The sequence below is a fragment of the Centropristis striata genome, chromosome 4, assembly GCF_030273125.1.
Source record: "Centropristis striata isolate RG_2023a ecotype Rhode Island chromosome 4, C.striata_1.0, whole genome shotgun sequence".
NCBI lineage: Eukaryota > Metazoa > Chordata > Actinopteri > Perciformes > Serranidae > Centropristis > Centropristis striata.
In genome coordinates this window covers 14,268,447-14,492,048 of record NC_081520.1, presented here as the reverse complement: position 1 = coordinate 14,492,048, position 223,602 = coordinate 14,268,447, and the positions used below count along the sequence as shown (strand labels likewise).

Below are 223,602 nucleotides of genomic sequence, written 5' to 3'. Positions count from 1 at the left end.
AGTACTGACCTGAAACACTAGTGTGCTGTAATTAATTTTCTTTTCTGATTCTCTGCTGTTCCCATCACCCTAATCAGTATTTCATTCAATGCACTCAGCACAACACAACACAACACAGGGCTTCAGAAACTTCAAAACTGCCTCAAAAGTCAGCATTTGCAGCTTGTGATTTTGGCACATAAGACACGGTTATTAATGCACGTCCATCTGGCACTGCTATTGACAGGCATACTCCCTGGCTGACCAGATGCATGTCCAGGTGGCCTGATAAACAAAGCATATCAGAGACACTAACAGCACAGTGTTTGGTTAGTTGTGGGATGAGAGGAGAGCACAGAGATGACTGGTTCTCTCCGGCCAAAGATTAGCCAATGATGGAGCTGCCTTGCCCTCACGCTGTTGGAAAAGGTTGGACCCCCCGATGGTGCCCCAGAATGCTTGTACAGTATTGCGTGTGGCTGTGATACTTCATTGTGTAAGCTTTTCCTCCCAGCAGAAACATGTTTGCTTTTGCTGGTATGAACACTTTGTACAGAGTCCTGAGCCGAGCACAAGCACCTTCAGTGATTCCCGGATTGTTTCATTAATGACCAGATCTGTCCTGTGTTGTTGGATTTTAGTCGCCCATTAAAAATCTCCACGGCCTTTTTTTCTGCACGTACATCTTTGTGAGTGTCACAAAAATAGATTGAATAAATGCTAAAAGCTTTTTTGACCATGATACTTTTTGAGTATTTTTAACTAAAGATTTAGATGCATTTTTGTCAAACCTTGTAAAGATCGCCAAATGACCAAATCCTTCTACCTGACAGACAGACCTATTCACACTAACAGAATAGAGAACAAGAACATGTAACAAATTCATCATGACTAATGCCTCTGTGAGTAATCCAACATGCTGTCAATCATTACTCACACAGAGAGCACTGTCTCCGCTCTCATAGGTCCGAATCTGGCCCTTCTGTGTGATTCTTCAAAGCACAGTCCCGTGACTGAGGCGAAAGACCGGGGGCAAGCTGTGTTGGGTGCGGGAGAAGAAGAAAGGCAGTGATAATATGAACAGGGGTTGTACTTGTTGCCAGGGTCAGGGCCACAGACCCTGTCACCCTACGCTCATGTGTCCCTGCTCAGGGACAGTAAACAAACATGGCTGTGAGCTCAAAGCTATAGCTGCGTTACACACGGTGTGTTTTGACGTTAGAGTGTCTGGAAGGTGAACGATGCAACGGTAGAAAGTCTGTGATGCAGTCAAAGGCAGCAACATCTGCACTGGTTCTGTACTCCATAGTTGTTGTGTTAGATTAAATTTGAGCATCCCTATCTCGTCTCCTAAGATACACACTACCTTTTGTGTATGGGTCAATGACGTGATCTAACACAGTGTCACTTGGTGTAACCAGTATTTTTTTCCCCATACAAATCTGAGTATAAACAGGAAAATAAATGTGAACTAAAATGAGAAAAAATACAATCCATGTTTACATTGAAACACTATGGTATATAACACATTTTTACATCATTTGTCAAAACTTTTGAAAAATAATGTTTGTATTTAGAATATGTTCTGCTCAATATTGACGAAATGTCTAAATGTAGAAATATTTTTTTTTAAATTCATATGAAAAAGTAATATTAAGTAATTATATGTATAAGTCCACTTAAATACAATGTAGGTGGATGAAGTATATAATATTTATCATTTTTTTGTGGTTACACCATTTGACATCTTGCCAACCCTTATTTGTCACTGACCCATATGTTTGGTAAACAAATCAATGATTTGTATGTAGACTCTTTCTCACATCAGCTCTCTCTCAGGATTAACCCCAAACTTTTTAAGGGCAAGCGTCATTTACCCACCATAAAATGGCAATTTTTTAGTTTAGTATCCTAAACTTCCCTTAAAATAAACATTTTGTATTTTTGATTCATGTAGTGACTGTACTGCAATCCTCTGAAAAGTCCCTTTTGTTTTGTGTCGTAAACTAAATGTTACAGGATGCAAGTGTGTTTTTCCTTTTTACTTCAGTGTTTCCAAAATCTGTAATTACCGGATTTTTTTGTCAGTTCTGCCGTCTAGTTAATGAGGTTTATTTTGGATATTGTAATGACTCTACTTTATTGGAGGGTGCTCTGGATAATAAGAGTTGTCAGTTGGCTGTGGGGATCATCAGCTGATTAGGCGCGCCTGGGGCCTGTTTCCTAGTTAAATCTAGTTTACTAAATAAGACAGGCAATTTTTGGTAAATCTGACTCATTTTTAGTTGAAATTCAAATTCAAATAGTTTCCCAGCAATAGTTACGCTTTAAAGAACCAACGTGTGCCTTAAATTGCTGGGCCATGTGTCATTCTGTGTCTCCCTCTAAAGTGACATCCACCCTGCGTCATTGATATTACGCCATCACAGCACACATTAAAAACATCCATGCACTGCTTTCATTGCTGACATTGCAGATCGACCCATTCCTTGAGCCAGTTTGTTTCAGGGTTTTCAGACAGGAAAATGGATATCAAAAACTAAAGTGTTTTTTCATTATTTCTTCATTCAAAGAAAGAAAGCAAGAAAAGAGGAGACAACAGTGATGCAGCTGCTGTGCGTGTACGTGCGTGTGTGTGTGTGGTAGGAGGTGTGGGGGTGGTTGCACAGGAACAGCACCAGAGGCCTGAGAGGGGAAGGAGAGAGCCCCAGTTACTGAGTAACCTAGAGCAGCAGTCCCATACTCACCTTTCCCCTAATAGCCCTTAACCTTCCGAACCACGTGAAGTGGGCCTGTATGCTGACTCCCCATAGTGTGCACTCAAACACACACACACACCAAGAAAGCTTAGCCAGTGACAGAATCACAGCAGCAACACACTCACAAGAGCATTAAGTAGAAGTTACCTTAACTGCAGATTAAGTGAAATAGCTGCAGCTTAAAGGTTGAATATGTTTCCTTTTTACTGTCCCATAACACAAAATGACCAGAATATACAGTGTCTGTTGTTTTTTTTTTCAATTTGACTGGGCTGTTCGTGAAGGTGTTGAGTCACAAGTATTGACAAACCTTATGGCCCTGACACACTAAACCATTGTGTGCCACTGGGCCATGTGTGGTTGATTGTAGGGTTTGCTGTGTGATGAGTGCAGTTGGCTTCAGTCAGTCCTCATCAGTGGCTATTGGACAGATTGAACCTTTGAATTGACTTTGGAGGCAGCTGGCGTTAGCACTTAATGAATTTTCTCCTTGTTTCGCCTTCATCTTAACTTCAGGCTGACAATGCCATTTGAAAACCTTTTCATGCCAGATTCTGTTTATCAGATCCACAATTTGTAATCTGAGCACATGACAAGATAATCAGATTCACTGTGGTTTGCTAGTTTTTGTTGATTTCTCTGCAGTGACACATTCAGAATGCTGAATAGTTATTTCCTTTCATGCAGGCGCAAACGTACATGTGTGTGCAGTAAACTGGCCGTTGGCTGTAGCGTTTGCTGCATTCAACTTTTAAGAGAAGACAGGAGAGATGCATTTGTATGTTTTTCCAAACGCTGGTTCTTTCACATTGTCTGACAGATTGCCATGAGCGATTAAAATAAAAAACATTACAGCTGTGAATGTTGACATACTGACAAAGCAGCATTATCTCTCCCATGACTGCATTTCATTATTGTGTTTCTTCACATTCTGTTGGATTTGCTAATCAGCTTGAAAACTTTTATTTTGAACACATGAATTAATTATTTGCTTCACTTACAGGCTAGTTGTGCTGTTGCGATTCAATAGTCACTGGTAGAGTTTCAAAAAGGCTTATTATGCTGCATCAAAGTTAAACAAAGCTGAAATTTGTAAAGCACAAACGTCAGTCGATTATGGCTGTACGGAGAAGTGTGTGGGAATGTGTACACCACTGTGTCAGCAGAAAGCCACTCCTTCCCATTGTAGCGGCTAAATGAGTAAGATGTCAATGGAAAGTATGAGTCACTAGACCTACAACTCACAACAATAATATTTAGCATGAGCAGAGAACTCTGAGCAGTCTGCAGAAGGTAGATTGGTGATTAGTGGCTTTATACGCAGACTGGGAGTGGCTGTGACAAAACTGCTGGCCTGACATCATTAATCCATCCCAGCCCACACACTCTCCACGCCAGACTGGTAAGGGAGGTACCGGCTGAAAGACGGGCTGCTAATTCAGTCCTGTGAGGAGCAGAACCAGAGTGATCCAGATCAGCCGCACTGAAACTTTCACCCGTTCCCTCATAATATGGGTGTGACTGGGAGCTTTTCTGGTAATGCCCTGTCTCAGAGGAAAAAAGGAGTGTGCTTTCTCACACTTCAGAACGCATTCTTCCAAGTCATTACGTACATTCTTTGTAGGTATTGAATGAGTAATGAGTGAAAAATGTGTTGTACAGTACAGCAGAAATATGCAAAAATTACCTCCAGAAAAATTATTTCCAATTATTTAAACAATTTGCGTTGATCACTGTGAATCAACTATCAGATGAATTCTGTACTGTTATTATGAAAAACTGATTAAACTTACCATGTTGTTTAGCAGTATGATGGTAAGTCTTGGTGAGGAACGTCATTACGTGACTCAGCTGAAAGCTCAAGTGGACTTTAGAGAAAAAACCTATTCAAAATGTCATTACAATGTGAACGTACCGCATTTCTTTAAAACAACCTTTCTTGAGGGTAGCGTATTATGGAGGTTCTGAAGCCCTGCCTGTAGGAGCTGTCATCTATACACACTATATATACTATATATATATATACTATACCAAAATCCTGAAGTCAAAAAGAAGTCCAAGGTGGCAAATTAAACATTTTATTAAAGTATCTAACAAAATGTTCTCCCTTTGAGATGTGAAGTTCAAAAATAGCACAGGAGCAGTTCCTCTAATATGTCAGCAGTAGTGAATAACAAAGGTCAGACGTCACAAATGTCCAGTTTCTAGGTAATATAACTCACATGCATGATGGTCAGGTGGAGCTGGTCTTCTCTTGCCACAAGGAAAGAGTTAAAGTAATTAACCTCTAACCAGACACTACACAAAAATCATTATTATTATGACTTGTTTTTTTTTGTTTTTTTTAATATGCCCCTCATAGTTCAGTTGGAAAAGAGAGAAATCCTTTCCTTCTTTTATCGTAATCAAAGCTTTGCAGTATTTTTGTTTTGGAAAAGTATATTTTTCAAAACTTTTACACTTTTAATGTTTTATTGCATTTTCTATCACACCTTTTATGTGATATACACACTAAGTATTTTTGCTTTAAACATCAAATTGAGTAATCATTCAAATTTACAAATCTGGCCGTGAATCACGACTGCATTGAGGTTGAATCTCAAGTTGGTGGTGTTGACTCAGAAAATGAATCATGGAACCTGCAGAGAGCCCAGATCATCTGAGCAGCTGTCCCAACAAGCCGGGGGCCGGGGCCAGGGCCAGATCAGGCCCTGTTTTCACTGAGGAGGGGGGAAAGGAGAGAGAGAGCGAGATCTGAAAACTTTCCACAGAATGTATCTTGAACGGTCAGTTTTCAAATCGTGGAAACAATTCAGATCAAATACATGCGGAGAAAACAAGCTTTGGTATTTAACCTGAGTGCACAGAAGCAAAGACAGGGTGTTATTATTCAATGACTGGCATGGTGGGTAAACTCTTCAGCCATTTCCTCCCATTCATATGCTGAAAGGTCTTGACTTTCTCTTAAGTGATATTTTGGCTCCGGCATATGAAATACTCCAGATTGATCAAGAAGTAGGAAGCTGTGTTTGACCTGAAATAGGAAATCACGGTAGGAAGTTAGATAAAATTCAAGAATGGAGGATCAGGCTTTCACAAAACACTTTTCCATTTATCTTGCAGTGTGATTTATGTGGATTTGTTTTTGCCCTTGCCTCGGTTCAACATCCTAGGGGCAATATGCCAAAAGATCTGTTTGCTTTGTTACCCTTATTTTCATTGGAGCTTAGCTTACCTGTGATGCCTCCCCAAGGAAGGAACCGGAGCACTGTGTTGCTAAAACTTTGCAGAAATGCAGTATTTATGACACGAGTCCAGAAGCTACTTTCTAATTAAATTTTTTTGTGTGAGATGAAAGAAAAAGTTGTTTTGAAGGTTTAAATTATGGTTGTCGTGGAAACAGTGTGTGATTTTAGCTTGGCGCTCTCATACGTGGGTGGTCCAACATGTGAGTCAGCGAAACAGACCACTCGGAATGCATCTGCTGTCACGATATGAGAGAGATCGTGAACTCTATCTATTTTTTTTATTCCCTGAAGAGAGTGGCCATATGGTCGAGCCTCCTTTCTGCCAGTACAATCCTCAAACTCGGTTGTCTGGTTTGTTTTCCTCCAGATTACAGCTCTAGAAACACTGATGACAAATGAATCAGGAGCAGTAATATGCTGCATTATGCAATAATAATGAACAATGGGTATGTATTGCTGCCATACAAATCACAATTTGCATTTGCTGCATTAGTGTACTCTAATAATTAAAATGCTCTAAAGAACATGCAGGCGGACCCCAGCTAAGACTTCTGTTTTCACCTATAAGAGACACTTCACTCGTGACGAATAGAGGAAGTAGTAAGTAGAAAATCACAACTATTGAGTTTGATTTCCCTGAGACTGTCAGACTCACCAGTTCCTGGGTACCACTCAACTCAGCAGGAAATATTTTTCAAAAAATACCACTGTGTGTGTGTGTGTGTGTGTGTGTGTGTGTGTGTGTGTGTGTGTGTGTGTGTGTGTGTGTGTGTGTGTGTGTGTGTGTGCGTGTGCGTGTGCTTGTGTGCGCATATACATATATATATATATATATATATATATATATATATATATATTTATATATATATATATATATATTTATATACACACACAAAATACATATATACGTGTGTGTGTGTGTATACTGTTTCTGTCTAAAGGTTACAAAATCCACCTCTCACCTCGTCGTAAACTCATTAATAACCACATAATTTCTAGTTTGTTTAGGCCAGGCTCCACCTACGTATTGAACAGACAAAAAAATAGAGCTGTATCAATCTTTTCATCTAACCCTCTGGGGATTGACCATATTTGCCAAAATGTCAATCTATTCCTTCAAGTACAACAAGATTAAAACAACAAAACCCAAAGCTGTGACTGAATGAAAGGGTAAAAATATAAAAGGATAAAAACAGACATCAATCCAGCAATCAATTATCAAATACAGGGCTATTGCTTAATATAACAATAACTCTATTTAACAATTGCAGGTACAGTGAATGGAGGATTCTGTTAATACTTAAAAGCAGCAAAGTTTTTTTATTATTTTTTTTTTTACTTGTGATAGTTAACTCCAAATGAGTATAGCATGACAGCACAAAAAATCTTCAAGGTGGGTTTAGAGGTGGCCATTATAACTTAACAATCTAAAATTTTTTCTGGCAGACATGATAATTTTCCAGTCAAATGTCCATCATAGAAATCCTTGCTTTTAAAAAAGAAAAGGGAAGAAAACAAGAACATGTTGGAAGGCCTATAGAAGTCAACTTTCCTCTTTCTTGGAGACAGTAAAAAGGCTGGGCCACTGATGAGCTCAGGGAGTCAAACAGGCAGCTGTAGCCTTCCACCAGCTCCCTGGCTCAGGCACCCTTGGGATCAGGTCTGGATCACACCTTGCATGCAGTGCTCTGGTCCCAGGAGATGCCAGGCTACAGAGGGCCTTGTCCAGACTTGCCAGCCTACAGTCACACTGACTCCCACCGTACAGGTCAGGCCTGTTTTCTTCTGTCTAGCCTTGAGCCGTGTATGGGATAATTAGCAAACTCTCAGGGATGAGTATATCATTGGATTAACTGTAACACCTGAGCCACCACCATACTATGTGATCCTGTGTGAGAGGTTGGTTATGTGTGAAACCAGTCTAACATATGTTCCCAAAGCCAAAAACTCCTGTCACAGTTTCTGATTTAATATTTATCATACAAGTACTGTAAATGTTTTAACAATTTGTGTGACTGGAAACGAGTTAATCATGTAAAGTGTAAAGAGATTAATATCAGTTTAGGTGGTCTTTAAAAAATCATCCGTCCTAATTTATATTAGGAAAAATCCTTAGACTGCATCCATGCAGTTTAAAACAACAACTACTTTGTTGTATTCATGTTTAAGATCTCACAAATCTCTGCGGTTCTAAATCGTATTAAGTTGTTAATAAATGTCTCCAAATTTGAGTTATAGATGCAGATTAAAAGGGTGTATTATACTACATCTGCCTATCCAAAGTGCCCATGAAATCACTGCTTAAGACCAACAGTCCATGAAACACCCCACATCCTGGATCCTGTCTGGCAGAGTGCATCGTGTAAGTCCTTCCAGTATTTCAAAATCCACTTGTTGCTGCATTACTGTGTTGTCCTGGGGCACATTGGATCCCCAGGCCTTTGGGGACTAATAATGTCTGATATACATGCTGTAGTAGCACCACAAATCTAGAGGTGAGGGGCATTAGCAACCCCTCCCGACAGATCCTCACACAGCTCGTGCAACAGTGTGGCTGCGTTACACCGGGCCTGTGGGCATCAGCTGGGAAAACAAGCTGAGACTGATAACAGATCAGGCCCACATTCCATCCTGGGCTGTGTCGAGGGACAAAGCAGACCACCAATTCTCACACACGGTGATAGCGATTAGCGTGGGAGTGAGGGTGAGGCCTACAGAGGCGCACGGTTGGCGGCGTTTCACAGAGCTCCTCTGCTTTGATTATGTATCTCATGTCACGGCCAGGTTATGCGTCATGTGAACGCCTCTGCGAGAGAAGAAAACAAAAACATACATCTCACTGGTTTTATTCGGTGTCAGTTTTAGGCTAGTCTGTTTTTAATAATGTGAGGAATGGTTTGGCAATGTGAGGCCCAGGTGCTGACAGACCCCCCGAGGCGCCGAGCAGGCTCTCTGGGTCCATGCTGTGCAGGCCTGGCTGGGCCCGGCTGGACGGCTGAGTGCAGGTTGCCCAGCAGGCTGTGTTGTCTCAGCCTTCAGCCAGGGATGATAGATGGAGCTGGAAATGCTCCCAGAGAGGGGGTGAGCACATGTGTGGCAAGACGTGGCAGGTGGTGAGCGCTGACTTGACAGCAATTAAATGTACAAATCTTTGATTAAGCTCATGGGAAGGCAGTCATTAGCAACACTGAATCGGCTCTCCCTCAACACACATGCACAGGCTTTCTTTCTCGCACGAACATACGCACACATTTTTCATCCTGTGTAACACTTACACCACTCTACTGACTATTACAGTGTACACTGTACCATTGACTTTAGAATATGAGATTATTTGTTAAATAGTCATTAAGAGATTATCTTTAATAAGTATATATTTCTATTGCTTCTCGTCAAAATTATTGGATAAAATGTAACAGAATATGCTTGTTTGAATGTGGCTCAATATAATCAATAATTAAAAGGCTTTTCTCTCTCCATTAGGCACAATAGAATAACAGCCGTCTGTTGGTCTGTAGATCTGGCGATCATTCTAAGAAAATTACACACTACAATAAAATTACCCTCAGTTATTTCTTTTTTTTTTTAACAAATTTTTTATTGTTTTTTCAACAGAAACACAAGAACATACATTTTGCCATCATGTCAGCAACAGAGTTATATTAAATAAATATATATGTGTATATATATATATATATATATATATATATATTATGTTTTTTGTTTGTTTGTTTTTTTAAAAGGCCATCCATCTATTTTCAACAGGTAAATTGACTTCCAATTGACTGCCCGCCCTCCACCCTCACAATACAGACAGACCCTCACTTATTTCTGATGATGCCACTGATTGATTTAAAAACAAGGTTCACTAGAGCAGCAGGAGTGGTCAGACAACCAACAAGGTTTCAAAAAAAATATTTATGCCATTTGTTGGGAAGTAAAAACAAAGTGAAATGTTATTATCATCAATTGAATTGTAATACATCATGCACACACAGGTATGATGAGTACAGACAGTCACCATTAACAATGGACAAGCTAGATGGTATCTAAGTAACTTCCAAATAAGTTGTTTGATTTGATTCTGGACTTCTTTGAAACCTGTTTGATTGCTTGTCTTGTTACATTCCCGGATCTCTGCAATCAACCCAGTGAATAACATAATGTCAATCACTGACGTGAATGATGGACAAGAAGACTATAAAAATAAAACCCTAGGTTGTAAAAAAATACAGCTTTGGTCGAAAAAGGCAGGAAAAAGCAGCACTCAGCCTATTTATAGCCCTACGTAATCAGTACAATGGACTGAAATATCCAATTTGTCCATCACTTGCCTCAGGCATGCAATAAAGGTCTTACTCAATCTTAATGAACACTATGAAGCAGCTATGGTGGATTCAGTTTATAAGCAGTGACGTGTATCTATAGCATGAACTATGATGTTGTATGATGTCCTTGCATGTGTGTAAGCACCATCTATCCAGTACCTTACTTTACTTTACCAATTTATTATTTTTAGTGGGCTCTCTTGGATAAATTTGTAATCCCTCATATATCTTCATAGCCAAGGGGTTTACTCAGTCTGCATATGACTTTGCAAATCCTAATTCAAACTATGAGAAAGTTAAAGTTCTAGAAAGAAAATGCTGTGCACCAGGAAAGAGGTACATCCATATATCAGTCTATCACATGGGGAAATAGGTGTCATCTTTATGCACAGTGTATCACACACACCTAACAAGTCCCTTTAGAGTTGTTACTGTCTTCCTGTGGGGCTCAGAGTGGTAATTGCTATTCTCTCCCTAGTTCACTAATGAGAGCGAGGTCATTCCCTATACCCAGGCTGCCCCCGGTTTTATGACATATCTCACTGTCTATATCCCATAATCCCATTGTCTAGGAAACAGAGGAATGCTTAAAGCTTTACACCTGACAAGCCTCCAGTGAATTTGATCTGCTCTTGGTTACCAAACGGGATTACTGAACATAAATCACTGCTCAGAGAAAAGTAAACGCTTTCAAACATCATTGTGTGGCTCAACTTATGTATCTTTGTATAAACATTTATTTTTAGAGTGTACTTCTTGTATTTTGAGGGAAGATTACCCACCATTTTTGCAATTTGATTAGTTTTAGAAGAAGGGTTTTTTTTGGTCTCTTTTAAGTTCTGTACGTGTCATTTTAGAGCAAAGCACCTAATCTTCAGTGGTGGTTGAGTGTGCTGCTCTGCTCCTTTCATGGGAATCTGTCACCGTGGAGATGTGAAGGTGCTCCCTCCCTGCCTGAGCCGGGGGAAACAGCAGCACATCCCACTGGACCAAATCCATCCTCAGAATTACACCAGTTGACTCTTCATGATAAGATAATCAGAGACATGCAGCTTAATGTCACACTGCTACATGACAGGCATACTATACATACTTAATTTTTGAAGGAAATTGCAAAAATACTGAAATAAAACAGACTAATAAAAAATAATAAATAGACTTCATATTGGCATTTAACAACAAAAGCAAAAAAAAGAGAATACATAAGATCTTTAAAGTATTATTTGCTATGCTCTGTTTACTAATAGCCTAACATTCAGTAATAATGAAAATATTCTAAACACCTTTTGTTGGATCCCTTTGTCCCAGATTTAATGTTTTCCTGCAGGATTTTGTTTCATCTATTTTTCTACCTATTTGACCTGGGCCTACAGTACGTGTGGTGCAAAACCAATAAGCGCTGGTTAACAATGGTGTCACTAATTTCAAGACCAACAAATTAACAATTAAATTGATGTGAGTCCAATTTTAAGCAAACCTTCTGCTTTTCTCCCGTGATAACTACTTGCCACCTAAAACAAACATAGACATGGGTCTTGTAAGCTGCTCCACAGACAACCTATACGGCCGTTTCTTGGGTGAGGACTGTCTGCTTTACACACACACATATATATATATATATATATATATATAAAGATTGGTAGAGCTTTTAATCACAATCAGGATTATATTTCTTACAAAAAATGGTCTCCAGCTGCTGTCTGAATGTGATTTGATGAATGTGAATAAATGGCTGATGATATCTTTTGATGAATGGATGTTGCTCTCGTCACATGATTGTATTAAGACAGTTCATGTTAGATAATCAATAGCATTTCCTGGGTCTTGTTTTATTTCCCCATGTTTTTGTGCTCCTCCCCTCTTCTAAGAATACGCTGGCTGGCCTAATCACAGGAACCGACCCAGGCTGGAGGTGCATGCCTTTGCACATGGCAGCACAAATTAAAATGTCTCCTGCAGCCCGCCTCTCTAATTCCCTGGCACTATGCCCTGGCCTGTCCCACGAATTACAACCAGACCTCTCCATATGGTGCAGCCAGCATGGGGCAGGCCAGCTTATTGACATGAGCTCCTCCCTGAACTCTCTAAGTCAATAACTGAGTAGCTCAGAACACACAAATTTGACCATCCACAGAGTGCTAACTCCATTACATTATGAGCAACACAGGACTTGTAGAGTATCCGCATTTTTTTTTGTCTTTTGTCCTAGGTCAAAACATACATTATGCAGAGAAAGAATGAAAAGTTTATCCAATCCTGGAGCGTTTAATCCCTCATAAGCTACACTGTGTCATTTTTGGGCAGGGGTCTCTCGGTCATTCCCAAGTCTAGACTGAAAACAAAAAGACGCTGTAAAATGTTCACTGTGGTTTTAAGCTCAATATTGTCTTGCTCACAGTTAATAATTAAAGAGTAGCCCTCTCCAGATTATGATTTTTTTCTTCTCTAATCTTGTTAATTAAGTGTTATTATCTCTCAGCCACTGGGATATATATTGCTTACTTATAGACGATAAGCAGTGATGGTTCTGATTGTTTCCCTTCACAAATGTCATCAGTCATGAAATGGGAATTGTCCATTTTTATAAGTCATAATTGAATGCTATTTTTGGTCACATCAAAAGAGTTATGAGCACAGGACTTTGTGATATTACCATAGCAACAGTGCAACAGTAGGTGTCAAATGTAAAATGGAAAATACGTATTAAATGACTCAGTTTTTATAATTAGAACAGAAAAGTGGACAGTTAAGTATTCAAGTATTAAGAAAGGTGTATTAGGCAACAATTAGTGGCAATAATAGAAAACAGACTGATATGTATGAGGTCTAAGACCAGCCAGTGATCACACAGGCCACACGACTATTTATGACTCTAAACTGCATTTATTCATATATTGTATTCGAGTTGTAAATGGGACATTTTTGACTGATCTGAGAATGTTTTTTTTCAGTGTTTATGTCTGTTACAAAACATAAACACATTTAATAGCCTCTTTGTACATATAAAACCTTCAACAATAAAAGTTTAGACAATAACTTTCAGGATGAAAGAAGTGAGGGGAGGTTACAGACCAAGCATTTAAACTTAAATAATTGATAACTTGAAATACAATGCAAGTGTGTTTCCCACAACAAAGCTCAGACAAAACAAAAATCTTTTGGTTGCTCAAAAGATGAAAAAAGAATATATGCTATAAATTAAAAAAAAGGAGGGTTTTGGTTGCCATTTCCTTTGCTTTGTTCTCCGCTGGGTGTATCACTGGTTGATTCTATTATGTCTCCTTCTCAGCTTTGTGCAGATGAAGCAATTAGCTAAAAAGCAGACGCTAAGAATTCTCTTAGAGTGCTTTAAGAATGTGGCCCTGTTGATTTATTGTAAAAATAAAAAGAAAAAAAAGAAAAGAAATCCTGATATGTACATTCAAAAAGACACTGCGGAATAAGCGCTGTAGTGAGGGACAGCCCAGAGGCTGAACAGACATCCACAAACCAAAAAAAGACAGACAATGATGTTGTTGTTGACTCTGTTATCAGAAGACAAATCTTTGACCGCAAAAGAGACGGGACAAATCCTGCGGTTGGAGCACTGAGACGGACTGCCTCCACCTGGAACTCAGTGCCAGACTTTTCCAAACACACATGCTGCTTTGTTAGGATCTGCGATTAGTGTTTGTCAGCCGTACTGAGTGTTGTTGATGGTGTTGTTTTCAAATGTCCTGCTGATACTTGGTTCTCGCCCACATGTACCCTGGATGCAGATTATTAGGCCGGGGCTCAGGTAACCGATATGTCCCTTGATAAAACGTAAACAAGCGTGAAACACCTTATGACACGCATGAGTAGAGGGGACACAGAATCTAATACACTTATGAATAATTTCATCACAGGTTGAATGACCCACTGCTGCACCTTTTCCCATTCCCTGCCATTGATGAGTAACACTTTAAAACACATGACTTATGGCAAGGTAAAGCCAACCAGTAATGAATACTAATGTGTGTCCTTAAACTAAATAAAAATGACATTTTGGTACCAACAAGCCCAAAAAAGTCTACTTCTCAGGGGCTAAAGTGGCAATTTCGTTTGCGCTTGTTAGGATAAAGAGCTCTCTCAATGGAAAACCAGAGAACCACAACTCATAGTTGTCAGTCATGAAAAAATCCTGAGGCAGCTCCATCCACAAGAGAGAGTAGACAATCTTTGTGGGCTTATGGGTATTAAGTTGGGGCTTAAACATGCAAATCAGCGCGATTGTTCCAAAACCAGAAATGTACTGTACCACGAGCCACAACCCAGCAGAGTACAGTCACAGCATCCTGTTGTTTTTAGTCTCTGTGGAAGTGTACAGCTGCGATCTGTCTAGAAGGATTAAGAATTTAGGGTTAGATTGATATATATGAAAGGGAACATTAATTTTCTTTAGTCTTTTATGAAGGACGGACATACTACACATAGATGTTGAGAAAAGGTGAATTAAAAAATATCAAACTGTGAAGGTCCAGGATCAGGGTTCTTTCAGGATAACACATTTTAGATTCAACAGTAACATGAAAATGGATGTTTTTCCTCTTTCATGAAGTGCTTTGAGTGTTTTCATTTTAATCAATCTTATCCTACTGTGGTTTATTTTTATTTCCTTTCATTGTCGTTTAACTATTTAACACAGTTTATACCTTATGCAAAGCTTTACCTCTGTTTAACAAACAGGCATGCCCCACTGTTGATGTTTTACTTTGTCCATATCTTTGACTTCTTTTCCCTCCTTTTTTCCTTCTCTTTGTCCTTTTGTGATTTTACCATAGAAACTTCACTGTTTACATCCTGTGTGCCTTTCACGAAGACCTTGTTTATTCTTGAGTGTGCCGGTGTGTGACTCTCTTACTATCATTCTGGAGGAAATACCATGAGTCGCGTGCCAGTCGCAGCTAACCACAAACCCAAGCTGGGTGGAGAGGGGCATTTTTCATATAAATCATGGAAAATGGCTGTGAGCGAGCCATTGCCAGGCTGAGTGAACAGCCATAAATAGACTCCCATTGCATGTAGTAACAGCTTTGAGCAACACAAAGGCAGACTGTAGTAACCCTTGCGTGTGGTATGGCTGGGAAAAAGGGCTCTTATTGTTTCTGTGCATTGGCGAGTTAGTCATAAGATATTACCAGGCTGTTGAGTTCAATCTGTAAAGCATCTGAAGTAAACCTTTGAATCTTTTTCGAATGTTTGAAATTCTCTAAATTTTAACTTGGTTCCTCTCCTCCCAGTACCAGAGGGCTTGACTTTATAAAAGAAAACTCCCTTAATGAACCCCGCTTCAGATGTCAGGGACCTGCGGATCTGACACACTTTGTTCTTCAACAAATACTCACTCACAGACTCTGCTCTGTGTAGCTCCACTTCCAAAGATTGCTTACCTCACATGACATAAACGGAGCTCCCGGGGATATATATCTGGTGCTGCGATGATGAATACTAAAATAATGTCAGAGGTGGTTAACGAGGGCTCCTTAAGCAAGAAAGTGTGACAGTACAAAGGCTGCAAGGAGCAGAGACTGATGTGGAATGTAACTAACCTGGAAGCTAAAGTCATATGGGGCTAATCGGTTCCAGTGATGCATAAATTACAAAGGGCGGAACAGTAATGGTCAGCAGCAGGGTCAGAAACAGTGAAGATAAAAAGAGAAAGGAAGAGAGTGAGAGAGAGAATCAGATCAGTGTGTATGTGTGTGTGTGTGTGTGTGTGTGTGTGTGTGTGTGTGTGTGTGGGGTGGGGGGGTGGGGTGTCCTGTCTGTTGGGTGTCTTATCAGTCCTGCTGAAAGGTCAAGTTAGGACACAAATCACACAACCAAGCTGTCTCCTCATAACTTACACAACAGTTCAGCTACATCTGTTTCTCTTTTACTCTCTCTGTGTCTTTTTCTCTTGTCTCGTCCCACTCCTGAAGTGTGTTGTTTCATAGTGGCGTTTGTTGGCCCAGAAATAGAGCTGTTTTGGTACAGGATGATGTGATGTAGTACAATGGAGTCTATCTTATCATCTGATCAGTGGCATGCACAGGCTTCTTGTGGGACAGGGAGGAAGAAAAGGGGCGACCCCTATGGTGCTCAGGGGCAGACTTATGGTTAGGTTTATAGTTGGTTTAGCGCCATGGTCACATTAGGTTAGCACTTGAGCCAACCACAAAAGCACTTGGACTTACCAAAAGGGCACTCGTGCCAACCAAAGGGTCACTTGGTCTTACCAATGTAGCACTTGGAGCAGCTAAAGGGACACTTGAGCCAACCAGAAAGGCATGTGAAAAATACTTTGGTCTTTTGGGACAACTACAAGGGCTCATGTCAAGGGACACTTTGGTCAATGAGTGAGGCACTTGTGCCAACCAGAACACTTGGGGGCCACATAAGCCATCTGGAAGGGCAATAACCAGAAGGACATTAGGGCCAACCAGAAATGCCATCCAGACAGTCACTGAGGCAGCACTAGAGGAGCAATTGGGGCAACCAACATGGCACTTGAGCTGGAAGAGCACTTGGGCAAACCAGAGGGGCTTTGGGGCCAACAAGAAGGTCAATTTGGTCAACCAGACAGGTATTCGGGACAACCAGAGGCGTTCTTGAACCAACTAGAATTGCGTTTTGGCAAAATATGGGAACTTGAGATAAGTGAGGCACTTCAAACAAGAAGGGTACTCACCTGAGGTGCATGTGAGCAAACTGTGGGCCCCTTGACCAACTCCATGGACACTTTTATCTTACCAAAGGAGCAGTTGTTACCAGTGGACATTTAGGTTGACTGAACAGTCATTTTAGAATTCTAGGCTGTGAATTAAAAAAAGAAGTATGTAACAGTCCTTTTCCAGATAAATATTTTATTTGAAAAAGACACTTAGAATAAAATAAGAAATAATTTGCCATTCAACAAAGACTATGGTTATATTTAAAAGAGGTAGGTAAACACTTTAAAACAAGACAACAAAAGAAAAAGCTAACAAATAAAAATATATATAATAATATATACAATTCTGCTGGGTCAATTCCCAAAGTAGAGCAGGCAGGCTCAGCTGATGCTGGTGACCACCCATGGGTCTGTCATTCACGTCGGCACTTCACTAGTTACAGGCCCCATTGCTTGGTGTCTTTTGGGCCCAAAGTCTCTCCGAGACTTATTTGTCTCACCTTCAGAGCCCTTGAGACACACCTCCAACACCCACACACACCCACACACACAATTGTGCATGTTTGGGCTTGCATGTTAACTGGAAATATAATTGTGATAATGTACAGTAGATACAGTAAGTCTCAAAATGTTTTCGGTGTTTTCCTGTTTTAAACTGGTTCAGATCAGAGGACAATATAATTAAGATTCAAAGATATTTTGTACAATAAAGTTTACGTTTTAGAGCGCAGACTAATCTGGCACTAATCTTTAACTTGAACCAAAACTGGAACCATAACTGGAATTGGCTGTGATTGATTCTTTTTGAATGAGCTTTATGATCCAGTTTAATTTATTTTCTCTCTTTTTTTCCTTCTACTCACCATGTTTGACACAACGCCACAGGGGGTGGCCTTAAAATGGAGAGAAAATGATGAAGTGCCATGTAACATGAAAACATTATAGGTGTGTTTCCATTAGGTTCTTTTCCCTCTAGTGAGAGAGAATCCGACCAACTTCCCCGGTTATCGGCTCAGGTAGCGGCTCAGAAAGTACCTGCCTCACCACTGAGCGTGGATTTCTCACATGCGTGATTCATTTGCAGACTGGTGCAAACTGGGGGGTTAACATCTCCTGCTCTGCTGACTGCAGCTGGGAGAGACCGCTGCGGGAGAACTGGGCCGCTTGTGAGTGCTTTGGGACAGCGCTACTCGTTAAGAAGAGTAGGGACGAGTCTCCAATAACACCAGAAAAAGTCACTAGATTTGTCGCTAGTTGCTTTTTGAAAAAGGGTAGCTAGAGGGGTCTCAGTAGTCGCTAAATATAGCAACAAAGTTGTTAAGTTGGCAAACACTGCTTGCCGTGTCCGCCTGTTGTCACATTTGGACTCGTTGGTTAACCGCTACAAAAGTACCTGTATGGGAACAGAGACCGAGGGGAACTAACTAGTGGCCGTAGCCAAAACACTAAGCTACTTTCCAAAAAGTACTCAGAAAGTACTCAGTGGAAACACATCTTGTGTGTGCTGGAGTCTCACCTCATAGGCAGCTGGTGCACATTTGGTTTTTTTGCTCCTGCCCCTCAGACAGCCTGCGTCCGCCGATGGTACTGACCCAAAACACTTTATAACCTGCTTTAGTATATTACTCACTTTAAGACAATTGTAAATGATTTTCTTATTTTCAGGAGTGTGAAAACTCAAACAAGCACATTATTAAAAGCCAAGTATCAGGAAGTGGCTCTTTTGACTGTTGGCCACAGTATTCTAGTATTGCAAGTCTTGTGTTTGCAAATATTGACTCAACTTTCCCGCTAAGGGAATGTCAGGAATTTAGATTTAAGAAGGTGTTGTTTTGTAATGCATTACTTTCTGTTTTTTATTCACTGTCTTGGATTTAATATGTTCAAGGAAAACTGGAGGGGAATTGGAAAACACGAATGCAGTAAAGAGTCTGAACTCCATGGCACATGAGTATGTCCTCACACTGCGTCTGTGTCCTGAGATGGCCCCAACTGTCTAACCGCATTTTGCCTCCTCTCACCCAGGGGAACATAAGGATCGCATATGCCTTTGGCAGGAGTCCACGCCCACATTCCTCAGCTATGTGCTCAAGCGTCCTCGCTGCCCCCCTTTCCCTCCCCTCCCACTTTGCTCTGACACCAAAACCTTGGCCCACATTGCTGTGCACTGTAAAGAAATGCAAACACTAAATCTTTTTTCCTGGACACAGGGGGAGGTGAAACATACAGTGTGCCACTTCTTCAACTGAGTTGAACCTTCCAAGGTCTCCTCAACATGCTCCAGGCTAAACTGCCTGATATGCATGCACTTTTTTGGATGGGATTCATTTTGTCATGCTGATATTTTTGTTCACAAAAAAAAACTTCAGTGTTAAATTCAGCCCCGTAGGAATGAGCAGGATGACAAAAATGTTAAAGTTAGTGAAAGACTTCAGTGGAACGAGTCCCTGCAACTTCTTAAGAATGCTTCTAAGCTGGGGCTTTTTATGAGACTAGTCCCCAGCGGATTGTCTAGTTAAAGGTTATCTTTTACTCACAACTCAAAGTCAAAGACACTGGGGCCAGAGAGGCTGTGCAGTTTGCTGTCTGGGGTTACTGGGTTCAGTGGTAGGGGGTGCATGGTGCGGAATGTGGCTGTAAGGAAAAGCCAGGAGGAATCATTGTAGGGAAGAAATGAGACGCCAGACCTGGGAGTGCAGCAGAATTTTCTGTCTTTAAAAAAAAAAAAAAGTCTCTGCACTTAAATCTCATGTTCTTCTGCACTTTTATCTGGAGAGATGGAATGGAAGACGAAAGCAGGAAAAATACTTATTTTACTCTGCATAATACTTTGATTAATACTTTGATTTTCAGTTGATAGCTCTTACTCCTGACTTGTTCATTTTTTTGTTCCATTCCAAACATAACCAGTACACTATTTCAAATCAACCATTACTGAGAGCTCTCTGCAACTTCACCAGATGTTTTGTCAAGTACTGTAGGTCTTGTAACACTATATGAGTCACTTTGACCTGGACATGTCAGTTGGCTTATGAGTTGGGATGAAAATGTGACCTCAGGCCAGAAAGCCTCAGACAGGCATCTACTGCAAAGCCATCCCCAGTATAAGTATTAGGATAGTCAGTGTAAAAGAAGAAAGATAATACATCATATTGGAGTTTTGGGTATATAATAAGTTTTGACTGACTGCTATATTATGAAGTCCAGAGCTCCTGCTAGTAGCTACACTGTAAAAAATGTCTGTAGATTTTACGGTGAAAAACTGCTAAACCACGACAGTAAAAGACCGTAAAATGATAAATGAGTTAATTCAGTTTCAGTAACAATGAAACGCCATAAATGTATACATCAGCCAAACCAGTATTTTTTACAGTTTTGTTTTTTGAAAATTACATATCTCCACTCTAAAATACACTTTAAAATGTAATATATATATATATAATGTAATATATTATATATATATATACACAAGCCACCACTGTAATTTTTGCATTTATCTTTTGTAAAAAAAATACTTTTTCTCACTGTTAAATGTACTAAACACCATATCTCTAACACAAATATACTGTAATATTTAATGGCAAAATCTTTAATTTATGCGTTTTCTTTTATAAAGTATTTTCTTATCAATTATATGGCAAAAGTGTTTCTTTTGATGGAAAAACCTTTTATTTATACAGTAAAAATTGAATAAAATGGCAATCTTAAATGTGAAATCAACAGTGCCAATATCTTTTTACCGTAATATTAAAAAAAAGTTCTACCATATTTATTACGGTAAGGTTCTGGCAACTACAGCTGCCATTTTTTTTACCGTAAAAACCATAGGTTTGTGTACAGAAGTGTACAGCTTCAAAGAAAATAATAATAATAGTACTAATAATAAATAAATAAATATTAACCAGTAGGTGATTTGTTCATTTTTATCACAGGCGATGGATTTGGTTCATTTCTTTCACCTGGCGAACTGCTGGTTCTGTTTTTACTCTCATGTTTTTGCCATTCAAATCTACCCAGCTAGCTTATTTCATTCTGAGAAAATAAAGTATTTGATTCCAACAGTCCCAAATGTTTAGGACAACCACATAAGGTTACTTGTATTACATACAGAGCAGCTCTGTCTCTTGATCATGTTTGTAAACCAAACTAAAACTCCAAGGTGCTGATATTAACTACTACATGCAATATTGTTGTTGTTGAATGACAAATCCAACACATGTTTAACACAGAAGTACATTTATTCAGATCTTAATACATTAATATTGAACAAGTTACATATTTGTATTGATTGCAAATCACACAGCACAGTTCCAATTTTTTCCTGTATATAAGTTCAATGTAACAGATTTTTATTTTAAAATATGTAATGGGAACGCTTCCTCTTGTCAAGAGGAGCACTTTGTTAAAAAATGTAAGTAAAAGTGCAATATCTTTCTACTCATAAAATTACAAAATTGGTCCAGAATCTGCTTTCGGAGCAGGACTTCTCTGACAGACTAAATATTGTGTTTTCAATTTTAAAAATGCAATAAATCTTTACTTTTTTTTCAGTAATTTGCTTTTTGATGTTATTTTCTAAAAACTGTAGCTAAATACAAGAAATACAACATTGTCAGTTTACAAAAGCTTAGCATATTAATCACTGCATCATCTATTTTCTAAATAAACTTCATTTTTTTCCATATAACTATTTGGAACATAGAGTTTTGACAACAACAACACCATAATATCTCACAGCGCTATGTTACAATAAAATATCTCTGTCATCAGTTCAAAGAAAAGGAAAATATAACAATAGCAACTTAAAATTAAGGAATACAATGCATAGATTCAATCATTTAAAAATGTAGAGATATAATTTACTTAGTACAGCTCTTTCACTTTTAGAGTGAATCCTGTGACACTGACTACATGGATTCATTACAGTTTATCCTGACTTGAGTGACCGGCACAAATATATATAATTCTAAACATATCACATGATAAAAATGCTAAATATATCACTTTGACTTCAAAGGCAAATTTGGCTGTAGTACACTATGGCATGTTTGGGTAAGAAAAGGCAACACCTGGCACCAAAGCCAAACAGCAGCGTCTTTAACGGCCTATTGAAATGTTAATAATTTCATTTTACTCTTATTAAACCTGCCCCGCTCCCTGGCTTTCATAAAAATCTGTCAGCAGTGTCAGATCATTTGCCATTACTGCTCTGGAGTATGCAAGTTTTTCCTTTCAAACTAATTACAGAGCTTTCCTCCCTGGGTGGGGGTGAAGTCATTAGACTCAAATAAAAACCTGCATACTCCGAGCCCTTGACAACACATGATCAGACATATGTGGTTTCTGGATAAATCATGCAATAAACATTAATGTAGAATAGGCAGTTTTAGTCTGTTATCTTTAAACCACCTGGTCTTTCAGCCATCGAACCAGTCAACTTCATTAGAAGCAGCCATGTTTACAGGCACCATCTTCACAAAGGTAGCCACAATCTTGTACACTAATTGTGACTCTGCATAATAAGTCACTGACAGGCTGACAAGCTCATTGTTAGTACAGCAATAAGTGGGAAAAGCAAGTCAGAAAATGCAAATATACATGCTAGATAAAATATTTAACATTTAGTGGCGCTTTACAAGGGCAAAAATAATTAAAATAGACTTGTTATTAAGAACAGGATAGGAGCTATAAAAGCAAGTTATCAAATGTTTAAAAAGACATAGAGATGGCTAGAGGTAGGAGGGGCAGAGTGAAAGTGGAGACTCATTAAAAGCAGTAAAGCTGACCCTACTGACAGCATCACACGGCTCTTTTGAACAAAAAGGAATCATACTGTACTAATTTAATGAGTCACACTAACTTTAAGAGACAAAGACGAAAATTTCAAAAAGTTCTGAAACTGAACAGGGGACAGGCTGGTTACTCACAGTGTCTTTAATGACAATCTCTGGCAGATATTGGACTCAGCCATGTCTGACCTTTCACAGAGCTGCAAAGCGTTTAGGAAACCCTAAAAATAAGAATGTACAGTCACTCGTTTCTTCTTGAATTCTAAAAAAAGTGAAAGCACGGAACTAAAAATAAAGAATTTGCTGTACTTTTCTTCAAGACTGCTGGATTTGAGTATCTTCTGGGCCATAGACATTTACAATATAAAACCCTTCAAGCCTGCAGATGATATCTACTCTGTTAGGCACAATAAATAGGCCCCTGTGGTATTAAGGTTCAGAGTGACAAATGACTCAGAACAATTCTGATGTCTGAGTGCAGGTTATGCACCAGCATAAATTTATATTAACCACAAATAATTTAGGTCTCAAATATATACTAAATCCAGTAAACATCTACTACATCATTTTAATATACATTCTTAATGTATGTACAAGAAATCAGAAAGTGTGTTACCATTTTACAGCCTGATTGAGAAGACTTCTCAAGCATCGATCTGTCCACTGTTTAAAGAATCTGATCCAGTTTTCAACGTGAGCTCATTTCTGCTGCCTTAACTTTTGCTTCTGCTCTGTAAACACTATTTACAATCTTAGAAAATACACTAAGAGGCCTGATTTTACAAACTGTATGATGACATTATGTACATTCAGGCAATGACAAAGTGAGTTATTATGTAACAACATCCAAGGATCCCTTGAGAAGTCTTTCACTTTACAACATGTCAGTCCACAAACCCATGAGCCAGATAACCTTCATAAATCTTCCGTAGTGGTAATCAATTATCACTACACTGTACATACAAAAAGTGTGATTGTGGAAACACGGTAAACATCATGGTATGAGTTTGTGCACTTTTACAGATTGTGCTGCTGCTGATGAGATGTCATTGGTAGTGTCACTTGCAAAAATTGCAGACAGAACCACTGTATAGTTTCTGTAACCTTGTTGAGTAAACCAGAGAGGTGTGTTTCAGTTTGGCTCTTATGTTAAGGCAAAATGTTTGGCACTTAGTTTGTACAAATTATTTGATATTTCAAAAATAACTCAGCTTTCATCTTCACCAGTTCAGGGGCTCTAATGGAGTTGCTTCCTCGGCTGATCACCAGTCTCAGTCTACTGAAGTGATCCAAAAAGTATTTTTGAAACAGAAATGTTGTTGATGGTTGATGGTCCAGAAAATGCAGGTGAAGTTGGGTTGAGGATTAAACATCCTAAGATACACTTTTTTTGTCTCAGTTCTGATTGTGCCTTTTACCAAACAACACACAGCTCTCTACCCTGACACCCAGCTGTGTGTGGTGGTCTTCACACAAGGGAAACCTTGTTGGGTCACCATTGGCTCAAAGTTGAAGTCCAGGGAGTCCCCGTCCATCAGAGTTTCATTGAGGACCGTCTCCATGTCAAACTCAAACTTCTCGATGGACATGTCGTCCAGGTCGCTGGGCAGCTTTTCTGGGTGGAGGGGCTGTTGCAGGCCTGGCCGGCCGTACCCGTTGGTGTTGAGAGGGCAGAAGCCACCAGGCATGCCTCCCACACTGAGGTGGCTGGAGATGCCATAAGGCATCTGCATAGGGCCTTTGGCTGTAGGCAAACGCGTGGTGCCCCCGCTGTGGCTCAGGGACATGAGCAAGCGGCCATTCATAGCTGGTGACGTTGTCGGTGCTTGGCTGTGCACATTGTGGGGGTGAGTGTGAGAGAGACCATGCGGATGACCATTCCCTCCTCCCATGAGTTTGGCTGCGTGCTGGCTGCTGCTGTATGGCGGCAGCATGCAGCCTCCGCTGGACTGAGACACCACAGTGTCCACTGACGGCATGAGCTCTCCATGCTGGTCTGTGTCTGACGTCAGCAGCTCCTTCAGAAGTCCAGCAGGGCAGCTGTACTGGCCCATACTGGGCCCGAAGCTGGGCTTACTCTCTGGCAGCGTCTGCAGCGGCATGGACGAAAGGGTGTTCATTCCTGCTTGGCCATACACACACTTGCGGTACTCCTGCTGAGGCTGCGAGGCCATGCTGGGGGAGCTGTAAGCGGGGTACCCAGGGCTCGGCTGCATCATGGGAGAGGGTGAGGACTGGGAGGAGCCAGGGGTCGTCGCCCCGCCTCCAACCTGAGAGTTATTTGGAGACAGTAAGTTCAGGTTGTCCAGAAGGTTCTCCATGACATTCTCAGAACTGTGTCCCAGAGATCCCGTCATCTCTGTGAGGCTGGGCAGCGTGGCTGTCATCTTGGTCCCAGAGGCTCCTGGGTAACCCATGTGCACGTCTGCCTCCCCGAGATCGTCCTCGGGCATGAAGGGTGAGAGGCGGCCGCTCAGAGTGCTGGCATTGGAGCTGGTTCGAGGCCTGAAGCTGTTCCAGGCATCAAAGTCGTCGTTGCTGTGGGAGTTTGGGCTGCCAGGCCACTTGGAGTAGGAGCCTGGGCTGTCTGCGCCTCCGTCAGGGCCGCCCTGCAGGGACAGCTGTGGGGAGACAAAGAGTCTCTCAGTGTACCAATAGACATACTGTGCCAAAGACAGTCAGTGTAACATATATTTTGGGCAGAAACCATTTACAATAAAACACAGAGTTGGATGTTACTAAAAATATAAATAAACAAAAGTATTCTTGCTAAACACAATAAATTATGTGATAATATCTTAAGAATTGATATTCAAGGATATTTACAGACATGTTTACTTTAGGAAACATTAAGAAAACCAGTAACAAATATAGATATGACTACTACGCACATAGAATAATTCTCAGTTCATTTCTTTCACTTCTACTAGGCTAATAAGTCCAGATAAGTGTTAACTGTATGTAGCCATTAAGACCAAGAAAAGACACATTTAGGCTTAAAGGTAAAATATTACAATATTCCCATGTGATGTCTGGTGTTTATCATGAAACATTATGTTTACAAATCAACCAGCTCTACACTTAATACTATTAAGAATTAAATTAAATAAATACTAGGCCACCCATTGTGAATTATTATTTAAACGATAGACAGCTCAGACAAATGAAGATGTTAGCATGGTTAAAAATATCAGTGATGTCAGAGGGCAAAAGCATTAGCTGGATTTATTATTTTACCTTTTTCTTAGCTGCTCTTCCTCTGCTCTTGGTGAACTTGCTGTTGTTGTCCATAGACACTGCCCTGCGTCGCGGGGACTTGCCGCTCTTCCCGCCCTCCGGGTTTAGCATCCACCACGAGCTCTTCCCCGTCCCCTCATTCTGGACACGAATAAAGCGGCTGTGCAGCGACAGGTTGTGTCTGATGGAGTTCTGGAGGACAGGGAGAAAGGGAGAAAGGGAGAAGCTGGTGACTAGCAGAAAAAAACAGAGAGATTTGTGTTTGCCCTTTTCTCAAAACACCACAGATCTGCTTTGGCATACAAGTGCAAATCCATGCATACAGGTGGTTCTCTTTTAAAAACACATCTGGCTTGACAGCTGACATACAGAGGAGAAAGGAGAGATTTTAAGGTCACTCAACAATCTAATCCCATGTGCAATTCAAAGAAATGCATGTGCACAAACACACGCACACAATAGATGTCAATAAGTTTACTCCATGAGCAATACATCCTGAACAGAAGCTGCAGAGACTCTTATCTCCAAACATACTGTACATGTGGGCCTTTATTTGCTTCACAAAAACAGAGAGGCCCATTGTAAAACACCATTATACCAACACTCACATTCCACCTTACTACGTGTCTTGTCTGAACCAGCACAGAATCAAAGGGAGGAAACCGACTAATCTTTCCTCCTTACAGACACATTAATAAAGCGCTCTAACGTTGCTTAGTGACACCCCCAGTGGAAAAACTAATTTTTGTGCAGGAAGCTAGTGAAGCATGATTAAAACATGGCAAACAAGAGCAGGAATATTGGGCAAATGACTGCTAAGCAAACCCCAGAAAGTGAGACTCCATTTCTGTCCTACTCTACTGGAACCACTCTTTATTTGTTTTTTTTTAGCCTGTTATGATATTTAAACTCCAAATCAGCCCAAACTGTTAAAGAAGTGACCATTTACCCTCAGAGAATAATTTACGCTCTGGCTCTGTATCCTTTAGAGTCCGGGCCAGTAATGAGCCTTGGCCAGACATTACTGTGCATGCATGAAGCTTGTTGTTTTGGAAGAAAGGCTGGAACTCCCGGCGCACACACACACACACATGCAGAGCTTAGCATGCATAGTGGCTAACGTCATCAAGCCTGTTCCAGCTGTGAGTCACTGCTTCACATCTGGTTCACAGTCTGCCCTCTGCTCTGCCTTCACTTCTTCTTCTCCTCATCTCTACCATCTCTTCTTATTTTTGACTCAGACATTGTAACCTACTTCACAATAATTTTCTTTGTTTATTAATTGCCCAACTATATAATCAATGATTTATTCAGTCTATAAAACCAGAAAACCATGAAAAATGCTCGTCACAGTTTTCCACATCCCAAATGATGTCTTAAAATTGCTTGTTTTGTCCAAAACCCAAAGCTATTCATTTTTACAACGATATAAAACAGAAAATGAGCAAATTGTTGAATTGAAAAGCTTGAAACAGAAGATATCTGGTTAAAGGGTACTTCCCTGACCCTCCCTGACTGTTAAATACCAACATCTTTGAAACACCACAGCCGCAGTTTGTAACCAAGCAGCAACCTCTGGGCCTGAAAAGTGGTCAACTGCTTAAATCTATATTCTTTGTAGTGGTCAGCAGGGGGAGACTCCACTGGTGGCAAAAAGAAGGCAGATTGTATAGAAGTGTATGAGAAAATTACTTTATTTCTCACTTAATTTATTATCTTAGTAAACATTTTCCTAATGAGCTTATGCCCTCAATCACTAATTTCAAGTCCTTAATACCACATAATGTTCATTTTGGATATTATGAACCCCTTTAGAGTAAAATAGATGGTATACTTTATGGCAGGGCTACCTTGTGACTGACAGGTCGCTCCCACGGCACACAGCGTGTTTACAGCGCATCAAAGCTAGCTTTAACATTGTGGTTATTTAATTATGTCTTGTTCAATGTTCAGTTGGATCAAAAGATACTCTAAATAGTCTGCTGTGAATTCTGAATAGCAGATGAACTTGCTGAGCAACCTAGCTGATTAGCGGTGGTGCTAGCAATTAACCAAAAAGGAGACAATCTCACGGCTCCAAAACCAGTCCACAAACCAATGGGTGATGTCATGGTGTCTCCATCCAATCATTTTGAACAGTCTATTTTTGTAGCAAAGGCTTTCAGTAAATACATGGATGTTTCAAGTCCAAGCTGAGATAACCCTGATGACGTTACATTGACATTATCAGGGTTATTTTCTCCAACTTTGGAAAGCCACAAAAGACAGTATACAACTGTTTGGACAGGTTGAGCAGCACGCCTTGCAACCGCAATTGGAATTACTACATATTGGTGGAGTTCCCCTTTAATCAATAAGAATTGTTGACTATTTTTCCAGACAATCAACTAATCAGTTAATTACTAATCTAATCAGACACTGATACCTTGGTTTCCAGCCACAACAAGCTCTTTCATTTCCTGTCTCTCATTTTTCTTAAACATCTCTTTATCTACTTTTCCTTCTCTCCACCTCTTTCCTCTCCTGACTGGAGGGCCACATGGGGGTCTGCCTGAACACTGGCCCTTCACAAATGAATGAAATTCCGAATCAAATGACCTGACTGCCTCAGCCAATAGTCTCAGGCTTGTTTGCATGATCTGAGAGACGTGACAGCCCTTCACTGATTAGCCTAGCGAATGCTTTTCTCCCCCTCCTCCTCGTGCACATCGGTAGCTATGACAAAATGCACAGAGTAAAGTCTGGTCATGAGCCTCTCTTTCCCATGACCGCTAAGAGTGCTGGTAATTTCAGCTGTGCAGCAACAAGGAATGACTGCAATGTGAGTGCAGACGCCGGGATGTCCTGTTACAGCCCTATATCTTCCTGATGACAGGAAGAAGAAACTCACAGCTTAAGTCTGCACTTCAGAGGCTCTGCTTTCTATTTTGGCTCATTTCATAGTCAGTACGCGGGGTGTTGTGATGATGGAGAAAATTTTAAAACCAGTTTAAAAGTGTTGATGCAAGAGAGGGAATACAAGTGAAGGGTCATAAAAAATGCTCTGATTGGAAATACCAAAACTCGGCAGAACTCGAAGTGCCGTGTGGGGAGTGTGGCTGAGGGTGTCTGGTCAGGCCAATGGAAAAGCCTCGTCTCCGACTATGTATGTGTGTGTGTGTGTGTGTGTGTGTGTGTGTGAGTGAGAGAGAGAGAGAGAGAGAGAGAGAGAGAAAGAGAGCCAGCTCATGTTTTTAGTACGATGGCAGTATGACAAACAGCAGCGCAGTATGGTTTTGATTTTGTTGCTCTCTTCACTGCAGCCAGTGATATCGTGGTTTGAAAACACACGCGAGTTGGGACAAACACACGCACATGAACACACAGTCCATACACTTTGTGACATAAACACACACAGGGACATGCATAGATGAATGAAGTTATGACACATTGCTTGCTGGATTTGTTATTGTACTTTTAATATCATTATCATTATTATTACTTTACAACTTAACTTTGGATCCAGTGGCTGTATGTGACACTGATTTATCTTTGGCCACAGTACACAGCAATCTTAACATTCCAGCTAATCACTGTGTGCAAAGTTCAATCGTAATCAGAGCCAACTTGTTAGTATCTCTTAGGAAACAGTAAAGGCAGGATTCCCAGCCATCACAATCAACATTCCTCAGCAAGGTTACAAAACCCGCGATTTCACAGAATTTAACTCTGATTACAGTCGCTGGAGGACGGTCCTATCTTATGTTGCTTAAAATATGACAATAACACTGTCCCATCTCAAAAGTAAATCTTTTTTGTTTATTCCCACAAAAAATGCAACAAATTGACGGACACAGTTTTAAAAAAGAAACAAACGATTTTGTAAAGACATAGTAGGCTGGCAAATAAAACCAACACATCCAGCGTTGCTTATAACCATTAATGTGCATAAAAACGTTTGGGTTGCACTGAAGGGATGTAATGATAATAAATGTTGTGAAAACAGGCAGTTGCCTGACATTACTGTATCTCTGAGGGCTAATTCATGTAGCCAGAGATAATAGAACTACTTTTCTGTTCTGCCTGAGACCGCCGCGAGGAGCACCACCTCCGTTTTCTGAGTCAACAGAACAGAGCAGCCCTGGCAAAACACGAGGAAGTGACCACATGAAAGAGGACTGTGACAGGAAACAGAGCTGACTTCCTGCCTCACAGGAAACACGGCGGTCGTGAGGCAGAGAAAAAGGCATGGAATGTGAAGCCGCAGCGCCGTGAGCCAAGTGGACACCGCAAATTTAGCTTTTGCCCCCTCCTCCAACCCCCCTCTTACTGCCAGAGAGTTTATGTTTAGCAACAAGCACTGATCCCTGATGTCACACTGTATTTATTAAATGGAGGTAATGCTCACTTTGACGTGTGACTGCTGAAACTGAGTTGCATGACTGGATACGTCATGACTCAACAAGTGGCTGCAGTATGGATGGCTCGCTGGTGTGAGTGTGTGTGTGAGGGAGCAGGAGAATGTGTTTTGAGTGTAGGCTATTTAAGAAATAGAGAAAGAGGGGTTGTGTGTGACAGAGTGGGCATGGATCAGTAAAGAACACACTGTGCTGGTTTAAACTCCCTCACTGGCAGCACTACTGAAAGGCCACAGTGTTCGGTACATCACCCTCTCCTCCTCGCCTTCCATCTCTCCTCTTTATTTCTTGTCTCCTTTCACCTCTTTTCATCTCTCCTTCTCGCCCTTGGCTTTTCTTGCCTCATTACTACTTCTTTCATCTCTTCCTTTCTATTCCATCTTTTTCTAGTCTCCTTCTTCGTCTTTGTCCTTCCATAAATTTGTCTCCTTTCTTCCCTCCTCTCCTTTTTTCCTTGTCTTCTCCTCATCTTGTGTCCTTCTCCTCTCATCGTTTCCTTCTCCTCTCCTCTTCTCTCCTCTCCTGCCCTACTTTATCCTGCAGACAGTAGCAAAGTACCTGCAGAAAATTGAGAGACAGTGTGCCAGACAGATGCTGGCACACTGACTGAGGTGCTGACGCTCACAGAGCTGCTCAAATGTCAATTCGTCTAATGAAAAAATCCCCAGAAGAGCGCAATACCACCTACTTGCAGGGCTGCTTTGAATCAAGAGAAGCCACAAGTGAAACCTCAGATGCAAAGCCTATACAGCTACAGGTATGAAGCATCTGCAGAAATGCTCCCTCGTCACTGACTGAAAGCATGCATCACGTACAAACTCACACGCCAGCAGTTCTCTGAGAAGTTTCACACACATGCACTAGAGATATGGAGAAAAAATGTGGTTTCCATGCACTATTTCCACTGAACTCATTTGAAAAACGGTGCTGTCCTGAACAGACTTTTTCACCTTTTGTTATCATGTTTCAGGCTTAACAGGAGGTGTGTTCATTCACTGTAACTAGCTATTTTCTGTGTAATGTCTGCGGCCCTGAAGAAGACAACCTATAGAGTATGGAGCGCACCATTTCCAACCACCAAAGTAAGTATCCCTAAAGCTGTAGCTTGGTCATGTCTGGAGCTTTGTGCTGAGTCTGGCTGAGTTAGAGCATTGTGGTTAAGAGAAAATGTGTAGCCTGTTATTACAGTAGCCTAACACCAGCTCAGCAGGTCTGCCTGCTTAACAACAGCATGGGACTGAGTGTGCAGCTCCAGGTGAGATGGAGGGGTGATGGGGAACTAGCAATCAATGGCATCACAAAGTGATCAAACGATACATGCATGGCAGGTTTTTCCCCTTCATGTCACTTAGTGCTCTGTGGTGCAGTGGCCGATTACAACTAGATTATGAAATCAGTTGGGGTGGGAAAGAGAAATGCATACATGAGCAAGAGGGAAGAGGTAATAGTTATTTTTATAGAGGCAGTTCTTCTTGGTGTTTTGACCCAGTTAAAATCATTTTTTGGAAAGCTTTTTTACAAGTTTTAAATCTCTCCAAAACGAATCACACCAAATAGACATAAATCAAATCAAATTTGTTTTTGGGGGAATTTTTGCTTTATTTTTTGGGCTCTTCTGTCTGGTTGTTTAATCGGGGGGATTTTTCAGATTTATTGGACATGGTCAATAAAGACAAGGTCAAATGACTTGAATTGCAAGTATCTGCAACTAGATTTTGCCTTTATTTGCTGAGCCATGTGATAAGTTTTAATTGCTGTTATAGTTTAAGCTGGTACCTTTACAGTATTTAACTATAGGCTTATTTTGGTGTGGTATGGTTCATTTTGAAAATGAAAGGAGACTTTTGCAGTCTGGGGGCACTGATCTTTACACATGCTTAGCTACGCACAAGGAATCTGGCCCTCTCTTTCTCACACACACACACACACACACACACACAGAAAATAAAGCAATACATCTTCACATTACCACATTCACAAAGCAATCTGAATAGACCGCGATGACTTCATGTGTTTGTAGTTTGATAAGTTATCATCAGCACCAATATTGAACTGAGCAGTGATAATCACTGACCTATTTACTAAAGTCAATACAGCAATGATCATAAAAGGCAGTGGAAATAAAAAAAGCAGAGCACAGGAAATGTAAAGCCTCTAGCCTTTTTTATTATTTATATCCTTGGATTCATTAAAAGAGTCCGGAGAAAAGGAAATGATTGTTGCCATTAATGTTGCGTAGCAGCGAGCAACACAGCACAGCGCCTCAGGTTTGACTGGTTGGGATAGTATAAATGTTTCACTGTTAGCAGTGATATAAAAATAAGTCTGTTTTGCCACAATTTCTGTTTTTAAAAAGAGTCCCAAGATTAAAAATGGAAACTGACCCTAGGACATGATTTGAACCAGAAATAGATCATCTCTGCACTCGCCCTCCATCCCGCCCCTTTCCTAGCCTTCTATTCCCCCCTTGTCCTTTTCACGTGCTTTTCTGGGACATCATGCATGTGCACTACTGGCCACAGCTGATCTCACACTCATGTTGCAGCAAAAAGGGTCCTTTTCTCGCCCACTGACGTCAACTTCCAATTATTCAATTTGGCGAGAGGAGGCCCGGACACAGAGCACTCAGTGTGGAGCTCCTTAAATGCACATTAGAGTTCAATAAGCCCAACTAGCAGTCTATGACTTCCAGGAAAGTAACTCTTCAAAATAGTCATTGTGAGATGCTGAGTTATATGACCATCATAAAGCGCAGATGGAAAGGCAGAAAACGCAAGTCATGCAGAAGCAAATCTGTCTGCAAATGTATTTACTGACGGCTTCTTGGCAGGATCTCCTTTTCACAATCCTCTGCAAGGAATCTGAGTGCAACCAACCGCCCTCCCCCAAACGCATACACATAGAGCTGAACTTGGAAGCCCGAGCGGATGATGACTGGTTAAGCTTGAGATTGATCGGACTCACAGACACTGCAGACAAATGATAAATAGTCTGTGAATGGTTCTGTGCATACGGTGAGGAGAAGCATAGCCACTGACACTCCAGGATCTTTCATCGCCGTATGATAGTGTGAGACGAGTGGCGGAGTGGAGGGGCTATTAGCGAACTTCCTGCTGCATTGTATCCGCACAGGAAGAGCTGGCCAGTCCTGATACTGATCCCACTGATGCCTCTGGTTTCTATGCAAAACACTGCAGAATGAGGCCCTGGTAGGTGCAATGCAAGGGACCAGCTGAAGCAAACAGTGGGTTCAAGAGCCACTACTTCCTAATCAAAACTCTGTACTCTGACTGCGCAAAACAAAAGGAAAAAGGAAAGAGGGGGCCCTTGTCCAGGTAGGCCTTTCTAGCAGGAATACAATGGCGGATAAACCTCTTACTGTACATCTTAGAAACATTTCCCCTCTTACGATTTGCCCTCATTATGGATCAAAACAAACATGACTCTGTGAGAGAATGATAAATTATCCCCCTCTCCTCTGGTTCGGCCAAGGTCTGACATTTGGACACATTTTTCCCAAAGAAAACTTGGCTCACTAAGCAAGTAAGTGACCTCTGTACATTTTTACTTTAAACTACACAAGCTAAACAAGTCAAACAGTCAAAGAGGTTGCTGATTGGGAAACCAAGACTTTAGCGTTGGACCCAATCTGGTTTTTGCTCCTTTTATCAGGTTGGTTAGAAAAGAATGAGAGGCTCCATTAATTTATAAAAATGAATACCTAATTCCTGTTTTCTCATTGCTTCTCTTCTCAAGCGGCTGAAGAGTTTCACCTTCACCTAAAAATATCAAAAGTATTTTTTTACTTCACAGCAACCACTGAGTTGTCAATTTAAATCTCCATTTAACTGCTCTAAGGCAGAGCTGTTCAACAAATAGGAAATGTAAACTTTAGTTGTATGTAAAAAAAAATTGTATGCAAAAGTGTTATATAGATTTATTCACACTGCCCTTATGTCACCTACAAGGGACATTAATGTGTGCATTGTGAGAGAGTGACTAACTAAATGATTCAAATGTCCTTTTGTACTTATTCGCACTATTTATGTGTTGTTTATGATAATTGCTACACACACCTATATAATAATGTCCCGGCAGTGCGTTAACAGCAATCGGTGTTCACATGCTGAGCTCTCTCTTGCTGATTTCCTGATTCAGAAGTAAGCAGCACACAGCTCATGTGTACAGACAGGGACCGGGTTGTGCTGGCTAAGCTTACCATGCTGAAATATGTGCATGTGTTGCTATGTGCAACACAATGTGAGTCTGTAAATGCACAGAGCTGTGTCTGTGGAGCAGGGGTATTTTTCGCCTCTGATCAGCAGAGCGGCTGGGCTGGGCTGCTGCCTGCTCTGCCTGGATAAAGATGCAGTGTGTGGACCACTGCTGGGTGCCTGTGTGGTGGCCTGCACCCATAGGCCTGACCCACCACTGGAGGGAGGGAGGAAAGGTGGAGGGAGTGTTTGGGGGGTTATATTTATATGCCTGTTACCCCAGTTCAACCTGGCAAACACGGGGATATCCCCGAGCTGTTTTTATGGCTGGATGTTGATTCCAACAACAAATCTCCATTCAGATAAGAGAGTTGAGAGGATTTCTTGCTGGTACACGTCTTTACGGAGTTGTTTTATTACACTGTAAAGCACTGGAATGAATAAGTGCCCTCTTAACAGTCTTCATGAAAAAAATTCTGCATGTCAACAATGTTTGTAATGAGTAAAAATAGTCTAAAAGAAGAAAAACGACCACCCACATTGTTTAAATAGAAGAACTCTAATGATTCCCCGAAAAGGCACCAAAATAAAACAAGGACATCACTTGCTAGATGCAAGTGTATGCAACTTGGATACTAATATTAACATATACTCTATATTATGGTCTCAATCTGAAGCCACACATAAGACTGATGTTGTTGTTGCAATTTCTTTTACTTGTCTTTCCTTTCCTTTTAACTGTCCTCTGCAGTCTGCACGTCTGTATGTTGGACTGTGATGCACTTACCTGTTTCTCAGTTCTAAAACTAGCTCTGACTCATGCTCTACCACAAAAAATGTAATAAAAAAAAACTTGAAACCTGTGGTGCGTGAGAGAGAGAAAGGGCTCAAAGAAGGAATGATGTTGGACTTTATTTAAATGAAGTGTTTTAACAGAAAGAAACGGACGATTAGATTGTGACTTGGCTCCATTTTATCTTAAAAAGACATCATGTGTGACATGTAAAACAATGTTTGTTTAACATGACATATAGTTCTGTTATCTCCAGCGTCCTTGCTATTGGCATTGTTGCTATTACACCAGTGTCATTAGATAATACACTTTAAAATATAAGTGTGCTCCAATGCTAAATAAAAGTTGCATAAGAACAGCTGTATTGTGCTGCTATGTGCTCATTTTGCTGGTGTAAAGAACTTTAGGGAAATAAAATAAATTGGGGAAATGTTGCTGTTGGTGTTTTTTTATTTGAAAGAGAAGTAGATGCTGGCCAAAATTCAACATCTACTCCTATGAGGAGCTTACTGGTCATGATAAGGGCTAACATTATTGTAAGGGACAGCAGATAGCAAGTGTGACATTAAACCAGGGCACTGAGACCTGGACTTGGCATCCCAGTCAGAGAGGCCATTATCAAGCTGGCACCAGTACAGGTCAGGACAGGAGCCATACAAACTAAAGTATGGCAAACTTTACTTTGGCTCTATTTAAATGACATCCACACAGTATTATTTAGCCGCTTATGTCAAGCGTGAACCATCATTTCTCAACGTGAGAATTTTTTTGTAAAAGAGAAACAATAACACTGACTTGTTTTATTTCCCATGCAGCTCTGAGTGAAGCTGAGCCGGAGAAGGAAAAAAAATTAAGGAAACACTGGAAGCAGAAGAAGCCACAGAATCTGGTGTCACGCTCAGTGTTGCTTCCTCTACTCGTGACATCACTACCCTGGTACTGCATACCTTGTGCTGCCTTTAAAGCACCCACTTCCTGTCAGTCACGGGCTGATATTTCCACCTCTTAAAAGGGAGAGAAGAGAAGTAATAAAGATAATTCATGCAGTCACTGCAGACAACTACATGTACTGGCATAGGAACTATCATAACTAATATACTAGACAGATAACCGTAATAATGGGCATGCAAGGACATGTGCAACATTAAATCATACGATTGATGATATAAGCTAAACAACAGTATGTAAACTCTAATTTAAATGCTGAATAGTAGAAGAAAGCAAATAACTATGAACAAAATCATTTGTTTTTTCTCTTATTTCTCTGTTTCTTGGTGAAATAATTACTAAATGTCAAGTATGATTTGAATAAAATTCCAAAATGACAGGTATTTATAAAATGAGAATCATAATTCTGGATTCTTAACATGACAAGACAAAGGCAAGTGGTGTCAACAAGTCAAGATTTCTATTTTCTTTGCCATCTCCCTCCCTGTCAATAACTTCAGCAAGAACATGAATGATTCATTGAGAGAAAATTGAGTTCACATGTGGTTACATGTCTTATCTGCCTGACTGGCGCTGCTGCATTTCCTAGAAATCCAACACAGGAACTCTGAGCGGGAACTGAGGATGCCACACTCAAACCATACAATACATTTTATATCTAGCAGTGCCTCATACATAAACAAATACTCTCAGTAAAACTAGCTTTTTGATCCCTGTCTCAGCTATCAGTCATAGTGATAAAATACAAACACTTCCTTTGTAAACTGGGAACAGGAATCTACTTTGGTTGTGATTTTGGTTTGAGTCTATGCGGTATGTGCTAGTAGAAGCCAATGTCAAGTGAAACCTAACTTCTGGTAACCTCTCCTCCCGCCGAGAGGTGTTTCTTTTATAAACACTACGTCAGCCAAGAGCCTTGCTATACAACACAGACAATAGGGGAGCAATGTTGCAACACTAATGCAAACCGAACGTGAACACTCCTGAGGGCTGTTCGGTTACAATGTTACGCACTTTGACCTCGAATCAAACTATTAGTTCCTGTGACAACAGAAGAAGGGAACCTGCTGTCTGACGCACAGTGCACATTTAAATTTCCACCCATGCCAGTCAGCTAAAGAGCTCCTGTGAGCGTTCATGTATGTAAACACAATCACACATGCCTGAATGCATGTGTGATTGTGTGATAATGCCCGGCCAGTCTGACAGGCACCGTGCATAATCGCTTTAGGGCGGGAATTGCACAACAATGTGGGCCGGGGTAATGCCTGTGGTTTGGGGCCCTCAGCAGTGAGCGGTCCCGTAAAAGTGTTGCTCTCCTTATTCCCTGTGTGTGTGCGGCCAGTTCACATACATGCTTCAGTTGTGAGGAATTGACAGGACACCGCATTTTTCATATGTAAATTAGTGTTGAGGGTTTCACTTCTCATTCGAATGCTGAAATTGTTTAAAATCCACACAGCAGTTCCTCTTCTCACACTGTAAAACAATGCGGAGGTCTTCCTGTTAACCCCACAGAAGATTTTTCCAAATTTACAGACTGATGAGAAGTTGCGGTGGCAGGCAGAACACGCAGCATATTCTGTGTAACAAACTGCCATGCTGGGGCAAACCCTCTGCCAAAACAGACGATCACGTGCACTTGGCCTGCTACTACCAAACCCACACTGGGAAAAACAAAACAATCTGACTCATCCTAAATGACTGTTTACCTGACCACGCCGCTGGATGTCAACTCTGTTTCTTTTTAGTCTGCAGTAAAGCAGCCTGCGTGGGCACCTTTCCTCTGTGCTGTTGAATGAGGCGCTACTCTCTGCTCGTATCTTTTTGTATATCACTTACACTCTGTGCTGTTACCGGACTCTACACTCACTGAATGATCTGTCCTCTGATCCACAGCCAGAAAAAGAACTAACAAAACAAAACTCTGGCAGGAGTGCTGCGCAGTTGTGTGATGCCAGTGTCTGAGGTGGGTGGAAACACCCGTGTACACATTTGACATGATTTGTTTGAATTCACTAAATGAAAGGGGCACTTTACAGGGATTTTCCTGGGTCCTTTCCAGCGAGATAAAGGCTCCATAAGTCTGAAGTTTCCAGCTGTAGCACCAGCTGTGTCCCTAACTGAGGTTAAAATAGATTTTATAATATAGTTAGCTATTACTACCCAGCTCAGTAAACTCACTGCGTTCAAGCTCTAGTGGAGAACTTGTTTCAGTAAAATATTTATTTAATCTTAATTATTTTAAAAATGCAATCTGAAAAGTACTTCAATTCAACAGCTGTAAACAAATGTTTTCCGATGACAAGCACTCTTACCCATTACACAACATTTCTAAGAATCCTAAAGTGAATTAAAAAAATGTTATTCTATGAAATAGATTGGTGCATCCAGCCCAAAAAGTTCTTGATGCACAAAAAACCTTGAGAGAGTTTTGTTTGTCTGTAAAAAGCGTATCAACCCCCTGCAGACGTGGTTGTTTTGTTCTATCGAACAACAGAAATCTCAATAATTGTCACTGTGAAACCAACTTGCATGTTACATATTTTCTGCATGTTTTGGGGACATCTGAGTGAAGAATGGCAAGCAGAGAAACAACCTATCCGAACTTATAAAGCCTCTTCAACTAAGACAGACAGACAGACAGACAGACAGACAGACAGACAGGATCCCCTGTGTGTGGTATGTGTCTCACAGCTTCTGTCGTTGCCCGATGGCTTCCTCCCATGGCATTCTGGGCCACGCTGTTAAAGGTTTACTGTGAAACAATGACCCAGACAGCACCAGCACATGGAATCAATTGAGGTTGAACTGATGTGACTTCATAGCTACAGAACGGCCAGATCCACAAATAAACACACGTGTACGACATGCAGACATAAACACCATTTGATATCCCTGCTTTCTTTTCTTGTTTCTGTCTGTTGAAGTTTGAATCATGAATATCCTAAAATGTTTTTTTGCAGATGGAATGTGAGGCAGACAACAACAGAGAGTAACAGCGGGACTCAGAGGTAAACACATGTGGAGCAGGACAGAAGGACAACACGAGGTTGTGAAATGATCTGTGGGTTTACTCGACACTGTTGCCCAATCCAATCAGCATGAATGAGCACACTTTGAACATGACAGACAGTGTTTTTCACTTATCTGCATCACAGATGTATACCACGCCGAGCCAAAAAAACACGTACGCAAGTGGAACCACTTGTGCTGAAACAGTTAAACCGTTACATCACCAGCAAAAATGTTTGATGATTTAAGATGTCACCTTCGGTTTTTCAAACTTTTGATTGGCATTTCCAATCTTTTTTGACATACTATTGAATCAACAATTAAACAGTAAAGTAAGTAAGAACAAAAAATCAATATGTTAACTGATGATGAAAAAAAATCTTTGTTGCAGTCCTCGTATCTGCCAGGACATCTTACACAGAGCAGATCAAAGACTGACAGGTAGTGCTCGTCAGTAGTCACAGCTGCTTTTTAACACCCGTGGTGTGCCAGCTATGGTGATTTGGCACATCAAAGCACTAAGTGGTATGAAAAGTGAAAAAAAAGATATAAAGGCCTGTGCAGAAATGTTCCCTGTGTCGACCTGTCTGTCTGCCATCGTGTCTGTGCATCCGCCAGCAGCAGAGCTTTAATTATGAGGCCCAGGTTATGTGCACACACACAAACACACACAAGTCCCACATATCTCTAACACAGTGCCTCACAGTTCCGCTGACTAACCAGTGGCACCAGACTTTGGCCTGCGGCTCCCTGATTCCAGTAAATGTCTTGTTATGCAACTCTTAACAAGTGTCACCCAGTCTGAACTTAAGAGCATTCTGGGTCTCTGCTGCTCTCTCTCCCTCTCTCTCTTTCTCTTTATCTCTTCACTTTTTCGCTGAAGACAGTGAGCGGTTAGTTGGGGGTGGAGAGGGGGGGCGTAACCCTTCACAACACTAAGTGTGCCCTGCTTTGTGCGCAGGCAGAAAACCAGGAATGGAGAGGCAGGCAGCACAGGCAGGAAATGGGGAGGAGGGTGAGGAGAGCTCCTCCAGCTCCTTGCCTGAGAAACACAGCTGCCCCTCATGTCTTGGGGCAATGCCAAGGTTGGAGTCCTCGACTGCCTCAGGGGGGTGAGGTGGATGTCTGTGTGTGTGTGTGTGTGTGTGTGTGTGTGTGTGTGTGTGTGTGTGTGTGTGTGTGCGTGTGTGTGTGTGTGTGTGTGTGAGCTGAACCAGTAGAAACAGGAGGACTGCTGTTCTATCCAGCAGCTCCCTGTCCTACTAATACACATTCACAGCCGGAGAAACATGCAGTTTGTGATTTGTGATAAAGTACAGCCAGCTTTGCGCTCACTCAGGATTAGAGCGTCTGAATACTTAGCTTCTGTATTTCTTTAAGCCGTATTCCTAGGGTCCATGGGAAAAACATTTTAAATAACACACAGCGATTCCATGTACTCCTCCGCATTTATGGAGAATAAGACTTAATTACTGAGGCATAACTGTCAATAAATTAAACTTAAAACTGTTAGAATGACCTTGAATGTAATAACATAACAGAAATTTTGAGAAATTGTGCCCCCAGTGATGATTTGTCAATGACAAGATTAAAATGCAGGCTCTGAAAACTTGTCTCATATAATAAGCAGCTCAACTCAATGCAATGACACAGTCGGGTTAAACACTAGGCCGATCTGAGTTTATTGCAGATATTTTTTTTATTATTGGAGTGTGTTTCGGCCAAATTGCAAGGTGGTTTGTCATGAAACTTGGACAAAGGGTGTAGCATTGGTCAAGGAAGAACCCATAAAACTTTGGAGTAAATCTGAAACAAGGGGCGGATGGACTTTTTTTTTACCAATATGATCAAAGGCTTTTGTGCTGCATTCATGTGGCGTTGGAATAATTGGAAAAATTAGTTCCCGACTGGGAATAATTCATAAATGCCCTCCTAAAAATGCCTCTGACTGTTGTTCTAGTATTGTAAATGTAAATTAAACTGTTAATGTAAAAGTAAATACATAAAGACAACACAACTTTCTGAATATCAATCATCAGACAGGTCTCCTGGATCCATCACTTATAAAATCATATTTAGAGATGCCTGTCCTGTATTCCACATATTCCTGCTACACAATCTGTCTGAGCCTCCCCTCTCGCTGATACCTACAGTGTTTACTGTAAGATTAAGAGGGATTGAAGTCAATGGGTGCATTTACATGGTAATGACCCTTGTGTCACTTGCTGTACAGGCTGCTCGGACCTGCGTGTTTGTCCGCTCCGGCACAGTTTGTTTTGACATCCGTGGGAGTGTTTACCAGCGTAGGTTGAGGAATTTCAGGTCAAGAGAGCGCCGTGTACAGAGAAAACCTACAACCGAATTGATCCTGATACTGACATCAAAGAGCACCTCAGCCATCCAGCTCCACTGGCTGAAACCAAATATTTATCCTGTGGTGACGTATATAGTAGAGAAATACAAAAAGGACAGATTTTTGGCAGCTATACGAGGATGTGTGTGTACTGTATATATTGTACTGGATTGATGCATTGTGTCTGTGCTGCCATTTGAAACGCTTGATTGTAAAACTTGAACTACATGCATTAATGACATTTTATTGGGATGTATTAAAAATAAATAAGCTCTGCAGAGAGGTTTGGTAATACATCATTTGTGCCATCTGTTCTTCTTCCTGTTGGATGGCGTCCTGTGCCAGGGCCAGTGTCCAGTCCACTCGGAGAGCTTCTCCAAGCTGGTCCCACCTGGCACAACTGTCCTCAAAATTCACACTGTCGCAGACGGCCTGAGAAGTGTGGAGGCTGTCATGACTCAGTTCAGACACGACTGACTGTGGGGGATCAGCAGCTCTGAGAAACAAGCTCAGGACTCAAACAATTACAGAGCAGACAGCCTTAATCATAGATTAATGAAAACTTCATGTGCTCCAGCCTGTTCCCTTCAGGAGAGCCCCATCTGTTCAGAAAGATCAGTCACATGGAAAAATGATCCCTGGTTCACTTCAAAAAGATTCAACCTAAAGTGAATTACAATCAGTGTTTGAAGGTGTTAAACAGTCATTTGGTGCCTTGAAACAGAGCATTTGCCGTGTGACTTTTGTCATCGTGATCAGTGTCTTATAAAACAGATTAAGGAAGCTACCACAAAATTCACTTGTTACTTAAGATTGAACGCAAAATAATCTGCCCAACAGTTCCACAAACCACAGAACATGCTTAGTTCTCATTCTGGTTGTTTTATTCTCCGCTGAAGGTTCACAGAGTTTAAATCAACCGTTCATTTTTTTTAATGCTATGGTTTGAATATGTCAAGTCCTTTTTGCAAATGTGGTGTCTGTTGTAATGAGTTCTGCCATACAATTTACATATTTCCCTGTTTCCAATCAGTCATGTCACCTCAGATGAGACAGAATATCCCAAGTCTGTTCGTGATCCATACTCAAATCTGGCCGCTGCAGTAAGGACTGAGCCTTAGTGGGCCCTTTGCTACATTTACAGCAAAGACTATATATAGTTTGGCAAATTTTAAAAAGAGACAATTAAGGTTTTAAATACTTAACCTGCCTGGAAAATTACTATTTACATCAAAAGGCCACTAGGGAAGAAACAACAACAAAAAACACATGGCTGGCAACAGACATTACCATTTAACATTGTCATCTTTCCTCAGCTTCTCCCTGGCCCGGGCTCATAAGTAAGCTCGCTCTGAAGAGACAATGTGTGATAGCCCCCCTGTGTGGAACCGAGGGGAGCTCTATGAATAACTCCCCTCGCAGCAGTGAATGGCACTTTGCTTTCCCACAGTATTAGTCAGTCTACACCCCCAACATGGCAGGATAAGCAGCAAGCCCAGGCGGTGGCTGAGCGCCTCTCTCCAAGCCGCCAATCACACAATAACTGTTAAATCGACGGAACAACGCTGGGAAATTACACCGTTTATTTAAATACATTATTGAAGACACAAAAACATGTTCACAGTCTTTGTCACTGTGACTCTGTTGCATGCTTTGAAAATGTAAATCTACTGTTGTACGCAATGATGCTGGATTCACAGTCATGTGTCTTGGCTCTTGACTAAACTCTGCTGCATTAAAATGTCCTAATTACGCTGGAACCAGTATCACTGAAAATGTGACCACAGCAGTGTTTCACGGTCATTGAGGTGCTGGTACTACTGCTGACAGTGTGGCCAAGTGACAAGATATACATCCTAGTACAAAATAATCAAGGTAAATATGTTCCTGTCATAAACTCAACACCAGTCCGGATTTTTTCTCTGATTCTTGATTCAGACTTTCTACATTAATGCATCCCTCTTAGCTGTATTTCATTAATTAACAATAAATATTTAGGATTATCATTGTTCAATGCAAACTGTAAACTCAAAGTTAGACTCCTATAGATAATGGAGTGATTAGAAAAGGCCACTTTAAGTTAAAAGAGCCATACCTACAAATCATAACAAATCTATAGAGTAGGATGGATGCTTAAAAGGACCAAACCTCACAGCCCTTATAGCAATATGTCTGCCCAGTTCCTGCTTTGTTTACTATGTGTATGCCACACTGAAGGGGTTTTTCCACTCTCATATAATCTGACTGACAGGACTACGTCTGACAGCTCAACATGAGTTTTATGCTTTTTGTAAACACTGTGGTCAAATAGATGAATATGGAGCAGGGCGTTCCTGAAAACTGGATTTGTGCTCAGTCAACTTTTTTAAAAAAAAGGTTAAAAGACCAAAAAAGTGTACGGCAAAGTAAGAAATTGTGACTGAATTATTAAAGTTGTTTTTTTTTATCTGTCTATGTGATTTAGTAAAACTTCTTGCTGGCATTTGTGCCTGACATGCATGTGTCATCTCTCAGCATATGACTCAAGCATGGGAGCCTGCTCTGACAGGGGAAGACAAAAACCTCTCCACAACTGCTTTAAATTTCACTGGCAGACCAGACAGCCTATAACAGAGGGAAGCTGTAATAAATCTCTCAATGTGTGACTACAGGCTCAATATGATTTCCCGCTGGGAGAGTAGACTGTCATTAATTTATTGTCAGACACCACTGAAACTATGTGTCTCCAAAGGGAGGTTTACGCCCTTCAATAGTGTTCAGTGGGAGGGCCTGCCACACCACATCAGAAATTTTAAGTCCCCTCTTGTGTAATGTTTTGGACAGTTTCCAGGGCACATGAATGCTTCTGGTATCTCCTTACGACATTGACGTCCAAACACAGCTTCATTCAAGGCGCACTCTCTGATATGGAAAATTACAATTTTAGCCTTAAAATCTGTCATAAATGTTTAAGTAACAGCAGAGAGCTGTGTCAAACATGCCAAACCAGAACTCACAGCATTTTTGAAAAGCACATTGAGGGAAGCAATAAGAAAATGAGAAAAAAAAGCCCTGTTGAGTCAGCAGACTCATATAAATGACATACTGCAGGGAGAAGTCAGATGACTGTCTTGGCCAGTTTACTAAATTGCCATGAACTGGGTGGATGACAATGAAGGGGATCATGGTTTCACAAGACCATGAATGGGAGCTAATGATGAACAACTTTACTGTTTGGTAACTTCATGAATGCTTTTTTTCAGTCAAAGTTGAACTATTTATTGGAAAAAGCAAAGATTCTATGCAAATATTGGCAGAAATCCTTGCAGAAGATTTAAAAGTGACAACCATAGATGGTGGGGATAAACAGTAAACAACTCTGGTGAAAAAGCATTATTTAGTCACAACAAACCCACTATAGAAAAAGCCAGAAATCTCTGGAGGGATATTACAGTGATACCACAGGAGATAAAAACATAGAATAAAGCACAATTAGGTCCCTGTGAACCCGCTGGTAAGGACCACAGACACATCAACTGGAAAATTGAGAACTGGCACAGGCAGCAGCAGCCTTAAGCCATTCATGCTGTAAACTCCCACCACACACACTCACACACTTACGCACACTGTATTTCCTAGATAAAAGTATAACAAAAGAAAACAACAAACAAACAAACAAACATACCTTCCAGCCTGCAGAGCTGTTGCTGTCTCCTTTGTCCTTGAAATAAGGCACACTCTTCACCATCCAGTCGTAAATCTGAGATAGAGTTAGTCGGTTCTCAGGAGAACTTTCGATAGCTTTGGTTATGAGGTCTGCATAAGACATATTCCCCCATGCGTTTCGCCGGGAGGAGCTGCTCTTCCTCTGGGCAGCGGCGGCTGCTGCGGCCGCGGCCGCCGAGGACGACGAGCCGACCGGTGAGGAGAGCAGAGGCACCTGCTGCTGCTGCTGCTGCTGCTGCTGCTGTTGATGCGGGAGTTGCGGGTTCTGGTGCTGTTGTTGCTGCTGATGCTGCTGATGTTGCTGATGTTGCTGCTGTGGAGGTTGCTGGTGGACACAGTTCTCCTGACACTGGAAATCAGTGCACAGGATGACAGGCTTCTGCTCCGTGAAGTCCTCGGTCTCCTCCAGCAGGCTCAGGTTGTTGATGAACTCATTGCCGGTGGGCTCCTGCTTCACAGACGGCACCGGTGAGGAAGTGTTGGAGTCGCCCGGGTTGATGAACTCCGGCCGGGGCAAAGGCCAAGTGCACGACCGGGGCCGCGACAGGGGCTCAAAATCCGGGTCGATTTCCACCAGGTGTTGCTGCTGGGCCGCTTCCGCCATGGTCGAGAGGTGACGGAGCCAAGTGTTATACTGTCATGTAAATGTGACGAACCTGTCGCCCCTCAAAAGTCACTACTTCGCCTTTGAAATGTGAGTGGATACAAGATAAATTTGTCCGGGAAAACGGTGCTCCGCCTAGGCGCAAAGTCTACTCTGAAAGTCACATCCCAAGCCGGTTACAATATGTGTTAACAATAATAAAAAGTATGTTGATAAAAAAGTGGTTTCCTGTGAAAAAAGGTGGTGTGAGCGTCCACAATGTGTTGACCCGCTGCTTTGTTTTTGTTATCCAGTCGTAGTGATGTTCCGTCTGCGCCCCTACAGCCTGTTGACTCTCTCAGTTGTACAGCATGTGAGGATTTACTGGAAGTATCGTTTGTCAGCTGACACCGCCCACATGTGATTGACAACAGAAGAGCGCCAATGAACGGCATCGAAAGAGTTGGATGAAAAAAATGGTCCTTGTTTTCATTCTTTCGCCTAGTAAACATCTAATCTAAGGACCAAAATATGAACTTTTCTCTCTCAAATGTGTTTCTCTCTCTGAAAACAATCCATCGGTATTTGATTACAAAATTAAAGATAGCCTATTATAATTTTACACTTTGCGTCCAGAGAGTAATGATACTATCAATAACTTTCCCCTATGTGTCATAAAAACAAGTACTTTTTGTCACCCCATTGATAACTGAAATCTTAAAACCTAAATAATTGATGTGGGTTAGATATTGTATGATCTATCTGCCATCTGATATTTATGGAAGATGATAACAAGTCCTATTATTTGATGTGCAACTTACATTTGAAATTGAGACAACCCCACACCACTCCTTAAGACCAGAACTTTCTAAATTAGTTCTCCACAGAAATAAACACTAGTAGGCTCCCACTGCTAGTGCTACATCCAATGATCATAGTGTATAACAACTTAAAAGTACAGGGTTTACAAACTGTTTATAAAACCTAAAAACAATTAAATTGAAAAAAGAAATTCAAACCAGAGTTAGACTATTACAGAGGTAAATAGGGTTACATAAATAAAATACTGCTTCCAACTCTGTATAATAAAACACAACTTTTGAGAAAAGATTTAAGAATATTTTTGATTAAAGGAGGCAAGGACAGAGCTGCTTCCCAGTATTAAAATAATGTTATGGACCAGTTTCTACCTGTAGCTGTAGGTGTAGCTGCTTCTCAGTGGTTTATTGGACCAGAAGCTGTTTTTGAGTCCTCAGGAAACTATGGACTTTATAGACATCTTGTGGTAACTGGGAGGCATTACAACCGGCAAAGCCAGCATCTCATCTCTTCCGCATTTAACTCTATTTAGGATGACCAAGACAAACGCCACACCAAAAGACACGTTTTATTTTATTTTTTATCAGCTGCGTACTTTTTTTGTTTTTTTGTACTTATCAGCTTCTCTGTGCTGTATCAGTTAATTAAGTGCCCGCAGTCACCAGAAGTATAAGGATTTAACAGTCTGTGTTTACGCTTTATTATCATTCTTTAATTTGGGGGTTATAATAAATAGTTTCCTGTACTATTTGTGGTTTCTTCTATATATATAGCTTGATGCAGCTCCTTGTGCGCTCGGTGTGCGCAAAGCTTTTACGCACGGCAGGAATGACCTGTTGCAACCCGCCAATGGATTTCACTAGACGTTGCTAAGAAAGCGGAAGTACAATAAGACAGTAAACTCCCACAGCAAAGCCGAGGCATGTGAAGATTTAAAGGAAAATTGAACTTTGTCATGCATTCCTGAAAATCTGTGTTTCATTTTGCGAATTGAGATGCTCAAGTGGAAGCGTAATACTTGGTAGTGTGCCGGTGCGCCTGTCTATTTCTAGCTTATCTTATCTCATCTCATGCATTATTATGGCTCCACATCCCATAATCCAGGCAATCATCGACTTCTCAGCTGGAGCAATAGGTGAGTTACATCTATGAATCAGACCTTCTAACCTGCCTATCTACCTACTTAACAAACTACCTACCTACCTACCTACCTACCTACCTACTTAACAATCTATCTATCTATCTATCTATCTATCTATCTATCTATCTATCTATCTATCTATCTATCTATCTATCTATCCATCTATCTACCTACCTACCTACCTACCTATCTACCTACCTAGCTACCTAGTCTGGACCAGGGATGCTTTGACTCTGACAATGCAGGTGTATAACAGCATTTTTGTTCCATTGTTTTTCACTTTGTTACCTCTGCTGTGTCTATTATCTGGAGAAACAAGTTTCTGCCCACATTAGTCCGTACATGAGGTCTATCCAAGGTTAAGTAGTTGCTGGTTTGTGTACTGTACTTAACTGTACTTAGAATGAGAGAAGAGGTGTAAGGTAGTTTGGAAGCTTCAGCTGTAGAGTTTTATAAATGGATATAATGATGGCTCTCTTGTTGACTGTCAGGAAGTCCATTTTATTCATGTGATACAGAGAACAAAGACACAATGTGTTATTTGTGATAAAGTGAAATGTGCTTGCATATCTCAGTGGTCAAGGACAAACATGAGGTTTTTCTGCACAATATTCTGAAGTTGGAAGAAGACAGACATGACATCCTTTAATTCTATACAGGAGGCATTGTTTAATATTTAGCATGTATTCATCAGTCATCTTTTCTTGGTATATTGTGTAAGGGTGATGCATAACACCCTTCCCCTTCTATTAGAGGAAATAGGACATTTTGGCTTCGGTTTTGGAGAAGGCATAAGGTCAGGAGCATTATTGTGGACAGTTTAGTGTACAGTTCTTTATCTACAAAGTCATATCCAAAAACAAAAATTGCATTTAGCTGTCTTTCTAAATGTGGGTCTGTGTGTTCAAACTGTTGCTTGACTTTGCTTTTGGCACTTCTGCTCTGATACATCTCTCTTATTAAACCTTAATAAGACACTTCTTGAAATCCTTTGTCAGGTGGTACAGCTTGTGTGCTGAGTGGTCAGCCGTTTGACACCACAAAGGTCAAGATGCAGACGTTCCCCACCATGTACCGCGGCTTCATCCACTGCTTCACATCCACCTTCAGGCAGGTGGGACTGCGTGGTCTCTACCAAGGCACGACCCCGGCACTCATAGCCAACATCAGTGAGAACGCTGTGCTGTTCTTGAGTTATGGACTCTGCCAGGATGTGATACGCTTTGTGTCCAAGATGGATAAAGGAGCCGATCTCAGGTTTGACATTTCTGTGTACTTACTCCTTTATACATAATAAGCTCCATAACTCGCTTTGGGGAGGACATCCATATTGTATGACAATTTATTAACTCTATGGAGTCTTGGGCTATTTTGTCCATTTTTGAATCATTTTCATCCAGCCTGTATACGCCACTTAAAAAAATGTTTAAAAGCCATGTTGGTCAATTTTTTTCAGCCCAACATCACCTAAATGACCTGATAATTATTTTTTCATCCTGACTTACTGGATCAGTTTGAACCCAAAAGAAACAAAGAAAAAAAATGTTGCAAATGTGAACAAAGGTTGCAGATATAACATATAAGAGGGTTACATCCAGTTCCATATTTTTATACAAAATATATTTGACCTTGTCTCCAGTTTTACTTGGTATATCATCATCAAAAAACTAAAACTGGCATGGAGTTACAAGTCAGGTCTTTAGAGGTAAATTTATGGTAGGACTCGATGCTGTTTTTTTAAAAATGTCTGGATGTCATGAAGAAGTAATGCTTTGGCGCTTTTGGTGACTCCAGAGGGTTAATATGAACCAAATCTATTTTTTTAGCCCAGTGTCCAGAGAATCAGTGTGATGTCTTACTATTGTCTTGATGATACCATTTTCCTGTTAATATCCAAATGCTCAAATCTCCTTGTCTCCTCTAAATCCCTTCCATGTCATCCAAGACTTTCTGCTTCCTCTATCCACACACTGTGTAGTATAGCATTTCACCATGCATTATTGAATAATTATTAAAAAATAAATCTCTACAAAAAATGTATCGTTGGTTGCACCCTGAATAGAACCCAAAATAATGTCAAAATAAACCTTTAAACACAATTAATGCTACAACGAGCAATGAGCCTTACTGCATTAGTGTTTTTTTAGGAGAATTATCTGTAAATAAAAAAAGATTAAATTATTTTTAGCGGGTGGGATTTAATCAGCCCTAAGTGCTGCCTGCAGTCTTCTTCTCAGGCTGATCACAGCCCCAAAACATCCTGCCTCTAAGGACATATTACCATTTTTAACAACCTAGAGTGTCTCCCTTCTGAATTAGAGTATGCTGTAGGAGAGATTAGAGAGAGATTAATGAGAGGAAGTCTTCAAGAGGATACATTCTTAAGGCCTTCTTCAAGTTTTTAAAGGGATTGCTTGTTTAGTCAAAATGCAAATATATCCATATTGTAAACCATCGTAATCAGTTAAATCTTTTACATTGCTGAACAACTGAACAACAACAACAGACAAACATCTTTATTGTAACTGGGTGTAAAAATACTATATGGGAATGACTTAATCTAAGAAACAGTTTATTCAGAGAGATTTCAAGTGTGTAGCCAGGAGCCAGCCCCTCTGCATTTATTGACAAGGAGACTTTGTGTATTAATGGCTTTTTGTTTGAGCTCTTTGAGATAAAAACAGTTCTATCAGATCTAGATTTAGTGCACTTAATGTTTAAAGACATGCAGGACATCTGTGTGTCAGCAGACTGTAAGAGAACAAATGGCCTCTTATTTGTGGTTATGCTAGGAAGTAATTGATCTTTTTAGTTGCAGTAAGAAATTAAATATCTTAATTGTAGAGACTGAGATTTGTAGACTTCCTGTGCACACACAAAATGCACATTCTTTTTAATCATTCTATTGCATCCTTTTTGTTCATTAGTGATATTCAGAAGGCATCTGCGGGGTCTTTAGCCTCTATCTTCTCCTCCATGGCGCTTTGCCCCACTGAGCTGGTGAAATGTCGCCTGCAGGCAATGCACGAAATGAAAGCTTCTGGCAAAATTGCAAGCGGACAGAGAAGGTCAGTGCGACTAAATTGAGACATTGAGACATTGTAATGAGCAAAACATGTTTAATATCAGGTGATGCACTTTTGACTGTTGTGTGGTGTGATTTCAGCACAGCCTGGACAGTGGTGAAGACGGTGTTGAAAACAAAGGGTCCCCTGGGTTTCTATGAAGGACTGACATCCACCGTGATGAGGGAGATTCCAGGTTACTTCTGCTTTTTTGGGGCCTATGAAGTGTCTCGGTCTAATTTTGCACAGTACATGGGCACAGACAAGGACAGTATAGGTATGGTTATTTCATATTCATAATTCATATTTAATGTCTATTTTTTTCAATTTGTGATGCGTTCTTGTTTCTGTGATCGGTCCAAACATGATAATTTTGGTCTTTGCAGGTATTCTTCCACTCATGTTCAGCGGTGGATTGGGAGGAGCTTGTCTTTGGTTGATGGTCTATCCCATAGACTGTGTGAAGTCCAGGATCCAGGTGTATTCTTTAGCTGGAAGGCAAGAGGGTTTCATAAAGACCTTCATCGGTGTCATACGCACTGAAGGTAAGAATTGAACACACATCTGTATGTTCAACTTAAACAAAATTGAAATTCACCCAGTTTGGTATGATTTTCAACAGTATAGTTTTTATAGTTTAACAGATTAAAGAATATTTATTTCACCTTTTGTTGTCTTCTCAAATTTCTCTAAAATTCCTACTGCTGTCCATATCTGTGGCAGCAGAGTAAAACAACTCACTGCTTATACATCACAGGAAATGTAATCATAGTGTGAAGGACAGCAACTGTGTAATTTGGCTTTTTGTGAACAACCTTGGTTCAGTAGAGAGCAGTGCTGACTCAAACACACACTTACGCACACTGTCTAGACTCGATTCTTCTATTCAGTTTCATAACCAGTTTTGACATTCAGAAATCGGAAATAACCTCTACAAAGACACCTCTCATCTTACAGTAAGAGAAGCTAATTCAAAAGAAGATTCTCCAGTAAGTAATATTTGTTTTGGTGATGTTTATTCTCTAACCTTCTCTAAAACATTTTCTATTAAATACAGAGGAACTTTGTTGCATTGCAGCCACCATGTCTGATATCCTTAATTCACCTTCCTCTCTATTGTGTCAGAATATATACACACACGCTATATTTGGTTATATTGTCTCACAGTGCAGGTCAATGTGCATAATGAGACAAAATGAATCAAAATTATTACCTGAATAAGCCCTGAATGAGATGGCACTGTTTGTTTGTTTATTATCAGCAAACAGTTAGAATGACACAGATACGGCTTATTAGACTTGTCAACAATGAAAACACCAGTGCATAACAAGTAATAACTTGTGAATATTAGCATGTATAATATAGTAGATAGAGTCCAGCATAACAAGAGCAAAGCATGCTAAAAAAAGGGCTGAATGTGCTGCACAGATAAACAATGTAGATGCAAAAAATAATAATAAAAGACACTAGAAAGGATGACATTCCTGAAGGAAATTTAAGTGTGCTGAAAATAAACATTTGAAATAGCTAAAATATAAAAAAAAAAAGTTGAAAGAAAAACACTGCCAGTAATACATTGTTCATGTATGCTTGGTCACGGTGATGGCATTAATGGGACAGAACATCTCAACAGAGCAGCATCTCATCTCTGTCTGCATGCTTGTTGTACTGAGTCACAGCCACATGCCTCACTGTTTGCACCATCTGCAGGCATGATGGAAGAAATGCAGAACACATTGGCCTTGTGGAACTGGTTGAAATGTGTATGGAACAGGTCAAATGCAGTGGTATTTCTTTTAGAATCACAGTAATTAGATGATAAATTAAAAATATTAAAGCTTGATCTAGTACAGCTGTTCCTAAAGTGTGGTGCGTGCACCCCCAGGGGTGCGTAAATTGCCACTAGGGGGTGCGCGAAATGAAAAATGTAATGGCGGTCTGATAATTACACAATTACATTTTTCCCCCACACAATAAAGACGTGTAAATAAATATTTCGTTTGTAAAATGTAAAATCAAAAACTGTAATATTAATTAATTAATAAATGCAAGCTATTCAAAATGCACTTCATCTTAAAATGAAGCGTAGAAGAAGTTATCTTCTTCCATTTTTCCATCCTGTGTTATGATGACGGGGTTGTTTAGCTCCACACTCATTTAAACTTGCTGCAATTTTTGTTCAACGCTGCTCAAAATATTATAACATTTTCCCAACATATCTGCTTTCTGCCTCTGATCCTGAGCCTTTCATCATCCTCTTTGCTCTTAAAAGTGAAGCTTGTGCATAACTTTGTTGCATTATATTGAAACTGTGTTATGGTGTTTCAGATTAATTCAAATGCGACAGCTTTTTGTTGTGAGCGTGATTATTTTTTTTATGTGTGTTTTGGTCATTTCAGCATGATTAAACATGCCACCTTTAATATGGTTATAAAAAAGCTTCTTGCGTTTTGTTTTTTTGAAGGTGTGGTCAACCTGGTTTGGACATAGAAGGGGGTGCGCGGCTAAAAAAGTTTGTGAACCGCTGATTTAGTAAATGTCTAACCTGAAAAAGAAGAAGTTTGTGCGATTATCTATTATCACATGTCAGAATTTTAATGCGAGCTTGTGTAATGTGGACTTCAGTTGAGACAAATATTTTTACCCTTAAGCCCTTTATTTACCTAAATCCTGAGCTAAACCTAGTAAATTAGCCCGCGGTGGGTTAATAGGGGAGTTGAACTTTCAGACTTTGAAAAGCTGTGACTGCACCACTGCTGGTCTGACTGTGACGCAGAGTGGAGATGCATCTTGTTACTAATTGGCCCAAGGTGGAGGCCTGACTCATCTGTGGGGAATTACCTGTGTGGCTGGCTGACTCTCTCTCCTCCCACAGGGTTCACCACTCTGTACTCGGGCCTGACTCCCACCATGATACGCACCTTCCCTGCCAACGGGGCCCTCTTCCTGGCTTATGAGCTCAGTCGCAAATTCATGATGGAGACAGTTGGTAACTGATGGGAAGGACCTTTACTTGAAGGAAGTATTATGTTAAAATATGACTTGTCTTCTTGTATTTTTAAATTGAGATGATGAAAAGTTTTATGCTTTAATGATTGATTAGATGGGACCTAAAACTATGAAAGCATTGGTGCTATTGGTATGCCTGTTTTTGAATATATTGTGAACGACATGAACATGTTTCTGTACTCTGCTGATCACAGTGATTAAAAAAACAATTTTAAAGTCTTAGTGTTACAACTGTGAATACTTTTATTCATGGTCGACAGTGCCAGGGTTGTACCTCACCACACATTTTTCAGCGAGTGTTCACAAAAGTATTTGCAAGTCAAATCATAATAAAACACTCACAGGGCAGGATATGAAAAGTCAGTTCAACCTGCCCTCAAGGCAATTTAAACAGTTCAGCCGTTCTGCACATTTACCATTAATGACATTTAAGAAGTTAATCTGACTGGATGCTCTTCATTTTCCATATTTTTCAATTAATTAAAAAACAATTGACAATTGGAGGAAACAAAATAAAGCTTCAAAAATCAGATTATAATAATGTTAGTTAAAGAAAAGTCTTTAAAAAGAAATCTGTATTGGAGTTTGTTACAGTAAAATGTAATAAGACAAATGATAATTGTATTTTTTTTAATAAATATGTAAAAAATAATAATAATAATTGCAACTGCTAAGAATAATGAGTATTGTTGCATGATGGAATATAAACAGATTTTTTTTTTGCTTGTGTTAATGGTAAAGTGAGCCTATTTATTGTTGTGATCAACTTCACCTGGATTCACATGCACTCAACATTTACTGTATGGGCTGACTGTCATGTGACGAAGTATCATGTGACAGACGAATAAAGGGACCTCACTGAAAAATGGTGGAAATATAATAACATTGTAAAATAATTAGATCATAGGATGGTAATAATAATCACATGTCAGTTGTTACAATAGTACACACACACACACACACACACACACACACACTGTGCACCGTACAGCTGCACATTAGAGAAATGACTTGGTTTTTAATTAGTAGTCAGGGTGTTTTAAATGCTCAGTTATGCAACACTTCTGTTAAAATGGGAAGGAATATGAAAAAGATTTCCTTTGAGATTTCTTCAAAATGTGGGTACATTTCTATTAAAATAGAGGACTGACATGGACACGACCACATCTCCTCGTGGCTGCACCGGCTCTCATGTTACATGACTTGACTGCCACTTATTGTTTATTCATAACCCGCACTCAACAGGTGTCAGTCTCCTGGACATGAATGTAAGAGTATAATGGAAAAGCACAAGAGGTGAACTTTAAGCTTTCAGATACAGGAGCCACATAAAGGCTGGTTAGACTCTGTGGCTCATGTTACCTGGTGGCACCCACTGGGTGACTCCTTAAGTCACGCACCAAGAGGGAGTGTGTGTGTGTGTGTGTGTGTGTGTGTGTTTTCTTGTACTTCCTACATAGTGAGGACCAGAACACGTTTTTAACCAACAGAGTGAGGACATTTCGGCCGGTCCTCACTTCTTTAAGGGCTTTTTTGAGATTTCAGACTTTGTTTTAAGGGTTAAAGGTTACATGATAATGATAATTAACTGAAACTGTTTTGTGTGGATACAATACTAACTAATATTATAGTGAAAATGTCCTTCATTTTCGTCTTTGTCAACTTTTTTCATACATCATGAAGATGGATCAGACAAAGGAAATAAAGGCAAAATTTACTGTGACCTCTTTTAATCTCCCACCCAACAAATACCCCATTACAAAAAAACACTAAAACTAATAAAAACTCAACTAAAACTAAAGCATTTTCAAAAAAATAAACTAAACTAAAACTAGCAAACTCACTCTAAAAACTCATTAAAACTAAACTGATGAAAAATTCAAAACTATTATAACCTTGCAAGGGAATTCACTATTACAGAGGGCCCTCACAAAGATAGAAGTACAAGAATGTGTGTGCGTGCCAGGTGATGAAGTAAGTGTGCCGGTCACATCCCACAGGGAGACCGAAGCGTTGCTTCAGTTGCTCCATCACAACGACAACATACTCACTAATGAACTCAACAACATCCAGCACGGCCGACATGGTAACACAGGGTAAACTTGAGATCAACGCAGATGAGAATATCGAAGGTAAATACTTTTTTATTTCCTTTTCAAAGGGAGACTTTGACTGGCAGTATAGAAGATTAATGTTTATTAATGTTTATTTCTTAAGTTAACTTGCTGAGTGGAAATGGTCCAAACTATTGAGGGTGAACATGCCAGGGATGATAAATATTTGAAGGCCTAAACTTTGCTATTATTAAGGGTTGTATCACAGAGAATATGTGTGTTTGTCTGTAAAGCGACGTTTTGTTTATAATGTTTGTATTATTTTGTGAAATAAAAAAATAATAAACAAAGTTATTCACTAGTGCCTTGTAGTGTAATGAGATTCAATTTATGTTCATGTTTTTGTATTTATTATTTTCATTTTATGTTGTATTGAGACATAATACATAATATGTAACCATGGTACAATCCAAGTGAAATTGCTCATATTAGTGTTTTTAAAAAAATAGTTTTTATAGCTCTGGAATTCTTGTAGAATTTGTAGTTTGTCTTCCTGCACAAAATTAGAAAATATGGATAATGAATATGATTTATTTTTCCAGTGAAAGTGCTCTGACAAGTATGAAATGTTGCAGCTTCTTCCTTCACGGAAAAATCAACCCTCAGACTAGATCATTTTAAATGTTCCCTCTGTAACTAAAGGAGAGCATTAGATCACAGTGTGTAGACTTTTAAAGGATGGTGCATCAATAGTTTAGTAGCTTCACGTAACGATGACTAAGAACATGACTTCACTCAGAGATTATTTACTCTATCATAGACAAATGAGAAGTGTTAATCCACTTCATCTCACTGCTTAATTACATGAATGTTTTCTGTCAGCTTTGATAAAAGGTGCTGTCCCACTGGACCATATTACTTTTTAATTGTGTGAACAAAACAACAATCTCTGGTTTGGATTTAAATGCTCACAGATGTGGAACAGAGCTGGAAAATATGCAAACCTCCCTGTACTCAATTATGAGTTGATAAAGTGTTTTTCACTCTCTCTACAGATAAAAACTCTCATAAACTGGGATGTTTCGGTTGGCTGTTGGTCATCGTATCTCTCCTCTTCGTCGCAGCAACCTTCCCAGTTACAATATTCTTGTGTATTAAGGTACAAACTATTCTCATTGATGTACATTGCTGATTGGGATTAGACAAGTAAAAAAACGATGCCTTTGTATAGGACTTGGCAGGGTCTTTATGTCAGTATTGATTGTTCTGGAAAATATCTGTTTTTTAATATATAATATATATAATTTTTAAAATTCCAACCATGTTTAAAAGATCAATGGCAGGTCAGAAAAGACTTAACTAATCCCATCAATTCGGCATCTAAAAAGCTTACAGGCTTTTCTCGTGAATCATATCTGGGTGCATAAATGTAACTTTAAATAAGTTCTTAAATGCAATAAATGGAGCACTTCTATTTGATGAGAGATCATTCAATTTACTTTAATGGTAGGTTTTACAGAAAATTTAGACATCTCCAGTGAATGTGTGATTTACAGATTAATTATCAGTCATGCATTGTTATGTACCTACCACACCCACTGGGGGGCCGATTAAAGTCACATGGTGGCTTTAAGGCAGGGTGACCCAGAGCACCGGTTTAGTTTTGGGAAGTTCAAATCTTTTTGGTGAATCTGATCACTGACTCTCGGACGGTAAATTGAACAAAGTAATTTTATTAATTTTAACTAGTGCGGCGCCCACAGCCCTGTGTCTGAGCAGCCTGTCATGTGACAAATGTATGAAAGGGAAATTTAACCCACAAGAACCCAGACCCATTTATCCTTAAAGGAAAATTATGGGGGATATACCACAGACCAAATGGACCACAGAGAACACATTGATGATGTGTTTTTTTTTTTTTAAATACTACCCCTAAATGTCAAAGATCTTCGATGTGGATGGAATTGATGTTTATGATATTTCTTATTTTAAAATAATTAAACTAGACACATTTTTTGCTTACAGAAACACAAATTGCCCTTTTCTTTGCATCTCCACAACATTTATCAAAATTGTGACAGGATAGGATAGGATTTATATTTGGTCAAATGTACTTTAAATTGAACAGCAGAGCATATATATCAATTTAAAATAATTTAAACAATGAAAATAATTGAGTGGCCTATTACCATTTTTGTCATTGTGACAAATACGTTGCATCAAGTTTTCGATTTTTAGGTTAAAAGCCCGATGTGACGTAAACGTCACAACGATATTTTTGTTACTTGTTTAATATTAATTTGTTCAGGAAATATGGTCAAAACAGGTTAAATACAATACAGGAAGTTAATGGATTAGAATTGTTAAATGGGTTTAAACTTAGCCTAGTAACAAAAATTAAGCTTTTTGAAATTTGCTACTTTGTCACATTTCTGTTTCCAGTCACACCCATATTTTGGAGAAGTCACTTCTTGTCACAGTCACACAGTCAAACAGTCTTGCTAAGGGACTTAATGAGTTAAGGTGAAGCATAAAGCTGAATATGGGAGATTATAGAACATTTAAAGTGTTTGTTACACGCATGTAACCAGGGGTTCTTATGGGTTAAGGATGCATATTTGAGTCGCGAAGTAATCATTTCAGTTTTCAGTCCCGGCTGAGCTTATGCAGCTGCCATGTGGTAAGTGAACGTACTGTGTGAAAATGAACAAATCACTCACTGAGACTACTAATTACTCCCTAGTTATAGAAAAGATTAGTTGAAAGTGAATGCAAAGTTCACGAACAACACACCACTACACATGTTCAGGGAGTAAACCTTACAAACTGATTCACTAAAATGCATTAGTGGCAAATTAAAGTTCTGTAAAGTTTTTCCTTCATACTAATTTGTTTCTGTTATGTTCTGTGTATGGCTGGTTGTGTTTCTAGATAGTGAAGGAGTACGAGCGAGCTGTCATTTTCAGACTCGGCCGGATCACAAGCGGGAAACCTAAAGGGCCAGGTTTGTCATACTGTGGGGAATAATTGTCCAGAAACTGTTTTTCTGGCTGCAAATGTCTGCTGATAAATACATTTAAAATTTAAGCAGAACCTGCATTTCTTCCCAGGACTTTTCTTTGTTCTGCCATGCACGGATAGCCTCGTCAAAGTCGATCTGAGAACTGTGTCCTTTGACATCCCTCCACAAGAGGTACATTTTATTTTGCATTTGTTGTATGTACATCCAATTTGGAAATATCATTTGTGTCTTTTCTGTATCACAGGCAGCACCATGACTTGAGCTTTTTCCTTGCAGATTCTGACCAAAGACTCAGTGACAGTGTCTGTTGATGGCGTGGTGTACTTCCGTATAAACTGCCCTATCTCTGCTGTTGCCAATGTGTCCAACGCACACTCATCTACACGGCTGCTGGCTCAAACCACCCTGAGGAATGTACTCGGTACCAAAAACCTTGCAGAACTGCTGTCGGACAGAGAGGGTATATCAGTCAAAATGCAGGTGAGACTAAACTGTGTGCTGATGGGATTTATGACGAGGTATCAGGAATGATGCATTCAGTAACTCAAAAAAATAAATTTAATAGGAATATTTAGACATTAAAATCTAAATTCATTTGTACTATGGTGACCCCAAATTAGTTCACTTTTTTTTCTTACTTTGGGGGCAACAAAACCCGTAAAATTAAATTACTTCTGTCTTCATCCAAACCCAAAATGTATGTTTTTCTGAAACTTAAAGGGGACCCAAAGTGACATTTTTGAACATACTATGCTATTACATATATCAACATACTATACTATGGTGAGGTTTTATTGTTTTTGAGAAAAATACAAAAATGTCTTCAGAGATACTATAGCTACTACTTATTTAAATATTTTTGGACACACTATACTATTAACATGTTCAACGTGCTATTCTACTTCATTCAAACTACACAATAACTGTTTTTTTTGTCTTTTTCAACATACATTGCTACACTAAACGGGTTGAAAATGACATGAGATTTTCTTAAAAAGATTAAAATATATATATACACTAGCTCTCAAAAGTTTGTGGTCACCCAGAAAATGTCTGTTGTTTTCCATGAAAACAAACTGTTTTATTCATTAAATTAGTTATAAAATGAATCGAAAATATAGTAGCGGTAGTGTATATTTACACCTTTACACATCCAGCAGACATGGAACAGCATAATTATCAGGTTTCTGACCAACTGACAAGTATGAACCCAATTTTCACTCTTTTTTTTGGTCTAAACCAAGATGATTTATCTTCCTTTTCTTTCTTGTATGTGACTGTGATATTTGTTAGTGATATATTCCTCTGCAGGAGTCTCTGGATGAAGCCACTGATCCGTGGGGTATTAAGGTGGAGCGTGTGGAGATCAAAGATGTGAAGTTGCCGCAACAGCTTCAGAGAGCCATGGCAGCAGAGGCAGAAGCCAGTCGGGAGGCCAGAGCGAAGGTGAGGAGGGCGATGAAAGATTTTATTTAATTTCCTCTTGATGCACTCTTACCGTTGTCCATCTGTGTTTCAGATTATTTCTGCAGAGGGAGAGATGAACGCTTCCAGGGCTCTGAAAGAAGCCTCTCTGATAATTGCTGAGTCACCCTCTGCTCTCCAGCTGCGATACCTGCAGACCCTCAACACCATTGCAGGAGAGAAGAACTCCACCATCATTTTCCCTCTGCCCATAGATATTTTGCAGAATTTTATGAGGAAATAATATTATTGCTATATAGTTAATATTACAGATATAAGCTTCAGTGGCATCTCTCTCAGATACTGCACTGCAAAAAAGGTCTAAAAACAAGATAAAAACACTAAATCTGAGGGAAATTATCTTGCTGCATGGACAGATAATTTCACTTGACAAGATTTGTTAAATTAAGATGATTAAATCTAGAAATAAGCATGCTGAACGCTTAAAATAAGAAATTAACTCTTAAAACAAGATAAATTAAAGCTGCAAGCAACGATGAACTGGCCCAAGCAGAGTGCACTGCAAATTATTTGTTTCTTACCAAGATAAAAAAAAAACTTTAGATTTATAAGTGTTAGATCATTTATCTTGTTTTAAGAGTTAATTTCTTATTTTGAGTGTTCAACATGCTTAACTCTGCGCTGCATTATCACTTCTTATAGAAAGTTTCCCTTTATAAGACATGTATTTAAAGATGTACCAGAAGTCACTTTTGTACACTTATTTTCTCATTGTGATTTATTACTTAAATACAAAGTGCAACATATATTGTATAGACATAAGTGTCTCATCACTGACCACAATAATTTAACTAGCTAAGCTACAGTTGCGGATCTGGAGGAGGACAGATAAAGGAAAAAATCAATGAAATGCACAAGAAAAGTAAAACAAAGAACAATGCACAATAATCTTTTAAAGACATGCTTTCAAATAAACTTATCCAGGGCATGAATTTCTTAAATACTGAATACAATCTTTACAGCAGAAGTCCTGTAAACAATCAACAGAAGTACCGACATCCATGGGAAACCCCAAGCCTCTCTGACATTGGATTTAAACTGTAAACAAAATGTCTTATCCTAGTGTCAAACAAACATTCAGTAAATGAGTACAAGGTCATGTCCACAGGACACAGAGACAATCAGTGCAATCAGAGTACCTGATGGAGAGAAATACAGTTTCCATCCTTTCTACAGTAAAGTTACATTATAAACCTACTGTTGTAATAGTAAAAGCAGCTCACCTACAACCAAATCCTTGTTTGAGCAGTTTTCCACATTTTATGTGTCTGGGGGAGCTGATTATTATATGCTATTATCATTATAAAGCAACATTTCTTCAATTTATTTTCATATATTTGCTGACTGCACTATGCTCTTTAAAATATTTATACATATTCTGTACATCCAAATCATTTTATACAAATGATGTCTTTCAGAACAGACAATTAAGCTGAGTGGTTATGTAAACATGAGGAAAAAACTTAAATAAATAAAACATTAAAAAGATATGGCAGTTGTTTTCCTTTGATGACTCATAGTTCTCCTTGAGACCTGAGATTATTCTCTACAATGAGAAATGAGGTAACAGCTTGCAGATTTTCAGGATCTTCTAACTTATTTTGATACATTTGAATTCTTTAATTTCTCCTCTGTACAGGAATTTAGCCGAAAGTCAATTGGATGTGCACATAGAGAGTGAATGCTTTGATGCCATGATAGATTTTCCATTCTATTTGCTTGCAAGGTTTTCTGTGGTGAATTTCCAAACAAATGGAAACAATCAGCAACAGAGACGGCAACAACTCGAGTCATCTGCAAGAGCACTGGTAAGGTTCACTTAAAGAAAGAGAAAGAAAAAGAACTGTCTGACTGCAACATATTGAACAGATGTTGGATTTACATGTGTTCAGGTCAATACATTTCCACTGCAATGTCTTAAGCGCTTATCTCCAGACATATGACAGCTACAGTACAGGATGAAGTTCTGTGTTTAATGCTTTCCTCTTTGGTGGTTTCTGCAGATCCTGCACCTTTTTTAGGAAATACTTTCTTAACCTGACTGAAGGTTAGATGCACAATCTCACTAGAACAATGAGATTAGTCTGCGACCTATAACACACTGATTTATATTTTCGTTTCATTTGAATCGATCCTGGTCTGTTTTATTAGGAATAAGAGGTTACTTGTGTTGCCCCTTCACCCTTCTGCTCCATATTGTCACACTGTAGGTAATCCAAAATTAAAATTCCTTACTGGAAGACAGAACATGCTTTAAAGAGAGCAATACATGTACAGTTTTTACAAACTTATAGTCAATGCTATAGTTATACTTTGTTGGCAGTTCAATGGATTTATGAGTTATGTTGTTGTAATCATACATTTCAGGTCAACACTGATATCTAGTAGTTTAAGGAGAACATAGGTTGGATGATTGAGGTTAGATGTGTAGTCATTCATACACTCCTGACATATGAAATACTTGAGGATGAAAAGGTTAACATACCCCAGCGAAAAGTCCACTTTAAGAGTCACTTACTGTAGGTAGCTATGTGATTTTACTAGACTATTGCCTGTGCCTTGATAGACGTTGCTGGTGGGAGAGAATGGATGGCGAAGGCGCTTCTTGTGTTCATTGTAGCACTTTTGATGCTTGCTATGTCTCGTACATCCATCATCCTGAGCCCTGGATGAGAAGGTGGTGATGCAGATGGGAGGCGAGAACATGGAAATGAGGCACCGCGACTCTGATCCTGCTCTCTGTAGTCTACAATGGCCAGCTCTTTCATCCACTGCAGTATCGCAGCACGTCTGTTTGGTGTGGTGGGGTAAGAGAAAGAGATGGGGAGGGGATTCCCTTTTTGAATAATAAGAGGCAAGATTTTTAACACAAATCTGTAGGTCAGAGATTAAAATTCCTGGATTTTTTTGGAAATGCGCCACATTGGTGAGCTGCATCTGCCAAGAATTGTGTCTATCCATCTACATAGTGTAAAATCCTACGAACATTCAAAGAGTTTTTAAAAAATCAGGGCTTCCGATGCCAGATAAAAGAAAGCGTTTGATACAAGAGCTTCCGAGGGGGAGTGTCATTGATGGTAGGAGTGTGGGCGGGCTGGAGAGCCTGGTCCAGAGATGGAGCGATGGATGGGGGAGGAGCTGGGGGACATGCGAGGGCTCAGTTCTCCTGTCTGAAGACGCCACAGCAGTTCTTCATTAGTGCGACTCAGCCGCTTCTTCTCGTTGCTCTCCTTCTCCACGTTCACCTGCAGGTTGGCGTTATCCTCAGAGAGTTGCCTGGGAAAGAAGAGGGACAGGGAAACATGAATACCATGTGTCAAAGGAAGAAGTGATACAGTGACCCTGCTTCAATAAAATATACTTTATTATTAGGGGTGCACCGATTGCAATTTTCTGACCGATCACCGATCATCGAGTTTTAAAAAGCCTGACCTGCTGATTCCAATTTTGGCCGATACCGTTTTTTTTTTATAACTCACAGCATACACCTTCAAGGTTTAATCTTATTTTATTGAAAAACAATAACACAGCAGTGTTTTTCTTTAACAAATAAAGGAAATCACAATGTCTGAGGTAGTTAATAAAATCCCGATAAAATTGCCGATCCCGCAAAATTGAGGAAATCGGTGCCGATCGATCGATCACCCCTATTTATTATACATACAATACGTTTATATTGTATGTTGAGAAAATCACAAGGTTGCATTGTAACAATTTGATAAACACACTATTGTAAGATGAGGAATTTTGGCAGCAGGATTCAAACTTTTTAATCTTTTTAAACCCTCTTAAATTCACTTCCACTGGTTTGAACTAGGTTTTAAAGGTCCCGTATTTTTTTTTAAAAGTTAGATTTTTTAATATGATTATATAGCAGGTCTAGGTTTTATATAAAAATACTGTAAAGAAGTATGTTAATATCGAAACACTCAATCCGTAATCACAAGCTGTGCCTTTAAACAAGATGTCAGGACCTCAAAAAGGTTCTCATGTCACAACTATTTACTTTCTATAGGTAAAAAATGCTGCTTTATTTTGTGACAGTCAGTGCAGAGAATGTAGATGTGGAAGATCCAGAAAAACTGACCAATCAGAGAAGATTGGGCATTTTTTGGGAGGGGAGTACAGGTATACTCAGACACTGAGAGAAGTGTTGTATTTTATGAACATTAAAGCATGGAACTCAAAATACAAGTATGAATCTGAAAATGAGCATTAAATGTCCCCTTCAAACGTGCACTGGCATGCATTTAAAGTTATCTGACCTGGACACAGCAAGGTTCTTGTCTATTCTTTCCTTCAGGTCCTCATTCTGCTGCTGTAACACTTGTACTCTCTCCTCCAGGTACACATTCTTTTCAGCCTGCTCAAAAACACAACAGAAACAGTGCACAACATTAAAATTCTTCAAATGATGCATGACATTAAACAGGCAATATGATAATTGATATGGGTTTACATAGCAGACATTTCTCCTGTAAAATACCGGGGCGCACAGGTCCCTTTATGTCACCTGATGATCATTAGCTTACACTTGATGTTAAGTGTTGTTGGAATTTTGAAAGCAAATTAAATGCAAGCAGAAATTTGAAGCCTACTATTTTCTCCAGTTCTACGATCTTCAGTTCCTGTTGATGAATTTGTTGATTCTTCATCTCCAGGACTTCTTTCAGACTCTTCAGGTCCTCATCAATGTGTTTATATGGTGCCAAAGCATCCTGGCAACAGAAGATATCAGTGAAAACCAGTAAAACCAGTACCGGTGGTCAGTAAACAGTCCAACAAACAACATCAACATGCAGCAGTTACCACAATCTGCTCGTCGGTGCTCTTGCGCAGAGCTTCTTCAAAGCGCTTGGCTCGATCTCTGAGGCTACGATTCTGAAAGGTCAGCGTGTCCACCTGATCCTGGTCACCAGACAGATAATAATGACTGTCACTGACAACGAAATGCATAATTTGGTTTATCTGCAGAAATACAAAAAAACATACAATTTCAAGGAGAACAGTTTACCTGCAGTGACAGTCTGATCTTTTCAAAGTCTTCTTCCAGAGACTTGGTCTGCTGTTCATGGGCCATCTTCAGATCTGACACAAGAAATACCATATAAATATCTCATCAGCACAGTGCACTGCAAAAAGGTGTGTCTAAAACAAGATAAAAACACTAAATCTGAGGGAAATTATCGTGCTGCATGGACAGATAATTTCACTTTCTAGATTATTAAATCTAGAAATAAGCATGTTGTATGCTTAAAATAAGAAATTAAATCTTAAAACAAGATAAATTAAAGCTGCAAGCAGCGATGAACTGGCCCGAGCAGAGTGACCTGCAAATTATTTGTTTCTTACCAAGATAAAGATTTAGATTTAGAAGTGTTAGATCATTTATGTTGTTTTAAGTGTTAATATCTCATTTTAAGCGTCCAACATGCTTATTTCTATTTCTTAATTTAAGAAATCTTGTCAAGTGAAATTATCTGTCCATGCAGCAAGATCATTTCCCTCAGATTTAGTGTTTTTATCTTGTTTTTAGACACACCTTTTTGCAGTGTGAGTCAGAACAGGAGAGCAACAGGTGGAAAAGTGGTGCTTACTCTTCACAGTCCTGGCGTGCTCCTCCTGTAGAGTGGCCAGTGTGTCGTTGTGAGCCGTCTCCATCTCCATCAAGGAAGTCTCATGGTTCTCACTCATCTCCTCAATCTGGAGTAGGTACATGAGAAATCATCTTTTTTGTTTGAAAATCAAGGTGAACTCACAATCTTCACTTTTCATTCCAGATGTTGACAAAACGGACCAGTATGCTGTACATCCTTATATCTTCAATAAAACACACACACACCTGCTCCTGCTGTTTGGCCCGTAGCTCCTCTAGTTCAGCTCGTTGTTGGACCTGCAGGCTCTGGGCCTCGGCCTCGTGCTGCGCCTTCAGCCGCTCCTCCAGCACTCCCAGCTCCCTCTGCTGCTGAGCCCGCAATCCCTGCAGCTCGGCCTCAAAACGACGCTCCAGTTCCTCCTTCTCCTGCTGCAGTTGCTCCCAGTGTGCAACACTGAAAGCTGAAAAACCAAACCCAGCTTTGGTTTGTTTCACTAGATCCAAATTCAGGTTGTGTACGAAATATAAAAGAATAAACTTTGTTTCAAGAGGATAATTTAACTTGACATACGAGTGACATATTCATAAATAAGTGTAAATGGTGCAATTTCATCTGTTTATTTTGTGTTAACTTAGCCCATTTATATGAAAAAAAACAACAAATAAATAAAAGATCCTCCAGCAGTCAGAGTTAGTTCTAGAGTTTGATGTTAACCAATAAGAGCAGTGCAGCATTTCAGAGTGTCAATCTGGCTAAATCCAGACTTCCATCAGTAGAGTGGATCCCTCCTGTCTGTGTGGCAGTATACTGTTTAATACATGGTATGCAGTAAGCAGTCAGTGACTCACTGCTTTTGCTCCTCCCTGTGGTGCCATATCTGTCACGCTATATCCCACTTACCCACTTCATCCCTGATTCTGGCGAGCTCCAGGGACAATTCCCTCTCCTTCACAATGGCACTCTCACTCTGAAATGCAAACACATACAACAGTGAATACTTCTGAACTGTAGAAATGGATGTGAAACACCTACAGTACCACTATAAGCCTGAAAGCTTGAAAGTAATATTATTGCACATTGTATGCACATTAAAAAACAAACTGCCTTCAAAGAATCCTTCCCTCAAAATGTTTACTTGTTGTTCAAACTGACTCTAAAGGTGATTATACAGTTTATTAGTTATTTTGGAGGTTTTATGGAACTGTACTTATTGCATTAAAGACACTGGAAGGTGTTTATTGTATTTTGTCCATCCCTTTTTATATCATGTGGGAAACAAATTTCTGATTTCAAACCTGGGAGCCTTTAGGTCAGTTGTTCTCTACCTGGGTCTACCTGGTCACAAAACATTTCTAGGAATCATCAGATAGTTGAGGAGATAAAAAAAAACATATTTTGGACTAGAGAATGTTTTTTTCATAACTGTTTGACATTTGTAGCATTAACATGTTTTATTCCATCCTAAATTTGTAAATAAGGGGGTCCTGGTCCTGATCCTGGACAGAGAGTGTGCTGTTTGACTCTCACACAAAATCGGCAAAGGGAGACGTATAGTTTTTATATTGTTTACCCCAGTTTATGCTTTCTCATCACCATTGTCACCAAGCTGATTATTCTGGGGAGTCCTGGATTTAAAAAGTCTGAGACCAACTGTTTTCAGTGATACAGTAGGATGCTGAGACATTTTCTCCACTTTTAAGAAACCAGAGAAACATGAGGCGGAGCGAGTGTTGGAGGTATTATGAACACAAAATATTAGCAGGTTCATCTGCATTAGAGGATTACAGACCATCAGGTTGTCCCTACTACATGTTTTTTTTTTTTTTTACAGTTTCTTAAAAAAAATTATGAATTATCACACCTGGTTTTGATTATGTAATGTGGACTGTTGGGATGTGTCAGATATTTAAGCTTGGTGTCTATTTAATAAGGAACATTTGGTTGAACAGTCTTATCTTTAGCAGGACTCTTTTTTTAAAATTCAAGAATAGCATGGCCTATTTTGATGATGCCAGCTGTCATGTTCACCAATTTTATTTTTTCTTCCGCCAAGAGTTTTATACCAAGTCCTGCCTGATTGTACTGTGATTGGCTAATAATTGTTGCATTGATGTGTCTTTGTGATTGCCTGCTATGCGGATTAGGAGAACTTTGCTTGGCTTGTTTTCTGTAACCAGTGTAACATGAAAGCATGGTAGAACTGAAATGTAATGTATACTGTAAGATTGTATTCCTTCTAACAGCTCAGTTGGAGCATGTTTTAAACAACCGAATGGTGTAATTAACAATAACCGTAAACCATTTTGACCAAACGAAACAACAAATATTAATACAACATCTTATTTTATGAGGATGCACTAATATGAGATTAGCTGGGTCCATGATTCATTGATAAACATTGCATTAAAACTCCATGGAAGAACAATATGCAAGTCTATTGCACATTAGATAATATCTGTGTGCTGCAGATCACAATGGATCCAGATACACATGAGGGATGGTAACAATATAGTTTGTATCTTAAGTTTAACGACAGTAAATATTTCATATCAGCCTGTAAGCCTGCAACTATAATGTGAAACATTTTAGAATGAAAAGTTGTCATATCCAGCATTTGCAAAGAGGACTCATAATATGTGACACCCTCAGAGCTCCTCTTCCTCACAGCGTAACACACACCAGACAGTTAAATGAGTATTGATCACAGCTATCAACATGCAGGAAGACACAGTTGCTTGGAGACAAATCAGAGATCACAAAGCAGTGCTTAAGAGACACACAGAGAGAGAGGAAGACAGAGCAGCAGGTGAAATATGTATGAGACAGTATGCTGCATGTCTCTGCAGTAATGATGTCACCCTTTAAGAGGTTTTAATTGGAGCATACAGTCATGAGGGAGAGACTGCTGTGACCTCACGAGGGATGAAAGATGGTCAGCAGCTTTTTTTTTCATGACTTTCTCTTCAGCTCCACCTCTGCACCTACACATCATTCCCTCTGTCCTGCCCAAACGCCTCCCTCAGTAGATCTCCGGGGAGTTATGTGACATGCATTGTAATTACTCCATCAGATGTTCAGCCCTCACCAAGGCAACTTTAATCCATTTAAGGCTGCAACTAATGATTGTTTCCATTATTGACTGATCCTTTTTGTGATTCTTTGTTCCATTGTTAGGTCTGTCACATCAGAAAATAATGAAAGATGCTAATCACAATTGATTTGCGTGACTAACAGTTCACAACCAGAGGATGCACTGCTTGGAATTATCTAAAGAGAGAAAATAATCAAATCCTAACATTCGAGGAGCTGGAACTAACCTTCCTTTTTTTTTGCCCAACAATTAGTGTATTTTCCAAAAACAATGTTTAGCTCTTTCTGTCAATCAACCTAACATTTCAGCACTGTCCTTTATTTTTTACCTGCTGGAAAACAATACACATGACTATTTATAGTAAGGCTACTCATCTCAACGAGATACTGTAATGAGTTAATTAACCTCTCCAAAGTCTGCACCCATGTAATCACTCCAGTTTGAGTGGGACCATAAAAACCTTCCAATGTGCAGCTGCTTTTTTGTTTTGACCTTTTTGTCCTGAAGCATCTCAGACTCCAACAAATACACAGGAAGCTTCGACTGCAGCAAGCATTTCACCAGGAAAACAGAACATGTGATTTCTTGTAGATAAGAAATTCAGCAACATCAGGTAAACAAGAGAGGAAATCATCCAATGTATAAAGTTCTCCTATGCAGTCAATGGCATGCACTCATCCAAAATTACACCAGCATATACAGTGAGAACAAAATGTACACAGTGAAATAGAAAGACAAGTGTAAGAATATAGCAGAGCAGCAATAGCATGTTATGTAATGTCCCTCTAAGTCAGAGAAAAGAAAGAGGTACAGTGCGACACAGAAGCCTCTTTTGACTCAGCATAATCATGCACAGCTTTACACTGTCTTCACCAGCTCTGTCTCTAGGAAACAAGTGAATGTAATGCTCATATAGACAGACACACTCAACCCCCACCCTCTCTCCATTAAACACACATGCGCACAACGGAACACAGAAAGGAATCCTCGGTGCTGAAACTAGCCTGCTGCCTGCAGAAGATACTGTCTTTACCGTTTGGTCCAGAAAGCACCGAGGGAGGAAATGGAGCCTAGAGCACGAATGGCCCATACTAGGCTAACAGACAGCAGCATCCCTGGGCCGACTCGGGAGGCAGCAGTGACGGATGAGAGTGGCAGAAAGATACAGCAGCAAGACAGACGGAGGAGGAGGGAAAGAGAGGGGAGGAGAGATGGGGAGACCGAAGGCTCACCTCGTTTCCTGGTTTGCGACCGGCGTTTATCCCTGCTGGAACAAAGACTGCCAGCCCAGCCCAGCCCAGCTCTGCCTGCTGCCCTCCCCTTAAACCCCCACCCACACGCCCTGGATCACATTCACAGGCATGGCAGCGAGCAATACACACATATGAGCGGTCTTTTGCATCTTTGAGAGTGAAAAAAACAAAAAGAGTGGAGCCGGAGAAGATGGGGGAGGGAGATGATCAATAAGTGGCCAATTATTTGCTCTGTTACTCAGCTCAGAGAGAATAGCTACATGCAGACATTTCAATAAATAAAGAACACACATGTTTAATAGAAAAAAAATATTCTAGATAACTCTGACGGAAGCAACGACTTACAAAATGTAGCTTTGGATGTGTGTATCTCTCAACAAATCTAACTGCCCCAATAAGCTCAATTAATATAAAGTATAAAACACTTTAAATCAGATGAGGTGCATGTAAAAATACTATTTATCTTTTATTTCCTTCTTACCCACACATTTAACCTTCTAAAACCTAATCAGCATATGTTGTCACTGCTTGAGCAGCATAAAATCCAGAATAGAGACGTGTATAAGCAGGAATGAACAGAGCAATGAATAACAGGGGAGAGAGGAGGTATCACAAAAACAATCTTGGACAGAAACAAGCAATTAAGGCTGGCCATCAAGTTCACCTGTAATATAAATCTAAAGAACATTGCCTGTTTATCATAATTAGTGATTATAAAACACAATTCAAGGCTCATTTTTAAAGGGGAGTCCCATCCCCCTTTGCAGATGTATCTCAGATACACATTATTTCAAAAATCTTCCACCAGTCAGACCGATTACTCTTCCCGTAAAACAATCAGTCTCACTAAAAGCACAGCACGACGCAGGCAGGCACCTCTAATCTCATTTATCATCTCCCACTGTAGAGCAGAACCCGTGGGTGGGGCTGGGAAATGGATGAAATGCAAGCGGAGGGCCAGGAAAGGGCAAGAAACAAGCGTTTAATCCAGGTTAGTGAAGCAGAGCACACTTAGTCACAGTGTGCATGCAGACTGGCTGTACCATCAACAGCTGTATGACGGTGAATATGACATCACTGTCGATGATTTTCTTACACAGCAGGAAAATATGAGGCATCAACTCAGCTATTTAAGATAAATAATACATGTGTTCAGATCCCATTCAGTCAACCATCCAGCAGACAGACCAAACAATGTAAATGCATGTCCACTGATACACCTGAATGCATCAAAAACTATTCATTTCCTTTTGTTTAAACAACTGGAAAACCCTTTGGGAATCCTCAGTATTCCCCCCACACTTTCTTCACACCTTTCTTCTCACCTTTCACTGACAAATGCTGCTGCTTCAGAGTTATTCCCAACATATTCAAAAAGGCACAACAATGAGGCAAGAGACTGCCTTTGTGAACAAAGTAATGCTGACAACAAAAGCCAGATGCTGCAGCTGTCATTTTTGTTAGAGAACGCATTGTGTCTGTAGTTGCATTCTGAAGTGTGCAACAGCTTTCTCTTTGTAGTTTTTAACAGCAGACCTGTGTGTATTAGCAAGGGACATGGCTACTAAACTGATGAACAGGAAGATTAACCAGGATGCAAGCTTTTGAGGATGCTGTTTGCATGACAAATTAAACAATTCTAAGATCATAAAGCTGTTTTATTTTATTTTTTTATTATATAAATATCATATTAAATTTTATTTTATTGTATGTTATTAAGCACCTTCTTAAAAGCATTATATTTCATATTTGATTCCCAACTTTAGTGAAACATTTTTTTCTGTTTATTTCAATGTGGCATGAAAACTGGGAGAGATTTGAACAAGCTTGAAATAGCCTGTCTCTCATGATGGATATCACATTAACTTTATCGAGTTATGTTACTGTTACACAATAATGGAGCTGCAAGCAAGGGCTGTTTTGAAAATGCATCCCTGCATTTGGAAAAGATGAAATCCATGAATGAAATTAATGTCAAGGGACACTTTTGGGAATTCATTTCTGATATGAATTATCAGATACTATTATGAATTAAATTATAAAGTCTTGGCAACCCTGTTATACAACTTAGGCTGAAAGAATTTGGACTTTAAACCCTTTTTATGGGGTTCTCAAAATGGAGGCAAGACCAAGTTTACTTCCTTGTAAGCCCTGCTGAGCTGCAGCTCTAGTGTAGTCACTTACCTTGTGACAGAAGTGCTGGGTAGTGATGCTGAAAACATCCAGGCACAGTGAAGCCTTCTTTAACTGGGCCTGGAGGCTCTGAAGCTGCAGGTCCTGCTGCTCACAACGTTCCCGCAGCTGCTGGATCAGAGCCCGGTCCAACTCCTGGGCCCTGTCTGTCCGAACTGCACCAGGAACTGCTGCTGTCCGCCCACGGACTATAGAAACAGAGGGCAGAGGATGAACAAAATAAAGTGATATATTTACTCATAACAGATATGGACACTACAGCAAACCTACACAATACAAACAGGAAGACTAAAGTGACACCACTGAAGATAGATCAACAGAGATTTAATCAACAATTATTTGATCCATAAATAAATCATTTTGTCACGGTTTCAGTCAGCCAGACAGGTTGTTGTCTGTCAACCTGTGTGTTTTTCCCTTCTTCGTGGGTCCTCCTTCTTACCTGTTTCCCCACTGTTGTGTGTGTGTGGAGGGTGTGGCTTTCCAGTTTCCCGCCCTTTTCTCAGTCCACACCTGTCTCTCATCAAGCAGACTCACTACAAGAACCCTGGTCTTCCCACTACTCAGCACCAGATCATTGCAACAGTCAACAGCTTAATTGATAATAACAATAGTAATTAGCCAGTAGCAATACTAAATAGCTGAGTTACACTGCAGGTAATATTAGCAGTTGGTTTAGTCTCTCAGCAAATGAATTGCTGATTGGCTGGAACCACAGTGGTTTATATCCTCCCACGTACACAAATGGTCTCACTGTTACTCAAGTCTTCTCGCTGCTCAGTCCAATCAGCCACAGTTTCCTCTCACATATTTAGACATTGATACTGGGGTAAAATGAAAGCATGATGTGTGCACTATTAGGATTTTTATAACCTGTCCTGGAACTCCAAGCAGCTGTTATTCTGCCTGTCTGCTCTCTGAGGAAGGGATAAAACTGCTGACTTGTCGTGGTAATCTGACCCAGCAGGATTGCTACTGAAGGAGCCATCCCAGCGTTAGAGCTCCTGTAGCTTGTTGCTATGACAACGGCAGGCTGCCATGGGTCTTGTAATGAAGTGTGGGGAGAGAGAGTGACTGTATTTTTAAAGGTACAGTAGAAGCTGATGGTGCTGCACTATTTCTGCCTTTGAACCACTTCACAACAAACCAAACATACTACTTAGAAATATATAATATGTGCATACAGTATGTGTTTGCACACACACAGACACACACACACATACACATGTAAGACTCACCAGGGGACTGTGGCTTGGGCGAAACCACTGCAAATCTTTTTGGCGAGGACTTTGGCACCGCAGCTTCTATTTCCTTCTGCATCTCTCTCCTCGAGGCTGTGCAGTAAACAGAAATGTCCATATAATTTATAATGACAAATACACTTTTTTGTTTTCTCTCATAAATACTGTTTCCACAAATACCATGACATGTTAATATACAACCATGCTATGGTGGAGCGTTGGTTTGGATGTACTTTCACGCTACTTTATGTTTCCACTTCCACTTTAATTTATTTCACAGTTAAGGTCAAAAGTTAATTGGATACTGAGATTTTATAATTACGTTTAGAAATTATGATCTTATTTCTATTTTATAAACTATGACTCGTTTATGCAAATTAGATCAGATTAGGTTCACCTTGTCGTGCTACAGAATTACAATGCTGCTTGAACATTAATGCACTAGCAATAACAATCCATACTAACAGGGTATTTTCTGTATAATGAACATAAAATTAGGTACATTTTAACTTTATTGTTGGTGTTGTGGAAAATACTTTTTGGATTCACAAGGCAGCCTTGAAAACAACAAAGGAGTGGTGTGCGCGGTGAGTTTGATATTGACGATGATGGTGATGTTGTTGATGTTGATGTTGGGGACCTTTGTGGTTGACACTTCACCTAGAATTGCCTTCTTTTGCACTATTGTTTTTTGTTTTGTTTTGTTTTGTTTTGTTTTTAGATATAAAGATATATTGAGGCCGTGATCTGTTATATGTTTATGTGTTGGATATATTGTTTTTTATGTCTTTTATACACCTAGACTGCAACTACATTGCCCAAGTTGGGACAAATAAACTATACTTGACTTGACTTGAGGATAAAGGAAAGGACTGTGTGGTATTGTCATTTTACTTAGGAAAAGGATCAGAGTACCTCCACCAGTGTCCATAATTTACACGCATGGTTAGTGTCGTGCTGTAAATTGTAAAAGCTTGACTGTTCAACTCTGCATGTATTGTGTAAAGCACATGTTTCTAAACCTTCATAGGGATTGCAATTTAATGGGATTTGAGATAATAACTAGGATATGAAGATGATAACTGTTAATACATACAACAGAAAATTACTTTTATTTGAAACCTTCTTGGGAAAATTTGGCCTTTAAAAATATCCTAACGAAAAAATCTGAGAAGGAAAAAAAATCAATTGTTGGTATAAAAGCCTACAGCCAGAAAAGGCAGGGGTTTAAACCACAAGTGAGAGAGCTTTGAGTGAGGTACAGTGCGGTGCAGTCAGTGACCACTAGCTGGAGCTGCTGCTCCACTTGTTCTGCTGCAGGACGTTGAGGCTGCTACTGGCTCACACAGAAATACACAATGTAACCACTAGATGGTGTTAATACTGCACATTCACCACAAAGATGCACCAATTAACTACAAAGACGCTCACATCAGCAGAGGGGAAGCACATATATTGTACTGTATCACTGCTGTGATGCAATGCTAAGCAACAGTTATGATACATTACAGCAGGACTCAGTTTTAAGGTTCATTATTTTTCTGGCTGTATTTGATCCCACTGAGGGTAACATTGATTGATGGCTATAATTTGGATCTCAGACACAAACAGAAATGTGAAAATACCCCAAAGAAGACCTTTTAGTTGAAATATTGGAGCTTTATTAACTTTTGTAATGACAAACTTATTTACTTTTGCCTTGTGGCCAGAATCTCTTCTGCCTTTTAAATTTCTGAATACAATTGATATTTTACACCCCACTAAGAAAGGTCAAATGTCAACCAAGTAATGTATTTAAGTATGTATATATACATATATATCTATATATGTATATATACATGTATGTATGTATGTATGTATGTATGTATGTATGTATGTATGTATGTAAGTATACAAGCCTGAGTGTCTCATATCTTAATGAATTGCCTGAAGCAGATAAGCCACTAAAACCATTTCTGCCTGACTAACAGTGTTAGAGTCTAATTTTGGAGTGAGTGCAATAAAATTTCTACAAAGCCTCACACTGAATGCAGATGCACTTACACAGCATCTGTACACTACCCTGCTGGGTAAATGTATTCCTGCTCTATTATGCAACTCAATGACTTCAGTGACCTTAGCATAGAAAAATAACACATCGAAAACAGTAATTTCTGTGAATTACACGCTGAAGGTGAAGCGTTGCGGTTATTAAAGGGCTGTGACTTTCCACTGTGAGGAATGAATACCAACATGTGAACTGAGGGCTACAGATCATCACTCATCATGTACATGTACATTCCAACGCTAAGCTGTCCTCCTCTCCCAACACACCTGCTAGCACACGCTCACATATCTAGTCTCAAGGGTCATGTGATCACAGGACACAGTAACCTTGATCTGGGGGTTGTGGAAACAGCAGCACAAGGTTGTTGTATCTGAAGACGTCTCCAACACGACATACACATGCAGGGCCGGCTCTAGCCCATCTGGTGCCCTAGGCGAGATCCACTGGTGTTGAACAGCTCTGCTTGCTGTTTCACGGAGGGTGGAACTCCTGTTTTTGTTTGCCCATGGTGCCAACCAGGCTATATAATACAACTGTCTGTCTATATAATTATTAACTTACAAGTAAATTCGCAAAGAATCACAGCTGGAGACCGCTAACAAAGTTAGAGCCAAGAGAGACAATAAAAGTGCAAACCCCTCGAAAAATGTGCTTAACTTTTGTGTCTTCACACAAAACAGCATTTAAAAAAAGATGAAAAAACCTTATATTTATATGTGCATTGAAAATTTGTATTGTTTTTTTTTTCTCCCTCGAGGGTGACTGGCAACTAGAGACAAACACAGTGATGATGTGGGGATATTTGGCCTCCTCTCAAGTCAGTAACTCCAGCAGATGGCGCTCTAGGCAACCACCTATGTCGCCTATGCCTAGAGACGGCCCTGTACACATGCTTATAAAAACTGAGCAACAGATGCTTGTTTTGGGCTACATACCAAGCGGGGAACTTCGCTGAGGCGGCAGACTGCGGCGCTGGAGGCTGGGGGCGTTGGGAGGCTGAGGACGGTTCTGAGCTTCGTTGGGGGGCGCTGCGGTGTTGTGCAGAGGCGTGTCATCGCTGCCACTGCTGGGATCTGCAGAACAGGAAGGATGTCATAGAACAGGAAAAACATCAGTTATTATGTAAAAACTTTAAAGTGAACAAGAAGGAGTAGGGACATATGAATATCTATAACACTGGCATCTGCTTTCAGTCACTTTGTGCTTCCATTTTTTGTTGTGTGAGAATAAAGGGGTAGAAATGTACTTAGTCCATTACTGTGAACTGAGACATATTGGTCGATACAGGTCTGCACAAACTCCATAGACTTTGATCCTTTTAACGATACCACCGAAATATGCAACTTCACTTGGTATATTATGCTCTTGATGTTACATTTTTCATATTGTGTCTTGTTTTTCATGATCAAAGCTCCAAAATGATCCAGTAAAAGTGCTTGAAAATATTGTAGCTTTAATTACTCAGTGAACCTCTTCTTAAAAAAAATCTCAAATATATTAAATATGATAGCTAATTTGCATATAAGTAGTTCTCTACATTCTTTGAATCACTCTTTGAATATTTCAGACTATGCTGCTAACTTTTAGGGTGCAATAATTCATATATATATATACATACATATATATATATATATATATATATATATTGCTACAGTCCACAGTATTTATTTATTAACAGGTACTGCTCACCAGTACAATAAAGAAAGTCTAAGTCTTAGTCTATTACAATTTTCCGGTATTCGTTCATAGTGATATCAGTGTGTAAATATTGATGTTATATCACTTAGAATTTTAGAAGCATAGATTTTGTCCAAGTGACAGTGTTCTAAATCACCCACTGACCTACAGTATAAAGGACCATGTTGTCCTATTTAGGTCACTGAGAATTACTATGTTGCTTTTTTTGAATATATTTTTAGGATCGGCAGACCACCATCTTTCCTTAGAGCGAAGCATTTTCTAGACTGTAGAAATTCACAAAGACTAGCAAAAAGGAAGAATGTTGCAAACATCTTAATTATTCATAACAGCTGTTATTATGCCTCTGGCTTTCTGTGGATATGAAAGGCTTTGATTCATAGACAAACTGAGACTGTAACAAGAAGTAGTGTAGTCCAAAACAAAAACATCTCCAAGAACAAACATCCCCACCCTATAAACTACAAGATCATAACATTTGTTGTAACACATTGTCAAACATTAATGACTTGTTTTATGCTATTATCAGAATAAACGCTTAACTGTCTTTGGATTCCAGCACTATATAGATAATTCAGCATTTACTGTAGGTTTACTTTGTGGTGCAAGTCATACCGGATAGCTCCAATTACTTATCATGAAATATTCAGCTGCTCAATCAATAACACTGCTGACACATGCTGCACCTATAGGTGCCTCAGCACTCTTAAAGAGGAAAGAAAGACTGAATGTTTTTACCTGTGAATTAAAATATCATTACTCTGATATGAGAATGAATAAGTCAAAGGATGGCTAAAACCACATGTAACAACAAGCTGTGCAAAATATACTTGAATATAAATAGATGTAATCACTGTTGATATCAGCATGCCCAGGGCCTGTGTGAAAGCCCCAGTGGGACCACAGTGACTCTCCTCACTGTAACAGATTCACCTTGGAGACTCAGCAGATGCTTTTCTTCCAAAGGCATTTTACTGAAATGAGGCTGAGCCAAGAAGCGGATTGGCTGACGGAGACGGCTGGAGGCTGACTCACACTGCTAAATGCTTGTTTCTAACCTGCATGTACAGTACAAATCCATCCCCTGCTGTGAGTGTCCTTTGATCAATGTTACACCAGCAAGAAGCAAGAAGTACTTCACTCTGCAGGTGACTAATTCAACTGAGAACAGACGGGTTAAGAAAATTGAATACAGGCATTTTTCTTTGTGTGTTTAATCATGTTTATCTTTATCAAATCTATTGAAAGTTAACATCTCAATACTTTGTCATTGTCTTAGAATTAGCTTTACTAAATTAGGCCATAAGCATTTGTTGTGCAAATATTAGAAATATACAAATTCAGATATCATGAGAATATCTAACATATTTTTTTTGGTTTTGTCAGCTTATTTTGATACAAAAATAAGACACAGTAGGACATCAATGTGAACTCTTTTATGTGTGTGTGCAGGAAATTCCTCTACATACATTTTAGACAGCAAATAACTGTTTTACATGACTTTTTCAGCTCTTTGACTCAAAAACAAAATGGGCCTTTGCGTCACCAGATGCTTGTATAGACTTTAAAGAGAACCGTTTCTTTTTTTTCCTGCAGAAAATGACAGGGATGAGGGATTGATCCACAGGAAGAGAGGCTTAATATTCATAACATGCCACAGAGATTTGTGCTGTCTCAACTACCGTGAAGCCTTGCTTTGAACTGGTATGCAAATTGTAAAGTTGGATTATAAAGTATATAGTCACTAGTAGCTATACCATGTCTATAAAATGTCAGGAAATAGGGATAAAGGCAGCATTAATCCTCTGGGGTCTATGATCGTGATCAGATAACGTGACTTTTTTCAGAGCGCCATAACAAAAGACAATGCTGCTGTCGACTTCACTCCAAATTACAGACTTGAAACTTTCTCCAGTTTTTTGTTTGACGTTCCAAGGTCATGTAAAAATATTTTTAATTTGATTGTACAAAATTATTTATTGTAGTAAAAGTAGGATGGGACGAGGCAGGCGTGGCATTTTGCAAAAATGGAAAACACTGCTCCTATAAATAAACATGTTTTTATGGTACTATTTTGTGTATAGTTTTATTATATTTGAATTTTACCTTTATATGTTCATATTAGCAACCTATGTTTACATTTTTTAGGTCCGAAACAGTTCATTGAGCATATTTGTGGTTTTTATTGTCTTAAATAGTATAATTTTATTTCAGATTTCATGATTTTTGTGTATTTTTTGCCTCAATGCGTTAATAAAGTGGGTTAAAGTGAAAAAAATGATTGTCAGATCATGCTGAAGTAAATATTATGTGGTATATAAAGAGCAAATAGGCTCAGACCCCAGAGGGTTAAAGTAGTTTCAAATATATTCACTTCATTATGTTAGAAAACAGATGCAATGAATGTTTATTATTTGTGCTTTTTTCTCCACATTGATCACTGAATTATAATTGTTTAAGCATTATAACCGACAAAAATACTGTAGCTTGCCACAGTACAACAGCTAACTGGATGGATGATTCCCATGTGTCCGCATCGTCCTGATGTTCATTATGGAGGGATGTAGTCACTCCCAGTCACAATGTTTTTCCGAAGTGCATCCCTGGTGAATGTTGCTGCATTGGAGGCATATGGTGGCATACTAATACAGCAGCGCTGTCTGAGTCGACAGCCTGAAGGGAAACACTGGCATGCAAGCTGCCAATTATGTACGTACATGCAGTCTATGGCTGCTCACAAGCTTTTTTAGACACACATCTATCCAGGAAAGCATCTGAAAGGAACACAGACAATTTGTATTCTACTTACAAATTGAACAGCAGCTCCACTGAGAAATTAGCACAGACAATAAAGGACAGAGGCCACACTTACATGACTGCAGGTTATCATCTGAAGCTGTGGTTGTTTTCTGAAGAATCAGCGTTAAAAATGGTACAAAATATCCCAGTAAAGTGTACATTGGAGACTTTTAGGAGTAAAACTGAAGCGGAAGGACCATTATCTGACCTGACCGTAGTGGAAGGAGGAGATCCACAGGCAATAAAGAGGTTGGTTGGAGGTGTCGGGGTAAAAACAGCTTCACAGATTATCCTGTCAGACCACACCCTGACTCTCTCTTTTCCACAAATACTGCAGCCGCCGGCACCACTTTTATATTTCTGAGATTATAAATAGGGAAGAAGAGACTGCTGCTGACATGTGCAGCAGTTTCTGTGCTTGAGGCTGGGGGGCACACCCTGCATGAGACAACAGCTGTTTTCTTTTTTTCCCCCTCAGTCAGAGGACCCTGCTTACACCAGAAGTGTCTGAATCCAGCAGGTCAGAATTAAGACAGTAAAAGTGGTGAGCAGGGAAAGGCAGCAGTCAGCTGTCGAAGGCTGGAACAAATGTGTTGATGCTTGAGCGAGAACAGCATGAACCCATCATCTTATCAGCCAATCAGTACGCTCAGTACAGACGACACAAGGACACTTTTGACTGTGGAACAGACAAATCTTTAAGTTTATCTGGACATCTGTTTTGGATGATTTTAATTAATTATTTAATTAATTTGATGATTTTGTCAGATCCTATTTATAATAAAACTAAGCAGAGATGTAAAGGTTGTTTGAGTACAGCTGTTTGAGGTGATTCAGTCAAACGGGATGAATGTGAAAACGCAGGAGGGAAAACTGATTTTTTTCACAGTATGTCCGAGCATTTTTCAGACAACAGTAGCGTTGAGTCAGCATTATATTCAAATGAATCTGCAGTGGCTGCATGTTGGCACAAAGCACATACACACTGCTTATATTCAGTAAAAGCTGAAATAAACTAGCAGCTTCTCAGCGTCCTCATATTTCTTATATCTTTGTTGGACTCAGATAATCAGCTTGTCAAGTGAATTTTACCAGCGTTGATTTCTGTAAAATAAGGCTGCAGGAAGTTAAGTACTGAGCACCAGGATCTGATCCAGATAAATGCTGCAGTACGCAGGCTAAGGGGAGGCAGCAGAGGGAGGAGAGGGACTTAAAGATTTCTTCATTGAAACCTCTGTGGTGCAGCAGCTTTCAGCGCCTACTGTGATAGATGAATGAAAAAATGAGATGAAGTGATTGGCTGTTACTATAGTAACTGAGGATAGCAGGGGCAGCCACGGCTGCTGGTGAACTAACCAGGAGATATAGATGTGACAAAACATTAATGTGGAATAATAGACACATCAGACAGAGAACCATCTGTCTGAAATATTTTTGTCTGAGACTCTCACATATAAAGTAATGGTAGTAAAAACTGCATCACCCACAATGATATAACATGTACGCAGAGAGCGTGACTCACGCTGAGACAGTCGGCAGGGATCGCTGTGATTGCTGTCATTCGACTGGTTGCTGGACACAGACGAGACACTGGAGCTCCGGACGAAGCCAAAGGCAGCCAGACGGGCAGCTGGCAGGGCGGAGAAGCCTGGAGGACGGAGACCAGACTGGCCTGGTTTGAGCAGGGCGCTCTTGGGGGCGGTTTCTGGACCTCTTTCTCCTGACCTCTTTTGCTCTCCTGAAGGTAGATGGGGAAAATGTGCAATATTACAGCAGCAGCTGGTGAATCTCAAACTAAAATTATGATTTACTCTGATATAAACAAGCTTGATATAAGAGGTTTATTGAGAGGGAATATGCAGAAAACAAAAAAGCTCTGGGACCGATCAGCTTCTCTCCTCTAAGTGGCTACTCTTAGTAGTCCCCCGTGTTTCAACTGAACTGGGAAAAACTGCATTCTCTTACTCAGCACCCTGGGAATGGAACAATCTACAGAAAAAGCTTAAACTAGAAAGTCTGATATCAATCAATGCATTTAAAGCTACCATCAAAACTGTGGTGATAGAGACATGTGCTTGTTTTTCTTAATAAGGCTCATTGTGTTTTAATATTGTGTTATATTGCACTTATTTTATTGTAAATGTTATTTTTTGGCTGCTATTTTGGCCAGGTCTCTCTTGAAAAAGAGATTCTGAATCTCAATGGGACTTCCTGGTTAATTAAATGTTAAATAACAACCTTCATTCAGTGATGAAATTGCACATAAATTAGAGAGCACCATATCTGCTTAGATTATGTGTTATACTGTGAGCAGGTAGAAATATGCAGTGCAAGCTGGTTGGAAGTGTGAGTTACATTCCTATCAAATGCTTTGCACTTCAAAGAGTTTGGGTGCCAAAAGCCAAGACTCATCCATAAAGTATAACAGGAGAAAAAAAACAGGTAAATCATCCAGCGAGCTGAAGAAGAAAATTTCCCTGCAACCCGACAAGAAGGCAGTGGGATGTGCACAGAATAGCAAAGTATGCAAAGAGAGGACTAGGATCACATAAAATGAATTTCCCACACCGGTCTTAATGGTTTAAAACATTTTGTTTTGCAGCATGAGCATCAATGTGTACAGCATGTTAACATGCTCTTGCATGGTCTTATTAGTTGTAAAACACACACATACATAGCATCATGTTCTGACACTACATGTACATTTTCACTTGAACTGATGATGCTAGCAGATCACCAGCTCACCTGCGTGGCCCTGGTAGCCTTTGGTGGACACTGGGGCCGGCGTTGACCTTTGACCTGTCTGATGAACTCTTGTCTTGGCTGCAGGCTGCCTGGTGACTGCCCCTAACCCCAGCTGAGGCCTCAGAGCTCTGGGGGAGCGGTAGACACTGCCTCCTTCTTGGGAAACATGCTGGTGATGAACAACCAAAGTCAATCACTGTCATCACAATAATAACACAGGGTTCATACACTTTAGCACTGGTCAAATTCAAGCATTTTTCAAGGATTTTCAAGGTAAATTTTCAAGCTTTTCCAGTATCTTACACCTGTTGTAAATTGCATGTTTTAGATGAGTACTAGATTACGAGTACGAGTACTACATACTAAAAGGGGGAAATTTAACTAAACCATACCAACAGCGATGGTATTATACAATTTCAGATAGGCTACTCATTATTTTTTACATTGAACATGTGATTATCCATAGTCTATAGATGGATATAGTCAGATTGCAAGAGAAATACAGTAAGAATTTCAAGCATTTACAAGCACTTTATCCAAAATCCAAGCACTTTAGAAGATACAACATTTAAATTTAAGCATTTTCAAGGATTTCAAGCACCCGTACGAACCCTGATAACAATATTCAAATCAAAAGTCCATTTCTCACCTCTTGGAGATATCTGTCATTCATATCCTCATGAAAACTGCCTGACTTCCCACCCAGTCTCTGAGGGATGGTGCTGCTTGGAGGTTTCACCCCAGTCGCAGCCCCTCCTGGAGGATAGTACCCCGCCTTCTGCATCTCCTGACGATATTTGTCAAACAGCAGGTTGGAGGACGACAGCACCGGTGTGGATTTAGGTTGAGGACCAACCTTTGGATCTTTATGAGCTGGTGGATAAGATAACCTCAGTGGGATTGTAGAGGCCTCCAGTGGGGCATCCATCACTTGTGGCTTTGCTTGAGGATTCTTTCGAACATAGGTGATGATTTTTGGTCGGACATTTTTCGGCTTCTGTTCCAGCTCTTTCTGCTGAGACGTGACAGGTTTGGGGATGCAACTGCTCACACTTGTCTTAGCCAGTGGTTTGACTGTTTGACCTAAACCCCTCTGAGGTGAGTCGCTGCGCTCCAAGCTCAGGGCCCTGATGCTCTGGACCTTGGCTGGAGAGCCGGGTGGTCGTCTCTTGGGGGAACAGGAGGTTGTTTTAGGGGAAGCAGGAGTTGCTGGTCGACTGGGGCTTCCCCATGGCTTCCTCCTCTCCAGACTTGAGGAGCTGGAGGTGATCGTGTTTTCAAAAGAGCCTTGCTTTTTTAAGCTGTTATCAAAGGAGAGCTGCTTCTTTAAAGTATTTTCAAAGGACGGCTGCTTTTTGAAACTCTTGTCAAAAGAGTTTTGTTTTTTCAACGAGTTATCAAATGATCCTTGTTTCTTTATGGCTTTGGATTCAATTGATGATTGTGTCCCCTTTGTACCCATTCTGGGTGGGCTGCAGTTCACATCAGGGGCCTCATCAGCTTGTGTGCTTTTATCCATTTTAGTGCTTTCTTCATGTGATATTTCTGCAGCGGGAACACCCATGTGCTCTTTACTTCTCTTTCGATCACAGTCTACCTCTGAAATGGTATTCCCTGCTTTATTTAGCTGGTTATTGTTCTTCCTGTGCTCGTCAGTCACATCCTCACACGGAACAACTCCATTGCTTACTTGTGCCTGTAATACCACGCCCTCTGAGTGAACTGTTGAATTCAAATTCATGTCCACATCTTTCCTGTGGTTTGTGCTTTTTCCAGATGACAGGGAATGATGATCAGTGTTGGTGTTGCCAGTCTGGGAAACCAGAGTCAAGTCTTCTGAGATGGTTGAGTAAGGACCAGAGGCAATGTTCCAGGAGTCTGTTGTCTGGGTCCTGCCAGCAGTGTCCATAGTGGTGTCCATGCTTGAAATGGTGGACAAACAGGTCACAAAGACATCAGTTTCTGAGCTTAACTCAGTCCTGGACACCTCTCTGCTGTCAGGGACATGACAGGCACTGGACTCCTGCTCAGTGGACTTTCTCTCTTCCTTGCTCTTATTATCTGTTACCTGATCAACTGCAGCTTTGCTGGATGATGAAGTCTTCTCTGGGAGCTCGTTCCGGTCTGCAAGCCCAACAAAGTCCTCCCCATCTTCAACCAGGTAGGCCTCCAGCTCCTGACACTCCAACATCTCAAACTCAGCCAGCTCGGGGTCGTCACACTGGGAGTCTGTTCCCCAGATGATGACTTTGTCCTGCTGTGCTGTTTCAGTCTGCAGCCCGGACAGAGTGCCAGTATCACCTGTAATCCCATCATCCTCTGTCCGGATTTCATTGGCGTTGGCATCACCGTCAGCCAGTACGCCCCCCTGCTGGTTGTTATTCCTTATCTCGCCCTCTCTGAAGGGCTCTTCTTGCTTGCTCATTTTAGAAACAGGTCTGGGTTTACAGCACCCTCAAGAGCACTTTCAAAATCAATCATCCATGGCTTCAATTAGGGAAAGGTCTGTCTACCCATCAAAGAGTCTTAGTGGCAGAGCAGGAGTCTAGAATTGATTTTCATACTTATTTCCAGTATGCCAGTAATCAGAATGTCTAGGATCATGTCTAATACGGAAGATGGATCTTCATAACATCTGGAGTCCTTATCCTGTATAAAAACAAAAGATAACAAATATGAGATGGCATGACAAAGTATTTTATTGGTATAAGCTCTTAATAGGGATGCACGATATTGGAGTTTTTGCCGATATCCGATATGCTGATTTTTTACAAGTCATTTCGCAGATTACCGATACTGATATTTTTTTCCCACACAACTAATACCCACAATCAGGCATTGACATAATAGGTAAACATAGCCTGTGTTCACTGGGAACATGTGAAAAGTGCAACTGTACAGCAATTAAACCCAAATTGAATAAAACTACATTAACTTAAAGCAGGAGCCCAATATGTGACGACTCAATCTGCACTGTGCAAACAGAATCACAAAAAGCACAAAAAATATAAGCAGCTTCAGTACCTAATCAGAACATAAATAAATAGGTGGGCTCAGACTACACTGCACAATTCTATGAGCTACAAACAAGGTGCAACAGAGAGGTGATGTGCACCCCATTATTTAATCACTGTATTATATCGGCCGATACCGTTAACGTGCCGATAACATCGTCCATCCCTAGCTCTTCTTAAAATACATATTTAGAGCTATGAATGAAATATAGTCAGTGGGCCCACATTGTATTGCAACACCCCTGTGGAAAACAAAGAAACATCTTCTGTTGTGCCATACATTTGTTCATGGGCAAGCTTTTGAAGTCAATATAAAAAAGGAAATTACATTATGAAATTAAATCTCAAATGCTTCTTAGTTCTTCTGAAGTGTATGTCATCCAATGTAACTTAATTATACTCTGTGGAGTTAGTATATTAGATCAATGTAACAATGTTCTTAGATCTGTCTGACAGAATGTGACTCTGCCTGATCACTTTCCTTTTGGAGCCATCCATGAATGTATGATTGCTAAACCTAAAACTGGGACAAACCTTTCTAGTAGTTTATTTGCCGAAATACTGTTGCAGCTGACCAATCATACCAGGAGAATAAAATAAAGATAGGGCCTCTAAGAACAACATCATTTATCATGAAGACTAGAGAGGAAAAAAAGGCTGCAAACAAGAGACTGTTAACCCCTGAGATAAAAAAGAAATTACACTTGAATTATGACATTCCCTTTAAAACTAATGACTAGAAGTCACTACATTTCACCAATTATCTTTGACTAATGTCCTTGCTGAATTGGAAAAACATGGTTAAGCATTATCATTAGAATTATCTGTCTTATAAAAGTCTTTACTTTACTTTCTCCACCTGTGTCTCTAACTGATAGACTAAAAAAAGCTTCTACTTAACAATACACCTGCCAGTGTAGTTTCTGAGGTCCTGAAAACTGCAAAGTCTAAGGACAAGAAACACTGGTATAACAAGGTCATTTACATTCTGCCGCAACAATAATAATCCATAATAACTAGCATTTTCCCCCCGCAGCAGTCATTGTTTTCTGTTCCCTTCACTGCAGAAATACCCAGTAAATACATGAAATGTTCCCAGTCCCAGGACATATAGTCAACAGCCAACAATGACACAACAACACATCACTGTCTGACATGAAAAGAAGCATATTTTTTGTTATTCTTGCAGAGGAGCTGTGTGGCTGTGGCATAATGACAGCATGCTGTGCTGTTGGGAGAACAGGTGGCGCTGAGGCCTATTTTCTCCTACATTAGTTATGAATGGGTTCACATTTATGGTGTTTACATATAAGAATATATGTGACAGGCCGTCTCTGAACTCTGGTGCTGCTGGTACTTTTTTAGTTCTCCCAATGGTGATCTCACTGCCTGTATCTGTAAACAGAATGCACTATTAAGCTCGAATCAAGTGATCTCTGCACACCAGAAGCCATGGAAAAGCTGTTAAACAAAAGATTATACTGATGTGGAAAAGATATGTCAGCACCATGTGCTACTGACTCACCCTGCTGAGATCATTATGGGGGAATTCATCAAATTTAAGTTTTTTTTTGTTGTGCACATGGTACCACAGTTTGTCTGCTTATTACTGATTATAAGAGCTGTATTTAAAAAAACAGTGTACAACCCAATGACTATTAGCAGCAGGTGTGCTCACTTGTTCTGGTATTTAGGATCTCTGATTAAACTAGAAGAATCCAGGGTTGCTCCATCCTTCTTTTCCAACCGTCTTCAGCCAAAAGCACATAATAAACAATGTCTTTCTGAGTGAATTCTTGTACAGCACAGAAAGATTTACTGTACATTTAATGTCCACCTCACAACATCTTTGCCATTCAGCTGTTCGGCTCTAGTCTTTCTGCTAGGTATCATAAATTAAATAAACAGAAGGACATAAAATATGCTTCATTTCTGGTATGCAGTGGTACTAAAAGGGATGTCATCGAGACTGAAAATAGAAGAGCAAAACAAATACCTGTTTGAAGCAGCTTGGGGGGGAAGCAGAACTAAACCGGTGAATTCTCTGTTTGTCCTTTTTAGACTCATCAGCCGATTTGCATGAAACCTGACTGACTGCTGCTCCACCTAATCTGTTTGCTCCCCGTTTATGCCTTCATAAATTCACTTACACAGCAGGAAATAGCATCTCATTTCCCTTCTTATTAAAATAAAACTGCTTTGTGATAATAGAGTTTGCTGTATGTTTACACCAAGGACGGGAAATTATATTACAAAACATATATTATGTTTACTTCCACTTATATTTTTGAACGTACATGTGAAAAGAAAATGGAAAGAGGGTTGAAAGGCAGCAGTGTGCTGTTTGAAGTATGGGCTAACAAACACACTACACTAAATGCTGCCTCAGCACCTGCACTGCAGAGCAGAGACCAATGAATCAGATTCTCTTACACCTGCCTCCCTATCAGGTCTCTCACAGTTCTGTTCAGTTACTGTGCTGCTATTCAACCACATAAAGACACAAACTCCCTCTGCGTAACTAACAACCTATGAAGATAAAGATGCTCACATGCTCACAAGTAAAAAAAAGTAATTACAAACACATAAAATAATCATAAAAACTACTCTTACTATTGGGAAACATTAAAAAGATTACAAGGAGATTAAAGATGGAGCCATTCATAGCTGTACAATATGTTGCCTGACAAACTTGATAAATTATGTCTTGTTTCAGGAGGGAATCTGCACAACAGGATTGTTTCTGCTGCAGTCGTGACTCGTGATTGCCTTTCCGTCCCTTAAATTGATTTACATCTCAAAATCAATGCAGTGCAGACAAGTGAACAGACGCAACGGTACTGTACATCTTACTAAGAAGATAAAATAGCAAAGATACAATAAACAACTTGGGGACAGAACATCCACATATCTGCTATCACATAATCTAAACAGATTGTCAAATAATAAAAAAAACACAAATGGCTTTAAGGAATCACTTTTTTACCCTACCTGCCCTACTTTTGTGAGTTAAGTTCTTACTAATGTTCTGTTTCACAAACTCCCATGCTGCATAAAATGAAAGCGTTAACAGAGATAATTAAAGTTTTTAATTCATTTCAACCTCTTTCACTTCACAGATCTCTGGGGAGCTGAGAATCAAGAAAAAGCTGGATGTCTTACTGATTGAAAAAGTGCAGTGCAAGTACTCTGTGTAACTGAAGTGATATCCTCTACTTGTTTTACCACACTGTTTGCCATTTCCACCCACATAGCACATACCATTATACTGTACATGCAGGCTGTCAGCGTTTGATTCCTGCACTGGCTTCATCACCTCCATCCCACTTTTAAATGACATTCACTGGTTATTTTCCCCTCATGGTTGCAACAGCTGATAATGTTCCTGCTGTCACACCATCATAGCCCGGCGGAGATTGAGGAAATGTATGCTCGTACCAACAACATGCTTCCCTGAGCATGTTTCCCCATCCCCCCATTGTTCAGCAAGTCACCCCGCCGCCACCTGCCTCCTGATATGCAGCATGATGGTAAGACCTTCATCAGGGCCTCTTATGAGATCTGTGCATCGTTGTGCGAGTGCTTGTGTTAGTGTGCACTCTAACCACTTGCTTTTCTCAGTGAAACAGAATATCTAACAGTTTTTGCAGTCATATATCTGAAGCTGAGCTCAGATCAAGGCCTTCATTCACCCACCAAGCTTCACTTGATGCTTAAACTGGAATCCTCATAAAATATTGAGGATGAATGAAAATGGAGGCACCAGTCTCCCTCCTATTTAATGCTCCAGTGACCCTGACTTCTTTGTGTAACCAACCAAAGCTCAAATAAGGTCTTCTGTTGTTGTGACTTAACGACATTGAAACAGTATCAAGTGTGTGCCTCTAAGGCCAACCTACGAAGGAACAAACTCTCTGTAGAAGCAACATACATGCCTCAAAAACATTAATGTGACATAACAATGCAAGTTCTTTCTGAATAAAAATGCACAAATATGCAACATCAACACCTTTCCTGTTAAATCAGAATAATTACCGAGCTTTAAACAATAAGTCAGGCCTTATGGTCCTCAGTGCTTCACTGTCACATCTTACATAATGCAACAAAATCAGGCCTTTTGGTCACTATGGTCACTTAAACCACACCAGCAGACATCTGTCACTTCACTATTACTCATGTTTATTAAGTCATTCACATCATCTGTTCCTCATTTCAATGCTTCTAAATATAACGTGTATCTGAACACATGATCCCAAACAGGACGGAAAGAGGAGGCTTTGTTGCTTTGAGGACAGACACGGAGAAGAAACGTGAGACAGAGGTGCAAGTAGGTGAACATCCTCCAGGGTCTGACCCCAATACACACACTGAGGTGAGCACACCTATACCGAGGTTACCTTTTTACAGCTTGACTACATGCAACAGCCATTAGAATCTGCAGTCCTGGAAACAATATTGAAATGACTTGAAAATAACAACGCTAATAAACACCTCTAACAACAGGATCATCCGCAGTCTTTCCTGCAGATGCAGCAGTGTCAATAAATCCAATTATTACCACCGATGATCGGAGATTGAGATTGAGAAGGAGAGAGGCACAAAATAAAACACCCGCTATGGAAATGGTAGAGCTTACCGTTCAGATTCAGGTAAACCGAAGAACTGGACAGTGAAGACAAGCAGATGCAGGAGGGACACATCCAGCTGTAGCCGTGATGGAGAGGACACAGTCTGCAGCATCGCTGGAAAACGGGGAGGAGAGGAGGAGAGGAGAGGAGAGAGGAGAGGAGACTCAACGCCCAGGTCAACATGAGCTCTCGTCGCCCCCTGCAGGTGAAACCATCAAATTATTTTCCCTTCTCCTATTTAGTGCTACAGTAGGCCTACATACAGAAACATATCGTCACCCTGTTAAAATAAGCATAATAAGTCATTTTTTCAAGTTTTGCAGGAAACACTAAAAACTTCACCAAAAGTGTAACATATGACATTTATTGATCATTTCACTCAAAAAGGATGTAACAGAGGATGGCTATTGGCATAGTAATAACACAAGTAAATGATGTAACTTAAGAGAAATAAATTACTTTTTTGAACATGCCTTTGTGACTTAAGCAAGATATGGTAACACTTTATTTTGAAGTCGTCTAGATAAGAGTCACACAAGCCTGTCAGAAACATGACATGACAAGTATCATGAGCATTAATGTTACTTCAAAGTGTCATTAATGATGATTTAAGCAAAAAAACAAACAATTTTGACAAAAAATGACTTAGGCGATTATTTTAAGTGTGACAATATAGTATCATCAGGCATTAAACACGATAAAGCGACGATACACACCAAGGTTACAATAGTTTGGGATTTTTCATTAGTTTTTGTTTTAATTTCGGTGTGATTTTTTGTTTTCTAATTCTGTTAGTTTTAATTCTTTTTTGGAGTGTGTTTGCTAGTTTTAATTCGTTTTTATTTTTTGGAAAACATTTTACTTCAAAATAGATAAAAGGTTTATTTCTATCATTATCCCAAAGTGGATTTTATTTATATTTACTAATTTATACAAGTACAAAACATTACATAAATACAATTCCATTATTATTTTTATCATTGCAATTAGTAGTAGTAGCAGTAGTACTATTAGGATTATTTATATAGGTTTATTATACACAAAATACAGAGTAGCCTAGTACTTAGTAGTTTAATTGTGTTTTTGCTGATGGGATTTGTGCACCTATTTTTTTACAAAAAAATCAAAGACAAAATCTGTGGCTTTAACTTTGAGCATAATTTATTTACAGCAGAAACTATACAAACCGCAACCAATATCAAGACAACACACTGAACAGTTCACCTTCACCCCTCCGATACACTGTAAACATATTTATAACTTAGCAGTGCTATAAAATCTAAATCTTTTTTCAAGCTTCACAAAGTTTGGAAATAGTGCAGCATGCAAATGTTTATATAAAACAGTGTCAAGGACAAACATTCACGGTTTCATGAACATAGATGTAGCCTCAAGTGAGTTTTAATGCTACAACAAAAACAAAAGGCCTTATCAATGTCAGTGAAACTTTAAGTATTACATCCAACTAAAAGTGAGATGATATTAACCTACTGAATGCCCCCTGACTTCTTTGTGCTTTTAAACAAATATATTCCATTTATTTTTGTTAAAAGTTAAAATACTGTTGGCACAGTTAGTGTCAGTTATTTACTAAACATAATGCTTGCAACAAAAGATTGTATAGATTAAAGTTGCGGGGTGATATGACAGGTAGATGTGACAGCTGTAATGTGGGCAGGAAACTATTAAGCAAAATTAAAACTATTTACAAAAAAGGAAAAAAAAGAGACATGTTAGAAATTGACATTTCTAAAACAGGTAATTATGCATGTAATGCTATTAATGTATATGTAATAATGTCCCACTGATTCAAACATCTCCCAGTTTAAATAAAAGTCAGGCTGCAGACGGGTATCAGTAACTTTCTGCATCTTAAGGCTTCTTTGATATCTTTAAATGTAACAAAGTTACATACACGGTCTATATTTACAATTTAGTCTTTTAAACTTGAACATGAGTGTTCATTTAATAAGGGACTCAGTGAAGAGATTTTTCACCTTGTTACATTTTCATTCTTTAGTGAACACACACACTTCAATATGTTGCGTTCAGGTTTTAGCTGCCCTGGGAATCTACACACTAGACAATCAGCTTTCTGTTCTATAAACATGAGGTCCACTATTACTGTTGGTGCAGTATGTTTCCAAATATACAGTATTAGTGTCAGTTTTCATAGTGACAGCTGATTGTACTTCATCCCACTCAGACGTATGTGAACTTAAAAGTGAAAATTGTCTGCTAAGGTGAAAAAATCTCTTATAAATATATGCTTTTCAAAACCCAAAGTGTACATTATATACAGACAATATATATATTTCCCAATTCTAGCTGGCAATAGAGCAGTAAAGGTGTAACATTCATTAGGAAATAGGCATTTAAAATACATCCTCTGAAGTATCTGGTAATTCAATTCACATTAGCAGCTTTTTTCTTTTGGCTAGTTAAAAACATGAAGCTCCCTGATGGAGACAACACTGGTGTATTTGATCGCTGGTAAATGTGTGCCGTCATGGAACTATCAATCAGCTAGAAGACAAACATTTTTACACAGACATACTCATCACAAAATAGTGTACGAGGTTCTTCAAAGTACCATGGTGCATTATTCTGTGATACTGTAATGCAAAAACACAGGTACAGAGTTGTGCTTTCATTTCAGTATGTTTCCTCAGAAGCTAAATATTGGCATACCTTTGAGGTAAACTTACAACACAAAAAGGCACTGGAGATACAGTTATGTTTGAGAAGAATAATTTGTCAATTTCTAGTTAATACAATTACTGAAGGTATGAAAAATAGGGTTGTGGATTTCAAAATAATCTCCCATTGGGATTTGGACACAGTAGCCGGCACTGCGTCCAAATCCAATGGAGACGAAAGCAGCAAGACGAGTGACAAACATTTACCAGGAAATCTGCCAAACGCATGCAAATTTTCTCAAAAAAAAAAAAAAAAAAAAAATGTTAACAAATGCTGAACTTTCAAATTTGAGAGTTTAAATATGCCATTACAAAAAAGAACAGGGCTTTTTATTCTGATAAACTGATAGAAGTTTAACATTAGATATATGTACAACAGATGACTTGAAAAAACTTTATTAAAACTACTCGTGCTTTGCCTTTGGTTGCTTTGGTTCCAAGCAAAAACATATAAAATTACTTTTTAGGTAAAAATAGATAAAAATTTGGTTTTCAGATGTAAGGAAAGTCATCTTCTTAAAAAGGTTTTTACTTAGCCTTTAAATCTAATTAGACATTTTACCTTCATAAAATTTTTGCCTGAATAAGGAAACAATGCAACACGCTTTGGGTTGCTTATATGTTGCATGTCTCCTGGATTTGCAACTCTTTGGACTAATTAATGTGAACAGAAACAAAGCAGCTAAGTGAACCTCCCGTTTCCTCAGGAATCTTCATCTTCGTCATCTCCGTTGGCGTCTTGCCTGTCGTGTAGGAAGGCTTCCTTCTCTGTGGCCATGGGCTCTCCCTTTATTGTGCAGGCTGGCGTGTATTTGTCAGAACTGGTCAAAACTGCCTCGGCACTGTTGCGAATCCCATAACCGAAGTAGATAAAGAAACCTGCAAATGATGTAGAGACAATGTGGCAAAAGCATTACTTCAATTTCAAAACAAAAGTACAACAGAGATAATGTTGTTGGCCAGAAAATCCAAAGTACCTATGACCATCCAGATGGCAAAGCGCATCCAAGTTCCTCTGTCGAGCTGCATCATCAGATAGACGTTGATGAACATACTGACGACTGGGAGAAAGGGCAGCAGGGGAACCTGGGAGGAGAGAAAGTGTTTATTTAACCCATTTAAACCAGGAAGCATTACTGCATTTCTACCATTAAAACCGGGGGCGCTGTTGCGTTATTCTACCATTAAAGCCGGGAAAGCGGATACCTCGTTTTTTAGTATTTGTAGTTTTTTCCACCTATTTTCGGTCTCTTGGCCAATGAAATGCATCAGAATACATGTGGGAGTGTCGCAATGCAACATGGGACTTTTCCAGAACTTTGAAATCATGGTGGAAGACGACTATAGCGGAGGGAGCTCAGATATAACAGCTATAAGCTCTCAAATACTTTTTGAATTTAATTTCTATCTGCTACCGAGGCTGAAAAATCGATTATTTTGTAGGAAGTGTTGACACTTCTGTTGAATTTCCAGAAAAACTTCAGGTTTTAGGTGGTTATTTTAAAATCGCCCAGAGGTTTTACAGGCATTTTTTCCAGGCGTTTTAGGCCTAAATGGGTTAACATCGCAACACAAAAAGATACACTCATAAAGTAATGGGTAGGGCTGGGCGATATATCGATATAAAAAATGTATCAATATATTTTTAAATGTGATATGGAATTAGACCATGTCGCATATATCGATATAGTTCAAGTTTGCACTGTGATCCTTGCTCCAGGCAATGATGTAATGTTTGTTATTCTTTTCTCATATAAATATATCTATTTCAGAAAATTATTGGCCTATTTAATTTCATAGGCGTTTTTTATTTAAGATCTTTTTTTTATTTAAATGTGCACTGTATGGAGCTTTGATTTTTTTTAAAAAAGTACTCCAGTTGTTATACAGTATTTATATTCACTTATATAAACGGTTTCAATAAAACTACTTGTGACATGTCATAGTTGACTTTGACTGAACATTTGCTCTCACTTTGCGATAAAAATATTAGGATATATATCATATATCGATATTCAGCCTAAATATATCAGGATATGACTTTTGGTCCATATCGCCCAGCACTAGTAATGGGCCAACTGGACCTTATAAATAATGGCAGAGTGGGTGATGTTGTAGACAGGACAATCTGTTTTAAACAACAGTTAGCAACACTGAAAACTAAGCAACCAATTATTTCAGACTTTGGATATGCCTTCAGTCTAAAACACCAAACAGAAGTAATAATCTGTCTTCTCTTAAACACAACAGTTGCCTCTTTCCCCAAAAGTCTTAAAGTAAAATCTTTATTAAGTAAAAGAAGAATTTCTCTACATAGTCTGAGTACATCACACATGTATTCTGTCAGTGCTCGTCTCCCTAGAAGCTACAGTGAATTTTTTGCATTGTATTATGTAAAGAACATTTCCCCTAAAATCTGCAAGTTATTTCATAGTTTCCAGGCAGCCATTACGGATCTCTGCAAGTTGATTTAAGTATGAACTGAAAAAGTTGTCAATAATGTAAAGTACACATAATTTGCATTTGTTGGGCTAAAAGATCTGTAGTTGTTTAGCAGGTTAGGAAGGTCTAAAAAGCAAATGCTCCTTTTTCCACTGTTTGCTTGATGTTTGCTCTGTTCCTTCATTTAACTGCCTCACAGTCGTATGCATCCGCAAACCAGTCAAGTTGCAGTTTACACTCACGTCTGTCCAGACTCAAATATTTTATTTAGTGAAGACTTTCATAGAATGAAGAATTTAATAAATATATTAATTGTATTTTTTTCAGCAATCAGGTGGTTGCTTCACACACATCTTCAACCTGGCAGCAAGCTGATCTATAGAATCACCAGTTTCAAGGTTGGTAACCAAGATTAGTGTCACCATTTCAGTATCTGACCACGTGTTAAATATGGTCAAAATCTCCACTTCTGTTCCTGAGCTGCATTGAATGGCCAGGAAAGTGCAATATGTTGTCACATAGCTAACCATTTAGATACACAATCACTTGTCATTCTATCTTGTTAGACATTTGTGTGAAATTTTGTTATAACAGGCTAAGGATTCTTGTTATTCAAGGTTAGGATAAAATTTGACCACCAGAATCTAATCATGCATTTTTGGCTCCAAAGTGGACACTTTTTGCCAAATTTGAAGAAATTCGCCCAAGGCATCCCTGAGATACGTGTATGTTCACGTGTATGGGACGGATGGACGGACAATCTGAAAACATAATGCCTGCAGCCACGGCTGTCGCAGGTGTGGAAGCATAATAAAACTGTTTCCTTTTAACTGGCTTCTTATATAACCCTTCCACATTAGGGGTTACTGAGATTAGCAGAGCAATTTACACATCCTGCTTATCACATTCTGACAATGTCATCTCCTACGTGTGAGTGAAAAAGTGTGAGAAAAGAACACACTCTACCTTGAAGGCAAGCTTGGCCTTGCTCTGCGGCTGTCTCCACACAATGAAGGTGACAATCAGACAGACCACCATGATAATAGAGAGGACAGACAGTGACCAGGCTGCCAGCCCTCCTTGAACAGCTACAACACTGAAGACACACACCAGAACACCTGGAGGGGAGAATAAAACAGTAAGGAGAGGTCATTAGATGATGTTCTGTATCAGTAACCAGCTGAATTATTCAGCCACTCTCATCCAGTCTTCTCTAGGCTTTGTACTGCATGTCTTTGGACGGGTCTCACCAAGTATGCTGGTGCTAATGTTGACAGCAAACCCGGACAGAGGGGACGGCTCGATGTTTGTAGGGCAGAGCAGGTTTTTGATGGTGAAGCGATCCTCTGGTTGTGGTAGCATGTCAATGTTCCCCTCGTTGTAAGACTCAGCCAATTCAGATTCGTCCTGAGTGTTGGCCATCTCATAGGCCGCACTGGGCTGTTCAGGCTGGTACCTGCAGACGGCAACACAGAAAGGTCAAAACCAGACTTCAAAACTTTGCAAACCTGCTGTTAACCCTCTGGAGTGTCCAAAAGCTCCAAAACATGACTTCTTCATCACATCCAGACTAGAAAACAAAGCAGCGTGGAGCCCTATTGTAAATTTACCTCTAAAGTTCTGGCTGTAAACTCCATGAGGCCAGTTTCAGTTTGATGATGATATACCAAGTAAAACTGAAGACAAGGTCAAATATATTTTGTATAAAATGATAGAACTGGATGTAACCCTCTTATATGTTATATTTGCAACATTTAAAATTCTTTATTGAGTAGGATAGTGTTTTGAAAGTAAAAAAAAGATTCTAAATCACATTTTATGTTGGACTAAAGGACTAAAAGAGACACAAAATGACCAAAAAAAGGACACAAAATGAACAAACAAAGACACTAAATGACTAAAAAAAAGACACAAAATAACTAAAAAAATACACAACAAAAGACACAAAATGACCAAAAAAGAAACAAAATGACTTACAAAGACACAAAATGACTAAAAAAAATATACAAAATGACCAAAATTGTTACGCTAAACACACAAGAAACAAATACACAAATCTATTTGGTTCAAAATGTTGATCCATTAAGTCAGAATAAAAAAGTATTCAACTTTTACTTTCAGTATCAAGTATTATCAGGTCATATAGGTGAGGTTGTGCTGAAAATAAAATATACCAACATGGCATTTAAACATTGTTTAAGTGGTGTATACAGGCAGGATGAAAATGATTCAAAAATGGACAAAATAGCCCAAAACTCCATAGAGTTAACTAAGGCTGAGGACACACCTGAACACTTTTTAAAAAATCCCTACCCAAGTTTAAAAACACACCGCATCACATACATTATAAGGGATTTAACAGATATATCTCTCTAGTGGATATGCAAATGATTTAATTCATAACTGTGATCCAATATGCATTAAATACAAGAAATGCATAAAATCCAGTTAAGCTGGAGGTCAGCAGATTAAGTAAAATAGGATACGCAATCCTGTTTTTGAAGACCGCATGTTTTATATCATGTAGCAGCTTCGTTCAGTCATCCAGTAACAAATGGAAACTAACTGTGGCCGTTGTAAACACTAACACAGACATCTGGACCGACTGGCCTGACCAGCCTCTGACTGGAGATTCCCTTCCCAGTTAGAGGAAATAAATAAGAAATACAAATATGGTGTTGCATAACCTGGTGATCCTCTAGCGCAGGTTAGACAACCTGTAGCTCCAGAGCCACATGTGGCTCTTCAGGCCGTCTGCAGTGGCTCCCTGTGGCTGTGACCAAAATATTTATGTGAAATAAAATCTTTATTTAATTCTTATTAAACATTGGTGTAGGCCCACAGCAATTTGCATTCTTAGGTTGTAAAAATGTAAAGCTTATATATGGCATTAAAACATTTATTTATTTTTACTTTTTGGTCAACTTAAACGTGCATCATAGCTTACAGCACGGCACCTTAACCTCTACATTTGGAGAAAATGTCAAGTCTAGTTTTAAGTTTCCCCAGCTAGGCTAGCTTTTGATTCCAAATCTGTGTCAAGCCCCTCATTTGCACGTTGGTTCTCACTGCTTTCTGACAAAATCACATTAATAAATGCTCATTATGACCCATTAGTAACGCTGGTAGGACAGTTTAGACCTTAGTAGGCTGTTTCATCGTCATTTTAAAGGCTTGAAATAAGGTTTGCGGCTCCATTCCGACATCTTTTCCCTTTTTTCTGCCAACAGTGGCTCTTTCGCCCATAAAGGTTGCCGACCCCTGCTCTAGACTGGATATATAAACTGAGAGATGAGGACTACCTGAGGACCAGCACACAGGCAGCGACCAGAGTGTAGGCCAGCAAAGTGCCGATGGACATGAGGTCAACCAGGTCCTTCAGGTCAAACAGGAACGCCATCACAGCTGCAGGACACGCAGGAGAAAAATACACAACGTCAGCAAGATGATGGATCCTTTCTATCGAATATGAAAGTGAAAAAAATAAAAAGAGCACAAAGCACATTCATCACAATATAAGGCAGCTATTGTATTTTTTAAAATTATTCATACAAATTTTCCAACTATTACTGTAGCTCCAGTTATTAACCCTCTGGAGTCACAAAATCGCCAGAGCACGACTTCTTCATGACGTAAAAAAGAAGCAGCATGGAGCCCTGCTGTCAGCTTTTCTCTAAAGTTTTGGCTTTTCCACAAGTTTCCATGTCCAATTTAATGCATCAACTCTTTTTCAGCAAAGGTAAAAACTACCTCGACCAAGTGTAACATGATTTTACTTTTTTTTGCAGAGATTTTTCAAATTTTGCTTTAATTTCATTTTAATGCATTCTTTTTAATCTTTTGTGTTTAATGTAATGCGTTTCTAATGGGGTTTTTTGTAATTTTTTTGTGTTTTTAATAATTTTTTGTGTGTTTTTATGTGTGTATTTTGTGTTTTTTGTGTTTTCTTAATTTGTGTTTTTTAAAAATGTTTTTTATGTGGGTTTTTTTTGTAATTTTTTTGGTGTGCTTTTGTGTGTTTTAGTGTGTTCAAAAAGTACATCCAGTAAGTCAAAATGAAAAATAATAATCAGGTCATATAGGTGAGGTTGTGCTGTAAACAATGATCCCAACATGGCATGGTAAACAATTTTTAAGTGTTTTTTTTATACAGACAGAACGAAAAGGAGTCAAGAACCAACAAAATAGCCCCAAACTCCAGAGGGTTAGGAACCTTATGTGATTTTGCTACCATCCTCCTTCTCCAAAAGAGCACTTGTTGCCTTTGGCCTCATCTCAGCTACCTACCAGACATAAGCCCTGCCACCAAGGTGGAGATGATGGGCGTCTTCCTCTCGCTGACACGTGCCAGAAACGAGAAGAGCAGACCATCGCGAGCCATTGCAAAGATAATGCGTGGGAGTGGAAACATGGAGCCAAGGAGACTAAGCCAAGGACGAAGGAAGAAGGAGGAGTTCTTTAACTTAAAGAATATGGTTCAGAACTCTGGTTTCACACAAGGCCTCAACTGCAGCCATCCTCAGCCAGACAGGACGCTGTACTCAGGATGTTCCTGTGTCAGCTTTGTACATAGTTGAAGAAATAGTGTGTGCACGACTACCTTTATGTTGTGATTATGCAGTTTTGGTTGAGTGCTTGTGTTGAGGCCATGTGAACCAAGTGTTTCTTGTAGGGTTATCGGGTGATAGGAAATCCCAACCAGTTAGTATGTTTAGGTCATTAGCTCACCTGCCACAACACCTGATGTTACTGTAGCTGTTAGAGGGGTTTTGGTTCGTGGGCTGATTTTGGCCAAACATTTGAAGAGCAGGCCATCTTCTGCCATGGCCCAGATCACTCTGGGCATTGGGAACATGGAGCCTAGTAGACTAGTACGGGAGAGAGAGAAAAGGCATGCCGTGCAAGTCAATGCACACAGTTAGAAAACATAACAAAGGACTGTTGCCACTAATTTGGAAGCACGCTACTGTCTAAATTGTTGTTTGCTGTAGCATTAAGACTTGCCATAAATGGAATGACATGTACGGATCAGCAAGCATGAACACAGCCCCAGAGCAAATGTGCAAAAAAAAAACAGAGCAGTCAAATTAGATTAGACTATCAATTATAAAATAAATATGCTCTGCTTTTTATTTGGCTATACAAAAATCTATAAAACTTATCCATAGTATATAATTATATGTGCACATTTCAGGGACTAAAATTAGACTGAAAAAGGCATGTGAAGCTAAAAACAGCCTGTGGAGTTTTAAGTCAACAAACACAGGTGACACAATTTGAATATCTGTCAATGGTGTCAGACTATTCTACTGATCTACAGGTCAACAAATGAGTGCAAACATTTAAACAGGGAGGAATGCAATTTATTCAACACTTTTGTTAGACCTCAGGGGAACGCTTTGGTAAGTAACACCGAATGTTAACAGAAACTCTGTTGGTTTAGAAAAAAACTCCACAGGGCATATTTAAGTAACACTTACAAAACACCAGTCAGGCATTAGTTTTATAACAAGCTCCTTTAAAGAAATAATCACATATTCATTCTCAATGGATCAGCTCCAAAATCAGTTATCTTGCAAATAAGTGACTGCTTTAAATAGTGCAAGTTCAAAGTACTGAACTAAACCAAAGAGAATACATCACATTCTAGATGCTGTGTATTGGACATTAAGTACTTATTTCTAAAAAAGCATGCAAACTCTCCTCATGCTGAGAGGTAGCAGGAGAGCCTCTTACCTGGTCGACAGGGCACATAAAGAGCCAATGGCCACTGCATAAGTGGCTCCCTCCCAGCCCACATACTTAAAGGCCACTGGCAAAGGGCTGTTCTTGTCCAGCAAGTAGTAAGGCATCATCATAGTGAGGGCTGCAGACACACCGAAGTACGCTACAAAACAAATGAGCAGCGAGGCCACAATCCCGATAGGAATGGCCCTCTGAGGATTCTTCACTTCTTCTCCTGGGGAGGAAACATAACAGCAGATATGAGAGGAGAGGGGTCATATGTGTTGCTTATAAACTATAAAAGGCGTTGCTGTATTTTCCACTCACCTGTAGTTGCAATGCAGTCAAAACCTACGAAGGCATAAAAACAGGTGGCGGCACCAGAGAGGACTCCGGACACTCCAAAAGGCATGAAGCCGCCTTCACCAAGACTTTCTTTAGGCGGTAAAGGATTAGACATACTAGAAGGGAAAGGAACAAAACATTTAGCTATTTGAAACACGTCACTATGCACATTACGCACTTTGTGAATAAGCTCTTCATTTCACCCACTTGAGGCTGGAGTTGCTGGTGCCGTTGAGGATCTCTTCAGGGTTCAAGTTCCAGTTTTTAAGGGTTCCTTTGACCAGGCCAGAGACGATGACAAACATCAGCACCAGTACGTTGATGCAGGTAAACACTTTATTCACCAAGGCTGACTCCTTCACTCCAAATGCCAGCAGCCCTGCAATCAGTTAAAAAAGACAATGTTAAAGATAAAAGCTGAGGATGAGTAAAGAAAAAGAAAAAGATCAAATCTGAGAGAGAGATAGAGAGAGATATATATCTGAGTTCACCTGTCAGTGTGATGATGATAAAGACAGCAAATATGTCCGGGTACTCTGCCAGGATGCCTGGGGCATTCATGGTCATGTAACGCCTGCAGAATTCCTCGATATGCCTTCCAATCAGCTCATCAAAAGTAGCACTCCATGCTCTGGCCACACTTGAAGTTCCTGTGTGGAGGAAAGTATTCGTGTAAACGGAACAATATCTTATAAAAGTGTTGGGGATAAAAAATATTTTATCCCCAACGCTACTCGCCTCCTCAACTCAACATAAGTGATGCACTAACTTTTGACTGCTCTTAATTGTCTTTTTCTTTTCTTATTCAATGTTTTAACTGCATTCTCAACTGCTGTATGTTTTTAATGAAATTCTGTATCTTTACGGTGAGCCAAAGGCAAATTTCCACCATGGTGGATAATAACGATTTATTGTATTGTATTGTATCTAGTAGGGTTGTCAAAAGTATCGTATCCGGATACGAGTCATTTTCAAAAGTATCGATACCCCCTGTGCACAGCATACAACCTCAAAATATTGTTATAATTGTTATTGTTTATTGTATTTATTTTTTGCACTATCTCAGACCTGAAACTTGTTATCATAGTTGCAGTTTCTTTTTGCACAACTGTTTTTATTGTAAATATTCAACCAGTGGTTCTGTTAATTTTTACGAGTTGCATTTTTTTGTTAATAAAAATATTTCTGTTAAATTTTGGGGTCTTTGTTTTTATCCTTGTGGTATCGAAAATGGTATCGAGTATCAAATATTTTCCTGAGTATCGGTATCGAGTTGAAAATTTTAATATCGTGACACCCTAGTATCTAGTGTAGCAGCCATCTCCTTCCCATTCTCATTCAAAGTGTCTCACCAATGACATAAGACAGGATGAGGTTCCAGCCTGTGATAAAGGCCCACAGTTCTCCAACCGTCACATAGCTATAGAGGTAAGCCGAGCCAGTTTTGGGGACACGGGCTCCGAACTCGGCGTAGCACAGACCGGCCAGGACCGAGGCGAGAGCGGCGATGAGGAAGGAGAGGACGATGGCAGGTCCGGAGCTCTCCCGGGCTACAGCGCCAGCCAGGACGTAGACTCCAGCGCCCAGTGTGCTGCCGACGCCCAGCGCCACCAGGTCAAACGTGTTGAGGCATCGAGACAAGCGGGAGTCCTCCGTGTTACAGTCCACCACCTTCACCCGCAGGAGCTGCTTCCCAATGCCCTTTAATGTTGCCAGAATCATCCTGACTGGCACCTAAAGCTCTGAAGGAGCAACCCGATAACCTGGTGACAAAAACAGGACGAGAATGACAGAGCATTGAGATTACAATGCTTTAACCCTCTGGAGTCCATGAAACCACCTGCACATGACTTCTTCATGATGTGAAGACATAAAAACGAAGCAACATTGAGTCTTGCCATCAGCTTCCCTCTAAAGTTCTGGCTTGAAACTCCATACCAGATTTTTTTTTTTGATATTTGGCCAAGTAAAACCAGAGACAATGTAAAATATATTTAGTATAAAAGTATAGAACTAGATATTATCCTCATTTTACCTGTTATGTTATATTTGCAACCTGTATTCATATTTGCAACATGAACATTTCTGTGTGTGAATCATAATTTTCAAGATCAGATTTTATGTTTTCCTTTGTTTCTTTTGTGTTCAAAATTTTGATTAAAAAAGTCAAAGTTAAAGATTAATTATCAGGACATATAGGTGAGGTAATGCTGAAAAAAATGATACCAACATGGCATGGTAAAAAAATGTAACAGATTTTTTTTAAACGCACATAATAGCCGAAGATTTCAGAGGGTTAAAAGAACTAAAAACTATGTGCTGTTCACATTTCTAGATCAAGTAACTTTTTTTCTTAATTAATTAATAAAATATTTTTGCCCATTGGAATTTATATTAAAGACACACAAATTTTCTTTTTAATCTATGTGCATTTTCTGTTCAGTGATCTGCGATATTGCGATGAGGATTTGTACAATGTCACAGGATTTCTATAGTATTTTTGATCAATAAGGGCATTAACTCACTGTTATTGACAAGCTTGATGGTCATTTACTTCATACATGCCACTGACACAAAATGTTAATTCAATCAACATGAGATTTCACAAGTTGTTTAAAAGCTTTGCATATGGACATACCACTTAACACAAATCACTTAACACACACAGATGACATTGAGATCTTCATACTGTACCAATAGCTGCCTTTTTAAGTGTCACGAGTGCATGAAAGGTGCAGTGTAAAAATTGAGAAGAAGTCAGAAGGGAGGAGAAAATACTGATGTGTTGGTCTCAAATCTTTGTACCTTGTCATTCCCAAAAAATGACACACAAACACTTGCTTGGTTGAGTCCACACTAATAGCTAGAACCATTTTCAAGCTTTTCCAGTACCTTTCAACGGTTGTCAATGACATGTTTTAGATGAGTACTTTGATACTAAAAGGGGTAATTTCACTTAACCGTACGACTAGCAATGGTATTACACTTTTAACAACTAAAAGCAGTTTGCTAATCTCAAAACAGACTGGTATGGAAATCTAGGGGCTAGGAGCAAAAGTAAGCTCACAAAAATCATCAACCAGCAGCTGGTGGAACTAAACATGACCCAAACTAGGAGGAAAGCAGGATAGAGCAACAAGAAACATCTCAGAAACAAGAAGACGCAGGCGCAGCAGTCTTCATTTCAGATAGGCTATAGGCTATTCAGTTTATACATTTTTTCCATTGAAAATGTGGTTATCTATAGTCAGATTGCAAGAGAAATACAGTCACAATTTCAAGCATTTACAAGCACTTAATCCAAAATCCAAGCACTTTTCAAACCTTGAAATTCAACATTAAAATTCAAGCATTTTCAAGGATTTCAAGCACCTGTATGAACGATGTATTAGCATTGACTAGAACATGAGTACTACAAGCTGTGCTCAATGTTTTACCTTAATAAACGGACAAACTAAATTCATTCAATGTCAACATTACAAAGACAGTATCTAGACCAGTATTATGTACAGAAAAAAGAGACAAACTAAACCACGATGATGCCAGACGTTTTATTGTAACATTATCTGCCAAACAATCATGTAGTGATAGTTTGTGAATACTGTGCAGGGCACAATCCTGACAATCAGAGATTCCATTTCAAAGCCTTTATACAACCAGCACAGCGAGACAGATATAGATCTGACAAACAATGCAAACACATACTTACTCTCACAACGCAATAGTAAACAGGATATTCTGTCTTCACTGATAGACACAGTTACTCTTCTTTCACTTTATAAATCCACTCAACTGCTTTCTCCAGAGTGTGGCTGTAGACTCATCTCCAGTCAGATGAGGATGAACAGGTCTGAGAGAGACGTTTACAAATGTTGGTTTGACACGTGACACACACGCCTCTTAGTGTACAAACCATTCAGGTGTCCAGCTCACAAATAGAACAGTGACACATCACATGGCACTCAGCAGCTGTGACGGCAGTCATATTCACCCCATGCAAAACTGACTGACTCTAAGAGCCTCTACTCTTCTTTATAACGTCATTAATAAAAGACATGGTGGTATCTGATTACCTTCTTTAAGCGAGAACATAGTCATTTTACATAAAATAAATACTCGACGAGGACTGGGGTGCTTACTATACATTTTTTATTATTATTAAATAAAAGGATATCATTCACATGCCCTGTAAATAAGCTGATGCACACATTGCTATTTCGACTACATCAGGGAGTTAGGGTGATGTGTGAAACTTCCAAAAGAAGACATGAGTCAAGGACTAAATGAGACGAAGGCTCAACAGCTTTGTGTTGTCTGTCTGGGTTATGGTGGCCTAAACAGATGGAGACAGACATTTCTTGAGGCAACACTTTGATTAGACCATGCAGGGGCCAAAACAACCCTGATGGATGTCAAGAACGCTGAAACTAGAAGGGAAACGCAAAGGAAATCTAGAAAGCAATTTTCATTTCATTTATTTATTATTTATTTATCTTTATTTATTTTCTCGAGGAGTCATTGAGGGCAACCCCTCATTTCCAATGATGTCGAGAGTACAGAGAAAACACGAAACACCACAGACAAAACACATGCAAACGTATTAAACACAGTTACAGTGAAAGGCAGAGTTCTTGGTTATCATAGCTTTAAACTGGCCCAATGCATACTTCTCACATCAGTCACACAGGTGGTCAGGAACAAGGCATTTAAAGTATGTTGTTATACGTTCCGCCAGCAAGAACGTTTGTTACATTGCAGGTCGGGCAAAAGGGGCGAGAGCAGCCAGTGGTTCAGAGGAATACTGCAGCATGTACAAGATGTGACACGCAGTGGCTGAGCTAAAAAAGGCGGGTGGGTAGGACAGAGCCCTGCCCTCTTCTCAGCCAATCATCAAACTCAACACCTGCTCGTGACACACAGGGGGCATGTGGGTGAATTTGGAATAGCAGCCAGTCACATGCTTTTCACTATTTGGCCTGAGGGAAAATGCTTTTGCTCCTTCAAATGTCTTTGATATAAGCGGTGACACTGGTTTTACACAGAGAGAAGACAGAAGATTCACAATAACAATTTATATATGAAGTCAAATCAAGACTTAAAATTAGCATAACCTCAAATCACAATCACGGGAAAATTGGCTCAGACAATGACATTCTATTGACTCTGTTTTTGGATTGAGTTTTTATTACTATTTTATTGTTTTACTGTTTTTACTATTTTATTATTTTCATTTTTATTTATTAATAACTATATTTGTGTATGATTTTTATTGTATTTTAATAACTATACAGCACTTTGGTCAACTTTTAAATGTGCTCTATAAATACATTTTGACTTTACTTATGTAAATACATTTTAAGGGTAATATCCATGTGACAGAAACCTGCAGAAGCCCTGTGTCTGGAAAAAAAAACACTGTGCAACTTTGTTTTCCAAACATAATTTGAAGAAAAGCTGGTGACTATCTTTAATTAGAATTTTCCCAGCATGAATTCAACCAATGACGGCAGCAGAGAGCCCATTCAAAGAGCACTGAAGTCCCTCTTGGCACGTGAAGGGTATTTAGCAGCACTACAAAAAGCCCACCTGCCCTTGTTGTGTAACTGGGGATGGAGCAAACAAAGTAGCATGTGAGGGCGATCATAAAACAGACAGCTTACACCAGCCAAACAAACTCTCCTGTACAGGGATTTAGGTCGAAGTGACATCTCCAGGGCCACGCTGACCTTGTAACATTAAAGCTACAGAGTAGAAAAAGACACAGCCATTAGAAAAAGAACTACAGCCTTTACTACTTTCTGAGTTTTACTGATTCGTTAATACTTTCACAGACGGAAACCCCAAAACCACTCAAACTTAAAACTTAAACAAATCCCTTTCATGGCACAGGCAAATTAACCCTCTGAAGTCCAGGACATTTTGGTTCAAATTTGTCAACTTCCTATGCTATATCTCTTCTCTGTTCAGCATCTTTCAGTCTGTCCTTACATCACATGCATGGCTCCTTTTTCTCGACACAAACTTGGTTATCAGTCCCATTTTTCATTTTATTTTAATTAACAACGTATAAAGCTGCCAGGAACCGAAAAAACAAACAAAAGACAAAAGGTGTCTAAGGAAATGTACCACCTTTTTTAAAACCATTAATACACACAAAAACAGCAGAAAAAAAAATAAAACTACAAAACAGTCTATTTGCATTTACTTTGCACTTTCAACTGGCTTTCTCAGCTTGTCTACATATCGTATATAAATAAAGTTATTACTGTAAATTAAACATGTGTATTTTCAATAAATACCGGTAGCTGGACTCCAGAGGGTTAATGATCACTGAGGCATGAATGTAAAACACAAACAAACAAACAGGAACAAACACACACACAGTACAGCCAATAATAGCCATCCAATCATCATCATCCGTGATGTAGATTGGGAGATGTTGACACCCAAGTTTGAAGGCAGGTGCAGCATGAAAAACAGTCCCCTTGTTAGAGCTCAGCTCTTGACCTTGCGGGCTTCTCACCGATTCAGTATTTACATTCAGTGCCTTCCTTTGTGGTTTGTACTCTCTATGACTTCGTGCAAAATCATGAATGTCACTGTGACACCAAATACAGCATCTACACAATAACTTCCCCAAAACAAGCGTGACTTGATCTTCCCACGTGTGTCGGAGTGTAATGAAACAGGAAGTAGTCCTACGGTGTCTTTAGCTGCCACTTTGCACATTACATTGCTCCAAAATATTATTTTAAAAGTGTGTAAATCTGAATTTATTTGGCATGTGATCACAGTGCAAATTTAAAATGCTATGATTCTTTGAATTCGTAAGCATATTTTTAACCCAATTTTCATGCCTTTTAATCTGAAATGTCTGGAACATGCAATATTTACATTTCTTTTCTAACTTTCCAAGAGACCACAAAAGGTCCTTAACATGTTTCTGTTATCCAATAAGGCACATGGCTATTTTTATCCATTTATTTATTTAAGTGAGCTCAGCTGGAACAGTAAATAAAGACACTGATCAGTACAGGCTAATCATACAAACCTTACACAATGTTTCACAGTTACTGCAGTGGTTAAAAATGTTTTTTACAGGTGGTAACCTGGACACACAACAGCCTTTAAACTATTTTAAAAGTTAACAGATATTAAAAACAGATAAATCCCATGAACTTATTTTAGAATGTTTTAAGCTGTATACCAGTACCAGTGTTTCTGGGTCAAACATGTCAAAAGCCACATTTTCAGAATGATGGATGCACTGCAAAAAGGTATGTCTAAAAACAAGATAAAAACACAAAATCTGAGGGAAATGATCTTGCTGCATGGATACATACTTTCACTTGACAAGATTTCTCAAATTAAGATTATTACATCTAGAAATAAGCATGTTGTAAGCTTAAAATAAGAAATTAACTCTTAAAACAAGATAAATTATCTAACACTTTTTTTATCTTGGTAAGAATAAGTATGAATTTCAGCTTTAATTTATCTTGTTTTAAGAGTTCATTTCTTATTTTAAGCGCACAACATGCTAGATTTAATCATCTTAATTTAACAAATCTTGTCAAGTGAAATTATCTGTCCATGCAGCAAGATCATTTCCCTCAGATTTAGTGTTTTTATCTTGTTTTTAGACACCTTTTTTGCGGTGTGGACTGACTGGATGCAGTATTGACCTTTGAGAAAACAAGCTTATGTTGTGAAATTTTACATCATACACTATACTCTATTTCCTGGATAAAATGGTCTGTTCTGATTTAGCAGATTCTGTGTATTTATGGAACTTATGCAATTGTTATAGAAGAGTACTGGAGACAAGATGAAAGAACTTGAAAGAAATACAGAGTACTGCTTGTGTTTTTTTGTTTTAAGAGGATGTTTCAGTAGTCTTTTTAAAGAATTTCCTCTTTCTGCCTCCACAGATAGAGCTACGGTAGCACAAAGAAGGAACTTCTTATTAAAAAAACACAGCAATGTTGAAAGGTACCAATTTCATTAGACCAACTCAGACTTTTGAAGCCTCATATCAGCTTTGGATGAACTAGTTTGAAAAGCATTTTTGGACAGTAATAACTCCCTGTCTCTTACACTGCAGAAAAGGATCTCTATCCAGCCAGTAAGGACAGGAGGTATGATTACAGTGACCAATAGCACTTGTACATCTGCAAGTACTGTTGTGATTAAAAATGTGAACACAAACTAAACCCTAACAACTGAATCATTCTGGTGTTTAATAAAGTTGGCCCCTTTTAGTCTGTAACGATCCATATATTTATAATGATATTGTTGCACACGATGATAAAGTTGACTAATGGGTCAATGACATCATCTTTCCCCATAAAAATCCGATTATATACAGGAAAATAAATGTGAACTAAAATGAGAAAAAAATACAATCCAAGTTTACATTGCAATTCTATGGTATATAACACATTTTACAGAATTTCTCAGAATTTTAGGAAAAAAATGGTTGTATTTAGAATATGTTCTGCTCAATATTGATGAAAATGTGTAAATGTAGAAATGATAAAAAAAATAATTATTTGATGTTTTTTAAAATGAAGTAATTATATGTATAAGTCCACTTAAATACAATGTAGGTGTATGAAGTATTTAATATTTATAATTTTTTGGTGGTTACACCATTTGACATCTTGCCAATCCTTATTTGTCACTAATCCTAATACAACTTTGATAATAATGAACTGAGTTTTCATTTGACTTAATTTGGTATGAACTCTGTATGTTTTATAGGAATGTCAGAATATCAATTCTGAATGGAAAATCGATCGAAAGGAGTTTTCAATTTCAACTATTGATATCAAAAGCAGGATAGGAAAAATAAAAAATCTAACCATATTGTCTTAGTGTGGTACATTACAGAAAATGATAGTTATATTACACTTGATATAATGTAGCCCATCTATTTAAAGAAGAATTTGAAAACATGAATAGTGAATACCAGTTTTCAGGTCATAAAACCATTGATCTGTTAATCTTTACAAAGTAAAAGTCTAACAATGGCATAACAGTGCCAGTGGAAAAAATAATGGAATTGTGACCTTAAAATTTTAAGTCTAAATGATAACAAAATGCATCTTCCAACATATGTTTGATCAAAGTCTATATTTTTTTTAACAGACACTAACAAATTTAGTCATAAGTCAAACTTTTTTAAGTCATAAAAAGTGATAACACGGACACAAATATTGCAGTCATTTTCATATATGTAGCCTACAGTGTGGGTTCATATGAGTTCACACACACACACACACACACACACACACACACACACACACACACAACTGTTGAAAATGGCACTCGCTATAAAAGGCAATGTTTCTCCTCACGCTCACAGCGAGGTGTGTTCACACTGCAAACATGGAGACAAAACTTCCTCTGATTCACTTCTAAATGCCTCTTCCATGTACCATTAGTGAAGGGCTTTGCTCGACTATTTTAAAGCGTGCTGGTATGAAGAGAAAAGTACAGTTGCTGCTCTCAGATGCCCTCAGGTTATATTGCATCAGCCGGATGGCTCTTACTCAGTCTTCTCAGCCCATGTGCAAGACTTCCTTATTCTTCACGCTGCAGCACACACATGGCTGAGCAGCCATGCTGCTGCTTTACTCCCTTTCCGCAAACAAATGCGGTCTAGTAGATGTAACGATTGATAAGAAAAACAACTTTAACTTCAAAGGATGATAAAAAAAAATAACTTATAAAGTCTTACCGTCTTTAAGAAGACGCCAGTCACAAACAGCTGCTGCTTCTGTCACTTTGCGCGACTCAACACCGGATAAAAGTCGCGTAAAACGCTTTCATCAGTCTCAAACCTGTGACAGATGGTTTTTAGGGAAGGACACACACGCTTACTGCGGTCCAGCCAACACGGTGACGGTGGGAGGTCCGTCCAGCCGGCTGTGGCTCCACCCGAGTAGAAAAACCAAATCAGATTTGCATTCTCCCGCTTTCTGCAGAGTGCAGACACCACATACAGCCACCAGATGGCGCTCTTTACAAGCATATCGCCTCCTGTGGCTCTCTTTGAGGCAGTCTGGATGGCGATCACAAACCCTGTTAAAATAATCGCCTAAGTCATTTTTTCAAGTTTTGCAGGAAACACCAAAAACTTCACCTAAAGTGTAACATATGACATTTATTGATCATTTCACTCAAAAAGGATGTAACAAAGGATGGCAATTGGCATAGTAATAACACTGTGTGTAAATAATGTAACTTAAGAGAAATAAATGACTTAGGCAATTTTTTGAACATGCCTTTGTGACTTAAGCAAGATATGGTAACACTTTATTTTGAAGGTGTCTACATAAGAGTCACATAAGCCTGTCAGAAACATGACATGACAAGTATCATGAGCATTAATGTTAGTTCAAAGTGTCATTAATGTTCATGACACATCCCATGTCATGTTTATGACACGCTCATGTCATTTTTATGTAGACACCTTCAAAATAAAGTGTTACCAATATTAGTGTCAACAATAAAACAGCTCTTCTTTGCTGGGTTCTTATCTGATGCCTATGAATGTGGCAAATTGTCAAAGAAGTGATGATCTTAAAGGGGGTAAAATCACATGATCTGGTTAACTGAGGATGTAGGTGATTTTACCGTAGGTGGCTGGCATCATGAGGAGATGATTTTGACAAAAAATTACTTAGGCGATTATTTTAACAGCTTGACGGTATGTTAATTTTAAATTTGGCTCTATATCAGTATGCATATGTTTGGCATCTTTCCCTGCTTGTCTGCCTTCCTTTTAAGGTTACATACAGTCATATCAACACAGGATGATTATGGATTGCATGTGAAGTTGCAAAATTCTCAGTGGGGAAACAAAGCTGTTACGCTCCATTCTCTGAGGTTCCTGCTGTGGCTGTGGAGCGGTAGCCTACCATGTCGTGATCTTCTTATTTCACTCTGATTCTTGATATAAGCTATAGGCCCAAAATCTACACCAGGATTTGAATTTATCAATGCAAGGGGGTCCTTACAGACTGCTCAACATTCAAAAAGGAAGCCACACCAGTCATGACTAAGCTCCATTCAGCCTGGGATGGGTACTTCCTTCCAGCCACATCAGTAAGTTTTAGACCCTGCTGAAACTAGCTTCAAGGGTTGTTGAGATCACTTTGATAGTGAGGCTGCGTCATGATTCTCTTCTTGCTTTGACTACTACTACATGTATCAACGCTTAAGATGTAATTGGTAGGAGAAGGGCTGCGCTGTATGTGCTGCCTTATCTGACATTTATAGATTTATGGTTGACTGCCGCTCACCCAGTGGACCAATTGTGGATAGCCTTGATAAATGAGAGTCAATGCTCGAAGGTGATTTTGAAGTAATGCAGTTCCTGTGGGACTCGAGGAAGTACTTCATAAGAAATACTTTCACACTCCCCCTCACCAGATATTGCTTCTGCTAGAAACCGTATCTGTACATATCGTGCGGATCCTTTCCCACCCCATGAACTTATCTAAAGGATTCTGTATTAATGCAGTTTCTGCTATTGTTTCCCAGCTCTGGTTCTCAGGAGCTCAAGTACTGATGGTTTCCTTTCAAGCTGTATAATGAGGAGTGAATAGACACAAGATACTAAGAAAATGCCTTTAATTATCATGTACAATAGAAAACAAGTGGCACTTTAGGTCCCAAAGACCTCTATTGGAACCAGTCACTGCCAGTGTTTTACATAAAGATGGAAAAGTGACTGAAATGACAAAAAGAATATCAGCACACTCTGCTCTCTGCTGGGCCTGACAACAGTCCCGTCTCCTCTCCCTGATGCCAGAGTGCTTCACTAAGGCGGCCTGATTCAGGCACCAGTGATCTTTACTATCATATCAATCACAACAAAAGTAGATTAAAATCAGTTTGACCCAGGAGGAATAAGAATTTGTCCTCCTCAAACGTTTGATACAAATACACCAGTGAAAAGATTTATATCAATTTCATCTTTTTGCTTTCAATAAAGAAATAGCTCGGTCTCATGTTGATGCCTCTGTCAAAAGAAAAAATAGATGCTACAAAAACTCAAGAACTAGTCTAACATTTGTCAGAGATAAGCATCACTTTTTCAAAGAAAATTTGTAATAAAATACCTGGTGATCTTTGAAAGAGAATCCTCAAAGACTAGACAGAAAATATTACACACCATAAATAATATTTTTTTGTAACCCAAGTTAAATGCATGCTGGAATGCATATTAAATACAGTCATAACTTGGAAAATTAAATTCAACAGCAGATATATTTTTAAAATAATCTAGATGTCTGAAGAGTATTTGAGGCTTTTTTTGAATACCTTTAGTGTAACCGTTCGTATATGAGCTTCATTTATTTTTTAGTAAAAGAGAATGCTTACCAATAAATATTTCTAAATAGGTTCTCAAGGCTCCTGTGATTTGTCCCATGCCTTATAAACCAAACCAAGGAATGAAGCCCTATCACAAGGTTAAAGTTAAAGATGATAGTGCCTTACCATCCAAGAAAAATACAACGAGCTGTTCTTAAAAGCACCAGGTTCCATACTGTGTACTCCAGACGTTCAGACCTGCAGGAGATGATTGTTCCTAAAAACCACAGGCTACCTCTCTTCAAAAATAACAATGAAGAGTACATGTGCTTTTCTTGTCTGTTCCACATATTCACAAGTGGGAAGAACAAGCACTCTCATGTTTAAACTGAATTCTCCTACTCATAGTACAGTATGCATGTGCCAAAATGCAGATGAATGAAGAGAACAAAAGCTAACCTCTCCAATAGTTCTCACCATTAATAATGTATTGTTGAATGGACTCAGCATGATATAAATATTAACATTTTGTGTTTGTGTAATCAAACCTGACAAGTAGATGTTTAATTAGCTTACAGACATTCTCTGGGGATACTGAGGATGTTTAAACTGGCTCCATTCAAACTGTATTGCTTTATAGTATTGCTTTTATTTCTTTGTACTACGTGATGTTGGTACCTGAAATTATTTATTGGTTGTATTCTCTTGACCGGCAGATAAAATGTGCTTGTGTTGACCAAATGCCAGAATTTACTGTATTTGGGAGGCTCAAGTATCAGAATAGAATATAATCACAGGCATTTTGTATTAAAGCTGCAGCAGCGTGCATGGTGAAATCCCTTCCTAACTTGTGCAGTCTCCTGGGTCAGACTCTGAAAACATCCTCTTTGTGCATGTCAGACCCCCAATTCTGACTTTGACAATATTGCATTCTCCGGGATCTTCCCTCTAGGCATCTCTATCCTTGTGAGAGCCCATAAGAAATACAAACAGACAAAGTGTTACAACACAGAATACGCTCAGTGCTTTCAGAGTTACTTATGAAATCTTCTCATGTACAGCACATCATACATGTCCTGGATATCTCCTGGCAGTCACATCCGCAGAGGCTGCACTCAACAACATAACACCTGTAAAATTCAGTGAATTATAGAATATTGTGAAGCTCGCAGTTCACTTCAGTGCAGCTGTTTCAGGAAGGTGTTGATTTAAAGCTCAGGTGAGTGTTGAGGACATTGAGGTTTAAGGTGGTGTTGCATTATGCTAAGGTGTTTCTGTTATTTTGTCTACTGTGTGAACACATTTGCATGGTAATTGCATTGAACTGAATTATATTGTACAAGCCATCCCCTGTGGTGAATACTCATAAAGTAACTGAGAGCCTTTTTTTGGAAAAGGCCAGAGGGTTTTTATGAGGGGGTGGGGGAATTATTTATTTTAGGCTTTTGCCTTTATTAGATACTTGACAGTGAAGAGACTGAAAAGTTGGATGAGTCATGTCATGCAGCTTCACTCCATGGACCATAAACCCAAGTGAGCCGCTCGGGAGCCAGTTAACGAACATGTGCAGTGTAAACCAGTAACAGAAAAAACAGAGATAAAAAAACCTTTAGAAAGAGAAAAGAAGTCTTCACACATCACAAAAATGCAGCCTCAAAAAAGACCGAAAAATTGAATTAGCACCTTTGTGACACAGACTGGACAAAAGCTACGTTGTGATCTTCCCAAACTGCTTTCCATGGTGCAACTGCTATTAAGAAGCTGCTTGTATCGATGCCAGCACACAAGACCCATAATTTGGTGTAAGTAGCACAATGTGAGGATGCCTTGGAAATGGAAATTTAAGTATTATGGTCTGATGAGTTGTCTTTCATCCCCCTTACATCATGTTGTGGGAACCAGTGAGGCGGTTGCTCTGTGTAGTCCCGTAACAGCATTTCACAGCTTCCCTGGTCACCAAATGGAAACTGAAACTTTATGTTCTCGAGTACAAGGTGGATTCCTTCTTTTGTCGTCCCAAAGACTTCAGGGCTCTCCTTATTGAAGTCTGGTCCAGTATTCTGCTGCACAAAGTCCACAGGACTTAAAGGCTTCAAGTAAAGTTCATTTTTTGATGTATTGTGTGGTTACCTTGGCTTGTACACCACTGTATGTTAACACAGTGACTACGTGCTATTCAGTATCACTCCTATTTCTTAGTAGGAAAATAGTACACTTTGTATAAGATATCAAAAATTCTAATATATTATTGTTTGACAGATAACTGACAAATTAAAATGATAAAAAACGAAGAAGAACTGGAATAAAATTGAATAAAAAAACGTCCTTTTAGGACCTGCTTCACCTAAAAGTGGTGTCCAAATGATACAAATGTTATTGTAAGATAATTATAATTATTCTTAGGTTTAGGTTTATTTAATTTGCACAGTTAGAATTACATAAAATGACAAAAATAACATAGTGTAAAGGGAGAGGCAGAAAACCCAGATGGACTTATTTAAAGCCTCCACCTAAAATGTCATAGTTATTAGAAAGTAATAAACTGATAATAGAAAAAAACATATGTATAACATCAACAGGATATGACAAAACCAAAAATGAACATGTTATAAAAGTGTATTTGTGTGTGAATTAGAATTTTAAAACAGCAGTTAAATGAGCTTTTAGAAATATTTTGAAACATTTTACAGAGATGGAGGTCTTTGCCAGATGGGAAAAGATATTCCATAATTTGGTCCCCCTATATTGAACAATAAATTGACCTCTGCAAGTAAGAAATCTTGGGAGGATGAAGATCTAAAGACTGACGCGTTGGATAAGAGTGAACCTTAGAATTAAATTTAAAATAAGTCTTAAAGCGCTTTGGAAAGTTTTCATGATCTGAATATACCTTAAAAATAAATTAAATCCTAATAAAATTCTTCATATAAGATAATTAACCCTGGATGGATAGTTTGCAATGCAGTTTTTTTTTTTGGTGAAGCAAAAACCCTGTAGGTTCCCTCATGACAGTGTAAAGTTATAACTGAAGGTGAATTACAAATCTTATTGTTAGATACATGCTGCCTCGTACATACATATATGTGTGTGACAGACAGGCGACAATTGAAATAACATACAAAATTAGTATGAACTCTGACTATCAAGTCCTTAAAGAACAGTTTTTGTATGAAGTGCTTGGTGACGGAGTACCATCACAACACACTCTGAAGGATGCTGAAGCCCCTACATTTCCATAAGTGTGTGATGGGACAGAATCAGTAGTCACACTGCACGTCTAGTTCATCCACATTTTTCTTGTGGCTCGACAGGCACTGATATATTATCATTAGTAATAATGAAAGAAATATGCTGCAATAGTTACTGTGTATCAGACATCAATTTTACTTTTGAGAACAAATGCAGACAATTCATTTTGGCAGTGGTAAAACGACAATGACATTGGGTCAGATGAGGGATGATTAAACACTCCACTTCAGTCTCACAACCTCGTTGCTTGAAATTTATGCAGAGTGATCCTCTCTGTGCTTTTTCGAGAGGTGGAGAAAGGCATTTTTCAATGCTTTGGTGTTACACAAAAAGAAATGACATGTTCATGATACTTTTGGCTAAACACAGGAGGATGGTCCTGAATATAAATTTGTTTTCTTGGGCTGCAGGAGAGGCAGATCAAAACCTGCCATATGCTACAGTACACGGCTTAAATGGCTGAGAATCTCTACTAATGCAGTAGGTGTGGATCACAGAATTACAGTATCCATGGCAGTAAATCAAGGCATTAGCTTTTATCTGGGATGCCCAAAATCAGCTCTTGTTTCACTTCTAATGGTATTGCTTTGATCAAACGTGCAGGGAATGCTGAAAGTTTTCCAAAAGACAGCCATTCGCATGGCAACAAGGGACTTTTAGAACAACCAAGAGAACATACAGGCTGGAAACAGATCAATTATAACAAAACATAATTAAACCTCTTGTATGAAAGACCACTTAAATGACATGTTGTATTAAATTCAGCACAAAAACAGTCACATATCATCACTGATGTTCCTCAGTTTGTACACGTTGATCAATAACCTTCTCACACAACAGCAAAGCAGAACATAGGATGATCGTTGCAGCTGGTCTTTGAGATGTTTAATCATCAAGTATGTTGAGACAAAAGTCAGAAAAGTCAGAGCTAATTATGAAAGGCACATGCCGTTGTCTATGCGAATTTAGGCTCTGTCAGTGTTGTACAATAATCACAGAGGAATGCTGTAGTAATGAACAGGGTGCAAATAAATCAAGGTAGAATTAGCAGATGTTAACAGTCTGAACAGTTTACATAAACTACTTTAATAGGACCTACTCTGGTAGAAAACCATGCATTACTTTTTCTTAAGTGGGAAAAAACAGTGTAATTCAGCTAAAATGTTACTTGTGCATTATGCAACACACTGTGAACAATCCAAATTAGGTGATTTTATCACTTTGCTTTAGCTGCAAATTACTGGCTTAATAACAGGGCCATAAATAACCGCATGAATGCTCCCAGTAGCTGCATAAATTCAAACATTACAACACAACTGTTTTAGATACCCATTAAAGTATAATAATTCAAAGCAGCTTATTACTTTGTGCAAATTGCAATATTTTTTTTATCGTACAATGTCCCAAAATGCAAATTAACAAAGATTGATTATCAGTGATTAAATACCTGGATGTTATCATTTCTCAAAGTACTGATAATACTGTTATTCTGTTTGTGTCACTGGCACCAACATTTTATCTGTACTTAAATACAAAATAATTAAACCAAGTCAAATGTATTCCAACATAGTACATAACATTAGAAGATATTCTGATTTTCTCTGGATTTTTATCATGTTTGAATGCTTCTTGTATTGCTTCCCTCTGCCACAGTGGCTGGTCATGTGTTTCAGATGACACGCCAAATTCAGCGGAGCCTATAAATGGCTGCTGGCTAGTGGTGGATGGACTCGGCAGGGTTTTAAGTTTTAGCATCTAGCTGCTGGTTAGGTTGGACGCTTCCCAAATGGACCAATCTGTAGTAAATGGGGTTACACAGCATCTAAGGTTGCAGATGGTGTTTGAAAGCACACAAGCTCACATTGCTTTTTTTTACCATTTAGAAAAAGACTCAAACACAAAAAGTGGGTTTGGGTGGTGTGCAAGGTTGACACTTTAAGATGAAGGTGATTGTTAACACTCAGTTTGAGGTTGGAATCCATTCTCGATCCTGGTCTCTGTGGAGACAATCATCCTCTAATAACAGTAATCTATCTCGTCGTTGGCCAGGACAATAGCTGTTCTGCAGGGGATGTAGACCTGAGAGAGAAAGAGAGAAAAAGGGAGGAAAGAAAATAGGGAGAAGAGTGAGTTGACAATTGAAGATTAATGATGTTAACGAGATAACTGATTTCAGAGATTACTGAATCTCCACGTTTATCCTTTTTTAGGAGTCAGACATGGAGGCACTTGGTGGTGCCTTTGTGATCAGGCGTGATTGCTTCTCACAATCAAGGTCGACATGATGGCTCCATGAAGGGGAGGAGAAGGAGGGAAGAGACAGGGACAGTGAAGAAGAAGATGAGGGGGGTGTATTTAGAGGGATATTCAGATCTGAACAGAAAAATAACTCTTCAGAGGAGACAGTAGCCAAACACCACAGCCTTGATAGAAGAGGACTGTCAAGGTTAGAGAGGTATAATCAAAGTGTGGGAGAGTTGCAGCTACAATAAGACCTCTGGGTGGCACTGGAGTCAGCAGATCTGCAGCTTAAAGTTGTGCTTGTGAAGTGGTTCTGTAGCATTTCATTTGAAGCTTTGAGCTACGGAAAATATGCATCCTGGCGTAGCTGGAGCTACAAATTTCTTGATCAGTGACTTAATGCGTCTCAAATTCATTGCATTCAAAGCTTGAGCATTCAAGTGAACAATTCCCAAATGAGCAATCTTTCCAAAAGTAGGGGGAAAAAATAATCATAGTTTTCCGTATTGAACCCTCCAATCAATGCAATTACTGCGGGTTTCATCATCTCTATATATTGGCTGTGCATCAAATGTAAACTTTGAGATTCTGGGAAGATACGATCTGCCAGTGGGCATAAGCTGAGCTAAAAGAATCTCCAGAGTTCTGGTGGACTGAAAAAAAAATGTCAGCAAAAAATAAGCACACCATGAAAAAAAACAAACATAGGAACTGAGCTGGGAAATGTCAGATCCCTTATATATACAGTACAAAGAAATCTTTGTGAGGATGTTCGTTTGGAGCGGTGTAGCTAATAAAGTCTTTGATCAATCCTTTTGATATTCACAGTGTCATTTGGAGGGAAGGAGCCACTGTGTACCATTAGTCATTTCAGATTTATGCCAAAGGAAAAGCCAAGCAGACATAAATGATGCTATATTTCCCAACAGAAAACTGAAAAAGAGCGCAGAACTGTAAACAATTCAATCACCCCCTGAACTCTTCAAGCCGCCCCTCGGCATCAGTGGATCTGAGCTTGCTGTGGATGTGTTTCTTTGGCAACAGTTTGTCACCGAGGGAGTCGAGCAGCCCGGCGCTGAAACACTGACACAGACATTGGTGACTAATTAAACAGTCACAGTGGGAGAGTCTCCATGCAGAAGCACTGCAGAGAGAAGGGAAGGCAGAATGAATCATTGCACCTGTTTAGACAAAAGCTACCACTGCGCCTAACCTGGAATATGTCAACAGCTTTTACTTCCAACAAAATAGATAGCAATAGTGACAAATTCTAAATCAATTTGTGAACAAAGAGAAAGAGATGGTCCCAAATGTTGGCATAGCAATTAGTGGAACACAGTCTAATTAACATGTTAGTCATCACAACATAAAGCTGTTATAAATTAGATACATCTAGTGTAAAGGACCAACAAACACTTATAATTCAGACTCGACAAAAAGGGATCAAATATATAATTTTTATAATATTTTCATGTTATACTGAGCTGAGCAAAAATAAAACCACCATGAACTGATCACACGTGACAATATACTGTATAATTATGAGGAGTTCTATAGCTTTGATTTTGCACATTATAGCCCATTTACTACAAATAAAATTATTTTTTATTAAAGAGCTATGGATTTAATATTCTGTTGTGTCTTAATTAAATTTAACAATCTTAATTATTATTTATTTTTATTATTATGTTCTTTAATCTCACCTTTTGTAGTTCATTTAAATATATTTCATCGTTTGTGGTGATGCAGTTTAAACCGAGCTAGTGTAACTTTTGCTGAAGAGTTTGGCCACAACATGGCAAAAAAGAGTTACAAAGCTACCACAAAAGAGATGATCTACACTAAACAACAACAACAACAACAACAACAAGGAAATTTGTTCTGACACAAACGTCTCTTTGCTTATTTTTTCCTGTCTGTGTCTTATAATTCACCCATGGATAAAGGGTATTTTCAGTTATGAATAGCTATTATTTATTGGCTATTCTCATATCTGAAATCCCCATTCAAATGTTTTAAAGCCCACCCGTGCTTTGAGCACGAATGTCTTGCCATTCCTGATTGACCTACAGTATGTTATGATCTCATTTAGATCACACATCCACTCACACAATATTAATCTAATTTTCCTCGGCATAATGACAGTTCTCGTCAGTGTAGCACACATACTGCTGCCAAAGTTTTGTGCAGACGATGTGCAACAAGCACCCCTGGTCAGTCTATAAAGCCACTGCTGCCTTCAGATGAGTCATTTGGAGTAGGTGTTTATCACTTCACCGGCAGACACTCGCCAGTCAACACATTTCAGATCTAAGCAACAGCAGTTACTACCAGCAGCCGTTACTGTACAACAGAACCTTTGCAAATCTGGCAATTTGTTTCAAGTGATAATATCCAAGCTGCAAAAATAAATTGTGAAATTGTTTTCCAACTACATGGACTGTACGTATGAGAAGAAAGTTTGCCAAGGCCGTTTGTCCTTTTCTTTTTAAACTTATTTTGTCTTACGGATGTTCTTATATAGCCTCGTATCACACTCTCATGTGAGAGTTTGGATTTTCTACTCACCTCAAGAGCAGACTGCAGCCTTTGGGCTAATACTCAATATGATCAATGTTCAAACACACTGATAAAGGATTCATGAGGTGCTCTACAGGAATATATCATCCACTAGGTTTCTGTATCCTGACCCGGGCTGCTGGCAAGAGCACAGCCTGACTATCTGTGCACTTAAAGTCTCCAGACATGTCTTTGTTTGGATCCATTACTCACTTAACAAGGATCAACTCCCTGTAAGCACTCCTGTGCATGCAGGTTGTACTTGCACACCAAGGATCTGACTGGGTAACAACACAAACCTGACTTGGATGCTGAACTGAGTCAGGACCAAACTAAAGGACATTATTGGTTTCTGTTTACAGCCTGGGTTTTCATTTTCTAGTTTTGTTGTTTGTGTTGTCTGCTGCAGTGATATCAACATATCAGCACTTAATTAATAGAGTAATATGTAATTATAACTATAGAAATAATAACCAAAACTTTGTTCAGATATGATGACACGCAACTATAACCTTTCTGGGCTAAACATGTCTCAGTCTTCAGTTTAAAGGAAGATAAATACAACAACAATGTCAAAAGAAAACTATAAAACAATAAAAATACATGAAAACTCATGTCAGCGGAGGTGATCTACTTCAAATACTATTAATATATACTCACAAATTGGTGCATTACAAATGGATGCAAGTTCCTACTAATTTACACTGCATGTATACATTTTATACAGTATACACAGTATGTGTAAAAGGATTTAGGAGCACTGTATATTTGTACGTGCAGGTCCTCGACGTCCTGTCACAGTTTTGCTCTGTAAGTTCACACTTCATCATCAGGTCTTAGATGTTTCTGATGGAAATGTACGTCTTTTGATCATTTGCTACAAGCCTGCTACATTTCCCTCACTTTCTTTTTCTTCCTCCCTTCAGCTTAATTTCTTTTTTTGTGAAACTGTCAAAGGAGACAACCCCTTTGATGCATGCAAAGTTTATCAAAAGGTTTTGAGGCGGCTAATTATTCATCAGTGTTTCTTAGCATTATGTCTTTGACATTATAACACTCAAACTAACTGCAAATGTGACAAACACAAGAAGGGGTTAAACCTCAAACTCATTATCTCACTTGGAGAGTTGGAGTCCCCAACTACACCAAGTTTTTGTCTTGCTAAATGAACAAATTGTGATCGTTCAGTCGTTCAGCAGTAGTTCTAGTTCTTGATGTGTGAGATTCTCATGAAATGCCCTACTGACTATATCAAGCTGTCAGTTCACTCAGATGAAGGCTTAGCTGCAACATTTTTTATTTGCATAAAGAGTGCATTTTTCATATTTTTTATTCAGCTTCATGGCAAGTTGTTCAAACATTCACTCTCTTCATATTACTAGGGATAAAATAAAATAAGCCTATGTGCTGATTATTTTGTTATCTTTAGAAAACCCAACCTACAAAAAAACAATTCTGTTGAAGAGCAGTGAGAGTTACTCTGATGGGCTACTACTGTGACAAGTAGCTCAAGTCTGTCACTAAGCTAATACTTATGGTAATGTTTTAATATTGCATTCAACATGCTGTTAGTATTTTGAGTATGTTTGTTTTGATAGCAGAACTTGGCTGAACTTAGCTACTGTTAGTCGATAGGCATAGGACACTATGAAGACTTCATGTCAGGATTATCATGGCCAAAATCATTTTGATTCACAATATTATATTCATTATATTATCCTGATAATCATCAAAATATTTTTAAGATAAAAGCTCCCCCTTGTGGCAATTAAAAATAAATCATTAAATGAATATATAAGTGAGTGATACAGTTTTTTAAGTCCCTGATTTGAACATATATTCACGATTCATTCATGAAATTCATCAATAACAATAACAACAACAACAACAACAACTTATTGTGTTTTTTGTTGCAATCCGCAATAAACCATATATCATTCCATCCCTATTAGTGGGCTCATCTCATGCTAAGTAACATAAGCCAAAGCTACTTGTGGTCATTTCATAAGAAATAAACGGCCTAACGTGATGTGACATGAATAAAAGTTTAATACAATAACTCAGTCACGTCAAATGGAGGTTGTTTAACAATGGATACAAACTCTCCTTGCCACGTGTTTGTTTTTATTGAGAGACCCCTTGCGGCATAAATTACATACTGTGCATTTAAGAAATTTGTTTTCCAGGGAAATATTATTTTTGAACCTGAAACAGCATGACTCTGACACAGCCTATCGACACCTACCACATGCAGCATTCCTCTGTATACTCTGTTATTTATCATCCGTGTCACGTCTAACAGGTTCTGTTTTGTTATTGTTTTTGTTTGTTTCTTTTGATGAGGTGGGGACATTTTTCTTTTTATCGATTTCTTTGCAATGGACTGAAAGAGCTAAATAGATGTCACACAACAACGGTCCAGGACCACATTTATATACAGAGGGCGTTACTGTTACATGGTGTTTGCCACCACAGCCTACCAAGCCACCGGGATGCTCTCGTCTCTGCTGGCTTCATCTAATTATGTGCATTCTCAGTCTGAGGAGTGATGCATTCTTGGAGGATATGAGAGTTTATTATCGCTCAGTAACGAGGAAGCTGGAGAACTGACGGAGCCATTAAAAAGACAGGAGAGAAGAAGTTTGCGACTTTGAAAGCAACAGTTGTTAAATAAAACATGGACGGTGTGGGCACCTTTCGCAGCCCCCGCAGAGGCTCTTGTCTGATTATTCTTGTCATAACCAGGTAGGTGTGAGGAGGAGGAGGAGGAGGAGGAGAAGCAACCCTAATGCAAAACTACATTCTCCCTGTGCAATCTCTACAAAGAAGCTTATAAAGGAGATACAGTATGTGCAGAAGGGTCCCCACCCTGCTGACTCCCTGTCGGCCCCATTCCTCTCACTCCCTTTCATTCCCCATTAATCTATGATGGTGCCAACATTAGCAGATGACTTGTTAACTAAACTTCACATTTTGGCCAAGAGGGACGTGGGTGAAGCAGTGGTGTTTGAATTAATAAGAGATTTAAGAGAATGTGGAATTTGAGTCCTTATCTGATGAAACCTAAGCTAATACGATGGAGGATCGCCGTCTGCGTGAAAGAGGAAGAGGCTTTTTAAGGTTAAATAATGCTGACATGAAGCTCTAAATAGCAGTGTTAGTTTTTCCAAACACATTTTTGATGCATTAAGAGGCTTCGTCCAGCTCTTAATATACATATAGAGTAATATCCTGTATCCATTAACTGCAACACTTTCCGTATTGATCTGATGAGGTTCAAGTTGAGTTCAGAAAAACAAACACCTCATCAGGTGCTATGTCAACTCCATTACTAACTGAAAAAGCTTAAGTGCACTGCCTCCAGATATTTATTATTTGATTAAACAAACTGAAAAACCACAGAGGGAGATGATGACTGTGCAGACCACTTCACAGACATCACTGTCCTCATGCATTAATTGGATTCATTAACATAAGATCTAACACATGCAATCAGCCGAGTTACAGTTGGAGTGTTTGGGTATCGGTGCTGATCCTCACTAATTCATCCCTGACCTTATTCATAAACATCTTATTGCCTTTCAGCATTTTAATCAAGAAAAATTACATCAGGAAAAAAAGGAGACAAACATTAGGAAGATCCTCGAGCACTCTGCTTAAAATGCATCAGTGTTTCTTTCTATATTTCAAGGACCGATCTATTTCATGCTATTAGCCAAAAGCAGTCCCCATGATGGGAGCCCAGCGGTTCATTCTCCCAGATATTTTTCTCCCCTCAGTGATGCAGTGTGAGTTTAAGAGGCGTGCACATAAAAAGGTAAGTTCTAACACCATGAATAATGCACATTGTTTGCCGAAGAATATAAAAGCGTTGTAGATATCACATTCACATAAGACTCAATGACTCCAGGATAACTGCCAGCATGAGTAAAATACATAAAAGCAAAATATGATATTCACAAACAATGGATGGTCTACCATCCCCAGATAGACACATCCAGCCTCTTTTTAATGCAGGCATATTTGATCATTTTCTGGATTCTGCATTAAAGGCTAATCATATTAATGAGGAAGATACTAAATTATAGAGCAGTGGTTAAGCTGAGAGGCCCAGACCAGGGAGATGATGGCTTTTTGCCAGAACAGGCAGCCCTCTTTCATGACAACACACTTAAACCTCATTAGAATGGCTCGAAAGGATCCTCTCACTACAAACTCCATTTCAAGCTAATTAAATTGATTTGTGAAATCAAACACGAAACATAAAAGGACAAAACACTAATACACTGACAGCTATTTCATCATATTTTGTAATTACTACAAGCAGGTTGAGTGTACACCTCTTTGCCTGCATAAAGGAAAACACTAAACCACTGGAATACCATCAATATCCACATGATTAATGCTGAAGAATATCGCACTGTTGGCAGTGCTGCAAAAAATATAATCACATGAACCAACTGGAGATTTCTTTACTCATAGGTAGGACAAAATCCAGTCAACATCTAACAGAGGCCACAACAGGCACGAGAACAGATCTCTCATAGTTCTGATTTGTCACAGTCGGGAAAAAACACACAAGTGTAACTAATAGCATTAATGATGGCTCTGATCCATTTAAGCCGCTAATATATTTGCTTTTATTGTCCATCAGTCTCATCATTGCTTCAATGGACAACATCCTGCATTTCTACAGATTGTTGTCTATGTGCGCCCTCTAAAATTAAAGCTAAGTGTCCGCAAGATACAATGAATCATATGAATGGTGATGGAAGTCTTCAAGAAAGACATTCTGGTGACGACCGGGAATGATTCAGCCCTCATACTTTGGCGCTTTTTGGCTTGCTTTGGGTTGTCCGCTGTTGTCCGATGATGACAATCCTGCTTCTGCTTCTTGTGGGTCTTCTTGTGGCTGTAGAGCCCAATCCGTGATACGCCAGATGGAACATTGGTTGGCAGTGTCCTCCAGCTGGCTCTGGTTCAGGCCACACTTTTTCATAGTGGTCTTTGAACCGTTTTTCTGGCCCCCTGCCAAGCCAAATGTAGCTGGCCATACAGTACTTTATGTGGCAGGCGCTCCTTCAGCATCCTGATGATGAGTTGGTGCTGGGTGACAGTCGCCTCCATACTGACTCAGTTTGGGACATGCATCATATGGGGCATGTGGAAAGCCTCAAGTATCTTTTTGTGGCGGCTGTACAGCGTCCACGGGACTCATGATGACAACTGCCAAGACAGATATTTTAGTGTGATGATGGATGACCAACTCACCTTTTCCAGTCATGTCACCTCTGTTGCCCCGTCATGCCGCTTTGCACTTTACAACATCAGAAAAATCAGACCTTCCCTAACTCAACATGCCACTCAACTCTTGACACAAGCTGTCGTCATCTCAGAACTTGACTACATGTCACACCGCTGCTCATCCAGCTCCACTGGCTACCTGTTGCAGCCCCCATCAAATTCAAATCTCTAATGCTGGCCTAAAGTTGTCTCCAGTACTGCACCTACCTCCCTGAACGCCCTTATTCAGACATATGCTACCTCACGACCTTTGCGCTCTTCCAATGAGCAGCGCCTGGCTCTGCCACCTGTTGGTCCAAGGCAATCCAAACTCTTTGCATGGTGGAACACACTACCAGTTCCTACCAGAGCAGGGGCGTCCCTCTCTACCTTTAAAAACCTCCTGAAGACCCAGCTCTTCAGAGAGCATCTTCTCTCCTAGCACCACACCACAACTCTACTCCTTAAAGAATTGTCACTAGCACTTATTGCTGCACTAATGGCTTCTTCTATACCTTGATTGTTTGCTTTTTCTTCTTGTAAGTCGCTTTTTCGTTTTTTTTGTATCTCGATGCTGCAGTCGAGGAAGCTGCCCAGGTATTTCACTGTTGCAAGTGGCTTGTCGAAGATGGTGAGAGTTGGTGAATGAGATGGAGGAGTAGATAGCCACTGACTTACTACTTCAGTCTTTGCCACGTTTATAGAGAGACCAAGCCTAACATTCGCCCTTGCAGCAGCTGCAAAGGTAGCTTGCAGTGCCTCCGGTGTGTGGGCCACAACTGCACAGTCATCTTCATACTGCAGCTCAATGATGTGCTCCAGTTACACACTTATATAATAAGCCTTAGGGATGCTGCTAATAACATAATGAATAATGAAAGCTAGTGTACCAGGATCAGGATCCATGTACTTGTTGGGATGGTATACTGGATGTTATCATTGTCATTGTTAAGGCTATTGGTCACAATGTGTGGTTTTCCTGCTATGACAAGTACAAATATCTTCTGAAAGAATCATAAATAAGTTTTTAGTGACCTCTTTTTTGTGACAAGTCAAAATGTCTGAAATGAAAAAGGTATATGAGATCAAAGCTATGCCCTAAATCGAAAAAAATATGCAAATACCATGAGAAGTTGAAGAAGAACAAGAAATGAATGCACCTTTTGTTCATTCTGTAATAATAGGAAATGAAGCTAGACATCTGACTGGCTAACGCTAAAGGCAAAATACATTTGAACACAACAAAGCAAAAAAAAAAAAAAAAAAAAAAAAATGTTTGTCCAAACTTTTAATCCTGCATTTTTTGTTTTCGGAGATACTTCTGGAACTGTCTCATCAACACCCACAACAGCTTTTGATATTTTGCAGCCGTGAGCAGCTCCTTCATTACATATGTGCATTGCATTGTGGGACAATGGTTTCCATCAACAGCACACTCCAAAATCATTTAGTATGCATACTGACATTTTTGAGTACACTTAATTTTGTCACTTTTTCACTGTGAATGTACAACATCCTCCAACCATGTTAGAATTAGTATTCAGAGTGGGATGGTGATACAGCATAGGTTATTAGAAAAGTGGTCTAGAGACTGGGCTCGACAACAATGGCCCGGGACTTACAACTGGAGTACACTTCACTGTTAGGACTCGATGACGTTCAACAAAAGATGACCTTTGATGAGTCAAAAAAGAATTACCTGAATTGAGTTGGGGCGACCGTTGTAGGGCTCAGCATGTGTGAAGAACTCTGTGTTGTGGTCCAGCCGTCCGTGACCTCCATACTGAACCATATCTGAATCCAGCTTGATTTTGTATCTGACAAAGATTGACGTTAAGGCGCAATGGCAGTGGGAAACTAGATTATAAGATCTAAGACATAAGAAGCACAAGAGAAGGTTTTATCACCAGTGCTTTTGGTGTTCAGAGTTGGTTTAGCAGTGCTCAGCTGGTTTATATTCATTGAAATCCTCACATCCATCAGCATTCATCTCCCCTTCGCAGCACTACAAAGTGACAGAGCGGAGCCCTAACAGACAAAGAGAACGCTGCCTGAAATGAACATAAATACAAAACTGATTCAGCCATGGCTTAGCCATCCCGCCTGCCTGTCTAATTTATCCAATTCACTGAATAAATAATGAATTTAATCAAAAAAGTGATCCATATGAGTGACAACAAACACACACAAAACACTGTCTATAAAAAGTAACCACTGCTCTAGGACTTTTTCATGTTGTATTTGTTGAATTACAGAGGATTAATTAAGCTTTTTTGACACAGATCAAGAAGAATGACTCTTTACTGTCAATGTTAGAGCAAACAACTACAAAATGACCTAAATTAAGTGCAGAATAACATGTCAATCACTGCCAAAGAATTCATCCCACTCAGGTTAATATCAAGAAAAGGCACCAGAAGGCATGTCTGTATTTATAGGTTTGATATTGACCTTTTGAACTGCCTCAGCTTTATACATCTGGATACTGCAAGCCTGTTTTCTCTGCATACAATACTGCATACTTTAACAGAAAAACACTATGCACTTGTCATGGACATTATTATTATTTTTGACATTACTTTGATTTAAGAGTCTTTATCACTTGTTTGTTGTCAAAAAAGCTTGATGGATCCACCGTGATTCAAAGCTGTGAAAATATAAAACATGTCAGTGAGGGCGGAGGCGGTGGTTATGGACAGTCAAATAGTAAGAAAATAAATTGTAACTGCTTTTGATCATGTTTAGCAAAAGGTGTCTGTACTGTACATGTGTGTGTGTGTGTGTGTGTGTGTGTGTGTGTGTGTGTTCTTGTACTTCTTACATAGTGAGGACCGGAACACGTTTTTAACCAACAGAGTGAGGACATTTTTGCAAAGTGAGGACATTTTGGCCGGTCCTCACTTCTTTAAAGGTTTTTGTTTTTGAGATTTAAGACTTTGTTTTAGGGTTAAGGTTACAAAAAAAAAGATAATTAACTGAAACTGTATTGTGTAATTACAAAACTAACTAAAACTAACTGAAAATGTCTTTCGTTTTTGTCTTTATCAAATTTTTCATACATAATGAAGATGGATAAGGCAAAGGAAATAAAGGCAAAATTTACTGTGACCTCATTAGCATTTCAAAAAATAACTACTAAACTAAAACTAGCAAACTCACTCTAAAAACTAATTAAAACTAACTGGATTTGAAAACAAAAATTCACAACGAAAGTAAATCTAAAACTAATGAAAAATCCCAAACTATTATAACCTTAACAAGGAATGCACTATTCCAATGAGGGCCCTCACAAAGATAGAAGTACAAGAATGTGTGTGTGTGTGTGTGTGTGTGTGTGTGCGTGTGTGTGGGGAGAGAGGGTTGGAGGGACCCTTGACAGCCGCTGTGCATCGGAACAAGGATGCTCAGACTCTGAAGAGCTGACTGATGGCAGCTTCCATAATAAGGTTATCACAGTTTCATAAAATATGTGTGTTCTTGAAGAGGAACCGAGACGGAAAGACATTGCCTGAAATATAATATGCAAATCATGCCATATGCTCCACTGAGGGATTTAGCATATATTCACCTTTTTCCAAAAGTGCAGGATCAAATCGATTACATGATGAAATATGCCCTTCAGCAGGGGTAAATGGAGAATACTGTCTAATGTGATATCTAAATTGTTAGGAAAGAGCTCCCAAAGCCTGTCTGAAGAATCAATTTTCCAGGAATCTTTTAGAAAACCCCTCCTCCCTTTCTTAAACTGCTCCACGTTAGTGCAGTTCCCATCCTGTCGCTTGACAAAAAAAGGATGGATGTCGGAATGAGTTATAAAACTGTTATTAATGTCACAAGAAATCTTGAGGACATTTTAAAAGCCCAATTTAAAATGCAACAAAGTGTCCTTTGAAAAGTAGGCAGATTGTTATCTGAGACCTTTCCACCTCCTCTCCAGGCAAACTTTTGCCTTGCTCATGCCCGTCAGATATGCTCAGTAGCCTACATGTGCACACTGATGTCCATGTATAATGTAAATAGCATGAACAGCTGTGCAGTGCATTATTTACTCTTGTCTCTCAGGGACAGGAGCTGTGAGTAGTAGTACTGTAACAAACACCAGGAGAAAGGAGCAGACATGTAAACAGACCCCTAATTGGCTGGCTGAATAATCATATCTCCCCATAGGCGATATTGTGGAGTTCGAGTGTGATCCTCAAACACTGCCTCATTCTGCCCCAGAGCCGGGAAGATTCCGCTTTTGCTGCCTGCTTGTCTGCTTTGATAGTGATGATTAAAAAGAAGTGCTGCTCCGTGCATTGTTTCTCCTGAGGAGGAAGATGCCCTCCTCCACACCTCCACCACTCTACTCACCGCTATGGTTTTTATTGACAGAACAAACTCATATTGCTTTGAAGGTTTTACAATAACCATCAGAAGAATATGGAAACATTCTCTGAGGGGTTATAATGCTTTCAAAAAAACTGAGGATGTTTGTGATTTCAAAGGTTAACCATCAAAATACAAAGAATAAAAACCTTGATATTACCTACTGTAATTCTAACAGAGCATAGAATATGTTTGGGCACTGTAAATATTTTCCAATAACATGTTTCAGAACTGATTTGGAGTGCTTGTTACACTACAGTGCTCCTTCACACTGCTTGTTGTGCATTTCCAGTCTTGTAGATTGCATGTGTACTGTAAGCGCTGTGGAAATGAGGCATGGTTATAGTAATTCAGAGCACCCTGGAAAACTTCTCTGCAAGGAAGTGAAAACCAGAACAAATTGGTAGTTGGAAGCTTTGAGCGATTACGTCTTTGTTAGTGGCTACAGACGACTGCAACAACAGCTGCAGTTTGGCTGTAAAGTATTGTAATCAATACAGCCATTGTGAATGAAGGGGAATGATTTAAGAACACAATCAATTTTGCCCAATGAGCAGAAAGAAAGGAGGCAGTCCAAAGCTTGATGATTAGAGCCATTGATGACCTGAAAACAATCTGGCCATGACCATGATTGCAGACCAAGCCACCACTTAGTTTCTCCATCAGATTGTCGTTTTTTCTGGCTTTATGAAAGTAATAGCACCCTGGTGTGGGTGAACAAGAGCTGAGCAAAATGTGTGCACATCTGAAGAATGTAGCAAGGCCTTGTAAGCATTCTAAAACACCATATCTTGCCTTTTCAGAGTTGGCTTTTCTGCTCAGCCGGTGCAAGTTACATCAGAGTGAAAGAAGCGGTAGAAACAGTTTCTGTCACAAAGGAATAAGAGGCCAGTCTAGCTAACCAGCAGCTCAAACTCTGATGTAAAGTGCAACTTTTCTTTTTAACCCCTTAATGATCCGAAGGCCCACCAGTGGGCCTGGGTGACTTTTTCTCTTTCAGACGGTGTAGCAGACTTTAAGGCTGCTGTGAAGATACTCGTACCTTATGAAAAGAAGACAAAAAGGAATATATTGGAACCATATCATGATATCTTCTCTGGAAGGGGGAAGTGGTGACATGGTATATACATATATGTCATATATACAAATAAGGCCCCGGGGCCTGGGAAGAACTGGCATGGCCATATTCAATGGGTCACTTGAGCTCTGACCTGAAGATATCTGAATGAAAACAGTTTCTATGGGTATCCACAAGTCTTCCCTTTAGGGACATTAAAGCTAATGCAATACAGTTTGGGGGAAATCCATGCAGTTTTTCTTACGCAGTACAATTGTGTCATTAAAACCTATTGTATTGTGATTTTTCTGCATCCTGGGGACCGGGAAAGCATACAGATTCTATGAGCCTTATCTTATTCATGATTGATGATGTATTTCCCAATAGTAGCATGACCTCACTGTATAAAATGACCTGTTGTGACCCCCAGGATTATCACAGCCTTATTAAATGTCACAACCACAAACTAGAGACCCAGTTACCTTCAGTAGATGTATGGCTTTTCTATTGACAATAAGGGGGTTTTTCTCAGCAGTTTCCAGAACAGAAGTATTTAATTGGCAATCACTGAAAAATGCAATTGTTGTTATTGCAGTTGACGCCTAAAATGGATGTGGCATATTTAGCAACTCCCTGCATCAAAACCCTGCTGCTTCAACAGACTCAGTCCATTCAAATAAGGAAGAGAGCTGTTGTTAAGTGAGTTGTGGTGGCATGTAGCAAAACTGTAAACTGTCGCTGGTCTACAACCTGGCTAACCATTTACAGTAGTGTTCAAAATAATAGCAGTCCAATGTGATTTACCAGATTAATCCAGGTTTTTAGTATATTTTTTATTGCTACATGGCATTATAAGTTTTCCCCTCTCCAATCAACTTTTTAATCAAAGTACGCTGTTCTTCTGAACAATGTCTTGAACAACCCATTTTCCTCAGGCTTTCAAAGAGAAATGCATTTTCAACAAGTGCTGGCTTCATCCTTAAAGAGAGGCCACCTGATTCACACCTGATTTTTCACAAAATTGATGACCTCACTGATTGAATGCCACACTGGTATTTTTTTTTAACACACCCCTTTCAACTAATTGCCCAATTGCACAGCCTTAAGAGCGTGCATATCACAAATGCTGGGTCTTGTTGGTTTTCTGAGAATCTACTGCAACTACTGGTACCTTGTTTGCTATGTAGCAATAAGAAATATACTAAAAACCTGGATTAATCTGGTTAGTCACATTGCACTGCTATTATTTTGAACACTACTGTAAATGATGTCACCCAGCCCATGTTCCCAAATTAATTACTTTCTTGAGGATAATATTATTATTATCAGAAATTATGGCCCACACCACAAAAATAAGACCCAATTTATAATAAAATTGAATTTCCCTTTAATGCCTGAAATAACCACAGCTCCTGTGTTTGTCTATTTGAACACGGCAAAATTTGGATTTCAGATTAAGCCTCTGGATTGATGAGGATGTTTGTGGATGATATCTGGTAGAGTTACAACCTGCAGGGAAAAGTAATGCAACTTTGTTTATGCAATCCATCTTGATGCATCTTACCGCATGCTGTGGTAAAAAAAAAAAAAATAGATGCATATTTTCCATTTTCAGAAACCTTATCTGGTACATTCGAGATAATATCGGAGTAAATTATTGTCACCTATGCACGACCGTGTGTATTTTATTCTAGTTAGTGTCACTGCACCTGTAGTTGAATTATTCCAAACGGCATTCAAGGAACGACTCAGACAGAAAAAGAGAATGATGACCTGACACAATCTCAACTGCCTATTGGCACAGTGTAAATCAAAGACCAATCTGCCCTGACAGGTACAGCTTTCATGACGGGATCCAACTGGGATTTCAAATACTCTAACCAGCCAGATAAAGCCCAGTGCCTGAAGAATGTGTCCACCACGAGTCAGAGAGAAAATAATAAAAAACACTGATGGTTTGAGTGCCTGTCGAAAAGCTGACGTTGACTGCATTTTAATGGCCAACATTTTCGGTGAGGTGCTTGCTTCACTTTCTCTCCTGTTCCTCATGGCGAGGCAAAAAAAACACATTCAGAAGAGGACAATGAGAGGCAAAAGAGAAGCTTGTCTAAAAATATGAAGCGGCCAAACAGTCATTGTGCCTCCAACCAAGGACTGGTATTGAAGGATGATGACTATATTGCAGCTGAGTTGTTATTTATTCATCTTAAAGTTAAGACAGCAGACTTTGAGTTTTACATCATACCCCAGACACTAAAACCACAGCAGTTATTTCGCTGTAAGACATTTGAACTTCTTTTCAGCGTTATATTGACAACTACTTTTTCTTAGAGTTTCTTAGTATAATTAACCCTGAAGCGTTAAGCAGAACTAGATGCATTTTCAAACAGAGCTGCAATTGAGCAACATTCTGCTTACTTTTTAGTTAAGCAGTACAATAACTATAGACATTTCTTTAACAAGTAAACAGAGAAACCACCATAATATCCATCTTAACCAACATGCAGTCATCCAGCATGTGGCAGAGGGCAACAAGAGTTCCTTAATGGTGTTTTTTGCTGGAGAGGGACGCCCTCTAGTATAATACACAACTTGCTATATTGCCAAAGGAAATAACAGCCTGTATTGGATCCATTTTCAGTGGTGCACAGCATGGTCAGCTCCATCCAGCTATTATTTCCAGACACGGCAGTGGTGTGTGGCTCCACTGTGACACCCCTGACCCTCACACAGGTAGAAGAAAGTTTAAGTATATGACAGCTGAGTGTAATGAAAAAGCACTTTTGGACTCTTTGAGCTTGTCTTGTTTACCTCCTCTGCCTCTGAGTGGCACTTTCATCTGTCTTCTCCCCTAATTGGATCCTCTGCACACATTCCCATCGGAGGATCTGCATCTCCTCATACACACGGCACATTTACCTTCCTCACACACACAGCACATTTGCCTTTATGTGTTTACTGCTTCTCTGTATAATGACAGCCAGAGCTTTGCCCTCACATTTATTTGCATTTCCTCTCAACCCACCCAGTGTCTGAGGCCGCTCCTTAAACATCAAAAGAAGCACCAGGAGGAAAAGATGTGGTTCCATCTAAATGAAAATAAACCCTCAAAAACGGTGTTACAGACACTGTGCAGTAAGGCTATTAGTGGTGTGCCCAAGATTCACCCTATCAAGGCAGAGTTGAAAACATGAGGCAGCGACTAAAATTAATGCCTGGTTTTAACAGATTAGGGGTTACTACTGTTGTTTTTTAATCGTCAAATAAACTTGATAATTGTTCTGTCCCACTATTCACATTTAATGACTTTATTAAGTCATAAAAGAAGATATTTATTTTGACTCAAAAGCTAAACATCTCTGTAACAATATATAATATTTTCATATAATCTACCAATGTGATAAAATGCACTGAAATTCCCCTTGAAATGTTTTGAGACATAATAAATCATACTGCTTGTTAATTTAATGATATCATCAGGCTGATGCTGTATTAAAAACCTTATTTTTTCATTCAGGGTATGTCACTGCATTTTGGCAGAGTTTTTATTATTCCATTATAATTAGTGAGAAATATCAACTCATCTATCTAAATGAAAGCACAAAATCATGTAGAACTCAAAGGAACAACTGCTGTTTAACAATTTCATTGTCAGCCAATCATCATAATTCGAGACCGAATTGCTCATGCTTCATGATTTGAACTGCTGGCATCCAGAGAGAAAACTAACAAACTCTGTCTGCGTTTTGACTCACCATCACATTATTTAAGTCATAGCTGAAAAAGCAACACAGCTTCGTATCCATGCGGGAAACGGTTGGCGGTGGCTACAGTGGGCCCCAGAAGAGAGTGATGTCCGTTATAATAAATACAAATCTGTCAGCTTTCTGTCCCCCTTCACATCCCTGATCATTAAGCCTGCTGTAATCACAACTGTGGGACTCATTAAATTCCTCTGCACTGCTCACTGGGAAGACAGACAGCCAATGCCGCTAAAGAGAACGCTTTCTGAATCACTGGGCTCTGCTATTATCTCTCTCTAATAGCATAACAACACCACCATAAACAACTGACTCATATTCCTCTCAACAGTGACTGCTAAAATTATATCACAAAAGTATTAGCCTCAGAGAAAATATTGCCATTAAAATTGTGGGTCTTTACAAGTCACATTTACTTTAAGTGAATCTGACACAGTGTTTAGATCTCTGATCCACTTCTCAGCCCAGAGGAATGCATCTCCTCTGAGCTGATTTTCAGCCTCTTCAATGTGCTGAAGAATTTATTAGAAGAGTCATTTTAAACCGGACTTCAAACTCATATCAATAGTGAGCAGTGGATATAACTGGTGAGATGTGATTGATTAAGAAACTCGTGTACACTATATGCTACTGAGAGCCTCAGAACCCATTTCAAATGGAGCTGATTATCACACATTGGAGATAAGCTACGTGCTCACCTTGATGCTACGCAAGTAAGATTATCTTAAAATAACTCATCTCACTCGCACATTTAATACTATAACAGGAGTCCAACAAGCACCGGCTGTGTCATAAAATTGTTCAGCCTGATATATTTTATTCCTCCATTGTTTTTCCAAAAACTATTAAAAACACATCAGTGAGCCATGCTGTTGCACTAGGTGACATATCCCTTCATTACAATAAACACAGGCACTGTGACTGGGTTAGCACTCCAAATACGCAGCTGAAAATAGTCCCAACACTAGAAAAGTGTACTCAGAAGAGTGAAATGTCTGTGAGGTATGTCACCCTCTCCTCTCCAAAAGAAGAGATGAGGTCAATTGTCCCTCTGGGGCTCTCTTTGGTTACACCTGCTGCAGCTCGCATGTGCATTGCTTCTGCACTGCTGCCATTCTTTCAATCTATATCTATCTCGAGATAAATATACTTAGAGACAGATAGATTAGATCAGGGGTCTCAAACTCAAATCAACTGGGGGCCGCTGGAGGTAGTATAAAAATGACAAAAAACCCCACAAAATTACTAAAAAGAAAAAGACACAAAATTACCAAAAAAAGGACAAAATTACCAAAAAAAAAAGAGGCTGCGAGTTTGAGACCCATGGATTAGATATATATAGAATAGATAATTGGATGAATTACAATGGTTATTGATCTACTACTCTCTGGCCCAGGATGCTGTACAGACATGTGCCAAAAAAAATTGATACACTGTCTTTGAGCTTTAGAAGTTTCCCTGTGCATATGGATCATGTAATTCCCATCCATCCAATTCTGTCTCCTTACTGCTCCTTCTAACAGACATTTACTGCCTCTGTTGAAATATCAACAGTTAGTGATTTTGTCAAGCTCAAAAGATTAGTCATGTTGTTGTATCAAAGAAGTAACTAACAAAGACATCATTACTCTGAGAGGCTCTGAGAGTGTGCACTGTGGCGCGACAGAGCAAAGTCAATGTCTGAAGATTTAAAGGAAACGAGCAGTGACATGACAGATGAGAGCTAAAAAGGATACTTTCCCGGAACTTCTACAGCCACCCTGTAGTCCTGGAAGCTCTTACTGGGGTGGAAGTTGAAGATAAAGAGCGCATGTCCCCTGTCAAACACAATGACCTTGTCCCCTTCATGCTTGGCACTGACAAAGGCCTGGAGGGAGAAAAGAGAGAAAGAAAAAAAAGCTAATAAAATATTTCTTCATGAATAGTCATTACCTTAGTCATCTTGGATTTAAGGAATGTTATAATGGAGCACATTATATCAGCGGACTACACATTTCCAAATAGGCCAAGTAACATTCCCACATCAAATTTCAGGTGGCACTCTTCGGCAGAAAGCAGCGGCCCAGGATAGCGTGAGGCACACGCTGTCAGCTTTAGACAGCTGCACATGATAAAGCCAGCACTCTCCTGTGGAGCGAGCTACTGTTAACGTGTCATTAGCAGAGATTATCAATGTCACCCAACCCCCTATTTTTAGTGCCTTGTTCCCCAAGCCAATTTCAGGGTAGCATATTCACGGCTGAAGGAGAAGATAAGCACCCCTGCAACTGGACTGGCAGAGAGGATGGAGGTTAAGGATTGAGCTGACAGTCTGGAGTCTTTAACTTCATTTCTACATGAGAAGTCCATGCATTTGGAGTCATGCCAAGCTCCTCTGGCTGGCAGTAACTGGGAAAAAGTATAACCTGCTTCCATTAAGTTGTGACCCCGGGAGCACATACACTAAATGTACATTCTTGCTTAATAAATAAATGTAAATGCAATCAACAGACATGATCACGATCGTAACATTGTTGTGATTATAGTCAGATTCTAGAAAAATATCTCCCTAAAAACAAACACACACAGCAGCATCTTGTAGTTTGACATCAGGTCTGTTAACTTTCCGTTTCTGTCTCTGCCTGCAGCATCATTCTCACCTGTAACAACACTTTTGGGTGCAACTAAGAGCAGGTTAAATCCCTCCAGTAGCCCCATGTGTGACCTCAACTCTCTGAAGGAAAGTCCTTTTGCAAAATGACTGTTCAAATCCAATATTTCCACAAACTGCAACCCTCTTCTTTGCTCCCATTCTTCACCGGAACCCGAGTTAAGTCAGCAGCAGGTGCAGCTGGCACAGTTTGTGGAAAAATTGAATTTAAATGTTGGTTTCGCCTGGGCAAACATTTTATATATCGGGGGAGACAAGAGATGCCGAAAATACATTTGAAGATGTAACCCACTTCTGGATAAGAGGTGAAAATTATGTTTTGACTTTTCCCTGAAGGCTTACATAAGGAATGCTGTGTGGCCGAATCAGAGAGCCACATTCAATGATATAAGAATTATATTTAGAAGATGAGATGTTTATCTTTCTAATGTGATTTACAGACTTAGTAATACAACCAAAGACACATTTGAGTTATATAACCAGAACACAGACTACCTTGGATGTCACAGTCTGCTTGCTAGTGTGTACTGATTTATTTACATTTCATCACAGTGGAACACCTCAAGTGATGCTATCTCTGCACTAACAGGAGCTCCGGTTCATGTCCAGAGTTTGGCCTTTTGAAGCTCGCAGCTGCACATCTTCAAAGAGACGTGCACAAATCACACTTTTAAGCAAAGTCCCTGCATGTTTCCATTTCTGCTCAGTTCACTTACACCTGGGACAACAGGGAGAGCTGCCGACAGATCCTCTCCTGCTTCTCATTTTAACTACAAAACGCCCTTGGATCCTCCCACCACAGTGAAATATTGAACCGAGCTATAGAATATTCTCACTAAGCACGATTACCTTGGCAATGTCATTGATAAGCTGTACAGAGGATTCAGACTCATCTGGTTATTACAGCAGAATCTCTGAGCAGTTATTGGCGTTATCTGTGAGTGATGTTCTACAAAGTCTTTTTGTGATATTGTATCAATCCCTGAATAAGCCATTTTTGTCTCTGCTGCTTCCGAGCGCTGTCTGAGGCCGCAGTGCAGGGTCAGCTACAGAAACTGATTTATTATCTATTGCTTCAGCCTGGTTACATTTTACATAGTGCCTATTATGATTTATGTGTCTACCTTGACTCCACCTCTTCTCTCTTGTCACTTCTAGGATAAGAACTTCAAAAATATTTCTCTTCAGCTGGTGTTTTAACACAAGTGGCACAAACTATTTATCTGATCATGTCTGCTGTGCATTCATTGATCAACATCCTGTGTATTAGATGGAGTGTGGCGTTAATGTCTGTGCATCATTAGAAAAACTTTAAGGACTGACATATTTTAAATGTTGTTTTTGGAGAAGACCTTCATTTGCCTTGAGTACCTCTGCCAAGGTTATATTTTTGGCTCCGTTTGTCTGTCATCTGAATGGGAAAACTACTGGCCTGATTTTCATGAAACTCTGTGGAAGGATGTAGCATGAGCCAAGGAGGAACCCATTAAATTTTGGAGCAAATCCGAATCACAGAGCGGACACAAATTATTTTTCCCTTTCATTAACATTGCAAGATAGGGCATTTGTGCTGCATTCATTTGGTGTCTGAATAATTGGCAAAATGAGTTCTTGACTGGGAAATTTCACGTCAACACCCCCTCAAGTGAAAATGTTAACAATGCAAGATGCTTTACCAGAGGTCTGCGCTCTCCAAGTGCCCTTCTAATTGACCCCATTTAGACCTGGACTTGAACTCATTTGCACTAAATTGAAGGTGCTTAGATCCTGTCCAATTTTAGACATACACTGTAAGAGCATGTACATTGTGAGAATTTGGTTCAAAATTTCCAAAACTGTCAGAATATTGAGATGGACCATATTTTTCAAATCCGTAACTCTAGTGTCAGTGGATGTGTCTTTTTCACTTTTGCTGGACTTTATGGATCTCAGGGAGTAAATGGCTCCATAAGACCTTTGGAATTTTTTTTCTTGTGATGAGTGTTTTTTTCCCAATTTATTTCACTTCAAGGCATCAAACTCGTGGGCTCATGATCATCTTTGGTGGTTTTGACAGAAATGTGGTTTGACATCCTGACAATCTGTCAAAACCTTTCTGATGATCACAGAATAATGATTTGGCGGCTTAATATTACCACACAATTTTGTCTCATGTGTGATCAAAAAACATTATTTCATGAAAACAGCAAAAGAAATGATAACCAATAACATGCACATCCTCTCTGGCCTTCCGTATGATGTAACTACTGCTCTAATTTAGAGTTATGCTCACACGCTTCAAAAGAGCAAACTCTTGATATCAAAGGTATCTATAATAAGCCCAATATTGAGGAATTATCCTTATGATGGATGGTCGTCCTGTTCCAGACACATCCCAGCTGCCCAGAGCTTTATACATAATGACAACTTTCAGACTGCCATTATATGATCTGAGAGAATCATTTTACACATGATTTCAGGTAATAAATCAAAGAAAGAACACAATTAGATGATATCTTAAGCGAACATTGTAGAGCTGCCATATCCTGTATGGTTTCACATATTAAAGGCATAGAAACAGCCAAGTAAACAGCACCAAATGTGTAGCAAGTCCTCACTATTGCCAAATGTATTCATCTTCCCTGCCAGTAACATCCTTTGGGATCAGCATTCCCTCCCATTGCTCCAAAAGGGAGCTCCGAAACCAGCCAGGCTCTGCTTTCCCGTAGCCTTACCTTCCAACGCTCTGTTTCATCCAATTGTAAAGGGCGTAAAAGGTTCCAGTAAGTGAGAACACACTTCTGATTGATGGACCAATATACAGAAATTATACTTGTGAGCCTGACATGTCTCTAATTATCCTCCCTGTTACATTTTCTTCTCTGCTGCATTTCTGTCGTCTGTCGAGGTGAAAGACGCAGGTCAGAGTGTAACGCAGCGAGGTGAAGTAGCTCTAATCTGAGGACTGATTCCCAGGGATGGGAGGAAGGGTAATTTTTGAATCAATTACACAGTCTCACTTCTACTCCCTGTCAATTTAGCCATTTGCACTATCCCATTACTTTGCTACCGATCACTCAAGAAAAAAACATAACTTTTTCGTCCATAGGTTTCAATTGTAGGCAAAGAGGGAGGCTGCAGGAAGAGAGAGAACTCTATTACTGTTCACCTTGACAGAAACAGAACTATGTGCTCCATTCATCTCCACCTGCCTGACTACTCCCTAATGTGGAGACAGGATAAGGTGTGTAAAGATGGTGGCTTGGGAATAAAGTAGTCTTGAAAAAATATCTTATATGAGCTAAATCACTTATGAATAACTGGATTGAGTGTTATTTAATGTTGTGTATATACCTAAAAAAATGGCACTGTGACATTCTATTTTCATGTGAGTTTGTCATTGAGAGTGTCTGCACAAAGCCTACTGTACAGTAAGCGTGTGATGTCCTTACAGGTGGGGCAGCCAGCCAGCCATACTTGTCTTCAGTGCGGTTCATGTCCCGGTCAAAGGCGTTGAGCTGACTGTAGCGGAGGTGATCCATATCCAATAGGTTAAACTGCCGCCGGGCATAGTGGTAACTCTGATTGTTCCCCTCTCTGGGGAAATCCAGCCACTCAGGATGGCCAAACTCATTCCCTGCAACACAGAGAGCGTTATTAAAGAATGTACATAATGAAGGGGAAGGCACACAGTGTCTGTGAATTAGCATACTCTATTGTGCTGCACTATATGAGGTTCTTTTTCGGGTTTTGTGCAATTTTTAACAAGACAAAAAAAGACAGAGATCAAAGAGACCAGAGTCAGAGACTCTGTGAGTCTGTGACCTTCTTATAACCCCAGCAGAGGTAAGTAGTTTCCATATTAAAACAAAGCCACAATGCTTTTCCCCCAACCACAGTGCATCAACCTTCCTGTCACCCAGGACCATGCCCTTTCATGAATAAAACTTCCAAAATAAAATTTTTTTGGAACGTCACACAAGCTCAAACATTGCAAATAAATCCTCTCACTTGAATCTCATTTTTCCAACAGATATATGCAAAAATAATTCACTAGGATATATTTATATATTACTTCACCATAATGGAACTGTAAAGACACAAATAAGCACAATGGAAAAACATTTCCCAGGAGATCTCTGTCACATTGTTGATTAATTCATATTCATTAAAGCATTAACTACATTCTAAATTATTCTGCCACCTCATAATCACCAGAACAACGGTACTTCTAATGTAACTACTTCAGAGGACTGTTCATTTTCCTCAACATCTTTTAATTGAGAGGAAAAACCAGCAGGGGCTAGAGTTAAAAATCCAGACAAGCAGCATGGATGGAGACAGGGCTGAAGTCCAGATGTAAAGCTGAATGCATACTGCTGAAGTGTGTGAAACAGTGGTCTTCCTGCTACAGTGCTGTCACGCCAGGAGATGAGATAATGAATCCGTCATCGGATGTCACCACAACATCATAAAACAACAGGCAGGATAATTGAATTCCCGGCAGAGGAAAAAACGCACAGACAAGAGACAGAAGAAGATGCATGACAAGAAGAATATGAAGAATACAGGCTAGTTGTTTATTTGGTCCCCCCACCTCCTTAAAAAAAAATCAGAGTGATGGGATGAAGTGGAACGGACAGGGACTGACAGCAGATTCTAATGAAATACATTATGTAGGTGTTAAAGAAGTAGCAAACAATAAGGCATGGACTGCCAGCAGAACAAGCCCACAGCAGCACTTGCCTAGGAATTAGGGCAGCAAAGACAAGAAGAGAGAGAGAGAGAAAGAGAGAGAGAGAGGAGAGGATGAAAGAGAGAGAGAGCCTTTTCTTGTGACATCTGCATGAATAACAAGCCTCCCACACAGCTGAACTTGAAATGTAAAGGAGAAAATTACACCTCAGACTTGCAACACTGGCAGTCAAAGGCAGACTTTCTTCCCCACACTCCAACAAGAGGAATGTGTACACTACGCATTCATTGTGCATCTGTATTTGTCGCATCAACATTTCACATGTAAATAATATCGTCGAGCACATGAAATTACAGTTTTGTGAATAAGTGAAACATTTTACACTCCTTGGCTCTAATTACTTCTCATGAAAAAGTGCAGAAGTTAAAGTTTCTCTCTGCAGAGACGAAAATACTCTGCAGTGCCTCAGTGACATGTATTACTAAATAATAATGTTCTATATACTTTGATATTAGACGCAGAGTACAGTTTTCCCTCATTCATCAGATTTACAAAATATTATGTGTATTTTGTAATGAAAAAAAACATGTCCTTTTCTGCTAATTTTTTACTTTTAAAGTCAATGATTTTCTGTAATGATGGTGCTTCAGTGGAGGTCATAAGGTCAGCAAAATAAATAAGACTCTCCCTAATAGTAAAATTTGATTTGTTTTTGAGTAATGGTTGGCCTTACTGCGGTGCTAGAGAGAAGGTCAAAAGATCCTCATAATCATTAGGTTTCCTCCTCATGGGAGTGTGAACCGACACATTAAATTTTACGCCAATGTGGTCGTTAATTTTTTGAGATATGATGGTCACAAATCACAAACAAGAAGCGGAAGCTATAACTAAAATCCTTTGAGGGAGGAGGGCCACATTGCAGAAAGAGCATATGGTGTGTCTTGAGGTGAGAGCTAATTTCAATTTGGTGTGATATTCTTGATTATTTTTTGGTGCATATGAAAATCAACTGACGTACTGTACACTTCTGTTTCACTTGGATTCCACTCCCCATTCTTAAAAATAGCAACTCTGAGTTTTTTCAGGCTGAAATGTGCCTGCACTACATGTGCTCAGCCAATCGTAACGAGTCTATCCAAGCACTGCAAAAAAGGGTAATCTAAAAACAAGATAAAAACACTAAAACTGAGGGAAATTATCTTACTGCATGGACAGATAATTTCACTTGCCAAATCTTTTAAATTAAGATTGTTAAATCTAGAAATAAGCATTTTGAACGCTTAAAATAAGAAATTAACTCTTAAAACAAGATGAATTATCTAACACTTCTAAATGTTAAGTTTTTTTTATCTTGGTAAGAACCAAATAATTTGCAGTGCACTCTGCTCGGGCAAGTTCATCGGTGCTTGCAGCTTTAATTTATCTTGTTTTAAGAGTTAATTTCTTATTTTAACCCCCTCTGGAGTCCATCTATTTATTGAAAATACACATTTATATGCAAATAGACTGTTTTGTAGTTTTATTATTTATTATTTTTTCTGCTGTTTTTGTGTGTATAAATGGTAAAAAAAAAAAAAAGAAAAAAAGAAAAAAAAAAAGAAGAAGGTACATTTCCATATACACCTGTGTCTTTTGTTTGAATTTTTGGTTCCTGGCAGCTTTATACTTTGTTATTTAAAATAAAATGAAAAATCTGACTGACAGCCAAGTTTGTGTGGAGAAAAGGGAGCCATGCATGTGATGTAAGGACAGACTGAAATATGCTAAACAGAGACAGAAATTAATGCATAGGAAGTTGACAAATTTTAAACAAAATCTCCTGGACTTCAGAGGTTTAAGCGTTCAACATGCTTATTTCTAGATTTAACAATCTTTAAGAAATCTTGTCAAGTGAAATTATCTGTCCATGCAGCAAGATAATTTCCCTCAGATTTAGTCTTTTTATCTTGTTTTTAGACAACACTTTTTTGCAGTGAGCCTACTGGAGCTTGTGTAAGGAAGCTGCTTCTCTTTACTTCAGGTATGCTCACCAGCGTCACCTCTGTGCCGAGCATGCTGCCACTGGGATCAACAACCAGCCAGTGTGTATGGACTACATGGCTTTGTCATCAGATGACAAGAAGACAGCAGTACTATAATTGCTCCCCACATTCACTATGGATGAAGCCCCAATGCAATCACAGTAAGGCATGCTGTACTGCAGTGTGGCAGCAGTTATGCAAGCCTCCCCTCTGTTCTTTCCCAGATCCCTGCTGCCGTGTCTTCCCTAAGCAGATGAAGACAACTCCACACTTCCTGGCAGGACTGAAGACAATCTCTTCTTGTCCTCCCTATTCTGGGATTTTGGTGAGCAAGGTTGGTAAGACTTCCTTAGTGTTTTAAAGTCTGTGTCTAAGACCATCAGCTAAAACTTCACTAGTGTGGCTCTAGAGGGCACCTACCAGCCATTATTCATCACCCCAGTGCCTAAAAACATCAAGGAGTGTGTGAAGGCATCATGGCAGGACTCTCTTCAAGATTAAGTCTCACAGTTTTGAGAGAGTTGTTAAGTTTCCGGCTTTACAACACAAATGAGAAATTTCACCTTGGATGTTAAAGCCACTGTGGGCTGTGTCTCTAGCCACAAGACAGCAGTTGATGTCTGGTAGGCATGACTGGCCTCAAGCAAAAAGACAAAGTTCTTGTGAGAGCGCTGCTGCCACTAGAGGGACTGTCTAAAGTGTCAATCTCCCTGTTGTCCCCAGAGCCTCAAAGAAGAAAAAGCCCATTTCAAAAACCTTCCTCAGCTGTCCAACTCATCCTCCCTCTCTGCTCAGCGATGACACCACTGTACAGTTCAACACACTTTGAACAAAACAAATGTTGAATTGTTTGGGTACTAATCTTTATTGACATGAATGCCATGTATTGAGCCATGCAATGTACTGATAGCTACCCCTGGACACAATATATTATTGACACCATTATATGGAAATGACTCAGGTGCAGGCAGCACTGTGATGGACCATGGGCACCCTGCACTGCATAGAGAAGTGATGCCAGTCATGCAACAGGGTACAATGCCTTGTCTAGATTCTTAACAGGTGTGTTAGGAGCTGATAACAGGTTTTGTGCACAGCATACAACATGCAGATGCACATTCCAACATTTAAAGCTTTAAGGCTAAGTCAGTTTGCCTCTGATGCACCATAACACTAGTTTATTTCAGCTTTCTGTAGTGACCAGTCACTTGAGATGAATAGAAACACAGTTAAGATAACTCTATCTATTCTTTCTAACTGAAGAGATGGGAAACTCTTTATCTCTTCATCTGTACTTTGCACTGGATACCAGGAGTTCAGAGACTTGCTATGTGACAGTTTTACAATATTGATGGAGTGCTTGTGCTGTATGACCTCTACATTTTGGCCCGTGCAGGCATATCCCTTCCGCTACGATATATTATATAAAAGCAATATCGGAATTGAATGCACACACTGGGGTCTGGTTGTCCTCTTTCCTCTGTTTTCCTACATAAACATGTGAAGTGGCAGATTGTGTGTGGCTGACCTGCTATTGGATGAGCACAGTTAGAGGGCAATAACCAGGGAAATATCAGTCAGACATTAGAAGGAGTTTGTTCACAAATTTCCCACCATCAACATGTATTTGATGAGGAGTTGCATCAATACTAACCTATGCAGGTGCATCCCCATATGGTTGAATAAGCTAATTGTGATTGGCCAAGCACATATATGCACAGTACAAAGAATAATTAGTGGCTAAGTCTACATTACATATCTAGCTCCACAATCAAAGAAAAAGAGTTACAAAAGAAAACGAGATACTGTCGACATTCTCAACCCACTTGAAAACGTGAGTATGAAACAGAAGATTGGGCTGAATGAAGGATGTCAAGGACATGCTACAATTTGACAACCTTCCTTCAAAAAAAGAAACATGATTTCTTTCTTTTATACTTTACAAAGGCAGTCACAGTAAGCAAAGCGTTCTCTAGATTCAGGTAGCATTCACATGATATCAAGACCTGTCAAGAGGGAGCAATGGCATAAAAGAATACTTTCAAACACTGCGCTTGAGGCTCCTCCCTTTAAGTAGCACCCAAGGAATAAGCTCCATGATTACCTCAGGGAACACATTCTCAAGGAGAGAAAAAAATCCACATTCAGATACTCTGTCTCTGTCAAGCATCAATATGTGATGTTCAATGCATAATTTACTATTTTTGTGTATCTGCCCTCAGTCTGGCTTGACAACATCTACAGTACTTTTAAGTTCCTTCATTTCCCAGAATGACTTTCGACACGCCCTAGGGAAATGGGCTCTCTGTGTTGCACTGTGTTGCATATGGTTCATGTAGGTGGTGTGAGTGAGAGCAACCGCAGTAGTGTTAAACATTTTATAGTGAAGAAAAAGTGAAAGATAGATCAATGTGTGTAATGCACAGTTCAGACTGCAAATGGTCATTAAAGAGATTGTTGTACTTCACATGCCACGGATAACAGATCCTTGAAGGCTCTACACATGTTTCTCACATCGTTTTCATGTGTCATGTGTATCAGGGCTGAATCTACTCAGAGTAGTAGAAATTCTAAGCAGGTTTTGAGGATGCACTGAATTGATATAGGAATACTAAATCTGCTTGATTTGCAAGTGTGCTGTTCATGGACTGTGTAGTCTCAAAATGCAGTGCACAAACGATGCAGTGGAGTCACTCACAGCTTTAAATTTGTTTTTAAAAAGTTGTAGATAAGGGGAAAAAAACTCACAAACAAAACAATAAACTGTTAAATAAGCAGCAGTTTTCTGCAGTGTTTAGATTTTTTGTACACTAAAAAAAATACTATACAAATGTGTATGTAATGTGCATGATGTATGCAATTAGTATGTAATTGGGTTTAGACTTTTGGGAGCTCAGTTTTTCCAACCGAATGGTGCACCAGGTGGCTTTCCTGATTAGTTCCTACTCTCTGGTTGAAGATGTGCTCCTCTGTGGCTCAATGGGAGTAAAATACTTAGACACATGATACCCTGACAGGCCAGATTTAGCTGCACTACAATGGACTTACTCCATGTGGGATTTGTTAGGATCTTTAAGCAAACTTTGATGTGTTTGCCTGTTTGATTTTGTTTACAAAGGAGGGCGAGATTACGGTCACTGACCAAACCACTGCATGGAAATAATGGCTCTGTAGCCTCAGTCGTCAAGGATATAACACAAAGATAAACTAAACTAGATAATCTGTCTACTGATTATGGCAACAATTTTATCCAATCACACTGCAGTACAAATTGGCTAATTTCTGTCCTCTGATCTTCCATCATATTGCAGTCTGAACTGCTCCTTATGATCATCTGTTTTTTTTTTGTGTGTGTGAGTTTTTTATGACCACCAGGGAAAATAAGTAAAGACTTCAATCGTGCGTGAGCACAGCGTCACTTGCTGTCGGTCACTGAAATACATTTTGTTTTGATTTTCCCTGTGGGCCCCAAGTAGCGCTGATGATGCAGAATAGGTCACAGAAACTGTCCAATGAAGGAGTTACCTGTCAGTCTATGAGACCTTATGTTTACTACTCTGGGTTTGTTTGTAATAAGTCAGCGTGAACCCTTAATGGACTAGAACCAAAAGAAAACAATGGATCATTTTTTCTTTGGTTTAGACTGAGTGAACTGAACAACAGACGTGAACTCAGTCGGGGAAAAATAATGAGCATATAAAGGAACTGTTACTCCACACTGCTCTCGAAATATTTCAACGTGATGTGACTTCATCTAGTGGCCCTCACTTGACCTGCACAAATAACAGCATCACAACACGACAAACTGTACCCAGAAATGCAAAATATTTTGCCAACAGATGTAAAGTGCAAAAATGTTTGTGTGGACTTTCCCATTAATGAGCTAATCCTTATCATTCACTGTGGGAGTGTGTGGTATATGGGTGCTGGAAGGGCATGTACACACTGCAACATACACAAATACACACACCTACACAAAAACACAGGGGTTAGAAGAAACAGACGTGATCTGCCTAATCTGTGCGAGACAGCACTGCAGCTTTGATAAAAGCTCTCAAAAGAGCTACACTTGATTAACTGTGTAAGTGCACCAGCCTCTTTTGCCTGTATTTACTTTCAGTTTCCTAATGTTATTATTTTATAAATTCTAGTGGAGATGATTGATTTCCTGTACAGGTTGATTCAGTGCCCCGTGGAAGCCTTTGACTCTTCTTTTCATTTCAGCTTTAAAGAAACACATTGGACACACCTCCATTAGGTAATCATTTCCCTCTCCTCTACGATAACACGGCAATGTTCCTCCCATATGCCTGCATTAATCACCATGATAATAACCTTCCTCTGCCTCCTCACAGCTGAAATAAACCAGATAGCACATTCTGTAACAAGGATGAAATATGATGGATTCTCACCACAATACACACATGAATAAAATAATCATTTGTGTCTCATAATATATCCAGGGCACCGTTATCTGAGATAAAGTACCGCAAGGAATATTAGGATAATATATACAAGGATTGTTTTTTAAACAATCATTAAAGAATAACTGCAGTTTTTTCACCATGTCTGACTAAAATAAAGTCAGACAGGTTGAAAAACACAATCAAGGAAGTCAGGTTGTAAACAATTCAACTGTTTGAAAGATAATCTAAACACTTTATTTGCAGGTAAATTTTTTATAGCCAGAGCAGCTAGCATGGCTGTCCACTCTCAGTTTTGCAAATATAAAAATAATTGAAATTTTGGGAAAAGTAATCAGTTTTACAGGTAGTAGAGTTTAAAGTTTAGTAGGTATGTGATAATAAAATAACTTTGTTAATTAAATTTGATATTAGGATTGCACATGTCAGCAATAACTTTAGTTCAATGCTTTGATAACCAATAAAAATTGATAAGTAAAACACAAAATTAGGAAAAAGTTACTTCAAGAAGCTGCACCAAGATTTTGCACCCATATCAAAGGCTGAAAAAATAAGTAAAAGTTTGTTGGATAATGTTGATGGATACATTTATGGTAGTTCCAATAATGATATGATTAATGGGGGGCAACCATGTTTACACAAGGTTATGTCAGACAGCTTTTCAGCTGGCACATCCCATTACTCCTCTACACAGCCCTGCATCAGATAAGGGCCTGACAGTGACACAGTCCCCTCAGTAATTAGCAGCACAAGAAGGAGCCAAGGATCAATGTGTTTTCCATTGGAAGGATTCTGGCAAAGGAAGATCAATGAGGGAATCAGAGGGGATGGGAAGGCAAGAGTCACAGGTTTCAGATGCAGTGCAAGAAAGAAAAAATGCAAACATGATGCAATGATTATTGTACATGCAGGATTGATTTCTGGTTACTGTGTTAATGTATGCTTTAACTCCCAGTTTGCACATTAAATAAGCATTACTAGTTCAACAGAAGTGGTGGGAATGCTTTGCTCATCCAAAACCACAAGCCTAAAAGCACAGTTAGCTCTGAGTGAGATTATCTGTTTGAAATGTATGAGGAAGAAGTGCAGGTTTTCAATTCAGTGTCCAAGGCTGCGGTATAATAGTTGCCTGTTGCATTGTAGCACTCCATGAATACGGAGTGCTGGGAGAAGTTTTTAGCTCAATAATTTAGGCTGTAAATCTGCAAGGTTATCTTAAGTCCCTGTGAGCCCTGAAAGTCAGGAAGTGCGAGCGCTTCCATTCTGTCCCTGCTGATGTAATGATAAAACCACTGAGGCGTTTCATTACTGCCACGCCACTTGGCACTTTAATGTCATTGACACCCCAACATCCTTTACAGTATCCATCTCTCAGCATCTCAAATACGGCTGCTCCCTCTGTCCTCTTGCTGTGTGGTGTTTGCTATTGGTCATGAGTAAATAAATGGGTTTTTCTAGGCTAGGCACTTCAAATTGATTTGCTTGCTCAAACAATTTGCTCTTGCTCAGCACTGACTAAATGACTCTGTCGTCATTGATCCATTGACACGGCGTGTCATCTCACATCTACTTGATTTTCTTTTTCCCTGATGCTTGTCCCATGGCCTGAACTTTGGAAAGTTGTCAGGGATAAACTTCAGAGTCGTGTGTCTTTGTAGATTTTCAAAACTTTTTTTTCAGTTCTCTGATTCTGTGTTCTCAAGAAAAAATAAACTTTCATACATTATTACTGTTATCAAAAGATGATAGCACCATTCATTTAGTCAGCCAGACAGCACTTCTCAAAAGAGAACAAAATCCCCTTTTCTTCCTCCTTAATACTGGCCTCCTTTCCATAAATGGTCTTCAACCCACTGAGCATTACTTGACAGAATGCTGTGAATTAAGTTTGCATTGCAAGTTTGCCTTATTTGTACGACCAATTCTGCCAATTCTGAATTAAGGGAACGGAGCACAATTAGGCGTAATTGCTAAGTGATCATTTTGAAAAGGAGGATTTAATTTAACTTTATTTGGTACTTTTCATGTTATCTAGGGGAGCTTTAGTAAAACTACTTAAGAATTCGTTCTTTTATAATACAACAGCTACAAACAAAAACTGAAAAGTTAACTGATGCATGAAGCTTTACACAAAAGTAAACATGAAAAAAGCACAACTGTCTGTTTCTTTAAGGATCACGACTGTATTACATAACTATTCACATTAAAGAGCCTCCATGGTCCTCATAAGCCCTTTGAAGAAATAAGAATAACTGAGGGAGTGGAGGAAAGTCGCATGTGTGATAGAGTAACCACACGTTCCTGCAGTGTAATTGGTAATAAAAAGCTTCCAGTCTGGACTGGGGAAAACTGCATCAGCAAGAAGAATTATCTTTGATCTGGTGGTTAAAATCTGCTCACAGCCAGAGGGATGAGAAGCAGGATCACCATTAGGGGCAGATTTTACAAGACGATGAGAGACATGTTTCTACATAGATTGTATTAAAACAGGTGTAGGACTTTGAATGGATTTAGAGACATATTAGTAATATAATATGAATATATATATATATATATATATATATATATATATATATATAACTTTTTCCACCAACAGTGTATTTAAGTGGACTTATACATTTAATTGCTTCATTCAAAAAACATATTTCTGAGTATTTCTACATTTTTTCAATATTGAGCAGAACATATTCTTAAAACAACCATTTTTTTCTAAAGTTCAGGCAAAATATGTAGAATTTGTCATATACCATAATGTTGCAATGTAAACATGGATTCTATTTTTTTTCTCATTTAAGGACTTTATTGACCCATATATATCTATATATATAATATATATACTGTTACTCAACATAAAGTAATTGATATGGACTCATCTTAATAAATACACTCAGTTCTGATAATGATTTTCATGCCCTTTCTCATGCTCTCTTATTAAAGCCCTATTTAGCCAGATTTAAGCATTTTGATCTGCAAGAAGCCAATACATTGACTAGTTTAGGACCCTTTTAATAGGGTGCTGCTTAAATCAGTCATCAACTGAAACAAGGAACTCATAAAATATTTTCCCTTTGCTAATGTATAAAGGTAAGCAACTGACTCATTCAAATCATTGTCCAATTGACATTTTTATAATGTTTTTCACTCGCTTTCTGAACTGTTGATGATTCGGATGGTGCACTGGTTGGTTGAGAATAAATGTGGCACCAAATGTCCATGAGAGACAAAGCAGCAAGAGAACAGTGGAGTACAGCTATACTTCAGGCAGAGAATCAGATATAATTACTATCAACTATCCTTCAGCTGCCCACATCAGGTCAGTTTTCTGACATCCTGTTCATTATGAGCTGCCCTGTTATGATTGTCCATCGAGAACAGCTGCTTTGATTGTGGTTTTTTTTCCCCACACATCCGTCAGTCCACTGAGCAGAAATTCATAGGGTGTTCCACTCTTTTTCATCAAGTAGGTCTGGATATGGCAGTGAATACTGAGTTATAATGAATCCAAAGAAGCAGCACAGGTATTGAAGAAATACTTTGATTGTTTGGACTTGGCTTGACCGGATCACCTAGTCACCAGGTGGAGCTAAAATGCTGTGGATCACAAGTGAAAGCTGTACATTAATCCAGAGAGCAGCTCATCTGAGGAAATACATTTCCTTCAACCAAGGTCAACTTCCAACATCATTAATTATCACTTTATTATCTTTACCAGCAGGCGTCGATAAAGCATACCACAGCTCAGATGGTGTGTTGAAAATGAGAAGCATCTCAACAGTGACTGAGAATTGGAATCAATTAAAAAAAAAGGAACCTATCTAATCTTAGACAGCTTTTGTCCTGTATTTCACCATCAGCTCTGGAAAGTGAGTATTAATGTCAACCCCACTTCAAAAGGTTCCTTTGATGCTTATCATCAGCCTTGACTCACTGGTCGCAAGCTACTCCAGAGATATATCCATGAAAGAAATATAACAAATCTAATAACTGAGCACTTTACCCCAAATGGAAAATAAGTGAAAAGAGCTACTTGAAGCTATTTCAAGCCTCTATGAATTAGGATATTATTACTGCAAGTTTAAAATCTGTGTTCGACTCTCCTGAGGCTAAAAAACAACAACAAAACACCATGACATAATGATACCGCTGCTTACAGTACTGCAAATGAACACAGTAGGGATAGATCATCAATTAAAAATTTATGGTGAAGCCTGTTTCTGCCTGTTGCCCATGGAGGGCTTAGATTGACAAGAGAATAAATGCGCATTTATATCGGTTCTGTGAACACCTAGGGATTGATGTGTCTGCCTGAGGGGGGTGGTTCAAATTCCAGAAGAATACAGCAGCACATGAGAAGGATCTTAAACGACTTTCCTCGACTCTTTTAACAAAGAAATGAACCAAAAGGACAGACGCTGCCTCACAATCATGACCTCGATCGCCTCATGACTTTTCCATGTCACATATCCCTGATCGTATGATTTTATTATATATATCGTCTGACATGTAATGTGATGCAATTATATGTTTTGTGTGATATGACACATACTGTATAATTATGTCAATTTAGTTTTCACATTTATATGTACATTGTGAGCTAAATTAGTTAACTTTAAGCTTTAAATTTGAATTAGAATAAATGAAATGAATACAAAATGCAATATATATTTAAATAACTGCTGTATATTATAGTTGCAATGAGTTGCAAACACAAAATATCAAATCATATTGCAAAATATCAGAAATAAATTGAAAGCCAAAGGTGATGTCAAAATGCTTGTTTTGTCAGAACAATGGCTCATAAAACATATTTAAAATCCCTCTCCACTCAAAATGCAATATATATATTTTAATAACTGCTGTATATTATAGCTGCAATGAGTTGCAAACACAAAATATCAAATCATATTGCAAAATATCAGAAATAAACTGAAAGCCAAAGATGCTGTGAAAATGCTTGTTTTGCAGACCAATGGTTCATAAAACATATTTAAAATCCCTCTCCACTCAAAAATGTGTTTTTGAGTGTCCCCTAAAATGTTTGACCATGACTATACTGACCTGTATCCGTGCAAAGCTTGTCACTATTAATATCATTACACACATTCCTCTCCTGAAGGAGGAGATGAGTGTGCACTTCACTACAGTCTGAGATTCTAAAGTATGCTGGACATGCTAGATAAGGTACGTCGTTGCTTTGAAAAGCCAATCAAAAGCTGTAAAAGAAACCTGAAACCTCCAGCGCAGAGCAGACTTGTCAGTACAGAAAATGAGAACACACTGTAACATTGTAGCAGATATAATTGTACATTGCAAAACCACTAGTGCTGTGTAATGTGTTAGAAAACCATGTTAAACAAAATATTAATCATATACTCTAAAAAAAGTCCAGAGGGGGATTTTTAATTTACAATGTTATACAGCAGAGGAAGGTAAATTATCAAGGAATGTTTGCTTGTTAGGTGATTTAAATTAGTAAGGGATTATCATAATTGTTGTAGATTTATATTCTGTCAATGGATTAATTGTTCCAACACTGGAATATTGCTGATATATTGATAATGTATTCTAGTATACAGTATACAGGGTTCGTACACTTTAGCAGTGGTCAAATTCAAGCATTTTTCAAGGACTTTCAAGGTAAATTTTCAAGCTTTTCCAGTATCTTAAACCTGTTTAAAATTGCATGTTTTAGATGAGTACTTACATACTAAAAGGGGGAGATTTCACTTAACCATACCAACAGCGATGGTAATACACTTTTAGGAGGAACGGTCTTCATTTCAGATAGGCTACTCATTATTTTTTACATTGAACATGTGATTATCTATAGTCTATAGATGGATATAGATTGCAAGAGAAACACAGTAAGAATTTCAAGCATTTACAAGCACACTAAACGTTGAAAATACAACATTTAAATTCAAGCATTTTCAAGGATTTCAAGCACCCGTACGAACCCTGAGTATAATATCTCAGTAACTGTAGTGTTCAGCTCTGTGTGTACCACGATCACTCACCTATGAAGTTGAGGTAGCCCTCTCCACCCAGGCCGTGAGTGAGGAGACGGATCATCTTATGCAGCTGGATGCCGCGGTCGATGATGGGTGTCATGGGAATCATGGAGCTCATGTTGGTGTACATCTCCTTGTCCATCAACCAGAAGGCGAGAGTCTTATCCCCAACCAGAGCCTGGGAAGGTGGGTTATGTTTTATGAACCAGCTAGCAGGATAATCCAGACTGTATTGACACTATGAAGTGGGATCTTGTAGAAAATACCCTACCTGATCATGGCTTTCTGCATAGGCTATGCATTTCTCTCCATAGCGTCTGTTGGTCAGTGTGTGGATGATATTGCCCATGTCCCACTCCTCATCCTTTAACTCCTTTAGGATCTACACAGTGACAGAGAGAGGTTATTGGAAAAGTGTATGATAGATGTGTAGCTGAGAGATCCATTCGGGCTCTGACTGATGTCTAAAGCTCAGTATTTCAGTTCTGGCACCCTTTCTACCTTTCTTAAGTTTTCTCTGGGTTACACTTCTTTCTCAGATCAATCTCTGTTTTGACATCTCTATATCCGCACTGTGAGTTATGTCTACCTTTGAATGGCGGTAATGGAGTTTTTAATAACTTCACTACAGCCCATGGGTAGTAAGGCATCAGCTCTCCCCACCTGAGATGGGCAAGGTCAGAGCCTCTCATCCAAACGGGGGATTCAACAATAAATCCAACCATGGAATCAATGCCCTGCCACTGGCCTGCCTAAATGCACACTTCCTGCCGAAGGAGTCATTTTCAGAGGTCAGAAGGAAGCAGGGGGCCACCAAAACATGCATCTTGAGCACAAGTACCCACACAGTGCTGCTATACAGATCTGACCAACCAAAGTTACACAAGTAAACGAGAGCACAGGGCAAAGTAAAGATAAAACACGTAGACTGTAGTGGGCACAGAGACGATTTAATAAACAAGAGAGATGTTAGAAAGCCACAGTATCAATATCACTCCTACATGGGGAAAAAAAGAGAGTTTATGCCCTCCAAGAACCCTTGGTGATAGACATGCAGCCTGTCTGATTGGTGGGGGAGTTGGAGAGCCCATCTCAGTGACAGGCTGAAGTCTGCTCGGTGGAATTTGCTGTGACAGCTGATTGACATGTCAGGAAACCTTTATATTACTCTACAGAGCCATAATCCTCTGAGTAAAGAGAGTAAATTGTGTCGATCAATATGTCTGAGATGAACTGGCTGGTCCACCTAAATAGAGGCGCTCCCACTCTATATATCACCATCTGTTCACATTTACTCTTCCTAACCTTAGCCTTGTGTGGCCATATTAGTCATTGCCAATGCCACCAGAAAACCTCAGCAAGGCACTTCTCATCTACATGTACTACAAATGCCCCGACCTTTTAACTTCCTCTGAGCTCAGCTGCCTCAGATCCTTGAGACACGCTGGCTATCCTTTGGTTTTAGCTCAACATCAAAATGGATCAGGCCCCTGGTGTAAAGGCTAGGCCTGTCACAATAACAACAATATCAACTTAGAGAGCACAGAAAGATGATCGAGGTCATCTCAATATGTACGATACTACCCTTTGTGTTCAATGCATATTTGTTTACATAACAATGTCACTAACATTTTAGCCAACATGATGCCAGAATCAGGGTTTTCCTGACAATGATAAGCATCACAGCCTCAGTTGAAAGAAAACAGAAAAGCCACAATATATACATTTTATTTATTGTTTTTTAATGAATATTTAGGAGGTGTAAATAACATCTGCTTTCATCAGTTAAAACTATATCCTGTGGTACTGTACTGTATGTTGGTGATGTGCAATACAAAAGAATCGCACTATGAGTAGCTACATATACATACATACATACATTATATTTCCTAATAATCAATGCAGGTGAGTCATAAAGACTAGCTTTTTATTCTCAAGAACACTTCTCCTAAATCAAAAGTATCTTGTTACGGTAGAATCAGTGAGTAGCATCATAGACAATATTACAATTGTAATATATGGATAGATTGAATACAAATACACAGTTGAGAATGCAACAGCAGCTGAAAGTAAATAAATCTTCAAAACGCTGCCTTCTTTTTCCCACCAGCTCCAATATAAAAGCTAAACAACTGAATCTGCAGGATATACCCCCGGAGATCATCCCGGCCGCCTCCACATCCACGTACAATCAGACACTTTACACTTCCTTATGAATCATTACAATTCAATTCAACCGCAAAAGTGGTCTGGGACCAATTAATCTGGGAGTGGGACTGTCGGAGCGGAGACAGGAGTGACTGGGTTGACGACTTCCCTACCACCAGCTCACCCACATCAGCCCCGACCAGCCGAGCTTCCTGGCACCACTGACACTCCACTTCATCAATGATAATGAGCAGTGCACAAATCTTACTTTACAAGCCGGCTGTCAGGAGCCAACCAGAGTGCCCAGATTAATTAGGCAGAGCCAGAAATAAAATAAGAAAAAAATCTAGCAGTGCAGGATGAGGTCATCTCACCGCCACCGACATGCTGTGACTGATTCAAGAGGCTCTCTCCTAGCATCACATGGTGCTGGGAGGACTCGGAGGCAGGGATGTGTTTAGTGTAAAGCTCTTGTTTTACATTTGGTGGCTGGCCCATGCATCCTGCATCTCCTGTCTTTGCAAAAACAAATCCTGGTACTGTGTTTGAGTTTGTGTTGCTATGGGGACCTTCTCTCTTCACACATGCAGTATCGCCCCCAGAGATGAGCAGGGAACAAAGGTGTGCAACACTCAATCCTATGGATCAAGATAATGCCTCCCTATCTGTATATTTTCACAGATTTTTGGGAAATTAATGAACATTCTGCCCACGCAAACGTCTCCGCCGGAGGCTTGACTCAGCTGAAAGGCACTCCTCAGCTCACCTCACAGTTTTCCTGTAAAAAGTCTTGCTGAAGAAGGCAACGTCTATATCCCGCAATGCTAGTTAACACCATACAAGGGAGGCCTCAGAGTGCAATTAACTAATAAAATAAAGCAGGATGAAGCTGAAAAGCTGCTGTTAAAGGAGGCGAGAGGAGGGTGACACTGGTCAAGGGGGGTCAAAGAGAGTGGGCGCCCCTTAAAGGCTGCCGATGAAGCCGCTGGCATGTTTACATAAACAAGCTTGAGTCCATCATTGCTTGCCAGCAGCCTGAATTTTATTAAGTCATGTTAATTAAAAGTGTTTCCAGTATGATAGACAGAGTAAAGTATTTGGACCAGAAATGGATTTCCCCCCTGAAACTAATAAGGAGAGAGCTGTGCAGACTGATATTTTCATTCAATTAAAATAAATGGAGGAACAGAAACACAAATCGGGACATTTGACTCGGAGGTCATTCAAGTCGAAGAGCTGAGAGAAGCAGAGCGATGCCGGAGAATTCTCTGCATCGCCTTTTCTTTTTCTAGCCGCGACCAGCAAGCCCTCTACCTCCTCCGCCTCTAATTGTTTCAATTACATCTCAATCTATTGTAGCTGGAGGGAAGGGTGCTTGTTAAATTAGAGGGCTTTTGTAACATTATCCATTAGGAGTGACAGCATTTTATGGTCATAATCAGATCGAATCATCCAAACGTGTGCTGTGCGCCTTATCTGGTCCTCATTAGGATATCTTAATTTTCCACAGCCTGTTGGTCCTAACAGCCTTCTGCAGCCAGTAAATGAGTCATATCAATCAGTCATGCTGAGGACGAAACACAGCGTGAGGCCCCGCTCGAGGAACCGGGAGGGATTCGTTGATGCACATGTGAATCTATAAATAAGCTCACAGCCATGTTGCTCTGTCTCTTTGTCTCTCTTTCCTTCTGTTTCTTCCTGTCTGTCTGTCTGTCTTCCTGAACGCCTGCCCTCCCCGCTCCATGTCTCCTTCTCTGCAACACACCCCTCACTGGAGGCTCCACTTCAGTCCATTCAAATCCCTCCCTAATTGACACTCTGTGAGAAGAGGCAAGGCTAGCCCTGAGTGCACTTCACTGACTATACCAAGGCATGTTCATATGAATGCTTCCCTGCACAGAAATACATGAATTTTGCTGCTCGCTTGCTCTCCCCCAGCTTTACGATTCACGTGATGTCAAGCCTCCTGAGGGAGGCAACAAATGTAATTGAAAAAATGCAACCAGAAGAAGTATCTAAACATATATTGCATTGCAAGCAATATTGTTTGAAAAGTTAAAGCAGCAACAACCTCTCCAGAGGCGTCCTGAGGATAATCCTGTGAAACCTTTGGTTACCGTGGAGGAGGCTGCGTCTCAGCGGTGCAGCACTGCCTGTCGCACAGCTATTGCAGGCATCGCCGAGGAAGGTCAAGTCTGGGACTATCTCTCTCTCTCTCCCCCACACTCCCTTCCTCTGCCCCTCGCCTCTCCTCCCTCCTTCCTCGCAACTGAGTAAAACCCACCGCTGTGAGAGACAGACTTGATTAACGATGCATAGACTTCCCCCATCGAGAAACACAAGAAACTGTAGTGCAAGAGGATGCATGCAGCGCCGAGGTCACACACTCTGCTTTGCTTTTCACCAAAATATGAGTAAATATAACTTTCACTGTGGGGCAGTGGATAAAAAGGTACAGCTTTACATGAATCTTAATACAGATAACCGAGGTATTCTACAGACTGCATTTTCCTTCAAACATCAAAAAAGGAAAGTCCTGTTCATGTTCTAAACACACACACACACACACACCCAAACATGCACACACACATACACAGAGAAAAGCAAGGCACGAAACAATCCACATTCCAGCCAACCCAAACAGACAGACACGTCCCTAGAGATAACCTGCTGCCTGTCTGTTTTCCTACAAATGTACTTTCTAAAGTAATATTTGCTGATTTCACAAACACTGTGGCACACCGACTCTGAATGACTGGCATTTTCTTTACTAATACAGGCTTTGAGGAAACACCAATGGGATCAAAAAATAAATTATGAGTTATGTACTGATCCAAAGTACAGTAAATCTATCCAAGTCCTCCAGAAGAGGCAAACACTGCAGCAAAACAAGGTTGAGAGAAGCTTTCTGAGAGCAAGGCTGCATATATTTGACAGCATGTTGGTGCCATCAGAACAGACAGCAGCTCTCAGATAAAGAAATATATAATAACCTTCATCTATCTTTGGATGGACGGCTGGATATGCATGCACTTTTCCTGTGCTACTTGGAATCGACATCATACCGTTATGGACTTTCATACCTGCTGGCTGCACAGTTATAAACAATGTTTTCCCATTGTGGGCCATTAAGTACTTTCACAGTGGCAGTTTGGGCTGAAGTGGTGAGCTAAAGGGTGCTTCAACAGTTGTTGTGGAAGGATGGAGAATATTTGGCGCCCAGAATTTCCCATCCAGTCTGAAGCAGCACTGGGTGGCAACACATCACTCAATGTTCTCATTACGTTTCCTGGTTATGATTAGTCTTTTAGTACTGATATTAAATCATACATTTTTTAGATACTCTGCTATACAAGTTACAGTACTTATTATCATCTTACCTAAAGAGTGTATCAGACTGAGGTTAAATTATCTCAAGATGGTCCCATCACTATCGCTATGTTAATTTTCTCACAATTTGTTGGGCCTGATAATGATGTATCTTATATATTTAATCTGGGATCACAGCTCCATAGATTTTAAAGTTGTACATAACCTGCATCTATAATTCTTAGGATTAGGGTTTATAGGTTTATAGTGGAAAACAATTAAATCCCCCATAATTAAGAGTAAGAACGTTTAAGTCCACCATGTTTGCCCAAATAAAATGGTGATGCTTTTGAAAAATTAAATACAAAGAGCAATGAGAATGTTTTTTTTCTCAAATGATATATAGCTGTTTACTAAAGCCACATTACAATGGTTTCTGTATTTATATTTAAAGTTACCAAGGTTACCATTTTGACTTACCATTTATTTTGAGCAACTGTTCTCAGCATGGAAGCTGTCTTTTTCTTGGTGTTTTTCAGGATGTTTCTGTGTTTGAGTGTGAACAAATTAGCTAGGTTTTGTCTGGAAGAGAGCAGAGCAAAGAGCTGCACCTTATGCTGTATGACATGACTGATGTTAACCTTGAGGAAACATGGAAAACAAGAAAAACTCTGACAGTAGGCAAGAAAGCTGGTCCGCCCAAAATGGTATTTACTCAAAAGACTTCCCTCGTCCAAACAGACTTTTTCTCAGTACAATATGTCCAAAACTAAATCATATACAACGTGGTTAATGTGTTGAATAATTTTTACTCTGCCAAAGAAACAGACGAGATGGCAAGGTCATTTGAAAGAGTAAAAACACTAAAGCAAGAGTGTGGTGCCCTCTCCCTACCTCAGTTTAAACCTTTTTTTTCTATTTCATCTCCATATCCCATTTTTAGCTGAAGCTTGTCCAATTCCGCCTCAGGTTTTCAAAGTCATATTTCATCTTTTAGTAGAGCAATGATGTCTCTTTGTAGACCAACATGACAAAACTACATTACAGTTTCCATTATGTTTTGCATTGACGACAGTAAATAAAGACTGATACACACATTTGTTTATCAATTTGTTTCATCTTCACAAATGAACACATATATGCACCATATTTGAGACTAACACACAAATAACACTGTAGTTTAAGTTTTAAAATTCATCGAAGCTTGAAAAAGCATCAGAGATCTTGTGAGGAAATTTGCCCCTCAATGAATGTCTGGATTTTAGGACTATAAACTGTCATGCTCTATTGCCGTTTCATGAAATTTATTCATGGAAATTTCCAATCATTTCAATTTAAAATTATATTTTTTATATTTCTTCACAGCTTACTGTCCCCAGTGTTGGAGTGAAAATAATTGACCCTTTTCTTCTTGAATTCATTATGGCTGAAATTATCCCATGTACTTGCGAATGAGTGGAGGCTGATAAACCGGCTGGGATGAGGGTTTGTTGTTATGAAAGCAGTGTCTCTGATCTGCAACTATTCAGATTGTCTAACTGGTTGGGAAAATTAACAGAGCATTGAATTCAAACAGCAAAATAACCTTTGCTTTGACATCATGTAAAGCTACCCCAAGGACAGACATTTCAGACTGAATAATGAATCAAAGCGAAATGTAAAGGTGACTGCCAGCCTATTCAAATGCTACACTTAAGAAAGAAAAAAAGCTCACAAAAGAATTTTCAGCTTGGATCAGTGACTAGATGACCTTTAAGTTAACACAATGAAAGCTTGTCTTTCTTTTGATTTTATTGCTTTTATTTTCAGTAACAATTATGTCCATCATTTATTCATAACACTGTGTTTGAGGGGATAAATAATGACCTTCCCGTTCGCACAGCAAGTAGGATTAAGGAGGAGAAAAAAAGAAAAATAAATTAGCACTGCTTTAGAAAAAGCACAAAGACCTTCCTCGGTTTGATGAAAAAAAAAACGCTTTCAAATAACGCCTTAAAAAGGTCAAGAAAATTAATGTGACCTGTTTACTGTACATTTGGAAATGATCTCAATGTCAACGTGACATTATGATTGAATAAATATATATTTTGTTATGTTTCACAAGAATAAATTACTGTTAACTAAAAGAAAAATCAACATTTATCATCACTTTAATCCTTCTAGTCTGTTTAGAGCATTGCTTAATAAAAAGTATGAATAAAATAAGTGATGAAAATGTTAATGTTATTCTACTCTGTTTTATTTTATTCTAAGCTTGTAAGAGCTGAACATTACACGCTTCAGGGAGATTTTTAACCTCAGAATATTTTGTTGAATTGTAATAATGTGCATTGTGCAGGCCAATATATTTTTTTATGGCACTGAATGTTGTATAGTATAGTAACTACAGACAAGAACCCTTCTAATAAGCATTTGAGGTGTACCCTAAACTTTCAGAAGTCAGTTGATAATGTTTGTATTATTTCCCCCTAGGTGTGTTGCATCTACTCTTCAGGTGAATTACGTCCCTTCAAGTTACACCGGAGCACACTAAGCACACTCCTCCAGGAAAATACAGGGCAAGATCCTTGTGTCACTATATTGCTACACAAGTTTTACACTTGAAAGCCTCTTAAAAGACTCAAAAGCTTAGCAACAGGCTCAGCTGTAATATAGCACAAGACTGTTTAATGCCTCCTAACATGCCCTGTCACTCCCTTTGTCTTTCATCCCGGTTTTGAGCTGCTTTCAGTTTCCTCTCTACTGTATTTGCTGCTCATACAGAAGTTTCTGTGAGAGCAGAGGCCTACAGTGTCTGTGAATGTTGCTGGGGAGAAAAAATAAACAGTGAGGGCATGAAAAAAAAGAGGTAGATTAAAAAGAAGTAAATCATCTTACCTGAATCCACTTGTCAGGAATGGCCATACCCAGTCGGTAATCAAAACCAAGTCCTCCCTCCTCCACACCTCTGCAGAGAGCAGGCATCCCCGACACATCCTGCAGAGAAGTCACACTATTTCATATCACATTTTCCCTTTGTGTGCACAGGTTTCTTTCCCAGAGGCCAGCCAAGATCACATCAATATCACTCCACGACTCACATATTAAGGGCTGAAAATCCTACACCACGGGCCAAAATAAGAGTGACATCCCATTTCCTTTTGCATTACTCCTTAATTACACCAATGAATATGTAAGTAAGCTATGCCTAACTAATAAGCGCTTTTAATTAACAATAGCTGTGGGCAGTGTCATTGCAGAGTAAGTGGATGCTGAAGGTGTGTTGTAGAGTGTGTTTTTACCTCTGCAACAGTGATGCAGTCAGGATAAAGGGTATGAAGAATGTGATTGGCAAGCATCAGGTAAACCAAAGCGTCTTCATCCACCTGTAGGCCAAAGTACTCACTGTAGTCCCCTGAGAAGCCGACGCCTGAGGAGTAAACACCCACACAGTCAGCACTCATCATGTTCTCCACCCAGACTTCTAAAATCCTTCAACCCTCAGTTTTTAAGTGCTGCTACTGTTTCATATCTTTCTTTCCTAACAGTCCTTAACATTGAGATTAGTTTTGACTGTTCCTTTTCAGGTTATTCAGTTTAGAAACTAGTACTTTTGAGACTTTTGTCATTTAATCATCACCTGCTCACAAGTACATCAGCTACACAGTAAGATGACACTTAAGTGATTGTAAAGTGGCACCTACAGTACTTATATGATATTCATAGAGAGTTATAATAACATAATACACATATTACAGACTTCACAGATTCTCTGTGTAAAGTTTAGATTTGTGTGTGTGTGTGTGTGTGTGTGTGTGTGTGAGTGTGTTGTTTGTTTATCTTCAGCCCCCTGATTAAATTACAATTGTATTTTGTTTGTGTAATTAGATTTGAAGATTTCTAAACTTAACTTTCAACTCAACTTCATTTGTAAAGCACTTTAAAACAACCACAGCTGCAACTAAGTGCTGTACATAAACAAAAAGAACAAGAACAATAAAATAAATAAAACAGGAATAAACAATAAAATAATAATTAAAAAACAATAAATAAAAGCAAACCATAGAGCGCTAAAAACAAGAGCAGATGCTCATGCGTGGTTGAAAGCCAAGGAATAAAAATAGGTTTTAAGATGAGTTTTAAAAATGGACAGTGTGGAGGCTTGTCTCATTCAGAAGAACATTCAGTCACCAAAATACATTGTGTGCATGCCGAAGGCCTGGCCAACATGTTGAGTGTATTTCCTTACTCACAAAATAATTGCAAACCTGAATATTTAACATGTTTACATCTGTGTTAACATTAACAAATGGCCTTTTGCTTGCATCTTGTGAACAATTAAACAGCAAGTAATTGTTGCTTGATTTAACTGGTTCTCCTCACTGGATAATTGTTAACATCCATCCAGTCAGACACATCATAGTGTGTCATATTAGTCACTTTAGTCAGAGGGTTGACTTCATTTGAATATCAGAATAGAATATTTTTTGTCAACCAATCAGGCTGCAGTATAGTGACTGTTCTGCATGTGAGAACTTGTTTTTTTTGTCTTCCTTCCAATTATATTTATTTATGCAACATCCTTTGGAAAATGTTTTTTTATCCCAAGCTTTGTGATCATTTTCATGCTAATTCATTAAGCAACAGTTGTAGCCTTATGTTTTTCAATTGAAATGAGCTTTTGAGATCAGAAATTTCACCACATGACGGTTGGGATCAGTCATGCCTCTCAACAAAAGTCTGTGGTTCATACTGCACTGTGGGTTTCAAAGGAGAGGAGGATGACATGCTTTACTCACACTAGCCAGTCCTGAAATAAGAGATGCACACAAACCAGCCTTACCGATGCCATGGTGATGGTACAGCATTGAGGTAATGCCATCAAATCTGAAGCCGTCAAAGCAGTACTCGTCCATCCACCAGCGCAGGTTTGACAGGAGGAACCGCAGCACTTCCCAGCTAGCAAAACAAACACACACACACACACACACACACACACAGACACACACAGACACACACACAGACACACACACACACACACACACACACACACAAGGTCAGATAAACAAGAAGCTGTGAATTATTCACACATCTCATCATGCACTTTAGGCACCAGAGATTAATTTTCACCGCTACAGGACATTCACATATTGATAACCAGAGCTCCATTATGTTGAAGACGGAGTGTCAGTGACAGGAGATGGCGTTTTCATTAACTACACCGTAGAGGGGACGCCGTCTTTCACGTATCCAGTTGTCAGGATGAGAAATCAGCGGCTTACAATTGACAGTGAACTTCTCTGATTTCCATTAGACCACTTGCATGACCAGTGGGCAAGCGTTTAGTATAGCCAGGCCTGTCTCGGTGTATTTGAACTGATAGGATTTCATGCTACACTTGGGTAAACAAACACCATGCAGGAGGATTGGGTTTCCTCTCCTGAGGATGAAATAAATCATATGCTTCTACTCGCTTTGGCATCCATCTTACAAGCTCCTCTGTCCTACAAGCAGGAGGGCAAATACTCTAGAAAAGAAATGGGTGAATCCAGCAAACTGTCTGAATAGGAAAGGGTTTTGTTGTCCGTAGTGTACAACGAAGCATGCAAATGTTCTCTACACCTGTTGGCTGGACTGTGTTGGTGGAGGCTGGAGGAGGTGGATTCCATAAATGGCCGCGGCCCCCGTTCCTGACTGAGCGATGGGAGAGTCATCTGGATCTGAGCAGCCACTCAAGGCAAAGTAGTACACTAGGCACCTCACCTCTTCTCATTCAGTGGCGTGTTGCCATGGAAACGTCAGTTAAAACTCAAGATTTGGTTGTCTCTATGCGGTGTGCGTAATGAGCACCAAATAAAACATTGTACACATGGATGCTATGCTCGAAAGCAGAAGTAAAGTGCGGTGGATGTGAGGGGAATGACACATTCATGACACTGATTAAATGTGAATCGCTGCCTCTGGCTGAAACTCACAACTCAGATGCTCTCTGTACACTCAGCTCTAACAATGCTTGTAATGATATGTGTCTAGTGTAGCTGGTTGTTACCATACCTAGAGACATAATATATGTCCTATTTATGTACTACAGGCCATACCATAGAGAGCCAGTCTATCTACAGCACTTGGTTTTATGACCTTTCATGGCTTTAAATAAATTCATCAACAATTTACTTATTAGACTTCTAAAAACCTGTAGCTCCCTTAACAATAGAATATAACAGAATGTCAAGTAAAGTCATTCTAGCAATGGTCTTGTGCTTGTGGGAAATGATGTTCATTAAATGCACTAAAAACAGAAACATATAAATATTTACCTTCCCTGTCTAGACAAATGCAATGACAAACAAAACATGCTGTTGAGCAAAGTTGTACGGTAAGTTTTAGTCATTTGCATAATTAAAAATGTAAATGTGATATTGAATGAGGTTTTCCTACTCCTGGAATTTAACTGAGAAGTTCTGATTTCCCTTCTGGTCTCTCGGAGCAGTAACACGATTCACACCCTGAATTAGAAAAGTTAGACACTGAATTTCATTTGAGGTTTTTTTTCCAGTTGTGACACCACACTGAGGGGCAGTTCAACATTTTTTGCTTCAATGATGCAATTTCAACATGTCAGAAAGTTGGTGAAGCAGCGAGGAGTCCCAGATTCATGCTTCAACAGTGCTCCAATAACATCTCAAACTACAAAAATCCATCCAAACACGAGACAATTCTTGTTCTCAATAATACCTCCTTCTTTAATCTTGTAATTGATTCATTCCCTGAATGTTCCCACACTAAAAGCTGAGGATTACATCCTCTATGGCAAAAGACAAATCCCACATATTTTGGACAAGTAAGCCATGACACAAAAATACATTTAAATGGTTTGCCTTCTGTGCTCCATTCCTCGGGGATGACCAACCTCTGCACTGTTTGACAGGTGTGAAGCTGCATGTTACATCGGCGCTTCCTCCTTCCCTTGAGGAAGAGCACAAGGGAGCCTGGTATGATCCGATATAGCAGCCTGGCTGGGTGGTCACGCAGACCCTGTGATAAATAGATTAGGTCCTCCACTCCACTGCGCAGAGCCAACAAAGGCTCAGACACAATGTATCCTCACGGGATGGAGATAATAGCCAGTGAGAGCCAGAGGCCCAAGATGAAACCATACTGCCACATTAGGAGCCACAATGCCATTCATCATCAAGTCCAATTACAGTGGGAAAGTTAGATCTCTATACCCGATGCAATACACCGCTTATCTATGCAGTTCAATGAACTTATCACTGGGCCAGTGGTGTTAATACAAAAGCAAATTGCATATTACACTGTCCTCATGCTAACGCTCAGCAACAACTGTGAAACCTGGTTAGTGAACACTAATAGAGTAAGGCTCTAATCTTGCTGCTTGTAGAGTACGATAAGGCAATTTATCATATGTGCTGTTGTTTCACCTGCAAGAACACAAAGTCACTTACAAGTCAATTCAAATAACAGACTTTATTTCACATCAGTTTCATGCTTAGTTGCTCCTTATCAGAGCTTATTTCCTCCTGCTGCTCAACATGACTGTGACCCATATTATGGTATTTGTGTTCTGTTGCGAGCGGAGCAGATATCGAAACATGCTGCGTTTCAAGAAGTCAATTTTGCATAAGGGGTCAAGGCAACTTGTCATGATGGCAGAGAGAAAGATTTAAGTCCCTGTTTTCACAACATCACAGGTAAGCTGCAGATAAGACCAAATAAATTTAAGAAGCTGACAGGTCATTCCACGAGAAGTGTGATGCTCAAACAACGATGCTCGACAGCCTGATGGATGGCGTGCATTTGTTGGACCAAAAAGGACAAATAAGGTGCCTCATTTAACGCATTTCAAACTTTTCTCCAATCCCTGAAGCCATTAATGCATCCAGGACAGAGAAATTGACAGGAGTGACATCTGCAATAAATTCACATTTCTTGGTTGTGGCTTGATTTATTTATTTATTCCATCATGGATTTATTCATCCAGCATGTGGGTACATTAAATGCACATATGCATCACAGATTCTTGAATGACATGACATGCTAATGTTGTATAATGTGTTTTTATATTATTTTTCTGACTAAAAGGTAGATATTTTAATGTTAAGTTGCCACATATCCTTTCATCACAATCCAGCAAAACAGGGTTTATCGGAAATGTGTGACTTAAAATACAATTATGGGCTCTGTGCTGGACACATATAAGAAATATGTCTTTATACTTCGCACCACAATGTTAAGCAGCCCTCCAGGCAGTCTGGTGATGCTGGCTGCCTCGCAGGGTAAACTCTCATCTAGCTGCCTGACAGACTGTCCCCGTATTGCTGTGCTTTGTGTCAGATATCTGCCATTTGTCTGGCATTCTTGAGGCTGCCTGGCAGCTAGCTGCTTTTGCTTGGCATCCTGGGAGGGATATTCTGCTGCCTGTGAGACTGTTTGTATGTTTAGCAACCTGTAATTAGTATCACCTTGTACTTGCTGCCTTTCAGAATTCAATTGCAGTGTGGCAGGCCAATTCTGCGCCATTGGAGTTTTCTCTTGCGGACCATATTTTAGCATTGGCTGAATGTCTCTGTAGTGGTATGTTCTCATGAATAATCACTAGGTTTTTTAAATGGTATGACGATTTTAACAAAAGAAAATCATGTAAATTATAGGTGTGTCTCCAGAATCATAGCTGGACAGTAAGCTAATATATTACCATCAAGTGTTGCAATGTACTAACTACTTGGCATTAGGTAAAACAGTCTCCGGGTTGGGGAAGTAGAAGTGGGGGATGGCGAGCTACAGCTGGCACCGTTCCCTTATTATTGGTTAGTATGGAACCCTGGCCAGTCACAAAATAGTTTTCCAGCTCAGTTTCATTGTAAATGAAACACTCAAATGCAAAATAGTACAAAGCTAAGAAACTGTTGAATGCTGAGTAAATTATCATGTCTCAGTGTCAAGTGAAAGCGCCACATTGATTCTGAATGAGAAAATGACTCAACTTTGGCTCCTAATGATCCAAGTTCATTGCCTCATAATTCAATATACTGAAAGCACTCAAAAATGTATTTTCTCTGCAATCTACAGTCTTTTGAATGTGTTTGAGATTAATTATTTCAATTCACAAGAGGGTGACTTGCGAACAGAGAGCACACATTAGTACCATGGAATTTTTTGCTATTTGTGAGAGATAGTTTTAAGGAGCTAAGGGGCATGAAGGTGCAAAGACGCTATGTTCCTACCCACTGGCTCCATCAGAGACCTGCTGGAAGCACACAGGCAGCTCCAACCAGCCACCATGCACACCTACAGCTAAGCTGAGCTCATTAGCTGGAGCTCACCAGAGGGGAAAAACAGCTTTTCCCCTCGCTGTGTGACTTGATGGGGCAGGGGAAATAACTCAGGGGTACTAAATACTTAAATGACTGAATCTGAACTGAGTTGACATTTTTAAGTGCGAGTTTATTGATTGATCAGACAGTAGCCAGTCCCCAGCTATACTTCAAAGTTGGCCCAAGTATGTAAAAACATAAATGCTCCAAAGGGAGGAGATCGATGTATTTTCCAGTTTCTTTTGTTATGGTTTCTGCTCTGTTTCTTTAAAATAAAAACCTGTCATTTATCAGCAGGATGATTCTTTGCTTCCCTACATGCCTCCCCTTGTGTACAGTTACTCTTATTTTAGAATTTCACAATGTAAAGTCTGTTTAGCTGACACACTGAAGGTCCAACAGCTGATAATAGAGATGGAAACAGATCTCAAACTGCCGAAAGTCACACCTAGAAAAATATATATCTGTTCCATAATTTGTCCAATTTAAAAAAAAACAACAAGATGTATAACTGTAATGTGAAACAAAGAGTAAAGTATTATACATGACAGAAGCGTGTAGTAATGAAACCTATAAGCCTACTTTTATGGAAGTAACCAGGGGGTTACATGGGTTTAAAAAAAAAACCTTGATCAGTGGATTTAGCACTATATTATACATCAGAGAACCTAAATTATTTAATTCTGCTTTATTTGAGCTCTCATACAGTAAAATATACTTACAATCTAAGCAGTGCTAATCTCATTCAGTGTGTTCTATAAACTAGCTTTTGTCCTCATTCATTTAGGATCAACAGCGGCACAAAAGCACAGAAATATCCGGTATTTATATTGCCCATCCACACATCATTAACTAATATTTGAACGGAATAAAAAGACACGCATAGAATAATCTTGTCAAAGAGAGAATTATTGCTCCTTGGTCCTCAAACACAGGGCCGATCTCTCAGCATGAGAACATGGAGAAGAGTTAAAAAGAGTCTTTAAAAGCCTGGCCCTGGGCCTATTTTTCATATCTTTAGAATTCACACAAAGATTGATGAAAAATGGATGCAAATGATCCTGAGAGAGGTGGGGGGATTACAGAACAAGCTCACATCAAGCTTCTTAGAACTCTCACATCTGAAGGCCCTGATCTGAAAAAAGGCTCCGCTTCTGTGGCTGCCAACCCCCTACACGCCGAACCATGGGCTCCATTCACTTGGTCCCCGTCTCAAGGTGACTTTGGTGTCTTTCAAAAAGGTTTATGAAGGAAATAACCGCTAACAAATAATGCAGATCGACCCTTATTTGTTACTTATCACAATAAGAACAGAAAAGTGTTCAGTGCATCACCTTGTACATTCAAACACCGTATATCCTGATTAGTTTAAGTTTTAAAAGTTTGATTTGTCAATTGATGTACAAGCAAAATATCTTTTGATATTTCAAGGGCATTTGGAATATCTCAGCTCAAAGCACAGGTTCAAGTGATGAATGTATTACCTTTCCCTCCATTATAGTCAAAATATTCATCTAATTCAACTATTTAGAAAGCAGAAATGCAAGCCACTTCATAAAAGAAATGCCAAGAACCTCCTGACAGTTAGTACACCGGCTAGTGTCAGCAAGGGCAAAAATCTGCAGTATTTGTCCTCAAATGTAGACGCATATGACTCAGAGGCAACTAAAGCCAACAATTGGAGCAGGCTTGTATCTAAACAGCATTCTCTCCAGACTGAGCTGAATGTTTTATGAGGAAAAGTTGAAGGGAAAAATACAAACTAAAAACAGGTGCTTTTTGATAAAGATGCAGAAGTGAGAGCAGAGCAGAAGAGGCAGCTCCGTGGAAAATATATCTTTGCCCTGATAGCCGGTATCAGTCAACTTCTGTCAACCTAATAAGAACATCATGGTCGGACTGTGATGGCTGATAGCAAGGCTGCTTGATTAAAAACAGGCTGTGTTTCACACTAGGATCGCAGCAAGCCTCTGAGGTTCATTTCCTTCCAAAGGGAGTAGCAGAAAAGCTTGACACAAATGACACGTCCAAACAACCTGTGAGAGGCAGAGAAGACAAATGAACTGGCGATGACATTGCAGAGCTCCTTTGGGCTTTTACAAATGACTCCTCATATGCCTCCCAGTCGTGGCATATGTCTGCTCCAGGTCTAATGAGTGCTTTGGATATGAGGAGAGTTCAATAAGTGATGAAAGAAGAACCTTGTTCTCTTATTATAGCCCCCATGTCTGACACTAAACATTGTATAATGTATTGGAAACTGCTGCACACAGGCACACACTTATTAAAAGTGAGTTCAAAAAAAGCATTTGATAGACTCAACAGTGCCTGCTCCTCTTTAATGTGCACTGGGATCACATTCTGGGTACAGAGGCAAGAGGAGAGACACTTAATTAACAGAGCCTACAACAACACCAATCAATAGTTTTGGTGTACACTTAGCACCAGCAGAGCCTGCCGACTCAAGGCCTTTCATGTGTATCCTCACACGTTTGTAATTAGCTGAAAGTATGAACATTACCCAAGCCTGCCAGCACTGTAACATCAAATCATTACTCATAATGCATTAAAATTCAACACCTGTCCGGCCAAATGTGTTAAAGGTAAAATCAAGAGCATTTGAGGAAACTTACATTCACCATTAATAGCCCATTTTACGCTTTAGGAATATCAGATTAACAGTGAACCTGCCTGCATGGCCATTTTGGTGAGAGATGTAATCTGTCATTTTGAGATCATGTCTTGCTTCTGACCTTCAACACATCATGCTGCATCAGATAGTCTGAGAGAATATAAAGAGCTCCCATTTGGCCTCATTTATCAATCTCTTCATATGTTGCTTATACATTTTTCTTTTAAATTCAGAACCCCGAAAACCCTAGTGCTCATTTATCAGCCTTCTTTTCAAAGCTTACCATTTATATATCTGACGTGGCCATGGTCGCTTTTAAATCTCTTTCATGATGTCAGTGTCATATGTAACATTCAAATGCATCTTTTAATCTCCACAGCTTGAGCATAATGTGGAGATGAAATTGCAGTAATCAGTGGGCAGTTACTTGCTTTTATACCAGGGATGGTACTAAAAGGCTCAGACAAAATGGAATGCCGGATTTAATTACGATGAAATTATAGCAGCATAAAGTCAACGACAAAAGTAAAGGAGTCCCATCGTGCCGTTTTAATGCAGTTAATAACACAAAATAAAGAGCAAGTATAATTGCACTACTAGAAAAGGAAGAAAATGCATTGTGATTTAATTGCATTGTGCAGATTTGGGTATTATAAATGCTCTTTAAAGCTCAAACATTTTCTTTTAAAGACTTATTTTTCCACCTTGAAACAGAACATGGAAATTGCGATTTTCAAGACTTATGCATCAAATTGACTTGAACATAACGTTTTAACCAAGTGCATCACTGCACATTTAAAAATATATTTTTCATCATTGCACAACATATTTTGATGCCAATAAGCTTCTTGTGAAAACTTTGTGCTTTAAAGAAACAGCTTGTGCTTTGATGAGAGGTAATGGAGCTGGTAGCATGGAAGAAATTCTCACTCAATATATCTTCCTTAAAAATAAACTCTTTAAATCATTGTATTGTCTATGCATTCAAGTCAAATCATAGACAGTATATAAATAATGGACGTAGTGACCGTGACGTCATCCATTGGTTTGTGCCCTGTTGGAAGCATCGAGTTCATTGTTAAACTCGTCGCCATCTTGTTTCCGATCAGGGAGCAGACCATATCTGGACTGTGGAGGAGCGAGAGGGATCTGATCACTGACTACAGCCTCTCTACACCTCAACCTGACTGAGAGAAGCTGCTGCTAATTCATGTTAGCATTAACTGGAGCATTAACTGGGATGTTCATTTTGGCTAGCAAAAAACAAAAACTAAATATTCATTACTTACCTCAGAAAACTGAACAGCGACTCCTTTGAGTGTCTGTTAGTCCAACCAAACACTGAACAAGACATTTTAATGAACAAATGTTCAAATAAACTGTCATTAAGTGAAAATACAGTGTGAAAGGGTCAAAGTTGTGAGACCAAATCGGTAAACGTTATTTTTTATATCTATATAACGTTATATGTAACTTTATTGACACGTTGTTCGCATTGTTCTGCTTCTCTCCTGATGACAGCTCGCCTTGTCAGTGACCTGTCAATCAAAGGTAGCCACGCCCCAAATCATACGATTCTTTATCTTCTATTTTCTTCTAACTATTAATATGAAATTGTCTTGAAGAAGATTTTTTTACCAGCGATTGAGACCATAGTGTTGTCCTAAAAAGAAATTCTGAGGTAATTAATCAAGTGAGAAGTTTTCAAATTTTGCATTGAAATGAATGGACAGATTTTTTTTGCAGTCAAACTTAGCGCCCCCTGATGGAATTTTCAGTAGAATGCACTTCCTGGTTTCCCTCCTTGCTCAGACTATATATATATATATATATATATATATATATATATATATATATATATATATATATATATATATATATATACATATATATATATATATATATATATATATATAAACAATGCCTCTCTTATAAATATCTATGGTACAGTGGAACCAGACTTTGGGTACCTGGAGTAGTTGAAGAGGCGGCTGCCCCACAGGCTGTGCTCTCCTCTGGGTGGAGAGTGGAAGAAGCACGAGTCGGAGCCATCAAAGTTGTTCAGGCCGTCCTCAGTGTTTTTGGAGGCGTGGCTGTGAACGACGTCCAGCAGCACCACGATGCCCATCGAATGAGCCACATCTATCAGCTGCTTCAGCTCGTCCGGGGTACCGTACCGACTACAAACACACACATACACACGTTTGTGTTAATACGAAATCCTTTCCATTCCATAGCCTAAATTAAAAAGAAAACATACCCCGAATCATAATCTCAACCCCTCATGTGAATCCTCATGTCAAAATTACCCTGAGAGAAAATATAGAAATTAATATTAGACCTTAACTTCTTGCCACCGTTCCAAAAAAAAAAAAAAAAAAAAACCTGTTTCATGACTTGTGCAAGTTGATGACCAACAAAAATGTCCTTGACTTTCAGTTTGTTTTTCCTTAAATTAGCATCACAGTGACAACAGGCCCACATTTTAAGAGAAAGTTCAAGTGCACACACTGAATATATATTTTATTATCATTATTTATATTTTCCTCGAATGTGTCTGGTATTCAAATATCCACAACACTATATACAATTTTACAGACATCTTTTTTGCCTCAAGATCATCCATTCTAGTTTTTTAATAGATTATATATAGAGATAGTCAGTGATTTTGTATTATATTATAAGGCTTACTAACATTATCAGTATTTTAATACTAATTAAAGGGTCATAAGGAAATCATAGGACACTCCACAGAGTAACTGTATGCGTGTACACACCTGGATATACAAACACACATATCTTTGTGTACATATGGTCCAAAAACGTCCCCCCTGTCCTTCCAGCTATCATTACATCAGCTTCCTTGCAAAACAGGACACATAGCGAGAGTATTACCCTGCTTCCCGGTATTCGACCGCTCCGGTTTTAAATGACACTGAAAGATCAATCATGGGTGAAATTACACTATATACATTACACTTTGGGTTTAGGCTCTACTCAAAGCAAGGAAGGAGGGATCTCTGAGAGAAGATAAATACTCCGACTAGTCCACCTTTATCTACGACTCCCTCCACTCTCTGGATTAACAGCAAATGTATTTACAGAGAGATTATTGTTGGTGTCAGACTTCCTAACCTTGATTTGAGGCGACTATTTCTGTGAAGTGGGGAGCTGCTGGCTCAGTTTTGTCCTCATGATGGTGTGAAGTTACTCTCTCAAGGCACCCAATAAACACCAATTTCTCGAAAACAATTTGTATTAAAAGGCGCCTATTGTAAGTGACAGGCTAAGTGGTGTAAATGACATGTAGCACAATGCAAATAAAAAATAGGCTTTTAAGTTATAATCTTTAGGGTTTCAGTCCTGGTTGAGCTGAAAGGATTCATCACATCACGTTGTACTAATAAAGAAGAATAAAGCAGACTGTTATGTCTTCTTGTATGTTAAAAGAACTCATGATTTAATGTGTGTGAAATGCACATTGGCTTTTGTCTCACATCGTTTGCAACATGTGCATACCATAGACTCTATATAAATAATGGACCGTGACGTCACCTGTTGGTTTGTGGCCTGTTGGAAGCACAAGTTCAGCATTACACTTGTCGCCATCTTGTGTCGCCATCTTGTTTCCGATACGGGGAGCAGAACATATTTGCACTGTGGAGGAGCGAGAGGGATCTAAGGACACTAACTACACCCCTCTCTACACCTCAACCTGACTGAGCAAAGCCGCGACTCCTTGGAGTGTCTGTTAGTCCAACCAAACACTGAACAAGACATTTTCACTGAACAAAATGTTCAAATAAACTGTCAGTAAGTGAAAATACAGTGTGAAAGGGTCAAAGTTATGAGACCAAACTGGTAAATGTATACTTTTTTATATGTATATAATGTTATATATAACTATATTCGCCTTGTTAGTGACCTGTCAATCAAAAGTAGCCACGCCCCAAATCATACGATTCTTTATCTTCTATTTTCTTCTAATTGGGGCCATTATTTGAGCTATTTACATGAAGTTGTCTTGAAGAAGATTTTTTTACTGGTGATTGAGACTATAGTGTTGTCCTAAAAAAAAATTCTGAGGTAATAAATCAAGTGAGAAGTTTTCAAATGTTGCATTGAAATGAATGGACAGATTTTTTTTGCAGCTAAACTTAGCGCCCCCTGCTGGCATTTTTGGTAGAATGCAGTTTAAGGCACTTCCTGGTTTGCCTCCCTGCTCAGACCCGGAGGTTGCTGCCTGGTGCATACTATGCTATTCAAAATAACTTGATTCCAGTGCAGGAATGGCAGACTAAAAAAACTACAATCCAGACAGGTGATTAAAGAATGCAAATAAACTGAATCACTAAAGTTTAACATGAATAAAATAAAATAAAAAATGTCATTATTCTAAATGTTTAACATCACACCTTTGCAAGTGTGTACAAAATAAAAGCATTTACCTGGAAGCAGCAAAGAAACTTGTAATCTGATATCCAAAACTTGCGTAGTAGGCGTGCTCCATGACCGCCATCAGCTGAATACAGTTGTAACCTGAAACAGAAGGAGAAGAGCCATTTCAAAGACGATTCTTCTCAAATTCATGTGTTAACTGATTAATACTGCAGATATTAGCTGTGGGTAAACCGCTAAATTATGTATGATCATTTGTGGTATACATATTACAGTATATATGGCAGCATGACACAATAAGCTTAACATCCTGGTGTTTCTGTTATTGAGAGCATTACATTCTGTCTATTAGGATAGCCTCGATTGCCTTCAGGGAGTATTATTCTTCTCTTTTCTTAGGATTCACTTAAAATAACACCAGCTGCTTATGTAGATCATATCCCAAACATCAATTAAAATGCAATTAATTCTTATGATGTTCGGGGTAGGTTGGACAAACAGGATAAAACAGCAAGTGCAAAACGTCTTTAAATACAGACATTATCTGAAAAAGTCTCTCTTGTTTGCCCACATTAATGTGGTACAGCAGGCATCTGGAAACATTAGCACTCAGTACTATTTGACCTGTGTCAGTCAAACAGCTGTAAATGTGAGCTGCAGGCATTTCCTTTCTGACACAAGCTCTGGTATCCTAAAGACAAGCTGCGGCTACAGGGAAACACCAGCTATCAGAGTCAGGAGGTCATGTACAACATTTCAAAACGACCTACGAAAACTGCTTCTATGAATAAGAGAACAACAGGCTTTTAAACTGCCACTGAGCACTCCAGAGGGAGGCCCTGCGGTTTTTCACTGTTGTGAGGAGCACATTTATTTATTTATATCGCAGCTTCTTTTCAGGCAAGAGAGAGAGAAAAAAAAACTTTGGCTTCTGAAGGGGTGTGACAAAGCACTGGGGTGAGAGGAAGTTTCTCTTTTTTATATTTATATATACACTCTCTCCCCACAGTCAAGAAAATGAAATGGCAGGCAAAGGCAGCCGTCACTAGAGACGCTGGAGTTTAGCCTCCTGGAGCATCCTATTGTGCAGATTCCCTCAGCTGCTGCAGGTAGATTCTTTGACAGCATTTACTCTGGCAGTTTCCTTTCCCACTAAACAGGATGACACGACCAAGGAAACAGCATTTATCAGATTGCACCTGGTTTGCTGTGCCAGTCATATCTGTTCCTTTTAATAATATCAGTGCAACACGCTGCATTTGAATGCTAAATAATGCCACATCTCATATGAGCAGAACTGCAAACCAAGACAGGGATCTGTTCCTAAAGGTTAATGTCACTAATCTAGCTCTTTATTATGAGTTGTGTCATTATGGTAATTAATCAGTTGATGAGAAACATAAAATGATGTAAGACACTGTTCACAAGTCAAAGCACATATAACTATCTTAATCATAGAATGTAAAATGTAATGAAGCAGGTGAAATGCAGCAATGAAAGTCAAAAGATGGATTTTTTAGCATTTGTTCAAAATTCATTGTTGGAACATTTTGTGACAAAATGACATTTTTTAAAAGTTTGAGTACAAACATTTTTAAATGAAAAACAACAGACAAGCAACACCATCAGAAAAGGTGTTTAAAATGAGAAATTATTAAAAAGGAAAAGGTAAGATAAACTAAAAGAAACACAGTTTGTGTTGCACCACCAGGCAGGCTGACATTGCCATCCATAAAGTTGTGCCAATAACATGGCTAAAAATCACAGATCACTCAATAGTATTGAACATTTTCAATTTCATTATTAATTAATTAGTGTTTTGAAGTTTGTGTTGCTGTGTAAACCATTTCTTGTGCATTAATTTCATTTGCCTCTTTATTTATTTTTTAAATGTTTCTAGTTTAGTCATCATTTCAGCAATATTAATTTCACAAAGATGAGATAAGCATTGTTAGCATCGTTTGATATGAAGGGAAGCTTTTATAGTAGCATTAACAGTCACATTCACCTAATGAAAAGCTGTTGTTGCTGTCTAGGATTTTTTTTCTGATTGATTTCAGTTGTGGAAAAATCTATATATTTACATGTATATTCAAGTACAAGTAAAGCTGAGCAAAACTGATTTTATTGACTGAGTTGTACACACATATTGTGAATCCAATCTAAGTTGACTCGTATGACAATATTCAGTAAATACATTGAATCCTGTACAGTTAAACTGAGAAAAGCTGCATCAGCCAGTGACATTTAACCAGAAGTTCAACCAATCAATAAGCCTACAGTCAAGTCTGGACGCCCTAAATCTCTGAAGGATTATATTGAACTAATCTGAACAAACAAATCAGAAGTGAAACAGTGCTGCAAGAAAAAAATATTTACTGTTGAACTTATTGATATCAAACCAATTGTGACATTAAATGATTTTGAGGCCATATCATCGTTCTGCATCGTTTCCCATACAGAAAGATGGCTTCTCTCTATTGCTGGCTGTGCAAGTCAGGCTCATGGAAATGGAAATAAGTTGTCCGTTTTGGAGCGATAACTGCTGTGTGGTGTGTGACTTGTGCTCTGGAGCCCTCTTTACAAAACACTGTCCAACAGTCAGTGATCCCTTCAGGTCATGCCAGTAAACAGGATGTTGACTTGCTGATGTGGCTCTGTGCAGAGCGAGTGTGACAGGTCTGCCACCGAAAATACTACTACTGGAGGAAAAGTTAAGGACCGGTGTTGACAGAGATGGCACAGGACACTGGTAGTTATAAAAAATGGCTCTCGAACCCCTCGACTAGTGTTTTTCCAGCCACATTGCTGCCTCTGATTTGATGCGTGGGGAGGTAAATACAAACTTCATCTTAATGCTTCACTTCCTCTCTCTTCTTGGCTGGAAAGGATACAAAATGTTCTCAAGTTGAGTCAACAAAAGCTCTCACTGACACTTAGATGAAGAGGATCACAGCAGGATGATTGCTGGGCACTTTTTACAGACTTGAGTGGCCAACAAAATAAGAGGGACACCAAAAGGGAAGAGAATAATGTTTTGTCGTGTAGTCTTACCCAGGTCTTTTATATGAGGCAGCACGTTGTTCGTGAAGTTGGTGTACGAGGCAATCTTGCCCTCAGGTGAAGCGATGCCCACGTGGGCCTCGTATATTCTCAGGCTCCTGGGTCTTTTTGGCCGATCGTGGATTTGCTAGAGCGGAAAACAAAATTAGATAGAAAATCATGAAAGCACCTTTTCCCAAAAATGACTAGAAAAACAGTTCATTTGGTGTGTAACTATGAGCCATAAGGTCAAAGACATAAAATGTTTTTTTCTGTGTCTCTGCATCAATATCTCACCAAAGAGGCTGATAATGGTTCTGCTCATCCTAAACATAAAAAGTTCTATGATTCACGCTGTTTGTGTTACACAATGGGATTAGGATTTGTTTTTGACATGGAATACATTTCCTGATGGCTACCCACCAGGCCTTGTGAACCCACCATTTGAAGTACATGATTGAGCCACTTGTAAATAAAGCGAATATACTGCCAGTAAGAGGGCTCCTCTAATTAAAATGGTGCCAAATAACAAGCGATAAAGAAAGCAAGGTGGTCTTTAATAGCCTCTTATTGTTTTGCTTGTGCACACTTATGCTGAGGGCGTCAAGTAGTATTGAGACACATTCAGACCCTCTTAGCATCAAGCACCCACATTAAGAATGGCCACAAATGAACGTAACGTACGTTTCACACTGCGAGAATCAAAGTAGTAAGGAAGGACCAGAACACAAGAGGCTTTTTTGGGATCTAACACTTAGCAAACCCAACATTTTGGTCACCTAACTGAGGGGATTACCTTGAGGAAACATTTGCTTTTTAATTAATTGAATTTTTAACCATCAAATTTCACCAAATATCTCCTCATGGTCCACTAGTTCCAGGAACCACCAAGAGTCCATGGCACTGTGCCAAGAGGTCCCTGAAAATGAGATCCATTCATTTAACTGGCCTCGATATGCATTCATTCATTCATTCATTTATTCATTTCTACAAAAGACTTCATAGATTGACAATATAAAAACATGGTACAATTTTTTTTTACTAGAGTAATTCATAGATTATGTTCTAATTTAAAAACAGTCTATAACTCTCAGAATCTGAAAATATGTTTAATACATGTCTAATAACGTTTCTATTACATCTATCTTGTGTTGTTCTTTCATATAACTAAGACTATACTGAAGAAGAATTGTAAGAATTGTGTGTATATTCCCGACTTTGTAAGGTAATACCATGAAATAACATCCATGGTATTTCCCCTGTCCTGTGGGGGAAATACCAAAGAGAGAAACAGTGGGAGAAAGAGAGAGTAGCACAGACTATCCTTCTGAAGGAACACTAACGGGAGGGGGTGTATTTGTTTGGACGCTGAGTTCAAATATCACAATCTTTCTCCAGAATCACAGACTCCACCTTGAAGCCTCAGTGTTTTCTCACACAAGAAAAGATTGAATCAGTTTAAACCATTTTTCACCTCAGTTTTACTTTCAGTGGCACCCAAAACCAAATCCAACCATTTGTTATATTCACTGCCACAAAAAGACACAGATCATCATGTTTCCGTTAAACAAGGTCCCATTGCAATGATGGCAGCTCAAAAATGCTTCCAGTACCAAAAACATGAAGAAGAACAAACCGCTCTCTAAATCAGGGGTCGGCAATCTTTATTGACAAAAGAGCCACTGTTGGCTCTAAATAGAGGAAAAATGTTGAAATGGAGCCGCAAACCTTATTTTAACCCTTAAAATGACCATAAAACAGTAGCAGTACTAATAGGTCATAATGAGCATTTATTGATATGATTTGTCAGGAAGCAGTGAGGACCCAAGTGTAAATAAAAGTCTGGACAGAAATATACAAGAAATATCTCACGAGATTTGGAATCGAAAGCTAGACTCACTAGACTTGAAGTTGACAAAATTTTGAGGTCAAGAAGCCAGGCCTTAGACTTCAGTAAGCTATGATGCACATATAAGTTGACTAATACGTTCATTTAGTTTTTTTTCTGTCAATTTTGGGCATTTTGTGTCTTTTTTTGTGTAATTTTGTGTCTTATTTGGTCATTCTGTGTGTCTTTTTTTGTGTAATTTTGTGTCTTTTTTTAAGTAATTTCGTTTTTTTCTGTCATTTTGTGTCTTTTTTTTTGTAATTTTGTGTCCTTTTTTTGTGTCTTTATCGTATAAATGTTTTTGTCACAGCCAAAGAGCCACATGTGGCTCTGGAGCCGCAGGTTGCCTACCCCTGCTCTAAATAAATGAGTGCTTTGGACTGGCACTGTAAAAATCTAAATTTCCCCCCAGATTTTGTTAGTTAGTTTTTTGTTTTTTTAAAAAACAGATTTTGCCTGTTATTTCAATAAAGAAGTGACATATAAATAGAAATAAATATTTAAAATAAATTATATTTTTAATTGAGAAAAAATATTAAAAGTAATAAAGTACTATGAAATACTACGGGTGCACGGATCGATCGGCCGGCCACTGATTTCCTTAATTTTGCGCAAACCGATCTTATCTAGCGATCTTATTTACCTCTGCAAAGGTCTGAAAGTAGTTTTTTTTGTTAGTTTGTCCTGTAAATTGTTGCTATTTATTTTAAGTTGAATATTTTATTAACTACATTGTGATTTCCTTTATTTGTTAAAGAAAAATACTGCTGTGTTATTGTTTTTCAGTAAAATAAGATTCAAACATTGAAGGTGTATGCGGTGAGTTATAAAAAAATCAGTATCGGCCAAAATCAGAATCGGCAGGTCAGGCTTTTTAAAAATTGGTGATCGGCCAGAAAATTGCAATCGGTGCACCCCTATAAAATACTGTTTTTTATGAAACATAGAATAATAACTTACAATGTAGGGCTGAGGGGGATCCCAGTGAACCCAGTCATAGATGACAGCTTTCTCCTCCCTGGTCACATATTTTGCCCACGGCGAGATCCGATACAGCCGGCCACCATCCTTGGTGTGAACTACCACCTGGGAAAAATAGACAAATGAGTGTTATGTTAAAACAATGACATTGAGAGGGGACATGACAGGCACTTTACATAAACTGACACACAAGTTGTCTTATAAGCAGACAGGAAATGAACCACATGATACACATTATATCACTAGAAACCAAAATTAAAAAAGGAAGTAGGGATAAAGAATAACAGTATTTCAACTAAAGTAAAATGAAAGAAATAAAAGAGGCCTGGCCACAAATCACTGAAGCTTCAAGGTCTTGTGTGAGTCCTGCATGTGTCTGTCCCTGGACGTATGCGACTTTAAAGTCAGCATTTATTTACATCTTCCAGCCATGAAATGCTTACATCATAAAACTGTGCTGTTACTCCCCATCCATTACACAGAAGAGATGGTGCAGATTGTTCAACCAATAAACCAAACATTTTTCAATGTGTCAACATGGAAACCACCCCTCCCTCACTCCCTGCTTTCCAATGCAAAACTTTGCTTTAAATGTGATATACTGAGCTCCCGGAAAGCCCTGAAGACATAATATGTAGTGGAGGACAAATAGAGAGCATATTGACCAGAATTCTTGTTGTGGTGAATCTGGATTCAATGGTAATTATCCTGTGTTTTATTTTTGTGAGCGGTGCAACTCCTCTGTTGGTTTTAACACAGCCACTCGCTGGCTCACATTGAGAAGGGATTTGAGCCAGGGAGTAATTTAGAAAAGTAGGAAATCTAAATCATTATCCTTTGCCTCTCATCTATTATGTCTGCAATTCAGGATTGGAAGGGGGTCAAATAAGTATAGTTTGGAAATCTAACTGAAAAGTTACTTTGCCTCCATCAGTCAAATAAGAAAGGAGAAAGCCAGCGGGAGAGTTAGAAAAACCCACCAAGAAATCGATCCTGTAGTGTTACCCACAGTATGTGTTCACCCTGTTTTGTCCCCTGCAGAAACGAGCATTAGAACCCAACTAATTCTGGCTACTGTTGTGAAGTAATGACTGTTCCAATGCCACCTGCCTGGGAGCCGTTGGCCAGACCCCCCTCTGGGGTTTTTTCATTATGGCCAGGCCACCTGGGGGTTAGCTGCCTGGCTCTCCTTATGACATGCTTCACAGTTTATAGGATTAGTAAAAGATAGTTGGATAAATGGACTGGCATAAAGCCTGACAGAGCGGTGGCCCTTCAGACAAATTGGCCAGCATTAAGAATATTAAAGAAAAATCACAGTGATGGGGAGGCTGAACAGGAAAGAAGAGCCAGGCACGATGCGAGAAGTTAGGTGTGGATACAAAAAAAAAAAAAAAGTGAGCGTTTGATCACTTAGATAACACCTTGGTTCACTTCTCTAAAGTCTCTCAACATAAAGAGCTCATTGTGAGTACTGTACCCACAAAAGGACACTGCTTGTTTATGGAGACAAATTGGGCCCTGAACAAAGGGGAGAGAAGGGCAAGCTGCTCTACATGAGAGTGATTGGAGCTAGGTTCGTGCTTCCACGAGGGAGTGCTGTGGAACTAATTCTAAAGTAGAGCTCACAGCAAGACAGCCATTCATAGGCAGCAGGGGGGCACAAGGAAAGGCCAGGTGCCAGCTTTTCCATCTGCTTCTTATCGTCCTTAGACTGACCTCCGCTGACAATGGGAGCTGGGCAGCCTGTCCAGGGCGCAGGAGTGTGCCAGCGATGACCCGGTCCCAAGGAGAGTGGCGCCACGATGCAATCCCTTCCACGCCTGGCATCTCATTTCAGGATTATTTCTCATCCACGCTGTTTGCTTGGGAGACAATGCATAATGGGAGGTGCGTCTTTTGCATTTAACCCTGATGAATTATTTACTAGAGCTAAAAACCAATCATGTACACCCACTGCGGGGTGTGTTTTGCACAGACAAACACGGCACAATGTCCTGAGGGATACCTGCCGCAGACAGGAGCTGAAATAAAAGCGATCGGTTGGGCTTCTCAGGTGTATCTACCCTCCACTGTGCAGATTGTGTACATACAGTAATCTCCCTTCTGCTCGCTGTGAGTTTGATATGTTGTTGACGGCAACACGCCAGGTTTTCACTTGGTACAAAAGACACAACACATGACAGGGAATGTCCCTCGCATATTACACTGACAAGTCCCCATACCACCGTGGCAAGATGACACCTACTGAGGGTGTGAAAATAGGCATGAAGATGTTCTGTTCTCTACCTTGAGTTTGGTGTTATGATCCACAGCTGGAGACTTGTCATGCTTGGGCGGGAGAATCAGTTCCCACTTGCCAAATGCTTTCTTGGTGTAGGGGTGGGAGAATTTGTCCCAGCCATCTATAGGGGAACACAGCGAGGATTGAATCACATCAAATTAATTGGTTTACAACACAGAGCCAAACATCACACTGATTAGCTACTGATCAAAGAAAGCCATATGATCAGAGATGTGTGTGACAGAGCAACCACTACAAGAATCTCTCTCCTCCTTTTGGTATGCAGTGATCACAGAGGAGAAGATTAGGAAAAAGTCTGGAAAAAATGCATAATTAGTGGAGCAGAAATATGTTGTTTATCTAGTTCATTACCTTGCAATCTATCTTGTGACCCATATGAGGTCTTGACCCTCAGGTTGAAACTATTACCTCTTGTCTACATTTTGTACTGCTAATGTGCAATTTAGCCAAGCACACTTTTAATGAACTATGCTGACCAACACAGGGCTTATATCACCACCACAACTGTGCAGTATTATACAAGACTGAAATTTACCTATTATTATTAAACATATGTGGAATCTGAATAGGATTATACATCCTTATCACAGGGTTCGTACACTTTAGCAGTGGTCAAATTCAAGCATTTTTCAAGGACTTTCAAGGTAAATTTTCAAGCTTTTCTAGTATCTTACACCTGTTGTAAATTGCATGTTTTAGATGAGTACTTACATACTAAAAGGGGGAGATTTCACTTAACCATACCAACAGCGATGGTGTTACACTTTTAGGAGGAACAGGCTTCATTTCAGATAGACTACTCATTATTTTTTACATTCAACATGTGATTATCTATAGTCTATAGATGGATATAGTCCGATTGCAAGAGAAATACAGTAAGAATTTCAAGCATTTACAAGCACTTTTTAAACCTTGAAAATACAACATTTAAATTCAAGCATTTTCAAGGATTTCAAGCACCCGTACGAACCCCGTTATCAATTATTCTTATTACTAAAGCTTTTTGGTGCAGAACAAATTATTTATAAAAACTTGGTGCAGTCTGCAGTTGTACTACTGCCTGCTTTGATTTTACCACTCAGCGTCGCCAAAGTCAAAAAATTTTAAACCAACCACAGGGGCTTTCATTAATTTTGATTGCAAATGAAACAATTAACAGTTGCAGTCTTCCTCATTACAGCAGCGAGTGTTGTGCTAACAACAGCTGCTAGCTGATCGGCACCACTGTGGCTTTAGCTCTATTTCAATATCCTCATGTGGTCACAGGGCCTCTTTATTTTTCTGACCTCTACACTTGGTCTTCACACAATTCCCCCCCCCCCCCCCCCCTTCTCTCCCTCTCTCTCATCTGAAACCTCTTGCATAATTCTTTCTTGTTGTGTTGCTACTCGGCACTGCTCTCCTGTGTCTTCTGACTTTTGCAACAATGAGTAAAGCAGCAGGCTCAGTCATCTAAAAGAAAACCTGATAAAACACCACTTCACTGCTCATTGAATTATATCTCTGAGGGAACAACAGAAAGGCGTTACATTCATAACCTGCTGATATCACATTACCAGTTGTCATTGACTGACAGGAATATATCAGGACAGAAAACATTTATTATAAAGCAGCCACCTTGGCATGTCAATTTAGAATGTCGTTTTTATTCAGTAACCCATATCTGCTTGCTATTCATGAGCAAAAACAACAGCAGGATAGAAAATGAATCACAGGAGATGCTCCAGAAGTGACCGGGCACAACACCAGCACTTTTCACAGGCAGGCCAAGTCATATTTTTTCACAATTTATTTATCTCCCTTTGCTTAAACTCCTCTAAAAAAAGCAGTGTGTTATGCATCCAACCTGCACCATATTCATGACTAGGGCTGCTGGGCTGTTTCCACATTTACTATGAAATTGAAATCAAATAATATGACTGAGCCGTGTCAAAATGTAATCTCTCACAGAATTGAATGTTGGAATTGAGCTGCTGCCCAAGGTCCTGGGCAGATAATTAAAAAAGGAAAAGGAACAGGAGAAATATGGAAAGAGGGAATGGCAGCAACAGAATTAACTAGCACAAAAAATGTGTAGGGACAATAAACAAATTGACAAATCTCCGGTTTTGCACACAGTATCAATCTGAAGGTATTACTATTAGCATTTCTTTCCTTTATCATTACCTGCAGGGTGTCAGCTCAGAATGGCTGGAGCACAGAGGTAAGTGTTTGTGCTGTGGTGTGGCATGGCAAATACTATCTGAGTTATGTGCACAGGTTCTTTCACCATCCTTCTTGTTATTCTTTTTTTTTCTATTATTACATTTTTTGTGTTTGTCCTTTGATAGTAACATATTACCACTGGCATGTGTAATAGATGCATTAATATATTTGATAAAGGAAAGGAAATGACACTGAGAGCTTGTATTACCTTGTATATCTATTTGATAGATGAGAGCAAGTCTCATTTAATCTTGTTAATGATGACGAAAATGAATAATCTTGCCGCATTTTCACAGCCCACATTAACTGAAAATAACACTCAAAAGACTATTAACCTGAAATTACTTTGAAAGTTGGCACCGGAGGGAATAGAGATTTCAGTGCAAACACAGAGGTTGCACTCTCTCAACAACTTTGCAGGCGGTGATGAAATAACCAGCTACTAAAATATTAACAAACACTCCCACATTCAAAAGAACCCCCTTCAGTATGCAAGTTTATCCTGTGTAATCAATATTTTCCACATTTCCTACTCCCAGGTTGGTTGATCAAAAGGGCTGATACCCTTGTAGCGCAGATCTCTCTGCTTAAAAAAAAAAAAGTGGACCCTTTGTGTTCAAGAGTGCAGAAATGTCAAATTTCTTATTTAATGCACCGTGAAGATATGCAACTTTCCTGTTAGCACTGAAATCTCCTTTTTGCTCCCAACAGTGTATGTAACTCCATATTAAAGTGTCATTTCCTTTTTAGTAATCCAATTTATTATTGCAAATTGATTGCTCCAACTGAAATGAAGAATTCTTTCATCTATCAGCTGGTTGCATGCTTCTTTTAAAACACAATGAGGATGCATGCTGTGCCAAAAATAAATGAAGATTACCTAACAGAAAAGACTCACTATTTTGCACGAACTAATATAAAAACAATAACTAATAATAAAAAGGTGAAAGCACCATGTTTCTGCTTTGATTTCAGGGTGTTCACATCCACATTAAGTTCATTTGTGACACCTTTAAACACAGAACATGCATGAGCAGATAATAAATGAGAAGCAATAAATCACAGTGCAGCTTTAAGGAAACAACTCAGACATCACACTGCTGACATATTGTTCAGGAGCTGACAGTTCTCCTCAAGCTACTTACTGAAGTCACCGGTGAGGAAGAGGGCCTCTGCAGCCGGAGCCCACTCTGAAAAACACAGGCTGTTGTCAGGACGTCGCTGCACAAGGATTGTCTGGTAGCTCAGTGTGAACTGGTCAAAGCCACCTTCCGTCTCTTCCAGCTGTAAAAGCTGCTTCTGTAGCAGCTCATACCTTCAAAGCACAGGGAACAAAACTGTATGAATACAATGGAAAACCCACAGGTGGACACACAATCTGTTGAATACATTTGATATATGTTATATGCCATCGGTGATGCTGAATAAACATCAGTTATTCACTTTTTGACAACCCCCTCTGAAGAACATCAACTGAATTCAGGTGCAGCTTTTTCTCGTGTGGGTGGAGAGTGAAATAACAATAGCAACGGAGATAACTGTGCGAGAGTTTCTCCAGCTTTTTCTCTCTATGACAGCTGAAAGTCAGGGTAAATATAGTGAGTCTGGGATTTGAGGATTTGACTCAGTTATTGAAGCAAAACCTATGCTAATTGTTGTTTGTTTTTAAAAGATGAATTATTAATGTGGAATATTAATGGAGTGTATTATCTTACATATAAAACATGGGACACCACGTCTTCATTCCCAAAGAAGGGCTACTGCACTCCACAGGAAGACAGTGGAAATTAATGATGTTATTATTTTTTCTTCTGGTAAGTACTCACCATGGTAACGCATGATGTTGACAAGTACACACACACACCCCCACACACACCATATCACTACACAACTAGTCAAATTAAGTGTGGAAGAAGATATTCATCAGTAATTACCAGTAATGCTACCATTACTGGAAAAAGCAGTCCTTCTATTGTACCCTGTCAGTGTTATCACTTATCACCCATTAACAACTATTCATTAACAATACAGTTAGTAGTGAAAGCAATTTTCAAAATCATTGGTCACACTTGCATGTCATTCCAGTGCAATCAAAAATCTATTTCACTGAGTAATTAATTATTTCCGCACATTTCTGTGTAATTAACAGTCTTAAATTCAATGGGTTTCTCAGTTTTTTAAATGGTTTGACATTTTGCAGTTGAGTTTTCCTTTAAGGGTCTGCCTTAAAGGTTGGAGTTACAATACATACATAAATAAGCACTTTAAAGGAAATGTTTCATACATTTTTAACAATGACAATTAACAATCACAGTACACATTGTGTCTTAGATTAAAAAAAGGGAAGACAAACAAAAGATTAAACTGTTGTGCATTGTATACATGTCTGAAAATGTTTCTTATTTTGCACATATTTACTACTTTTCTAAAATATTGCAGCACATGCTGTGCACAGTGCTGCATCTTAATGTTTCCATGCTAACGTTATCTTTTTGAGGTCCTACCTCAGGATGCAAACTTGCCTCATTCCCTCAAGAATGCGTGACTACAGGCATATCCTGAGAGATAAACCTCTGTCTGTTACCTTCAACTGGGAAGGATAGACTAACTACTTTGCAATTTATCTCACTTAAGTTCCTGCAGCCAGCTGGTGTCCATATCAGATTCCCCCCGGTACAGAAAGCCTCTTTCAGCCAGCTGAGTTAAGTGCACTCTCTCCCCTATAGCCCTGAAGCCAAGCTCAGACTGGCCTGTGAATGCCCTGAGGCTAGTGATGATGGGCTGAAGTAACAGCGCGATTTCTCAGCAGCTGCTCCCTGTGTTGAGCATAGTGGATACAGACAGTACTTGCCAAATGTAAACCTTTAAAGTCCAACCAATGATGCCACATGCCTCCTTTGCCACTTTGTCACCATTTCCAGAATATGCTGAAAGGAAGGACAAAGGGATGATTCACATAAGGGCAGAGCTCCACTGCCACAATATTAATAGGCATGAAAGTCATGCCTATGATTAAAACAAATGAGTTCCAGAAGGTCGGACCAGTGGGAATACTGAGCCAAAATCCTGCATGGATGCAGTATTCATCGCACATCTCTTGTCTGTTTCCACTTGAGATAGCAGCAAGGAGGCAGGATGAGACCACACATCACAAATGAACTGTGCCCATAAAGCTACAATTCATTTCAACAAGTCATTAACACAGTTAAAGCCAGAGGCAAAATCAAAACTTTAATTTATTTTCCTGTTATTGATAATCAGACAGAAACCGATGTTCTCTGTGTTCTCTGATGAAGTTGTCACTCTTCCTCTCCACAATACTGCCACTGGTGCCACATCTCTATACCATCTCCCTGCTTTTTCTGCAGTTTTTGGCAAACTTCTGCTCATTTGCACACCACAGACAAAATCATTCATTTGGAGTCGTGTTTCTGTCCAACTGACTGATGCAGGTCCAACATTCGCTCACCTTTTAGCTCTGTTTTGCTCTCCGCCAACTCCTGAAGTGAATATTTGTCTCTTTAGCTGCTAAATGCTCCACAATGTTCACCAGCTTGTTGCTAACTGTGTCTGTCTGCCGTTTGGAGCCTGGCAGGAAGCCTACAGTGGGTTTATCAGAGCTTTTTGCTGAAAATAGCAGCCTGCTGTGGCTATAAACGACACTGATGAGAGCAGGGAGACTGAAGCAGAACAGTAAGGTTGCGGGCTGTGAAACCAAACCGATGAGCTAAAACACGGCCAAACACTCTGTAGATCTTAGCAGAACATTACTACAAGCTATTCATATTAATGCATAACAGGGGTGTCACATAATCCAAATCCACAATTCAATAGACGTCCACATTTAAAGGATTATCGTTAAACAATTCGATGCAATTATGAATTAAAAACATTTCAGCACTGAAGGCTGTGTCGTAGTTAGATTACTGAGTCTTTATCAGTCGGATGAACCGATCTTTGGATTTATGCCCTGAAAACTGCGATTTTAATTTTATATGAAAAAAAAAAATAGGCTACAGGGTATCAAGTGTGATATAGCTGCCATATTTTTCTGGAACACATAACATAACATCAATCAGGTCATTTGGTCCAATTTTCAATTTCACTGATGTTGCTTTTGATTTTAATAACTGAAACTGAAAACTCACTTTGATCGATTTAGAAATGACCTATACATAACTGCCATATTGTAAATATAAAATCCTGATAAGCAGCTTGAAGAAATAAACATTCAAATATCAGTTATTATATTCGTTTATGCAAGAGAGACATATCACCACTTATTAAAGCAATATTTCAGCTTCACAAAAATACTGCTGCTCATTGTCAGGTAGTAGACAAGGAGAAACACTGCTAATCCCTGCGGCCATAAATTACAAAAGAGTCTTGTCCTGTCCCCTATTCAGTGGTAATAGAGCAGTGGGAGATTATAGATGTGAGTCACAGATTACAGCCCTGGCTCTCTTATCTATTGCTTTGGATAACTGTTCTTTATCTATAAAAATACTGGAGAAAATATCATATGGCACAACAGCGATATTAAACTTATATATATATATATATATATATATATATATATATATATAATATTATATTATTATATACATTTTGACAGATAAATTGTAGGTGACACACATCAAGCTCCTGTCAGATCACTTTAGTTCAGTGTTGAATACATTTCTGCTTCTTCATGTTTTTTCACAAACAAGTGGAAATGTTCTATTTGTCCCAGAGTTGACATTGAAAGTGGGGAGAAAAGCTTCCCGACAAGAGAAGCGCTCGGCTCAGAAGGCACAAGAGAAAGCTAATCAGTTAGCAAACGCTCTCCTGAAAATCAAAGCCAAGGTTCAGGAGGTGCTGGAGAAGGTGGGTTAGTAAAGATCTCCTTGATGAGAAAGCTGAGGCTCAGAGGGTGCTCAAGACAGAGAACCAGCTGGGGGACACTCTCTCGAATAAGAGAAATGAGGCTCAGAAACAGCTGGAGAGCCTTGACTTCAGCTCTGAAGCACAATGAGGAGCAGCAGAAGATCGATCATCTGCAGAAACGGGAGGAGAAGATCTCCCTCCTCAGGGCCACAGGGAGGTCAAACAAACCCTGCAGGAGACTGAACTGGAGTGGAAACAGAAGCAGAGCAGCATGACGTCCATGCTGGATGATCTGGAGACAAAAAGTCCACGTAGAAAAGTTGGATAGCCAAGCTCTTTCCATCCCTGAGTTCAGCAGTGGATGAACAGTTGTTCTGTTTCTGTTGACATCCTGCAGCAAGAAGACCTCTCTGAATCGTCCTCCAGATCTCCGGTCTCCTTTACAAATGTGTTTAGTTTTTTGGTGAGATTGTCCTTGACTTCTCAAAAAACACGGCCTGGACTGAGAACCACTGTATGTGGAAAAACATCTTCTTGACTTTAGGTTAAAACTTTAAATTTCTCTACAGTTAACATAGTGAGTCAGCTGTAGAGAAACTACGAAACTTTGGCCAGTTGGAGCAAACAAACATAAGTTGGAACTTCAACTCACATTTATCATCCACTGTAAAACTTTATGTATCAACAGACTTGTGTGATTTGCACAGAGTTCCTAAGGTCAACACAAGTTCACTGCATAATAGCCCGGTCAGTTTCAGCCAATTCATTTGGATGCCATTCTAACGTCAGCAAAAAATAAAAATAAAAAGGTTTCTTTCAGTTACTTTTCTACAAAATGTATCTAATCTTCATCTATGTGAGAGGAATATTTGTGGTTGTTTTATTCTAAACTATTAAAATAAGTAATAATCTTGATGTTTTCAAACCATTTGGTAGTGGAGTGCAAATAACTTGGAGGTACTTTCAAGATTACTGTCGAAATAGTATGAAAATTCTAAAGTTTTTCATATTATTGTTGTAGTTTTTGGATGACCCAATTATAAAATAGATGGATCTGAATTACAACAGGCGAATGAATGTGATAAATTGCATCAGTTAAATAAATTCTCACTGTTCAAAAAGAAGCTCCACATTTGACAGACAGGATGGGGTGAGGAGAGAAAGTAGGGCTCATCTATTTTGAGGGGAACTCAGATTTATTAACTGGTTAATATTCAGTTACAGTCAGAAATAATCTGCACTAAAACACCAGTACTGGATGAGTTAAGGCCTTGTGAAGTATGTGAATAATAGGAAATAGATCACTTAAACCCACAGTTGGCTCTTATTCTGATTTCATATCTTTACTTTTCACAGTTTACAATCTTTAGTCATGATCATAAGAGACTTTTTAAAATTCTCCACACAGAGCAGCTGAACTTTGTAACCTGTTCATACACTCACTGTTAGACAATGGGGCATCTAAATTTAGAGTGAGTGTTCAGGTCTGTTGCGTTGTGTATGACTGATGGTGACAGCTGAAGCACAGAGGTGTCAGGACAGTCTACAACAAGCCGGAGAAACACAAGTAGAGAAAAGCTTCTTTCTTCCTGATCTCAGCTCGTCTACAGGGCTCCCAAACAGCCCAGCGGCAAGGTCACTTTCAAATAATGCCATTAATGTCCTTCTTTGACTAAGTGCATTAATGAGGCTAAAATGGGACCCGAAACATTGAGCTTGATTGATGAAAGCAAGACTTCTGTGCTAACATCATACCTTTGTTGACTCTCAAGCAAGGTGACATGAAAATAAATGCTGCCAGAAGGTTCATAAAGTATTCACTCATTATAACACAACAGGTAGTTTCAGAGATGTGTTCCAGTCACTCTAAAACAGACCTGGGCATTGGGCGGAGGTTACAGAAATTAGAAATGAATTCAACCACAGTGCTTTTATTTTGATGGTGGTTTACGTATATCTGCCTGCATACATACCCACCTGCAAAGAAACGCCTCCCACAAAATACACCGAGTGACCTCGGTAACTTGTCAAAAACACGTATTGCTGTTTGCATAAAGTTAGGTTTACTGCATAAAATACATGCTCTATATTTTTTCTTGTGGTTTGAATGTATGTTTAGTTGCATTCCTGGCTGAATGATGGTCGACTCTTTAACTGATAGTTCACAAGACTTATTTAAAATCATAGCTCCATGAAAATAAAAATAAGATATCCCTTGGTCACCTTGTGAATCCACCGTAAGAGCTACGAGGTGGGAAAACAATAACAAACATTAGCATTAGCACTTGAGCAAACAAGCACTTTTACTTTAGCTAAGACAACAAAAATAGCCACTAATATATATGACAGAAGAAAATAAACTTTAACAAACCTTGTTCCTGTCAGCCGCCACTTTAGAAGCCTTTTTGATACTTTATAGCAACTTTATATCAATCACGACGCACTCGTTATTATTTACCCATCTTTATCATTTTACCGCTCCACCTGTTATTTCCTGTCACTACCTTTCAAAATTAAAGCATCGGTTTCACACTGGACGACACCTTTTCAAAATAAAAACATCACAACATTGTAAAAACACCTAGAAAATATACAAACAAGCTGTATAACACAAAAGCACCAATAGGAACCTTGCTAAAGGTAATTTACAGTTGTGTTTAAAATAAATGGGAAAGTGATATAGTGATTGGAGTATTTACTACTTTTTATTGCTATATTTGATTTACTCCACATTAATAATCAACATTGTCTTATCATAACATGTATTCTTATCAGAAGCAGTTCAAAACCAGATAATTTACTGTATTTTATAAAGCAATCAAATTAATATTGAGCAGAATTTAGTTCAGAGTTTTGGTCCGGCCCCCAAAGCCTTCGTGGTATTGGTCATGTGGACCCTTGGGGAAATTAATTGCCCACCCCTGCTCTAAAAAGTCCTTCTATTAACAAACTGTAAGTTGCCTTTTTCACACTTATCTTTAATTCCTGTATTTTACATCGTTAATTTAGAGTCGGAGCACATGCATCGTATTCATCACTTCAAAGTCAATCATCAGTTTTGCTTTAAATATATTGCATCATCATCACAAGCATAAGACTCAGACTTATTGCTGTATTTTCACTTTGAAATGAGTTGTGATGACATACTCAAATCTGTGCAAAAACTCTTTGCTGCAATAAGCAGCAGTCCCAATACTCCCTACTTTCATTTGGTCCAATTTAGAAGATACATGGTGCCACAAGCTGCAAAATCCTAGCAGCACTTCCTGCAGACTTGCGCAACAGGAAGGGTAAATAATGAAGCATGTCAACAGAGCACTGCTCACTGGGGCTGTAACCTGCGTGCAGCATCAACGCTTGTTTTCACATTCAATCTGAAACTAGCATCCTGATGAAATAAAGTAAGAGCTGCCTACAGCCACAGAATAACTCATTAGAATGGGAGGCCTGCAAAATCTGCTGAAATAATTTGAACTGCCTGTGCATACTGGCTGTATCTGGTGTGAACAAAAGTTCAACAAACCTGAGATGTGGTCAGCCTTGCGCCATGACATGGCGGTGAAATCTAAAGAATCAGTCTGTGTGGTCATAGGTCTATTTCTGATAAGGCAGCTGAATTCTTAGCACTGTGCAGCTCAGTGAGGAAGCTCAGCACGACACCCCAGCCAGAGAAAGCTCTTGATTTCTATGCCTTGTGTTCATGGTGTGGTGTTTGGGCTTTGGGCCTGAGGACACCAGGGGCTTATCAAGAATTAACCTTCACACAGCAGTGCTCCTATATGTAAAATAATTTATGTGCAACTTTCATCAGCATGACAGGTGTTTGAGACACGTCTAGGGCTCTGTGAAGCCTAGCAATCCCAAGCTGTGTCTGAGATGAAACTGACACGCTCATCTCTCTGCAAGACTAGAGCCCTGCTCACATGCTTCAAATACAAAGCAGGTGGTCCCTTACCTGCCACATTAGAGACAAGATCAGACACGGTAATGAAAATGGATTAAACTATATGGCCCCTGAGCAGAGTTTTAAGGCCTAGTTTCGGGGACGACCCAACAGTGAGCAGATACCGGAACAATGTGAGCTGTAGATCACAATCACTATCTGCCTGAAAATAAAAAAACATTACACTAATTTAAAAAAAAAAAAAAAAGAAATTCAGCAGGTGAAGGTAATTTGACAGGATGTGCAGAATAGAGCTAAACAACTACACTGTCATTGTGTGAGCAATATGGCCTTCTATCCAGAAATTAGCCTGCACAATCCTCTCAAAAAAACAAAACAAAAAAAGATTACAGAAAAAAACAACATTGTGTTATTATTAACTGGGACATTTTGTTGCGATTCAGCCAATACGCAATTATTTTTTCTAAGTGCGCCTCTTCATTTTATCAGGTTAAAACCAGAACTCACAGCCATTAAAAAGACACAAGTAACAAAAACAGGAACATAAACTGAATTTTATAAACAAGCATGAGCCTGCACAGTCTATTGACTAACAGAGAATGTCTATTTACTTTAGGAGATTAGTGTAGACACAGGGTCAATGCATTTACCACTGAAGGTCTTTTCAGGTCTCTGCAAATTACTGCACTAATTTCAGCATATTTGTATTTAAAATGTATTCACAATATGCAAATATTCACTCTATAACTTCCTGTAAATATTTACTGTATTAACATGGTGATAAAAGTGACAGAGAATAAACAGGCCTAAGGGTCGCAGAATTGACTAATTAGCAAAACAGATGTTTATGAACTTCAAGTTCACTTAATTAAACTTGATTCTATTTAAAGGTTTTGTATGTTTGGTCTCTCCTGGTGCACATATTTAATTGTAATCAAGGCATGGAAGTATTTTTTGTGAGCTAATATCTCTGCAATGCTCGGACAACCATTTTACAAGGAACTAAGGTTATTATCTGAAATAGGATTCTGATTAATTTCAGATCCTGTGATCCTCACTGACAGTAATAACAAGGCTGATATATTATTTGTCAGGGCTTTCTGCTTTAGTTTCTGCATTAGTGGCATTAATATGTGACTCAGTTAGGAAGGTGCATCATGGAAATGTTTGCAGCCTGGTCATAAGGTTTTGGCATGTACTTCCAAAGTAGTTTGATACCAATAAGCATCACACTTTGGCAACGGTATAAAAATGTGACTGGAATATGTACTGGACATATCTTAGATTCATAAATGTACCAGCCCACAAGCAAGGCACAATTACTAGCAGCACGCACACACACAGACAAAGTCAGCTACTTAAGACTTCCACCCTAATAATTGCAGGCCAAATCAGGGCTGAAGAGGAAAATCATGCAGCAGAAGAGTGCAGCGTAAAGTCAATTAATGTCTGAGAGGTTATTTGTGCTGCAGGGCCTTTCACACTGCAAAACTAAACCAATCAGCTGCTGCGCGGTGTGTGTTCCTGGTTGACAGCGCCCAACTCTGTATTTTAATCCAATTTTAAGACACATTTTAGGATAACTGATGCCTCGATAACAAGCAGACACAATGACAAGTTAAAGTCATTATATTGAGGGGGAAGGCCTGCAGAAAACAGAGGATGTTGGGATGCAGGGACACAGCGATGCTCCGGCGTCGGCAGCCTAAACACAACAGGCGAGGATCAGACAGCTTTCAGCCCAAAGCACCACCTCACGACGCAACGTGGACGTCACCTGACTGCGAAACATGCTTGCTCTTGAACTGTCAAACATAGGAAGTTGAGACACGACTTGCTTCCTTCAGCAACTTCTCATATAAAATGGTAGCGATTCATTAATTTTGCATGAGCTCAACATCCCTCTAAACACTTGTTATTCAGCGGGCAGGAAAAGCAAGCTATCTGCTGTGCGAGAGAAGGAAACGCAGCTCCGTGCGACCTTTCATACAAAAATATCAACCTGGACACAGAGGGCGACTGTCTGTTGTGTTGCAAACATCGCTTTATATCTGTTATTTGTGTATTTTTGTTACAAGACACAAACGCCAGCGTAAACTGGCTTCTGATCGCTTCACCGGGGGCTGATTTCGGCGACAAGCTGCACACAAAAGCGCCGTTTAAACCGTTTTTACCTCCTCTTGAAGTCCTTCTCGTACGCTTTGAGGTAGGGATCCATTTGGAGAAGGCAGTTGAACTTGGGAATGGTAACATTATCCTCTCGGTCTGCCATGGTTTCTCCAGACGAAACCAATCGAGCACTGACTGTTGCTGTCCAGACGCTCTGTCATGAACAGAGGAAAGGCTGTGTGCCCGTTTTTAATATCCGGAGACCACAACGAATCAGGATTGCATTGTGCCTAGCCCGTCCCATCACAACACGCTGTGTTTCAGCGGGCCAGACATAAGAGAGCAGAAACGTGTGATGCTGTGATACAGTGTAACTTTAAGATGACAGCAGAGGAAGCATCTGGCGCGTCAGAGGAAGATGACTCGAATCTGTATGCAGATGTGCCGCTTTGTAGGCTGTTTGTCTGCTTGACCTTGTGGTTGTATATAAAAAAAAGGAGAAGAATAAAAAAAACACCTGCTAAAAAACACAGTAATATACATTCAGGGACATGTAGTATGTCTCTGGTGCCCAATGGCTAACTCAGTATTGCCTTACAATGATGTCTGGTACAAGGTTGTAATAATAGTTTTGGATTTTTTTTATTTTTTTATTAGTCTTAGTTTTAATTTCGTTGTGATTTTTTGTATTCAAAGTCAGTTAGTTTTAGTTAGTTTTTAGAGTGAGTTTGCTAGTTTTAGTTTATTTTTTTATTTTTTTGAAAATGCTTAGGTTTTTTTTTAGTTCTAGTGTTAGTTTTAGTTATTTGTAATGGGCTATGTGTTGGGTGCGAGATTCAAAGAGGTCATAATAAATTTTGGCTTTATTTCCTTTGGCTGACAGAATCCTCTTTCTAATAGAAACACTGGATTATGTATGAAAAAAGTTCACAAAGACGAAAACTAAGGACATTTCCACTATAATTTTACTTAGTTTTGTAACCACACAACACGGTTTCAGTTAGTTATGTTGTTTTTTTTAAACTCTTGTTTTTGTTTTTATTTCAGTTAATGAAAATGTTTTTTCAATTCTAGTTTTCGTTATTTCGTAACTATAATAACCTTGCTGTGGTATGTCTTAACAAATACAAACAACATCAATGTGAAATTCTGAATGAATGTTTGTTGTGGTATAGGATGATTAAGATTAACCCCATGAGTATGAACAGTCAGTGGAAGAAAAAATACCCAGATCTTAACTTAAGTTAAAGTAGCAATACCATAGTGTAGAAATACTGTTACAAATAAAAATCCAGCATTTAAAATATTACTTAAGCAAAAATACAAAAGCATGAGCATATGAACATAAAATTACAAAAGGTAAAAGTACTCATTGCATAATGGCCATTTTCATAATAATGTTTATTATTGGATTTTGGATTAATATGTACATTACTTTAATATTGGACTTATAAGGTAGGGATCCTTTTACTTACATTGTCTAATGTTTGGATAGTTATGACTTTGTTCCAGGAGTCAATAAAGTCTTATCTTAACCTCTAATAACACATCATACATTGATTGTGTTAATAATTTGAATCTACAAAATGTAATTTCACTGAAGTTTAGTAGGGCCTACAAGTACCTCAAAATTGTGCTAAAGTACAGTTCTTGAGTACTGTAAATGTATTGTACTTTCTTACTTTCCATCAATGTCTCACCAACTACTGGCTACTTTATTCATGGTTCCCCAAAGGATGGTTTTACTATTTTCGTGACACCTCGATCATTTGTCTAGAGATAGTTGTAGGTCAATGTCAGCTCAAAATCCTCCTTGATCAACACCTTGGTCCATGACACACTTTCATGAGAATTACTGGCCAAAATTCTGTGAAGTGTAGTATATGGCCTCAGTACAGATGATAAATTCATAACCTTCCCCAGTCCCTTTTCCAGTGCCACAACCATGCTAAATTAAATTTTTAAAAACGTAATTTAATTATTATATTTTTGGTGAGCCTCACTGACTGCATTTATTCTCTACAGAGGACGATTCCTTCTGATTTTGGACACTCTGGGAGTCTTTCACCTTTAAGCTAAAATGTCAACTTCACACACAGACCAGACCCCCCACCATGCACTGGGCATATTACAGTCAAATTGACAGCAACTTCACTCAAAAGGGTATGAACCATTTTGATTAGAATGACCACTGAACTGATCATGTGCTTGAAAATTAAACACAAAACTAGCCTTACAGTTAGTTGTCAACAACATTTTATAGGATACTTGAACAATAATAAATAAATGTTCTATATAGAAACATTTCCTGTATATGATTAATGTTTAATGGTTAAACAGAAACTTGATCAGAACAAACTGCATTCATTGAAGTAGCTTGTTTTTCAGTAAAATGTACTCTGGCATAAACATGAACTAGGACAGATGTTATGAAGGAGGATCCTATTGATTTGGACAAAGTTTAATTTGGGCAAAGTTTGTCTAATGTCAAGGCCCACTATCACAGAACTGGCTGAAGCTACCAGGCACACAGCAGCAGGAGTGTTTTTCTTTGTGCCTGTTATTCTGCATGTCTTCCTAAAATTCAATGCTTTGATCTTATTGTCTGTGGCCTTAATAAGTTTTACCACAAACTACTCCACTGGAGTGGCAGAACTAACTTAATAGACTCCAGAAGGATAACCTTGCTATAATTTAGATTAAATCCCTCTAGGAAAAGGCTGATAAATATGCACGCTGAGTGAAGAAATAGTGTGGCTCTTGAAAGTGTTGTCCTTGTCACAAAATAAAACTGTCCCAGCTAAAGGTCACAAAGGGAGTGTCATTCTAAAGAGCCATCTGTTGGTAATTGATGAAACAAGTGCATTACTGTCCACCCCAGAAGGTTATGCCAATAAATGTTGTCTCTGTGATTCACAGCTAAATAACAAATATTTACAGGGGTATGCGGAAAGACACAGTACCCAGTGACAACAGCAGACAAAAATATTAGATTTTATCTGAAGGATGTTAACTTGATGAGCTGAAGGAAGTGTTAGATTGATTGTTTCTGTAAGCAATATGGCAAAATGAGCAACAACTACAATTTATAATACCTAAGCAATCTGTTTGATTGCGTTTAATGATTTTCTCAGCTGTAATGGACGATGTAGAAATATTCCAAATGTAAAATTGCAATAGAAAAGAAATATTTGTTTTCCCACAGGAGATCACAGAGAGAATCATTATTTCCAGCGGCATGTATTTAATCACAGTACAGTTCATATATTCTTGTTTCAGCTGCTGCTAAGTAGCAACAACAAGCAAACATAAGTCACATGTTGAACATTATCAATCTGTCCCTAAAAGTTCACTCACAAAACACTCTGGGCTAAAACATTTCCACAGCAAAAATCTACACACTGCAATTTAGCTGTTCATTTTATATAATTGATTATGTTGCACAAAGTCAATAAAGGGCTAAATAACACTTCACTGATGATGCAGATCCTCACTGTAACTGCATAGTCTAATCAACTACAGGCTGTCAGTCTTGCTGTAACTTACAACAAATTCCATCAAGTAGTCAAGATAATGAAAACACTTCATGAATCTCACAATCTCAACACTGATTCAAAGATGGGATATATGAGGTTGAATGCAATATTTGTCAGCTGCTAACAAATAGTCTGCTAACAGAGCTCCAAAGGCATAATGGTGCAAAACATGCAGCAAGGATACAGGAGACTGTATCACATTAGGAATTGAAAATAATTTTACTTGCCTGCTGCTGTATCAGAATTTGCAGTGCAATTGTCTACTTGTGGTGCTTTTGTGGTTATTGTTGTGTCTGACACTGACCCGACCATCACATTAGAGAGATCACCTGAAGTGTTTTGTCAAAGACTTGCAGGCCTAAAACTCCTCTACCTTTGATACAGAGACAGAATCAAACTGAAAATTGCAGGTTTTTAATATTTTTCATGAAAACATTATGCAAATATTAATATTTACAACCTGTGATAGCAATGTTTCTGTGCAAAGCATGCCTCCATTCCTCCCACCCTATTCACCTAAATTTCACCCCAGCACAAAATCTTCCTGTTTTTCAGTTTCCTTTTCCCAAAACGCCATGGTTACAACCCTGGGTAGCTGTAATTTATTCATTCAGAAGAATTCAGATGCTGTTGATGAGGATGATGATGATGATGATGATGAGGCTTTGAGCATCCAATCCCTGTGGTACTGAACTGTATGTCCCACTGCAGAATCCTATTTTAGTTTGAGAGAATATGACAGATGCAAAACACAATTGAAATGCCAGTTTCGACTGCCACTGTGACTTTAATTGAAGCCGACACAAACAAGCTTCTCATTCTACTAAATTGATGTGAGTATACAAGCATGCTACACTGATACCATGTGTAATGAAAAAATACAATTAGTGTTTCAATACCTGTAATTATTCATCAAAGGATTATAATGCATCCAAGCTGAGAGAATTGCTTCCCAGAGTGTTCAATCTCCATAAGACACCTCTAAGGCAAAAAAAAAAAAAAACGAAAGATAGAAGACAGAACAGGGAAGTCAGTGAATACTAAAACTATAACTCTGAATGTTTTTAATAAGAAAAATAGAGTCATATACATAAATGGAGATGGAATACAGAAGCTGAAGCCATGTATTAAGCCATAAAAACTAATGGAAAACAAAGTGGTGCATGCATCTTAGCAAAGCTTTGAGTTTGAGCACATTGTCAGTGGTTCCAACATATGACTGCCTGCAACTGTATTAACGTGCAACAGGTCAATGCCGAAAACAAGCAAATTTAATGTAAAGGCTCAGGGCAAAAATCTAAAAAGTACATAATCTACTAAGAACATTACTAAGAACATCATTTTACACATTTTTTGGTGCAGAAATGCAATGGGTGTTTGAGAAGATGTTGAACTTGTGGCATGAAAAAGCTGTTGCACCCCTTTGTTCCTTTTTTGTTGAAAAAGTCAGCAAGAAAAATGTTTGATTCATTAAAAAAACATTCATGTATCATTCACAGACAATGGCACTATAAATAAAGAAAAAAAGCTTTTCAAAATATCCTCACATTTGGGAAGCTAACGGTTTGATGTGTTAATGAAATGCTAAATCATGTGCAATGTTTCTGAGGGTCATACAAGGAAACTATAATAGGCAAGTAAATGAGCAGAGAAAATAAAAAGAAGACAGAGAAGCCCCAAATTACTTAAAAATGAGACAACTAACAAGTATAGTGTCAGACTCTGATATTTCTTAGGATATTCATAAAAAAACAAATGGTTAAAAAAAAGTGTGGCATATAACTGAGAACCATCAATTGTTGGAGCAAAAACAGATGCTATTTCCAGATGTCATGGCCAAATGGAGAGATCAATTCAATGTCAATATGGATGAATAGTGGACACATCAGTTTCTCATTTGCAGCCAATTTGATTCTGACGAAAGCACAGTCTCTGAGGATTGCAACTCTGATTCTGTATATGCACAGTGCTTGATTAAGATTAAGATGATGTATTTTTGGTGGGGGAACAATCGTTTTTTTATGCGACTGAGTGTGTATGTGTGGACAGCATCACTGCGTCACAGCAGTCTACTGAGGAAAGATATTTTCAGAGGAGCAGCTTTTCAAAACAACAGACATCTCCCAACTCTAGCTGTCAGACAGGAGTAGAGTCAGCTCTTCTGTTTGTGAAAAAAAGGACAATTTATTTGCATCAATGCAAAATTCATCAATCAAACTAAACAAAAGCATAAGGCAACGGTTTCAGAACTGCATCCATCCAACAGCATAATTAGTATATATTTTCTTTGTCTCAAATTGCTGCTGATTTCAGAGTATTTGGAACTGAATATTACCCAATTCCTCATCAGACAATTAGGTTCAGACAGTTTTGTTGTTTACAATCCACAAACACCTAAAAAATTATGCTCTTCGCGATGCATTTTTTGGCACCAATCCCTTAGAATGGAGCTATATAAAAAAAACTGCTAATACACTATTATTGCAACAGGTTTCTGTAACATAGAATGAAAATGTATGGTAATTGAAATAAATTAAATAAAGGAAAGCAACATGATCCAGGCATGATCCAGACAACCTCTTTCTGTTCTGGGTTCAAATGATATGTCAGGGATAAGTGTGCTGACATATTGAGACTCATAATTCCTCAGACAGAAGGACACCACTTCACCATGAATGCTACCAAGTGAGAAGGTTAACACTGAGTAATAAAGGGGGGCCAGATAGAATGGGAATGGAGCTAATGAGAGGCGATAAGATTCATTCCAGCCTTCAATTTCAAGGATGGAGGAGCTGGAATCTCGGAAAGGACCAGACACTGACACGAAGAGAGAGATCTTTAATGAGAGACATTAGAGAAGACGGTAGCAGCCTTACCAGTGTATGTGTGAGGCAGAACGCAAAGCATGTGCTGACTGAGCTCATCAGGTACATGGATGTCTTTATAGTGTTCAGATTTCCATATGATATGTCGTATCAGCTCCCTCATGACCCTCACATGCAAACACTGATATGTGCTCTTTCTGAATTTGCAGATACGGGCAGTGAATGCAACAGAGTTTAAAGATATGATGCTCTGGTTGACGTCATAGTTGCTGATGTAGGCTGAGGACACAAAGAGGTAAGCAGGGCCCGTATTGCTACACTCAGGGTTTTCGGCAAAACTAATTTATGAATTTCAGACTAGTCAGCCCCTTCAGAAGAAGTGGATTGTTAACACCTGACCTCACAATATAAGAGGCCAAATGGTTTAAATCAAGCAGCAGGGACTCAGGGGACGGCGTCAAAGAACGAGGGTGAAGAGGTTGAATTTCAGCTGGGCCTCTGTGAGAGGAAGTCAAGGCTTCTTAAAAAGAAACAAGGAGACAATTGTCATATAAGGTTAGAGAAAAATAATGACATTGGCCTCTCAATATTGAGTATAATACATATCCTGACGACTAATTCAGTACCTGCTGTGATCGTTATTGACTTGCATGGCACACTATGAGTATTTCCCTCTTGGATTCAGTCCCTTGACAAATGCAGTCCTACTGTGTCTGAGTGACACACATGAGTATGTTGCTAATAAAAAATGGTTTGATTTAATTATTTGAAAGTATCGGTCAATCTCCTGAAACAGTAAAAGCCACATGGGAATATTTTGCTGTCAAAATGCTGGTTGAGATTAGGTTAAAAAATGTACAGGGGGCTGGGCAATAATTCAATATCAATAATATAATATATTGTCTTACAATGGGATCGTATCATTGTGATATGATGTATCAATATATTATGATATACATTTACACTGTGATGTAATAGTGATATACAATTACATCTTCTAAACTGAAAATACATACATGCTTAAATGATGTTGGTGAAGAACAATGTGTAGAGGTGTACTTGGAACCCAAATTATGGTTAAAATAAATCAAACTACTGTCTTCACCTGGTTACTCTGTATTTGTTTGCATGCATGTAAACATAGTCAGTGCATAGCAGGAAATATATTTTGTTCACATTGTAAGCTTCCTGTCGTGAAACAAAAACAAATGTGGATCCAGACATCATTTATTTTTTAGCCTGATGCTGTAACTCAGACAGACACAGGGCACATTGAAATATTCAAAACATTTGTGGAAAAAAGGAATATTCAGAGTAAAAGAGACACTTTTTTCTGGTTTCTTTTGTGTTACAAAGGAGAGACGAGCTGCACAAACCTTGGTTGGGGACATGAGAATGTGCAGCTTTCTGATCATTTTATTTGAATATTGTCCTTGAAATTGTGTTTTAACTGTAATGTGATAAATTTCATCCTCTTCTTCTTTTAAGTTTCTTTTACAAGTTGTTAAGCCCAAAACAGTGATCAATCCCAACCAGTGAACACTTGCATTAAAAAAATTAACTCAAAAGGCACATAATGTCCTCCATTAGCCTCAATGAATGCATGGATGCCTTGAAGATCTAAATTCAATTGAGTTCAGTACAGTGCCTATAATTTGCCTGAACATATCCATTAATATCTAAGGTACTTCATAACCTGTTCAGTCGGGACCAACTTTCCAGACTCGGAAACTGTTACTTCCATTGTAACATTGGATTTAATTTTATCTGACAGTTCTCACAGACGGAGAGAATGTTGGTATTAACATGGCCCAAATGTATCATTAAAGGCAATTATCAGAAGAAAAAAAAGCTGTCCAGCTTATTTTTTTTGTAAAGATATCAATCAGATTTAATGAGGACTGCTGAAATTAGCCTCATTTTAAATGCGCATTACAAATCTGTGCTAATTTATTTCACAGTAACATAATATTTTCTCAGTTACTGATATATTTACACATAACAACGGAGAACCAATTTTTTAAAATTAATTTTGCAACAGAAACAGGTTGTATAGCTTCCACTAATCTATTATGTTGATTTGTGTACAAGGTGTCAGCTGCTGGTCATGGATATCTTCTGTTATACCAACATTGAAAAGCATAGTGTGTTCACTGGTGTATAAAAGATGGGTAAAAATTAGCTTGAATTTCCCCATTGTGGGACTTATAAGGGAATCTTAATCTAAAATATACTTAGCCTACATAAGAATTACTTTATAATACACTCTGGATATCGAACATGTAAATAGCCTAGATGGCATTATAATAAAGGTAAAAAAAGTAAAAAATATCATAATTATTCAACTATCCAAACAAGATATTCACACAGTTATTCTTATAACTATTGGAGTTTAGGAAAGATTTGCAATGGATGGATGCAGGTCCAAAGAAAATCAGACATTTACACAGAACAATCTTGTTTTTATTGTTCATTTGACTTGAATGTTCATATTTCATTGCTAAAAACTGTTATCCAGCAACTAGTAGTTGTTGAATACAGCCTGCAGCACCCACATGTGACACAGCCCACTCTGGTATCCAACTCACCTTTTGCACACTGGCCGGCTGTTTAAACTTCTCTGTTACACTCTGACATGACTTGGATGCATTTAGAAAAGATGCTGAACCCCTTTGTAATGCTGCTTCCAACACCTGCAGGTAAAACTACTGCTGCTGCTACTGCTGAGTTTTACCAGCTAGCTCACCTGTGGACCAGTAGATTTATAAGGCTTTGCCTCTGGATGGGCCTGCTCAGAGCTCCCTACTGCCCAAGAACCTCCGTTCATCGACTGTTTGATGTCTTTCAGCCACAAAGGTAAACTTCAGAGTCGACGCTGGGTTTTTTTTGTCTTGCTGTCAGAAGGTAAGCGCTGCTGGTGCTCAAAATGTATAGCCTACACTATGAGGCTAACCGCACTGTCAGTTGTTTTATACTTTCATTTATAAGGCAATATTGGGACTGCTGCCTTCATACATTTGCCTCTTAATTACTCTGAGAAATGCTGGATCTAATTCTCTTCGTTCACAAGATCAATTGTTGCTTTCTGTCTCTAATGCTTGTATGGGGTTTGGTAAAAGGGCATTTGTTTCCTCTACACCTTATGCATGGAATATGCTACAGAAAGACTGGAAACTTAATTTCTTTGAGCACTTTTAAATCTAAACTAAGAGTTATTGAGGCCAATTCTACAACATGCACTTGTTTCTCAAAACACTCTTAAGGTTTTTGTCTCATGTAAAAAATGTAACTGTATTTTGTGTTTGCTGCCTCTTGGCCAGGGCTCTCTTGAAAAAGAGGTTCTTAATCTCAATGGGATATTTCCTGGTTAAATAAAAGTTAAATAAAAAAAAAAAAAAAAAAATGGTTTCACTGTCATTAAGTTTGCTAGCTGCCTGTATTATAAGGTAGAGGCTAATATTTATTTATTTAAAAATGTAAACATAGCTGTTTTGCAAAGAGCCTATTCACATACATAATTAGACTAATAACCCATTGGCTCCATGGGAAACTTATATAGGCTATATGACTGTTTTCTCTGGACCATTAAAAACAAAATTCACTCAAAACCAATAGTTTTATGTGACAGCCTGCTTTACTGTTCTTCATATCATAATTACATCTAAACTGCTGAGCTCCTGTTTTGTGTTTTATACTGGTACACTCAGCTTTACTCATTGCTGACATGGAGCCTGTAGCTGTACTCTTGGTCATCTGCTTGTTAAAATTACACACTGCATCTTCATGAGAAGAGACTGTCTCTGCAGTTTTGTGATCTCAGTATGCATTTATAGTAATTTATTGAGCTGATAATTTCCTCAGTCTCCCGCTTTAAGGGGATGAGTTTCAGAATTTAGCTCATGTGGTGGGAAATATTGTGAAATAATAATTATTTGTAGGGATGCACCGATTGCACCAATCACCGATTTTTAAAAAGCCTTACCTGCCGATTCCGATTTTGGCCGATACCGATTTTTTTATAACTCACAGCATACACCTTCAATGTTTGAATGTTATTTTATTGAAAAACAATAACACAGCAGTATTTTTCTTTAACAAATAAAGGAAATCACAATGTCTGAGGTAGTTAATAAAATATTGACTTAAAATAAATAGCAACAATTTACAGGACAAACTAACAAAAGAACTGCAACCATAAAGTGTTTTTTTTTCTGTACAACATACAGACAACTAGGGAGGGCATCGATTTTCGAATATTCAATAGTCATTAAATCATAAAAAAAAATCGAATAGTTCATTATATCTGGAAGAAAAAAAAGTGGTATTACTGGTGCCTTCCACACGGGGGCAGCGTAACATTTGATGATACAGTGTGGCGGCTAGATGCCAAGCTGTAGAAGAAGAAACAAACTGAGAGGGTTTTCCACGATACCGCGTTGTCTGAAAAGTTGCTGACAGCGACAAAGTTGGGAGCACTGCTTCGCTGGTGGGGGGTTATTATCTAGGTAGATAAGATCGCTAGATAAGATCGGTTTGACGTAAAGGAATCGGCCGATCGCCGATCCCGCAAAATTAAGGAAATCGGCGCCGATCGATCGGTGTACCCCTATGAGCGACACAGTCAAATCCTGAGAGAAAAGCATGGATGAGAAATCTGTTTTTTTGGAGGTTAGGAGCAAGTGGAAAGAACCGTGACTGTACCCTTGTCAAAATGTTTATCCAAAATGTAGGTTTCTGGCAAATGCCACTCAGGAGCTGCCACTTCAGATCAAACTCATTGGTCCATTTTTAAATCTGATTTGTGGAGCTAACTAAAATAGCTTTTTTAAATTGTTTGAAATTTGCAAAATTGTGTTTTAGGCCATTTTGAAAAACAGCAGAAGACAAACAGTAAAAAAAAAAAAAAAAAAAAAGGGAAATAAACTGTTAATTACAGCCAAATATATCCGCCGGAAAATACATTATGTTTACGGATGTTTAGGCCAAGTGGGAACATATACCAGGAAAAGAGGATAGGACCTAAAATTTAACCCTGCGGGACCCCACAAGTTAAGTCTGGCAAGGAGGATGATAAATTGCCTACAGTGAAAGAAAAGGTTCTATGGGAAATGTAGTAGCTGAGCCAGCACAGTGCTGTATCTCTGATACCCACCCAGTGCTTGAGGCAGTCAATTAAAATTGCATGATCTACAGTATCAAAAGCCTCACTGAGGTCTAAAAGGATTAAGATCGAACATTCCCCAGCATACACTGTTGAAAGAAGGTCATTTGTTGCTTTAAAGGTGCAATTTGTTGCATGTGGTCAGAATTTTAGTTTAAAACATTCTAGAAATAAACTAACAATATCAACATGAATGTAAAGAAGTATCGGTTTTAATGTTATGTTAAAAATGCCTATGCATTTCGTTGCAGAGACATCAACTGAAATGAGCTTGCTGACCAGCTAGCCCCGGCCCTTCCTGTCCTGTAATACAACCTGCACCTGGAGAGGCGATCGTGAGTCACTGAAGCACCGTCTGCCCTCAGAGAGGACAAGGAAGTAGAGCTGCCCCGAAGGCTTGTCAATCACGTTGAAGGTAAGGCCCCGGGTTAGTGGCACAGTAAATACAAAGATGGCTGAAGCTCTTGGCAAGTGACTGTTATCACCCAGCTAAAAAACACGTTCTGTGGCAAAGAAAAAAGAATCAAAGCGATATATTAATTATGTAAATATTGCCTTGCCTTTCCACTTCTGGAGTCGGTAAACTGCTGATTTTTGATGCTGAATTTGTTATATTTATTTTATACTTCTAAATAGCATCTAACCTTTGCTTTTTAGGGAAATGTATCTTTAGTGCAACTAATGAGATAGAGATAGAGAAGATACAGGTGCTAAAATAGGGTTACAGGCAGAGGGTGAACACATGTATATTCAGGTAGATAGCATGAGAAAAATAATGTATTTTTTTATAACACTAAAGCATGTTATATTACAAACCCAAAATACAAGTATAAACTTGAAATGCATATAATGTGTCCCCCTTAAAAGTAGTTTTAGGATTTGGGGCCCATATCACCAAAAAGAGAATAACCTCCTAAAATTGTTATTTATTAATCATGGAACCAGGACAGTCTTGATACAGGTAGGGTTATTACAAATTTGGGTGGACAGGTTACATTGTAAGGAGTACAATCCTAGATCTGCAAAGGGAAAAATAATTTTAACTTCTTATATAGAGTTGAGCTTTGTGTGTGTGTGTGTGTGTGTGTGTGTGTGTGTTCTTGTACTTCCTACATAGTGAGGACCGGAACATGTTTTTAACCAACAGGGTGGGGACATTTTTACAAAGTGAGGACATTTTGGCCGGTCCTCACTTCTTTAAAGGCTTTTAAAAATAAAGATGAGAGTTTAAAAAAAAAAAAAAGATAATTAACTGAAACTGTATTTTGTGGTTACAAGACTAACTAAAACTAACTAAAATTATAGTTAAAATGTCCTTTGTTTTCATCTTTGTCAACTTTTTGAAGACGGATAAGGCAAAGGAAATAAAGGCAAAATTTACTGTGACCTCTTTTAATCTCGCACCCAACAAATACCCCATTATAAAAAATTAAAACTAACACTAAAACTAATAAAAAACCAAACTAACCATAGCAAAAAAAAAATACTAAACTAAAACTAGCAAACTCACTCTAAAAACTCATTAAAACTTACTGAATTTGAAAACAAAAATTCACAACGAAATTAAAACTAAAACTAATGAAAATTCCAAAACTATTATAACCTTGCAAGGGAATTCACTATTTCAATGAGGGCCCTCACAGAGATAGACGTAAAAGGATGTGTGTGTGTTTGTGTGTGTGTGTGTGTGTGTGTGTATGTAAGTGATGGCTTGTCCTTTAAAAACACCCAGACACTGTGCCAGATAAAATATCATGCTGTACAGTTGTACGACAAACACAGAGCCTTATGGAGATCCAGATCTGATGGACAGCTGTTGAATCTTTTTCCATGAAGCCTTGAGAGCTGCGAGTCCTGACACCCACACACAGAACTATTGGTCTAGCTATGGTTAGATGGGTGACAGGGCTAAAATCTTCTTTCCTGATATAGAATAAAAAGTCTATATATAACCACATGATAAAGTCTATTTTTGTATACTCTGTCCATACTCTATGTTACCAAAACAGCAAGTCGTCATCCAAACGAGGTAAATATGCAATTTGCTTATTCTTTGACAATAATATCAGAACGATATAGGAAAATGTATTCAATAGACATTTTTATATCATTATAACATAATTTTAGACGGACAAACCAATGGTCAGCCTGAAGTACAGTAGATGCAGGGACACAAAAGTAATATCCAAAAGTTAATATAAAATGAATATGCAAATACAGAATGCAAAACATATTCAAGGTGATTATTTTATGTCAGTATATAACAACTCACATTTCAAATAGAAAAGCTTCAGTTGGGATGTATAATTTCATGTTTTTAACCTTTTGATAAAAAAAAAAAACTCAACAGGAATCTTGAATTATGATAAGTCTTCTATTCTGCCATGAAAGGCAATTTAATAACCCACCATTTAAGTTCAGCTTTTGCACTTATACTTTAAAGACCTCCCTCTGTGGCCTCCTCCTGCCATTCAAATTTGCCCGGTTGCTTTGAAAGAGGTCCATTACAAAAAGAGTGATATATGATTATCTCCACAAGCCTCAAGTTCAGGTTTGCGGAGGGTGAATTAGCTGTCATTTCCTTTTTGCCCTCTGAACTAATGGTTAGCTTGCAAGGTCTGAAAAATTTCAAATAGTTGGTGAGGTCACAGGCGGGGGCCTTTAATGCCGAAGTGCTTTCAAACAGCACAGCTTTACTTCTTTTTTTTTTTGGAGAAGAGATACAAGTTTGTACATGGCAAAATAACAAGTATGCAAGTCCACATTCTGATTTTCATTTGCCTCAATAGCAATAGTACTGGGAAAAGCCATAAAGACTTCTGACAATATATTCACAGAGGTACAGCTAAAAATAAAATATGTGAAAGTGGGTGGCTGCATAATCTAAGGGGTGAAGTGAAGCAGTACCACGTACAATTGGTTTGTTTTCAGATTTACAAACATGCTCTTGTTAAAACAATACCTAGACCAAAGGTCAGAACATATCTTAATGCCATTATATTGCCGTTTATACAAAATAAAAGAACAATAAAAACTCAACAAGGTGCAAAGAATTCCCCCATTCAATAATAAATGTAAAATGAAGCTTAAGGAATAACGGGATCCAAGATTGTTTTTTTAAACTAGGTCTGGCTAACAATTAAAAATAATTGAATTAATGACATGCTATGTGATTGATTAATTAATCAAAATGTATTGTATATCAGTAATTGCTGTAAGAAGCATTTAAAACATTTTTAAAGTGACTTTGGTAAACATTTTTTTTTGTTATTGTTCATAATGGTCATAGCAATGAAAAATAGGAATATACCCTTTCCTCTCACACCGAAGCTGCCCTGCAGTCTTATGCAATCCATTTAGTGATTGAGTTGGTTAATCCGTCACAGGTAGGCTCAGTCTGTGTCTGAATGCCTGTTCCAGTGTGTCTTGATGAGACCGGTTTCTCACGGTAGCATCAGGGGGGCTGTGCTAGGTCCGAGCTACGTAGCTGCGACGTGCTTTGCATTGAGTTTGTATTTCAGGCTTGAAGTACTCTGACGGTATGAGAATTCCTTCCAGTAGAAAATGCACAGAGCAGTGTTACAACAGCTCTATGTGGACGTTGTTTAAATGTAGATTTCCCATCACAGAGCCAAGCGGTATTTTGTCATTTGCTTCTTTCATTGTGTGTACAAAGTCACTGTGGATGGTTTTATGTTCAGTGTTAAGGGACATTAATTAATCTTTTTTTTTTTTTTTTTTACAGGAGCTTTCTTTTTATACAGTCATAATATAACTGCAGTTAATAGATTTGCAAGGAAATATTATGAATTCACTGTTCAAGATATCTTTTATTTGTCCATTCATACCTACTCACCCCTTGGAGTAGTGCAGGGAAATCCTATCCCAGCATGCATTGTGCAGAAATCATGAAAACTCCCTTGACAGGTACCCCGTCAAACTGACTCCTTGCATGTCTTTGGACTGTGAAAGGAAACTGGAGCAGAAACCCACAAGAAAATATAGAGAACATGTGAATTCCACAGACACCTCAATGCCATGATGGGATCTTTTATCAGCCAACCTTAGATAGCTTTAATATTAGTTCATGTCTTCTGGACATGCCAGTGTCAATGTGCCTCTGTTTTCCTACATGGCTCTTTATTTCAGTCTATGTGTCATATACACATTCTGACACCTTACAGTGGGAATTACCTACAGTTGATTAGTTAGTTGGATTTTGGCTCAGTGGGTCATAGCGTTTAAAAAGTGAAGATACTCATTCTGATCATCCTTCCACTTTTGTTTTTGGCATTTATACAAATTGATAAATGTAGTCATTGGTACATTTTAATGTCAAGAACAATATACATGTTTTAGAGATCATATGCACTCTGGGTCAATGACAGCAATGTTTCTGGTATGTTTGTCCTTATTATTCAAAGAAACAGACACCAAAACTAGGATTTAAAATATAATAATGTGATCTGGGAGAGCACTAACTGACAAAGGAAGGATTAAAATCTCCCATGGGTCTATATTATATATATTTGTTAAACATTGTGACTTCTGGGAGATACTGTCAAGCCTAGTATAGTAGCAAAGAATTCAGTTATTAGGATTTTTCACATGCAGCTCTATGTTGATCTATGGATGTAAAATAAGATGGTCTCAGTTTTTGAAACTACTTTGCCACCAATTTCAAGAAATTGTAGTTAACCGGATCTGAGGGGATTTTAATTCATCATATTTTTCCTCTTTCTCATTATTGGTATTAGGACTACTATTAGAATAATGTTCATGCTGAATACAGTTTATGAGTTAAAGATCAGAGGAATACTGATAATGGCTTTAATTAGGTCTTTTCCATCACATTAATATGCAGGATGTATACACTTGCATTTGTGCATTTACATATCTGTAAGCCAGTTTATCAGTAAACCTCATTCTACTCTAGGCCTACAGTTAGAAGTTAATTTTTACACCCTGATGTCTACATTTATACCTGAGTTGATCATCAGAATTGCAAAATGTTCTATTATTGTCAATGTTTTTCACATGTCACCAAAATTGTCTCTGTCAGATGAGTTGACAGCATTTGTCAATCATTAGCAGTCTGATTGGAGACATCCGTCAATCATAGGCTTCAAAAGCCTCTCATAAATCACTACAAGATAATACATTGTGAAGCCGGAAGTATCCTGAAGTTTTTTTTGTGTTGTGTTTTGTTTGTCAGATTCCTGCAGGTTACAGTTGTTCCAATAGAACAGCTGGTTCTGATAAACAAGACGGTAGGGTTTTCAAACATTTGCAACGTTTTTTCCATCCTTGCTAACAATAGAACGTTTGACTGCACAAGACTAAATCATATTTCCCTTTCTAATGGAAATATTGTAAGTAGAACAGGATGCATCAGCCTTTTCAGCGCACTTTAGATTTGATAAATGTTGTAACAGGAAAATCAACAACTTTACAGTATGTGATATGCAGGTAAAATGTGCAGTATGTAATTTAACATACAACAACATAGCTGTTTCTAAATGTACAACTAAAATCATTCTAAATCCCTCGAATACATATCCATATATAGACATAGCATATAGTAAGAGTGTGTGTGTGTGTGTGTGTGTGTGTGTGTGTGTGTGTTTGTGTGTGTGAGTCTCTGCTAACAGCCCAATTAATGGTGATGGCATTGTTCTGCAGACGAGGTGAGAGCAGCCCATTATATGTCAGTCTGACTTTGCCTCCTCCTCTCGGTGCCCTGATAGGGCTCTTCTCTGTGCAGACTTGTTTTGGAGTAATGCCACAGATGGTGATGAGCCTGTGTAATCCCTGTAGATTTCCACGGTTTATAAACAGCAAGACAAGCAGCAGGTCCCTCCGATCTGAACAAACACTTCTAAATCAGGGGGTGTTTATCATGCCTGTTTGGGGTGGAGGTTGTAATTATTGCAAACAAGAGCAAACATGCAAAGAGAAATGGATTTCACAGATCTAATTGATTGGGGGAAGAGCAGCAGATTTAGCTGCTGTAACCAGCTCCAGTTCCCCACCACAGTGCTGCATGAGACTATTAGATTTATTATAGTTTATAGAACCTGAAGTATTCATCATTTCAAATGAGATGCATTCAAAGCAATACGGGGTGCATTTCATTTCCTAGGGCTAAATCTGAAAAACTTAAGCACAGTTGGAAATGGCTCATTGCTATGTACCTCACAGAAAACAACAGATTTCTGGCTCATAATAGTCAAGACCACATGAATCTAACCCTGCATGCACAGACAGAGAGTGTATCGAGATAATTGACAAATTCCTTGGCGAAATGAAATGCTGCGCACGCTTAAAGCAACATCAGTGTTTGCTTTCTGTCTGGCAAAAGAATCACTGCATTTTGATGTATTGCCTCACCCCTGCACGAAAATAACATCCTTTTTGTCAGGTGAATTTCTTCCCAATTTTCCAAGCAACAATAGGAACATCGGGAAACTGGTTTGATCCATGACATGTTGACATTTCATTTGGAGAAATCAATCAAAATCTTCTGGAAAAAGGGTGCATGAAATGTGTCAAATGAAACTGCTGAAATCAAAAGTTTTATGGGAATGGTTTTGGAATATTTATCAAGTAAATGAGATATAACAGAGCGCCACACAAATCACAGGAGAACTAATCAAGATTTTTTTTTCCCTCACACTGTTGGTGAGAGGTAATACCCATGGGAAATTATTATTATCTGCAAGGCTAGTTTTGTTTTCTGGTGCTTTAATGTGAAACATTTAACTGTACGAAAATTACAAATTGGAAAATCAGTTTTGATCGACAGTATGTGACATTAAGAATCCCTCCATTGTCTGTGTGTAGCACAGAAATGCCGTCATTATGTTAAGTATGCTTTTGTTTTTGTGGTTCACCTTGTTTTACATGTACAGCGACTAGAGAGTCATCTAAAATTAGCAGCACAGTTTGAGAAACAGCAGGTAGTGCACCCTACTAATAGACTCTAGAGGTGAATTAGCCATTAGCTGAAAAGGCTAATTCACCTCTAAACCAGATGTCTTTATGAGGATGAAAAAAGAGAATTTCTAAATGGAACACAGAGAAGTGCGGAGAGAAAAATGTGTTGATTGGACCAAAGTAAATGAACAACCCTGTAGTACAGCCACTGTAAAATATTCCACTTTGAGTAGATGTGATATATTTGGTGCCAAAACATGAGAAAGGTTAATATCTTCACAGATAATATAAAATAGATTCATTTAAACTTGAGAATTTAAAGTCCAGGTCATTTCTTTCACTTGATAATTCTCAGTGGGGCTTTTGTCTGGCAGACCGCCACCTGGTCCTCCGGGGCCTGGCATCGCTGCCCTGACAGCTTTGTTTTGACCAAAGAGGACATATCGAAATACTCTTTTTAGGGGAGAGGTGCAAATGCATCCTAATGGATCTGGCGTGACACCTGTCTGGTCGGCAAACAGAGCCATAGTTAGCACACAGCACACCAACACACTCTAATCACCCTGCTGTGGTCTGACAAGCTGTTTGGGAGATGCATCTTAAAGTCTGAACCAACTAAAACATAAGTGCACTTTCAAATTGTAGCAAAGTGTAAAAAAACGACCATCAGCAGGCTGTTCTATACTGTATTAAATTGTCAGTGGGGTAGTTCGCTTGACCGAAAACATCATTATACAACTTAGCCTGAATGCATGTTTCCTTACGTACCATCACTTATTTATATCAGTTTATTTTACTTTGATGTGAGCAAAGCTTTTAATTGCGTGTACCTCAGTCATCATGTTTCCTTGATGAAATTTTCATCTATGTATGAATTATGTAGTAGTTATGCATAATGCACTGATGGAATCCTACTTTTTCTCCAAAACTTATGAAAGTAATTTTTTCAATTTCACTTGGTGGTAACTTCCATATGTCAGATGCTTGTATTTAGCAAACTCAGAGAAAACCTTTTCCAAACACCATGATATTATCTGCAAACACTACTAATCTGAATGTTACAGAAAAAGCAGACCTCTCTGTTAAATGTGTTGACCACAGTGTATTACTGCACCCACATACATCACTCTGTTTAGGTTGAGATGTTTTACAGCAGTCTTTCACTGGTTTGCAAAGAGTGTGTTAGTCATTCCTTTAAAAGCCTGAGGCAAGCAGCAGAGTTCTTAATACACAGGAGTGGATGCCAAGTGGTGAGAGTCGAGGCCTGTCAAGGAACAGGTACAGTAATGTGCTGTGGGAGAAAATAAGGTTTGTGTTTTGAATTAGACAACATACAATCTTCTTTGGCACACACAAGATGAATATTTTTCCTGCAGATAGAGAAAGCTGTTCTCAGCTGTCATGGGGGTGAGTTGACACATCAGAACTTGGTAATGGCTCGTAGTCCAATTATGAAAAACCTGAAACCTGCAGAGGAGTCGCTTAGAGTTTTGGGTAGAAGTTGGTTTTATATATTTTTTTTAAATAAGCCTGACAGAAAGAAGCACTTATTATAGTGCTGGCCCCATAATTTATTCCCACTGCATTAGACTGCTCTGCAATACAATAATAGTTTTTAAAAAGGAAGCTGTTGGCTAAACCTTTTCATACTTTGTTGAGGATTGATCCCTCAGTGTATAAACAGAACATCACTATTGGTTTACTGATTTATTGTCTTCACTGGCAACAGACACACTCCAGTAAAGCATACTGCATTTATGGTAAATAGAACTGTGTGATATTCATTTTAAATACTTACTGTATACTTTTCACTGTATCATGATGACATATCATGCTAATTATATTGTCTAAATGAATAATGTCAGGCTGATTGCAATTTAAACCTGTCATGTTTTACATGCTTGAGGCGTGTGGTTTGATGTTATGCCTATGGAACACAGTTTATCCAGATAGTATACCAAGCCTTTTCTTTGAGAATTGGTAGTTGTGGGTAGTGGATGTTTAGGGGGAGGTAGCAGGTCAACAATAAATGCACACAGAAATGGTGGACATCATCTGAAAGCTGTGAACCTGAGGATTAATTTGAGATGCAGCTCAGCATCTTGTGTGTCAAGTTGTTCTGGTCAAAAATATCTAATAAAAATGACTTCATCAATTAATTATTTAAACCTATGAAGGTGTATAATGGCTTTATTTAAACATTAATATTTTGCTATCTTAAGTCCATTTCCACGTTCAACTATGTCCCATAAGTTGTTGCGGTAATTTTTTCACACAATTATCGCTGAATTATGCAATTTTCTTCATATTGAGAATGGATAAAAATGGTTAAAAAAACCTCCAGAATATTAAATCAATATGCCAAGACCTTTGGAACAATATAGAACAATCCATGCTGTGATTTGGGTTCAAAAACTTTGGTCATTTTGGACATTTCTGTATTTTCAGCGATTTGATAATGAGCACTTCTGTTCTTCAAACTGCTAAGAAGCCCTAAGAAAGCTGCGCATCCTCTGAATGCTCTAGGTCTCTAGTTTATGGTTGTAAAGTTTGATGAGGCTGTGATTATCCTAGAGGTCACAGCAGCTCGTTTACAGTGAGGTTGAGACTCAGGAAATGATCTTACTGCAATGAACTGGCTACTACTAATGACTAACATCATCCCACATGAATCATCATGCCAAGAGGAAGAATCAAAAGTTCACTGAATCCACAAGAGTCTCAGCTTTCCACTGATACCCAGTCTATGGAAATCAAAGCTTGTTTAGGGACCTCAGTATGCACAAATATTCAAATACAGGATGCAGAAATACCAAATTTGTACTACATGAGAAAAAAATGTTGTTCTTGCCTTAAATTGCATGTTATCCGCATAAAGCCATACATGTAAAGAGGAGACTTGTGGGAACTCAGAGAGCCTGTTTTTATTGAGACAGCATGACGTCATAGATCACAGGACCGCTTTGAAAATCACAATGTAACATCAAAAAATAGCCTGACTTTGCAGTTTTATTTCAACAACTTCCCGACCCAATACCTGACTTGGTGCCTATAGATTCCTTAGATCTTCTAGTTTCATATGATACTGGTATCTGACCAGTATTTAGCCCGCTACAGCTTCCGGACAAAAAAAAGAAACGGTGGTATACAAAGAAGCTTTAGCTAATTTAGCTGTAGTCAACATCTTTTTTCCAGCACCAGTGTCATTGGGCCTCACATGATTGTGTTTATGCATTATAATTATTATTACCTACCTACCTATTATTGAAATGTCCCAATAAACCCTTATAAATTTAATTGCCATGTTCAAAACCACAAATCAACAAGCCACTGACATTTGAGAGGGGAACTCAGGCAAAAGAATAAAAGAAAGAAAAAGGAAAGTAAATGCCACCTGAGGGAAAACTTAATGAAGTTTCATTAAGAAGAAAGACTCGTCATCCTCTTCTGACAGATTAATGATACAAACACACTATACACACTATAAAATACAACAATTAGTAATGATAACAAATGAGACAATATTGCTGAACTTTAATGAACATTTTTTTTTACATAATTATTGTCTGGATTATCACTTTTGTCTCTAAATAGGTTATCAAAAATCTTAACTTTGAATTTATTGTTTAAGAGCATTTAACAACAGCATGTTTTAGCAGATAGCAGCATGTCGTTTCAGAGAAAAAAATAATGATTTTTAAACTTAAAAACAACTTATAAGGCATCTTATGAAATTCTGTAAGCTCTGGCATCGGCCCATGATGATGATCTCAAACTGCCATTAATTGGCCAATTAATCGTCCTACCATTAATTGTCTCAACATGCAACTCTGAATGATATCTACCACATTATTGTTCATCAAACATATTAATGTTTACAGTTACCTGCATAATTTATGACAACTCACTTACTGAAGTGATACAGTAGTTTGGTGTGTTTCTGTTATTGTTTGAATGGTAATACATTTTAATAGTTGTAAAGTCAGATTAATGTTTAATCCTTATATCAAAGAATATTATTTGTCATTTTTAAATTATAGAGCCAGGTGCCAAAAAAAAAGTTCAACTGAGAAGATTGTGACATAAATCACAAACTACATATGCTATAGTGCCAGACTTATCAAGACTTCTGTTTTTGCAGCTCTATTACACTTCAGACTTGTGTGTGTGAAAGAGAGGAGGGTGACAGAAACAGAGAGAGGGAGAATATGATATCAATACTAAGATTGACTCAGTAGGGAGAGGATGTAGAGGCAGAAGCTGGCACGCTCAGAAGATTGGCAGCAGGGAACAGATGGTCAGGAGGAGAAAGGAAACATGACCAGGATGTGTAGTTATGCAAAGATAAGCAAAGGAGGTGCCGAGAGTGCTGATGAGCTATGAGACACTGGCATCATAATTCTGTGTATAACACAGCTATTCAAGTATCAAAACTTTTAGTAACGCTTCCCGTGTCAGACTGCTAACGAAGTCGTGCAGTGCTTCTCAAACTTGTTATTCATCGTTTCTCATTTAGTGCATAATGAATAAAAGTTGATAGACGCCAGATGTGGTGCTTTTTTGTTTCTCTTTTTGATTAATGGACCTGTTTGCATGTAGTACATCAATATATTTGACAGATATTATCTTACATCAGTATCATTACTGTTTTTATTATGAAAATAATTCAAGAATGTGATTCAATGACCTTGAATTGACATGTTATTTTCATCATAACCATCATGATGTTGGAGCTTGAATCATCAGTTCAAATATGAAATAGCTGTATATGGTAATGAGGCTGCTTTTGTCAGAGAAGTGTAATGACGATAACCGCAGCAACACCAAACAAAACTGAAACTGGGGACTAAAAATCTCCCTGTTAATCTTTTGCAAGTCCATATCAAAGTGATTCTGGCCCCAATAAGTACCAAGTGAGAAACCCACCATGGGCAGCTAAATCCTGAAATCAGCCCATTTTCCATGCAGTGGTCTGTGAGAACACCAGCTGCTGTGGGCTATCGTGGACGTGAGCCCTAACACAAAGCACTTCACTCTGCATAACCAGGGCACTAGGTTTTGTTTGTATCAGCAAAGATGGAGAGGTGGAGAAAGGAGCGTCTGCTTGAATATTCCTCCGTACTAGTCCCACGGGGGAGGTGTGTGCCCTTGAAGAGATGCTTGGTGCTTGGTTTGTAAAGTTAAGACAAAAGGCCAGTATTGATTGAATTATTACAGCTCCATGCTCGTGGAACTGTGCAGTAACGATACAGTAATTACCATGCAGCCCTCCTGACACAGAGATGACT

At 39.0% G+C, this 223,602-nt stretch overlaps 6 protein-coding genes across 8 annotated transcripts; 2 read left to right on the top strand and 4 right to left on the bottom strand.

Moving 5' to 3' along the window:
• Nucleotides 1-21,206: 21,206 nt before the first annotated feature.
• foxo1a (forkhead box O1 a) lies at nucleotides 21,207-46,357 on the bottom strand. Its single transcript, XM_059331580.1, has 3 exons — nucleotides 45,398-46,357; nucleotides 26,014-26,205; nucleotides 21,207-25,397 (listed from the first exon to the last, which is right to left on the bottom strand). The coding sequence occupies exons 1-3, from the start codon at nucleotides 46,040-46,042 to the stop codon at nucleotides 24,213-24,215; spliced, it is 2,022 nt and encodes a 673-aa protein (XP_059187563.1). The 5' UTR covers nucleotides 46,043-46,357; the 3' UTR covers nucleotides 21,207-24,212.
• A 1,259-nt stretch (nucleotides 46,358-47,616) lies between these two features.
• On the top strand, nucleotides 47,617-54,639 carry slc25a15a (solute carrier family 25 member 15a). 2 transcript variants are annotated; one of them, XM_059331507.1, is made up of 6 exons: nucleotides 47,617-47,975; nucleotides 48,980-49,238; nucleotides 50,909-51,049; nucleotides 51,148-51,323; nucleotides 51,433-51,591; nucleotides 53,922-54,639. In XM_059331507.1, the coding sequence occupies exons 1-6, from the start codon at nucleotides 47,921-47,923 to the stop codon at nucleotides 54,041-54,043; spliced, it is 912 nt and encodes a 303-aa protein (XP_059187490.1). In that variant the 5' UTR covers nucleotides 47,617-47,920; the 3' UTR covers nucleotides 54,044-54,639. The 2 variants fall into 2 exon arrangements, with proteins under 2 accessions (XP_059187490.1, XP_059187492.1); XM_059331509.1 differs by lacking the exon at nucleotides 47,617-47,975 and adding an exon at nucleotides 48,678-48,777.
• A 938-nt stretch (nucleotides 54,640-55,577) lies between these two features.
• On the top strand, nucleotides 55,578-60,964 carry stoml3a (stomatin (EPB72)-like 3a). The gene is made up of 7 exons (XM_059331682.1): nucleotides 55,578-56,187; nucleotides 57,165-57,268; nucleotides 59,041-59,113; nucleotides 59,220-59,302; nucleotides 59,408-59,611; nucleotides 60,443-60,577; nucleotides 60,651-60,964. The coding sequence occupies exons 1-7, from the start codon at nucleotides 56,109-56,111 to the stop codon at nucleotides 60,837-60,839; spliced, it is 867 nt and encodes a 288-aa protein (XP_059187665.1). The 5' UTR covers nucleotides 55,578-56,108; the 3' UTR covers nucleotides 60,840-60,964.
• A 317-nt stretch (nucleotides 60,965-61,281) lies between these two features.
• Nucleotides 61,282-70,479, bottom strand: mtus2b (microtubule associated tumor suppressor candidate 2b). 2 transcript variants are annotated; one of them, XM_059331399.1, is made up of 9 exons: nucleotides 70,338-70,479; nucleotides 67,114-67,180; nucleotides 66,459-66,673; nucleotides 66,214-66,319; nucleotides 65,631-65,704; nucleotides 65,426-65,524; nucleotides 65,215-65,334; nucleotides 64,882-64,982; nucleotides 61,282-63,892 (listed from the first exon to the last, which is right to left on the bottom strand). In XM_059331399.1, exons 1-9 carry the CDS (start codon nucleotides 70,392-70,394, stop codon nucleotides 63,685-63,687), a joined length of 1,047 nt encoding a protein of 348 aa, XP_059187382.1. In that variant the 5' UTR covers nucleotides 70,395-70,479; the 3' UTR covers nucleotides 61,282-63,684. The 2 variants fall into 2 exon arrangements, with proteins under 2 accessions (XP_059187382.1, XP_059187383.1); XM_059331400.1 differs by having other exon boundaries at nucleotides 64,882-64,979; nucleotides 70,338-70,478.
• Nucleotides 70,480-92,061: 21,582 nt separating this feature from the next.
• Nucleotides 92,062-112,023, bottom strand: LOC131969875 (high affinity cationic amino acid transporter 1-like). The gene is made up of 12 exons (XM_059331101.1): nucleotides 111,875-112,023; nucleotides 103,485-103,895; nucleotides 102,624-102,782; nucleotides 102,340-102,511; nucleotides 102,115-102,248; nucleotides 101,800-102,022; nucleotides 100,792-100,931; nucleotides 99,366-99,468; nucleotides 97,314-97,519; nucleotides 97,030-97,181; nucleotides 94,599-94,707; nucleotides 92,062-94,500 (listed from the first exon to the last, which is right to left on the bottom strand). The coding sequence occupies exons 2-12, from the start codon at nucleotides 103,852-103,854 to the stop codon at nucleotides 94,325-94,327; spliced, it is 1,944 nt and encodes a 647-aa protein (XP_059187084.1). The 5' UTR covers nucleotides 103,855-103,895; nucleotides 111,875-112,023; the 3' UTR covers nucleotides 92,062-94,324.
• A 5,793-nt stretch (nucleotides 112,024-117,816) lies between these two features.
• gbe1b (glucan (1,4-alpha-), branching enzyme 1b) lies at nucleotides 117,817-200,149 on the bottom strand. Its single transcript, XM_059330989.1, has 16 exons — nucleotides 199,922-200,149; nucleotides 190,123-190,292; nucleotides 186,757-186,872; nucleotides 184,447-184,572; nucleotides 181,611-181,746; nucleotides 178,607-178,697; nucleotides 176,129-176,338; nucleotides 167,035-167,150; nucleotides 165,494-165,621; nucleotides 165,090-165,188; nucleotides 157,027-157,137; nucleotides 156,762-156,933; nucleotides 143,056-143,240; nucleotides 138,711-138,841; nucleotides 129,488-129,605; nucleotides 117,817-119,784 (listed from the first exon to the last, which is right to left on the bottom strand). The coding sequence occupies exons 1-16, from the start codon at nucleotides 200,017-200,019 to the stop codon at nucleotides 119,722-119,724; spliced, it is 2,070 nt and encodes a 689-aa protein (XP_059186972.1). The 5' UTR covers nucleotides 200,020-200,149; the 3' UTR covers nucleotides 117,817-119,721.
• Between the last annotated feature and the right edge of the window lie 23,453 nt (nucleotides 200,150-223,602).

Excerpts from the sequence above, each read along its gene's own strand:
- gbe1b (XM_059330989.1), bottom strand. The coding sequence starts at position 200,019 with ATGGCAGACCGAGAGGATAATGTTACCATTCCCAAGTTCAACTGCCTT. Across the intron at positions 167,151-176,128 it reads CGCCTCTTCAACTACTCCAG|CTGGGAAGTGCTGCGGTTCC; the intron begins GTACCCAAAGTC and ends TTGTTTTGCTAG. Across the intron at positions 138,842-143,055 it reads GCTGGCTGGCTGCCCCACCT|GCCTTTGTCAGTGCCAAGCA; the intron begins GTAAGGACATCA and ends TTCTCCCTCCAG.
- LOC131969875 (XM_059331101.1), bottom strand. The coding sequence starts at position 103,854 with ATGATTCTGGCAACATTAAAGGGCATTGGGAAGCAGCTCCTGCGGGTG. Across the intron at positions 102,783-103,484 it reads CATCCTGTCTTATGTCATTG|GAACTTCAAGTGTGGCCAGA; the intron begins GTGAGACACTTT and ends TCCTCCACACAG. Across the intron at positions 102,023-102,114 it reads TGACTGCATTGCAACTACAG|GAGAAGAAGTGAAGAATCCT; the intron begins GTGAGTGGAAAA and ends TTTCCTCCCCAG.
- slc25a15a (XM_059331507.1), top strand. The coding sequence starts at position 47,921 with ATGGCTCCACATCCCATAATCCAGGCAATCATCGACTTCTCAGCTGGA. Across the intron at positions 51,050-51,147 it reads ATTGCAAGCGGACAGAGAAG|CACAGCCTGGACAGTGGTGA; the intron begins GTCAGTGCGACT and ends GTGTGATTTCAG. Across the intron at positions 51,324-51,432 it reads CACAGACAAGGACAGTATAG|GTATTCTTCCACTCATGTTC; the intron begins GTATGGTTATTT and ends TGGTCTTTGCAG.
- stoml3a (XM_059331682.1), top strand. The coding sequence starts at position 56,109 with ATGAACTCAACAACATCCAGCACGGCCGACATGGTAACACAGGGTAAA. Across the intron at positions 59,114-59,219 it reads CGGGAAACCTAAAGGGCCAG|GACTTTTCTTTGTTCTGCCA; the intron begins GTTTGTCATACT and ends ATTTCTTCCCAG. Across the intron at positions 60,578-60,650 it reads GTCGGGAGGCCAGAGCGAAG|ATTATTTCTGCAGAGGGAGA; the intron begins GTGAGGAGGGCG and ends TCTGTGTTTCAG.
- foxo1a (XM_059331580.1), bottom strand. The coding sequence starts at position 46,042 with ATGGCGGAAGCGGCCCAGCAGCAACACCTGGTGGAAATCGACCCGGAT. Across the intron at positions 26,206-45,397 it reads ACAGCTCTGCAGGCTGGAAG|AACTCCATCAGACACAACCT; the intron begins GTATGTTTGTTT and ends CCTGTCCTCCAG. Across the intron at positions 25,398-26,013 it reads GAAGAGCAGCTAAGAAAAAG|CTGTCCCTGCAGGGCGGCCC; the intron begins GTAAAATAATAA and ends GTCTCCCCACAG.
- mtus2b (XM_059331399.1), bottom strand. The coding sequence starts at position 70,394 with ATGGGCCATTCGTGCTCTAGGCTCCATTTCCTCCCTCGGTGCTTTCTG. Across the intron at positions 66,674-67,113 it reads CAGAATCAGGGATGAAGTGG|CTTTCAGTGTTGCACACTGG; the intron begins GTAAGTGGGATA and ends TTGGTTTTTCAG. Across the intron at positions 66,320-66,458 it reads GGGCCAAACAGCAGGAGCAG|ATTGAGGAGATGAGTGAGAA; the intron begins GTGTGTGTGTGT and ends TACCTACTCCAG.